The sequence below is a fragment of the Accipiter gentilis genome, chromosome 33 (genome assembly GCF_929443795.1).
Source record: "Accipiter gentilis chromosome 33, bAccGen1.1, whole genome shotgun sequence".
NCBI classification, from domain to species: domain Eukaryota; kingdom Metazoa; phylum Chordata; class Aves; order Accipitriformes; family Accipitridae; genus Astur; species Astur gentilis.
The window spans coordinates 16,946,660-17,202,350 of NC_064912.1; the positions used below are offsets into that span (position 1 = coordinate 16,946,660).

At 46.3% G+C, this 255,691-nt stretch overlaps 6 protein-coding genes and 1 long non-coding RNA gene across 19 annotated transcripts; 4 read left to right on the top strand and 3 right to left on the bottom strand.

The window, feature by feature from the left end:
* Positions 1–22,832: 22,832 nt before the first annotated feature.
* MAP2K3 (mitogen-activated protein kinase kinase 3) lies at positions 22,833–58,135 on the bottom strand. Of its 3 annotated transcripts, none has more exons than XM_049791307.1 (13): positions 58,048–58,135; positions 37,793–37,825; positions 37,302–37,371; positions 35,367–35,415; positions 32,369–32,482; positions 31,756–31,875; positions 31,184–31,300; positions 30,980–31,031; positions 30,022–30,149; positions 29,300–29,377; positions 27,019–27,158; positions 26,199–26,244; positions 22,833–25,716 (listed from the first exon to the last, which is right to left on the bottom strand). In XM_049791307.1, exons 1-13 carry the CDS (start codon positions 58,061–58,063, stop codon positions 25,633–25,635), a joined length of 1,047 nt encoding a protein of 348 aa, XP_049647264.1. In that variant the 5' UTR covers positions 58,064–58,135; the 3' UTR covers positions 22,833–25,632. The 3 variants fall into 3 exon arrangements, with proteins under 3 accessions (XP_049647264.1, XP_049647266.1, XP_049647265.1); XM_049791309.1 differs by lacking the exon at positions 58,048–58,135 and adding an exon at positions 56,647–56,674; XM_049791308.1 differs by lacking the exon at positions 58,048–58,135 and adding an exon at positions 42,987–43,316.
* A 4,208-nt stretch (positions 58,136–62,343) lies between these two features.
* Positions 62,344–74,917, top strand: NATD1 (N-acetyltransferase domain containing 1). The gene is made up of 3 exons (XM_049791459.1): positions 62,344–62,578; positions 70,512–70,630; positions 71,455–74,917. The coding sequence occupies exons 1-3, from the start codon at positions 62,482–62,484 to the stop codon at positions 71,569–71,571; spliced, it is 333 nt and encodes a 110-aa protein (XP_049647416.1). The 5' UTR covers positions 62,344–62,481; the 3' UTR covers positions 71,572–74,917.
* Positions 74,918–77,686: 2,769 nt separating this feature from the next.
* On the top strand, positions 77,687–86,569 carry TMEM11 (transmembrane protein 11). The gene is made up of 2 exons (XM_049835550.1): positions 77,687–77,805; positions 85,660–86,569. Exons 1-2 carry the CDS (start codon positions 77,741–77,743, stop codon positions 86,174–86,176), a joined length of 582 nt encoding a protein of 193 aa, XP_049691507.1. The 5' UTR covers positions 77,687–77,740; the 3' UTR covers positions 86,177–86,569.
* A 2,883-nt stretch (positions 86,570–89,452) lies between these two features.
* On the bottom strand, positions 89,453–101,987 carry DHRS7B (dehydrogenase/reductase 7B). 4 transcript variants are annotated; one of them, XM_049835548.1, is made up of 8 exons: positions 101,555–101,944; positions 95,993–96,126; positions 95,373–95,548; positions 94,886–95,001; positions 93,984–94,194; positions 93,196–93,288; positions 91,502–91,654; positions 89,453–91,141 (listed from the first exon to the last, which is right to left on the bottom strand). In XM_049835548.1, exons 3-8 carry the CDS (start codon positions 95,521–95,523, stop codon positions 90,936–90,938), a joined length of 930 nt encoding a protein of 309 aa, XP_049691505.1. In that variant the 5' UTR covers positions 95,524–95,548; positions 95,993–96,126; positions 101,555–101,944; the 3' UTR covers positions 89,453–90,935. The 4 variants fall into 4 exon arrangements, with proteins under 4 accessions (XP_049691505.1, XP_049691503.1, XP_049691504.1 ...); XM_049835546.1 differs by lacking the exon at positions 95,993–96,126 and having other exon boundaries at positions 101,901–101,987; XM_049835547.1 differs by lacking the exon at positions 95,993–96,126.
* Positions 101,988–102,378: 391 nt separating this feature from the next.
* LOC126053378 (uncharacterized) lies at positions 102,379–115,358 on the top strand. Of its 2 annotated transcripts, none has more exons than XR_007510356.1 (3): positions 102,379–109,272; positions 109,748–109,825; positions 113,501–115,358. It is a non-coding gene; the product is annotated as an uncharacterized LOC126053378 (long non-coding RNA). The 2 variants fall into 2 exon arrangements; XR_007510355.1 differs by lacking the exon at positions 113,501–115,358 and adding an exon at positions 111,193–113,479.
* Positions 115,359–121,126: 5,768 nt separating this feature from the next.
* Positions 121,127–233,177, top strand: USP22 (ubiquitin specific peptidase 22). 7 transcript variants are annotated; one of them, XM_049835379.1, is made up of 18 exons: positions 121,320–121,425; positions 123,480–123,712; positions 126,230–126,538; positions 133,693–134,155; positions 134,813–134,906; positions 162,073–162,205; positions 175,660–175,773; positions 176,312–176,356; positions 181,176–181,277; positions 205,356–205,525; positions 212,559–212,706; positions 220,008–220,113; positions 221,801–221,959; positions 224,173–224,299; positions 227,141–227,232; positions 228,550–228,612; positions 230,561–230,710; positions 232,566–233,177. In XM_049835379.1, exons 5-18 carry the CDS (start codon positions 134,901–134,903, stop codon positions 232,606–232,608), a joined length of 1,458 nt encoding a protein of 485 aa, XP_049691336.1. In that variant the 5' UTR covers positions 121,320–121,425; positions 123,480–123,712; positions 126,230–126,538; positions 133,693–134,155; positions 134,813–134,900; the 3' UTR covers positions 232,609–233,177. The 7 variants fall into 7 exon arrangements, with proteins under 7 accessions (XP_049691334.1, XP_049691335.1, XP_049691336.1 ...); XM_049835380.1 differs by having other exon boundaries at positions 134,816–134,906; XM_049835381.1 differs by lacking the exon at positions 123,480–123,712 and having other exon boundaries at positions 121,343–121,425.
* A 6,540-nt stretch (positions 233,178–239,717) lies between these two features.
* On the bottom strand, positions 239,718–243,750 carry TNFRSF13B (TNF receptor superfamily member 13B). Its single transcript, XM_049791337.1, has 4 exons — positions 243,612–243,750; positions 242,402–242,518; positions 241,527–241,778; positions 239,718–240,060 (listed from the first exon to the last, which is right to left on the bottom strand). Exons 1-4 carry the CDS (start codon positions 243,748–243,750, stop codon positions 239,786–239,788), a joined length of 783 nt encoding a protein of 260 aa, XP_049647294.1. The 3' UTR covers positions 239,718–239,785.
* Positions 243,751–255,691: the final 11,941 nt, after the last annotated feature.

Below are 255,691 nucleotides of genomic sequence, written 5' to 3' on the forward strand. Positions count from 1 at the left end.
GAGCGGAGCCCGGCGGAGGTTTGGGTTTGGTGGAACCCTGCCCATGGGGTAGCGGGGCCAGGAGTGGTTTGGGGCTGAGAATGGGGGCCAGGAGTGCCCAGGCAGCCCCTTTGACTTCCCTTTGCTTGCTGCATCTCCTCCAAAAAAGAAGTGCTGTTTGCATTAGGAAGTGCAGAGGAGCGGGGCCATCCGAGCCGAGGCTGTCACCGGAGTCGGGTTTTGGTGTGCCAGGACCGCGGCTTGGTGATTAATCCTCCCCCGTGACACCTCCTGGGCCCGGGCGCAAGTGACCATTACCTTGATTAAAAGAGATGGGTTAATGCAGCGCTCGGTCCCAGCAGCCTCCCAGGAAAGCAAGGTGGGATGTCCCCCGTCATCGAGTCCAGCTCCCCAAATTGCAGGTGACGGCGGGGAGCCCGGTGGGTCACCAGGACACCGCTCAGCACCGCGGGCCACCCGCTGCCTGACGCTCCCAGGGACCGTCCCTCCTTGCCAGGCAGCTAGAGGTTGTTTCCCTCATTAATCCAGCATTTACTCCTCTGAGGACGCTCCTGCCCTTTCAACGCGTCTCCTGTTTTGTCGCCTGCCTTTTCAGATGTGCCGCAGACACAAAAGACCCTGTTCTCCCTGCAATGCCACCAGCCGGGTGCCCAGCCTGGGTGTGCACCAGCACCCCTGGGTGCAACCCTGGAGCTGAGCTAATGATGCCACCGGTCACCCTCTTCTTCTACCCCTAGGTCGTTGTCCCACTTTCCACCCTCGTTTCACCACTTTTGTCTTTCAAAGAGATTTTTTTGAGAAGTTTCTTTTGTGGCAATATTATAAATGTGATAGTTGCGTTTTGAAGGCCACCTTCTCAGAGCTGCCCAGGCACAGGACCATCCTGCCGCAAGGACAGCCCCGTCTCCCAGGCTGGCTCCGTTTGGGCTGGTCCCTCTCCTTCCCATCTCTGGAATCTCCCACAGGGATGTTTCCCAGGTCCTTTTCCCCCCTTGTGTTGTTCTTGCACCTGCTTTAATTTGCTTAACATCAAACATTTTATTACCTCTCTGGAAAGTTACTGGGGAGATTTCCTATAATAGCAAATATTCCGAGCTGTGAGCTGCTCCTGGGGGTGCACCAAGCCCAGGGACGGTTGCAACCACCCTCACCCCGCACGGAGGAGCTGGGCAGAGGCCAGCCCCAGCCTTGCCGCCTTGCCCTGACTCAACCGAGCCCCTTAGTTGTGTTTCGAATGTGCTTTTTCATATCATCATCCCTTTTCATTCGGGCCTCTGACCAAGCCGTGAACTTGCGCCGCTTCACCGGTGGCTGCCAAAATCTGCTCGGCGTCCGCCGGCGGGGAGGGCGGTGAGATCGGCTGCGGCCGCTCGGCTGGCGGGCATCCACCCTCAACGCCTCCTCCGTTTTTTTGGCAAGGTGATGCTCATCCCCCGAGCGTGACGCGGGGCGGCAGGACCCGCCGGACGGCTGAGGACATCCAGCGTCGTGGATGGTTGCAGGGTGGAGAAGAGGGGCTCATGCCGGCTGGTGAGCCCGAGCTGGTGTCTTGGCCCCACGGGCTCCCCACGCTGCCCCAGTTCCCCGCGCCGGGTGTCAGGATGATAAAGCCGAGCTGAGCTCGCCGGAACAGGCACAGCACCCAGCAGCTCCCGTAATTAATGGCACCGCCAGCACTTCCCTGCCGGGCTATGAATAAAACATCCTTCCTGAGGACCCAAACTTTGAAAAATCTCTTTTTTTTTTCTGTTAATTATATTTGGCGGGACACTGTGCTTTTATTATTTTCTCCTCCTGCTTAATCAGGGGGGTGAAAGCTGGTTTGGGGACCCAATTTCCTTCGGACTGGCGCCCAATGTCTTAGAGGGATAGTATAACTGCCAGGGAGATTCCTCCCCATCCCCAAATCCCCTTCCCACGCCCTTGGAAAAGCACCCACCTCTGCAGCTTTGAACCTGCCGGATCTCTAGGTTTGCTACAGCCATTGGATTTTTTGGCATTTCTCGGTCCTTTAGCATCCAAGAGCCTCTTCTGGAAACCAGCCTCCCCAGACCCTTTCCATCTTGCAAACGTTTTTGCCGCATACCCAGGTTATGAACACAAAGTTATCAGTTTTCTTGACAAAGAAGGGACTGCACCTTGTCCCTGACCCCCTTAGTTCAGAGAAGAATGGAGAAGAAAGAGGATAATGTAAGTCAAAGGACCCTAAGCACTTCAGATTAACTCCTGGCATGACTTTCAGCACATCTCTGTGACTCGGTTTCCCCATTTCTCTATAAAATCCACTAAATGCAGTGGAGTTTTTTTCCATACCCTCCTGGTTTTGACTTTTGGCTAAAGCAGCAGATGCTCACAGGGGGCTGGGAACAGCTCAAGGGGAGAGCGGATGGATGAAGGCCGCTCACAGCTGCAGGTCTCGAACGAGACCCTGTACTTTCTCCTCTGCCCATCCACCTTGCCATGGCTTATATATATAAATTTCCTCGATCCTGACCAACAACCCACCATATTCGTCCATGCCATGCCTGCGGCACACAGGGCGTTGTGTTCCTGGGTGCTTTTTGCGAGGCTGAGCGCTGTGTTTATGCTACAAGCTGGTCCCACCCAGCGGCTTCTGCTGGGCCAGCAGCTCCCGTTGCCACTTGGCTTGGGGAATCAGAGCAGCGTTTGAGCAGAAGAGAGCTGTTGCCTGCGCGCATCCAAGTCTTTAAGCATCTCCCTCTGTGGAGAAAGGTGAAATTCCACCCCCGGCTTCGCTGGCTCCAATCCAGAAGCTGCATTAGCAGAGCTTTGCCAGGTCAGGATCAGACCCAAAGCCAGGTCCTGCTATTGCAGAAGCATCTCAGCTACCCAAAGCGCTGCCGCCTGGCCGTGCCGGCTGCCGGCCAGCAAGAGAGGATGCTGCCCTGCGCCGAGAGCGTGCCGGGACAGAGGTACCGGGAGAGGAGCTCAGGGCTGTGCCGTGCTGGGACACTGCAGCACGGTCCCCTCGCGGGTGGCAACAGCCAGGACTTGCATTTCCCCGGTGGTTTTGAGCTGCGGGTCGTGTCGGGCGGTGCTCGGACTGGGTAAGGCAGCACTGCTCGTGCCATCCCTGGCCAAGGGGGACTTTTAGGAGAGATACAAGCTCTGGGAGACACGGCAATTTCCTGCCTGAGCAACAAGCGCTTTACTTCTCGCCGGATCCTCTGCCAGCCAATTTTCTCTCTCTGGGCTCCTTCCAGCTCGGCGGTCCAGCCCCCAGCGCGGCGCAGGGCTGCAGCCAGCAATCAACAGATCCAGCCTGTTTGGGATGGTCGCTAGTGCCGGCTCAGCCCCATCCTGCAAGGTGCCTTCTCCTTTTCTTCCATGCCCCGAGGGGGTTGATGACGTTCTCTGCGTGTCCTCCCTTGCTTCTGTCTTCCTGAAGGTCCTGGAAATGTTCAGCTCTCGGCGAGATCTGTGCCGTAACTCTCAAAAGCTGCAGTGTAAGTGCTTGAAGTGCTCTCAAAGGGAAGAACTGGCACCTTTAGCACTAGGAAATATAGTTGCATCCACTTGCGCAAGCTAAGGATGCTTCACTTGCTTTTTAAGAGGGCGGCCTGCAGAGGGAAGGGATCTTCTAGTAGCTTTGTCACCGCAGTGAAAGTCTAGAGCTAATAAAGGAGATTGACTCTGCCAAGGTGGAGAGGAAGATGAATGAGTAATCTAAACAGGACCACTAAAAATCCCCTGGTGCTCTTCAATAAAGCAGAGATTAGCAGGAGGATTTGCAGCCACGCTACAGGCTGGGACTCAGATCTGCCGCTGAGGTTTTGCACAGGCTTGGGTGAACCGCTTCATTTCATCCCATCCTCCTGTTTCTCTGTCTGGGAAGCAGAGACAGCCTTGATTCCCTGGTAAAAGATTAATTTAGTGATGACTGTGAAGCCCTTTGAGATCTCCCGGAGCGGGGAGAAGCCATAGGGAGGCAGAGCACAGCACGCCGGGGTGGTGGGGAACAGCGGGTACGATCCGTGCTCCTTTCCGCAAGCAAACTCTTCCCTCAGATGCTTTCATCAGCCTCAGCTAATTGCTCATTTGATGTCACCAGGATCTTGGCGCTGCAGATCAGCCCCGGCTCCGTGCCGCACCGCGCAGGGAGGCAGCAGGGGCTGCAGCAGCTCCCGGCTCCCCCGGCCCCGTGCCCACCGCAGCCGGTTCACGAGGTTCCCGACCCACGGAGACGGCAGTCCCTGCCGAAAACAGCTTCATGCCACGTGCCGAAGCCAGCAGATTCCTTGTTGAGCAGGGGATTTTTATAAAGGCAGTGAGATCAAGACCTCAAAGTGAAGGCAAAGCGCACACAGGGCATATAGGAGCTGAGTCGTTGCAAAACTGGACTGTGTGATGGCCAGGATCTCACCTCCAGCGGTGTCGGGGTGAACCCTTCCCTGCCTGCATGTCCCAGGGCACCTTCCTTCATCTCCCCAGGGATGGGAATCAACCTTCCTCATCCTGGAGCCAGGGCAGGGACTGGCCTTTGCTGGGCACTGGTACCGTGAGGCAGCAAGCTTTCCCAAGCCCTCCTTAATACAAATAATAAAGAGGGATTTGAACAGGCCAACAAAGATGGAACCAAAGCAATCCCAGCGGGAGCATATTTTTATAAGCCGGGGCTATAAGAGAAAGGGCAGGAAACCTGACACATCGCAAATCACTCTCCTGTCACTTGCTGTAATCTAGAAATGCTCTATTAAAAATAAGAGCAGCCCCAGCTGCCGGCAGCAAAGCAGAATCGAGGCCAGGGAGGAGGGCAGCTCGGGTTCGGGTCTGGCTGCCAGGTAGATGGAAGTCTATGAGGCTGGTAAGTGCTACGCTGCTCTGCTACGATTTATAAATATATAGAGCTGCCGGGCTCAGTGACATCCATCACCCGCAGCCAGCAGATGTAGCTGGGGGGAGATGTCTCCCTCCCTCCCGACCAGCCGGGCTCGGCCCTGCTGCCCAGTTGGGAAAAGGCTCAGGATAGAGCCCTGTGTTTTCTGTTTGTCCCCCAAAATTCGCTTCCCCAGATGAGGAAGGGGCAGGGCTCCTGGGTCCTGCCTGCCTGTGGTGAGCAAAGGGCTCCTGTCCCCCGGGGAAGCTGGAGGGGGGCGAAGGGACCCCCCCAGTCCCCAGACCAGCCTCACAGGGCTCAGCACCGCCAGGCAGCCCGGCTCGCTGCTCCGGATGATGGCAAAGCATCGGGCATGCAAGGATGGCACACCTCCTCCTCCTCCTCCTCCTCTGAGTGTTTGCTCTTAATGAATTGGATCCGGTGCTAACAAGGTCGGGAAGTGACCTCTTCTTCTCTTGGCCATGGCCATGGCTGCTGTGAGCCCCTGCGGCCCACCGCTGAAGTCAGAGCAACAAAAAACATCAGCTAACAGTGATTCACCTGAAAAATGAGGTTCTGGGGGAAAAGGAGCTCTTTGCCAATTCAGCACAAAGTGAGGCAATAATTACGGGAGGGAGCAAAAAAAATTCAAGGGCGTTGAAGCACGTCGGGGTTTCCAAAAGGAGCGGTTTTTCTTGGGAAATGCAAATCCCCGTTTGCTTTGAGGTTTTCCAGGTGAGACCTTTGACAGTATTGTAACATTTTCCATTTTCAAACCTGGCTGTTCTGATCACGGAGGACACAGCGGCTCCAGAGGAGGCAAGAAGCACTCCAGAGAGGAGCAGGAGCCTCCTCCCTCCCTCCTTCCCTGGCTCCATCAGGGTTTCCACCACCACGAGACCTATTTTCTCACGTCTTTTCCATGGCAGAACCAAACTCCCTGGACCTCCCCAGCTCCAAGCACTGGTCAAGGGATCTGGGGATCCCAGGCACCTCCTGGCCACAGGAAAAGCCCAGGAGAGGGCTGGACAAGGTGCCCCCACCCCAGCACCCTGCTGCACCATCCTCTGCGGCTGGTGCACATCAGCTTGCTCAAATAAAGCCCCATCTGTGCAGATTATTTACAGGAGGATGTTTGCTCTGTTGCAAAAGCTGATTTGTTGATGAATATTTAAACAAGATGGAGAGGGGAGAACCGAGCAGGGTGTCCTAGAGATGGGACACGGCCCCGTGGGTCTTTCCCAGAATCAGATTCCCACAGCAGCATCCCTTGACCCCGGACACTGTGAGCACCTCATTGGAAGAGATGCAGAGGCTGGGATCCACAGAGAACCACCGACCCCGGGACAACCTGTCCTGCAGGTTACAGGAGACGCAAAATGACTTGTCTGTACACAGAGTAAAAAATCCCTGTCAGTGACCAGAAGTCCAGGGATTCCCATCAGAGAGAGCCCTCTGTGCTGTGAACAGCCCCAGGAACAGGCACAGCAAAGCCACTGGTGAGCCAGGGAAGGGCAGAAATAGTTCCCCCAAAAGCAAGGACCTGTTCTCGCCTTGTTGCCCAGCTAGGAAAGAAAAGCCCTGATTGGGGGCTGGAGCACATTGCTGCACCCCAAGGTAGACCAGAAAACCACCCCGAGTCACTTCAAGTACCGAGATAATCCCCAGGCCACCACATCCATTCTTCCCTTTGCCATTGGGGGCAGACAAGGAGTCCAGCCCTGGAGAAAAATGCCCAGATTTCCTCCCAAGCCTTCTGGGTCCCATGGGAGATGGCTGGTTTGTCCCCTGAGCCTCTAGGACACGTCTGACAGGCATGGACTGCTGGAGATCCCCCCTTTGAACCTCCAAATGCCCCTTCCTGGCAATCGAGGAGCCTCCTGGACCACGGTGGGAGGTGAAGCACGGCCAGAGCAGCCACACGCGCTCACCCATCCCATCCCAACTCACCCACACGGACTCACGCTCACCCAGCTCCTTCTTTCTCAACACCCTGAAGATGGCTTCTACCTCCAAAGCACCGATGGAGAAAGATCTCACCTCTTCCGAGCCAACCCTCACCACCCTCGTCTGCCGCCGGAGCCCGGAGCCGACGACTGCGTGTCCAATCCTCCCTTGGGTAAGGCCGAGGAACCGGGGAGCATCAGCAACTTGGAGAAGATGTTTCCTCGTGGATGGATCAAGAGCAGGGAAAGGGCTGGGGAAGTAGGAAAACCTGCATTTGAGCCAGCAACACTTGCTCAACTGCTGGTTAGTGGCTCCACAGGGAACACCTTCCCGTGTTCACCTGGAAAGACATGTTCCTAGTGAGGCAAGGCTGTCAGTGGGCAGGGAATGGACGGGAGGCTGCAGGAGGTACACCCCTTGGCAGATACAGCCACCTCTTCACCGCAGCCGGCGGAGGAGAAGAGGCTGCCAGAGAGTCCTTCTGCGCTCAAGATGCTTTTGCTCTCTGCTTTGCAGTGTTGGGGTCTGCTATGGCTGTTTCTAGCGGAAAAAAGGGCTTTCTCATCCAGAACTAATCCCACCTGGGCTTGCTCCTAGGTAGCTCCGGTATTTTCTGTTATAATACACCTTCACGCTCTGCAGTTTTATTTGAGACTGAAGCTGTGAGGTCGCATATGAGGCTTTTGGACAAACGCTGCTCCCTGCCCCTTCCTCAGCTGCCCCAGGGCCAAGTAGCGCATAACTAGAGCTCTGCAGGGACGCAGCACGATCTGAGTCTAAGCTACGGCTGGTTAAAACCAGCAACACCAGTGGAAAATTGGTAGACCATGAAGCTGTGGGCTTTCAGTTGCTCTAAAGTTTGTTTGACCCTTATGGCGTGGACAAATCCTGGGGGTAAGCATCAGGGGGGTGCAGTAAGTGGTGGGAAGGACCCCAGGCTTTATCACAAGCTTATCTGGACGTCTCAGCACTAATGAACCTCCCAATAGGGCTGGCTGAAAGCATCCCAAAGGGCTGGGGACAGCAGAAACCTGGAGCAAGAGGTTGGGACAACATTGTACCCAAGCAGATCTCGCCTACTTTGTGGACAACAACCCAAACCTGCCTGTCAGAGTCATGGCACAACTTCTGGCTGACAAGGAGTAGCCACCCAGGCCTGTCCCACCATGGAGCTCCTCCATGGCCACCCTCCTGCTGCCAGCTCTCACGGACAGGTAGGAGATGTGGCTGCCATGATTCGGGACACAACGCCCGTGGCCCCACGGCTCTCCCACTGACCTCCCTGGGGGCTCAGGGTGCAGCAGAAGGCTCCATTGTCTGGCAGGAGAAGGTTACTCAGATTAAAAACATGTGCTCATGTGTCAGAAAACCAAACGCTGCTTCCTCCTCCCACCACCCTCACCACAGAGCTGGGCGGTATCTCCAGTGCTCACCACAGCACTCCAGTCTTGCTGCCGGTGGCCTCACCAGTCAGGAGCACCTTTCCCATCACAACCGTCCGAGGTGGCTCCACCACGTCCCCTCAGAGCACGGGCTTAGGCTGGAGAAGAGGGGACCTGCACGGACATGACAGTAGCTCCACTGTCATCAGTGTCGTGACCCATCGCTGTCTTCCAAAGGCTGGTCTCACTCTTCCCAGGTGTCGGGCACTTTCCATGCTCGGATCCCTCTTCAGTTGCTGCTTCAAACAGCTTCTGGGTGGGTGAATAAGGCCCATATCAGCTGCCTTCCCACACCTCAATGAGACCACGTGCCTGTTCTGGCTGCTCCGGGCTCAGGAAGGCTGGAACATTAAGTGGGAAAACGCTGATTTTGCAAGGGGCTCTAACAGCACAGGAGAAGCAAAGCCCTACTTGGGAGAGCTGCAGATCAAACCAAGCATTTCTTGCCAGCCACGAGTGAAGGAAGGAGAGGAAGAGAACCAGGTGAAGCTAGGGACAAAGCACCATCTGCCGTGTGTCTTTGCAGGATGCTAGCCAGATTTCACAGCCCTGAAACGGAGACCTCTCGTTCACAAATACACAATGGTGTCTGGTGAACTCAAAGGGCTGTTGGGGTCAGGATGAAACACTCCTCCTTAGCCGTGAGTCAGCTTGTAGCGTTGCTGCGGACAGGAAGCCCGTGACTCATGGGCTGCAGCTGGGTTGGAGGTGACCACTAAAAACATCACTGTTATTTATAGCCCAGACATTGATATGGGCAGAAAGACCCCGGCAGCTGTCCCGGGACAGGGACCACAAGGTGCATTGCCATCATGTCACATCCTGGGCACCTGCTGCTTTCATCTTCTGCGTCCCCATCCTGGATTTCCAACCTGGAGCTGGGTTCTCGGTGTGCTGGATGTGCCCCCTTCATCCAGGTGACGCTCTCCAGCCAACAGCCAGTCTCAGTGCTAAAGCCAATGTTGCTGGTTGCCTAAATACAGCATTTCCCAAGGCTCTCGCCCCATGGGTATCACCCTCAGAAGGAAATGCATGAAAGAACAAACACGGATTTTGCAGAGGGATTTCTAACGTAATTTATCTGTAATTCAAGAGGCACTAAGGAGATACAGGAACTCTTGCATGAAGCCTTTTCTCCGCCTTGAAGGTTTGGCTTCTCCAGATTTGCCAGCCAGACCCCACCACGGTGGCTCAGGACTTTCCTCCCAACTCCAGAGCCAGCCCTCAGCTCAGACTCGTCCTCCATCCTCCCCTGCACCCTCATTTTGAGGCATTTGGGTTGTGCCTCACCGACGGTGAAGGAGCAGCTGTGAGCACAGCATGCAGAGCCACGAGGCCAGGAGCAAAGCTTGCCAAAAGATTTGAAGAAGGGCTGGTTGTGAGTAGCTGCCCTTTGCTAGCTGGTTTGCTTCATGCCTCCCTTCCGACTGCGTGGTGCGCTCAGCCAAATATCGTTAAAGGTTTATCCACACGCCAATCACCTCATTTGCCTTCAAAGCTGGAGCGAGATCTCTCTCCCTGGGAAGAGGCAGTAGCTCTTGCACCACCTTCAAAGGCAACAGAGGCTGCACAGACTCGCTCCGGACTTCCCTCGGCTGCGGGAATTGGTCAGGACACTTGGGAGAGACGTGGCTGATGCCTTCAAAGTGAAGTATGGGTTGATAAGTGGGAAGTGGAGAGAGACATTTTAGCTCCTGTTGGGTAATCATCACCTACGGAAGGCTGAGGATTAGCTGTTGGGAGGGAAATCATAACCTAACATAAAACCAATCTTTCCCCCGAATCCAGTCTCTTTAGTGTTCAGGAGTGTTTGGTCTGGTTCCAAGGCTCAGCTTCTGAAGGAGTTTGGAGAGGTCCCTCGACAGAGCTCCAGTACGGCTGCAAAGCAGAGACCGCATCCCTTTTGTTCAGAGTTGTACAAGAACGGGTGACGCTTCAGGGTGAGAGGCTGAAGGAAAACAAATGGCTTCGTTCGGGAGAACCAGTCATGGCGAGATGAGAAGTGACTTAATTACACTAAGTCCCTTTACAGCAAAACCGCCAGGTGCTAAAAGACTTTTTAATTTAGCAGAGAAAGGCAAATCAACACCAAGCATCTGGAAGCTGAACCCAGAGAAAATCCAATTAAAAATCAGGCAATGCTGCGAGTAGAACAAGCTATGAAGTGATGGATTATTCATTCCAGGATATCTTGAATTCAAGGGAGGGGGAATCTAATGGATCCTTCTAGCACTATATCTGTTGATGACGAACACTCCTACCCAACTTCTGGGAGCATGCTCACTCCACTGCAAAAGCAAGGCCAGGAGTTTGGCTAAATGCAAAGTTCTGGTGCTTGTGATGGAGGACGACCCACAAGTCCTACTAGGTAAGTCGCACTGGTTTATGCCTGGAGGCATTAATAACCCAGAACTAGCAGCCAACTCCATGGAAACCAACTGGTAGTCGGTGACAAGTTCTCCTGTTGCTATAGGAACAGGGCCCAAACAAATAAAAATTACCTATAATTTTTCCTCCCCAAAGTTCTCCCACATTACATTTCCATAGCAACTAATTAGCTCATTAGCGATCGGAACCAAATCAGTGGACTGGTGGAAGTGCCCAGCTGTCATGCCCGGCTCTGTCCCCCCTCGTGGTTAGCTGAGAAAAGCCATTAAGATAGTTTATGCTGGGTTTAAGGGGAAAGGCTTGAGCATAAGGAGTTGGGTATCTCACGGCTGGATTTCTTCATGCCTTCCCCATGATACCTCTGACACAAATATCACTTGGTCTCTTCTATTTCTAGCTGTCACCTTACACTTTAGTTTCTTGACCTCGTCTTTTCCTTTCCAGACTCCCCATGTCTTCTCCAGGCTCAGCATTGGTCTGCTCGACAGCTGCATGTCTTGGTAATGTTCTCTCATCCTTCCAGGCATGATATTCAGATCTCCTGGCTTGTTGCTATCTTCTGCACCGAGATAACACACTTCATCTGCAGGGTCCTTGCAGGAGTCTCTCTTTTCTCATTTACACTCCACAATTATATCCCTCCATCCTCCTCTGGCAGTTTACTGTCATGGGTCTCTTCCGTCTCCAAGCCCTGCTGGAGCATCGTTCAGCCACTTCCACCTACATCCCACCAGCCCGAGCCCTGGGAAAGCCACTGCTCGACTCCACTAGGCCAAACCAGTGCCAATCACACTGGTCGGCAGAGAGCCACCACTACCTTGTTTAAAGTAGCGATGGATGCCGTTGTCACCTTCACGGCCAAGGAAAGACTGTAGCTTTGCAGACGTAGGCCTAGAAGGATGCGTTGGATCACCCTCTCTTGATTTCGAGACATCTTGGATACAACACGATCCTCCCCTGAGGCCGACGGACACATTTGCACCTTGTGTACTGCCTGTTTGGCAGAGTTGAGGCTGAGCAGCTTGGAGCTGGGCTGGGTGCCATCAGTGCATGGGTGCTGTATGTCCCGCCTGAGCTCAGCAGTCACAGGACATGACTGATGACAGAGCAATCAGGTGTTAAAAATCAACCAGGGAAAAAAAAAAAAATGTTAAAAAAAAAATAAATAAAGTGGCAGAATTGCTGTTGACAAGTGTTGGTGTAATTAACACGAGCAAGTTCATCCAAGGAGATAAGATGCATTAAACCATAGTTGCATGCCCACAGAGAGGAGATGCTACCTTCAATTAGTGTCAGAAGCTTTGGGAAACAGAGATCGAGTCTGATTTCCTTCACTGTAGTAGAAATCTGCCGAAACCTCAAATCCACTGAAAATCCCCAGAAATCTGCTGACCCCCAGCCACAGGGGAACACAGCCCAGGTCTTCTTGGTTTTGTTTCCTATGATTTGAATATTTTGGCACCTTTCGAGCAGTAAGTTATGAAAATGAGGTATAATGGGGGAAAAAAACCAATCAGCAATGGAAGGCAGGCAACTGAGAGTCTTTGAAACTAGCAATCTTGAGTCTTAGTCTGGGGCCTTAAATCCCAAGTGAGAACAAAAAACTCCAAAGAAGTCAGAGGCTTTCAAGGGAGAACAGCTTTTCTCCCCTGAATTTGCCCAGCCTCCCTTTTTTCCCAGCCTTCCAGATGGACAGACCTACTCCTGGACACTGCAGATCCCTGCTGAGCTACAGGAGGGGAGTGAGTCCCTCAGGGACGGAGAACCCTGCAGAAATGCAAAGTTTCCTTCTCCCATTCCCTTTGGGTTTTCCATTCCAGCGTTCCTGGGAGTCTGGATTGTTCACGGAGATAATAGCAGAGTATTCCTCGCTCCAGAGAGCCGTGTCTCCAACCCTCCCTGGGAATCACGCAAAGCTGCCATGCCTTCACCTTTCCCTCCAGCACAACGATTAGCAAACTGCTCCTGAGAATAATATAAATAGGTGTCCTTTGGGACAAGCTGAATGCTCAGGACCTGAGGGCTTCAGTTAAAATCCTTTCCTGGGACTTCTGATAGAGTCAGCTGCACTGAACGTTTCTCCTGAGCCCCTCATATAAATTGTTGATGAGTCAGTGGAAAGAAGAGATCTGAGTGTTGGTTTCATCAAAGGCAAAAAAAATTACCCTAATTTTTACGGATTGGGTTTCACCAGGTGGGAGGAAATCTGTTGCAGAGACCACTGATACCGTCTGGAAACCTGCCCACCCTTTGCATCCTCAGCTCGCAACGCTTTCTGCTACCACCTCTGCTACCTAAATACAGGCTCCTAAATACAGGAAAACCTCTTCCAGCCCTTCCTCCTCACCAGGCTGAAGGGCTGCATCCCCCGCCCCGGCGCAGGTGACAGGAACGGCCCTTCTGTCCCCCCTCCACCGCTGCCCACCGGCCGGGGCAGAGGTGGCAGCAGGAGGGGGGGCGGGAGCCGGGAGGGACCGTGTCCCCGTCCCCCAACACTCATGTCCCCTGTTAGATGAGTGGTCAGCAGCTGGAGTCCTCAACCGGAGGAATATGATGCTCATGTCGATGGTTTCTTCTTCCTCACTTTCGGGTCCACTTGGGGTCATTTTTAGATGTTCGCTAACATTTTTACACCTGGCGTTTTCTCCACTGGTCTGCAGCTCCACGTTAAACCTGAATTTACTATATGCCGTGCCGTTTACATATGTTAGATACTATTTCTTTGTTCTCCTTGCTACCCCTAAAATCAGTTCTGCATGTCCTTCGCTGACCACTAATGAGCTGGTTTTAGCCATGGGGCCTCCACTGCTAATCCTGGGACCCCAAGTCTCACCATCCCATGTCTATGCTCCTCTATGCCACATCCCACATCTCCACTTCTCAAACCTCTACTTTCATACCAGGCCTATATTTCTCTATCCCACATCATTACATTAGAGAAAAAAAAATTCCTCAAAGAATAACTGCTTGCTACTGTTACCTGTATGAAACTAGGGCTGTACCATACAAACAGAAGTAAAATAAATTAGCCGTAGCTACCTGCTCATTTAGAAAAACTGCTGTTACATCTAAACCAAGTACAGGGCATATCACTATATCACAGGGCTACGGATATCAGGGGTTGCATTGCAGAGCCCCATCTTCTCACCTCCACATGCCCTGGGGTAAGCAGCACCGGCACCCTGGGGTGGGGGACAGATGCGTCCCTCCAATGGCTCATTGAAAAAGTCGAGGTCAGAGTGGAGGATTCTTGTTTTCTCCCCAGTCTGAAGGAAAAATGCCCGGCATCTCAGGCAAGAGACCACTGCCCCACTCGGGGTCTCTGATGCCTTCACTGCCGTGTTCAAGCCGCTGCCGAGGACCGGGGGATGGAGGACAGGCTGCCGGCTCGCTCTTCCCCGCCTGCTTCATTACCTCCAAGATTACACACGCAATAAACGCCCAATTAAACACTTGCTGACAGAAAAGCATCCAGAGCAGGAGGCAGGACGGCTCTATGAGGAATATTCCCCCACCCCAGGGGCTCCGCTTCCAGTCAAATTCATGTCAATCACACATGAATTCCCGTAATTAATCGCTGCCGTCCCCAGCTGCGCACATGCTAGTGCGAGCGATATCAGACGGAGCGGGCGCGCAGGGGAGGTGGAGAGCTGAGCCCACATTCACGCACAGACACCAGCCAGGTCAGGATGAGGCCAAGCCGGGTACCACGTGTGCTGGAGCAGCAGCACTGGGAGATGCTGGAGGTTTTTTTCCCCAACAACCCCCAGCTGCAGCGAGATGGAGCCACCTCGGAGCTTTGCCAAGCAAATTGGCTTTTTTTAACCAGAAACAAGACAACCTGTCGGGTTAAGTCCCCATTGAGACATGCGGTAAATTCACCTAGCCCCAAAACTTGATCTGACCCCAGGGTGGATGGAGCCAGGCTGCTGTGTAGCTTCTCTGGTGTCTCATAAGGACCAAGCAGCATCACCGCGGGCATACAAGCCCCCGTCTCGCCTCCCTCCTCCACCAGCCTCGTCTCCGCGTCACCCATGGGAATCTGATTATCAGCAAGATCTCTGCTGCCGTCAGATGTGATCAAAACCACAATTCAATTAAATTTGATTGGATTGAAAGCTGAGGGTTTCAAGGAGACAGGCATGTACGCCCAGAGCGGGGACACCGTTCCCCAGGAAAGCGGGCTGAGATCTGCAGGATGGTCACCCCAGGTGAAGGAAAAGCCGGGATGTGGCTCCGACCCCAGGATGAACTCCATCCCTTGGGGCCAGGAGCCTTTGCCCGTGCACGCATCCGCCTCCTGGAGGATCCCAGAGAGAGTAAGGTGAGCTCAGCCTCCCAGAGACGCTTTTAATTCTTTCTCATCTTTTGAAATCAAATAAAATTCCGAAGGAGAAACTTTGTCATCTAAGCAAAGGAGGGGGGAAAGAAAACCATGCCTGGAGATGAAAGGGAATTCTAGATGGGTATTTCATCTCTTGCTCTTGTAATGAAGGTGAAAACAAAAAAAAAAGAAAGAAACAAACAAAAAATCCCAGACACGGTTAATGAGCTTTGCATTTAAATGTGGCACCAATGTCACCGCGCAGACTGTTCCTTCAAGGTCCCGCGTACTTGCTCACACTGGGCGACGGGTGCGGGACAGCCCATTGGAGCAAATATTGGATCAGATTAAATTTCACGAGTGTTTACTAAATAAAACATGCATTTCAAGAAATCAAGAAAAAGTTTGTTAAATATTTTAGTACATCTGGTCTCCTCTTCCCCACCAATATACGGACTTACAAAATGCTTTGCATATTTATTTTAGCATGCACTAGATTTATTTAAAAATAGCATCACCAGCACTGGAAACAGCCCACTTGCTTTTCATCTAGATCTTTGCATTGAATCAATGAATCCAAAATTAAACAAGGTTGGGTGAACTAAATCTATACAAGGACCTATTTGCTGATCAATACAGAAATGGATGCCTGGGCTCTCTTTACTGTGTGAAATATGAAGACTTATGAGAGAGAAATTGCTTTTGTTATTGTATTTAAAAAAAAAATCAGATTTAATCTCCCCACATAAAAAAATTATTTATTGGAGAGATGCTTTCTCCTAAATAATTCATGCTGGTTGTATAGTACCCAGAAGAAAGAAGACTCCTGTCTTCCATTCCTAATGAGAGGGAAAAAGACCTCCAATATTTTTCTTGGATTCGGTTTTATCAGCACAAGGAGCTGAAACTGTCCTTGGCTTCAAGAGGGTGTCCTGCCCCACCACCACAGGGCAGCTGACTCCCCCAAAACACAAGGGAAAACCACAACACGCCGCGTATGGAGGGAGAAGAGCTTCAGACACGCCTGGAGGCCAAACTCAGATCACCAGTAGAAGACACTTGGTTTTGGCATTGAGGTTCAAGGGATGATGATGGTGACCGAGTAGCCAGAACCCATCTGACAGAGGCAAGAAGGGTCTCCTGAAGAAGCCACCTTAATATGGCCATCAAATAAATCCAGCCTCCACCCTGTCTGTGGCTGGATGTATTCCTCCAAAACAGGGTGGAGGTGAAGCCACCCCGGGCTGCACCGAGCACCGGCTCCCGCAGCAATGTGGAGCTGGAAGAAGACCAAAAGTCAACCCAGGCCACCCCATATGAAGTACATGGGAGACATGAGCCACAAGGTCAGTGGAAATCTCTCCTGGCCCAAAACAGGGACAGAATCAGGGCTGAAGAGCACGGATTTGGAAAAAAAAAAAAAAGATGATTGGCCTTTTGGCACATCTTGGGCACAAAATTTGGGGCTGGCTTTGGGAACTGCCTTGCACAGCCACATGCTTGGCCAGGTTCCTTTCTCTGAAGCACGCTGCAAGAATTGATCCATTGAGGGCTGTACCTGCTCCGCTCTGAATAAATCTGCATATCAGCTGCTTCCGTGAATGAAAAATGCATGTGCCTGTAAATTGGAGGTGAAATAATACATCTGTTGTCAGCACTCTTTTTTTTTCTCTTCCACGAGTTTCATTAAGGAGAGACATATCGTCTCTGATAAAGTTAACGCCACCAGTTCACTAATTGTTCCTGACACTTCCCTGTTGCTTTGATGATGGATTGCTGCAGAAACACCAACCCCAGGCAGGCAGGGAGGGATAAAGTCACCTCTTTGGACTATTTCTGGAAGGAAACACAACAAAGCTGCAGAGCCTATGCCAGGGAACAGCCCCGAGCCGTGGTGAGGCTGGGGACACGGGGGTGGCAGGGGTGTCCCAGGAGCCCTGCGAGGTGCCAGCGCTGGATTCGGATCCTGCAGTGCTGCAGCAGGTTCCCGACGTGCTTCCTCTGAATGAGCGAGTGCATGAATGAAAGGAGGAATGAGAAATAGCTGACCCCGGCTGGACATATCACGGGTCCCCCGGGACAAACGGAGCTCAAGGGACAATCCCAGCCCCAGCTTCCCCCATCACCTTCATCCACCTGCATCTTTCAGCCCTTCTCCAGGCCAGGAGCCGGGCAAACCCAAAATGACGGGTTTTGAGCCCAGTTTCCTCTCCACGGGGTGCTGCTGCTCCAGCCGTTTGCATCCACGCAGGGAAGGACACCACGGTGCGAAGGATGCAGAGGGACTGGGTGCTCGGGTCCTGCTCACACCTCAGATGATTTCGGCCCTCCCGTGGGCAAGGCGAGGGTGGTCGTAGCAGCCAGCTCCACTCAGCATCACCTCGGGATGCCTGGAGAAGCCAGGTGGGACAGTGACAATGCCAGTGCCCCCCACCTCTGCGTGAGCCCCTTCCCATCCCCACGCTCTCCCCAGTCCTGTCCCCGTGTGGCCAGCAATCGGGTTAGCAGCTTGCAACACGCCTGAGCACACAGCAAAGAGGCAACAGCTGCTTCCTGCTGGCCCAGATCGAGGATTTTAATTAAGGAGAAGATTTGGGGGAATAAAAGGGAAGATCCCTCCCAAAGCTGTAATTAAAGAAACTCAGGGTGAGGCGGGACGACGAGAAAGGACACGTCCTGCTGCCGATGGCCCCGTGATGCTGGCGCAGCCCCCTTCCCAAGGGGAGATATTCCCCCCCCCACGCAACTCACAGAGGGTGCTCCGCACCCACAAAAACAACCTTTCAATCTTTGCTGAGGTCCCCCAGACCTCCAGCAAGATTCAACGAACGTGGAACAAGCAGGCAGCCCAACCTACATCAAACCCAAATTCCTGTCGATTTGGCTCTGAGTTATAGCAAAGGTTTGCCGGGGTGGCGAGGCAGGAGGGTCCTCATGGTGCACGCGATCCTGGTCCCAGTTCACCCCCTCCGAGCCGAAAGGGGCCAAGTCAGAACCCGGGAGGTCACTGTGGCTTTTGGGAGATGGCTGCCACCGCTGCCAGGACCCGTGGAGCCGTTCTGGGCTGTTTGGAGATGTTCCTGAAAATCAGCATGGCTTGCAATTCGGTCTGCGCCGGTGCTCCGGGAAAAACACCGTTTCAATACGATGCTGCTGAGAGCAGCATCAGCAGCCAGGACGGATGACCAAGGGCACCGGACCTCCTGCCCCATTTCCAGCGGGATGGGAGTTCCTGGCCGGGGAGGGTCCGAGAGCTGCGCCAATTCCCGGTGTCTCTCCATCAGCTGCCGAGCCAGGCACAACCGTGCCGCCAGCCCGCTCAGAGTCGGTGCTGGAAACAGGCAATTTTCCCAAACATGTGGTGAGCACTTTGCTTAGCTCTTGGCGTGTCTCATCAGCTCTGGACGAGCAGCTCAAACCCATGGGCAACATCTGCTCCCCAAAACCCCCTTGTTCTGGAAGAAGAGGCTGCGTGGCTCCCTCCAACACTCAAAAATCCTCCAGACTTCAGCAAGAAGGCACAAAGCCAGTCCCGGACAGGGCAGCAGGGTCCGTCCTGGCCCCATCTGCTGCTTGGACCAGTCTCGAGCCCCAGAGCTGCACATGGGACAGACTTCAGAGATGGCTCAGGCAACCCCAAACCTGCTCAGGAGTCTCCCTGCGCCCATCACTACACGGCATCACAGGGACAGTCTGTCCTAGCCACCCAAGAGGGAAAAAAGCCCTGACGCTGCACATCCCTGCATGGCTATTTGGTGCAAACCAGCCCCTATCCAAGCCCCATGCCTGCTTCCTCACGGTACCTTTAAAAACCCCTAGTCCCTCTTAATCCGAGCTTCTGCTTTGCTTCTTTAATAGATGGGAAAGGGAAGAGGAATGCGGACAACCTGCCGGACCGGCCAGCAGCGAGCCAGGTACTTGCCACAAACCATCTCTCTGGCACCAGACGCCGAATGCCCGCAGAGGTGGGGGCTCAGCACAAGGCAGCGAGCAAGGAGGGGAGCCGTGGTGAGACTCTGATAGTGGGAAAGATCCCATAAAACATGTTTCCAAATGATCTTCATTAGTAGTGATGGCCACAGGAGCCGGGTGGGACCCCAGTCCTGGGACCCAGAAGTGCTGCGGGACCCAGGGTCGTATCCTCGGATGTGGGGGTAGACGTGGCTGTGCCCAGGGCTGTGGGTCCCCCGTCACGTTAGGGGCCAGGAAACGAGGTTTTGAGGAGAAAAGTGCAGCAATGGTCCCTTGGAAGGGAGAAGAGCCCCCACGTGAGACGTGGAGCAAAGCAACAGACCCTGGCATGTGATAGCCACAGTGTAAGTCCCCCCCAAAAAGCCCAACAGCCCTAAAAAAAAAAAATCAACAGGGTGGGAAGACAAGCTGGAGGCACCACTCCACGAGAAGCCCCGCTGCATCCTCCTGGCTTACCCCAAGCTCCCAAAATCGCACCCAACAACGTCGCCCATCGCTCCAGCCCAGCTTTGCCGGGTCGCACCCTGTCCCCGGAGCTGTGCAGCACCAGCCTGTATCGATCCGGGTGAGGCAGCGCCTGATTCGCATGGCAGCTGCTGTGTATTTACAGAGCAATTACGAGCCCTCCGAGGCGGGGAGGCAAAGAGCATCCCTGGGGCTCCTGTTCCCAGGGCTGGGGGCAGCTGCACACAAGCTGAATGCCTGCTGCCACCAGCAAGGGCTCACCAGGCAGAGTTTCCATTGCACAGTCACATCCTGGGGTACCCTCAAGCTCATTCAACAGCTTCTCGTTGCCGACACGGAACGGGACCTGTTGCAGACAATGATATTCTGCAGGGCCTTTGCAGAGGGTCGAGACGACCTAGGAAAAAATTAATTGCCTCGCTGAGCTGAAGCGGCAATGCTCAGAGAAGCCACGCACGCAACGCACGCTTCATGGTATTCGGGGCGGCTTCAGACGCAAGCTGGAGCTTTTGTCTGAAACCTTGGATTTACTTTATGAAATCTCAGCTTCCATGAGAAGAGAAGAGCATGTCACTCTAGAAGAGACATAAGAAGGTCTGAGCGGGGAATGACACCGAGGAAAACACAGCCGATATGAAGGTAACTGCTTTAGTTCGTTGAGGTTCCCGTCTCCTCCACTCCGAGCTGCTCCGAGATGTAAATCAAGTGCAAAAGCCACCCTGGCTCGCCAGGCTTCTCCGCAGCCCTCTGCCCACGTGCCTGCAGCACTTGCCGCCGCTCCCGGTGTCTGGAAATAAACAGCCTGTTCCAGCACCGCTTGGTATTTCGAGAAAGGTTAACGCAGCATGTGAGGGGCCAGAGCCGCCGCTCACAGGGGCTGGAAAGCCTCCAGGCAAACTTGCCAGAGGACCGGGGCTCCCTGCACAGGAGGTGACCTCCTCGGCCCCCCGCAAAGTGTTTGCTTCAAGCTTCGGCATTTTCAGGCTTTGCGCTGCTAAGGCTTCCTTCTCCCACCCCCACGTTTCCCCACCAGCATTCCCATCTCTGAAAAATCAACAGGAATTTCAAGCCAAGAGGGAAGCCGGGAGGTCCGCATTCACCAGGCAAGCTGGGAGATTTCCCCCTGCTTTGGGAGTCCTGCTTGAAGGCAATGGAAAATCCCCCCAGTTTTTCAGCACCCCATCAATGGGGAGTTGTTCTTGGCCCTGGTGCGAGTCCCAGGGGAACGCAGCAGCAAAAGCGGCTGTGCACGGACCGGTCCTATGGCTTGCTCCATAAATACGCACACGCTGGGGCTGCATTGGCAAACCTGGCTGCTAGGATGGACAGAAAAGGCTTGGAGATGCTACATCCAAACCAGCGGTGAAAACAGAGCAAAGCTTAGAAACTCGTATCCAGGGATGCCCAATAACCAGGGGGAAAAGGGAGGGCACCAAAACACCTGGATACTCACGATTAAAACAGAGCTTGAGCTCTCCTCACCCCAAAACAAGCTACCTACCCTTCTGCTTGGAGAGGAGACCTAGGAGACATCCACAGCAGCTCACCACGGGCAGCAAAGACGTTTTCCACCCAAGCGCACCTCACTTAACCCCTTCCCTCTCCGATGGGCTGCACCAGTCCCTCCGGGTGCTGGCTGAAATGATTTTAAAGCCTCTCGCCAGCTTGGCTGGGCCTGGAAAGGCTGATCCATATTCCTGAGGTCTCATTGGTATTCTGCAGCTTCAGCTCATTAGCACTTAGGTGCTACAAGAGCGGGAGCGTTGGAAGTTTCTGGGTGAGACAGCTATTAGGGGAGGATTGAACACATCTCGCACAAACCAATGGCCTGCATGAACTCTCTAATTTACGCTATCGATCTAGAAGGTGCCTACAGGCCACCTGAACCAAAAAAAAAAAAAACCCGCCCTAGATACAGTCTCAGCTGCCTTCAGAAAAAGAAGAAAAATTAAGCAAAATAAATAACCCGCAGCCCCAGAAAACTGGCTGCATCATCACACCCCCTGCTAATGCTATTAGCCAGCCCTCCTCCGCAAACGGCTCTTCAGGAACGGTGCGAGCTTCAGCTCAGCAGCTCCTGGAGAGACCCACCAGCCCACCAAAGGGCCAGTATGACCAGTACGAACACCCACGCTGTACTGGGAGAACGCGTTTTGGGGTCCGCTCTCTTAGACAGACCGTGCTCCCAACACATGCTGCTCAGCAAAAGGCAGGGAAAGCTGCTGGCACTTAAATTCAGGAGGGCTGAGCTGCCGCAGCCCTGCCGGTCCCCATGTCCTCTCCCTGTGTTGGATGCGCTGAGTTTTCCCTTCTCTGCAGCCAGAGCTGCGTCCTCCTCGCCCAGGTTTGGGCACTGCCTCTTTACACCTCGTGATAGACCCATGGGGATGTCACCGGGCAGAAAATAAAAAAAAAAAATATCTTTTTGCCCGTATTTGAGACAAATAAGGGGAAAAAACCACCATTTCTCCTAATAAGGGAACTCAAAGTGATGAATTTTCCGCTTCTCCTGAAGTTCTTTCCTCAGAGGCACTGATGCATTTTTAATGGGTCTCGATGTAGCTATTAAGCCAGTAATTGAAACAGAGAGCCCTCCAGCTCGGCCCCAGCCCCGCAGCGGGTCGAGCCCCCTCCGAGCGCGTTTCCCGGTGGGTTTTCCCGATGTCCCTGCGAGTGGGCCCGTGGGTTTTCCTGGGGTCCTTGCTTTCCCCCCCCACCAGCATCACTGACACCCCTGGGGTCCCATCTCCGGGCAGAGCATCCCCACCGAGTTCCCGGTCCTTGAGGGACCCATATCCCCACCCTGATTCTGCCTGGTGGGGGCTGATGGGGAAAATATTTAGGGAGGGGGCCATTCCCCCTTCTCCCTGTCCTATTGCGTGGGGAGGGCTGTCAAATAACCCACAGCCCCCCCGCTAAACCTGCACCTTTGCCTCCTGTGGGGATGATGCCCAGGTGATGGTGGGACAACCCCCCCCCCCCCAGCCCTGCACCCCTAAAGGAAGGCTGGATGGTGCTGGGGGGGTGATGGAGGGTGCTGGGGGGGGGGGGCTGAAGGGTGCTCGGGGGCCCCCTTGCGGCCACGGGCAGCCCCTGCCGCCCTCGGGGACCCCCCCCCCAAGGGTGGGCACCCCACTGTTCTCCTGTCCCAAGCAGCCCCCCCCCACCCCTGCAAGTAGCACCCACCCTCCTGCCTGGCCCGGGGGGGGGTGAAGCAGAGCTATGGGTGCCCCTAGGCAGCCCACCTGGGGGGGGGGGGGGCTGCTTTTGGGGTCCTGCCTGGTACAAACTCCCTCCCCTGGATTGGGACCAGTGTTACCCCCCAGTACAAGGAAAAAGCACGCTGGTGGCAGTGGCTGCTGCCCCCCCCCCCCCCCAAAAAAAAAATCCCTGGTGGGCTCAGGAGCCTGAACAGCCCAAAGCCGATACTCCAACAGCAACGAGAAGGGACAAGGAGCAGGTTTGAGGGTGAATTTTATTGAAAACAAATGCCTGGGGGTTTAACGGGTACAGACCGTTCTCAAAAATACAAGGTTAGAGGGGGGGGGCTTCAAAATCCTCGTCCACCTTAAAGCCAGGTTGCCCCCAGGGCTGCCGTTCGCCCCCGCCATGGCAGAGGGGACGCAGCAGGAGAGGCCGGGAAAGCATGGGATGGGAAAAGGGGGAACGGGTAAGACCCGCGTGGAATGAAGCGGAGCGTTGGGTTTGCCTCTTCAGCAAAGCCTTGCTTCATTCACAGGGTCCCAAGCTCCCCCACCAGAGGCATCGCCCCAGTGTTTGGAAGGGCAGATGCTCCCTTTGTCCAAAAATACAGGAATCGGGACTTTCTCCAGCAGAAGAAATGCAGCAAAAAACAAAACAAACACATGCAAAAAAAAAAATTAAAAAAAAAAAAATCACCATTCCCCAAAGCACCAAAAACGGGTGAGATAAAGGAAGGGGAAAGGAGTTGAAACAAGGAGAGAAGGGAAAAACCAAAAGCTCAACATAAAAACAAAAAACCAATCCGAAGTAACCAACTATGGGAAAAAAAATAAAATACAATTACACATCTCAGCTGCAAAGCCGTCAAACCAAGCGGGTATGGGTGCGGATGCTCCCAGAGAGCGTCGGGTGGTTTGCAAAGTGGGATCAAGGAGGGAGATGTGGAGAACATCAATCACTTTCTTATTTTACATAAAGAGGTGCGGAGAGGGGTCAGGGTCGAACCAAAGCTGACCAGGGTTTGTCCAGCTCAGCCTGGGCTGGTTCTCTCGGGGTTTGGTGACTCAGGGAAGGGGATCAGGGCAGTGATGGGGCAGGGGGAAAGTTCTGCTGCATGATGCCCCAGGACGGGGGCACGAAGGACTGAAAACCCTTTGCCCTGAAGCAGCTTCCCCCAGGAGCAGCTCTCGCAGGAATAGATGATGTCAAGCAGCTCCCTTCCCAGGCAGAGGGTCCCCAGCGCCGCTTCAAACCCCGGGCTGTAGGAGTGGGGAGCAATGAATTTCAGGGGACATCATTCTTCATGGGGTGGGGGACCCTGAACGCTGGAAATGCACCCTGAAATCCAGACCTCCAGGGCATGAATTTCAGGAAGAACGTTTTTTCAAAGATTCGGTTAAAAAACAGACGCACTTCTTTTTAAGAAAAAAAAAAAAAAAAAAAAGAAAAAAAAGTCTTCAGCCAGGGTGCCTTCTACTGACCCCTTCCCCACCGCCCCAAATTTAGCCAGAAAAATGCTAGCCATTTCACCAAATCTGCTGGCCACATAGACATTCACACATTCATCATTGATTTAAAAATATATAATATATATATATATTGCGCACACACATACACACACACAAATATATATTAGAAAAGAAAAAAAATCCCTCTGAAAAGTCAATCTATTAAAAAACACAACAAAATCCACAGCCGGTGCGTTTATCCCGTGATCATATACAGTAGAAGACAGAAACCCCTTTTGCTCCCGTAGCTCCTTGCAGAGTGCTCAGGCTGGGAGAGTGGGGAAACACATCAGGTTTTCACAGTGGATTTGTTAGCGGAGAAGGAACTGCTCCTCCCTCCTCCCACGCAGAAGGGCTTTAATTTATAGCAAGTTAGATTAAAACTAGGAAACATGTTACAAAGTCCATTATATATAGACATAAAATGTACAACTGTCGGCAGCCCCCGGGCGAAGTCGCTGGGGTTTCGATCTCGGCTGACACCTCGGCGGGCAGCTGGAGGCTTCGAAGGCTGTTTGGGACACGAAGGATGCGAGTACGGCCTCCGAAACGAGCGGCTGTCACAGTGCGAGGTCCTGCGTGAGCTCCAGGTTGGAAGGGAGACGGAGCAACGACTTCTCCAGGAGCCAGGGAAGGTGGAGGCAGGGGCTGCAAGAGGTGTTAGATGCCCGGAGGATGGATGCGTCCCTCCCAGCCCAGGGCTGGAGGGGAGAGATGCAGTGCCCAGGGACCTGCTTCGCTCTCCATCACCTTGTGCCCACGTAGGGAAGGGAGCACTGTGTGCTGGATGAAATCCTGTGTGGAGAGCAGGGGTTGCAGCTTGTGTCAAGGTGGGCTCATCGAAAAATGCCCCCCCTGGGTTTTTTTTTCCTCCCTGCAAGGGAGCAACGTATCGATCGAGGGAGGGGGTCGCCCAGTCTGGTGCTGCCTCGAAGGGTCGTTAAGATGTCGAGCCAGGCGTTAAAACAGCCTCTGGTGTGAACGACGGCGTGCCCAGGAAGCCCCACAGCCCCCTAAAAAGCCGCATGGGCTCCTGGGGGCATAGAGCCAGGCACAAAGGGAAGGCGAGCAAGACCAGACTCTGGGGAAGGGGCTTTGGGCAGGCAGGGGAGAAGAGTAGGGCAAACGCAGCAGCATTTTTTCCTCTCTGCCTTCCCCAGGCATCAGAGAAACACAAATCCCCTGCGCTGTGCACCAGGCTGCCGGGGAGGGGAGATGCCCGCCGGCACCCTCTGTCCTGGCCCCGCTCAGGTGCCGCAGGCACGGTCCTCTCCCCGGGAGGGATACGCTGGCATCAGCAGGGAACTCCCGAGCCTTCGGTCTCCGTGGCTTAGTTGGAAAGGTGTCGGCTTCAGAAGGCTCATCCTGGGGGGATTTCGTTTAGAGGGCAAAGAGAAAAAGAGATCGCGAGGCCAGATGGGGCCAGAGATGCCCACGGGTTGGGGGAAGTGCGATTTGTGCAAACCACCATTAACTCGAGTCCTCATTTGCTCTTCTGCAGGGAAGCCAGGATGGAGGGGACTGCACGAAGCCGTGAGGTTTAAGTTAGGAATCTTCCCCGAGGATCTCTGTCACGAAGGAGGCCATGTCAGTCTCTTTGGTGTCGTGCAAGGTAAAGAAAGGGTGTTCCTGCCAAGGAGACCAAAGACGACATCAGCTGACACCCAAGGACAGACAAGCCCAAGAGCAGTCCCTGGGGGATGTCGCGCAGCTGGCGAGGTGCTGGAAGAGAGGTGGACACCAACCTCCTCCCCAGGCTCCCACAGATGCCATCCCTTAGCTTAAATATTAACCAACAGTTTCAGGTTTGGCATTTCTAGGTTCAACCCCAGCAGGACAGCCCACCTTGGCAGCTGTACTACCATCATTTGAGGTCTAAACTCACTAAAAGCAGGTAGCGCAGAGGGAGAAAACACCTAGAAACCCTGACTTTAACACCCATGAAACCAACACACCCTTCCACCTTAGACACACTACACCCTTCCCGCTCCATGCCTGAAAAAAAATCACCCACACATCCTGTTGTCCCATTTTCCTAGGGAAATGGACCATTTGTTTGACTTTTGGAAACACATGGTGATAAAGACCAGCAGAAATGGCTTCACGCTTACCATAAGTTCTAAATAGTTCATTCGCTCAGCGGGGTTCTTCCTTAAGCTGGAAGACAAAAAAATGGGAGACAAAGGCTGTAGGATTTATTTTTTTTTTCCCCCTATATGTGGTCTGACACAAAGGATCCCCTCCCCTTCCCAGCCAACATGACATCGTTCTCGTGGGCAGCACCCATTCCTCTCCCTCCTCAGCTGAGCAGGTTTGAACCACCAGCAAAGCAGCCAGGCAGGTAACTGGGAAAGCACAACTTGTAGCGTTTTGCCACAAAAAGCACAAGCCAGGCAGCTCGCTGCTGTCTGCCCCATACAACCTTGCTTGTCTGCACAGACCAGAACAAATGGGGGGGGGAGAACAAATGGTTTCCCACCACCCGTGGGGCGAGCCTTGCCTTGGTGGGCTCACTTCTGCCTGGCAACTCCAAGCAGCACCCAGGGAGCAGAGGAACACCCCGAGGGGAGCAGCTACCCACAAAACCACAAATCGGCTTTCACCCAGCGGTACCCAGACGCTGCCAGGGGTTCGTTCTCGTTTCATTGCCTCTTTGCCAGAAACCACCAAAATTTCAGCAGCAGCGACAGCAGAAGGGGAAGAGAAACCTCTGTGCCTTCCAACCAGCCTGGGTGAGTCAAGCCGAGAGCAAAACCAGTTTAGGCAGCGCTTCCTGCCATGGCCAGGCACCAGCCTCGGTACGGCAAGATGGGGAGGAATGGGCTCCGAAATGATGACAAAGCCAGCCCGACGCTTTGCTCCAACACCCGCAGATCAGGGCTCCTCTTCAGCCGGGCTGGGAGAAGCCACCAGTCCGTGCCAGAGACTCACCACTGTGCCGTGAAGTCCACAAACTCCTTGGAGAAGCGATCAGCGGGCAGCTGGGGCGAGGGCTCCTCCACCACTTGCTTGAGCTGTTGGAACGGGGTCCCCCAGGACTCGTACGGGAAGCGAAGAATGGCCAGTTCGATCTGAGGATGGAGATAGGCTGACGTGAGACACTGGGACGAGCATGACTCCACAAAGCCTGCCTACCTCAGCCAGCTCAGATTCAAAATGAAAAACCTCTTTCTTTACAAACTATTTTCAATTTGGGTCATACCACTTTTTTTTTTCTTTTTTTTTTTTTAAAATACAAAGACCCAGAGGCCAAAAATACTTCCTTTTGAGGCTGGCTCAGCATATTAATGCATTTACAGGAAGCCGCCAAAGGTATGTAAAATGGGATTATTTAAAAAGATAATAATATAATAACAGCACACCGTTTCTGCACTGGCTTCTAAAGTGCTTTGCTCGCCATAAGGCAGCCTCTGGGCTTCAGGCTAGTACTATATGAGCCAGACACAAAAAAAAAATTCCACAAACCCAAGAAAAACCAAGCGCTAGAACATCACTTATGAAGATCTTTGCCAAAACCACCTCAATTACTGGGTCCTTCCTACACGTCACCTCTGCTCCATCACCCATTCAAGCAGGAAAAAGCCCATCACAGCTCTTGGGCAGTCTCCTCATGCCAAGGGTCGGCTCCTGTCTCAAAACAGGCAACAGAACCTCCAGACCTGCCTGGCAGGGTGGGACAGGATGGGAGGAATAAGAAACCTGAAAGGACATGGGGCAGAGCCAGATGCCCCTACGCACCTCTGGTTTGGGTCAGGGAAGCTCAGCTCCTGCTGCTGGAAAACTGAATGAAGCCACCAGCCCAGAAAGGCCTGGATTAGCCCTGCGACTCAATGGCCCTAAAACCAGCCGGTCTGAAATCAATCAATCCTCTTCAGAAATCATAAAAAAAAACAAAACAAAACAGGAAGCCAGCCCAGGAGGAAGACATTAGAGGGAATCAGACAGGTCGGGGCTCCGTTCAGCTGCAGGCTGGCAGGCTTTCAGCAAGGTCCCCTCTCCCATCCAGCTTTGGAAAGGTTGAGAGATTTCGTCATTCATGCAATCTCCCATCCCACAGCTTCCTGCATCTCGGGAGGAAAGCTGGAGCTGATTACATTTCCAGCCAGCCAGCCCAGCTTTGCTCTGCACTGGCATGGGGACACAAAGGAGAGGGGCTTGCGTTTGGTGCTGCAGACAAAACTAGCTGGGGAAGAGGGAATATTTCCCAAGAGATCTGCACAGCACACACAAATGCAGAGATGCAGCACTCAAAGGTCACGGCTAACAGGGTGCAGGAAAAATTCCTGAAAATAATCTACCCACAGAGAGGCAGTCTCCTGCAAAGCGAGAGACGTTCCCAGGCGGCATCCCCTTCGAGCCAACAGCTGGGATTTCCTTTGTCCTCTGGCGCCAGAAGATTTCAGCTGCTTTCTGCAAGATCCGTTTCTTGCAGGAGGTAGATAAACCATCCTGAGCAGCTGCGATTTTGGAACTGAAAGTATTTCCCCTTCCTGTTGGCTGCTCTGATTGCAGCAAGTCCTGCAAATCATGCACAGCACCCCTGGCTGCAGCAGGGCAGGCTAACTCACCCCGATACTCCTGCAAGGCTTTGCTAACCCGGGAGGGGGCTGCACGCAGGAAAGCTGAGACCCCGCCGCAGCAAACCCTGCTCCGCTAACTACCTCTCCAGCCAGCGCACGGGGAACCGCAGAGCAATTAGAAGTCAGACTCCTGAATGCCCAACTAAGCCCATTGTCATCCAGATAGTGCCCGCTGGGAGCCTGCCATCCACATCAACATAGTTCAGAGCTAAGTGGAGCTATTTGGAGTTGGCATTGTACACAACTAGCTCTGTGAAACCAAATGGAAAGGTACAAGGGAACCACGTGGGAATAACAGGCCTTTTTGTATCCCCCAGGATCCGGCAAGAAGGGAGAGGAGGAAAGAGAAAGGGCAGAAAATGGATTATCTCCTGGCAAGCTTGCCAGCCGACTTGGCAAGAGCCGCAGCAGTGGTGAGCACACACCGGCTCACAGCTACCTGCCCTGGGTGAGGTACCCCTGTGTGCACTGGGCAGCACCTCCACCCTGTGCCCAGGGCATGTAATCTCATGCCTTAAGCTATCACGCTCAGAATTTAGTTGCTGACGGCAGGGGTAGAGCCCAGCCAGAGCAGACCCCATCCCAACCCAACCCCTGGGCTGCAGGGTGCCAGTCCCAGCCCTTGGCATTACCATTGTGATCCCCAGACTCCAGACATCCGACTTCACGTTGTAGCCCTTCTGGTTCAGCTCAGGGTTTATTCTTTCTGGCTGTAACAGCAAAATGGAAGATATTACAACTCTATCTCATTTTCCCAGGGCAAACCCCACTGAGCAAATCTCTGGCTCCAAAACCCAGGTTGGGTGGATTCCCCTGGCTCATGTCCCCATGGAGGCAGGGTCTGAGGTTAAATCTAGCACTGATGAAAGCCAGATCTTGCTCCACACAACTCACAAACTCTCCCCTCCAGCTCCTGAGGGAGACTTGTACTATCCCTGCGGCATAATCCCTGTCCCGGGAGCATGGGCTACCTACACAGATGCCACAAATGGCAAAGGGAAATTCATACTGACTCGAGGATGAAATGAAATGATCCCGCCAAGAAAAGCCTCAGCATTTTCTAGCCAACAAGGAGCAGCCCTTCCAACCACCACAGCCAGCACCAGCCGGTCTTTTACCCTTCTGCAAATGGAAGGTGGCAGAGGAAGAGCCTGCTACGGTATTAACACACAGAGCAGGGCTTACAGGGAGGGTAATCCCATCCTTGGAGGACTCTGCTGAGTCAGGAAGCCCAGAGCACTCTGAAGTGGTTTCTGTCTCAGGACAGAGGTGAACCAAGATTGATTTCTAAGCGGCAGCCTCTTCGAGTCAAGGCTGAAGGCTGCCGGCTCCAGTGCCACATGAGCACACTTACAGCCATGTACGGTTTGCAGCCAGCATCCATGGTTTTTGCAACCGAGTCCACCAAGTAGCCGCTGATCCCAAAGTCGCACATTTTCACATGTCCCTCCTTGTTGATCAGCACGTTTGAAGGTTTCACGTCTAAGAGAGAGAACACAAGAGGGCAGATCGGCCTTTGCAGAGGTACTGCAGAGCCTGAGACAAGATGGACAACTCCCTGCTGACCTGGGAGGGGACCAGGCAGGCCCTAACACAAGGGAACGGAGACAAAACCCCACCAAGTCTTTTATTTCAATAGAAGTTGGTCACAGGTAAAACTGTAACCATGCCCTCCAGTCAGAACAGGCCTCCTCTCTAATGAGGCAGGTCCAAAGGTTGAAATAAAATGTTGAGGAGTTAATGCCCAGCTCCTTAGGAGAGGTTTAGGTGGCCAACACAGCCTTAAAAGCCCAGCTCTACCAAGTTCTCAGGACAGCTTGTCTCATGCCCATCATGATCTGTCCACAAGTACAGAAGGAACTACACCAGAATGAAGAGCAGGACCTGGGTGTTACGATTGCTGTCTCTGATTTTTATAAGCTCTCCTTCAGTCCCGCACCTTGCTAGAACCACCCAGCCTGGAAGACATGAGGATTTTGTCCCCGAGAGTTGCCTTTGAGGCACCTCTGTATTCAGAGATAGACAGAGATGTCCATAAAAATACAGGTAGTGAGGAATTCAGTTATTGTATTCAACCCTTCATCTGGAAAGGAGGAAGAGAACAACATCACGCAAGCAGACGCATGAGGGATACATCTCAGGAACAAGCCTTGGGCATCTAGATCTGTCCACCACGGTCCTAAGTACCATTAGACCCCACTGTAGGCATCCCAGAGGAACACACCACGCATCTCCTGAAAAGGGAGTCCTCGCGTAATTTATTTCAAGGCTACATCTCCAGCAACATCACACTAACCCCATCCAGCACCTACCTCTATGGATTACGGACAGTTTACTGTGCAGATGCTCCAGAGCTCGTACAATCTGGGGACAAACAGAGCGAAAAGAGTACCCGTTAGTCACACACAGCACCAGTCTTCCACAGCATCTGTTTCTACATGCTGCAGGCCTCAACAGAGACCTCCAACAGGCTCAGGGGATGAACAAAACCACTTAAGAACCCAAGAGGCACTCACAGACACGGCCATTTTCCCCAAAATGTCTTCAGGGATGGTTTTCTTCTTCTCCAGTACTTTCTTGTAGAATTTATCTAGGGAGGTGTCCATGAGCTCCATGCAGATCCACACGTCGCCCTGCAGACAGAGAGAAAGTAGTTGAGAGGGAATTCCCTGGAAATCCCGGGGAGCTGAAGGGAGCGGTGAGGATGGACGGACAACTGGACACCGTCCCTTCCACACAGGGCAAGCAAAGGTCCCTGCCACACAGCCGCTGTTGGCCACGGCCACCAGCCCAGAGGCTCCTCACTAGACAGCGATGGGCACAGATGTCCAGGTACCAGCAAAGCTACCTGCGATGGTCTCCCTTTGAGGGTCTACCCAAAATCAGTCTGGGCCATGGACACCATGCTCGAGCATCTGCCGTGGGAGTGCGGAATAGGACCCGGTCAACGCTGCCTGAAGGAGGCAAGCCTTTGACTTTAAGTCACGGCAGCATCTCAAACTTTGGTTTGGGACAGCGTAGTGCCTTCAGCGCAATCGCACAGGCCCCAGGTGCTGCAGAGCCCACCCGCCATCCACCAGCTCAGTACCTCACGGAAGAGGGCTCCGTAGAAGGTGACAGTGTAGAAGCAATCAACTGTCCTCATGGAGATGTCCAAGTCCATCAATAACCTCTTCTGCTCCTGAGTGTTCACAGTCGCTCGAATCCTCTGAGGCAAAAATGAAAGAAGAGGGGTTTGACATAGGTGGGATAACACCATTATCCCTCAATCTGACTCGGACGACCTGTGGTTCTGAGGCCAGGGCAAGCGTTTTATGCTTATTTTGCAGCCAGCAGCACCCAGGAGATGCCCAGATTCCCTTTTCCAGACAGCACCTTAATGAATGATAAACCTTGGCAAGCTCTGCAGTGCATGCAGGATCAGGCCAGCAGCCTGGACAAGCACTCTGACATCCAAACCTCGCACTGTATCTAACTGCAGGCACCAAGCCTGGATTTCAAAGCCTGCTGACCACCCCCACGGTGCCCAGCTGGTATCAGCGCAGACCCTTCAACAGCCAAACCACACCAGGAATACCAGAGACTGCCAAACCGAGCCTGTCCCCATTTTGCCGTGACTGGTGGAGCTCAGCAGAGTCTCTTCGCTCTCTTGGAGCTGCACATCTTGATCTCCAACCCCCTCAGCAAGCAGCCATCCTCACCTTCACGGCCATGATGGTGCCGCTCTGCGCGTGCCGGACTTTCTCCACCACGCCGTAGGCCCCACGGCCCAGCTCTGAAATTGCCACCAGGTCATCAGCTTCCACCTCGAAGTTCTTTGGGGAGAGACAGACAAAAAAAAAAAAAAAATAAAATCAGATACAAGCATGCTTATCAACAAGGGCGTCAGCAGAGGCCCAACATTTGCAGCTCACTCATGAAGAGCATTTTGATGGTACCTACAGGACTCCACCAGCTCCTATACGTACCAGGGGCACCATGCTTAGAGAAGATGGGTATATTTTTTGCTCTGTTGAACCAGAGCCCAAACCCTCTCACCCCGTACTCATCAGGGCTCATTTAATTCCCCCTCTGCAGCTTGAGAGCAGGACTTTCATCCTTTAAGCCAGGGCACGCTGCCACTGGAAAGGGCACCAAAGGTTGGTGCCTCTCTGCCTGCTCGGGATTACCCACACAAGGGTATTTCTGCGGTCGCTGAACTATTTGCAGGATGTTAACAGCTCCCGTGCCAACACGGGCAGCGGTCAGGAGCCTCTGCCACCGCTCCAAATCCCTGTACACAGCCGGGGATCCCCCACCTCGCCCCGCATCCCAAGAGATCTTTGGTGACAAACACACCTCCGTGTCTAATAACACCTTCACCCGTGCAAAGCCACTCTTAGATGGGATAGTGCACACAGCAACCCAGCAACTCAATTCCTAATTATTGGGAAGTTCGAATGGGTTTTACCCGCTTTTGATACTTTCTCCCACCATCAGAAAGCAGCCAGCAAGGTAAAATATGAGTTAGCACCAGCAAAGGAACTCAGGCAAGTGCAACTACATAAGTCTTGCTTCAACCTGGAAAAAAAAAAAACACCATCGCCAGCGCTCAGACAAGCGAGTGCCCCACGCAGCAGGCAGCCAGCGAGCTCCTGCGCAACCCACAGACAAATTTCCCTAAAGACGCGTTACCCTGTAATTGCCTCCTTTGCTGGGCAGGGCACAAACCGTTTGAGTGAGACGTGGGCTATTTTTGGACGCTGCGTTCATCGCTCCTAATAAGTCACAGGCCTTCTTTTAGCCAGGCTTTATCCAGCCTCCAGTTTTCCTCCGGTCTCAGGGAACAAAAATAATACCAGGATGCCAAATTGCCCCAGTAGCCACAAAGGCAGCGAGGGTGGGAAACAGGCACGGCACAGCGCCGGATACCGTGCCTGCGAGCTACGCCCAGAGCGGAGAGGAAACAGCTTTTGGCATTAAGGAGCCAAACTGGGAGATGTGGCTGCCGGGCTCCTGGCCAGCAAACTCCCCTCGGCACTGGCCACGGCACGGCCAGCAGCGACCAGCTCTGCCGGACCTTCCTGCCAGCCCCGGCTCCATTTATTCGAGCCAGATGTGCCTGGCAGACGGCCGAGGCCAGGGAGCAAGGGAGGTCTGTGCTTGAGCTCAGCGCTGAGCTATGTGCTGCCCAGCACAGGAAGGTGCCGGCCCTTTCCTGGGCAGGACAGTGGATGCAGAAATGAGGAGAGCAGGGCTAAGGGGGACATGTCGAACCCCCCCCCCACCCCACCGCCCCGGGAAGCTGGCAGAGCAGCAGTGCAGGCTCGCAGCTCCTGCAGGGGCCTCCAGGAAGGATCTGGTGGTGCTTTTCAGGACACGTGTTTTGCAGTTGTTCCAGGTTATTGTTTTGGGTTTTTTTTCCTGGCATTTACCCTAAGGCTTCCCCAGAAGCTGGCGGTTCCCAGCACACTCCAGGAACCAGCATCGCCCTGCCCAGCAAGAGGCGATGCACCGACGGAGCTGGTGCTCCCCTCCCCTGGTAATGGGACACACGGCATCGCCTGCACAGATCCAACGGATCCGAGGTCGTCATCCAGCCCCAAAGCCTAAAGCTGGCCTTCTGCCCATCTGCCCAAGCCCTCTTCCTCCACTATGTCACTCCAAAACACCTGGACCAGTCCCCTCCTGTAAGCACCGGAGGAGGCAGAGCAGGGAAGGAAGCAAATCTAGAGAGCTTTCCCCAAGCTACAGCACTCTCCCCTTGCACACACCATGCCCAGGCTGCTACTGAGAGCATCTCTCCCCGAGCTATTAATACACACGACACAACAGCCAGAAAATGGCACAGGCAGCAGGATTGTTCCCTGGACCCGGCCAAAGCTTCCCCTCCTCTCCCCTAACCCTAAAACCTTGCCCTGAGGCTGAGGGACCCAGATCCCATCAGCCAAGCCACCTCCCAGCCTGGAAGGTAAGTAGCTAGATATAGGGCTGATCCAATGCATGGTATTTTTAGCTCGCTTGCAAACAGCCTTCTGCAGCCCCAAGAGAGCCCGTAACAAGAGAATGAAATAAAAGAGAGACAGTGGCTATTTCTAGCAGTGTTTTTCATCAGGTCACTAGGAAAGTCTTTGGAGAGCCGGAGAGAAGCTTTGCGCCCAGCTCTTCCTGGGCCACGGGCAGAAACACAGCCCTGCGGGTACGCAGGACAAAAGGGACTTTGTTTGGGGCAGCCGGAGAGCGCGGCGAGACCACGCTGATTTAGGGCAGGTGGGCTGGGTCCATCCATTCAGACCCAGGTGGCTGGTGGGGCTATCAAGGGACTGCTGTGATCTCCCACTACGGACAAAACTGCACAGCTGGCCTTCGATGCCACCCATCTGCCTTGCAGGGACTGCCCGCAGGGAGGAGAGACCAGCCAGCGAGTGCTCAGGCTCAGAGACGAGGCGTCTCAACATGTTCAGCTCCCCAACAGTCACTGCTCTAAATACACACAGATGCCCCATTGCTCCACAGGGGAAAGGTCCTGCTGTGGGATGTCTCATCCCTGCAAAGATGCATCCCACGAGGGTGCACCAGGAGGGCACCATCCTTCTCACGGGGTGCTGTGAAATCTCAAGATGTGATCTCACAGGTTGTCAGGCACGATCCATGAAACTCTACGTGCATGGGGCAAACAAAATTGGAAGCAAGCAAAAAAGAAATCACATTGTCACGTACTTTATCTCCGATGGTAATGAACGCTCTGGAGTCCAAGTTCCTCGGGGGCCTGCAAGAAAAGAGAGTATATCGTGAGAAAGCCCAGCTTCATGAACCCTCTTGGCCAGAGCCAGGTTTCACGTTCCTTCGAGCACTTTCAGCCGCTGCTCTCCACCGTGCCTTGTTGTCGTGGGTTCAAACCAGCCCCCTCCAAACACTCACAAATGCTTTAATCATGCCAGTAACACCTCAACCCACACCCACGAGGCACTCACTGCACGCAGGCAGCGAGAACCCCAGAGAGTCAGCTAGGCGAGACGTGCATCAAACCAACAGGCTACGAAACCATCCCTGCTCAGGAGATGAGCCCGAGGAACCGAGACCGACGGGATGAGACGTTTCTGTGGCAGAGCAGCTCAGCTGTCATGTTTTGACAGGCAGGTGTTGTAACAGGACAGCCACGTAGCCCGAAACGCACGCCGAGGGAACAACAGGTAATTCCTCACCCGTGAGTCATTTGTGTACACTCGCGGGCCTGTTTCAGGCAGCGTGGCAGGCAGAGCAGGCAGCACTTCAGTGTCACGCTTTGCACAACACCATGCAGGCGAAAGTCTTTCTTTATGGCTTTTTTCCTCATCGCTGCCCACTTCCCATTATGGGCAGCATGGTACTTTTAGAGCCGACATGAGCTTTTTGTCCCTCGTGCTTTGCTTCTCTACTATCCCCAGCCCCTGGAACCTTCTAAGAGTGGAGATTGCCCAACTGGTTTAGCCTCTCAATTCCCGTCAGAGCAATAAGGCAACCTCTGGCTTCAAGGAAGTACTTGAAGCTCACAGCAAAAGCCTTGCACTGCGCAAATATTTGCGCTGCAGCTTGAAAAGGAGCTGTGGATAGCTTGCACCAGCCTCTGGGCATGCAAGCGCCCCACAAACTCCGGCACGATGCCTTCTTGAGGGGAAATTCAAACACCGATAGGAGCAGAGACAGATGCGCCCATGGGGGAAGGAGGTGGCTGTTGCGTGCAGGGCTCGGTGTGTGCATGCTAGGCTGCACAGCATTAACGGGGGAGTTCCCCTGGCTCCCCCTCCAGCAGATCTGCCCTATCTACCTGGGGTTTTGGTAGTGTTATTTCTTCTTCGGGGATTTCACTGCTTTCCTGGAGCTGGGAGGGTCTTTAGAAAGGGTTTCTGGAGCAAACAAGGCTCAGTGGTGGAGATGCAGCAGCCCGAGGTGTTTTGGAAGAGCGCCGTGGAAGAGGAATTTAAGCCGTCTGCTCTTTGTCAAACCAAGTGCCACTACCCTGGGCTCTCCTCCACAGCATAACAAGCATCAGCTGCACAAAAACAAATGGGGCAGAGAGAAATTCCGGTGCCCTGAGATATAGCTGGGCACCAGCCCCCGGCACCGAGCGGTGCGCGGCACAGCAACGCAAGACATCCACGTCCTCCTCGCACCGAGGCGGGGAGCTGCGAACAACTCAAACTAGCCCCGAGGCACAGGTCAGGGGGAAGATGCTCTGCGTGGCAGGACATCCCCCAACCCTCATCCCCCTGCTCCTGCCATGGTCCAGCTGCCACCAGCCCTTCTCTTCCCCTGCATTCAAAATCCTTCCCTCTTCTTCCCTCGGGCAGATTTGCTCTCTCCACCACACCTTTGCCCTTTGGCACTGGCACAGCCATGGCAGGAAGACTGAAGTCTCCCAGCAGTCTGCTAGCCTTTGCCTTTCAGTCATTTCAAGTCAAACAGGCACCTCCCAGAGAGACACACGCTGTGTATGTGTTTGCATGCACATGTGCATACGTGTGTAATTCCTTCTCATCACCCAGAAGCCAGAGCTTAAGAGAAAAAAATAACTATCCTGATTCTGTAAAGTCTACATGGGCCATTCCCCTTGACACGGCGTTGAATCCAGCTCCAGAGAATCACTGGCTGACTTTAAGCAACAGAGATACTTACGTTGTGTTGGCAACGGGCTGTTTGATGGGGACACATGTTATCCTCAGTTCCCGTTTCTTCTTGCTTTTCGCTGGAAGAGAAGATGCATACATGAGCAACTGGCATTTTTACTTTTCTTCCTTCAAGCATCTTCTTGCCTGCAGCAACCAGGTAGGGGAGGCAGGGCCTGGGTCCCCTAACACTGCAGCTACAGCAAGACGACAAGAAGGTCACAGAGCTCATGACCATTTGCCCAAAATTTCAGGCAATAGCCAGAAGCACAAGTGGGTCTCGATGTCCCTGTTGAGCACTTGCCTGCAGAAATACCCAGGATTGCACTGACAGAGAGTATTTTCCAAGTCTTGCAGCCAAGCGCTGCCTTGCAGTGCTCCTCAGACACCCCAAAAGTGCTCTTTACCCGTCATGGCCATTAACAGTCCCCTCTCTTTGGAGATTTTAATTGTTGATATTCAGGAGACGGCTTAAAGCCGCGATTTCTGCTGGGCGCTCACCTGGTTTGTGCGGCTCCAAGGATCCTTTGGAATCTGAAAGAGAGAAGGGAGACACCAGCTCAGCCTTCACGCTCCAGACCCACCAGGTACCAACCCCGCATCCCTCCTGATCCCACGAGGAGAGCAATATCCCAGCTACGCTGCAGGCAGACTGGGCTGCCGGAGCCCAGCCGAGGCTGGCCTGATCCCCATTTCTCCAGCCACAAGAGGTCCCCACGCCATTAGTGATGTCCAGGGTTCCCGAAAAACTCTCCCTGTCCTGCTCCTCCTTGCCCCCACAGCCCCTCAGCCCCCATCCAGGCTTTCTTGGGAAGAGCCAGAGCCATTCCGTAGCGTGGGTCAGATCTGGCACGGAGGGTGACGGCCACCAAACCTAAGGAAAACCCAAGGAGTCACTCCCAGCAGGAGAGGAGACACTCCACACCCAACGAAGGGAAACCAGGACAAAACCAGGAGCTGACTATAGCAAACTGGCCACAAACCCAGGCTTGCGGAGGCTGAGACCCCACCAGCCAAGGCACGATCCCATCAGGAGTGACTGGCGAGAGGATGCTCTCTTCCCGCTCCTCCCCAACTCCCAACGGCACCGAGATAACATAACCCGCAACCGCAGAGGGAAAAGGGGTTCAGACACGTCCAGGGCGGGCCAAACACTTGCAGATGAAACCACAGGGATAAGAGAGAACCAGCCTGGAGGTCCAGGGGACAGCAATGGGCGCAGGAGACCTGCGCAGGGCTGAGAATCAGCTCCCTGTTGTGCCGCGGACCCCCGGCTGCTCAGCAAAGCCCCAGCCGTTCCTCCATCGGCAAACAGCTCACCCACCTACCCCGACTCGCTGGGAAAATAAATAGATCACGGAGGGGCTGGGATGGGGGCTGAAGTGATACAGCTGAGAGAGTCGAAGTCCTGATCCCCCCCCCAAAAGAGACGAGGGGGCAGCTGCGCTTTGCAGTTAAAGGCGCTTCTGGCTGCACGGACCTGGAAGATGCATTAAAAAGCACAAAGAGCGAGGTGTGCTCCAGGCATGGGGCTGGGAGCGGATGGCTCAGCGTGGCCTTGGCCGGCCCTTCGAAACAGCTCCTACCTGCCTGGCTCCTGGGAACAGGCGTGCGGACAAAGTCCAGCACTCCAAAGGCCGCCGGGGAAGGGAGGGGAGAGGCGAGGAGCTGGGATTTCAGCGGGAGACACAGCACCGTTTGAGAGCTCCTGCTGCAGCAGCAGCGAGACAGAAGGACTATACATGTCCAGCACGTTCCCAGCACAGACAGCTCCCGTCCCCATCCCTGTGTCCCCCCCAGCTCCAGACATCTCAGCTCAGACGAGTGCCTGAAATCCACTTTTCCAGTCCCGTCCTCCCCCAAACACAAACCTTGCTGAGGCTGCAGGTGAAAGCTGGTCTGCAAGATATTGCAAAGGTCCCAACTGCTGGACCAGCAGCATCCCTCCCTGCTGAGGGAATCAGCACGGATCAGTCCATATCCCCATCTTATCTGCCACCTTTCCTGCATCAGAGCCGGCCCATAAGGGACCAGCACAGTTCCCGTGAGCTGCGGGAGCGATGTGAACTTCCAGCTCAATGAAACCAGCCAGCAAGCCGCTCTGCCCCAAACCAATCCTGCTTGGCTGGAAACCATCTCTGGAGACCTGACCATATCACAGCAATCACGGCTTCTACTTCATGAGCCTGCAAAGTTTCCTTCCCCATCGCCCATCTAGCAGGGCTGCGAGGGGGACTATCAACAGCCCAGCATGCCCACTGATGACACTTTGCAAAATACCCGGTTGAGCAACGAGGAAAGCAAATGCAAAACAGAGCCAAAGGAAAGATGCCATCCATGGGTTCAGAAATGCCTCCTCTTCCCACGCACAGCCTCTCGCTACTCAGCGTGGGGGGCCGACAACAGAACCTAAAAACTGGGGTCCCCAATGTCCTTCTGCACCCAGGCAGGTCGGGGAGCTCACACATCCCATCCCATCCCATCCCATCCCGGGGGTCAGATTTAGCTCGCTGCTGACCGGGAGCTTCGCACCAAGCATTTCTCCTCCATGACCTGCTCTGAAATGCAGACAGCGGTTTGCACGCAGCCCCCCCAAAGCAGCTACCAGCTAGACCTTTACACGAAGCCCTGAAATGCCCCCCATTCCGGCTGGTATTTTGTTTAATCTGTTTGCTCTCCTTCTCCCCAATTGCCATAGTAACCCCACACAGCCGGCACAAAGCGCCTTCTGTGCCGCCGGCTCCCCTGGCAGCGCCGGCCGCAGCGCGGTGACTCACGGGGCAGGAGCAGGGTCCACACGCTCCCGGAGCCAGGCGTCCCGCAGGCTGCGGCGTCAGCCCTTCCTTAGCCCTGGCTGCAAAAGCCAGGCCAGAAGGAGCTGGGAGCACCCAGTCTGGGGTCGGGCATCAATAGGGAGCGTTGTTCGGTGGAGCCCGAGTTCGCAGGCAGGAGGATTTGCAAGCGTGGGTTAGAGGGGCAGCAAGGGACACGGAGATTCCCCGTTACAAACCCCCTGCACAGTACAGGAGGGTCATTTATTGCCTCTGTGCATTGGCCATCCCCTATGAACTCTGCTATAACAGGGGCCCTGCACGTCACCCCACTTCCCTGTACCCCCAAACTGCTGCCCTTGACTTCCCAGCATCGTACCGCCTGGGTCAGCAACGATCCCCTTCCCACCCCGTCCTGCCTAGCCGCGAAGAGTATTTCCTAGCTCCAATCTGAAAAAGCACAATTTAAACCGGAGGTATTCTGCCACCACTCCCAGGCTCTGGCTGGGCCACCTACGCCAGCGGAAAACCCAGCTCAGCCCATGCTTGCAGGAATAAAATCACCCACGATGCTGCCCTGCAGCCAGGGGAGCTGAGGCAGAGATTGGATTCGCCTGTTACGGCTCTCCCAATATTTGCCAGGAGTTTTCCACCACCCTCTAGGCTGACCCGAATTCCTGCTTCTTGCTGCAAGCTTTTCCCACTGCTTGCAGCAGCAGCGTGGGTCTGGCTGGGCAGAGGTGGAGTGGGGCAGGCACCACTTCCCCTTGAGCACAGCCCGGAAAAAAAAAAAAAAAAAAGAGAAAAAAAAAAGAGAAAAAAAAAAAAAAAAAAAGAAGAGATGAGCAGTCCCACCCTGAAGCTCTTGCAGAGCCAGCTTGGGGCAGGCAGAGCCCCAGTGCAGGAGATGGGGGCACAGCCCAGCAATTGCCCCCCTCCCAGCACCCCGCGGCTGCTGGGCTGCCTGCTGCAAGCCCCAGAGCTGGATGTGTCACCTCCGGGAGGTGACCTTGTTCCTGAGGCTCTGCAGCCCCCCAGGAAAAACCCACGCACTTGTTTCAGGGTGAACGAGGGTGGAGGAAGGACTGGGGGTGGGGAGAAAAATAAAATGGGATGAACAAAAAGGCAGTGGGATGGGCATGACAAGACCTTGCAATTCAAGCCCTTCTGTCCCGAGTACATCCCAGGGCAGCATTTGCTTTTAGCCCCCGCAGGCAGCTGCTGTCAGCTCTTTCTCACCGGCGAGGCCTCAGCACCGTCCATCCCGCGTTTGGGACCCCAGCAGAGTTGGTGCAAGAGGAATTGCTATAACATGAAGAACGGTTTACATCACCTGAAAATCCTAGAAACACGCTAGTTTCCCAGGGCACTGGGCAGGAGGGGCGGCCGCAAGCATAGAGCAATGCAGCTCCTCGCTAGAGATCCCTCCACGTGGGCAAAAAAAGGCAGCAGCGGGACAAGGTGTCACGACGGTGACATGCCCCTGCAAGCCCCAGGGTTCTGGTACCAACCCTGGGCACGCAAAACAGCGGAAGGGGCTGCCGGCCATGGGGGCACACGGCACGGCGCCTTGCACCCGGGCAGGGGAAAATTAGCTGACAGAAGTTCCTGGTGCAGACACGATTGTAACCCACGTGATGCTGCAGGCACGTAACTGCATCCTTTATGCTAAGAAAGGAACCATTTCCTCCTAAAGAAAGAAAAAAAAAAAAACTAACAATTTTTTTCTCATGCTATAGCCTCCGCCAGCTAAGAACTGACACAGACATTTCCTGCAACTGCTTAATTCAACATCTGAATCTTCATCTTTGCCACCACCAACTTCAGTTCTATTAAGCTGCACCTCTCCCGGCGTAGGCGGAGAGAAACAAACAGGACAATCTAAAGAACTGTAAATAAAACTATTTGCCTGAGCCGACCTTTGAAATTAAACCTCTCCGCTGCCTCCCCAAGGCTCTGGTTCCAGCCCCAGGTGAAATCCTGGGGACGGCTGCAGCACGGGAGGCTGCTTCCAGAGTTGTGCCGCTTTGTTAGTGCTGGGGAAAACGATTCGGATGCATCCCAGTTCTCCTCGATCCGAGGAGGAGAGTCGAATGCCATGGATGGGGGCAGAAGGCTGGAGGGTGGATCCCAGCCCTGCTGCAAAGAAAGAGCTGGAACAAAAAAGCATCAAGGGAAAAAAAAAAAAAGAACGAAAGAAATTAGAGGCAGGGTGCAAAGCAGAGAGGGGAATTTGGTTGCTTTGGTCACAAGAGCCAGCTCCTCACAGGCGCACTTTGTGCTATTTTCCACCGTTGAGAGTGGAAAAAGCTATCTGTGGAAGTGGAAAAAGGGCCCTCAACCTGCCGAAAGCCGTCACTCATCGGCCCGCCGAGGTCCCACTGCAGAGAGGGGCTCCGGCGGGTCATCGCCGCCCCGCGCTCGCCACTTCTGCAAAAAAAGCAAGCGAGGAGGAGGAAAAAACCACGCTTCAGAAAAAGCCCCTTGCAGCCCCAAAACAACCTGTCAGCCTGCACTGAATCAGAGCTCCTGACTGCCGTGGGCACCCGCCTTTCCAATGCAACAGGCTTTTTAGCAGGGGACGACCACGCAGGAGCTGCTGGAAAACCCTGTGTCCCAGGAATGCAACCAAGACCGGAGCCAGGAGCTAGCTTTACCCTCTGAATATTTTCCTTTAGCCATGCTAGATTTTATTTTATTTTTTTTTACAATTAAGATGCCAGCGTTTCACCCCCTCAAAAAACATGCAAGTTTCCAGTGCTTTAAAAATAGATCCCCAGCTGCAAACACTGACCCCCCGCCCAAGCAAGAGGAAAGAAGTAAAACCGCGCGGATTGACCCAAAAAAGTTACACGGTCCCTTTTAGCACCAGAATCAACCCTTCACTCTCCCCGACCACGTGTTTTGGAAATTGCAACATCTACCTTGCTTCTTGTCCATGGTTTCCCAGAAATGAAGAACAGCGCCGGCACGCCTGGCAGAAGAGTGGGATGGGGGCGGACTGGAGGAGGGAGGGGGGGGAGAAAAAAAAAAAATAATAAAAAAACCCCACAGGATCCGGCCCACGGCACTTCTCGCAAGCACCGATGGTTATTTTCAGTGGGAATGCATGGCCCGAAGCGCTCGCCGGCTTCACGCGACTCTCCTCGCCTGCCGTCCCTGGCTCCCGGGGGTCCGCGAGGCCGGCGGCGGCGAAGGCGAGTTGGGGGAGACGGGGAAGGTAGAGCCGCGTTCCCTCATCGGCAGCTGCCGAGGTTGGCCGGTCTCAGCTCCGATTACCCTTGAAAGCTCAACAGTTGTAAAAACTGCAGCAGCGAAATAGCAGATGACGTCAACAGGAAACTGGGGGGGAGCCAGCTCCAGCTCCGGGAGCCATTGAAGCACTGGATTGCTACAGTGCATCCCAGTGGGACGCGTTTTCTTCCGACAAATTAAATCATTCAAACCCAGCTTGCAGGCAGAGAGGCAGAGCCCGCTCCTGCCTCCTCCATCCCCCTCCCCAAGCATCCCACCGGAGCGAGCCTTGCTCGAGGACGGTCCCGGCATCGGAGCGGAGGGAAGCCCACGCTCGCCGGTTTGGGCACCGAGGGGGTGCCGGGATAGAAAGAGGTCACATTTCTTTCTGCTGCAGGTGACACGCTAATTGCTTTGCCACTAACGACTATTACCACAACAAATAGTAGAAATATTGTTCCATGATAATACCGGTATGGAGCTTAGCGGCTATTGCAGGGTGACAACCGAGACAGCATCTCTGGTGGCAAAATATAAGTCGCTGCATGGATTTGGCTGGTAAATAGCAAGGGAGAGAGACGACAGCGTGGAAAAAAAAAAAATAATCCTTCGTTTCTCTGCAAACACGTGCAAGAAAAGCCATGGAAAAGTATCGCTGCTCTTCCCCTTTCCCTCAAAACCAGCCTGGCAGAAGCCAGCGCTGACATTCCTGATCAAAGCCAGACTCAGCCTTGACAGGCTGCAGTTTTGTTTTTGATTTCTCTGTCAGCCTGGAGGGGAGATACTGTACCAGCTTCTTTACCTTAAACTACAGAAAAAAACATGCCTCCGGTTTGCTCCTGAGCTATTCCCTAACTCGTAGGCTGTGCCAGGCCATACACATTTGCAGGCAGAAAAGTCAGAGGTCAAGGTAAATGCACATACCAACATAATGAGTGACTCTAATTTTAAATAGTGTTTATATAAGCCCCAGAAGGACTGCGGAAGATATTTTCTCAGGCACATTTCCACTCCCAGGGTATAGTTTCAAGCACAGATCATCAGCACATAAAGGATGCTGATGCAGGAGCTGCTATCACAGATGGCACAGAGAGCCACCAGCACCCACCCCTGGCACTCCTGGGGAGAATGATGCTGCGCTGTCCTTCTGTCATTAACTCTCTGGCTTGATGGCTAATTCCCTGACCCAGACATAAGATGCTCCAGGGACCTTTCCAGACACCCACAAAAATCACTGCTGCTTTGGAGCAGAAAGTCCCTAACCCAGCAGGTGGGATGGGAAACACGATTTCCTTTAAATTAGTCCTGGTGGGTTTTAGTGCCCAAGGACCAGGGGCGGTGTAAAGCAGAGCTTCCTGACATCTCAAAAGCATCTTAAAAAACCAAACAAACAAAAAAAAAACCCCACAAAACAAGAGGAAAAAAAAAAAAAAACCAAAACAAAACCAACCCAAGCATCCTTTCAAGTCTCACTCACCCTTGGCAGCCCTTTCAAAAGTTTGCTGACGCGGTAGGAATTGCCCAGCCTTGAAAGACGCACACCATTTGCCATTAATCATCTGGCCCTTTATATGCTACAGGTAATCCCAGAGGAACAAAAAAGGCATCGGGTGTTCCGCTGGTGTTAACGAAGCCTTCCCACACCTCGGCGCTGGAACGTCGCCCCGCAACAGCCGAGGGAAGCCGGGGAAGCAAATCCTGGCACGGGGAGAAGTCAAGGCACTCGCTGCAGGTCCAGGTATGCCGGGAAAGAGCCAGGGACAAGGATGGCTCCCATCACTCCCATCAGCCAGCTGGCTCGAATAAGTGGAAGAGCACACCCTTAAAAACAGCAATGAGCTCAAACAGTGCCCTGCCAACACCGTGCCCCTCTCCCCACCCTTCCCCTGCAGACAGGCAGCGTCTCCCAAGGCCAGTTTGGTTCAGGCTGGGTCACCATCGCAGCTGGGGACCGGGGAAGAGCCACTTTGCCACGAGCGGCAAAAGAGGAATGCCCCATTTAGGGTCGGCAAGGAGCGTTTGGGGTTGAGCAAAAAATTAATGGCTTCGCCTGCCCCGAAAGAAGAGTTGCTGCCTGGGCAGGGGGTGATTTTCACGGGATACCGCTTTCCCTCCGATCAGGGAAAAGCCCACGCACCAGCCGGCCGTGCTGTCCCAGCGCCACGCTGCCCGATGCCCGCTGCACCTCTCCATCCAACCGGGAATTGCAGCAGTTTCCCTGGTCAAGGCTCTTAATGCAGCCACTGCCCCAAGCCCGGGATGCACTCGCCTTTCCATGTACAAGGTGCATGTCCCATGGGAAAGCCCCATGTGCCTGAGCCATGCACGGGACCCGCAGCCTGGAAACTCTGCAGCAGCTCTATTTTTAAGCAAAGCCTTTGAACCGAATCCAATCGGAAAGGGAACAGGGTCATCTTTCTCATCCCCTCGGACGGTACTTGGGGACAATCAATCACCGCACAGGACTCATCTCCTCCGGCGGAGCGGGATGTCACACCGACGGTGCCACCGGGGCTGGGCGAAACCGATGCAAGGGAGAAGGGTACGAACCTCCCGGTACCCAGCGAGGGATTTGGGGGACAGGCACGTTAGCCAAAGCTACTGACAGCCAGAAGCCGACATTCGCGCTGACACCTCTGGGTCTTGCCACCACACCCGGCCTCCATGCACCGGCCAGATAACACCGCCACGAGCCGCGCCGGCTCTGCCGGCAGCTCCGGGAGGATGTCACCGCCCAGTTACATTCCAGTTGTATTTTTAGGTTACCTGCATAACCCCAAGGGCTGGAAAAAAAGTTTGATTTTGTGTTTTGTTCCCTCGTGGCAGCTTGCTATCCTGCAGCCCCGTGACGATAGAGCACACAGGCTCCCCTCCAAGAAACCACGTGTGAGCAGAGACCAGACTGACTTTACAAAGCTGGAAAAATACCAGCTAGCTGGCATTTGCACTATGTCATTATAGGACACACTACGTACGCACCAAGAGTTGTGCTGCTTTGCACCAGAGCTTGTGCAAAACCCCGGTGCGCAGGTGGTTACGGTCACAGGGGCATTTCTTTGGAGCAGGTACCAAGCCAGGATGCGGGCAGAGCATCCTCTGGGAGCAGTGTCAGAGGGCTGGAGACTGCCTCCTTTGCATCCATCGCTCCAATTGGATTTTCTCCCCCCAAAAAGCAGCAGTAGAGGTCACGCCTCCTCAAAGCTCAGCTGCAACGCAGTGCCAACGTGGACCCACTGAGGGTAGGCTGGGGGGCGGTGGGAAAATGCTTGGGATGGGTAATTAATTAACCCAACCCACAGCTCATCAGGAACTACAGAGCTGGGCGGCACACAGGTCTGGCCAGCCCACAGCGTGCGTGGCCAGCGTGAAACCCGCGGCCACGAGCCATCTCGTCAGCGCAGCCCGTGCTGGTCCCACTCGGCTGCAGACGCTGGCGTGCTGCCATGAGACAAAGGTCTGGAAGCAATCCCAGCCCCAACGCCTTAATTGTTAGGAGAAGGCAAAGGAGACGGTGCTCAGAGAAAAGCAAAGAGCCTGCTAAAACAAAACAAAACAAAAAAACCCCAAAAACAGAGAAAAAGGAAGAGGCAGAACACCCGTCACCTGTGCCTATCTCCCTGCCAGCAGGTACCCAGCTTTCCCTTGAGCAATGCTCCTTCCTTTGATTTCTCAGCCCATAGGCAAAGCCATGAAAAAAGAAAAGCTGTTTGGAATTGATGTGACCAGCTGGTGACAGTTTCCTGGTGGGAGAAAAAACTCAAACCGTTTTTGGAATAGATCAGCTTGACAGGAGGCACACGGTTAGTTAGTGGGAAAGGAAAAGAGTCATTTGACTTTTTAATTGTCAGCTGTAACTCAACTCCAGAGTCAATAGACACTCCTTTTTCCATCCAAATTGGTGCAATTCAAGTACTTCCAGGTGCTCCCAAAATTCTGTAAACTTGGCAAGACAGCAAAAGTATTCCCTCTCTGCTTCTAATGCAATTCTTTAAAAAAAATAATAATAATTAAAAAATACTAGCTTTCCACCATCCTCCCTCCAATTTCTTTTGGGCAGGGATAGAGTGATTTCATCTCTGCAAATGATGTAAGGCAGAGCAGGCACCCACTCTGAAAACAGAATTTATGGAGGGGAAAAAAACCAAGGAAGGCCTCAATGTCCGCAGTCGCCTGCTCCAGGAGAGAGGCAGAAACAAGAGACCGACCCAGGTGCTTTCCTGGCCCAGAGACTTCAGGCAGGACTTTCGAGACCAGCATCCGCGCCGGAGAACGGGGCAGGCGGCTGCTCCGATGGTAGACGGCGACGTTACCCTCTGGGACCTGGAACGCTTCCCTGATCCTGGAATGCCACCGAAGCTCGGGTGGACAAAGCCTGCGCATCTTCAGAAAAACCTCTGATCTCTGGTGGTGATCCAGCATCGCATCTCCAGGGAGGAGGAGCGGGGAAAACCTTTGATTATTTCTTTTGGAGCAGGGTGCCGATCCGGTGGCTTATGGAAAGCAGCAGGCGAGTGCTGCGGTACACTCCCCTATGTCTCCTGCTGTCCCACACCAATTCTTTGCTTTTTTGGGGGCATCTTCAGTGCCATCCCTCTTCCCTGCCTCTCTCACCCTCTCCCCTCCCTGCTCAGGGTTACCAGGTAGAAGACGCAAACGCAAAGGGCTCATCACGCCAGAGAGATGGTGCAAAGCAGACACAGCCAGTTGAAGTCCCTAGTTTCTCCACTCAGTTTTTCTGAGAGAAAAAAATCCATCCCATCATGAGGTGAGGGGGGAGCCGGGATGCCTCCCCTGGCTCAGATGTGGCAAAGGAAAACTATAAGCTGAGAGCAGCTACAAAATACGGAGACTGTCCAATTCCCCTCAGGCCACCACTCAGCCTTATCTCCACGTAAAGCCTGATACCACACTCAAACCTCAGCGCCCAGCCAAAAAGCATCAGTCTTAACCCGCTAACGATGCTCCCAAGTCAAGAGAGGTGGCAGGTGACCCGTTCGGTCCCCGTAACCTGCTTGCAACGGGGCTGGGAGTAAGGGCTGATGTAGCAAGGAGAGAGCTGGCTCCTGAAACCCCCAGGAGAGCTCAGCCACAGCGAGCCGGACCCGCAGCCTCTTCTCCTGGCATTAACCACACCATCCCTCCGACCCACACCGCAAACCTCTTGCTCTCCCATCGCTGCTCCTCTACCCCAGAGGACAGACTACATCCACATTCCCAGAACAAGTCCCACATCCAGCTGGTCCATGAGCTCAGCTCCTGCTGCTCACTGGTCTAGCAAGTTAAGTATCTATATACGTATCTAGATAGATAGATAAGCACCACATACTTGCTAAGCACCAAGTTTTGTAGAAATCACCTGCAAACATTTCTCCTTTGGTCTAGGAAGTTAAAGAGATATATATGTATCTATCTTATAAAAGATAGATAGATAAATAAATAGATAAGAGAAGCACCACATATTTTCTAAGCACCAAGTTTTGCAGAAATCACCTGCAAACATTTCTCCTTTGGTCTAGGAAGTTAAAGATATATACATATATCTTATAAAAGATACATCTATCTTATAAAAGATAGATCGATAAATAGATAGATAAGACAAGCACCACATACTTGCTAAGCACCAAGCTTTGCAGAAATCACCTGCAAACATTTCTCCTTTGTTCCTCCAAATTCCCTGCTGCAAAGCTTAAAAATCCCACCTCACCCCCAATTAAAGGCTGGACCACCAGCACGCTGAAAGCTGCTGCCAGCCCCGCTGCCCAGCATCACCCCGCACCATCCCCTCCTGCCTCCCTCCCTGCGGGCTCTTATCTGAGGCTGCAACAGCTCTGCTCGGGGAAAACACCTAATTTGTGGTGGATTTGCCCAGTACCCACAGGGCAGCTCTGATTTGTGCCTGGGAAAGGCAGGGGCTCCACAGGCGACGCGCCCACGGCTCGGCAGCGTTTCGCCGCCGTGGTCCCAACGCGGCTGCCGGCAAGAAGGGCACAGCCTCACTCCGCTGCTTCCCTTCGGGTGGGTTTTATTCCCCCCACGCTTTTTTTTTTTTTTTTTCACTCCTCGCCTACCTCTCTCGAATCCAGCTACCGCGCTGCAATTTTTTCCAGCGTTCAGAGGAAGTAAGCATCACAGGCTTTTCCTAGTAAAGGCGGATCAAAAAGCCATCACCCTGTCCCGGGAAGGCAGCGGTCTCCGCAGACGGGCCAGTCCCAACGCATCCGGCTCACGTCCCGGCTCACGAGCTCGCAGGCTGTGACTCAGTGCAGCTCAGCCTGCAGCTTCTCGTTGGGCACGCTTAGGCCTTGCAAGAACCATTTCCATTTAAATAAGAAATAATAAACTTCAAAAAAAAAAAAAAAATCCCCTTTACCCCCAAAGAGCGAGGCTCACACCAGCGTTTTGGGGAAAGGCACGGTGCGCTGCGGGGTGGCGTGCAAAACGGCAAGGAGAGGAGTTGGAAGGAGATGTGTGAAACGTCAAACCTGTTTGAGATAAAGGGAAACACACGCTGGCTCCCTTCCCTGCAACGGTTATGCACGGTTTCCCTTGCTGAGCTGTGACTGTAAAACCCCACGGGGAAATCCACAGTTACTGAACGAGAAATTCTCTGTGGATCCAAAATTAAGGGTAAACTCTTGCAGCAACCTGGAATGTACACAGAAAAAGAAACCGCACGTACAGGAGAGCCGCTGGAGGAAAAGCTGAGTCGTTTTCTAGCACCTTAGCAAAGCACACGCAAGGCTGATAAGAGTTTCAATTTAATATTCACCCAGAATTTTTGCCTGGCAATTTCTAGAGGCACCTCCTCCAGCCTCCGCTTTACTCACATCACCCAGACATCCTTCAGCAAACCAGGCAGGGGCAGGTGTAATTAATACCTGCAAAAAGCTTCTCTTGGGCAAGAGAGCAGCGTCTGCAGAGCACAAGAGGCAGCCCGGCCACGGCACAGCCCCACAGGTATCCTGGGCTCGGAGGACAACCCCAGCCCTGGCCGGTGCCAGCCATCCTCCGGCACCCGGCGCTCAGCACCGATGCTCCCAGCCAAGCAATCGCAGGGATCAACCCAAAACCTGGAGGAAACAGGGCTGCAGATGCTAACAAAGAGCGAACAGAGGGGGCTGTAGAAGCAGCAGATCTAAAACACCCACCGCATCCTCCTTTTTTTGGCAGCCTCAAGGCAGCGCGCAGCTGCTTCCAGCCTTAAGGAAAACGAGTGCTGCCGAAGAGAGACAGCTGGATCCCAGCACGGAGGCTGGTATAGATCCATGTGGGTCCCCCGGCAGCATCGCCACCCACCTCCCACCAGCCCCCCAGCGCCCGCATCCTCCTTTCTGCCCCATTACATCGGGTTTTTTCTGACCACCGAGCTCTTGCCCAAGGGGATGGCAGTTGGCAGGGAGCATCGCGGGCGAGCCGGGCGCGGATTCGGCACAGGGTGGATGATTTTAGTTGCGGGGAAACCAGGGAAACCTCGAAAGCCAGCTGAGCACAAGCGCACCCGCACAAAAATGTCTTGCGCTGCCCTGCCCTGTGCCAGCAGGGATTTTCTGGGTGCAGGCACGGGGTTTTACAAACAGGCACGTGGGCCTGCCACCTACCCCCAAGCACCTTCTAAAGGTGCTTGGAAGATGACAAAGAGCAGTCAAAGCAACGTATCAGCGCAAGATCGTTTCATCTTTGGCTGAGGTGCAACTTGGCAGCACGTCAGGAGAGAAACCAAGCGGTCCGCGGCGGCTGGGGATTTTTAACTATGCAGAGCAGCTTTCTTAAAAAGCCTCGACGGTGAGCACATCTGGCTCTCAGAAAAAGAGCCACGTCATTTTTAGTGACGAGCTGCAAAGACATCCTTGCGTCTTTCAGCACAACACACCCCCCCCGCAGCCGTGCCCGGCCGCGGGGTGCACGTTCAGGACTGACTCAGAGGGACCGTCCTCGGGGCTGCACGCTCTGCTGCTCCATCATCTTCCTCTCCAGCCTCAACTTTCCCACTCTGACACCAAGTCAACCAAGATCTCCATCCTACGGCAAAAAAAAATACCTCCACCACGCGGTGTATTCGCCCTTCGCTACCCTTTAATAGGAAAGTCTCCTGCAGGGAGAGATGCACGCAGCAGGAGAGGACATCTGCTCCAGCTGGGGCAAATGTCCTCCAGCAAGCCAGGTCAGGATGCTGCCATCTCCAAGGGCTGCTCTTAACACACGCCGGTAAAAACGGCCAGGGCAGGCTGCAGCCCTGCGGGGCCACAGCACCCGACCCACCGTAACAAACTCCTGCCGCACAGGCAGGCTGCTTCATCAGCCTTCCCTGCGAGGTTCAGGCTAGGAGGGAATTTATATACACAAACCACAAAGCAGTATCTAACTGGCCTGCAAGCCCAGACAAGCTGACACTCCCTAGATAACCTCGTCATCCTCCCTTAAACCACCACCACCCCCCCCAACCCGTCCACATAACCAGCCCTGCGTGTTTATGATCTGTCAGACACATGACTGTCACCTGCCAAGCCCTGCAGACCAGCTTCTTCCCCTCCTGTCCCTCTGTCCTGCACCACCGGTCATTGCATCGCCGGTCCCATCCGTCACCGGCACACGGTACGGAAGGACGGAGCTCTCGGCACCGCCAAAGAGATGCCGGCACGACCCATCCCGGCTGCGGGGTTTTACGTGTTCCTTATTGGAAATCTCCGAGACCTTTATGGGAACAAAATGCAATCATGAAAAGCTGCTTTTAAGTTTCTGAGAAGACACAACAGGCATTATCGAGGCAGGAGACGAGGCAGCCAGGTACAAACGCCCTGCGGCGAGGGGCACTCGGTACCCGACGGGCAGCTCCCGGGGAGGAGAGGGTCCAAGCACCACCATCGTCCTCAGGAAGGTTCATCGGATACAAGCAGTTAGGCTGATGCCAGTGCCAAACCACAGCTAAGGTTAGCAGGCTCTGATGGGAAATTACTTGTATCGAGCACTCTGGAGGTTTCTTCCTTTCCAAAACGAGATTTTTCTTTGGTGGTGGTATGGGGGGGGAGGAAGGGTGGATGCTCCACAAACAACTTCTGGTAAGTTTTGTCTCCTCCTCATCCTGCCTCCTCTTCCACTCAAGTTATGTTTTTAACGGAAATTTATCTTCTTTTTTTTTTTTTTTTTTTTAAATAAGCATTTCACTTGAAATGATGAAATTAAGGCTTAGAGCATGGGACACACCTAGCTCAGCAGTGACCCTCCCAGGGCGCAGTGCAGGCAGGACAACAGAGGCTGCGACAGTCCGGTGGGTGCCAGACCCCCCCAAAGCTCCTCGTGCACCCTGCCAGCTCCCAGAGGAGGGGGCAACAGCCAGACCATCACCTTCACGCGTCTCCTTCCCTCGCTTCCCGGCGAGCAAGGCTATAAAGCTGTTGCTCCCAGGGACCGGAGGGAGCCCAGGGCACCACACAGCTCCCCAAGGTCACCAACACTCACATTTCAGAGAAACCAAACTCCAGCATTGGATGTCTTTAAAAACAAGATTGGGTGTCTTTTTACACAATCTGGCTTAATTCACCCAAAAGCTGTTCGACCGGCTGCAGTAATTCTTGGAAGCGACGTCCTGACCTCCAGCCGAGCACGATGCTCGCCATCATCCCTTCTGTCCTTAAAGCCCATGATTCAAGCGTTTCCCCGTTTCCCCCTACATTAGATCCAGCAGCACACACAGGGGCAATCACGCCACACAGAAAAGCCCATCAGCCTCCAGGGCTTGAAAGGGACGTGCTCCTCCAAAGTGCCGTCCATCTTCTCCTGCAACAGGTCGACCGAGCAGACAGTGCCCAACAGAGCCCTCTGGTATTATGCCCGTGGATTAATTAAACCACGTGGACAACACAGCACAGGATTAGCTGGAGAGGATCCACCTCCCCTCCACCTTCATCCCACTGCAGGTCCAGAACCTCCCCCAGCATTAGGCAGCGATTCCCTCCCTCCCTCCCCAGCCATGAGACCCCCAGACCCTGCCCTTCCCCTCCGCCACACCGTAACCCACTGCATCCCGCACGGGCAGCGACTCTGCTCCAGCCTTTTGCTGGACACACAAGTGGCCGCAAGAGAAAGATGCAGGCAGGGAGCCCTGTCCCAGCTCCAGAAAAGGGAGGAGAGACTGGGACCCGCTACAAACTGAGGCCAGCTGGGACCACAAGACGCTACCGTGATATCCGACATAACTCCAGTCGTGCCCAGTAACTAACGTATTTCTTGGGGCGATGAACTTTTAGACTCACAATGCTGTCACAGAATCAGTGCAGCATCGACCCCACACAGATAAGGGGCTGTGTAGGGATGGGGTATCTCCCAGGGTGAAAAAAGAACAGAAACTTCCAGTTTCCACCAGAAAAAAATCCTCTCTGCCCTCTCCCTCACTCAAAATCTCTGGCTAACGCTTGACCCGCGCTACAGAGTTTTGTCACCAAAAGAGGCGGGGGGTAGATCTAGCTCCATACATACCCACAAGCAGTCCTGAGTCATGCCAGTAAAACCCCAAACTTTTTGTTGGTACAGTAAAATCACATCCCCAGCCAACACAAGTTCCTCTCGCAGCTCTCTCCCCAGCAAACAGCCCGCCTGGGCAGTGCCTTATTAACACCAGTTAAAAAACCATCTTCCGTCCAAAAACCCACAGAGCCCCACGTCCACAGCGGTGGCTTCTTGGGTCATCAAATCACCTGGACCAGAAACCCGCACCCGTTCCCAGGCACCCAAAGGGAAGCTCTATAAAACACATGAGAGTTTCGTCCAGCGACGACCACCTTTGCAAACACCAGGGGCAAAGCAAACTCCGGCTCAGCCCTGGACTGCAGCCCAAAGCTGGAAAATAAAAGCAGCAGCCTTCAGGGAGAAGCATTATCTGATGAAAAAAAGCAGGGGAGCATCCCTCCAGGGAGGGAAAGGGATTGCTGAAGCACAGCTAAATATTTATCACATCCAACATGACATTTTCCAGGCGCCCACCGTTACGCTAGCAGGGAGGAGGAGGAGGGCAGGAGCAAAGCCCTGTGCTCTCTCTATGATTGTCATAATTAATTGGATGCAAGCTCCGTGATGCTTCAACTAGAATTAAAATAAAAACCTGGTTCTGTGGGATCAGAGCTCCTATCTCTGCTACCCCCATGCCCACGCACAACCAGGGGACACCAGCCTGGTGGCTGCTCTGCCCGGACACGACGGGAGCCCGAAGGCAAAGCCCTGATTGTGCAGGTCACGGCCCCATGGGTATTTTCAGCAGAACTGCCTTTTTTTGGGGTGGCGGCAGGAAAAGTGTGAATGGCACGAGACAGTACAGGATTCACAGATGACTGAATTGCCTAACGGCGGTGTGCTCCCACGGAGGGCACGGGAGGGACGCGTCCCCACCGCTTATTTACCTACCCAAAATAGACGTACCACCAGAACAAGTACGAGTTCATCCCCAGGTTCTGGCATTTCTAACCACTGATTTTTCCAAGCCTCGATGTCAAAGGAGAGCTGCCTCCCCAGAAACACAGCCTGGCTTAGACGGATCCTGTCCCTTCTCCCCAACAGCACCCATCTTCCAGGAAGATCTCTCCCCTAAAGAGAAGGACTTGCTTTTGAATTTCTTGGGCATTGGTGCTGGGTGAGCCCCAGGAAAGGCCAAGTAGGTCTTCTCTCTCCAGACCCCATCCGTGCACCCTCTCTCCCCGCAGCTGCACAGCCGTTTTCTCCAGCAAACCCTTCCCAGATTTCGGGAAACACGTGCCACCCCGCCGGCACGTTCCTGTCTGTCCCTCCAGGAGGGGCTTCCCAGGTGTCGGGGGCCACCGGAGTCACGGCCAACAGCCACGGCGATGGGCACACGGGTCTTCACGTGGGCTGCACACGCAGGCAGAAAATATGCCTAGAGCTGCAAGGGAAAGGCAGCAGCTTGGATTTGTACCCATAGGGTCTAACACAGACCCTGCACCCTCCACCACGTTTCTGCATGCACCCAAAGGCTGCTGACTCCCTGAGGCTTCATCCCCTTTCTGCTTTAACCTCTCAGATACAACACCCCTCCCTTCACAGCATCCATTTCACCAAAAAAGGTGCAGGCTTTGTTGGAAAATCACACGCAGGACCAGCCGCGTGTCGCAACCTCTGACTAGAGGCTGCGTCCCTTGCAAAGTTCTGCGAGGAGGACGCAGGGGCAGCGCCGGAGTTTTGCACACAATTCCTTCCCTCAGTGCCACGCATTCAATGAAACGCAGCTCCAGGGAGCCTTGGTGACCTGAGACAATGGGGAAATTTTGCATATTTTAGTAAACATCACACTTGACAGTGCAAGAGAACACGGAAACCGAGGGCCCTTTTCCCACACACCTCATCCCGCGAAATAATTTGGATCAAGTAGATACCAGCAATGGAAGAGGAAGAAAGCCGAAATCCTTCCTGAGCTTCGCCTAATCCCCAGAAGGTGTTTATCTCACAAGCTATGTTTAGCGCAGAGCGAGGCAAAGCTCTCGCCCAGCACCATTCCTATCGCGCGTGTCACGGCCAGCCACGCGCATCCCCAAAAACTCCCGAGGCAGGAGACAACCCAGTGACTAAGCCAAAATGACGGCAGGCGAGTTTTGGTACGCACCTATCACGGAAATCGCCAACCTGAGAGCTTCAACGCAACGGCCTCCCTTTACGACCCTGACCGACTCAAGCCCACAAAGGGAAAGCAACAAGCAAAAGGAAACCCAAGACCGCTCGCTGAATCTCCCTAAGGAAAATTAGGGAAATTTAGCTTAAATTCAGGCTGCCTGAACAGAGAAGCAGAAGGAGCTGCCGCGAGTGCTGCCAGCAGCGTCTGCAAGCCCTCGGACCTGCGAGCATCCCTATGCGGCAGCGCGCCGCCGGCAAACCCGCTCGGAGGGCTAGCACTGCCGAGGCAGATGCAAAACCGAGGAGAGGCACGGTGGACGGCTAGCAGGACGAGAGGAGAGGGTTTTGAAGAGGCAGATGCGTTACACACGCTCAGGATCGATCCCCGTGCTGAATGCTGCCCCGACAGAGGCGAAGGAGCTCGGGTCCACGGGGACCCAGAGCTGCCGGTGCCAGCAGAGACCGGGCGCACTCAGCACACGTGCAACACCTCCGGCAAAGGATATTAGGAGTAATTGTATGAATGAACCGGTTCGCCACAACCAACAGCCCCATGCAACCAGAAACCTGCAGACACAGAAGGGTTCCAAGCTTCCTCCGAGGAAAGCACCACGTTCCCAGGTGCTCCCGCAGGCATCGCCTTTTGCCGTCAGCCAAACCGCTTCCCCCAAAATCCTCCCAGTACCAGCTCGGGCCTCGTCTCCCGCAGGACACGAGCTATCCCTCGGCTGGGCTCACCTCCTTCCTCCATCCACACGCTGCCCACGGCACCCGTGAGCCGAGAGAGGGGTCTGGGCTCGGGCGTCCCGGCGAGAGCCTTTTTAAGAAGCCGGGTCGATCCCTTTCAACGCGGGACGGACGGCGGCTGGAGGCATGTGCTCCTACCTGTGAGTCAGCAGCTCCGCTCAGCAGCACCGTAAATCGCTGCTGATTCACACCCTGCTTACACAGCAAACAGGAAACTCAGGTCCACATTCCCTCCGGTTAAGACACGGATCATTTAAAAGTAGGGGGGAAAAAAAAAAAAAAAGTCACGCCAAGGTGCATTCATCTGCTCACATGGTTCCTGACTTCAAGTTTCCAGTGCATCACTCCCAAACGAGGAAAACCCCTCCAATTTTATTCCGGTGATAAGACAGAGGCAGCAACCGTTCTCCGGGTGCTCCCTCCTCTGTCCGGTCTGCGCTCACGGTGCTGATGCAACCGGCTCCCCGGAGCAGCAAGACACCGGCGAAGCCATTTCCCCATTTTCCTGAATCCCGGCACGCTGGCGGTGTCATCCCGGGCCGATGCCTGCCAAGCCGGCGCTCACCTTGGGACAACGACCAGGCCACCTTAGTCACGGCGATGCTCTATAAATAACACCCGTGACACACGGTCACGTTCGCCAGCCACGTACGGCGGAGACAATGGGAAACTCCGCCACGGCGTTCCCGGCACATGCCGGCATCGGGTCACGGCCGTGCCCCGAAACGAACCGCCACGACCGGGATCCTCGTCCCCGTCCTTCCCGCCTCGTTAGGCCGAGACGAGGGCTCTGCTCATCCTCCGAGCCACGACGCTTGCCGAGCCGCCACGGGCCCTTTCCTTCAGCGGGAAAGACCGCAGCAGCAGCGGATAAAACTTGCATTTTTATATTATTATTTTTTTTAATTAATCGTTCTCCACATCCACAGGAGCTTCACCCCCTCCCTCCAAACCGCCCCTCCTCCTTCTCCCGGGGCTCAGCGGGGCTGCTTGCTTCCTTTCCCCTCCACGCAGCACACACGCCCCGGGGGCTCTGAAGCTCCGGGGGCGGCTGCAGCCCGGTCCCGGTCCCGGTTCCTGCCCCGGTCCCGGTCCGCGCTACCGAGCTGCAGACGGGTTCGCAGCACAACCCCCTCAACCGGGACCAGGTAGAGAGAAATACACTCGAAGCCCACGCAGAGGAAACCCCGACCGACTGCAACGGGCAGCCCACGCCCGGCGGGTTAGGCAACAGCCCGGTCCCCGCGGGTTACGCCAGACCCGACGAGGCGGCTCAACCCGGCCGCAGCACCGTTTCCTCCCCCCCACACACCACCACCACCACCACCACCCTCCTCCACCTCCACCACCTCCTCCCCGGAGCCCCACGGAGCATCTCCCCCGCGGCCCTACCTCTGGGCAGGGACATGGCTGGCGGCGGCCCCGCGGCGGCCGGGCAGAGCGCGGCGCCCGGCGGAGTCCGGCCCTGCGCGGCGGCCGGCCCGGGAAGAGCCGCGGGGCGGGGCGAAGGGGCGGTTAAGCTCCGCCCCCTCCCTGCCGCGGTAGGCTCGGTCAGCGGCGGGGAGGCGGGGTGTGTGGGGGGGGAGGCGTGGTTAGGGAGTCCGCGGGAAGAGCTTCGCGGTTCTCGGGGAAGGGTGAGGGGGGTGAAGTGAAGCGGGCGGGCGGGACTCACGGGTGTGGTGGTGCTGCCGTGGAACCGGGGAGTCCCCGCTGTCCCCGGCACCGGTGTGACCCCCGTAGGGCACAGTTTAGGGGCGGGGAGACCTGCCGGGGGGGGACCCAGTCCTACGCCGCGGCCCAGACGCCTGGCACGGGGTGGGAGGGGGAGTGGGAGCGAGGCTGGTGCTGCGCAGCTGAGACCGGCCAAGCTCATCGCATCTTCCGTGGGTCCCTGCTTCTGCACACCGTGGGTCCCACCGGTGGGTCTGGCTGAAAACTCGAGGGGGATTTATTCTTCTCCGAAGTCACTGAGGAATCAATCCCTCCTAGCCCAGCAATGCCTCCATGGCACGTCCCCGGAGCGAGGATGCTCCCCCAAACACCCGCGCTGGGCTGCAGAACGTAGCGGCTGACCAAGGCACGATCGATGCAGTTGAAAAAGCAAAAAGGAGATTACGAGTGCCATTTTCTGGCTGAAATCCCTACAGATCCATACCGATACAAAAAAAGCAGGGGTCGGAGGGGTGGCGACTGCGGACAGCCCTGGTGAAATCACAGCTGCTCTGTCACAGCCTGTTCTCAGCTTGGCGTTTTGCGGAGCGTTTTGGATCAGTTCGAGGGCTGGAAAACCTGCCTCAAAACCAGACGGCTCAAGGGAATGACTGCAGGAGGGAAGGAGCTGGGCAGACTGGGGTCTGTGTCCTTCTGCAGAGGACCGGTGCCCCAAACGGACCCGGAATCCAGCAGCGATGGCATAAGATCCGGCAGCTGCAAATTGAAGCTAGAAAAGTTCAAATGGGAAACAAATTACAGGTTTTTAATAGGGCGAGCAATTACCTTCCCGAGAGACGTAGTAGATTCACCACCTTTCAAGTCTTTCAACACAGGCGAGGAGTCTTTCTAAAAAAACTCCGCTCCAGTTGAACCGCAGGGTTATTAGCTCTGATGCAAGAGCTGCAGATGTCACTGCCTGGGCTGGGCAAGCAGGAGGTGGGAGCAGAGGGGACCCTTCTGGCATTTAGCCGTACGAATCTCTGAATCAACAACGGGGTTTGAACTCCAGCCCGGCTGATCCGAACGGGTTTGGGCTGGGCCGATGTTTGGGTGCGAGATTCGGGGAGCGCAGCCTGCAGAGCATCGTTAGCACCTTCGCAAACGTGCAGCTGGATGCGGACCTGCGAGGGACCGGCGGGACCAGCTTTGACGCCTGGCCTTGATGCTGGCAGCACCCCGGGGTGTCATTGCGAGCGCAGGGCACGACCCTGCTGTCCCCAAGCACGTCGCATGCTCCATCATTCCATCGCCTCCTCCATCCCCAGGCACGGCTGGAGATCGCCGCCGGCCCCGGCTGCAATTACAGGGGTGGATGAAACGGCCGCCCGGCTTTTATTCACCCATCTTAAATCGCCAGGCACTTCACAAGTAGGGCTTTGTCACCTGCTCTGAGGCCTTCCAGGGCAGGAACGCTACGGAAGCACGAGTGAAAATTGGGGAATGCTCGGCATCAAAATCCAACAGGGTGGGAAGGCGTGCGGCTGGGGAGGGAGCCCACGGACCCCCGTGGGATGCGAGGAAAGGGGCCAGAGGCAGCACACGGTCACCTCCTCGTCGGTGGCAAGGCATGGGGACTTCTTGGGAGCACCTCTCCTTTTCTGCAACCTCTCGGTGCCTGCCAGCATGGCTCCTTGCCTGCTGCCTGAGCTCCGTCTGCCTGAGCTGCTGTCGTCGGACCCGGCAGACTCTTTGCTGGAGAAGTGGATCTGGAAGATCAGAAGAAGCTGTAACTGCTGGCCCGAGGCAGAGGGAATCATCCCAGGCAAAGGCAGGGCAAAGCATCCCGCTGGAGCTCGAGTGCTCCCAGAAATTTTGGCAAGGGTGCTGGATTTTTGGCACCCCTGGAAGGCCTCTCCGTGTTTCCAGGGTGCTGTAGGTAAACCTGCGGGTTTGCAGGCTCTGGAGGAAAAGGCCGATGGAGGGAGAAGGAGGGAGGAAGGCTCGGGCGCATCCCAGGCCCAGACCTCACCAGACACGCTGGGACTTTTGCCGCTGGTGCTCGACGCTCGAATCTTCGGTGCTGGCCCCTCGCTGCCGGGCCTGGTTTGGAAACGCACCCACGGCAGGACGGGGCGTCCCCGGTGTCCCCGGCACAGAGATCAGGGGGATCGCCGAGAGAGCCGGCGAGGAGCCCCTCACCCTTGTGCAAAACCTGCTTCTCCCTTCCCTTCTCTCCTAAGGTTTCCCAGCGAAGCGACTGACTTTCTCCTGAGCATCCCTGCGCGCTGGAGGGCATCAGCGCTCCCTCGCAGCTCCAAGCAGGGTGCAGGATTCGGCCCCTCTCTCTGCCTGCCCCGGGCTCCCCCCTGCCCTCGGGCTCGTGCCGCTCATCTCCTTCCTGCAAAATCGCAGCCGTACTTGGCCTGGCTGTTTGCAGCGTGTTTTGCCTTCCCCTGCGTACCCCTGCTCCGGGTGTTTTGCCATTTTTATCTTCCCGCATTGCCATATGGTGTAGGAGCGCAGGCGGAGCGAAGGCTGCCGGGGAGGGGATGAGGAGAAGGACGATGTCTCAGCACCGACATTTTCTAGTCTTTCACGGAGGAGGAGGAGGGGAACGAAGCCCTCTCTCCTAGCAGACACCCATTTCTGCGTGCCGGCGGGTGCTGCGGGCGCCTGCGCTCGACGGGAGCGGGAGAACGTGACCCCGACGGGCACAACACCGGCACCCGGCACCGGCCGATGGAGCAGCACAAACCAAACAAATCGAGTGGCCTGATGAATTAATCAGCTGATGGACTCTTAACTCGGAGAGCAGGAGCCAAAGGGATGAGTAAACAAAGGCCAAGCTACACGGGATGGTATTTAGGTGCAGAGCAGCTGCCAGTGAACTATTACAAGTTCCAAATTAATTCTAGGTGTTGCTGCTTTTCCTGTTGCACAGGCAGCCACCAGCCTGCCCCGCTGCGCAGCCGGCATGCAGACGCCTCGGACGGGCTCAGCTCCTACCTCGGAGAGCTTTTAATTAAAATCTAGCGAGGTGTTGCTGCTACAGCTCCACGGGCACGGAGAGAAACGCCGCTATTTCCTCCCCCAGTTTCGCACGAGGCGGATACGCCGAGCTTATCGAGCAGACCCCGATGTACACGACGCGGTGCGTGGAAGCTCAAGCGCTTCTGGTTTTGAGGGTGCGCTTGGCGCGACTGTCCCACAAATAACGATTCTGGCACGTCCCCCTCCCCAGGCATCCGTGGTGTCCCGTGGCAGCTGATAAACGAGGTTTCCTTTGCTTTTGGGACCTCTGGGATGAGCATCTCGAAGCCGGCTGTTCGCACACCACTGTGGCCACCCTGACGAGCCTCCCGGGGTTTTCCGGGCTTTTCTGCGCTGCGGGGTGACGGGACGTGGCATCGCCCCACAGTGGGGCTCTGCCGGACCCCCCTGCCCTGTTCCCAGGGCCCGATCCTGGGGAAGGGGGGAGGACAGGCCAGAGTATCACCCCGGGGGCCGTGACCTGGGGCTTCCACCGCACCCCGCAGGTCACCAGCACAGCCCCAGTGCACCAGTCCCGCGTGCTGGTTCAGTACCAGTACACCAGAACAATACCAGCGCAGCACCAGCACGCTGGGGCAAAAAACCCAGTACAGTACCGCAGAGCAGACGGCACGGCGCGACAGTACCAGTGCCCCAGCACCGGACCCCAGCTCAGCACCAGTATGCCAGTACGGTGTACCCAGTGCAGGACCAGTACAGGACCAGTAACCCCAGTGCAAGACCAGTACAGGACCAGTACCCCAGTGCAAGACCAGTACGGAGCACTAGGACTGCACTGGTGGTGGGTGCTGCTGTGCCCCTGCCCGTGCCCACCCACGCGGGGGCGCCGGGTCCCACCGAGTCACCTCCGGTGGGGGGAGGGGGGGGGGGAATGGATGGAAGGTGACGCTGTCCCTTTAAGAGCCGGACGGCCGTACCAAAACAAAACGGCGGCGCGCCCATTGGCTGGGGCGCGGGCACGTGGCGCACAGCTGGTTTCCTGCGGCCGCGCGCCGGTGGCAGCCCCGCGGCGTCCGCCGCCACGGCCCGGTCCCGGGATTCCGGGATTCCGGGATCGGATCCGGAGCTGTCGGGGGGTTTCGTGTCGTTTACGGTTCGGACCCGGCCCGGTTCGGCTCTGCCATGGCGCATTCGGCTCCTCTCGGCCTCCTGGAACAGGGCTGCCCCATTCAGGTGGAGCACGATCGGAAGAGGCGGCAGTTCACCGTGCGGCTGAACGGTAAGGGGTTGAGGGGGGAGGGGGGCACGGGGCTCCCCGGTACCCTACCTGCCCTCCTTTGCCCCCGGTTCTACCTCCCTGGGGGGTCCCAGCCCCCTATTTCCCCCCATTTTCCCCCAGCGCAGCTGTGTAACAAAAAACCCTCAACCCTCCCTCAGTGCCCCTGTGCCCCCCCCCATACTCTTCTGAGCCCCCCTGGACCTTCCCCAGTGCCCCCGGTCCCTGCTGGTGCCCCCCATCCTTCCTGCCCCCCCCCCCCCAAATCTTGGCTCAGGAGATCTGGGGGTCTCTCGGCTGGTGCTGGTGTGTGGAGCCCCACGCTGGCGTGGGCAGGTTTGGGGGGACACACACACTACCTTGGACACCCCCCCCCCCGAGGAGAAGGTGGGTTTGGATGATGTGGAGGTGCTGTGCCAGGTTGGTGCTGGGGACGTGCCTCGGTGTGCGAGCTGCTGGGTGGGTCTTCTGGTGGGATTCCTGCAGGGAAGCCCCTCAGGGGGGAGGTGAGTGGCCCCCGGGGGCCCTGGCACCGTGGGTGCTTGGCATCTGGTTCGGTAGGACCCAAGGCACGGAGCCAAGCTGCCCTCGGCATCCGTGGGACCGGGGCTGTGGGGGTCTGGTGACGCGGTGACCCCCCCAACACCTCTGTCACATATTGGGTGGAGTGAACAAAAAGAGTAGGTGTCGCTAAAATTCCTCTATGACAGGCCGATTCTTTTCCAGCCGTCCTCTTAATGGTTAATCCCAAATATTCAACGATTCCCAATGTCTGTGTGTCATGCCAAGAACACTCTGGGGAAAACAGGCCGCCTCGCTGCCCTGCAGAAATTGCAGGGTAGCTGCCTTTTAAAAATTAAATAAATAAAACGAGTAGTTCAGAAATTATACAGACTGTAGGAGGCATTCTCAATAAGACAACAGGAATAGTCTGGATTTTATTTTAGACTCTTCTCTCCCCCCTTCTTGTTTTGTTTTTTTTTTTTATTTTTATTTCAACCACTAATTACAAAGTGCAGGCTAGAGGCTCGGCAGTGGTGGAACAAGGAAGGAGGAGACGTGCGTGCTGGGTGCGGAGAAAACAATTTCACTAACTGCTTATTTCAAACAGGGAGAGATCAAACAAGGTCCCAGGTGACGGGTCCCCACTGCCATCGCGAGAGTTGTAACACAGCGTTGTCGCTGTTGGCGAAGTTCGTACGTGCACGAAAGAGAGGAGAGCGAAGGACCAACAGTTATTAGGGAAACGTAATCTTTTTATTGTGGTTTGCTGAATAAAAACTCTCCTAGCCATGCCATGGGCCGAGTAGCATTTGGCGCCTGCGGGGGGATGAGTCGGGTCTGGAGAGGATGAACTTTGAGAGCGAGAGAATCAGCTGTGGGACCCATGGTGGGAGTCGTGTGTGAATCAGCACAAAACTTTCTGCTTCAGGAGGGGACCACTGCGGCTCAGGGAAGCCACGGCATTCCCCAGGGTTGTAGGTGGATCCCCATGATTGGGGCTGGTTTGTTTGGGTTTTTTTCTGGGAGTTAAGGGAGACTGAACGTTTTTTTTTTGCAAGTTCAGCGCTGGCCACGTAAGGAAGCCGAGCTGAGCAGCGTCCTGGCATGACGGTGTTCCTGCCGCTGGGCTGACTAACATCCACGCCAGGCAGGTGATCCACCTCTCCTTCTTGTTAGGCATTTGCTGATAAGAGCCAAGCCCTGGAAGGTGGTCAGAGGATAACCATCTCTGTGGGAGTGTGTGGTGTTGTGTTTATTTCCTGGGCTGCTCTCTTCATCCCTCCCGCTCCTGGCACAATGAGCATCAGTAGTGCTGAATGCTCGGCAGGTTTTCCCTGCTGCACGTGGGGAAATTACAAGAAATGGGCCAGGCACAGATTTTAGCTTCAATGTGACCCACGTGTCCGTCTGAGAGCACTTTTATTCTGTGTCACTGCACTGTGGCAGAGATGAAAAGCAAGTCTGTGGGGCAAATCCACAGCTCACCAGTGGTCTCCAGGGTCAGCTTGTCTCTGGTGTCTCAGTCCTAACTTCAGCTAGATGTTGAGTGTGCTTGATGCTCCAGGAAAACACGGGTGCATTGGGCTCGTGGACCAAGCAGCCAGGCTTTGCTCGTCTCCAGTAATACCTGGTCTCTGGGCTGATGGCTTGGTGGTTTACGGTAGTGTGATACTGAGTAGAAAACTTTGTGTGGTGGTACTGTTACGGAAATTCCTGTAGCGAGAGGCCCGACACACCATGAAAGCTGTGAACTAGTTGTGAAAGTGTTTGTTTTCTGCATCATCCTGTGTTTGCCTCTGCACCTCCCTGTAACCTCGTGTCGAGACTCCCTCCTCGTACACAAGAAGGATGAATTGTGTTTGGCATTTCCTGGGTTGCTCCATCTTTCCCTTGCTGAGCCCTCATTGCTGCACATGGCTCCTAAAACTCTAACAGAAACAGCTGCTTCACTTTAATACATTCCCTTTTTCCTTGCATCCCAAATTTAGAAGCATTGAGAAGCTGAAAGTAAAGCTGAGTATAACCAGACTTCACCGAGCTTTGTTATCCCTCTGAGAGGAGGGTAGAAAGAAGCCCAACTGGATTTATAATCGGTCAAGATGTGACTAACAGCATGAGCTAGCCAGAAACCTCCTGATGCAGCGACTGTGTTGGAAAACACCAATTTGTCAAAGCTAAAAACTTCCATAGGAATCATATAGGCCGGTTTTGTCAGGAATAGTTGGAGGGGTTTTTTTTGATCCGAGACAAAGTTTCTGGTCAAAGCAAGAAACCCAAAGAGACCTCCACCCCAAAGTAGTTGGCCAGTCAGTCCAGCTGCTGGCACAGCTGCTTGGGGCAGGGGAACAGCACTTTTAGCAGCAGCCTCTTTGACATCTTGATGCCAAGCAAACGCATCAGGCTCTCCCGCTGGGAGATGGGCTCACTGCCTGCGCCGAGCTGCTCCCCTTGGGGATGCGTGAACTTTTCGCACACCCGCACTCCCATTCATCCAACATGTGGGTGCAGCAAGCCACGCTTCCCAAACCTCCCGCTCCTCCCCAGCTGGGTTTGGGCAGGATCCAGTGGCTGGAAGCTGCTGCTTTGCCTGCTGCCGATCTCGGGAGCTCCTTGTCAGGAGTCCAAGCTTGGGCTTCTTAGGAAAACTGGAGCAGGTTGTGCCTTGGTGCTTTCCTTCCTGCTAGGGTTGATGCCCTCCAGGAGGGGAAAGCTGCCAAGTTTGCAGCAAGGATGAAGGGATCTGGTTGCCGGACACTGCATCAAGATGTCCCCGCTTGTCTCCTGTGCTGCAGTTGCCTCGAGAGAGCTCCTAAACAGGAAACTGCTTCAAACCAGAGTGCCCCCCCCGCCGCTGCTCCTGCAAGCGAGGCCCCTCCGTGATGGTTGCGCCATCTCTGCTCAGCTCCGTCTGTTGTACTCTGTTGTGTTTTCTCTCCGTAGTAACGTGCCAGTGGCTCCCTGGGGAGCAAGGTCAGCCTGAGGCGTGCAGGGAGCTCCAGCCTGGGATGCACGAGCTCCTTGGGATGTCTCGGCTTGCCCCACACAGCCTTCGGCAGCCACCTTTTGGCTCAGCAGCCAAAAGAGCCGAGCTGCCGCCTGCCTCAGCTTTCTGGGGTCTGGGAGCGGGAAATGGGGCTGGTGTCTGTTCTCTCCCCTCTTGCTTTCAGGGAATGGCTTTGCAGCAGTGCCCCAAGGAGACTGGAGCTCAGGGGCTGCCTCCAAAGGCTGGTGAGCGCAGAAATTGGCCCGCGGACAGCAGCCAGCCTTCGCTGGGCCCCTGCCTTGCTCAGAGCCTGGCCACACAATGATGTCTTGTGGGCTGGGGCTGGTGCAGAGGGACAGGGAGAAGGCCTTGGGCTGGAGGGACAGATCCTGCTGTGCTGCCAGTGCTGCAGCATCCCCTCGCTGGGCAGGTACTGTCCGTGCCCCAGAAGAGGGGGTCAGCAAAGGATGGGCTTAGAGCAGGGTGCCTGTGTCTTCCCAGATGTCAGCTGTGTCCCTTCCTCACCTTGGGGCTGGGCTCTCTGCTTGTTCGCCTGAGGCTCACAAGCCACCCAGCCTGGGGATTCACGTCTGGTGGTGTGGCTGAGCCTGCAGCGCAGGGGCCTCATCTGCTGCCCAAAGCCGTCTGCCCTGTTTGGGTGGAAGCTCTGTGCCACTGGTCCCGGTGGAAACCCTCCATGGAGAGCAAGTTGAGACCTGGTCCCTTGCCCACCTCCTGGAAAAGTTTCCCGTTCCCCGTGCACCCTGTGATTCGAGGGAGGGAGGGCTGGGGACCAGCTGTGCTGCCATCGCTGCCATTTTCATCGCACAGCCTCCTCTTGCTCCTCTTTCTTGCTGTGCTGATTTGCATTGACTCAGACTTCCTTGCTCGTTGCCCTTGAAGCCGAGGCGCTGTGCAGGGGAGCGTCTGCGAGTCAAACATCATGATCAGGCTCATGGGGCACCGCTGGGGCTGGCCGAGGTCTGCGCCCGTTTTGCCAAGCTCAGTTTGTGCAAGCTGATAAAATCCCTGCCCCGAAGTCTAAGGGGATGAGACAGACAGGCAGGAGGCTGGCTTGCAACGTCCCTCCTATGCCATGTTTTGGTGTGGTTTCTGCTTGCAGGGCCCGGGGCGGGGGGGGGGGGATTGCAACAACCTGGGGATGGGCTGCTCCTGGGAGGGGTCAAAACTGCTTCCAGATCCCCCAGCTTTGCAGTGTTCCCTTTGCTGGGAGCAGCCCCTGAGTCCAAGGTACCACGTAGCAGCAAGGCTGGCTTCTTCCAGCATCATATTGCAGCGAGGTGCCTCTGCTCCTCCGTCTCCTCCCTCTGGCCCCAGGGAGGCTTTTTTGGTGGGAAAACGAGGGTTATGCCTGGAGCTGCTTACGGGGAGCCCAGGAACAGTGCCCTGGTTTTGGGGTACAGCACCCTTCATCCTGCTTTTCCCAGAGGCTTTGGACCCTGGCGTGGAGAGGATGTGCAGAGCAGCTGGTTTTGAAGGAAACAGGCTTTCCGCTGGCCGGTCCTTCCCCTCCCTTTGCGAGCCGTTGGGCACCTTCAGCCTTGCTCAACAGAGGAACAGGGATCTCGGTCTCCAGGAGAGGCTGTTCCTACAGGACCTGTGCAGTGAGCTGGCATCACTGCAGAGGCAGGGCTGCCATGAGCGCACAGCCCGGTAGTAGACAGTGGAGAATCCAGTGGGATGCTGTCTCACAAGACTAAAATCCTTTCAGATCCTGGCTTGGTTCTCCTTTGTTGATCAGGGCTTTTTCCCACCTCCAGCCCCTGTGGTGGCGCAGTCCCCTGCGTCCAGCTGTGCCCAGCTTATGGGTTTGGCTTGGCACATTCTTGCCCAAAGGGACTGCAGGGGGTGTTTGTGGTGACCTTTAAGCATAACCACTCACCTCTGGCTGTCGCCTCCTTATCAGCTCCTCTTGCAGTCCAGGTGCTCAGTTTGTAGCTCTGCATCACCAGCCATACCACAGCAGGGAGCTGGAGACAAAGAGACCTGGAGACACTTGGTGTAGCCCAGCCCAGCCCCAGGGCTGCGCAGGAATGGGGACCAGGAATGTGGACGCAGCAGCAATCTCCTCCCAAGCCATCAGTGTCACCTGCAGGGCCCACACCAAGCGCTACAGCACAAGTGTCACTGATTTCACATGCTGGGTGGCTCAGGGTCCCATCACAGAGGTGAGCACGTACAGATGCGTTTATGTACTTGGCTGAATAAGGGTGTTTTTCTGAACTGGGACTGGTTTCCCACAGCATTGGCAGCACTAGCTTCCTCTGCAGAGCCAGTTGTAAAATCCTTTGGGCCCTGCGTGTGTTCATCCGTACGCTGGTGGCACCCTGCAGCTCCCGTCCCAGCTGGGGTTTTGTGGTGCTACCGTGATACAGCAAATATTAAGGGAAAGTCTGTCTGGGGCAGATCTGAGATTCTTCTAACACTGCATCATCTTCTACTTTAAAATGCATTGTTGTGGATGATACTTCTATATGGATCATATATGTGTATATATATAAATATAATGTATAAAAGTATATTTAAAAAAACCCTTTTGCTCTGTCATCACTTAGAGAAGGATTTAATTTTGGGCTTATCAAAGCTTAAGGCAGAGTCTATGGAAAGTTTTAGCCTGGGAGAAGAGCAGAGTGGAAGGGCTGCAGCATGTGAAAGCTGCTGTTATAAGAGTGTTTTACAGCTTTTGGTGCTGCCAGCTCTGCCGATAGCACCTCTAAGAGCTGCCGCTGAATGTGTCGCTTCTGATGCGAGAGGGCACCTGCCTTTGCCTGGGCAGGCTTTCTCTTGAGTAAGATGGGTCTGTGCTGCTGGGGAAAAGCTCAGCTTGCAGCTGCTCTCTTGGCTTTGTTCGGATGCCTGGATCCACATGGGGAAATGCTGCAGTTCTGCCTTTTTTTTTTCCCCGCAAAGATTTGCGGCTGTAAAATGGGGCTATAGGACCTCATCTGCACTGGTCTTGGTAATGGGGAAGAGGCGAGCACCCCTTCAGCCCCTTCCCCACCCCATTACCTCTGTCCATCCCAGCGGTTCACCCCAAACCCTCTGTCCCGAGACAGAGCGGGGCGTCTGGGATCTGTAAGGAGACTAAAAGAGCTTAGCTTTTTGGTGAACTAGAGGCTGAGAGGGGCAGGACTGATGCCTGTAAATACGCGGGAGAATGGCAGGGAGGGAAACTATTTATGTTCACCCAAGAACAATGTTGGCACAAGAACGAGCGGGTAGAAACCAGCAGGAATAAATTCAGACTGGAAATGTGGAGGTCTCCATCCAATGTAGGAGATTGAGTCTTTGCCTAAAAGGAGCAGGAACAAAAAGTTGAGCTGCTTCTCTTGAAACACAAAATTCAAATGGGCTCATTTCTAGTGCCTCTCAAATACAGGGATCAGGCGAACTGGGCTGGAGTTGTCAGCTGAAACGCAATAAAATAAAGTGTATTGAGCTCAGCTAAAGCACATAGTAAATGCAGGTGAACCTTGCAGTCTTTCACCCTCCAATAACCATGGGAGGGAAAGGACAGGTTTCCATTATTTTAATTGAGCTTGTCTCTTTGATTGGAAGCTTTCGTTTCTGAAACTCACTTTTAAATACAGCAACCCTATAGAAATGAAATGTTTCCTTTTGCACTGAAGACAGAAGCTCGGGTTCTGCAGATGAAGCCGGAGGGGTGTTATTAGCTCTCCTCTGATTTACGTGTGTGCTGAAACTTCTTTTTTCCTGTAACTGAACTGCTGTGAGAAAAGTCAGGGTGTCGCAACAGGAAGCCTGTGTGTGTGCATGTAAATGTGTGCGCACAAACCCCCTTGCACGCCTGTGTGTGCTTTTCCTGTGTGTTTGTGGGATTCATCTCTCCCAGCATCTTCCCCAAAATGTATCTGTCCAAATGCTGCAACACCAGACCAAGAAGTCTTGTCCTATTTTACCTGCCATGACATAAGATTCTGTGGTATAGAGAGAAAGGAATTGGCTGTTACCTGGGTCAGCTTTTTCCTGTTCTTCCCCCTCCTTTTTTTGCTCACTCCTCCATCAATACAACCCACCCCTTTCCACCAGCTGCTTTCCTACCCTAAATGTGTTGTATTGGCACGTCAGCCCTTGGTTCAGAGCTGGGTAGAAAAGGTTTGGGGGCTTGGAAAAGCCAAGCAGATCCACCTCTGCTCGCACCTCGGGAGGTGGCAGGACGACCAACAGGGACGTCCAAGTGTCACCAAAAGCAAAATCTCTGCTGAGACTTTCCACTGCATGAAACCACCCAGTGCCACAGCCGTTCTCATGGGTGCAAGGAGCTGTGTGAGGGCTGTTGTAGCAGTCCCAAAGCTGCCTGTCCGCTGCTGTGGGCTCCCCAGGGAGTGGCACCATCCAACGGTGGGCCAGGAGTCTGGGGCTCTCCGGGGGACATCCCAAGCCTCACCCCTCTCTTGCATCCCCCAGGTTGCCATGACAAGGCGGTGCTGCTCTACGAATACGTGGGGAAGCGGATTGTGGATTTGCAACATACAGAAGTACCAGACGCCTATCGAGGGCGAGGAATAGCCAAGCACCTCGCGAAGGTACGGCCCCAGCCACCCAGAAGGGCAGAGGCTGTTGCGACCTCAGCCATGGCTAGAAGCCCTGACTGAAGCCAGGCCCCACCACGTTGGAATTGCATGCATGCCCTGTGGGAACCGTCCGTGCTCCGATGGGATATAGGGGCAGCTGGCGGGGCAGATGGAAATCCGCGGTCAGATATTCCTATTTCTGGTGGCAAGAGGGGCTGGGTGAGTGCCAGCACGTCCAGCCGCTTGCCCAGGCTCAGCCCTTTCCTCCTTGCAGCAAACAGCCTTTGTGTTCACCTTGCAGGGGCTGATGCAGTGCCTCTCCTGGGGGCTAGACGCCCTCATCTCAAAGCTTCAAGGCCTTTTTGACCCCTTTTCCTGCATTGGGTCCTGCTTTTGAGGCCCACAGCTGTGCAGGGAGAGCTGAGGAGCCGTGAGCACGGGGCGGAGGGGGGGGCTGCGGGGCGATGCTTTGGGGTTACAGCTGCTCCCTAGCCCTGTAAGCCAGGGCAAGTGAGTGACAAAGGTAACCTTTACATGATGTGGGTGGATCCCCTGCAGTGCAGCATCCACCAGGCTGGATGTGTTGAGGGTTACCTGGGGAGTCCCTGCACACCTCTGGTGAAACTGGGGACCCTGTGGCAGCTGTGGCAGGATGGCTGTGCTCTCCCCCCAACCCTCTCCCTCCACCTGCCTCGCACAGGGGGTACGTAAGGGCAACCTGCTGCTTCCCCCAGCTGTGTAGGGTACCAGAAGTCCAGACCCCTGTGAGGCTTCAGAGGAGAGCATAGGCTGGGGGTGCTGGTTGTAACCCATCTGTCCTCTCCGGTTGGTTGCAGGCAGCCCTGGACTTCGTGGTGGAGGAGGACCTGAAAGCTCACTTGACGTGCTGGTACATTCAGAAATATGTCAAGGAGAACCCACTGCCGCAGTACCTGGAACACTTGCAGCCTTAAGGCAGGACTGCTCTGACACCAGCGCGCCTGTCCCTGACTGTTCAACGCGGCCTTCGCTTCTCTGCAGTCTCAGGAAACACCCCTCCCACACTCACAATTCCCATTTTTTTAAGCGCATCCATGTGGTGCATGAGTGTGGGCACAACCTTCTCCTCTCTGCCCACGTGTGAGCATGGCTACGGCCCTTGGGCCAGGCTGCCTCCAGGCACACGTGGTGCCCCCTGGTGCTCTTACCAAGCCAGGGGGTGGAAGAGGATGATTTTTCCACCAAAATCCATCACAAGACCAGGGGATGACTCAACCTGCACCTCATCCTCTCCCTTCCACTTGGCGACAGTTGTGAACTTGCTGAGGGATGTTGGTTAGGGGTGGTGGCAGGGTACCAGCCCCTCTTTCCTTCCAGCAGCTGGGGGAGATGCTGGGGATTAAGCCTTGTGGGACAGAAGGAGGTGCTGGAGGAGCCCTGGCCCCGTGGCAGGTTCATCCCCTGCAGCATCTGTTGGGCACTGAGCCTTGCCCAAGCCCACGTGGAGTACAGATAAGAATGTGTGGGCTATGGTGGTGCCTGGGGGGCTTTGCTGCACCTGCTGTGGAGACACAGGGATGGTGACACCTTCGAGCCTAGAGACAAGGAGCCATGTGAGGAGCAGGCTTCAGCCATGGGGGCTGCGGCAGAGCACATGCAGCGTGAGTGTGCAGAAGAAAGGCGGCTGAGTTGCAGATGCTGGTCACTGGAGATGCCAGCTCCTGCCCAGCCTTCTGTATCTAGCGCCAGCATGGCACCCCCACAGGGTCGCAGGCTGTCGTTCCTGTCTCTGCTCCCTGTTATTGGTGTTGACCGTGCTGGTGTGGACACAGCCTGCTCAGGAGAAGAGCACCAGCCCCCACAGCCAGCAATGGCCTAAGCAATGAGGGGACATCCCATGCCTTTGCAGGCACCAGGATGGTTTCCTGCAGCTGAAGAGTAAGGCTCCCCCCACCTCCCTCAACTCCAGCTCTGCACCCCTGCCCTAGATTGTAAGGCCTGAGCTGTCATTGCATCCTGAGAGCAACGGGGGTAAGGCCTCCGGGACCTGTTCCTGGCCTATCTCCAGGGCTTGATGCTAAGCTGCCTGCCTACACCTGGATGCTGATCACTTCTCCTTGCAGCGTTTGGAAAGAAACCCTGGCTCAGGGCATTACTTGTCTGCTCGCTGGCATCCTCGTAGCTCCAAGCCCGCAACATGGTGGGGTCCTCGATCAGCAGCAGGAACACCCTCGTGTCGTGCTGTTGCCTCCATGGATGATGACCCTGTAGCACAGCTCAACGTTGCCACAGTCGGATGTAGAGGTAACACCGTGACAGCAGGGCACTGCCTGGTTCCAGCTTGTTGCCTCTCCTCCCTTGCTCAGGCCTTCCAGGGCCTGAGCTAGACTCCAGAGCATCTCTCCCCTAAGTTCTTGGGATTTTGCGGTGTCCCAGGGCTGGGCTGTGGCGGGGAAGATGGTGCTGCCGGCATGCCACGCCAGCCCTGAGCAGCTGCTGGGGGCTGCAGCCAGGCAGAACAAGATAAAGAGCCTTTCACCTGGAGGCCAAATCCAGACCTAGCTTATCTCTCGGCAGGGACTAGTTTACAATCTGTGCCACGGACCGAATGAAGCCCCAGCCAAGAGGCAGCTCAGCCCTCTCCCAGAGCCCAGGGCAAAATCCATGGTAGCAAAGGCAAAAGCTGCTACAACCTTCTCTCATGGTTGGGTTGGTTGGAGATGGGGACCCTGTGCCTGATCTCAGCCAGGGAGGCCCTGAGCTGCTCCTCCTGGCCACCAGCTTGAGGCGAAGCCCTGCCGCCTGCCTGTGCTTTTGGGCTGCCCACTGCCAACATAATGCAGCCCTTTGCCCACAGGTTTGAGTAGAACCTCCCAAATTCCATCCCTGCCCATGTCCACCACCTGCCTGGGGAGGGACCTGAGCCTGACGACAGACGCATCCATCTCTGGCTTGTGCTGCTCAGGAAAGGCATCAGGCTCAGCCCTGCCACTGCCTCGTGTTTTCTGCCTTCTCGCTGCTTATTTCAGCCTGGCTGTGACCTTCAGGATGGCTTAGAGGGACTGGGAAAGGTTGCAGGTAATGAACTAAAGAAAAGGGCTCAAGAAGAAATCTGGGCTGCTAAATGTTCACTCCAACATGCAAAACACTTCAACATCTAGTTACAGGAGCAAGGCTGGCTCTGTTACAGCCAAGTGATGACAGAACCGTCCCTGCTCTTGATCCCAGCGTGAAGCTGAACCGTCTCCCCTCTTGCAAGCCAAGATGAGACACTGTCGTTATCTTTGTCACAGTGGGGCTGGGTGCTTGGAAGAGATGTGTGCCTGGTTGCCTCGTGGGAGCAATAGCATGAACCCAGCACCGCAAGCCCTGGTTTTGTGCTTATCTCCACTGTGTGACAGTTCCTAGAAGTACCCCGTCATGTCTGCTGCATGAGAGCGGCTTGCTGGAGGGTGTGCTGCGGTTGCTGCCCCGACAGTGTCCCAGTGTCCGAGCTTGACTCTGGAGCCTTTTATGCTGCTCTGGCAGGAACCTTGTCCTTCCCAGCGCTGGATCACAAGTGGCGATCGCTGCCTTAAATCAGGCACAGCACACTGTTTTGCTGCTGCTTCCCTTTGAGGTGCTACAATCCCTTCAGTGTCTGACCCAATGGAGACGTGTGTCCGTGTCAGTGCCAACCGTTACACTGCTGTACCCATTCTCTGCCCTGGCCTTCCCTTCCTCGTGGTCTTTAATGACGGCGAATAGCAATACCCACAGGTCACCAGCGATGCCGCAGTCCACAGTGCTCCTGTGATCTGGTGCTGCCGGGCCGGAGATGGCTCGGGGTCTTTTGGTGTTAGGCAGCCCTCCCTCCTGCCTCTCTACCAGCAGCCCTTTCCCAGCTGGTCTCTGCAGGAAGGAGCTTTGAGTCCTGTGCTGCCCCTTGGTGCTGATTAAGGCTGGAGGAGTTGGGGTCCTGGACTCTCTCTGGCAACAGGAGTGTGGAAGTGGTTTGGTTGAATATTGAGGTCCCCAAACCCATTTGAACTACAGACTTTGGTGGGCGGGGGAATGCAGATTGCTGTCAAAGCTGCTTCCACATTGCCCAACTTGAAACACCCCCTCCCTCATCCGCTTTCGAGCATTGTCTTCCTCTGTCCAAGGTTTCCATTCTGTTGAATTTGGTGGTTACGATGTGCCTTTCCTTCTCAGGACCTGTTACAAATGACGTTTCTGCTTTTGTTTATTAACATTTATCTTTATCCCTTCTTCTGTCATACTATAAAACATGAACATAATGCATGGAATACAATACAATAAAAAGTGTGGCTTAACTGACCTGCCAGTGGTTCACTGTGCTGCGCTTGGTGGGAGGCAGGAGGAGGTGCCCACAGAACCAGGGGACCTCTGGCATCCCCAGCTCTGTCACCGCTGGGTCACTTGGGCAGAGAGCCTGTTTCACAGGCCCTGTCAGATAACTCTGCTCTCCAGTCCATGTCCAGGGTATGAATTTTGCCTGCCTCGTTGCTGTGTATTCATTTTCTACATAAATGTAAACAGTCTTTTTCTCATCCCCCAAAAATACATCTTCTAACAAATCTAACCCCACATCTCTTTGGACCTACCATGCATCTGTCAGCATCTTGGAGAAGGTAAGAGAAAAGGCAGAAGTTGGCAGATCTGCATGTTGGTATACTCAGCAGCTAGTCTCCTACTGCCTAACCTTCCACTCCAAAAAATGGAGAAAATTCCATTTTCTCGCCCACATAGGGAAGAGGATCTGGCTGGCCACAGCTCCTTATGACCTGCAGGCAGCCAGTCTTGTCTTTTCATCACCTAACCTGGGTGCTACCTTCATCACCTTTCTTCCATCATGGAGCACCTTGGAGCCAGATCCCAGATGAGCCTGGCACACTCCCATTGCAAATGAACAGGGAGGCACGGACTGACGCTATTGAATTTTATTTTGGGTTATAGGGCTGTCTGACCTTGTGATGATTGTGTAGAGCTTGGGTTGAGTGGGATCACAACTGGTTCCTCTCATTTGCTGGCTGATCCACCCCTGCTCACGCTCATGAGTCCTGCCTTGAGATTTCAGGTCAAACAGTCTTCGGGAGTTATCCTGCAAATGTACCCTCTTGTGAAGACGCTTGACACTTGTGTTCGTTGGTTTAAGATGTTTGAAAACATTAAGGCATGAAAACATTTAAATAGCCAGCTGGTAGAGTCATTCCCTGCTGTGCTTGTCCGGAGCAAGGCAGGTGGGCAGGTGACTAAGAGGAACACAAGGTGCTTCCCTCCCAGGGCCAGTGGTCCTCAGCCTTGGGAGCAGAGCCCAAGCGCTCAGCACTTGGGCTCCCAGCACAGCATGTTTACGTTGCTTCCTAAAGCTGCGTGTAAGCTACAGAGGCTGAGGCCGGAGTTTCAATAGCTGAAAATGCCAGGGCTGGGGGACGGCGGGGTGGGGAGAAGGGGCACAGCTTATTTACAGTTATGATTTGATCTAACATGACAAGTGACAAGTGGCCCCTGGGCTGCAATTTGAGCAGGCAGGAGCGTGGGTTTTGCTGCTCCCAAGAGACAGCGCAGTAGGTTTGGGTTATAGCATGAAGCTGGGCTGTTGCTGGTAACACGCTCTGTTTACATTCCACATTCCAGACAGTCCGATGTTCCCGCCTGTCCCAGCAATGCTGCCGCTCGGCCGCAAGCTCTGCCAGGCTGGGCACTCTTCCCAAACGCCTCTTGTTCGTGCAAATGCACCATTTACCTCCACGGAAACAGCTGACCCCCAAATTACAGCTGAGAAAGCAGGGGTGCAGGAGGGCCCTGCAGTCTGGAAGAGCAGCCTCACCATGGCTGGGAAGGTGGAGGCAGCCATGGGTTTGTTCTCCTTGGCCACATTACATCATTTGGAAATAACCTTGTCCAGAAGAGGCTTTTTCTAGGAATGGGAGATGCAAAGACAGCGCCGCTCTCTTCTGATGTGCGCTGTCAGGCTGGGGCTGGTCGTGCTCTCCAACGGGTGCTGGGAGCCAAGGACAGCTGGCAGCACAGCATACCTCCAAGAGAGGGGAGGCTGCAGAGCTGTTGGATAAGGCAAAACCAATTCCTGAGAAAAAGGCTCCTCTCCTGGGAGGAGTCAGAACTGGGAGCTAGAGAGGGGCCTGGAGAGGCACAAAGATCCCAGAGATATACCACCCAAGCACCCTGGCACAGGTCCCCTTGGGTGACCCTGCTGTGCTGGGGGGTGGCCCCGAGGCTGAGGAGAGGCTGGGTCCTGGGTGGCGCCGAGGCTGAGGAGAGGCTGGGTCCTGGGGCACCCCCACAAAACCTTCAGCATCCACTGCTGCTGGAGCGGCAGGAGCAGGGAAAATCTGTGACAGTGGCAAACCTGCGTTTTGTTTTCTAGTGAAGTGTTCGGCTATAAACTGTTATTCCTCCACAGAGATGCAGCAGTGGTGGAGCCTCCCCATTCCCTGCTCTTCTTTCAGAATCGATCAAAGGGGCTAAATTTGCCCCAAGAAAGCCCCGTCCCTCATCCCCGGGGGGTGTGCTGCTCTGAGGAGGTCCTCCATTCCTCCTCCGCCTGCCAACAGAAATCGTCTATTTCTTTTCGGGCAGGAAAACAAGGCAACGCTCCGGCTCTGGAGGACAGCCGAACCACCAGCCAGAGCCGAGCCCCTCTCCGATCCACAGCCACTTCCACAGCCCGGCCCAGGACGCCTCCTCCGCGGCGGAGGCCGCATCCTCGGCCGCACCCTCCCCCCTCCCCGTCATGGCGGGACCGCGGGGCAGGCCGGGACTCGCCGCCGTGCTCCTCCCACGGTCCGTCCAGCTCCCTTGGGGACGCGGAGGCGGAAGGGGCCGGGGAGCAGGGGCCGAGACAAGGACGGCGGGGGCTGCTCTCTCAGCGCTGGTGAACGGGGGACCGCCATCGCCGCTCCCGCCCTGGTCCCCACACACGCCGAGGGGACTACGCGTCCCAGGAGCCCCCGCGGCCGGGCCGTGGCGCGGAGCACTGTGGGACTTGTAGTCCGCGCGTGCGCCGGCTCCCGCCCGCTGAGCCGTTCCGGCCGCCCTCGCGCACTACATTTCCCGTCGGGCGGCGCGGCGGGCTCGGGGTCCGGTGGCGGAGACATTTGCGAGCCGAGTGTCTCCAAGATGGCGGCGTGGGGAAGGAGGCGCGTTGGCCCCGGCGGCACCAACAGCGGTGGCGGCCGGGAGAGGTGAGCTGCCGCCGGGGTGGAGGGTGCGGGGCTGCTGGGGCGCCTCGGGCGGGCAGGGAACGGGAGGAGGTGGGCTGCGGTCGCTCGGGGCTCCCCGCGACCCCCGGGGCAAGGGCGGGGGGGAGGGGGGCTCGCCGCTGAGGGGAGCGTGGCCAGGCAGGGCGGGTGAGGGACGCGGCCCCGCTGAGGTAGAGCCGGGGCGGAGGGGCTGGCCGGGGCCGGCGGTGTCCCGCTGCAGGCGAGCGCGGGGATGGAGCCGGGACCGGGGCCGGGGAAGGTCAGCGGAGCCCGCAGGGTGGCGGCGGCCGCGGCCCTTCCCGGCGCGGGGATGCGACGCTCGGGGCCGGGGTGGAGGAGGGCCGGGCCTGGGGAGCCTCCTTCCACGGCTATTTTTAAAGACGGTAAGGGCAGCGACGAGTCCTCCAGGGTGACCTCCTTCTGCGGGAGGTCGCGGCGGTCCCGGCCGCTCGGGGGGTCAGTGCGGAGCCGCCGCGCTCCTCCGGTCCGCGGGGCCGGGGCGGGAGGCGGTTGCTGCCTCGGCGCTGGCGGAGGGCTCGGTAACGCTCTGTCTTTGCCTCTGTCAGGACGGAGGAGCAGCTAGGACGTGCCAGAACGACCCACAGAGTAGCTGTAGACGTTTGGGAATGGTAACTTTAAAACAGGAAAAAGAGATAGAGGAAAATCTTGTTGAGCTACTTTAAAATCTGTACGCACGGTTCTTTACCTACTTAAAATGTCTAGCTAGTTAAAGCCTGTATTTCCTTACGTTGGTATTTTCCGTTTTGCCCCAGGGCTGACTGATGTAACCAGCAGCTGCTGAAAGCTGCTGCTTTTTTATTGCAAGGAGTTTTCTTTTGTCCTGCTGCCTTACCTAGAGACTCTGATTACCTCTCTTAATTTTTGCTGTGGCTTTTGCTTCATTTTTTCCCTTGCTGTAATTCAACAGTATTCTTTTTGATGGTGTTGAGTGTGCGTAGCAACAGAGAGCCACAAGTAGCCCTTAAAATTCAGGCGCTAATGTGAATTGCAGGAATGCTGTCTCTGTTCAGGGAATTTAAAAGTAATTGAACTGGAAGAGCCAATGGAATTACTGCATCAGTGTAGTTTATATAAACAACTAAGAATACCACAGAGCTCAGTAGCATAGTGGTAAAGCTGTCTGCACCCAGTGCTGGCACCTGCCCCAGCCCTGAGCACATGAGGTGTGGGGTTTTCATGCGGTAGACCTGTCCTCCCAGCAGAAGTGAAGGAAAAAAGAAAAAAATGCAGAAAAGAGCAAAAATACTTACTCCTAAACATGAGTTGCTTCATGAACCTCCTGCACATATTATTTTTCCTTTGCCAATGAGAAGTATATAGCTAAGTATAAGAAAGCACAGAAGTGACATCGCAGAACAACAGATACACCATTGACCAACATTTCATAATCCCTATCGAAAGATGGTGGTTCTTTTAGGCGTCATCCTGTATGAACGTGACAGAAGATCATACTTCTAATAGGTGTCGGGTGATGTCAGCTAGGTACTACTTCTTCCTTGCTATTACAGAGCTGGAGATACGCATGGCTGGGCCTCTGCCTCTCTTGATCAGTGGCTAATCCTAAATCACACCTACCGATCTTGTTTGACTGCTGGCAATGCAAGTTGTGTAAAAGGCAGTGCTGACAGACCTGATGTCATCAAATGATGGCATATGCTTTTTATACGGTGGATACAGTTTTCTTACACTGGGCAGGATTCTTGTCCAAAGATGCATTCCTTTGAACTGAATATGGTAATCTAGCTTTCCTCATAAATAAGCTGCTTCAAGGAGTTTTTGTAGTTGTCAGCCAGCTAGTCTAAAAGGCATCTGTGTGTTGGGAGGTGGTGTGAGGAGACTCAGTAGTGAATAAAATACTGTCTGCTATTAGACTAGACCAGCTTTCATTTAAAAAAAAAAAAAAAAGTCCAGCAACTCTATCTGCGGAGACTGTATCCCTTCATAAATGACTTTATTGATATCAGGAAGTCTGTAATTGGTCAAAAAGTGCTTTCCTCAATAGGACTAAATGTAAGGACATTAATTGCAAAGGATGTTGGCTGTGAACTCTAGCTGGCGCTCTGGTGGTAAAGTAATAAGGTTAAACAAAATAACCCAAAACACTGAAGAAAACCAACTAAATATTTGTTTTTCTTCATTCTGGATAGACTCTTTAATGGAGACTGTCTAAAGGGAATTGTTAATCTGTAGACCAAAACAACTTTTTTATACAGAACAGACACTGAATTGTACTTAGTGTTTTTGTATAAAATTCAGCGTGATGACCGCCAGAACACAAGACAGAATGCCATTTGTTCACCCAGGAGATGTTCTAACAAACTCCAGAAAGAACAGCTTTAATGTCATCACCACTGCTTGTATTGGCTTCTCTGCGCCCTTAAAGAGGTCTCTGCTTTCGCTACCTGCACTGCTCAGATTTCTGGTACTCTGTTTGCTTACAGCAATGATTGACCTGTTTCCATTAGCCTGGCTAATCATTAGTTGACTTAAAATCGACACCTCTTTTTGCTCTGGTGGCTGGAGTTTTTTGTTATGGTCTGGTGATGTTTTCCTTAGTTTTGTCTTCCCTTGCCAAGGCTGCTTGAATATCTCACCTATGTTCTGTTCTTTTTCCTATTTGTATTTAAGGTACATCTTTTGAACGGAAGTCTTGCTTTATGGCTATGCTTTTCCCGTTCTTCCTCTGCTTTAATGCATGCGTCGACAGCCTGTTGAGAATGGCTTTCTTAAAGCTGTTGGCCTGACAGCCATGGCTAATGGTCTGAGACTGGTAGATTGTGCAGACGCTGAGCAGAGAAACAATTCTTCAGGTGTTTAAGCTCGGATGCGTTAGTACTTTCTGTATGCCATATCCTGGAGCAATCCTGAGTAGGAAAACATACTGTTGAATATGACTTTGAGGTGGAGTATTTCCACTGAGAGTTAAAGTCAGACCACAGCTCATTCCTTAATCTTGAAATTAAATTCAATTTCAAGAAGGATTTATGTGGGGGAAGGGAAGTTTAGTTTTTGAATTTGTCATGCCTTGACTTCACTGACTTACTCAAGCTTGGCTGAGATGCTGATCATGACCCCAGACGCTGCTTTGGCCATCGGTAATATCCTTTTTCTGCAGTTCACTTGCTCAGCCAGCATGAAGTCCCTCTGTTGCATTGTGAGTGTGTGCCACTTCTGACAGGCATTATTATCACACTGCTGCAAGCCTCACCTTTCTTATTTTTTAACTACTAATCAGACTGGTCTTCATTTACAGTTAATCTGAATGTATGTTTGGTGCTCTGAGCAACACTGTTGTCTAGGAACATTCTTCTTTTAAAAGAACTAACAAAACCTGACATTTTGAAAGAACTTTCTTTGCATAGAACTGTACCTGTGCTTTGTCCAGATTTAGATTGTCTCTAATTGTGATTCTGAACGTTTTGCAGAACTGAGATAGTTGGACGACTTGAAACCCTTGCCAGAAGTCCATCTGGCAGATCAAGGAACGCCTTTAGGCTGAGGGCAGACTCTTGTGAGGCTTGGGCATTCTCCCCTGCAAGTGGACAGTTGTAGAAGGATGTTGGGTTTCTTCCAGGATGTTGTCATCTGCCCTGTTTTCAGGACTCTGTTCATTTGTTTCTCTTTTTGCCACTTGGCACCTGGCAAAACTTAAGATCTTTTCACATTGAGTGGCATTGTGCCTCCTCCTTAGAAAGGGTGTTTATTTCTTCATCGATGAAGACTACCTAATTGAAACATTTAACGGACAGGCTGCTGTTTTCAAGGGGCAGCTAGGAGACTGCTTCAAGCTGGAGGCAGAGAAATGGAGCTGCTTTGAGGACTGTAGCTGGAAAACTGCTGGAGTTGCTATTGTTCAGCCAGCTGCAGCACCTCTCTCCTGGTGCTCTCTGATATTCCCATGTTAGGAAGATAATCCAAATGTAATTTGAAGCTTGCCCTATAGCTAAGACAGACACTTCTGCCCCTCCTGCTGGTGGTAGCTCTGTTAACAACTGATTCCTTATTTATAACTTTGGCAATACCTAAATTTTACACTAGTGATTTTACATTATTTTCATCTTGCTGTGCCGAGTAGTTGAGAGTACTGTCACGTTCCCCCATCTATGCATGCAGCTGGCACGAGGAATGAGACATTTTAAAATTGTCAACTATAGAATGTATGAAGCTGCAATAGAATAAACTATTTGGATATAAGGTCCAGAACTATTCTTACAGAACAGCTGTACAAGTTTTTAACTTAGCCCTCTTTTTGGGGGTGGGAAGACAGGTCCTGGAAAATAATTTGATTGAATAATATTAACAACTGCCTTTAGGTTCTGATTTGTCTAGTAAATAGCATGCTGGGCTTCTGAACATGTGGCAGCATTTTATGACTTCTCGAACTAGGTCCTCTCTGACACTGGTTATTTACTATTCTTTTAAGTAAAATGGAATTTATATAAAATCACCACACTTCATAACCGGTGGATGCCAGCTTGGAGTTAATTGCATAGCTCTGCGTTTTTGTTTGTCATTGCTGGGGGGTGGGGGACAAGCTCCAAAAGGCAAACTCCAGAGCCTCCAGTGTTTGAGCAAATCCAATTGCTTTGACTGGATTTGTTCATGTGCAGCTGCTGTGTTCAACTGAAAGGCTGTGTCAGGAGAGATTGCCTTTATGGATTGAGGTCCTCTATCCTACTCTGTGTGCCAACAAGGTCTAAAACCTTCTCAAGCCCACGTTATCTCATCTGTGTCTCTTTCTGGATTGTCTGAAAACAAACCAGTTTTCACCTTTCCATCCTCCAGGGGCAGCCAGTTCTTGTGTGAAAATAATATGTGATATTTCCTTCCTCTGTTAACAGAAATGGAGACTTTTCTGCTTGTGTTGCTGACTCTTCATGTGTCCTATTGTTTGAGCGGCTAATTTTTCATTCTTTGTCCTTTGTTTTTGGATTGCCCATTTTGCCTTTTGTAGCTTCAGCACTGATAGAGATTTATTCCCACATTAGAGGACTAATTTGGAGAAGCAGCATAGTTAAGGGCCAGGACTCCTATCAGGGATGAAGCCTTTGTGCAGTTTATTTCCCATTGATTTTTTTCAACAGAACAGATCTTCTTGTTTTGGCTTAGGAGGATTGTGCTTTTCTTGACTTTGTTATAAAGCCCCAGAGCTTGGCAAGCCAAAAGATTCCAGAAGAGATGGACAGTACTGCTTCTGGCCAAAGCCTGTTAGATTCCTGTTCTCCTTGACAGGTGGCTGTTGCTTGTGGTATGGCTCTGTTTGTGTACGTTAGGGTGAAAGGAAAAAAAGGGATATTCAGAGGGAAGAACAGGCAAGATCTGAGTGAGGAGAAATGAGGCTGATAAGTTAGTGCCACCTGTCCTGATGCTCAGCCTGGAGAAATCCCATGTAATGTTGTTACTTGACTCAATTCCTGGAGCTAGAAGCCTGGGTCCCCGTCGCTCTTGTACGGGCAGAGAAGAAATGGGCTTGCTTCACCATTGTTTTCCCAGTGATGGCAGGGAGGTCCTAGGGTGATTAGGCTATTGTGCTGTTCCTAACCCTCTGGGGTGTTCTCAGCTGAATTTGGATTCTGCTTCTCTGTTTTGCAGACCCACGCTGCATGTTCCTAGGGTGGTACAAAATGCTGAAAATGCTCCTTGGTAGGAAATACTAATTTTATCTGGAGGGTTGTGTTACTGGGTTAGCTTCCAGCTTGAAAATGCCTTTCAGCAATAGCTTTTCCCTGAAGTCATTATGCCTTAGCAAGTGATTTCACATACTCGCTGATGTTGTTTTACAGAGTTACCTTAAGTCTCAGCATGTCTTCTGTAATGAAACTGGAATTTTTGATTGGGAAGAAGCTGCACTTGGAACAGTTGTCATCAAGAAAAAACCTTGGCAGAAACCATTACCAGCTGTTTCCTTAATGTAACACCTGGTTAACTAGTTCTTTGTTAGAAACTCCTTAATGTTAGCTGATATACTAACTTAGTAGAAGTATATAAGTATATCTATATAACTTAGTCATATTAGAGATGTAGTACTCTGTAAAATTTTTATACAGGTGCTGTCCTTCAGAATTTTTCTTCAAATACTTGCCAATTCACTACAGAATGTCAGAGCCCATCACATCCTGTGCTGAAAGAGTTAATCATAATTTTCCAAAACAATGTGTAACAAGATGATGGCCTTAAAGAAGCCCCTGTCATACACAGTGTTCAAGTGGATTTATATTTTGCTTTCTACCTGTGAACAGGCCAAGGGGAAATGCACTGCAGAGAACTCAATAACTAGCTTATAGGTTGAGCTTTCCCTGTAGTTTATATAAATTCCAGCCAGACTTTTAATGAAACTGCTTATTACTCTGCTTTGTGAGAGGCTGGTGCATCTTGGGTCCTGCTGTTTGATATGTTTGCTGCTGTTCATAAAAGCAGCTACTTCTGGCAACAGCTTGTAATTTAACAATATTCTTGATTACAGATGGCCACTGCACGATACCCTTTGCAGCATGAATGGAGCTGCACATTAAGGGTAATGTCTGGTAATGCAGCAGCTTGCTAATGTGTATTTTTCTCCCTTATTTTCCAGTGCATGCACATATGTACTATTGTATTCATGGAGCAAAAAGTGCTAGTTTCATTCTCCATATCATCATTGTCTTGCCTCCCAATATTGGGAGGGTCTGAATGCTGTTGGGATGAGGTGGTTTTGTTTGCTGCGATTAGGTCAAATATGTGTGCGAATTGTTCTCCTTCTGCTAAAGGAATCTGCTAGATATTTTTATCCTTGAGAGGCCACGTGCTCAGTTTTGCTCTGGTTAAGTGCAAGTATGTCAGAAATAGTTATTTCTTCTGCTTAGAAGGGAGGATTTTGCCTTGTTCTAGTGGATAGGTTTTCACCCTTTCTCAGAGAAGGTAAACAGTCATAATCCTATTTCTTAGCAGACTGGTACATTAATGTAGCTGCAGCTAAGGTGATTTGTGTGAAGGGGGTGGAGAGAAAGTAGAAATTTATGTGACTTAGGTAGCTAAAAGCTGCTACTCAAATGAGGGATGTACAAGTCTTGTGAATCCCCTGTCAGTAGGGAGCCTGCTCCAAGGTAAAGGGAACAGCTTTTTCTTCACTGTTAAAGCCTGCCTGGGTTAAAAAAAAAAAGTTCCTTTCTTGTTTTGTTGCGACCTATTTCAGCAGAGTAAACTGTTCTGTAACAGAGTGCTCTGCTACCTTTTTCACCTTCACTTCCAGCAAAGTTTCTTGGCTGTCCTTGTTGGATTTACTGTGGAGGATGAAATAGAAAACTGCATCATTGGCAAGGAGGTAGTTACTGTGGGGAGAAAGCAAACATGTTCATCTGAAGATGCTTCCTCTCTTAAAACCTTCCAGTGCAACCTGCCCTCTTGATGGATGAGCTGCTAGTCTTATTTTTGTGAAAACTCGTTAAGTCTGCATGGTCCATTCATTGATGCGGTGTGGTTGCTGAGGTGCGACAATCTCAGTATCTCTAGAGAAACTGCTTGGGTATTGGTGTGAGGAACCATTTCAGGATTGTTGAGAAGATGCTGTTTTCTCAAAATGTTCTAGCTCCTCCAAGCTAGTGAAAGGCAAGGAAAAACATGTTGCCTCATTTTGGGATGATTTCATGTACAGTGGGCATAATTAGCTGATGTGAAATGAATCTTGATTTGAAAAAGCTACTTGTTGAACTGAGGCAGTGACTGACCTTGAGGGGCTGCCCTCATTTCGGGCATTTTTCTCTCCTGTTCTCACAGCTAGGTGGGTGAAAAGTCTGTCTTTAAGCTCTGTAGTTTTCATTCTGTTTTTCCTGTTAACAGGGTCACCTTGTCCTCCACGGATTGTTACATCGTGCATGAGATCTACAATGGCGAGAACGCTCAGGACCAGTTTGAGTATGAGCTGGAGCAGGCCCTGGAAGCGCAGTACAAATACATAGTGATAGAGCCCACTCGCATTGGGGATGAGACGGCCCGCTGGATCACTGTCGGGAACTGCCTGCACAAGACCGCCGTGTTAGCGGGCACCACCTGTCTCTTCACCCCTCTGGCACTTCCAGTAGATTATTCTCACTACATCTCCCTGCCTGCTGGTGTGCTGAGCGTGGCCTGCTGCACCCTTTATGGTATCTCTTGGCAATTTGATCCCTGTTGCAAGTACCAAGTAGAGTACGATGCCTATAAACTTTCCCGCCTGCCCCTGCATACGCTCACCTCCTCTACTCCGGTGGTGCTAGTGAGGAAGGACGACCTGCACAGAAAGAGACTGCATAACACGATAGCACTCGCTGCCCTGGTGTACTGTGTAAAGAAGATCTATGAACTCTATGCTGTATGACTTCAGCAGGGAAGAGAGAAACCCACAAAGACAAGTGTATTAAGACTCCCACAGTAACATTTTGTTTTTCCTCTTTGAGAAGCAATGGAGACTGGGAAGGATTTGGTTTAATAGAGCTGTTATTTTTAAAATAACACATCACTGGTGCACCAAGGTTTTTCAGTTCTTCGTTACACTTAAGATGTGGATGTGTGGTGACTTGAGAGCTGTATGTTAGGCCATGGGAGTCCAGTCCAGCAGCGGAATGCTGATGAAAGAAAGCTATAGGAAGAGGGGGTGTGAAAGCTTCTTTTTTTTTTTTTTTTTGAAACATTTAAGTATATTGTTTAATTGTATTACACAGAACCAGGCAGAAGTTATCATTGACCATTAAAGGATGAGAATTTCAAATGCTTTTGCTCTCTTGTTACTGTGATCATAGTTCCCTCTTATAGTGTGCTTCCAGGCGATGGAGGCTTTGCTATGAGAACTCCAGTGGTGATGATTATTTATGCATGCTCACACACAGACCTGATATTCCTCTTGTCCACTGCACATGGCAGCAGCATCCATGTTATTTCACAGCAGCCATCTGTTGAAGGAATAGCTAGAGTGTTGCTTTCCCTCCTGCTTGACTAGTATCTCTTGGAAGAGGGCTTGCTGTTACCCCAGTGTTTGTATCTTTTTGGTAATTGCTTAAACACTGATGGTTGGGCCTAAAGATGCCCAAATCCTCTGCTGCCCTGCCACCTCCAACCATTACTTCTCTGCAGAACAGAGGTAACACTGTAAGTTTCCAACTACACACATTCTGCTCAGTTCTTGTACAAGTTCTTCCTTATGTGGATGCATCTCCACTGCAATGCATTGTACCACGTGTAGCTGAGGACTGCCAAGGTGGGAATCCAGCTGTCTTACCTTTGTGCTTTGTTAGTGCTGCTGACGCTCCGATGGCTGTGCCCTGACTATGCAATCCCACTGCTCTTGCTTGGAACACACACTTCTGGAGCTGCCTGCTACTGCTGCAAGGCATCCACGTGATTGTATCTTGTAACTGCGTTACCTGAAATTTTAGAATTCAATCTTGTGCATTAATTCATCCTTTAGCTCAAAACTGTCAAAATCTTGTTCTTACAATGGGAAGTATTTTCTGTTTTGCAAGATCTGCCAGTTACTTTTAAAAGATAGGGGCTTGCTTTCTATAATCTCCTCCTACCAGATGGAAAATAGGTGTGGCTTGCATTTACAAGGCCAGCTTGGCACAGCTTCAAGTGTTATGATCTGAATAGGAGAGCAAAGCCCTGTAATAAAAACTGCCTGCACACAGGTGTACTGCTTGCTTCAGGGGTAGTTGCAGTCTGACCTCCACAGCCGAAGCACTGACCTTGGAAGGGAGTCTCATGAGGTCAGAAACCAAATTCAGTAGTTCTATCTTTATCTTTCCAAATTGCAACAGCAGGCACCAAGACCAACTCCTCACCTCCAGACTGCAGCAGGCTTTTTTGGCCACGATTCCAACTTGTGCTTTTCTGCTGATGCAGCTTTTCTGTTAGCAGGGCATGCATCCCAGTCATGTGTGTGCTGGGCAAACGGGGTTTGCTGCCGGGAGTTCTGAGCAAGTACTTTTACCACCTGCCCACGCAGCTGTACCTGAGCAGGCACGTGGGCTAGAGGAAACTCCCGTGGCATTGGGATGTTTCTAGGTGGCAAGAGCCCTTTGCCTCTTTGACTGGTACAGTGGCTGCATTGTCTCCCTCCAAGGTTAAAAGAAGCTGGGATCCAGAGTGTCTCTATTTATAGCAACAATGTGCAGTTGCCTTGGCAGAGAGGAGAAGAAATGCAACTACTTCATCTTCCTGCGGTTAGGCCAAGACTGCTGGGCAGGCTGCCTTTCGAGTCCTGACGTTTTGTTTCTAAAGTCCCGTCTACTGGATGAATTTTAAACTAGCGGCAGATCTGCCGTAGCCAATATGTACTTTAGTGCTGCAGAAGGCCCTGAAATATCCTTGTGCTAGCCACACAAAAGACATTCCTGTTCTTTTTTTAATCAATGCAAAATAATTGTCAGGGCTGCTAGTTCCTTTTCTTCACCAAACCTCTGTGGTCCTGGTACTTTTTTGTGTTTAGCTTTCCCTTGCCTGGAATGATCACTATGGCAGAAGGACTATAACCCTTGGTAGGCTCCCTGAACACATGGCTTGCATCAAAGGCTCTGGAGTTAAAAATGTACAAGTTTCCTCTGATCTCTTACTGTGGAAGGTGAAAAGTCATCTTAGCTGTCACAACAGGTAGGTCTGTTTTAAAAATGCACCCTTTGCTCCATTCTGAAGTGGAGAGGACATAGATGGGGATGTAGGGGGGCATGTTTTCCAAGAAGTATTAGTGATACTCTAGCTAAAACACTTAGGTGACATCCTGGCTATTAGTAAGTCAGTGCTGTAACTATGCAAGGTGACCTGGGAGAATAAGAGGGATGTCGAGGGTTGTGTGTTTCAGTGCATGGCATGAGATGGTTGCTGTATCTGCCTTCCCCCCATGCCAGTAGCTGTGGCTTACAGTGGCTGGGGACAAGGGTCCCATTCAAAAGCCCTGCACGCTTTGCTGCCCATCCTGACCATATGGAGGTCCTCTGAAATGGAGTGTGCTGCATCTCTCCTATCACAGAGAGGAAATTTACTTTAGAAGGGGAATGTGCACACTCTTGGTAACCTCTGACAGTAACCACAGTAACTCCCCACACGTAATTTTTTTCCTCAGGCCTGATGTATTACACCCCTCACCACAGTGGATGATAACAGAAATGCAAAGCGGACCCTCAGTCCTTCACAGCTAGCCATGATCTGAAACCCCAGAAGATGAAGCAGCTGGACAAGACTGGCAGGAGCACTGTATTTTGCTAAGAAATGGAGGACCTGAACATGCAAAACACGAAAGGAAAAGCACAATTAATGCTTACAGAAACTCCCCTTGTGGAGAGGGAGCAAAGGTAATGCCTTGGTTTCCTATCTTAGCAGGAAAAGAGATGCATACACTTGAAAGCTTCAACTTGTAATGTCAACCCTAGGCCTTTATGTAACAAATCTGCAACCTCAGCCACAGTGAAAATGGTAGAGGATGTCCTAACTGAGCAGCAGTACCATGATCATTAAGCACATCGCAGTCATCATCTGGGATGGATTCTCACAGATAATTGGTACTGGTCAAGAAAAGGCTTTTTGAAGGACAAGGTCCTGCTGAGCCTGCACACCTGTATCAGAGTTTTAGTGTGACTAATCTGTGTGAATTCACACTATGTCTAGTGTAAGCTAGCAGATGATGTAAAGAGGGCTGCGATGAAGTGTGTTGTTCTGCAACTACTACTGGTACAACAGCACCTTGCAGGAATGTAAGAAAAGAAAACAAACAAATCAAAAGCCTCCTGCCTTCCCTTCCTCTAATGTTACCTGCCTAGAGGAGCTGAAGTAGAACAAAAGATTAATTTCATATCAATGTCATTTATTTGTCATCAGATGTGCACTCACAGGCAGGACATACAAGGCAGTACACGTGGAAAATGCTGGTAAGCACATGGAGGCAGCAACAGGGTTCTGGACCTTGGTTCCTACTAGTAGGCTTTATTTCAATTAGAAGTTGAAAGAGATTATTTCTGTCCTTACTGAACTATCTCTGTGCAGCCACTCCTTTTTCCTTATTGTGCTGGTATCCATCACATGAGGAGAAGGGCTGAAGAATGGAATATGGCACTCCCTCAGGTTGTCAGACTCCCTGAAGCCTGCAACAGGTGAACAGGTGGGTATTGTTCCCCCACTGGATGCGATCTTCATTAGCATCTGTGATTGCTTTAAAACAGATGAGAACGAAGGGTCTGTCTCCTATACTGTCCACCTTGCACACAGGTTCTCCTCTGCTTGCCAGGAGACAGTGTGCCTGGCATCCACAGAATCGCACCTACTCTGTGCTCTAGGCCTACAGGTGGGCCAGGTGTGCGCTGCCAGCTGAACAGTATTTACACACAACAACATACCTTGCTGTGCTGTCTTCTATCTGTCCAATGCTTCCCCTGCATTAACTTGTGCTGGGGTTAATACTGTAGTCGCAGGTAGTGCACAGTTAAATGTCCCTGTACATCAGTAAGGCATGATTCAGATAAAATAATTGCCAAATAAAACTTAAATTTTACATCAGTCGCTTCTTTCAAAGTGGCACTGGACTTGACTTTAGCTTAACATATCAGATGATTTGGTGTGTTAACAAGCAGAGGCTCTGTGAAGTTTCCCACTTTAAGCAATGTGTTCTACATCAGATTGGAAGGAATGGGAAGGAGACACTGATCATGGGAGCTCCCAGCTGAGGACTGTATTTCATGGGGGCCATGAGGTGGGGAAAGCTAAGATCTACTTGTGTGAAGGCAAAACAGGTGGGTTTTATTTGTAGCAGGCTAGTAGAGCTGAGCATGCCTGGAGTGAGGTGAGATAAGATGCTGTCTTCAGCAAGCACAGGGGCCTCCCTTGCTGCAAAGTGTGTTCCCTTGAGTTACCCTCCCTTGCAGCCTCAGCTCTCCCCCTTTGTCCAAGCACCCTTCTTCACGTGAGGTTTAGGTGCTGTCTTCCAGCAAGTGGGCCTGCTCTGATGTGGGGGAAACCACTTCCCACCCTCCATGTAATGGTGAATTGCAGCATTTTGAGAAAGGTTTTTCCCGCAGGAGCACCTCCACTGATGTCCCAGCCAAACTGCAGGGGGTTAGCCTCTCCCTACAGTTACTGCTTGAGTGAGCCGAGCTCTAAGAGTCCTTTTCTTTTCTCTCCTTTTTTGCTCTAGTTGCCATTAAGGTGAAGAAGAGCCTGGGGAAGAGGTTTCGCAGGTAGACAGCCAGGGAGGGTGTTAGGCCAGCTACAAGTACTTCCTTCTTCTTCTGTCCCACTGCATTGAGAACCACCTGAGCAACCTCTGCAGCTGTCTGTCCTTCGGCGGTGTTCTTGTCCATAACTGCCAAGGGAAACCCAAGTAAGCACCAATGCCAGCAGGTAAGCCCACACTTCAGTAGCTTTCCTAGGAATGCTCTGTTCTAACTGTACATGGCTGCTTGTATGGTTTTGGTTTTTACAACAGTTGTGTATGATGGGAGCACAGGCAGGTATAATTCATGGTTGGGCTAGAAGTCAGTAGTAGCTGTCTAGAAAGGCTAAATTTTGGGGGCTACTCTTCCTACCATGCATCCAAAGCTGTCTTTTGATACTTCAGGGCTAACCTGTGTCCCCACCAGAGGCCATATGTTGCAAGCACACTTCGGAGTAACTCAGTGAGGTGGAGATGCTTTAGATAGAGGGCACAAAAATCATATCTCACCTCCATAGCGAGATCCATCTGCTGTTACAGCATTGAGAGAGAGGTTTGTTTGAATGTATCCAGGGCTTATAACCGTCACATCAATGTCATACTGCTCTACCTCTGCTCGTAGACAATCAAAGAAGGCCTGGGTAGCATGCTTAGAGGCAGCATCTGAAAAACAGGAAAAGGACTATGCACTAAGGAGAAGGAGCAGGGCTGAAGGAAGATTCACTCCCCTGAATGGGTTTTTCACTGCAAAGCAGTCGCTTCTCAGCAAGAACCCAGCAGCTGTTCTCTAACTTGTAGGTTTTTTTGGTTTTGCTGAGGTTTTGGGGGTTTTGTTTTGGTTTGGGTTTTTTTTGTTGTCGTTTTGGGTTTTTTTTTGTGAATGGCAGCAACAGGTAGTGGGAGTGAGAGGCAATTTAGGAAGGCAAAATGTAAAGACTCAAGTTGGAAACTGGCTAGGATCCTGAGCTTCATATCACAGCCATGCCAAAGCACTACGGAGTGAACCCAAGCTGCCTCCCACTCACGATAAAGGAGACATGAAGCCTGGCTTGGGAAGCATTTGATAAGATAGGCTGGGGGAACGCGATGCCAGTACAGGAGGGCAGACCTGACACTCGCTGCTGAACACCCTCCTGGCCTGCATGCGCTGTGTTTGTAACAGACTTGCAGAGCAGGTTCAGAGCTTGGCTGCACACAAGTCAAAACCTGATCACACAAGCAGACAGGAGTAGAGAAGTGTAGCCTAAGGCAGGATTTCCCCCTGTTAAATGGCTGAGCAACTCCTTCTGCTCACTCCCTTTCCACGTATACTTGGTCACTACCACCGTGACTGCCATTGCCTCAACATGGCTGCAGGACTGACGCTAGCAGCACAGAGCTTAGCACAGGCTATGCACCCTGTCTGAGGACCTAGGTAAGAGCTGAGCTCCATGCTGCCAGGCCCAGGTGGCTCCAGTCACTGTGCAAGCACTCTGGAAGCAATTCAGAACACAATTCTTGGTCCAATTGTACCCACATCATCTGCAAGACCAGATGGCCCAGACGTTGCAGGCTCTCCTTGACTCAGCATCATGCCCTACCACTCTTACGCCACCACTGCTGTATTTTTCCATTTTTTATATACATTTTCAGTGACTTACAGATGCTTGTGTGCCAAACACTCTCCTTTTAGTTCCTCCATCTTTTATAAGGCTTTTTCCAGTAATCTCACCAATATTATTTATTGTCATAACTGATTTAGCATGAAGAGTTTGCTGGATCAAGGTAACTGTTTAGGCTTTTATTTGGGAACTGGTAGTACTGACATTTCTTAACGTATTAAAACAAAAAGTTCCTACTTTCTTAGAGGAGATTAACCTGGCAAACAGCAAGGATAAAATACAATAAAATTATGGAATTAACCAGAAAGTTTACAGGGACTCTCAAGTGTTAAGATAGGAATATCATGCTGTTTTCAAGACACTGAAAACATACTCTCCTTCCCCATCCCTTAAGAACTTTAGGACAGCACTAAGATTTTGTATTTGAGAGTGCCTTCTTCAACAGCTGTCAGTGATTTGTGACCACACCAAGAATGATGCGCAGCTCTGCCTTCCCTGCATGCAGCCAGCTCTACAGAGAGCTAAATGTGGAAGCAGTAGCCAAGTATTCATTCAGTCTGATGCCCCAAATATGTCTTCCCCATCTTCTGTGGAGGTACTTACATGCGGATCTGAAAGGAATGCTTATTTTGCCTTGAACACTGCTGATGGCCACAATGTGGCCTTGTCTTCTCTTGATCATGGAGGGGAGAAGTGCTAGCAAAAGACAGAAAAGACCCATTCAGAATAACAGTCCTGCTGTTGCTGCTGTCAAGAATCAGTGCTTTCAGAACATTCAAAGATGCCTAAGTGAATTACAAGATCCTTGTTCAGTGTAGGTGTTGGGCAAGGGATAGTGCCTAGGATGCCTCTAACTGAAGCTGCAGTCTGGCTGGGATGTTCACCTATGAGGAGATTCCTTGTGCCAGCAAGGCTGCATAAAGGCTGTTACAGTTGCTGTGATCTCCCACAGGCATGGCCAGCAGGACTTGCTTTTTTCTGCCATCAGTACATCTTTCCATTTCCTGCAGCTGATACCCTCCAGGCTGAACTTTCTGTGTAATCAAAGAAGCTTCCTAGGAAAGCTACAGCTTCACCTAGAACCCATACTGTGTTCCTAGTGTTTTATCAGTGCAGACAGGCTAACTATATCTCTCTTCATAAGTTCCTGCCAGACTAGGGTCAGGAGGTGTTTTAAACAAGATGGTATCTCTAATCAGGTACTTCCCAGGCAGTCACGCCCAAGCATCTCCTCTAGGCCTGCCCATAAAACAAAACTTTCCTCCCCTCTTATACTGTACTGTACCAAATACAATTACAACCAGAAGTTAAGCTGTGCTTAGTTAGTTGTGTTGGCCTGCAGAAGGTATCAGCCAAATCCACTGTCCCCCTGTAATCCAGAGAATGGGTACCTTTGGTGAGGGCTATAGGACCAAAATAATTTGTTTCCATCACTTTCTTGTCCACCTCCAGTCCTGTGTCCACAATTGTGCCTCGGAAACTGATGCCTGCGTTGTTGATCAGTATGTCCACATGACCCAAGTACTTCAGGATCTCTTCAGCAGCATTTAGGACAGTTTTGGTGTCCGAGAGGTCAAATACCACAGTGTGAGGTTTGTGTGTCTGTGAATAAGCAAAAGTTAGCAAAAGACCAATTCAGGCTGTGCCGAACATGCTGTATGTTCACACTCGTGATGCGATTTCCCAGCTCTGGAAGCACAGAAGCTGGGCCATCCAAACCTTGTGCAATTACAGTGGAGCAGTTCCATTTGGTAGGAATACATGACAGAAGCAGGTTGTGCTCTCATCTTTCTCTGGTTCTGTAGCCTGTTCCTTATACCAGAGCCTAGGAAAGGGGCAAGTGAGGTCTTCCTCAACTACTAATGTTTCCTATTGTTTTATTAAAGAAAATGCATCTGAAAGTAAAAAACTTAACCCCTGTGTCTTCTGCAGAAGCCAGCAACACCTTTCTTAGCCCAGAACTAGACATAAAAAATAAAAGCAAACAGAAGGAAAGTCACTTTTCCAGATTCAGTATATGACATACAGATGCAAGGGGTCTGGGCACTTATGTGCTTTGACTTCTACTACAAGGCAAGGAGTCTTTCAGATGGCTTATTTTTGTAGGGTTTTTACAAGATATGACATGTTAGCTCAATGTACTCCTATAGCAATATCTATCCCTAACCACAGAGTTGCATTTTTCCTATTGCTCAACAGAATAACCCACAAGCAATTCTGTAACTTCTGTAATAACATGAACAGAAATCCCAGCCACATGAGACAGGCAAGCCTTTCCTTCTCCCACACTTACGTTCTTTCGGTGATTGGTCATGGTAGAAAGCTGCTGCACCAGGTCTTTGAGTTTCTCGCTGTCTCTGCCACAGAGCACCAGCTTGGAGCCAGCTGCATGGAAGGCTTTTGCACATTCTTTGGAGGAAGCAAGGGAGAGAGAAAAGTAGACATTTGAATGAAAGAAATTAGAGATACAATTGGACTTCCTGGCTTTTTCAGGATTTAGAGAAAAGAACTCTGACAGCACAAGAACATTATAACTTGTTCCTTGCTTTGATGAGCTCCAGTTTATAAAGGATGATTAAAATTTTCCTTAACAAATTTTAAGACTTTCTTGCATCAAAATTTGCACTGGCTATAGTTATAACTGATATAGCTGTGCAAGCCACGTCTCTCAAAATTCAGAGCAATAGGAATTTTCTGCTCGTTACTGCTTTATTCCAGTAGGTGCCCCTGCCACAACCCTCTGCTTGTCCTGCCTTTGGTGCCCTTCTTTCAGTACCTACCTTTTCCCAGGCCAGAGGTAGCCCCTGTGATCACGACCACTGCTTCCTGGAGGTAAGCTCGCATCCGCATCCACTGCAGTAGCCGAAAAACGGCGAAGATCCCCAAGCTGCCAAAAAGCAGCGGGATGATGACTGTGCTTGTAAGATCCATGAGTTTTCCTTTCTGAACAGTCTTCCTAGAGCCACAAGATGAAAGGAAGCAGACCATTTCACCATCAAGAAAACTAGCAGAGGCTTGAAAACTAGGGAAGTCCTTTTTCTTAACCTTGCCTTAAACCACCAATAAACCGAGTCCCATACAGAGGTATCTTCAACAGATTTCCTCATCCCTTCATTTAGACTTTAAAAGTTGACATCAGTACCCAATTTTAAGCATTTAAATGCTAAGCTGAACATCCCAGCAGGACACTTGGCATTGGATCTTGTCAGCTGTTATGTAACAAACTTGGGTTCAGAGATGCTGTTCCCACATTTTGCTCTGCATTCACCCTCTTGTACAAAGTGTATTTAGACTGAAAGCTCCCCAGGGCTGCGATATGTCTCTGCATACTTCTGATTGTAATAAAACCTCTTAGATTTCTCTAGAACAGCCAGTACCACAGTATCTACATGCCAGAGACCAGTTACTGTGTAATATCCCAGATGGATATAAGCCAGTCTGCCTTCTGGACACTCAGAGTAAGTTTTCTCTCTGAGCACGCTATTTGCTTAATGAAATGAAATCAGTGCTTCCATCTCCAGTGTCTTTCACCACCTGTTAGGAGAGACAAGGTACCTGATTTAAATGAACCACATGTCCAATCTAGTAGGCTAAAGCCTACATTTATGCTCTTTTATGCCGACATTAATTGTGCAGTTTAACAGCATGAACCTGTGTTCTAATATACTGAAATTAAATCTGTGAATGAAACCCAAGCTAAAAGTATCTACAAGACCTATCTCATCCTGGAACTGGATTCTGATACTAATGCATAGCCCTAATGTCCTTGCTATGCTATTGCCTTCAAGGGAGTAGTTTATGTTACAGCTTACTACATGGCCAAAGAGTAAGTGATACTTCTGCTGTAAAAAAGGTCACTAGTTTTCCCACTGTATATACCCCCAAGCTTTTATGCTTGATGTTCCAGTAGTTACAAACTTTTCCTGGAATCTTCCCTGTTGTACAGATGGTTTGAACTCTTGCAGTTTGAACTGCAAGATAGGTCATTACCAGGAAGATATTGAAAAGGTCTGGGCACTCAACTCATACACTACTTCAAACAAAAGGACAGCATGAGAAGCAGAAAACAAGAGCTAGCTAATAATGCTAAGCCAGAATTCAGTGTCATTAAGTAGGAGCTGGGGGGATGACAGAGGCTCTACATGCCATGCAACAGAGCTAATGTGGAAAATGTCAGGCTCTTCCAGATTTCCATTGGGGGCTTGGACAGAATTCCTCAAGTAGTTGGTCGGTGAACAGACTAGGTTGCTGAAACAGTAATGAACTGTATAAAATAAGTATTTCTGGAGGCATAGCTAGAACACAATAAAATAACACATAAAGATAGCTGAGCTAGCTCTAAATAAGCTTGACAAGGTCTAAAAATAAATCCATCGAGTTAGTACAGAACACTTTCTCAAGGTACTATGGAGCTTCCCATTCCTGAGCTAACTCATGTATCTACAAAGTACTTCATTGTGTAATACACTGTGTGTAACACAGCTAGACATTGAGGCCCCAAGCGCCCCGGGCGTAGGGAGTATGCCCAAAGTGGGAAATCAGAAACCCAAAAGGAAGATTAAACTAATTCCATTGCAAAGCAGTGCATGAGCACAGCACCCAGCTGCTCAGACCAGCATCTTACTCCTCCACCTCTTTGTGCTGAGTGCACACAGTGTATTTTGTACTGATTTACAGCAGAAGACTAGTAGAGCTGATTTAACATAAGAGTGCATATCAGCCCTAAAACAATTCCTGGGAAAGAGCTGTTTAGACACAAGGCCACTGGCCTTCCTTAAGCTGGGTAAGAAGAAGGTTCTCCTTACTGGTTCATGTTCAGCTAGTCATTTAAAGCAGCTGCCCTCTTTATGTTGTCTTTTTTTATTTTGCTCTCAAAGGTCTCTTGAGATTCAGAAGATGAGATGTGGGCAGGGACAACAGGTGCTGTGCTGACATTGAGCAGTGTGGCTTACAGGGCATTTTGGAATCAAAAATCTTCGGCTCCCATTTAGGACCTTTCGTTATTTCCAAAGTGGGAGCTGACAGGTGGAGTGGCACTTCCTTTATGAGCCCAGGTTGAAGCTGAGGCATTTTAAAAATCTGCCCCTGACCAGCTTTGCTTCTGATTTCAGTAAAATGCAGATCACAGTGAAAAGTAGGTAAAAAGGTAAAACTGGGAAGACAGGGCTTTTCTGACACCTTTTCTAACCAAACCACACTCGGAGATGGGAGGGAGTCCCATGTCTGATTACAGCATGGTTCTTTCAGTTTCTTTGGCAAAATTAAAGGTTGACTTTGCAAGGACTGAACTCTCTGCCACAGGGGCTGGTGGAAAAGAGCCCCCAAGCCTAGCAACTAAAGGCTAACCATGTTTTGGTCAGGTAGCATCCACTGCTCATCAGTATGAACCAGTTATGCCTGGTTAACTTATTCCTTAATCACATCAATTATTATTCATTTACTTTCTAAACAAAAAAGGTCTGCCTTTAAATCCTTCTTCATTTGAAAAATCTTTCCAAGTCTTTTATTGTTTTTCTTTCTCTCTCTTTCTTTCCCCCCTTCCCCCCCTCCTTCTCCATATTATATACAGGAACTAGGAAAATTACCCAATCTCTGCCTGAGGGCTGCAGCAAGCCATGAACCCAGTCAGCAGCAGCAACACACTTTTGCACCTTCCATGCTAGAGTTTGAATCAACCGGTAACCCCCTCTGATATATGGGGAGGGGAAATATGGGATGGGGAAGAGAAAGACTGGATGAAGGAGGGGAGTGAGAGAGAGAAGGACTAGCCAATCAGATATGTAGATCCTTTTTTTATTAGGGGACACAGTTGCAGTACTGTCTTCCAAGGAAGGTACTCAAATGGCCCCTTAAAAAGAGCCCCAGAACAAAGAAAATCTCAGTTCAGTCAGACTTGAGAAAGAGGACACCCTAACTGAACTAAATTATTTTGGAAAGAAGAATTTCTGTAGCACTTTGGACCTACAGCAACAAGTTTTGCTTTCATTTCATAGACTAGCTTCTGTCACAAACCCATGAGTCCCTATTTTAGCTCGTCATATTGAATATGCTGAAAAAAATAATTGATAAGTAATTAGTGGAACAAGAGAACATGAAAATCAGCTCAAGTCATAGAACCACATTGCAGTATGTTCAACTATATACATCTTTCGGAGCCTAGTGCCAGTCTACTGACACAACAGGGTGGCAGTTACATTCTGTTCAGTTTTCAGGGTTATTTGGTGGAAAGACCAAAGGAAAGAACTGCTACAACCTGAAGGAGAAGTTATATTCTGTTCAGTATTAGGGTTATTTGCTGCAAAAGCCAGCGGAAAAAACTGCTGCAATCTGAAGGAGAATGAGATAGATAGATCATAGATAAAAAAGACTTGATTCACATCAACAAAAATGCTAAGTTGCAAGACACAGGCTGGTAGAAGAAGATCAAAAGCATAAAACCCAACTTAAGATAGATAACACTTTGAAGTAGCTAAAGACATCCCAGGGCAGATAACGCCATGTCACATTAAAAAACATGGGGGAGGGTGGGCAACACATAGATTTCCACACCTAATTCGAGATGAACTGGATATCCTCAGACCTCCTGCCCAAAGTTCCGAGACCCCACTATCACCTTTGTTCAAAAATTTGGCTATTCATGCTGAAAAAACCTGTTATTAGTTCTTGACAGATAATGTTTATGACACCAGGTTATCAGCAGGAGAGAAGCCACTGCTCATAATTGGTTCAAATAAAGTCCTGTAATTCTCAGTTCTCCATCCCAAAAGGCAGGATTGGAACATGCAGGTCATTAGAGAGCAGAAATAAGAACACTGATAATGTAAGCAAATACAGGTGACTGGAAACTTTTTGAAAGGCTTACCATATAATAAAATATATCACAGATATCCAGTTAAAAAAAAAAACAACTTTCCCCTTAAAACAAAAACTGGAGGTCATCCCATAAAAGCCAGGATAATGATTTCTGAAGGAACACGGATCTTAGTTAATAAGATCAAGAGCGCACTAAATCCAGCAAAGATGAGATCAAATCCTAAAAGAAACTAATAAGTTTCCTTAAACAACACCTATTCTCCTTTAGCTTCAGCCACCTAGAATCACATTGTCCATTTCATGACAAATGGCAGCAACTGGGAGGCTATTCTCAGAAATCAAAAGGTGTCATTTAAAAGGTGGGGGGATAAAAGGGAGGAAAAATTTTTTTTTCTAGAGAAGCCCTTGTCCAGAAGCACAGCAGCTCTAAGCTTGATTAGCTACCGACTTTAGTCTGAAGAAATCACAATATCCTACCTTTGAAAAGAACTCACTTGCCAGTGACTCTGTGAGGTGGTGTCTCCCTCTGGTCTTTTAACAGGACAGACCTGACTTAAATTTGGAAATGGCAGCAGTCCAAGAAAATGCGCTCTGTCCAATGCTAGCACAGCCAAGAACTGCCTCTAAAAACAAACCTCAGGAATACGGTCTGTGACCTTTCGGGGGGGGGTGGTGGTGGGGGGTGGTGTAATTTAACCCCCCGATTGAAAAGACAGAAGATAATTCAATATGATACAAAATTTACAATAACCCTCTGATTATTTCTAGTACTAAACAAAAATTTCTAGTATTGACTCCAGAGCATCCATAAAGACCAATACTAGGCTTTCCACACTGCAGATGGAAAAAAAGGCAACTTGTGAATCAGTTGCAATTCTCTATTACTGTAATTAGTTTTGGGGCGTACGCTGATGTTGTAGTAAATGGGTATTACGCTAATTAAAAGAAAACAGACTTTTAATTCTTCCCTTAGGATTCTTGAGAACTTTGAACACAACTGAACAGACAGATGAGTTTCTCATCACACTCTGCATCAAAACCCGGTATTTACTGGGGTAATGGGCATTCCCTCCAGCAGGCCAAATTCCCTTATAAGCTTCCCTTATAAGCCGTGTTTTACAGGGAGAAAAGTGAGCATTAGTTGCATTTTATATCAGCTAAACAGTTTTACTGACCCAGCTGCTTTGGAAAGAAACTGAAATCAAACTTATAAACATCTAAGCCAGAAAAAAAAAAAAAGGTCATATAACATTGTTTGCTAATGTGATTTAATATAAGCCAATGGAAAATTTGCTGACAATTTCTCTGATGCACAAGATCCCCATAAATGGTAAGTTAAACTTCAAAAAACTCATTCAAAACCCAGTAAGAAAAAACCAGTGATTACACCAATTCAAACAATTGAATTACGGAAATGCCAGTGGGCACTTACATGCTTACATAATCAGCTTTCATTCCAAACTTTATAAGCAGAAAATAACATAAAAAACACACTGAGGTCCTCAGAAACCAGTAAAACTCCTAAGAAGGAACGCAGGAACTGGACAGAGCTCCTCACTACTACACAACCATTTCAAACAGAAAATGGAGAAGGGGTTCAGGAGAAGGAATACAATAACGCATCTGGAATTCTCAAGAGAAATTATGGCAGCTGGTGTGATCAAGAGTGCCATGGAATGGCAGCTGGTAGGTCTCGTTGTAAGTACCTGGCAACAACGAACGAGCGTTCAAGTTTGCTGAGGGGTGGGTAAGTACCAGTTGTATTTTGATTTAACTTTTTCTAGTGTAATTTGAACAAGCTCCCATCTACTTGAAGCAACGCCTAGTAAAACCACCTGTTGCATTTCAGTAGCCATTCAACAAAATCCTGCTTATGCTTTTACATAGTTGTTACGCCAAACAACCACCTTGCCCCGTGGTAAAGGAAGAGGGAAAAAACCGTTTGCAGCCCCCCAAAAAGGGGCTCGACTTGAGAAATCATCTTCTCATAAACCTTCCTGACATATTTATTCAGTTACAAGCTTCATTTCCAACCCTCCCCGTCGAAAATCCTCTATTGGTGACTGGGACACAAACGAAGGGAAATCAAAGTGGCGTGATTAGAATACTACATCTCCTGTGCCAGAGAAAGCGTTTTGCGGACACTTACCAAATCAAGAATCACCTAAAACCCAGTGAGAAAATGAAGAGTTGGCTTAACGTCTCTCCCCGCCCTGATTTATAAGTAAATAGGTATTTAATAGCCGGACGAGTGATGAACTAGGTACTTGAGAGCCCCGGGTTCCCCTGCCCACAGACCAGGGCCCCGTTCACCCAGCCAGACTTCCACATCTCCCGGCGGACCACAGGGGCAGCCCCGCCGGGGGCGGACGGAGGTGGGCAGGCCCCGGGAGCACCGCAGGGTCCCAGAAAAGGGGCTGCCTCCCCGCCGGAAAGGGACCGCGGCGGCCGGGGCTGAAGGGAGGGAGAGGCCGGTGGGAGACACCGGGCCCTACCTGGCCGCCGCCATCACCATGGCCACCGCCGGAAGTTGAGGGGAGAGCGTGCGCATGCGCTTGAGGCGTCGCCGGGGGGAAAGGCGGGCTTTCCGCCGGGACCTCCAATGACAGACAGCTTCCTCTGACAGGAGAACCGGAAGTCGCTGCCGGAAAGCCGTTGACTCTCGCCGGTCCGTCCGCCGGTGCCGCCCGGGCGGAGAGCGGAGCCCCCGCCCCGGGGTTCCGCCTCCCCCCCCCCCCCCACAATCCCCAATGGCGGGTGCCGGGAGGTCCTGCCTCCCCCACACACACCTCCCTCACCACCCCGCAGCGCTGAGCCGAGGCTTTTCCACCGGGAACCTGGGACTCCAGCCCTTCGTTATGGGTATTGCTTATCCCCCGTCTCCTTCCAGGGTCGCCTCCGGCCGAGCTGCTGGGTGGGGTTTGCTGAAGGGGGCAGGGAGCCGGGAAGGGGTGGAGAGGGGAGAAGGGGGTAGGGGGGTGCAGCTTGGCTTCACCAGACACCTGCAGTTGAGGCTACTTTTTACCCTCAGGTTCAAGACACGGAGATTTGGCTGTTCCTACGCGGCTGAGCTGGGCGGGCTGTGTCTGTGGGTTGTTTTGGGGGAGCCTTCTGTGATTACCAATTTGACCCCCAAGCAGGGTCTCTGACGAGCTTGGAAGACTTCCCATTTGCAGTGGTCCTGATTTTATGTGCACATTGCTGGTGACACTGACCTAAGTTCTGTTCTTTTCTTCAGTGTCCCCACGTGAAAGTTGAAGATGGGCAAACTGCATGTGACAGGACTGTCTGCAATGTGTGACGATGAGGAACAGTGGGTGAATTCCTGTAGAAGGAGAAAAAGAGGCATTTTTGCAGAATCCCTTTCAAAGCCGTGATCAGGGGAAATCTGATTTCTCCGTTTTTAAACGAGCTCTGTACAGTGATGCTCACAGACCGCAGCAGTGGTAGGGAAGCATTTCAGCTTGTCGGTGATGAAATGGGGCCTGAATGCGCTACAGGTCCTGGGGCTTTAAATCTCCTAGTTGAGGTAATGGCACTGATAAGGGGCAATAGAGCATTACCAGGCTGTAGCACAACTCTGACCAGGCCTTTGGAAACCGGAGGCCCCAGGTGATCCCAAAAGCCCAAAGTCCTAATGGACTCAGTGGTGTAAGGAGCTTTTTTTGCCCTGAGGATGGAAAGGGTGCACGGCTTCATCCCAGCACAGGGAGGTTTTCCACCTATTTGTTACGGTGTGTGTGAGCAGAAGATAGATTTACAGAGGCAGTCGGAAGTTCTTTAGTGTTATCCAGAGACAAAGGCAGTTAATCCGAGATGCCTTTCCCCATGAACAGCAGCAAAATAAAGGATAGCTTTATGACAGCTATATGAAAGACAGTTTTATCCTAAGTTTTTATAACAACAGTGTTCTGCTCCTCTCTTCTGTTAAGGAAAATATACTGAAGCTGGGAAATAATTTCAGTAAGTCTGCCATTAGTAAAGGATTGGTATTTCAGGAAAAAGGAGAAAAGAATTCAAGATCTTCCTACAAAATCACATTCTGAAAGCTCTGATTGTAATGCACTTTTCTGGCTTCAGGACCAATGCAAAATGAAAGGAAAGAATAATTTTATTTACACAAAAGATATTGAAAAACAAAAAACCAAAGAAGGTAATTTATGGCATGGCAACCTTACTGGAAGCCATTCTCAGTTCAGTCTTCTGAAAATCAGAGCTAGAAAAAGCCGTTTCAGACCATCTTCCCCACCAAAGTGGGGCAGGATGAGCTGTAGCCTAATGCATTCTCCTTCTTCAACAGCAGTTGCCTGAGAGCTCCATCTGAGCTCCATCCAATCTCCTGTGGTCATTTACCTACTATCTGCTACCCTTTTTATTTTAACAGGGAATAGTCTGTCACCAGACTGGCACGTGCTGGTGAAGTTGATTGAAACCAAGTGCCCTGCAGTGACTGTATGACTAGCGAGTCATATAGCAAAGGGTTAGGCTGGAGTTGCAAGTGGAGAAGGAAATTCATTGAACTAAGGCTTGACTTTGTTGCTTTGATTGGGATTCTAATTTCTTAGGTTAACCTAGTGTAATTAGCAACAAATTCACCTTTGATTTAAACCTGCTGATTCACACATTGCAGATTGGATGGTAGTTAGGTGACTGAAGTAGGTGGACATGCCTTTGTTTTCAGAAACATTAGAGGGGAATCTCTCCTGAATCTAGGACTTTTGTTTTGGAGACCATATAGGCCCAACTGGTAAATGTTGATATAGTCTTCCAAAACTACGCCTGTTGTTTTTATTAGCAGTCAATGTCTCCCCTTTTCTTTCTCACTGTCAGGCCAGAACTGCAAGGGGCTGGAATCCTTTTAGCATTTTAACGCTTCCTTGACAAACATCCTGCTGTTCTATCACTGCCCTCCTGAAGTGTAAGAGCTCGTTTTTGAGGGGAGAAAAACATCTCCAAACTCAAGGAACTATTTGCACTTGTGTTGGGTGACATCTGCTTTACTGCAAGCATCACTGAATGCAGATCTACAGCCTTTTAACCCTATTCTCTAGGGCAACAATTTTGTGCTCTAGTTCTTCCAGGCTCTCATTTGTCACCTTTTTTCAAGGAGTATAAGATGTAGCTTCTCTGTTAAGAAAAGCTTTGGTTGCTTACCCTACACGCAAAGATATGTGCAGAAATCCCCACAGGGTAACAAAAACCTTCCCCAGGGAAAACATCCTTGAACTAGTTTAACTGAAAGCTCCCAATTTCACAGTGCCTTTGGCTGGAAAATTTAAATGTTCAAAGGGCTGTGGCATGATTAAAGATTTTCTTGTCTCAGCCTCTGATGCAAGAGTGCAGACTCTCCTCCTCCCCTCACTGCTTGCATAGATTGGGTTTATAGGAGTGATTGAAAACAGACTAGGGCGTTAGAGGAAGAAACGGAGACCTACGGTGGAAAACAGAGAAAGAAGGGCTTCTTGGGGCTTTTCCATTCTTTGCCCCTGCAGCTCTGTGCAGATCAGTCATCTGTGTCCCTTCCAGGCAGTGGACCTGAGAAGATGGTCTTGATTTTTGCACCAGTTATAGTTCTGGTTTGGAACTGGGCTCTGACTCGAGGACATCAAGCTCCTTTTGGACAACTCTTGCTGGCCACCTGGTCACTAATTCTGTCAGCTCTCCTCTCTGGGAGAATTTTGCTCTAGGTTCAGTTCACTGCACTCACAGGTTTTTGCACCACCTGAGTCTGTTTTTTTAAGTTAGTTTCTATGAGGTTTCATTCCAGTTGTTTATAATTACTGTCTTCTCCAGACCCTGCACTGCAGCATTTCCAAGCTCAGTATGAAAACAGTGTAGACTCGGTGAGACAGCATTTCTGATGTATCATCATGCTGCAAATCCCTGATCTCTGCAGCTAACCCAAAAGCTGGGGAAGAGGGAGCAACATCCTCTCTTCCTGCAGCTAAAGATCCTCAAACAAACACCACAACCATTTTAACCGAGTTGAACGCCTCCAGGGGAGATAGTGATGTTTTGCCACACACAGAAATAGGGACATGGCAAAGCTGAGGTACCATTTCCATTGCTTTAATTGCTGAGTGGACAGCTCAGGCCGGGTGTATAGAAATATCTCCTACCTGCAGCTTCACTGACCTCAGGATATCCAACCCCGTCTTTCCCTGCTGCCTTCCCTCATTGTTTTAGAACGGTAAAAGCAGGTGAGGTCTGAGGGCTGGCCCCCCAAGAGCTGTAAGGCAGTAGGCACATATGCAGAGAAGTGTCTAGCTTATCCCTCTTCTGCTTTTTGGTGGGTTAGGAAAGAGTTAAATGACAACAGAGGGAGAGGCTGTGCTATTGTTCAGGCATCCCTGGGTCCAGGGTGGCTGATCTCTATTCCCGGATCTGCCTCTGGCTTCCTGCATGACCTTGGACCGGTCACTTACCTTTTCTTTTCCTTAGCTCCCAGATTATGACATGGAAATCATTCTTTTCCTGTGGTGCCTCATTCCCTGCGGGTTTCAGGGTGGCTGAGATTCTCTGGTGGGCGATGATGGGAGGAAGAGAACACGTTTCCACTGGAGAAATATTTACACAGAGGGTGGCAATTTTTGGACGTGTTCTTGTTCACTCAGATACAGCGCGGGCTGTCCATATGGTGATATTTGGTTTTTTTAGTAGGCAAACCTGTGCTGAAAGTCAAATTCCATTTGTCGTTGATGCAGCTGCCCGAGAGCAATGCCAGCTGCAGTGATCCTTTTCTTCACTAGATGGTGCTTTTGATCAAAGATTTGAACAACGGCAGTTGCTTTCTGCACAGAATTTCCTAATTTTTCTTCCCCAGTCTCCATTCCTTCCCCTCTTCTTTCTGTGCTTCAGCACTACGGGGGACACTCAGTAATGCTGGATATTGAGCAAGGCTAATCTGGTGGTAATACAGGCTCCAAGCCGCCCGCACCCACCAGCCAGCTTGTCTTCTGGGCTTTGGTTTTTGAAGCGTGTATCAGTGCTGCTGGGCTGTGGCAGAGAATTGAATTCTTTCCGTGTTTTCTATTCCCATAAGGAAAAGGCTTCAAAGAGCAGGTCCCCTCCCCCTCTCTGCTGGTGAAGGGCATTTAGGGAAGCTGGGAAAAAAAATCCAGCTCTGACAGATGCATTTATTTAACAAACCACTGCCTTTCCCTACCTTAGCAGAAGATTGGTTGGTTGTTTTTTTTTAAAAAGGGAATTGCTGCTTTTATATCCGTCTTTGTATTCAGGAGATGGTTACCTAGCCAAGGTCATTGCTGCTGCATGCCAGTATCAAGCAGAGAGCCAGCCTCCTCTTCCTTGAAGGAGCACTGATCTCGGTAAGGCTTCCCCAGGTAAAGAACGGGAACAGGCTTGAATCTACCAATGCAAGGTCCCAAGCCGCTGCTGGGTAGAAAAAGCCACAAGAACAGCCTTCCTTTTTATAAAGGCAGCAGAGGAGATGAATGAAATTAATAATCAAACATTTCCTGTGCAGACACGCACGGGGATCGGGTTATGAGCTCGTACAGTATGAGGCACAGCAGGGTGTGCGGTGCTGCGCTGTCATCATCCATGACAGCGTGAGCAGGGCGAATGGGGCTGCCTGCCCCCAGCACCCCAACCTGGCACACACACAGACGATAACCGTCCCGTGCTGGGCCCCTTCCGAGTCTGACCCGAGGCTCTCGCCCCTCTGGCACTCGTCGGCAGCGATGGTATTTGTGCGCTCGCAGGGCTACCTGCAGCCCGCTGTGCCTTCGTGCCAGGCTGCCTCGCACGCTGCAAACGTGCATCCGGACACTCCCATCGGGGAGGCTGCGAGGTTACATCACGTACAGCTCCCTCCCCATGGAATTTTACAAACGTTAATGAATGGGGCTGGATTGCTGCTATGCCGCCAATCAGCCATGCACAGATTTATAGTCTGAGGCCAAGAGAGATTATGCTTCTGCCTCTGGCACTGCACCAGTGGCAGCAATTTCATGTGTGTGCTGACAAGCCCGCAAGGCCGGTGCCCGCAGCAGCCCTGTCCTCACGTGCTGGATGTTACGCTTATGGCAGTGACGTCCCCACAGCAGGGACACGAGCAATGCTAAACTGCAGTGTGACACAAAACTCCTCTCGGGACTGGGAGCTGACAGTGATTTCTTTGTCATTCCCCTGTTGTCATCTTCCCACTGCACATATATTTGTTCATCATCAGTAAGATATTGCTGATGACTAAACCCTGGGTCTGCATCACAGAGAAGCTGTTTGAAGGAGCAGCCCAGAACTGCAGGGTTCAAACTCGTAGAAGATTGAGAAGTGGGGACAGTGCATTTCCTCACATCTATTAGATCTGGAGAGCAAGCCACTCTCCCAGTCCCTCCTGGCTGAGAGAGAATTGCATCACTGGTGCGTGTAGATATTTTTTTTTTTCCTGAAATGTGTTTGTTTTATTGTTTTCCTCCGATGGAATTTGCCAGCATGTCCCAAATTATGTGGTTCTGAAATTTAAAAGCAACATACCTGTGTGGGGGAGAGAATGAGTGGTTTTCACTTTGCAATCTGGCTCTCCCCTCCCTCCTCCCTTTTCCCCACATCCCCATGTGTTGTGGAGCCAGCTGCTCCCGGAATAGTTTGGGAATGAAATGTCACCGTTTGAAACTGGTGAGTCACACTTTTTGAAAGGGGGGGGGACGGGACGGGGAGGGGAGAATATGAAATCTTGCGGTGTGGCAGAGCGTCTCCTGGTGAGTACAGAGAGATTTTTAAAACCACAGACTCCCTGTTGATGGAATTGAGGGGCTTTGAATAAAGGCTGCTGGGTGTGTCCATGTCGCTTTTTGCAGGAGGATCCCAAAACCCTCTGCAAACTTTAATTGTCTTCCTGAACATGCCCACTGCAGCTGGATCCTAGTGCCTCCTTCAGCAGGACTAGGTTGTATCTGTCTGACAACACACCTACAGTGACTCTCTTAATTAAGTCTCCCCGCACTGCTGTGAGGTATGTAATTACAGTGAGACCTGACTTAAGCAACCACTTGAGGGACTAACAAAAAAAAATTCTTTACCAGAGCAGGGAGGAACAGAATTCTACTGAATACATTTTTTGGGAAGTTTGTTAAACAAAGGAGGTTAATTATTCTGGTTTCTTCTCAGTGTATCCCAGTATTAGGATGATGCTTTTAATATACTGTGTGTTAACATAATCAGGGTTTTTTTTCTTTTTAAAAGGATACTTGAAATCGTTTGTCTTTTAACAGAGATTCCTATAAAAAAAGTGTCAATTAGTGCAAATGGTGGTAATGGTCTTGCGAAATGAACTATTGTTTATCAGAAGCTGAGTAGTTGTCCCTCCCTGCCCAACCCCTGTCCAGTGGTAAAAATATTTAGTCAAAGGGCAACATTCTGGATTCCTGCTCCAGGGTATTATAACCACCCATTTTCATGACTCTACATAGCAGCTCTGCCTAGTAGGTACTAGGAATCAAGTATCTTGAACTAAAGTACCACGGTAGTTGCGCTAGTAATGGTGTCTCCCAGAGAGCTCTGGCAGTTCCAGGCAGACTGATTTTCGATGTCGCTGCCCCAGCCTGCTGTCAGAGGTCTCTGTCCAGTACTCGAGGTGGCAGGCCGGACCGTGCGTCACCATTCTCAGCCCAGTGTATTAATATAAACTGCCAACTATTTCAGGTTGCATTACTACTCCATGCGCTGAACTGTGGTGGCCATGGAGAAGATATGCCACCCATTTTGCAGCCTCTGCTTCAACAGTAATGATCTCCAGCTGAAGGACAGGAAGAAGCTGGAAATAGTAATATCATAAATAGTCCCACTATGGGCTGGCAGCTCTCCCCTCGAGTCCCACCTTCAGTGGCATTCCAAATGCATGCTGTGAGTAAAACTCCCAAATTGCAAGCCAAGCTATGCAGCTAACTTGGTGGGGATTTTGCAAGCACAAGCCCTGGGGGGGGGGGGTGTTGATGCCATCTCTGTCTATTATATTTGGAAGACTGAGCTAGTAGCAAGATTTTACGAAGTGTGCTTTTATATCTCAAATTTTAGACAGTGTTTACTAGAAACCCACATATTCTGTCGTCACAGGATTTGACAAAAATAATCTCTGGCTGCAGAAATTTGCTGCAGAGTCTAAGATTTTGTTTAAGACAAAATAAAATAAACCCTGTACTTCACGGCCTCAGAGACAACCTTGAGAAGTCAAATCTAGGTGCCATTCCACATGCCTTTTTCTCAGCAGCAAAGCCTGCCTATCTGCCCCACTCTTTACTCTCTTCTTCCCCCCCCCCCCCCCCCCTTTTTTTTTTTTTCTTTAACTCAGACTGTTTCAGTGATTTGGCTTACACTGCAGGTCTGCAAAGAGTTGAACCAGCAACACTGCAATAGCTGTAAGTTGCAGCAGCGATGCAGGAGTGAGCCAAGGAACCAGGTAAGAAAAGGGTACCCCCACAGGTCCCTGCTATGCCATCAAGTTGGAACTTTCAGATATTCCGAACCAGTAACTCTAAGAGAAGTGAATGCGAGTGGACTGTCAGTTCTGAAGCGTAATGACAGTGTTTTTGCTCTTGATACTGTTGCCTTAGCCTCTGTTTCTTCTAGGACAGGTGTCTGCCTGGCGTGTTTACCTCCCCAGATCCCTAATGGGGATTCCCTTTAGCTTGCAGTTTCCTGCAGATAACTCCCAAGATAATGCTGGGCATGATCAGTACAAATACTCCCTATTGACAAGTAGCTTATTTCTTAGAATGAGGTTAGTGTCATTTCAAATTGAGTAACAAAAGATGAATTTACTGAGTATACTACTCATTGAAGTACTGAATTCAGTAAGCATTTGAAATTTCAGAGATAGGTGATGATTTCTTTAAAACTTAATGGATTTTTGCCCAAATCAAAGGATTTTGCCTCATCAGCTACAGTGGGATTTCCCAGGGTGCCTGAGACCACACATCCGCAGCCTCTTAGACCTTGGCAAAATTGATACATAATGTGTGGAAGTCTTCCTAACATGAACAAGCATTTCAGTTCATTCTGAAAGGCCAAGGTTACTACTGATTTGTTTGGGGGGGAAGAAAGGACAACCAAAATGACGTTGGACATTCATTAGCGAAGCATTGTCAGAACACAATAGAAGAACAGACAAAAGCCAGTCCAGATTCTGTGGTATTTCCTAAAGGGCTCCCTCTGGCACATGGCTGTTCCCTGCCAATCCTTTTGTATTGTTTTTGATAATGAATAGAAGCTGAACAGATGATTGTTGCATTGTCCACTAAGTGATTCATTTACATTAAATAGTGCTCCAAAAGTAGGCTTTGAGTGGACTTTTTTAGTCACTTCAGTTATTTATTTGTACAGTTTAATTACTGTCTTTTAACTCTCCACTGTACATAATTATTTCTTGATTGCTTCAGCTAAATTACAGGGGGTGTAACTCCTCTGAAGTCAGTGGTCCAACAAGCCCTGACATAAGAAACAGCATCTCTGCATTTTCAAAGGTGCTTAATTTTGAATGGCCATCTCTAGAAAACTGCTCCTGATTTGGGAAGGTACTGAGGCTCTTAACCATCTGCAGGTCCCTAGTGTCCTTGGTCCCCATCTCTGAAAACTGGGCTATGAAGCACAAAATTTGCTGCATAAACCATCACAGTTCCATTGATTTCCTCATTAATCTCTCAACTCCTGCTGCATGTCTGCACCAAGGTTTCTTTATTAACTCAGGGCTTCCATTACAATTTCTGGCTTTTCTTACAGAGGTCAAAAGTTTCGTTTTGTTTTGTTTTGTTTCATTTTGTTTTGCAGGGTGTGACAGATGTTACGTGCTTGAGGGCATATTGACAGTACTGCAGTTAGAAGAATTTCAGTGTAAGAAGCTATTTAGACCCAAATCCACATCCAGAACTGCAGGTCCACTAATCTGGATGTACTAATGGGTGGGAGAGAATGACACATACTGAAGGGCTTTTTGATGGTTGAAGAATCTAAGGAAATCCACACTCTAGGCCTTTCCATCTCCTTTTCCATCTTTCCAGCTTGTCTGAGAAGTTGCATGACTTTGCATTTGTTGAATAGCTGTAGTTACATCTCAAAAGCCCTGGTTTCCTAGTTATTTTCTGTTCACCATTCGATGTACCACAAAGAGAGGTTCAGTGTGGGCTTTTGCTTCTACCTATGTGAAAAAATTGAGTCCAGGGGAAGGCAGCAAAATAGTGATGCAGAGAAGAGAAGGGAACAGTCCTAATAGTGTTGAGTTGTTCACGTAATATGGCCAAGGTTTAAATCTGGCAGGGCAGAGCAAACCAGCCTTTGCATTTGTTTCTGATGTTTTCTCAGTCCCTTCTCCATCCACTTAGGAAAACTGAAATCACCAGTCCTGTGCGTAGATATAAATGAAGTTTGTTTTGAAGAGTTTATATGCCTGTACCTGCCAATAAAAGTCAGGAAAAAGACTGATTCTTTGCAAGCAGTCTCCTATCAACTCATAAGCCAAATGAATAGGGAGGACAAGTACGCTCCAGTACCACTGTAGCCTTTCAGCTGTGAAAGACATTGCACTACAGCTCTTTGCCATTCTCTACTGCTCTAGCTACGGAACCTGCGCAGACAGCTGCTGCATGGCTACCTAAGGTTTAGCCTTCTGTGTGTGTTACCTTTCTGTTATCCTATTTCAGAAACTGCCTTTGCCCGGTCTGTGACTAAAGCAAACTATCCATCCCTGATGATCTCCCTCAGCTTTAGCCCTCTTTTGGGTTATACGGCATCTTCACAAACCCAGATAAAACTCAGCAGACACACAAATAAAACCAGCCCTCCCTCTGCATAAAACCACGAAGTATTGCTAGGGTTTTCCCCACTGCCTTCTACTTTAACCCTCCAGCATTGCTCTCCTTGTATTCTTGTTCTCCCAGGAGTCCACATTGCTCTGTGTTTAGTGGCAGGCGATGAAATCAAACCGTGCATTAGCAGCTCCATAATAGCTTTCTTAGTGGAACCCAGCTTCCTTCATTAATCCAGAAAATGAGAGTTGTTTTCGTACATTTGAGAAGCTAATTATTTAAGTGCTGGGAATTAAGGCTCATCAGATACTGGAGACTGATTTTGGTTTTGCTTCCCAGGGGATGGAACAAAATGGAGTAAGCTGGTTTTGCACAGGTGTGCAGTATGGTAACTCACCAGTGCTTGGAGCAGGGAGCAACAGTGTGCAGATCCTTGTCTACCTTAAGCATAAAAGCCCCTCTCTTTGTACATCCCTTTTCTTCCAGATGTCATCTGATGATTCTTCCCATTCCAATAGATTTATTAAGTCATCACTGATCAAATAAATCTATAGCTTTATTTTCTTCTGCCATGGAAAGATGTACCCCACTTGTGGTTGACCTAGCCTGAATATTTTGCAATAAAACAATAATGCCTTGTCTCAGCTGGTTTTTTAGAGAGGGAAACCAGCTCACATCAGTTGTCCTTCTATAATCAGCTATCCTTCAGCCTTACCTTTGATCACCATAGTCAGAGAGGTGTTTAGATAGAACAGCGGCTACCTAACCTAACAAAGGACCTTCCAGTGGCTTAGGAAACAGAAGATGAATTGGGTGAAAACCCCCCTTGTTGGTGGGAAACCACAGATGAGGACGGATCTGTTGTTCTAAACAAAGTTTTTACAACAGAATAACTTTCAACAGTAGATGCGTGCTTTTGACATTCTTCCCAGAAAATGACAGAGAATCTGTTGACGCTATTGCCAATAACTATATGCTGAAGAATGGGGATTTGGTTCCGATGGTGTCACTGGACAGATCCAGTCTTCATTACAAGCAGCTTGCCAAGAACAAATTTTTCATTTTTATTGTGATAGCCAATGCCCTGTGTTGTCTTCAGAGACTAAGGGAGTGAACTTTTCTGTGTGTTCAGTTGAAGCCAGATGTTAAAGTATTGTCTGGATGTAATTGACTTGACAAATACCAGGAGTGACATTTTAGCTCCACTTGAATCAGTGGCAAAACTGCTGTTGAGTTCAGCTGGGGCCAAGATTTCAGCCTATGACAGTGCTGATGGGAAATCTAACAAATAAATAATCTTCAGAAAAATAAGTGCAGTCATTCTGTTTTTCTAGGACTCTTTTCAACCTATGGGACATGAATCCTTGGAATTCTGTGCACTACTTTGAAGAAGTCTGCAAAAGATCACAAAGACAAGGAAGCTTATTGTCAGTAGATTTAAATGAGCTATACAGGGCTCCACAATTCCAAGGGAAAACTTCAGGAGTTGATTACAAAGTTCTAAGTCAGCTCGATCCATTGAAATCCACCTATCTTTGCACTCCTTGGACTAACAAGCATCCTTCTGGCAGAAAGGTTCTGTGCAGCTGAACTAACCCTTTGTCATTGAGTATTGCGGATTCAAGAAGCTGCTCTGTCCTGTATGCTACGACTGAGCCATGTGGAAACCTCTGATCGGGCACCTATCAGGTGCTCTTACCAATGGATTGGGCTGAAAACAAAAACTTTTAGAGAAGCCGGTGTAGCTGGCATTATACAACCAATTCAGTTTTGTAGCAAGGTCAATACTTTGTCCCCAAGATAAATGAGCAGGTACACAGTGTTCTCCCTACAGACTGTGAGGTGTCTGAAGTATTTCAGATGAACTTTATTGGGAACTAAAGGCAATCAGCTTCAGGCAGAATCGTGCAACAGATTCTACCCATATCTCCAGAGCTTTAAGCCCAGCAGTCAGACATACAACCTGATGTGCTTTAAAGGCTTTGGATTAAGTAATGGTAGTACTACTGGGATGAAAGTTCATAATGCTTAGATGAAAAAAGGCTTGCGCTAGGAAATAAAAATCACTGAAGATTTAAAAATAGAGTAATTTTAAATTTTTTAAAGTGTTCTGTTTAGGATTTCAGAAATTTTTCTGTGTGGGTTTTGGAAAGCAGAGTTGTTTTGTAAGTTCTTTCCTGTTAGATTGTGGGAGAATTTGTCTTTTTTAGGGTGCCTGAAAAGCAGGAGAGGTACTGAGGAATCTTCATGTGGCTCCTGAATAGCCCCCTTCAAATCCACTTTTGGAGCCAGGGTCTTCAGCTTCTTGTACGATCAAACTAAAGACAGCTTCACTTGTAATCCAAGTTTATGTGAGGAATCCTAGCTAAATCCTTGATGTTGCTTATACATCTGATCGAAGGGCAAGGTTCATGTTTACCTGAGAACTCTATTGGACATTTTAACACGTATTATGTGGAAAAGCATGCCGAAGTGATAAAGTAACAATTGATTCATGGCTATCTAGCAGAGTCTAGAAGTGCCACCTTGGGATGACATGGATCGAAGATACAGTTACTTTGCCTTTCCATGTGAAGAATGCTGCTTCTTCCCAGCTGAGCTATTGTGTAACGTAGATGACTCTCTGGAGGAAGAGTTTGCTGCATATTTGCACTATGTTTTAGCTACTATCAACATTTATATTCCATTGGCATTTGAGGGTAAGCACTAATTAGCATAATCATCAATGCTTTAAAATTAAAAATTCCTCCAAGAGACACAGGAGGGATTGAAACAGTTTCCTTCCCCCAGAGGCAAATCCTTTCCCAAGCTATCTGCTGCACCAAAAGGTTTTATTCTAGAAACATTCCCAAGCTATGCCCAAGAGTAAATTAAACTACAGCAAACTTGTAAACTCTTGAGTGTGTGTGTGTGTGTGTGTGTGTGTAGCAAGCGGGCCCTGATTTGACAATTACTACATGACAAAATGTTGTCACTATTTTCCACTCCTATTTTGTTTTGACTGCTGCTCTGTGCTGCTGTGTCACCTTTACTGTGTGGGCTGGAACAATCAAGAAGTGTTTGTGGATTCTGAGGTTTTTACACTACACAGGAAAGATTCCGGTGTCTTCACAAGCTAGAAAGCAAGGGGTTTAATGACATTACCGTCTTCTAGAGCTTGTCTCAAGTTCCCCAAGTCAGGAGCTGGCCTAAAAAAATTCTCAGGAGCCATTGTTTTCTACACTATTTTAGAGTGGATTTTTACTCTGGTTCCAAAATGATTCATTGACAACAAAAACCTCAGACTGGATTTCCAGCTTAAAGAGACTCCTCTTTATGGAGAATAAGGTCCCAGCAAAACCTTGGGGGAACTTCAATTTTGAAAGGTAACGTCCATACCTTGGAAATGTCCCCTAAGAGTCGATCTTTAAATTTCTACATTCCTGTCTTTGGGAGGTGACAATGGGCCTCGGCTCCCATTAATAGCAGGTGTGGTCAAAGATGGGTGTCCTAGGTGTGGGTTTGTTGTGTCTCAAAGAATCCTCACATCCTCGGCAGGTCTTCAAGTGGTGGGCCATGGAACCTCAGGGAGCAGGAATAGTTAAATGTTGTAATTGTTCTTGAACTGGCCAGAGAGAAAAATTAGTGGTTTTCCAAAGGAAATATTTCTTTCAGAGGGAAATGCTAACAAATGCAGGTGTTTCTTAAAAGAAAACAATTGTGTTTACAAACTCACAATTCTTGTTATTTCTGCATAAGACAAACACCACCAAACCCTACACTGAGTAAAGATGGGAACTCTGCAAGAAAGAGTGGCACAGAAATCTCCATGAAAATTTCAGAATCTGCAGGACATTGAACATATGTATTGTTTTCTTGGTATCCTATTTTTTTCAGAGAGATGGACTTAAACTTAATTGGCAGAAATTCTATCTTTTATCTTTATCTCCTGTTTTGATGTGGTAGCCATGGAGAAAAGGCCAAGATTAGTAACAGTAGGTTGTTGCAGAATAAGAATAACTCTCTACTTGGATTTAGACTGTAGTAATACCCGGGGTTTTGTTTAACTGGAAGTACTCAGATGGCATAGAATAAATACTAGGTGCTGTTAGGACATTAATCACCCATCCCATTCACTTCTATCCACCTCGAACTAAACGCTGGTAATCTTCTGTCTTTTCAGAGGGATGTTGAGGGGCTTCCACAGGGTAGGGGTAGTAGGCTCTCTGTGCCTACAACTTTTGGAAACAATGGTTAGTTCTCTTGAAGGTCAATGTGTTTATGCTTTTGCCCTGCTACAGACATCAGGGCACCCGGACCCTTGGAATTTGGTTCCGTTTGGTTAATAATGAATGAAATGGGCCATATTCTGAAGCTGAGATGCCTCGGGCTCCACAAGAAAGACAAATTAAAAAATACTACTTTAATGGCAGTGTCTAGCAATGAGTTTCGAGATTCCCTCTGGAAGCCCACAGTGAGAAACTTCAGAGAAAGGAAGGGGGTGGTGAATCTTTTCTCTGAGAACCTAGGAAGAGACAGAATGCCTTTGCCAGTGGCATGGGCTAAGAAAGCAGGACAATGGTAGGAACAAAAACACCACACCTTGCTCTTGTTTGCTACTGGCAAAGCAGGCTATGGGTGGGATTAGTAAATGTTTGACCATAAAGTTTTAGTTTCCCTAATTCAGCTGATATCCATGCTGTCTGGTATGTTACTTGATTTGCCTCTCCTCAGCACGTAGCTTCAAGCACATTTTGCAACTTTTCTTTAGAAAACTATTTTGCATTTTATAGCAACATACAAACCAGAGCTCTTGCAGCATATTTAGGAATTTACACTGCTTTTGCTGGGATGACATTCTAGGATGACAGAGACACATAGTGACACATAGAGATAATACCACATATTGTTAAGTTCTCCCAGTCAATGTGCTTCTACAACGTAAATCTTGTTTCCAAATGATCACAGCTAATGTCCTGTTTTGATTCATGGTGGTGGAAACTAGGTGCGGATGACTGGCTAATTTTAAGGCTACAGAGAAAAGGCAGATTGTCAGAGACCAGGATCTGCTTGAAGACTGGCTTCTGAATTAAAACTAATTGGTAGCTTCCTTTGATGGCCCTTTTGCATCTGGATGAGAAAGATCCAAGAGAACTCATTTTTCTTACTTATTTCCCTCCTTCATTTTAGCAGGTGATGTCAGGATGCCATCATGACTTCTGTAGGGTTTTTTTTGAGAAGATAAAATAGTTGTTTGATTAGTAAATGTAAAAGACCTGTATTTTCTGCTGGTTTTTCATTGCTGAAGATCTGGTAGATCTTAAGATCAAGGTTATTAAAAACAGCTTATGACATTTCTTAGGTCAGACACTCTTTTGAATATGTCTACTGTAGGTTTGGTGTTAAAATCAGAGTGATATTAAAAAGCATGTCTGATCATGGCATGTAAGAATTTTCTTGGGTATTGTCTTGTGAAGAGATGACAAGCGTGCAGCATTTAGAGTACAATTCTTTTACAACTGAAGTCAATAAGGAATATTAACACTTAGTGGAAGTAGAAAAGGATCATCACTGAACCCATGATGCTGTTTCTTAACACCGGGAGTACCTTCTCACATCTGAAAAGGTTTCTCTTTAGCTCAGTTATTACCATTTATTACAATACCTCATAACACCACCCCCCAGTCCTCCCTGGACAAATGCAAAACCAAAAAAAAAGTCCCTGCTCCAAACAGCTTAGGAGCTAGAACAAATTAAGAGGGAGATTTTGAGAGCAGCAGAGTTCAGGGAAACAATCTACTAATCATCAGGTAGACATTGGTATTGATACGTAAGTAGTTTAGTGAGACTCGGCTTCTTTGTGCACATTGCAAGCAAAGCGTTCTAATGAGGGGTTCAAAGGAAGGAAAGAGGAAGCCACGCAGGTATCATCAGGGAGCTTGTCACAAGCATGGGAGAAAATATAGCTTAATTGGTTCATACTCTTTCTTATGTTTATAAAAGAGCCATTTAGACTGCAGGGAACGCCTGTCTTAGCAAGACCTCCAGCCGTTCCTTGATGTGGGAAATGCTCAACACTGGGGTCATTAAACTGTACTCATTAGCATCAGGAAGGTGTCACATGTGTGCTGGGATCTTCTCACACAGAAAGGACGCGGGCTTCGAAGTCCTGTTACGGCTCATAGTCTCTCTGATGCATTAGGGTGAGTAGGTGGTGTCAGAGCTGCTCAAGTGACTGTGGTTGGAAGGGTTAAGCTGCAGAGTCATGGGTAAAGATGTCTCTGAGGGTGTCCGCTTAACACGTGAGAAGTATGTGCAGCACCAGTTCTTGTTACCTTTTCAAGACGAGGTGTAGGTTGCATGCTCGCTATGATGATTTAATAGGTCTAATGATTATGTAGGGTCAAAGAGAGGGTGCAGCTTCACTCCAGCTTTTGCACATAATCTTCTGAAACATTCAGTGCAACTAGCAACCTCTACCAGCTTGTGTACACAGCGGGATAACTGGGCCCTTTCCTGTCTCTTGGCATCTTTTTTTTTCTCCTGTGGGGCAATTCTGGTTTTATTGCTGGAGCCATAATCCCCAAACTGCATGGAGGAGGGATTTCAGAGAGAGGCTAACAAGCAGTACAAGCCAGGCAGACTGAACAGTCCGTGTTACTGTTACAGGAGGTCTCCCATATGGCACACAGCTACGCTGGCAGGACAGCATGGCCTGCTGCTGCTTCACAATCTGAGGGTATAAACTCAGGTCTTTTGCTAGCCATATATTCCCTAGTTGCTTTGCCACCAAACTGAATAATGAAAAAATGTCTCTTTACTACTCAGATACCCTGCTTTCTTTCAAAATGGCAGCACCTCTAAGGAAAATGGAAAGCGATTCTGTCCTCAGGTGACAGTTGCAATTGTTTCCTATTTCTGCAACTTGCAGCAGTAGGCCAGGGAACTGGAAAGGGCCTCATAAAAGTCTGCCAGGTAAAGACTTCAAGATTATAGCTCCTGAGAAAGAATGTAAATAGCATGTATTGAAAAATGGATTGATAAAATAATGCAGTGGTACTTCACCACTACCTTTCTTGCTGCACAGTCCTTCCAGGGCTTGTGTAAGAACCTGGTCTCTGCAAAGCCTGCTGCCTCTCTTTTCACAGATCATGGCAGAATTCCCATCCTTTTCCTCTTGCCTCACTCCACCATTGTGTAACCCTATAGCGTGTGTGGCATACAAGCTAAGTGCTACGAACAGATTCAGAATTTTTTCACTGTCTTCTCATTTCCTTGTATAGTCATTTATAGGAAAAAGCTGAAATACCACTTCTGGTTATACAGTACTTTTGTTTCTTCCCTGGAAGCACCAGGAGAGGATGGCAGTACAGAGGGACCATATATGGTCCTCAGGGCACATCGGAGCACGGCACATCTCTTCTCCCCAGACCCCAACGACCTCGGCGGGGCCTGTTACACCCAGACCTGACACACCCCCCCCCCCCCCCCCCCCCTTCCCCGCCGCGAGGCCGCCCTCCGCTTTTTGAACCTGCGAACGATCAGGAGGCGGGAAAGGGCTGCCCCTCCTCCTGATTTTGTCCCGCAATACCGGCTGACCTAACCGGAGGAGCTCGCTGTGGCGTTACCGGAGCCCCCGCCCCCCCTGAGAGGGGGGGGGCGGGAGCCCTGAGCGGTGCGGAGGCCGTTAACAGCCGTCAGCGCGGCCGCCCGCCGCGGAAGGCCGAGGCTGCCAGGCAGGGCCTCTGCCAAGCACACGGGGGCACAGGCGGGGAGGCAGCCCTGCCCCGGGGAGCGGGCGCCCTGCCCCGGGGAGCGGGAGCGGCCCGGCCGCCGCCGCCCCTCTCCCCTCAGGAAACCACTGAGGGAGCAGCGACGCAGCCGGCACCAGCGGATGTGACAGCAGCGCTGCCCCCACAGCGCAGGCTGCTGCTGGGAGGGGACCGCCCCCTCAGCCGGCCATCGCCAATCCCTTCGCCTTGGAGCGTGAGTGACGAGCGTTTCAGCCAGTCCCGCCGCAAGACTCGCCAAGCAGGCCCCGCCCCCTCTCTCCGTTGGCCGGATGTCCTATCAATCGGCCGAGCCCTTCCCGCCCCTTTCCGGCAGGGGGAAATGCTAGGTAGGAAGGGTGGAGGGGGGAGAAGAAAGGGAAAGAAACCAATGAGACGCTAGGGAAGGACACCTCAGCGGCGGAGTGACAGGCGGGGGGACCAATTGCCGCGCTCCTTTCCCCCTTCGGCTCCCTCCCCCCAGGGTGGCGGGGCAGAGGGGGCGCACCTACCGCCCCTTCCCCGTTGGTCTGTCCCACTCCGGGCCTGGCGGGCTAGGTTGAGTTAGCGGCTCGGACCATTGCTCACGGCGGGCGGAGGGGGGGGGGGTTGCGGGCGAGGAGGAGGAGGAGGAGGAGGAGGAGGAGGAGGAGGAGGAGGAAGGAGACGACGAAGGAGGCGGGGGGGGGGGCGGTTTAAAGAGACAAGAGCCGAGCGGGCGGCCGGCTGGGGGAGCAGGAGCGGCGGCGGGCGGAGACTCGCCCCCTTCCCCACACACGCTCGCTCACACCGCGGCCAGGGTCGCCGCCGCCGCCCCCCCCACCCCCCTTACCCCCCCCCTTCCCCTCCGCCCGCCGCTTTCCACAGCGGCCTCTATGAGGTAGAAGGGAGCGGCGGCCACTCCGGGGGCGGCAGCGGCCGCTCCAGCCGCCTCCCTCCTCCTCCTCCTCCTCCTCGCCTCAGAGAACCCCATCTTTGTGTGTGAGGGAGAGGGCGGGCGAGAGGGAGTGCGCGCTGCCCGCCCGTCGCCGCCGCGCTTTTGTTCGGAGCCGGGGAAAGGGGTGGTGGGGGGGGGGCCGTGGCGGCGCGGAGCCCCGGCTCTATGTGCCAGCCGCTCCCCGCGCCCCCACAGCAGCCGGCGGGGGCGGCGGAGGCCGCGCGGCAGGGCGGCGGCGTGAGGGGCCGGAGCCCCTGAGGGCGGGCGGGCGGCTGGGGCGGGGGGGGGGGGGGGGGGGGGGAGGAGGCGGTGAGCGGCCGCCCCGGCCCGTGGCCGCGTCTCCCGTGTCTCCGTGTCGGTGCGGTTTGCTGCGGAGGGGGGGAAGGGGCCGGCTCGCTGCCCGCCGGCCCGGCCCGTTTGCGGGCGGATTGATGTGGGGGGGTCTGACATGAGTCCGCCGGCGGCCGGGTGCTGCCATGTGACCGGCTTCAAGGTGGAGAACTGGAAGCAGAACCTACGGGCGATTTACCAGTGCTTCGTGTGGAGCGGCTCGGCCGAGACCAGGAAGCGCAAGGTACCGGGGGCGGCTCGCATCCACCCCCCTTCCCTTCCTTTCCCTTCCCTTCCCCACACACGCGATCCCGTCCCCTTCCCCTCCCTCCCTCCGCCGACCCGCCCGCCCTCCCTCCGCCGCTCACACGCACTCCGCCGCCTCGGCCTGCCCGCGGGCGCGGGGAGGGGTCCCTCGTCCGCCCTCCTTCCCTCCCTCCTTCCTTCCTTCCTTCCCCACGGGGCAGGTGGGCCCGGGCCTCCCCCGTCCCCGCCCCGCCGGCAGGGAAGGGGCCCGGGCTCCGGCACTCTGGCGGCGGAGAGAGCGGGGGGGGGGGGGGGGGGGGGGGGGGGAGGAGGAAGCGGTCGGTGTCTCCGGCCTCGGGGGGGGGGGGCTGGGTGTTAGAGCAAGGCCGGTCACCGGGATGGAAGAGACAAGCCAAACCCGGTGGGGCCTCCCTCCCTGCCACCTGCCCCGGTGGTGGAGACGGTTTATCCGCAGCGGGGTTGTTCCCGCAGCGCCGCCGCCTACCTCCCGGAGGTGCGGGAGGCAGCGAGGGTTTCCCGGAATACGGCGGCGAGGGTGGGGGGGAGGGGAGGCCCGGGGCAACGGGCACGTCCGGCCTGCGGCGGAGCTTTGTGCCGGCGGGGGGGTGGTGGTGGTGTTGTGGCCGGGCCACCCGGAGCACGGCGGCGTGTGCGTGGGGCAGGCGGGGAGGCACAATGGCTGGGAGCGAGTCTGCGGGTGCCGGAGGGGCGGGGAAATTGGTTGATTTTTTTTTTTTTTTTCTCCCCCCCTTAAAAAAAGAAAGGTGCTCGTTGTGATAATCCACTTGGGAAAGGGGATTCCTGCTGGGGGGGGTGGGGGGGGAGAAAGGGGTCTGGTTGAGTCTGGAGGACAGGGAAGGGGAGAGGGGGGTTTGCTCTCGGAATGTGTTGGGGCTCGGGGCATGCACTGCGCAGGGAAACAGCAGGGAAAAAAATCTGTGTTAACGAGGCAAAATGCGAGAGGAAGAGCACTTTTCCCCATGTATCTTCTAAAATTACATCCCTATCCACATGCATGTTTCTGGAGGACTTCTCTCTTGACTATGCAACTAATTACTGTTTTTCCCTAGAATCAACTAGTTTTTGCTTCAAAGTGACTTGGCAGATTTCTATCAGTCATCATATTCGTGACTGAGGAGGGGAGCGCAACAGATACACGTAGCAAAACTTGGGTTTTGGGACAGCACATACTGTTTGTGTTGAAGTAACCCATTGAAAACTTTCTGATCTCAGTTGCTTTGCATTAAGCAGCTCAGTTTATTATTCATAATAGAACTAGAGTATGAAAGATGTACTTCAGGGGTGAGGTGGCTAACTGTGTTTCTGTGTTCCATTTATGTTCTCGGGACAATGCAGTTTTCCAGTTTTTTACTTAAAGAGGAAAAAATGGAATCTGAGATGAAGTATGTTTTAAATGTATTTAGTTAATTGATGGCCCTGCAAAATGTAGTCAAACTTGTTTTCAGAATTTGTTATCACCTACAAGTCAATATTATGAAGTATATTAGTCAAAATCTGGTTTCATTTAGCCTTTAGTGTGTCAAAATACAAATTGGCATGTAATATGTGGTACTTAGAGCTTAAATGGAGGAAAAAATGTACATGTGCTGTGGAAGAAAAAAATGACAAGTGAGGTAAGAAGATGTCTCAGACAAATATAAATCAAGTGTTATGTGGAAGAGTGAAAATAAAATTTAATTAGCAAAATTACCACTTTAGGGTTTTGGTTTTTTTTTTTTTTTAAAACGTGGAGCATCCTTTGTAACCTGCATACCATTTGTATGCTGCAACAGTTCAGTTTTTTCCTTCTGAAATCTAATGGTAGTGATGTGTTCATTGTTGCTTAAAAAAACAGCTGGAAATAAATAATATTCCGTTGTAATCAATCTGTTCTCACTTCTTTGTACAGCCAGGTTCTTAAAGCAGAACAGGATTGTTACAAAATTACCTATCATCCCATGGAAAACATCAGTTTTCCAAATACGTGCTAAAAATGCCTTTTATTTTTTTTCTCCCCCTTTTTTTAAGCAGGTTACCAGTCTGAAAATAGTTGGATTCCTGAATTCAGCCAACCTGAAGTATGTGGGAGTATGTGATCACATACAGGGAAACATTTTGGCTAGCTGAATTTGGGGTTCAATTCCCAGTCTATATTCATAAAGATTGAAGAAAGTATATAAACAACAGTTACGGTACTTACCTCTCCTGCATATGAACATGAGACCTTCTTCCATGGAATTTTTCTTTACTGAAATTCTCTGTCCGTATGTATACCTTACAGTTTTACATGTAAAATTTGATAAATGCTATTTTCTGTTCGGAGGCATGTTTATATTCTAGTAACTAGAAAACAATCCTTTGTCCTTCAATATTTTATCTATACATACATCATGTATGTGTATATATATATTTTAGGAGCATAGCTCTGGCTGCTGAAGAGTACCTATTTATTGGTGAGGATTCTTGTTCTTACTCTTAATCAAAATGATGAGGTCAAATTAAAGGTTTGGTAAAAGGTGGCTTTCTTCTCTGTTGCAAAACCAAGGACAATCACATCATTTATTGCAGCAAGCGTTTGACATATGTAGTTGATCGTTAGTGGGAAGCATTGGTCAGTTTAACTGTTAGTCAGATGAACCTAGCTGTAAAAAATGTCTTGGCTGTCTGGTGATAGCCTGATGTAAATTGTTAGGTTTCTAGAATGGTAACGTACTATCCCTTCTAAGGCTGTCTTAAAAATCTAGATAGCAATGGAAACTGCAGGGGGCAGAAAGTGTCCATTCCTCCTGCTTTACTTACACTGCCTGCTGCATTATGCTTTGGAAGACCATTTTAATGCCGCTTGCTGTTTGCTATTCGTTTTTAATACGTACCTTTTCTGCGAATAAGCTTTTATGAGCTTCAGCTCTCGGTTCAGTATGCTTTGCAGCTAGCATTTTGAATAGAATAGCTGTAAAGGACAGTTAGTAGTTGGAAAGCTATCTCCTGAGCACGTATTTGAATTCTCAGTCAGAAGCGAGAGGTAATTACGTATATACCTTTGTAGGTACTGGAATTCTGGTGAAGGTTTTAGGCGTATGTTTGCTTCTGAAGCCTCGTCTGCGCCAGGATTTGAGCTGTCGTCATGGTGCATCATTTTATCTACGCGAAGGAGCAAGGCTGTAGCTTGCCTCACCTCTCTGCATCTTGGCTTAAGTAGTAAAGTGCAGCCATCGTAGTACACGGTGTTCTAGGCAAAGGCTTTGCCATGGTGTAAATGTGTTGCTGATGGGAAAGCCTAAGCGAAGACAAAAACTTGTCTGTCACACTGTTTGAAGAGTGGAACAGGAAAAGGGACAGTAGAAGAAATCTGATTAATGACTCTTGAATTTGTAATAATTGTGATTAAAAGTTGGAACTAGATTTCAGGGCTTAAGTTGTATGTGAAGTGGCACAAAATCAGGGTTGACTGTCTTGGCTTCAGGACTTTGACCTGTAACTCTTGATTTTTAATTTGTGATCATTAGAATCTGTTTAATAAGTTGATGGCAAAGCTCATGTTTCTGTAGGTCGTGGACTTTACCTTGAATATTTTGATGTGGAAATTACCTCACACTTAATTAAGTAATACTGTATAAGAGGTCCTTAAATTTGACACCACTACCCCCCATTCAGGAATTACAGGACAGACAGAGGATGCTAAAAAGACTTAGGCCAGCCCTTCCTGTCAGCTTTTTCCATTTTTCTGTAGGGTCACACTTCAAACGCTTTGCTTATTCTTTTGGAATTACAGATGAGAAAAATCTCTCTTGCAGTGCTGAATATAGTTTTTGGTTCCCATCAGTGAGCAATTAGACATGTGGGTGCATCTTTGTGTCTAGGAGGAGTTAGTAAGTAATGGTTTAAATGCTTGAAGGGCAGTGGAATTTAGAATTAAATTCTGTCTTACTGGACTATACACCTTGGAGGAAAACTGTCTTTCTCGTTCTGAATGGTTCTTATAATCACTGCTCTGAAAAGGTTCTTGATGATAAAAGTAAACTGCTCATCATGACCACAGTCATGATACACACAAGGTCCTATCTGGAATTTCAGAATGTTTGTTCTGTGCTTCTGCCAATAGATCAAAGAATAATTGCCTGTCAGGGGTTGTACACTCTCATTGACAGCGGGTGCATTCTAGCATATTTCTTCCTGTTTGAGAGCTGCTGTTGTTTTTTCCATTATTCTCTCTTTATGTGGACCCTCCAGACTGATGCTTTCAGATATGAAGTAACATTTTCTTACATAGGTGATGACCTTTCTTCAGGTATCCTTCTCCCCATGTACTTGCGACTTCAGTCCTTTGTTCCTTATAATATTTGACAGATAACTGATTCATAGATACATAAAACTGAAATGACTCTGGTTCATTTTCTAACTTTGAAAGTAGGAAAAGCTTAATAGCATCTTAGCAAATAAATGCCATGTCATGTTTTCAGTAGCAAGTGTTGTGGTTCACAGTCTAAATCATCGTGTTTAGTTCTTGCTAAAATGACCTTGCAGTCACAGGGTAAGCTAATGGTGGAACTTTTCATCTGATGCCTGTTGAGGCACGCTTGCTCACTTGGCTTTCTTTCTCCCTTTGCAGCCTTGCCCCATATACCTGTCCAGGAACAGGGAAGTGTTGCTTAGGCGATTTGCTTTGTACCATAACAGATGGGCAAGGAACCTTACCAGGCTGTGCTGCCTTCTCAGGCTAGGTGTTTTGATTGCTTAAATTAATAAGGAAATCTTAGCTTGTTTTTCTTTAACGTTTTTAGCATATGCACCAAACTTCTGGATTACAAATCCTGTGGAGAATTTGAGAGAGGAGTCCAGGATTCAAGAAGCATGTCTCTTTTTCAGCTGCATACTCTGCTTTGGCTGCCTATGTGAACTGTCTGATTCACTCAGGAAGGATGTTCTTCTTTGCCATGTGTTGTGGGGACTACCTTCTCCCTGAAAGACTATAAGAAGTGTCAAAATCGACTGCAAGCTTCATTGTTCAGGAGGTCTCCGGTTTCATACCTGAACAATCTTCCTTAGTTCTTAACCTCTAAGGAGTAAAAAGGTCCTTAGACCTGCTGAAGGTAATGTTCTCTTTCCTCTTGGTGTGAAGACACAATCTTTGGTGTGAGAGATATCCAGACATGAGATTTTTAGCTCCGTACACGGCAGAGCCTTGCATATGTGGGACGAGCCAGATTGAGGATGCTCCACTGAGCTTATGTCTTTGGCACCGAAGAAGAATATAACACAAGACCTTCTTCTTCCTAGTGGTGTTAATCCCTGTTTTGTATCCTCTACCATGTTTTTTTTAAAGAAATGGTTGGTTTCTGGGCCAAAGGTTAGGAATTAGTCTTGTGCCATGAGGTGCAAGGTGGTGAATAGCAATTCCTGAGTTGCGAGATCTGAACCATCAGGACTTAACTGAGCACTTGCTCATATCTCTCTCTCTCAGGTCAACACTTGCAGTCTGATTTAAAGGTTACACAGATCTCTGTCATCGAAGCTGACTCATGAATAATAGTTGTATTGGAACTATTTCGTTCTCTTTTTTAACACAGATGGAGAGACAAACGAGCACAATAAATGCAGTTTTTCCCATACTTTTGTTTGTTCCCTGTTGCAGAGAAAGAAGATGGATCTGCACAAGCTGACAAAGGAAAAAAAATAGGGATATGCTGGACAAGAAGGCTTCTTTTTGTTTTGTTTTTTTTTTTCTTTTTTCTGTAGTCTTAGGAGCAGTTAAGGCTTGCTTAACAGCCAGGTTGTTGGTCAGGAGGAGTTGTAGCATCTCTGTTACTTTTGTCTGCAGTCAACCATCTTATTTGCTTGATGCTGAAAATGTTGAAAGCTTTAAAACTAGAATGACAGCTAGTAGTGTGAAGGTGAGCAGAGTGGAATGGCTTTGTTTGATTTGCTGGACTATCTGTTGAGCTTTATTTTAAGCCATCAAAGCTTTAAACCCCAAACAAAGGTTAGCTGATATCCTCATTTTTGTTTCAGGCCTTAATCTGTAGCGTTAACATGAAACCAGAGCTGCAAATGAGTTTCAGATCTTCTGCTCTCCTTCTTTCATTTGAGGATTTTTCTGTCTTAGTAACTGCAGTAACAAATCGACGGGCAAATGCTACTGACTGATTGATAGTGGAAGCTGCCTGCTTGTGAATTGCTGACTCCCCTTCTCCTGACTTACTACTACTCGAGTCTGAGCAAAAAAAAAATAGTATGTTTTCCTTTGGGTTGTACTCTGGGGATCCTGCCTTGTAAGAAGTGCTGTTGCAACTGTTTGATTCCCAACGGTGGCTGATTTATTTTAAACCAGAGAAAGATTAACTTGGTTTTAAAAGCTCATGTTTCCCACATTAAACCTAGCACCCATACTTTTTCCTGTTTATGTGTGACTAACTTGGAACTATGGTTTCTTGATGTCTTTTTCCTGGTAGATGGAGGACTCTTTATCAGCCACACCTTTCCATTTCATTTGACTGATAGCTACTTGAAAGCGTTGGGTTTGAGGTTTTTAATACTTGTATTCCCATAGTTCTCCAACTATTTATAATGTGTCTGTAGCATGTGGCAGCGTTTAAGGTGAGGAGATACATATGTACTCTTGCTTATATATCAATTATAGTGGCATCTCAAGAAAGGCAAACTGAAGGTGACTTGTATGCATTTTGCTGGACTAACTAGAACTATATTTTTTAAAAGTAATTTTTTTGGTTTTTTTAACCATGCAAAGAGCCATCACTGTTAGAGCCTTTCTAGACATGGTCAGAAAGAGCTGCCTAGAGCAGCTATCTCCAGTCTCGTTAACCTATGGGCGATGGAGCTAACTGGGTGAAATGCTGTGATGACATTACAGTTTATTATGTTATCCTGGACTGTGTTGTCAGCAAGCACTGCTGGAGCATTGGTAGAGCCATATGTTATCCAAGAGGCCTGAATTGGGAACCTTTTCTCAGCAGAAGCAGTTCTAGAAGCTGATAGATCTGTTCTGACTGGATGAAAGCTCTGTCTTGTTACTTGTATTCTTCTACTTATTGATTTGGCTGTCCTGTATGTAAACTCTGCTTAATGCAAGTTGAGAACCTTGCTGCACTAGCTAGTAATATTATCAGTGTTGTAAAGAGTTACTCATTGCAAAATTAACCTGCATTCTATTCGGTTCAAAACACCTTTTTTCCGAGCAGCAGTACCACAGTAATGGAACTTGCATAGCAACTCCAGAATGCTCTGTGGTTTACTTTAGTGCTAGAACAGCTTCCACCAAGTTGATCTCTCTAAGAAAAAGAATAATTTTATCTATTTCAAGATCTATTTGACGATCAGTGAAGTGAACTGCTACCAGACACCAGTTGACTCAAAGTAACCTGAGATTCACTTTATCAGCTGGTAACTGATGAGAGGCAAGTACTCTTATCTTGTCAGGTTCTTTTGTGTGTGAAATGCAGCAAATACTTAAGCTTTTTCAGTTCTCTACTTAGGTAGAATGTTATGCAAGAAGGTGTTTTGTTTTTGTTTTTGTTTTTTTTTTTAAACCTCTCAGTTATATGTAATACTAATAAATATTCTTATTTTTCTCTGTCTGGTTCTCTTGCTTTTCTGAGTTGGTAAAGATAACTTTTTTTCCCCCCTTCTCCTTCTTTCTTTCCTGTGTTTAATGGAGCTTGAAATTAACATGGCTCTACTTGTCTACCTTTTGCATAGTATCACTGGTGATGTCAGCATATCCCTGGGAAGTATTTCTGTGAAGGTCTACAGTGTACTAAATTTGTCATTGAATAAAAAAATTGGGTATTAGACAAGGTGAAACTTAAAAAAAAACAAAAACAAAAAACAAGTGGACATGGTAACAGAAGTTGTTTTCAACACACTTAAAAAAACCAAAAAACTAGTGTCTTTTTAGCATAAATATTGCAGCTAGTGCAAGTTCTCATGTCCTGTAACGAATTCTGACATTAAACATGTCAAATATATTAAATATCCTCATATTAAAAGTAGTAGTGAGAAGCAGCTTGCTAAACATTGTGCTGCCTTCATAGTAAGTCTGAAAAGAGAACCTAGGTTTAACTATGCTTACATAGTCTTGTTCTTATACCATGCTGGTTTTGCAATGTGACAGTTGGTTTGCACACAAAGCTGAGCTCTTCTGTGCATACATGTAAGATGTAAAAATATAATTATTCATAAAGTCAGTGAGTTGTATTTATGTAGAATTAAATTGCAGAGATGATTAATCTACACTTCAGTTAAGAGATTATTAGAATATCTCTTCTTTTTCATTAGCATCTTAATCTGGAGTTCTGTGTTGCAACTCTTGCACTAGTATATTAAACGAAGTTTTCATCCATATATATGTGTGTGTGTGTTAATCCACAACTTAAAAAGTTGTATGTATAAATCCAAAGAGTAAAAGTTACAAAATTAGTAACAACTTTATTTTTGCCTAAATGCATGAAAGACCCCGCAGTATTTGAATATAGTGAAGTGATGGGGATGATGAAGTATCAAATACTCATGTGGCACTGAGTTCCATTTGTGGTGATTGCTTCGCTTGTCACTCAGAAGTTCATGCATCTCCAAGTAGCCTTTTTTTAAATAGGGTTTGGCTTTGGATTCATCTTACTGAATTGACTGCCAGGGCTTTTATATGTATGTTTTGCTTTTGTTTTGCGTACAGACTTGAATTCTATTACTTCAGTGTGTGTTAGCACAAGGAGAGAAAACAGCAGCTTATAACCTTTAGTTTTTTCTCCCCCCCCACCCCGATTTCTGTTATCTTTTGGTTTTTGTTTTTTTATTATTTTTTTTAAAAAGAGGAATCTTGCCCTTGTTGTGTCTTTGAACCACCTAATGTTATTCCATAAAGTTTGTCTAACTGGTATTTGTGCTTCTGTCCTGTGCATTCAGACTTGTTATTGCATGCAAGTCGGATTTTAAGGGACCTTCTTTAGAATATACTTGGTAAATAAAGGTAAGATTTATTGCACAGCAGATGTATGACGACTTTGTAAGTGAAGACAGCTGAGATAGCTGACTGATTTCAGTACCTCATTTGTGTTAGGTGAGGTTTTGTGACCCTGTGCCCTGCAGTGACAAATGCAAAATTTGTCTTAAGGTTTTATGTTTTTCTTTGCTGTGCTTCATTATCTTCATATTACTGCCCAGTTTTGTTCTTAAACTGGATCGCTGTTCTGCTTGGCAGCTAGTGACCAGGGTGAAATTCTCATATAATCTTGTTTTCTGTATATTGCTGACTTCTGTCATGGTCTCTTAGCAAGCACCCCCCCCCCCCCCCCCCCCCCCGAGCTTATTATTGGATATGTTTATCTGAATGATTAACACTCAATTTTTTGCTAATTCATGACTACATTTTGTGGTTTAGGTTGTCAGGTGATCTTAACAGTGATATGGAGAACAGAATAAGGAAAGCAGTGAAAATAGTTTTAAGAGTTATTGCAGTTATGCACATAAAGAGGAGCAAGGCTCTCTTCTGTCATTCTGAGGCTGTTCCCAAATGAAATTGATCTTACACTTTGTCCAGCATAATATTATATTTCTACCCTTAGTGATGTGTTTCCTTGTCACATAGTAGTTCTGCTTCTTATAATTTTTCTTGATGTGCAAGTTCCAGAGTTGCCCCAATAAATCCAATTTCTTTTCTGCATCCCCTTGTAATTTTTTTTGCATTGATTCAGTTAGCAGAATTGATTCGAACTTGCACATGCAGAAGAGTTGCTCTCAACCACTTCTTGGCTAATTGAAGGCGCCTAAATCACAAAGTGCAATGGAGTGGTACAAAAGTTCATAATTATACAGAGTATATCACTGTATATCTGTGAAATAGTGCCAAGTGTGAAAATGAAAAATACACAGGGAGCATAAAAGAAATTGCTTTATGACACCAAGTAAATCTTTTGTTCATCCATGCGGTTAAGTATTTAACGAAAAGGAAACTTGAGGGGAGAGATCCTGGTATGTCTGAGGTCAGAGGGACATCTCATAATTGGAATGCAAGTTTTCAGGCCCTTACTGAAAGATTTTGGGCAGTAGGAGGTGGGGTTTTTTTGTCTGTCCCAGGCTGCATACTGCAGAAGTCTGACTGTAGAAAAATGGAACTCTAGTTTAACGGTAACCTGAAGAATTACTTTATTATAGCAATTCTTTATAAAGTAAGCAACTTATTCTCCAAGCACGTTGTACCTGTAGGTTGAAACTGTTCTGCAGACAAGTTGTTTTAAGCAGTGGTAAAAAGAACACAAGAAAACGACATTAAGGAGGGGGTGAGTTCCCAAATTTACAAATTTTGAAAGCTTGAATTAAAACTTAAAAACTAGTGGGTACTAGGGAGACACAAGTATGTGATGCAATTGGCAGATGGTTTGGATGAGAAAAATGCCATTCAGATACAGTATAGGCAATATTTGATTTACCAGAGAAGAGCAAGAGATGTGAAATTTGGACATTGCTGTGCATTATCACCAAAGTCTAGCGAGTGGGGAACATGAAATCCAGGTCTTCAGCTGTAGGTGTATGTGTGTCTTTCCTTAACAGGGTAAGGCATTACCAGCTTTTGGCTGCCTGTTCTTGCTGTCGTACCATTCGCTGTATTGCATTGGTGCGATTGTGCTGTGAACCAGAAGGAACAGATAAAGATGAAAAACATTTTTTTCTCCTCTTAATAATATTTCAGCTGAATTGGCTCTGTGTTATGTGTCAGCGTAGGGTTGAACAAACAGCTGTAGCATTGGTAGCTTGAGGGGAGGAGTGCCTGGGTGATGGGGGAGGACCCGAGTGGTGACGCTTGGAGGCTGCATATGGCAGTTTGAGTAACAACTGCTGCCAGTGTGCAACTGCTGCCTTCCTCTGGACTTTGCCACTGACAGATTGACTGTGTTTGAATGTTCTCTGCGTACTAATGGTTTCTTCAGTAAAGTGTGGCTAATACTAACTTCATTTGAAAGGTTCTGTGAAGTAACCTCTGTTACTGGTACAGTTGTGTGATTGTACCTGGTATTGTAAGTATTGCAGGCTGTCATGATGTAGTAGTGTGTGCTGAGCCTGATATGTGAAGCTTGTCTTTTGTTCGCCGTCACTAGAACTTATTCCTGTATGTAAATAATTTGCTTCTACTCCAGTTTCCTTGTGAAAAATAAATGAACCAGGGAGTATAGAATGCCTGTAATCTGTGATCAGCTATTACAGAAAATCTGCTTTTCATATGACATTTAATTTAATGAAATGAATAGTATTTTTCTAAGTAATCAAGTTATGAGCCACTTGTTTCCCTCTTTAAACAGGCCTGTCTCTAAGTTAAGATTTCTGTCTTTTATAATCAAACTCTGTTAAGATGTTTTAACTTTTTTTTTTTTTGTTGTTGGTTTAAAGCATCTGGTCACGGGGCATGTGCCTAGATCATGCTCATGCTGCATATAGTTGAGGATGATGGGATAATGGGATTGTAAATTAGCTCTTTATGGTACTGGTTTTCCTCTGGCCTACTTCCTTGTGTAGTCTAGAGCAGCCCGAAGGCTGTTCTGAGCTGTGCCAGCTGGCTGTGGCCCTGTAGGACTGGTGTGCCAGATGGAGACAGCAGGAGAAAGCAGCACTCTAGTAAAACCCTAACGTGCTTCCTAGGGTCGAGGAGAGGTGCTAGTTCTGCAATCCCATCAGGGCATCCTTGGGCAAGTGGTTGAGGTGGTATGCAGTAACTCTTGTAGTGGTGCAGCCATGGAAAGGACTGGATTAGGGGGTCTGTGGGTGTTTAGTTTGGTTTTTTTTTTTTTTTTTTGAGGAGATGAATAATACAGGATTCAGCTCTATTTTGAGTGTGTTAGCATCTCGTTTTTCTTAGCTTTATGCTTCTGTACTATATCTGTGAAATGTTGCACTCCGTAGCTTGCACAGATAACGTTTTTTTCCGATTTGATTATCTTAATAGTGAGCAAGTGTGGTGTTTCTTGATGTGTTGTCCTGTTTTGGTTTTTTTTCCTGACTACTGAAAAATGCTGTTATCTATGAGATACCCAGACAAGAAAAAGCTCATGTTTTTTCTTTTTTTATTAAACTGAAACAAAACCCCAAACTCTTTGTTTTACTGCCAAAGAATGACAACTTTAAACATGCTGAAAATGAAAGACGGAAGTTTTAATCCCTTCATTTGGTGAGCTGCTTTATAATTTTTACTGAACGAAATATATTTGTTAGAGTACCACTGAAATCTGTTGTTTGTGTTCAGGTAGGCCTGCTGGTCCACCTCAACCCTGTGGCTGCCTTTGTATTCAAGAACAAGCTTAGTCAGAGTAGTCTTCCAGCAGCAGCAGAATAGCCTCACCTGTGGAAGATGTACCCCACAAAAACCATGAGTCTGAAAATTTCTACCTTGTGAAGATGAGGACAGTAAATGGGTGAAACTCCTTGAGGAATCTCATTACCTGATGGCTGCTCAAACAGTAGACGTTTTCTGGAGGAGCTGAGATACACCAGCTTAACCAGTGTTTCATCATTCTCTTGCCGCAGACGACTTTGTTCTCATTGCGCCATTAATGCAGCTAACACTTCTAATCCAGCAGCCCAGAATAGCTGTCAAGCCTGGATTTTACTCTGGTGGCATTTGCTGCACAGACAGTTGATACAACCCAACATGCTGAACTGTAGCTGGAAGAAAAACCCCAAACCAAACAACAAAACAACTGATGCACGTAAGCCTATTTTGGTCAGATATTTCAAGTGTCTGATTTAAATAAGCTAATACACTCAACATTATAGTATGTGAACAGGCCCTTCTCACAAGAACGATTTACTTTCTTTGAGAGAAAAAAAAACCCTGTCAACCTGCAGAACTGTATGGATGCTGTGGGAATAGGCAAGGAAGGGTGTGCCCTGTAGCTTCCTTGCTCCAATTATTATCTGTGCTGGAGGAGTGAACTGGAAGGAGAATGGACCACAGAAAGCAGTGGCTATCATATTCCAACCCAAATAGTATCTATGTCTGCTCTTGAAGACAGAGTGCTGGTATTTTTGTCATCCCGTAGGACATTACATAGAGTTGGGAGTCATCATTTTGTCTTTGTTAGCAAAGATGAGTGATTTCAATCTTATCATGAAAGATATGTTAGCTTGAAGTAACAAAGTACTGGGAAGAAAAGTATGGTAAGAAATAATTTACAAGCTGCTCTGGGGGAATTAGAAATAGAACTTTGTACTTCAGCACCGTTGTAATTTCGCGGGAGTTGGGGGGTAATGTGTTTTTGTTAGGATTGATTTGGTTTGTTGTTTGTTCTCCTGAGTGATCAACCATAGATGGTAGCAATAAGTGTGATCTCTATGAATAGTATTAATTAATTCGTGTTTCACAGCAGTCCAGTGGAGCTTAAATGGTAGCACTCTGCCCCAGAAGACTGGAGTCCAGTCTGTGGATGCTTCACACTAAACTGTGCCCCTTGGATGAAGGTTGGTCTTCCCAGCCAATACAGCGTTCATTTCATCATTACAAACCAGTATTAAAAAGCTTTAGATGCACTTACCTGATTTCTTTATAAAGTAGATTTTTCCAAACTGAATTTAGTTACAGGGTCTGCTTCAACTCAGTGTTTACTCCTCTTTGCTTAGACAATGTTCTTGGTACCTTTTTACTTAACAGAGAATCTCAGGGAATTGGAGCTAATTTCCTAGCAAGCTAGTAGATGAATTGTAATCACTTCCTTACAAAAGTCTCAACACATACTGTTCTTTTAATTCTCTCTCATGCTGTCATATTTGAGAGTTTGGAGGTATGTTATATCTACTTACAGGTATATGTTTGAAATAAAGCTTTTCAAGGAAATGATAAAATTTTCCTTTTGTCATGCAGAAAGATGTGTTCTATGTAAAACCATGCTGATTGTGATGCCCACTAGACTGTTCCTGTCACTTTTAACATACTTTTATAGCCAGCTACTACTAATAGTTTGTGAATTAATTTTTTTTTTAATGATGCAATTGTTTTGTCCTGGTCTTCCTCAGTGCTGAATCCCTTAACCACCTACTCATGCTTCCAAATCACACTGCCTAACTTCTTAAAGTATTTCCTTCAAGTTAAGATCTTGGAAGTAGAACACATAATCTGTGAAATCAATTCTATAAGCATTAATATTATACATTTCTTCTGGTTCATGAAGCAAAGTAAAGTTGCATTGGAGGCGAAGCTGATGATTGGTGGAATCTCCTAACTGCGTTTCTAGAAAAATTCCTAGCAAACCAGATCAAAGAGCAGAAGTCATACTTTACAGTCCTATCAATTCTGCAAAGCAAAAGTTCTAAGTATGGTGAGTGTTCAAGCAGGAAGGTGATTCATGACTTTCTCCACTTCCCTCTGCAGTTTTTTTTTTTAAAAAAAAAGCCCAAAAACTTGTGGTAAGGAGCTTTGTTTCCAGTTTTCTTCTCTTTGTGGTCAGTTAGCTGGGAAAGTGGAATGGGTGACCATGAATCTGCCAAACAGAATTCCTTAGTATAGTTGGTTTTGAGAAATGTCATCTCTGACCTTCCAGTGAGGCCAAAGCTGGTTTTGAGTCTGCATTTAACTCGCAGGTAATGGCATGTACTGTTGTAGAACACACAGAGTTTGTCAAATCTTTTAACTTGGTATGAGTAACATCCTACGTTGGACTCGGTGATGGCTTTTTTCTGCAATTCGCACCTGGCTTTCAGAGTGGCTTATTTCATGTCAGGTTGGTTTGACTGGATACTTTAATGTTTTTGTGTTAAGCAAGAGAAATCTGGTAGGCTGTTTTCTAGTTTTTGTTCGGTGACTGTTCTTTGGAGCGCATCCTCTATCATAGGCAGTACCTTGTTTTCAATGGCTGCTTTTTTTTCTTTTCTTTTTTTTTCTTCCATACCTTGAGCTTCCCTTGGTGTTCCTCCTTCTTTGGCTGTACACTGCCTTTTTCCCCTAGAAATTATCTGTTTGTTTACAGTTTAGGCAAACGCCTGCATTTCTGTGCTCTTAATTTCTTTACGTGAGCCCACCCTTTCGAGTCTGATCATGGAGCACTACTCCTGACACAGTATCTGAACAGACTGCTCTTCATGCCAAGGTTGTAAGTGTTAATCTTGCTGCAGACCGGGGTGATAATTCATTGCTGTCACAGCAACACATGCTTAAAGTTGCTTCTTGCCAGATTTGTTGGCTATATGCTACACAAGAGAAAATTATTTCAAGAGTCTTATTGCATAGCCAGATGCTGTAGAACTAGTGCAGTCAACCTCCCCTCCCCCTTTTTTATGACTGTTCTGACTTCAGGGAGGAAAAAGTATTATATAGTGAAACACATTCCTGTGGAGCCCTAGTAAAGAGGTAGATGAACTTCTGATTGTGGCTAATTTTTCTGGTTTTGCTTGTAGGGAAGTTCTCTTTTGTGTTCAGGTTAAAAAGGAAGGCAGGCTTTTAAGGTAGGGTGAGGGAATTTCAGAAGGAATTAACCAGTGTCCCCCTTGCTGTTTTAGTTGTGTTCTCTTGCAGTAGTTGGGTGCTGTGGATGTTTTATGTTTTCTTAAGAACATGTGCTAATGACTAGATTGGCTTGATTGTGAAGAACTGTAACTTCTTCTGCCATCTGTGTACTTAGGATCTTTCAAAACAAACTTTGTGAACTCTTGTTTGATAATGGCCAGCATAGCTAGGCGCTGGCCTGTAAGACGCTGTTTGGTTTAGTTACGACTACTTTAGCTAGGTTAGGTGGTTATAATTTTATCTTGCTTGAAATTTTTACTCATTGCTGCTGAAAATGCCCAGGGAGACATCATCCCCTGTTCCTGGAATTTATGGCTGTAACTTACAAACTCCTTGTTATTTGGGCTCACTGGAGGGCGATACTGTAAGCCAGATCACAGAGTGCAGGTCACAACTGTTACTTGATTACATCTGTCCCTTGTAAGGCTTCTGCAAGCACATCAGTAGCTGTTCTGTTTCTGAGATGTTGCAGAGCTCCGAAGAGGAAAATTGGTGGCTTTTTGGTACAGGATCTGAGGTTCCCCAGAAGAACTTAACATTTGCCCTCATATACATGCTGTAGAAAAATGCAAGTTATTTGATGGATAGCTTCTGAAAAAACTACATTTTGTGCACAGTGGTGTTTGATTACCAGGGAAGTGAGATTTATTGACTGTTTAGTCAGACATAAACTTGCTAATATGCTTTTCCCAGTGTATTTCCAGCATAAATCTCATAACGTCCAATGGCTAGGCGTTGTGTCACCAATAACTTTATCCTCTCATATATTAAGAGAAGTTGCTGTAGAAGTTACATTATTATGAATGGGTTCTCATAGGCCAAGATCCAGGCAGAAATGTGGTGTTGGAGAGTTTGCTCTAGTATCACCCAAATTGTATTTCATGCAGTCTTCCCTACTTTTCATTCTTTGTGCCTCAATTATTTGCATTACCAGATTATAGGAAACACTGTCTTGAAAATCAGAACTATGAAGAACAATGTTTAGACCTGAGTAAACCACCTCTTTACTTGGCAGGGATAGCTTTTAAGCAACTGGAGATACTCTCAAGAAGGCCTGAGGCGGTACTCTCAAATTATTTTTTTAATCCCGCTGTAAAGCTTAAAGACCATGTATTTGTCCACAAAACACTGCACATGCTTATAACCATAGAAACAAAGCAAGAGATCAGAACTAGAAATCTGCATGGGATCTCATGTAACACTTTTGCTCTACTCTGTGTGAGATTACTGGTGATTTGCAATTGTAATACTTTCCTCAAGAATTCCCTGGTTTTGCTTCAAGCTCTTAACTGGTTTTTCAAGTGAAATATGCCAAGGCAGTTCTGGTTTTTGCTCAGGTAAAAAGACTTAGTGATTCACTTTCTCCCTCCCTCCCATGTTTTCCCTTGTCAGCCCCATCACAATGCTGTAGTTTGTGCATATGTATTAGCGTTTCATTTTTCCATATACAGGGGCTTTAAGAGCCTAGACAACTTTATCCTGCTGCTGGGGTAGCCCGCACAGCTCTTCAGAGCTGACTAGAGAAAGGTTGAGTTCTCGGTTTTATTTCTGGCCTCCACTGGCGTGTATGAGTAAACGATAGATTGAGGCTGAATCTGTCTTGCTGTGTGCGTTATAGATGTTGAATTTATTACTGGTACCGTTTCTGTGAGTGTAAAAACAAATTGCAAGATGAGTTCTCAGTTCTTAGTAAAATGCAGATTGCACTGTGGTTATTTTTAATAGCAAATAATTGTATTTTTTTTTTTATTACCAATGCCAAGCACGTGCAAACTTCTGCTATTAACTTTGATAAGGGGTCTGGAGCTTTAACGAGCTGTTAGTATACCAGCTAATGCCCTAACCAGCAGAAAGTGTTATTAAGTCTATCTTAGTTTTGGAAACAGGGGTGAGCTAGATCAACGGAAGAGCATACTAAAAAGTACACCTCATCTGCCAAAGAATATTTGTTAGTATGCTGGGAGCAATAAATAATTAAGAGTTTCTGAAAACTGCTAATGTTCCTCTAGTATGGGGAAGAACAAGGAAAGCCAATAAGAAGTATCCTAGTTGTCTCTTTCCCAGTGAGACTGCAGTTTGAGATCTTCAAGTCCAAAGCTGCCGTTCCCTCCTCCCAAATTCAATTGTTCAGTTGGGAGACAAGAAGCATTAAGCTTATCTATTTGCTTGAACTGATTGATTTCAGACCTCAGTCATTTGCAGCTTTGGGGCAGAGCTTGCAGAGTCCTACCTTTTGATGATGTTTCCCTGTTGGAATGCAATGTGGTAACTTTTGAGATTGCATCAGATGGATTCCCTGCTTAAGGGGAAGCTGTGGATACAGTAGACCATTCATGTTGATTTGGGGAGAGAACTGAAACCGAGAAGGGAAGGCAGGACACACAGAACCCATGCCATATGTCCTTTGGCTTGTTCAGGCTTCTCTGCAATTCAAGTTTTCTGCTTACATCCACTTGATATCAATTATTACCTTCTAGCCCAACAAAAAAACTTTCTGGTTTCTGTGTGGAAAGTTAGTAAACTGAAAATAATGAGAGATGGAAGCCCATACAACATCTAATGCAAAGTGAGGGAAGGCAGAAGAGTTAGAAGCAAAACCTCTTGTTTTGGGTGGGGAGATGATGGAGAAAGAGTGTGTCATAATAGAGACAGTTCAGGAAACCTCTGGTGTAAGCAGTGAGGATACACCAGGGAAGTAACTCAAGTAACTGGCTACTCAAACAGCTTAGACAAGCCAGAGTACTGTTCCAGTGTAACTATCCCTTTGTATCTCAGAGGTGAAATACAATTTTGGCTTGATTCTGTCAGAGTGGGTTTTGGTGATATAGCTGATTCTGTCCATCCCAGCAATGTGTTCTCTCGTACATGATTGCTAACATGAGGCCTTGGTGCAGACACTGTTGGCCAAGTTTCATTTCCCCAAAGGACATTATAATGTCAGCGGAAATAGTTATATTGACTTAGCCTCCCTGTTTGCATGAACACAGCTTTTTAATATGGATGGACCTTGTTGCTTTTTTGTATTTCTTTTAAATGCTTAAATTCTGTGGAAAGTGTGTGTAGTTGCATGTTAAACATAACTGATAACTTTCTCTGTTGGTGCATGCATGTAGTGAAGTTCAAATTTTAAACCACTTAACAAAAGAAAATTTTTCTATCAGTCTGAAAACCAAGAACCTGTCACTTTTGTGCTGTAGTAGCATGTGAGATTTCTTGATTCTACCACCATTCCTTCTTTCTAGAGAGAATCTTGAAGTAACATTACATGGGCTGATGGTAAGCCAGTTGGAAGTGTTACTTTTTTTTTAAATTGGAAAACTAAATGAGTATACTCTTAAGTCCCTCAAAAGCACTGCTCATGGTATCTAATGTCTGTTAATCATTTCTTAGGAGAAATTATGGAAATAGCACTCAATGCACTAATTTTCTACAGCTTTTCTAATTACTTTGTTGATTTTTGAAGCGTAGAATTGTGCCAAGGTACACTGGGGTATATTTGAACAAAATACATAACAATAAAACTGTAATTGTAATTCATGTATGATCAAAAACCAAAGCATTAATTTTATTAGTTTTGCTAGCAGTCTCTGTGTTTGAAGTGTGTGGTTGGTTCTTTAAGCCTGTGCTTCGTTACACTTTTTGCACCATTCTGTCTTGTCTATCAGGCAGTGTCTGACGTTGAATTGGTGTTTTTATATGTAGATGTGTGTGTATCTGTAGGTGATTAATAAAAAAAAAAGTCTAAAAATATATGTAATGGGTGGTTTAGTAGTTACTTTTGGTAAGGCTTTCCCCTTCTCCACAGTATTATCTTAACCATAAAAGAAGAAAAATGTCATTTAGGTTGTTCCAGTCAGTCTGCGTTCAGTTATTAAGTACTGCTACACTGAACAGTCACTGTTCCGTTGTACTAGTGTTAATCATACAGTGACTTCATCCATATTGTTTTACTAAAAATGCAAATAATATATTTCTCATTTCAATCTAAGTGTCTCATGGTAGACTCCTATTTAACTTAATATCATATCATTAGAGACCAGAAATGTGTTTTGGTATTTAGAAGCCTGTAAGACCACTTATTTCTTTTTTGTGATGTTGCTGTTGGGTAGAGCTCAGGGTTTTTTTTGGCCAATATAAATCTGTTTCCAAAGCTTAATTTAAAGTTTCAGTTTGAATTTTGAGGTTTTAATACTTAATTTCATTGCACAGAATATCATTGCCATGGATTTTTTTTACTTTAATTAGGGTTTTTCGTGTGTGTATATATATTAACCCACATATATAGTCAATGGTAATTGGCTTAACCTTGGAAGGAAAAGTGGAGAATGGTAATATGAGATGCTTCGAGGTGTGTGGTATCCAGTATAGTACAGAATTTGTTCTTCTCTGCTTTTTTAAGGATCAGGTTCACTAATTTAACGATCAATTAAAGAGGATTCAAGGTCTGCTGTTTTTTGTCAGAGCAGAACAGCTAGACCACATGCATAACTTTTTTTGCCTTTATCTTTTTTTTTTTTTTGGTAATTTCTTTGGATGTGCATGGCTATCAGTGTTCCTGTCTCCTCTTGTTTGATTAAAAGAGGAATTTAGCAGTTCTTTTAATTATGTACAGTATTAGTGGTTCCTCTGAATTTCCCCCTTCCCTGTTCTCTAAGAGAATAATTGGCAGCAAAATTGCTGCAGAAAACCTTGGGAATAAAGAACTGCTATCCCTTGAAATAGCTGCTGTTTCTGACTTTTTTTTTTCCTCAGTAGAAGCAGAATCTAGCTGCCCAAGGAGAGGGAGTATCTTCTTTTGCTGGAAAGATGGAAAGATGAAACTGCCACAAAGAACAGGTGAATGGAGATGATAGCATTCTTGTAAATGCATACACCATTCCTCAGCTCCCTCCCCAGGAGTCTTGTTGAAGAATGATGGAAATAGTGGCCACTGGTGAAAGATTGTCACTACTGTAGAGCGCTGCTCTTCAGTCTTTCAAAAATGTGTTGGGAAAAAAAACAACACAAAGGAGGTGGGCAATCTTTCCACGCCTGTTCTTGTAATGTTTCAGTCAGCTTTAAGTTTATAAAAATCTTCGTTATTATGTTGACTGTTAGAGGTGAAGTCTGACCAATATGTAAAATATGAAAGGACCCACTTTTTTAGTTAATTTGGGACTAAAATAATGGAGGGTTTGTTGTAAATTCTTCAAACCCCTGTTTTGTACCATATGGCTGCGAGGATGGACTGTATTTTGAATATTTATCAGACATAGCAAATCTGTATTTTAAGGTGTTGCAGCTGACCATCTTGTAATGCTTGTAAATCCTGAGTGGTAATAATCCTTTCTCTGAAGAACTGCAGAATGATTTCTTATCTCTAAATGGACTTCTGGTTATTTCAACCCATTATCTGCTTGCCCAGCAGTCTTAGGTAACTGGAATTCATCCGTATAGGACTGCTTTCTCTTCCTCCTCCTCTTTACCTAGCACTCCCCATCAGGCCCCTTGCAAAGAAACAGGGTTTCACTTACCTCTTTTGTTTATATACTACTGACCTGCGAGTTTGAACAACTGATGTTCAAAGAGCTGTGCCCCAGGGAGAAGTGTTGAGCTAGTCCAGGAATAATTTTTGTATGAACTGTAAAAGCCCTTCTGTTTCAGATGACCACCTTACATTCTAAACCAAAGAACAGAGCAACTTGTTTGCACAGTGGATTGTGAAGCTTTGCAGCTACTGCTTTTTTTTCCAGTGATGCTTTCTGGGTTTTTTTGAGAATTTAAAAGATCTGGTGATCTGGCTTTGTTTCTGGTTTTCAATTCAATGTTTTGTTAAAATCTCATACTGCAGGCAGTTTTACGTTGATACACAGAATAGTTACACTGATGTTGGTGTAACTAACTCCACACGTGCATGACCCCCATATTTTAGGATTGTCATCAAGATGTCAGTATTTTCTACCGTAGACAGAGCAGTAATCTTTTTCTATGTACGTGAATGCTGGAACCTTCTTTTCCCATCTGTTTTGGAGCATTGTGTCAAATCTGAAGCTGTACTTGGAAGGCTGCTTGGATATTGCTTTCCTGTCCTGTTTTCAGACTCTAGCAGGTATTTGCTTCACAGCTCTGAGTAAGCTCTGCTGTCCTCGAGCAAGTGTCCTGAGAAACAGCGGGTTCTGCTTTATCCTTAGACTACGGGAGTTTAGCTGGCAAAGACTTTTCTTGTCTGAATCGTGGCAGCCATGTTAGTGAGGTTCCATTAAACAGAATTACAAGGTCCCTGACTATGGCCCAGTCTGGCTTTGTAGATGCCAGAGATGCAGTCTCTGTTTGGGTGATCAAGAAAGATGATTTGATTTTTGTCACAACTGGTGTCTGCAAGTAGCTCAATCATGTTTGCTATGGGAGTTAAAACCACCAATGCATGTTCCAATTTTGAATTATGTCTTTTTAGTTGGGAGTCCTCAAATCTATGATTTTTGCTTTCCAAATAGATTATTTAAATCACACAATTATGACATTTACACAGCTGAAGTTGTCTCTTCTGTGTTCTGCTTTACCTGAAAATGCGTGTGCACCCAAGTACTGTTAAACTTTTCTGGTAAGATAAACTGTAAATTATATCTGAGTAATTTTTTTCTGGAAGCAGTCTGCAGCTTTGCTGTACAGATGCTCTCTTGGTAAATGAAACATTACTTACCTTAATTATTAGTGTTAATGAACATGCTGTGGGCCCAGTATTTGCTAATGTCAGGTAGAATCTAAGTTCTGTCTTTTTATGCTTGACAAATGTGACAGTAACTGTAGTTCTGACTGTCTTGTCTGAATGAATCAATGGCATGTGCATGAGTAGTTGCTGGCAATCACCTGTAATGCATAAGCAGACTATCTTCTTCCCTTTTTTCAAGCATCTTCTGCAGGCACTGTTATTACTAAAATGCTACTAATTTGTTAGGTGCATGTGCTCCAGAACACTCTCTGTAACTGATGAATGTCTTGCAGTTTCTCCTTGTGCCTTTATCTCCTTTTAATGGTCTCTCTGCTCTTACAGAAACCAATATGCTTCTGTCCAAGTGTGTGATGCTAACTGCTGAACGTCTATGGCATTAATATAAGCAGACGTAAATAGAGCAAGGCCTCTACAAAAACCATGTCTTTTCCTATCATACAAACTACCTGTGTTCAGATATTTTAATTGAAAATTTTCAGTGGCTTCCTGGAACTAAATTTGTACTCAATATTAAGAGTACATAAAAGTCCATCCTGAAACCATCTTTACAGGAAATTGAGATTCAAATTCCCTTTTCTGTCTTCGGAGTAGAATGGTTACACTTTTTAAACACACGTATATGTATATGTTTGTGTGTATATGTGTGTATATATACACATATCTAAGTTGTATATTCATTTGACAAGGAAGATTCGTATGTATGGGATAGTTTTCAAAATGCAGTTTCCCAAAAGCCAGTGAAGGGAAAAGGGAGACATGAATGAAGTGGGCTGAAACAGTTTTGATCTTATTTGCAATACCCTGTTTCACAAGTTATAGATAGGAAAATAATGGGTTTTTTTCTTGAAACAAAAACTGAGCTGGTTTACAGAATTTGAAGGGATATGTACAAATAGCTATTCCTGCTTACTTGTTACCATGGATGTTATTTGGGGGGTTACTGTCTTTGTTTTCATTAAATAGTTTAAAGTTTAGAGGACAAACTGTATGTCTTAAGTAAAACAGAAGATGAATCTTTACATGAATGGTGAAATGAACTTTAGCTGCACTAAATGCTTGCGTATTTCAATGTTGTAGTTGGACACTGCACAGAACAGCATTTATATATACTTCATGTGTCTTGTACCAAGTGCTAAAGGAAGTTGCCTGCAATAGTGATACCTAAGAAGTTGTCATATTCACTAGACTTCTGTTCTCCCCCTCTCTTCATAGCATTCCTGACCCATCGACTACATGAATTTTTTTCTCCTGTCTCTTTTTAGTGTCATCATTTGACTTTTCTCTAGCAAAACTATAGTGATGAGTTTGCTGTGCAAAAACACTTGTCCAAAGGGTCGTGTTAGAGTATGAATATATTTGACAAATCTTTTCTTCATTTTTCTTAGGAGATAAGTTACCTGGGATTGGTGAACTGGGGAGTCCTAATGCAGATCTTGGGCTAAACGCATGTAGGTAGTAGTGATCCTCCATTTTCCTCATCAGTTACCACTGCTACCACTTGATTATGGGAAACAGGATGTCAGGAAATCCTGCCCTGATTAAGTCTATTGGCACTTTAATTCCAAGAATTATTTCATTACTGAGAAAGAAATGCCCAGGCACGGATTCACAGGACTGATGAAAACCACTTGAACTTGCCTGCAAACTTTCTGAAAAATTTCGCCTTTATTAGAGAACCTTTTCTCTGCTTTCTTAATTTCTGTGCAATTAATCAAAGAATAATTGGAGTAATTTATTTACTTTGACAGGCAAATTGTCTTCTACATCAAAGTACTGTTCTTCTAGCTCTCTGGCAGTGGACAAAATTAAATCTTTAATAGAAATCTTAATGTCTTCACCAAAAAAGAAGTGGAAAATGTTATGTATTATGTAGCATGTTACTTTTTCTTGCTTACAGGGCACAGACATAACGGCTAGTAGAGCATCTGAAAGGTGAGAGTATTGTGTTTTGAATACTTCCACTGATCTGACATGTATAATGGCAGTAGTTAAAACTGCTGAAGGTGAATCCATTTGCATTTCTTTTTAAAACCAGGTCTCTGTCTTTTGCTGATATTTATAAGCTTTTTATATAGCTTTAAGATGTTCTTTGGCACCTTTAAACATTTTTCTTTGCTGTCTCATAACTTCAGTTCCAGTATTTTAATTTAAAGAGCGTTCTGTTGTGAGAATGTGAAGCAATGTGCGTATTATGCGTTCTGAAGTATTGTCAAAAAGATGCATTGTGGAATGAAAAAATGGCATTGTGTCGAAAGCATTCTGTCTTGACAGTTCCTGTTCTGCAGAACTCTGAGTAGTTTCAAGAACTGGAATAGTTTTAGGATTTTTTTTTTTTAAAGTTGTTAGCCTCAGCTTTTCAGTGACTTAAGTAAAAAGGTGTGTTGCTTTCAAAAGGTGGCTAACAATTGTTTGGAGCTGGCTGCCAGAAATGGTTCTCAGAACTCCCCAATTGCTTTGTCAGATAAGTCTTTACCCCATAAAAGTGTTGTGGTGTTGTTACAGTTTTTGTTTGTTTTGGTGTGTGTGGTGGTTGGGGGTTTTTTGGTGTTTTTTTTCTGTTCTGGTGTTTGTTTTTTGGTTTTTTTTTTTGGGGGGGGGGTGTTCGGTTTTTTTTTTCACTCTGTTCTGAAGGTACTTAAAAGGAGGCTTAGCATTTGCAGTATTTGGTAGCATGAGGGTGGCTTGCTTTTTATCTCACCAAGACTGGATAACACTTTGTCTGAAATGTCTTCTTCCTTTCCATCTTTCATATTTTAATAGGGGTATTAGAATTTTATGAAACCTAATTAATTCAGAAAGAGAGTGGTATTTACACAGATTGTATAATGCTTATGGCTCTGGGTATGCTTTTGTGCTTGATATCAAGGAAGGAGGGGATGGTTTAGGTCCTGAAAGTAATGTTATCTGCACTTAATTGTATTTTCACCCTTTCTTCTGCAGCCCTTCCAACATCTTCCTTTGGAACAGTAGAGGGTAGGTGAAGCTTTTCTAGAGACAGGCTTCTCTTTAAAACATGGCTAGCAAAATGGCAAAAGTGGAGGTGCCTTGTTTTTGTTTTATTCTGCCCTTTAAAGATCAAGGAAAATAGGAAGAAAGATCTGTTGTTGATGTTATGAAATAGGCCTTTGCTGTAATTAACAGCCTGGGAATTTTTCTGCTTGCTTTTCTTATCCCTGTGTTGCGAAAGTTTGCTGTCCTGCTGGGATTTCTTTTGGGAATGCAGAGGTGTGTTCTAGCTAAAAAGCATGTGCTTTGCCTAATAAGCTTTCCTAGCCATTGAGCCCAGCTGGCTGCTGCAGTCTGTATTTGTTTTGTCTTAACTAATTTTTATATCCATGCTTTAAATTAAACTAACACTTTTTGCATTAAATGACAAACCAAGCACAATGTCCATAAATGAAACCAAACACTATAATCTACTAATTTTTGTTTTCAATGTGCAGCATTACATAATCAAGCAGCCTACTAAGAAGGAAGATGTGGAAGTAACACTGGTGGCATGTAAATGGTGCTGAACTCAAGTGATCAGCCTTTGTTGAAGGGAATATTTATATTGAGTTAATGGTTTAGCACTTCCTTTCTGAAATACAGAAGACAAGCGAAGAGAGCAGGGTCTGGCTGGTCAGCACAAAATATTCTTGTTAAATCTTCATATCTTTTGCTGTAGGAGACTATATATGCTGTCAACAGGTAGCATTTAGCTGGAGTCCACTGATGGGTTAATTTTCAGGGTTGCTGCAGTCTTGCAGCTACCTTTGAAGTTGACAGAAGTTCCAAATTGTCAAACTCCCTGAAATTTAGCCACTTGTCTTTCTGGTTTGGTCCAAATTATGAATGAACAGAATAAATGTTAGAAGATTAAGCATGGAATAGAAATTCTATTTCAAAATAGTCATGAATCACTATTTATGAGTCTACAACAGTGATACTGGAATGGCTGCTGCAAGATTGTTCTTCATGTATTTGTGGAAATTAAAAATGTTTTTGTTCTTATGCCCCCTTCTCTTCTCGTCTCCAGTTTTTGTAGTTGAGTGATGCGAGACGTTTTCTTGTTAGAAAAGCATTTGCCAATGGGAAAAGGAATGAGTCTTTGTTCTGTGATGCTCACAGATTTTGGGACTGTTGGGTTGTATGTCCTTCACTCTAGACAAAGCCTTACTGTGGCTGATACCTGTAAAGATGCATTACTGTAAGTTGGGCTTCAGTCTCAGGAGCTGCAGAGCTTTAGCTATGAGGGTAGGGCTACATCATCTTCAGTGCTGTTTCGGGTAGTGCTTCTTCTCTACTTCTGCCTCTCCAGCCTTGTGGATGACAGCAACAGTTTGGGTTCTGGCACAGTTCCCCTCAGCCCCTTTCACTGTCAGTTTGGGCTGGGCACCCTTCTTCCTTTTTTTCTCCTCCAGACTGTCTGTGCCTGGCCGTGGTTTACAGCTGCAGTCGCCACACTCAGTGCAATCGTAAGCATGGATAAGAGATGTGGGCTTGCCTCTTCTCTGGCTTTATTGCTGAATATGAAAATTTTTCATATAGTACCAGTCAAATATACAAAGCTCTGGCCACTTCCCACTCTGCTGTTAGGTACCAGAGGAGTTTGGGTTTTTTTTTTTTTTTTTTTTTTTTTTTTTTTTTTTTTTTTTTTTTTTTTTTAATAAGATGCAGCAGCTGCTTGGAAGTTAAATAAACCCCCCCCAACAACAACAATAATAAAAACACCCACTCCCCCACCCCCTTTAACCCCATTTGGATATTTATTGTCGCAGTAGTAAGGACAGACTCTTTTCCTTCTAGTGAATTCATGTAGTTTAAAGCTGCTGTGAGTAGAAGCTTCTCCCTTTGCTGCTAGGGTGAGTGGCATCTGACCTGCACGTAAATGCTCTCCTGTTCTCATATTCATTGTAGGCAAGCAGTCTGAGCTGGGTCAAGATGAAGATTTGAATCTATTTGATGGTTCTCCATGTTGCTCTTCAAAGAATTGCATTGCAGTGAGGCTCTAGACCTTTTTTTTCCCTTTACACAAATGTCAGTGGACAGATTTAGGGCCTCGATGTCAACTCCATTCACTTACAGGTTTGCCTCATGTTTATTAAACTGTGACTGATCAGAATCAAAGTAAATTTCCTGAAGCCAAAACTACTGATAAAGACACCTCAAAAAGATATAAATAATTGCATTTGTAATTACACTGTTAAAGAAAGGCAGACTTTTCCATGTGACTGAAAAAAACCCCACCCCACTTTTTTCCTAACAGTGCTCTTTTTAGTACTGTATTAAAAATATTAAGATGAATTTTTTTACACTTGATTTAAAAATCTCGATTCAGAAATTTATTTAGGTCTTCTGAACAAAGCAATGACACTAATACATGAAATGTAATCTGTTAATGGCTTACAGGCATCTGTGAGAAGGGAATATATGGATTTTTACTTAATGCTATTGTTTGGTACATTAAAAAAAAAAAACAACAAAATATTGTTGACTCATTGGATATTGCTGGGAGAAAAAAAAAAAAAAGTATGAGAAGGAGATCTCATTTAGCTGTAGCCAAAATGAAAAGAGGAAAGAAATGAGAACTTCTCCTGCAACGTTGTCATCCTACACTTCTCACTGGAAGGCTTCAGCATTATAACTGAAACTTGGTTAAAAAAAAAAAATAATTTAAAAGTCATGTCTTTAATAGTCCTGACATCAGTGATGGAAATTTGGAAAGTGCTTCACAGCCACTATGACCTTTACAGTATTTTAAACCTGTCCAAGGATTGCTATTCTAGCTTTTCAGTAGCACTCTGAAACCATCAAGAAATGGTGTCCTTGCTTTTTTTGAATATGCTGCCAGAGTGTATTTGAAGTTCTATAGTATGGGAGGAATAGAGATTTTAAACACAAAATACAAAGATTATATATTATGCTGGACATACAGTTTAAACACAACTCTAGGTAAGGTTACAGGTACTTCAAATGTAACAAACTTAAAATGCTCTTTTTGGTCTTAATGGAAGGTTGGCTTTGTGATAATGAGCAAAGTGCTTGGTAGTATCTTGGAGGTGGCGGGAGGGAAGGGAGCAGACAGCTGAAACCTTGTAGTTCCATGTTTCTACAAAAAAGGCAAGTATTTGTTATGTGTCATGGTTTAACCCCAGCCAGCAACTAAGCACCACGCAGCCGCTCACTCGCTCCCCCCCATCCAGTGGGATGGGGGAGGAAATCGGGAAAGTGCCAAATTGAGAATGGATTGTGATGTATTTTTATTTTGTGTTGGGTTTTGGGGTGTTCTTTGTTTCTTTGGGGGGAGGGGACAGGCAGGTTGGAGGGTTTTTTGGTTGCTTCTTGATTGCATTTAGGGGATTCCAAATTTCTCTACTTAGAAACCATGACTTCCCCAAGCCCTCCTGAACATCAGGAGCTAGAATTTCATGTGTCCGGATCTTGAGAGGCAGTAACAATTTTAACTGCACCCCTTATCCCATTTCATTCCTTTGAGAGGCAGGTGAAATGAACTTATTTTGCAAAACAAGTTAATGTTCCAAATGCAGCATGAAGTATTAAAACATAATAATTGGCTGTATGTCCTATGTAAAAAGGCAGAAGCTCCTTGCTAAGAAACTATCACCCACCTTCCTACACACACTGTGATTAATGATTACTCTGTGAGACTGCAGCAATTTGCGAACTCTTTAAATGGAAATGGATACAGAAATAAATTTATCATGAGAATGCTTATTTCCCAGGTTTTTTTTCTGAAGATGCTTTCATTCATCTTACCAGTTTTAGTGTGAGAAATCCAAACTCCTTTTCTCTTCCACAAGGTATTTTGTGTTCATATTGCTTTAATAACAGTTTTTCTGAGCTGACTTGCATGTCTGTAGAGTTCAGAATATCCATCTGTCTAAATCGTAAAATCTTCTAAAGGGTGAACTGCAGTTCTGACCACCTCTGTCTTATCTTCATATCTTTAGGGTTTTGAATTTGCGTGAATGTTTTCTGGTGAATGAAAGACCTTATTTTGCTCTAGTGAAATGAATTATTAATTTGTTTTGTACTGAGCTATGAGAAAATAGTAAGCTTCAGCTTACTAGCTGTCAAAGCATGTTCTGTGCAAGCATACTGAGAATTTGCTTTCATTCTCTGGATGTTCCTAGGCAGTATGTGCTAGTTGGCTTAGACTATTCCTGTACATGTATAGCTAGGTGAACATAAATATGTCCTCAGATGCTGATGTCTTAATATCGTAAGTGGAACTAGACAAGCAGAATTTCTAGTTTGTCCATTATAGTTCCATTTTATGCTTCATGCTAGTGAAAGCACTGTTGTTTGAGGCCCTGTGAATGTTCTGTCTGACTTTCTCTGAAAGGCTTGCTGTGTAATTTTAGAGGATGCACTGTTTTGTGATGAAGGCTAGTGTGCATGGGTTAATGGTCTTTTCTGTGTCAGCACGTTTTTCTGGCATATTTTTAAGGGGGAATGATCTTGCTTCTTGGGAATGGTTTGTGATGCTTTGGGCAAATCGGTCTTTGGAAGGAGAATCAGCAAATGTTCTGTATAGCTCTTGTAAAACCAAAAGGGAAGTTTATTTCGTTCTTTTGTAATGGTTTTTCTTGTAGGCACTGTGAGGGGGACTAGAACTTGTCTTCAGCTCCTATTAGACAAAGAAGAAGTTTTATTCTTATGGCAAGAAGAGAGTTTGGCTTGTATGCCTTATTTGTTTGTTACACGTATCATCATTGAAACCCACAATTGTCAGAAAAGTTGTAAGTAACAGGGTTAATTTCTGTCCTACCAGTTGGCTTGCTTTGCTACAGTAAATATAAAAATGTCGTGTATAATAACTCTTAAAGTCTTGACAGAATGGTGCATAACTCATAGGAAGCTTTTCAAAGCAGAAATGTTTTCTGCCAGACTAATGCTTTTTGGTTAGGCTCAACAATGGATCTACCCTATTTAGTGCAGCATTGTTTGTTTTTAAAATAAAACAAATAGTCGCTAATAGATGCACTCTGTCACTCTCTTGCTGCTCATTTTCAACTAGTCTCCTTTTCTGCCGAGAGTATTTGTCTCATAAATAAGTCATGCCACAGAGAATCTGTGCTGTAGCATCATCCCATCCATCTTTCCTACTAGCAGAATTGCTTTGACTTTGATGTGGACTAATTAAGTTCACATATTTTTATGGACATCTTAGAGTAGTTAAAGAAAAGATAGCTGAAATATCTGTGCTTTTCTTAATGAGGCTTAGAACTTGTTAGGGCTTTGATCCTATGTATCCTGAAGTTTCTTTTTTTCTTTTCTTTCTGAAAGGATGCTATCTAGAGTATTTCCATCAAAGTAGTACGGCAAACTTCCCAAGAGCATACCTGTTTTCATATGAAGAATCCGATTTCTTAGTTTTATGCAAGGCAAAATACAATCTCTGCAGCATGGGCAGGGTTTAATAAGACTCTGCACAGCATCAGGCAGGTTTGTGTGTTTAGCTTGCTCCTTGAATTGCTTCCCAAGTCACGTGCTCACAGATTAGATCAATACATTACCTAATAGGACGTTTAAAAACATTTCCACGATTTGCTGACATGGGGGAATGGTGAGGTAAAGTAATAGATTTTGTACTAGATCTTAGAATACACTACTGCGGTATTGGCAAGCCCCTTGTTCTCATGTGAAATTCGCTACTGCAGTGGTGCATTGCAGGAAATAGATAAAAATCAACACACAGAACATATCCATGCATCATATACATTCGGGGAAAGAGACATGCATTTGAACCTTAAGCAGCTTATATGTTTTCAGAAGGCAAATATGCTTTCCACTTCTAAAAGAATCCTCCTACAGAAGGACATGCAATTTAATTTGAAAAAGATCCATTATTTAAATGGTTTAAAAACATAATAGGCTTTTAAATGCATCTTTATGGAGTACTTGAGAAATCATTTAGATTTGTAAATGCTAGTGGTGGGGGTGAGCACCTACCAAAGGAGAAGCAAATAAGCAATTTCAGCATAGTCATTTGAATTTCAGAGAATTGCTTTGTTCTTGTTGAAATACAGCTTTTTACTACTGTGACTATATATGGGGAAACCGAAATTACATCTTTAGAGCATCCTCCTATTTTTCTCCTCTAGCTTGTGCTGTCTGTCTCTTAAATTGTGCAACTGTTTGGTTTTATTTTTTTCCCTCCCAAGTTTCATATCAGCCTTGTACCTGCTGTGGAATTCTATGTGAAACAAAAGTTGGAAAAAGTTGGGGTTGTTTTAAAAACAAAACAAAACCAGCAAACATAAAAAAACAAACTGATTTAAGGTCTACCTCTTGGCATGATATATCATCCAGAGTAAGGAGAGCAGGAAAAAAATCTGTATGTAGAGGGCAAATGATAACTAGTCAGATCTCTGTTTCACCCCCAAATACAATTCTTAATTTCATCAAAGTTCTCTAGTTTTAGATTGACTTGCACTGCTCTCTTGAGAAGAGCCCTTGAACCAAACCTGTGTTTTTGGAGCTTGGATAGACTTTGGCTGCAACATTATTCTCATTTAAGAACATGTCTTCATTGCAGAGTTGATTCAGAAAAATGTGTTGTCTATCTTCTGAGTATTGTCCATACATATAATCCCTTAATTTTAGTGTGTTGGAGCTTTAACTGTAATTCCCTTCAGGGTACATACACTCCAAGCTTAAGATAGCACAGATTGTCGATAGAAGTAACTCCCCAGCTGCATAGTCTAATTGTTTTAGACCAGGAAGGCATGATTACTGCACAAACAGCTGCAGTTGCTCTGAATGTGTGTCACTGCCCCTCATTTGGAGATGGTTCCACCTACAATTGAGCCAAATTGGAACAAATATTGGAACAAATAATGTGAGTGCTCCTCATCAGCACGAAGTCACCTGTCTTAGTTTAGAAAAATACATGTTAGGTGCAAATTGAATGAGATGAAGCAGAACAGTTTAAACCAGTCCCTTCCAGTAGTAAGGGGGCAAATAAGATGAGTTTACTGGTGTTTTCCATCCTGCCATTTAGTGCAAGGCCTCACTGGAGCTTTGATCTTACTGGATGGAAGACCACATTAGTGGTGACACTAATAGTGACAAGCAAGTCACTATTCTTGTTCTGAATCTTTGGGGAAAAAATGACTTGCTTAAAGTAGCTCACTTAGGAATGGGAAAGGTTGCTTTAGGATAGGGTGATCCCAGTGTATAATGGCATATAATGTTAGCAACTAGTAGGTCAGGTTTATTAGATGAGAACTAAAGTATCTGTCCTCAAGAGGCCTGGTTCTTTCTGGAAGAAAGGGTCTAGGAAGGCTTTTCTGACTCCTGTAGATCAGTCTTTGTATGTATTAATCCAGTTATTTGTGAATAAGGAATTGGGGAAAAGGAGGTTGTCTTTTCTGAAATAACTTTCAGTGATATTTTTTTTTTTCTTTTCCTTTTCTGCTCTCTCTGCCTTTACTGGTCTCAGAGCAGCTGTAGTATGTTTGGCACACAGGAAAATGGTCTTTAAAACTGTTCTCTAAATGCACTCAAGAATTCAGAAAAGCATGTGGAGTCATAAAAACCCTACTATATGATCTGACACTTAGTATGTATAGAAACATTTTTAAAGCTTTCTGTGTGGAACTTGTTTGTTGTCTTTTTTTTTTTTTTTTTAGTGGACTCAAGGCTATTTCAAACTTGCTTCTTTCAGTTCAGATCAGCGAGTCTCCTTATTTTATACTGCACCTTTTTCCAACTTCTGCTTAGTGAAAAGTTACCAGTATTTTCCTTAACAGTGACAGGGAATGAACCCCTCCCTGCCAATTTAGGGCTGGAAGAGTAGTGCTGTGCAAATGAGTTATTAACGTAACTCTCACAGTGGTCTAGAACTGCTCAGTAATGTCCATTTCCCATTTTGTGGTGTGGCTTGGAGAAGGAAACTGAATGCTCTGGCTATTGATTCAGAAGTCAGTAGGCGCTGGGATATTACCTGCTTTGTGAAAGTTTCTGGGATAACTTAATCCAGATTTTTCATCCTTCAGCAGAATGAATAGTGTTATTTTGGAAGACGTTTGTGGTCCTTTCAGGCTTATTCTGAATGTTGTTGCTTCCAGCTGATGTGTCTAAAGATGCTTTTATAGATGGCCTCTTTTCTTGCATGTTTAAAACAGCCCCTCTATATTGCTTATGCCCTGTGAACTTGAAGGGTTTGCCTGCATGTTCCTCCCGTGTCTTGTCTTTGGTTCAGTGTTCTTTTTTTGTTACCAACAACTCACTTTTGTACAGACCATTTTGCTGGTGTTCAGCTAACTCTTGAGAGCATGGCACACCTCTCTTGTCATCTTCCCACCCTTGGGGCAGAGGATAAAAACAATTGTTTACTATGTCCAAAGGCACAAGGCAAAATACTGTCAGGCTTCCACAGTCATTTTTGTGGTCAATTTTACACGGGAAGTGGTAACAACCTAGTTGGTATCTTTTTTTTTTCCTCTTTATCTTTTTTTTCTTTCTTCTTTTTTTTTTTTAAACTTAATTTTACTCATTCTACCATTATTGTTTCTCTGGATGGGGATCCTGGTCCAATCAAAATATTTGGCCAACTGTGCTTTGGTTCCTGGTGGGTTAGCCACACTGCTGTTGCGGCAAGCCATCACTCCTGCAGAAGGTAGCTCAGGCTGCTTTATTAATTAGGATAAACTCCCATACTCCCCAGCCTCCAGAGAATTTGTCAGCTTGGCATCAGAGCATCACAGAACATTTAGCTGAGGCTTGTCATTGCCAGATGAGGAAATTGAGATCATTTGTCAAAACCAAAAACTACAACTGAAAAAGGAATAGGATTAGTGTGCTTTTAAAACTTTGAGACCAAAAAGTACTAATTAAGCAGATAAATTGATATATTCTCATATTTGCCTCAAAAACTGCAAGTCTCATTCCCCTTGTGTGGGTACTAGTGTGTCTTCTGTGAAGATAGGATGGGGGTAAGGGGGATCAAACCTGAAAAAATAAAGGCGGGGGGAAATGGCCTTCAGAATTTGAATTGCAGAAAATATTTAATCATTCTTTCTCTGGCAGTAGGTACTGTGCAACTAATATTTTTTCAAAATCAGGGTTAAATTAAGACAAAATGATTCTGAGGTTCAAACAGGTGAGTTTAATGTATATGTTACTTTGCCTTATCAAAAGACAGGTAGTTTGTGCCCTTGCTGGGATGCAGCATCTTGAATAAGGTGTAATGGCAAAGATTTATCATTCTGGAAGAAAAAAAAAAGTTTTCTTAAGTTGCTTTCTAGCATCTTTTGTACCATGTTCAGTACTTTCATTTTTTTTCTCTTTCACGGTTTTTTTCACTTATAGGCAGAAGTAGGATTAATTGGGATTAGCCGTGGGTAATCTAACCTACAGAAGGACAGCAAGCTGCTCAGATGGTCATAATGGTATATTTTTATTCACACTCAGTTTGAGAACTGTGACGTTGTTAAATAACTTAGGCTATTTCATCTTTAATTATAAATTGTGATATTGTTGTCTTCAAACTTGTGCTCAGATGGTCAGAGCCAAACATGCTGTTCACAGACTAGGCAAATTGTGTAGACATCTTCTCTCTGCCGCACTCGATGGCAATAAGGGAGCCAGCAAATACACGGGTGCAGAGCAAGTGCCTTAGATTTAATGTTTGCTGTTGAACAGAGCTGAAATACTTAACTGTCTTTTTCTGCTGCTCTCTAAACAAACACTTAGAATAACCCAGTTTAAGAAGTTACCTGTACTTGGCTTTTTTTAAAAGGTGACTTTCTGAACATTTGCCAGACCACGGAATTCTGTAACTAGCGCACAGTTTTGCTAGTACTAATAAAACCTTTACTGATACCCCTGAACTTGGTGGCGCTGGAAACAAAATTTACAGTATTGATGTCATATTTTCTTTAAAAAAATAGACATTTCTAATCGGACAATATCATAATTAAGACTTGGTTGCAGGAAGTGAGTGAACAATACTTCAGTTGATTTTTTTTTTTTTTTTTTAAAGCTGATGTGTCAGAAATGTGCCCTGACTCAGAGTAACTCTGAATCATCCTATCAGCATGTGGAGGAGTGATTTAGATGCCATACCACAGAGGACTATAGAATCAATTCCTTCTTTTTGTTTCTTGAAACGTACGAACATGACTTTGAAGTCTTAAGTATTTAAGTTTATGAAATATCCTAGCCACTATACTAATGGGTCTGTGACACACCTGCCTTAGGAAAGCAGTTCAGTGAATCTTGAAGTAAATGTAGACTATGAAGTGATAGAAATGTCGTAAGGCAGATTTGACCTAGATTTGTTACTCTTGAGGTGCAAAGAGTTCTTGAGAGTAGTAAATCTTGTCAGCTGTTATTTAATATTGGCTTTCTCCTCTCACAAGGCAGAAGCACTGCTGCTGTTGGAATAGCCATAGGGTCTCCATCTTCAGCAAAAAAAGAAGCAGTAGTCAGTTCTATGACCTTTTGTGATTATCTGTCGTTTTTCTTTCATAAAACAGGCTGAGGGAAGTATGCTGTTCATCACTCAACATGTGCTGCTGTGTCTACATTACATTTGGACAAGAATTGGTTGCAACACAGATGGATAAGAATAAAGATAAAAGTCTGTGCCTAGGCTATGGTCTAGACATGGCAAGGTGAATAGGAGAGGCAAAAATTGACAGAGAGGAGTTGTTTTTCTAAAGAATTAGGCTTGGTTTTGGCCTGGAAAGTGAAATGTACCCTTCCAGAGACTTTCAATAACGATGATAATGTATTAGAAAATTAAATACTTCGTCTTCTTGTTTCTGATGTGTATAAATGTTATGTCTGTTTTACACAAAAACTTACTATAAAAGGTGGGGAAATTAGAAATAGATCTGTGTTGGGAAACTTCTACTTTCCTAATGCTAAGAATTTGTACATGATCAAACACTTGCAGGGATCCATAGACAGTGTATTTGCATTAACAGTACCTTAAGAGAATCTGCTTTGAGTTGCTTGTGAACATGTACAGTGTGGCAACACTTTCCTTATGATCTTTTAACCTCCCAAGCCTCCCACTGTCTTGTTAGTGTTACCTAGTTCATCTTTTCCTGTGAACCTTTGTGGTGAATATGGTTTGCAGACTGTGAAAGGTAGGAGGTCTTTGCCTTACAAGCTTGTAACTGACAACAGCTCTATTCTGAAAGAGCTTTGATATATTTAGTGTGAGCATAAGAGGCAAGGATCCTTAGGTACCCAAGTGGAAAACTTCTTTAAAAAGTTGTTTTCCCCTCATATATAATGAAGTGAAAAATGAGCTTCTAAAGCTACTTCTGAAATAGCTGGAAATATGGAAGGATGGTTTGTGGTAGCTAAGGTCTATTGCATGCCTCTTGCTTTTTCTGCACAGTTTGCTTTGCAGGGATGGTGTATTGCCACTTGAAACTGCCATTCATTGATTTGAGGAGCCAATATTATATCCAGTTGAAACAGGTTTGTAGGTTTTTGGAACAACTGATGCTATGTGCCCAGCATGACCTTCTTGCTTTAGGTGGAGCCTGAGCTGACCCAGGAAAGGAGAGCAGGAAGAGAAACTGTCAGACTGAACTGCTAGGGCAAAACAACACCTTTATTTTCTCCACTGCTGTTTTGATGGTAGGATGGTAGACTAATAATAAGCTATTCGGAAATTTGGCAAGACTTGGAGTGTCAGCAGTCTAGTTTTTGACCTACTGATGCCTGGTGCTTTCTTTTTAACTCATTTCATATCGTAACTATTAACAATATTGAGAGCAGGTGGTCTTTTAGAGATGGACTCTATTGACATGTTAGAGGTGATTACAACCAGTTCCCTTTTGTGTGTTGTGCACTATTTTTTACATCCTCATTTGTTAGACTCTTTAAACCTCCTTTAAAGAAGGTACAGAACCATTGCTGAGCATCTGGGTGTGTGAGTTACCACTGTCTTTGTAGAAATAAAGGAGATCAGTAGAGGAAAAAACACTGAAGAGGGAATTGGGGTATCTAATGTTGCTCACTCCTGCAGCTTTGTCAGAAGTGGTGTCAGTTACTGGTGTATGTGTGCGTACATCATTTGTATTGTTCAGAACCATTCCCTCCAGTTTCCTGTCATTTAAAAAACTGATGATAATCTTCCAGAAAGAAAATGCTCAGGGCCTCTCCTGGTTTCTGTGTGCAGTTTGTTAGAATATCAAAGCGAAATTAAAGGGGATAGACAGAGGTTCAGTATGGACTGAAGGAAGACTGTCTGGGGACATAAGATGAGAGTCTGTGTGGGGAGAGAGAATAAGGTTAAAGATGGAGAGTGGAGTACTTTGAGGGTGAAGACAATAAAGGAAAGAAGCAAGTAGGGAGCAGAACAAAACGATGGGGGGAGCAGAATAATAATGGAAGAGGGTATGGAGGAAGGGGAAGACTCTACATGTATGTCTTAGGATAAGGAAGGGGTGCTCTTGCATCTAGGAGGCTGTACTGGAGAAAAGGAGAAGTGACAGGTTGATTCTGCAGCTGAAATGCTGGATGACTTCCCTAAAGCATCTAGACCATAAGCAAGACCTAACTTGCTTTTAAAAAAAGTTGTGTTTTAAAGCAAGCTTGTGACTTTATGGATCTGACTGATTTTGATTACTCATTTGCAGTATTCTATTTCATCTTAGACTGTAGCCTCAAGAGATGTGAGCAGCGGTGGGAGTATTATGAAACAAAGTAATTTGATTATTTGGGGTGGGGTGGGAGGGTGGCAGCTTTGTTTTAACTTAGCAAATTGTTTAAAAGCACAGACAGATGAAAAGGAGACAGCTAATCTAGTTACGAATAGCCACTATGGTTTTTGATATTGATTTCTTTCCTCACTCTGTTGTCTTTTAACCTTGTTTTCTTACAATTTTAGAAAAACCATCTTGACCTATACTGAACAAGTAGAGGATATGGATAAAATAGCTTCCTTTAAATAAGTGATTTAACTTCCTCTTTTAACTTACCACTACTTTTTTTTTTTTACATTCTTTGTTTTCTCTTTATTTTCATGGAAATAAAAATGCTTAAGGTATGAATTTTCTGCCTTTTAGCCTAAAATGATTGGTTTTTACATGCTTGTTCTGTCATCTGTTTACAATACATTTAATGCTAATAGATTTATTTTTAGCTGGCTAAGTAAAATAGCTAGTTGCTAGAGTTGTTGTCATAGCAGCAATCTTAACAGATAGGCTGATCCTATTTAGCTTTTGCAGCCAAAGAGCGACCGTTAGGCAACAGTTTGACAGTTCTGCAGTATTTTTCTAAAGATGGAAATTGTGCTGGTGGTGGTGAATTTTTTTGGTCCTACTTTTTAAAATATTTCTTTCTGTAGGTGTGTGGCGTTTGATTCAACCAATCTATTTTCATCTGACAGAACTTAGGAGAACTTTGAATACACAACATGTGAGATTCAGGATTTAAGTCTTAATTTGTAGAAACTTGAAAATAAATTACATGGTGCAGCATATTGCAAGCTTCTTTGTAGGTTATTTTTTTAACAGCCGTAAGTATTCTGAAAGAAAAATGCCAGTCTAGAGCACAGGATCTTGCATCATTTATTCAGCACTAATTTCAAGTTGTGGCACACTGGGCAAATATTACTGAAGAACTTCAGGAGTTATTTTTGGTGAAATGCACTGCCTGGGTTAGATGATAGCTTAGTATTTTAGTAATTCCAATTCTTCTTTTTTTAATATGAAGAAAAAAAGTCACTTCTATATTGTAAAGCAAAAAAAATAGTGTTTTTAGATTAGCCTGTAAAATAAGGTGTACCTCTAAGTGATCTCTCTAGGTCCAAGCTGTTATGGAAGCTCAATTACTCTTAAACATATGTCTGAATGCAGTTGCTGTTGTCTGAGATGAAAAGTGAATTTACTGTGAGGAATTTCTCCTGTCTGTATCTTCCAATCAGATGGTATTGGACCTGAATTGTTTTCTGTGTTGTTGAGCAAAAGACTTATCCGTCAAAGTCTCTTAAATCTCTTACTAGACAGAGTAATTTTTCAAAAGATTTGTTGAAGTACCTGAGTTTAATGCTAAGAGAAAGTTTTGGGTGGTGTTAGCTTGAGAGTGCTTCAGATACAATTTAGAGTCAAAAAGTCTACTTAGCCTTCTAATTGCGACCCCCCCCCCCTTTTTTTTTTTCCTTCAGGCTTGCTTGTTAAAATGTGTTGTTATCATAGGAGTGCAAACCATCATGTCAGGCTTACATGCTTATTAATTTCCAATCAATCATGGTAACTTTCATGACATACCTCCCCATTCTGGGTTGCTCAGGGAACAGTCACCACATCACTTTCCAAACTTGATTCAAAGCCAGTCTGAGAGTGGCAAAAGTGACTTCTGTAACTCTTTGGTATGGATTTGATGTTGCACCACTATTTTGTGGGCTGGTATAGAGAAATCTAATGAATGAATCTGGCAGAATCTCACAGCAGAGAAATGAAATGCCATATACCCACAAACATTTTAATGTTCAAGTCATATTACAGCTTTTGAGTGGATCGAGGAGCTTAGTGCTGTGAAAAAGCAAAGTTTTTGCTGTGGTTCCACTTCCCAAAACTCTTGCCTCTTCACCCTTTTTATCTCCCTGCCGGGCATCTGCTTTCCCTGAGCTCTGATACTCATCTGAGTCTATTCCATCTCTCCCCAAACTTACTAACCTGACAAAAGATTAGTTTTAGTCTAGCTTCAACTTCCAGGTTAGCAAGCTGAACTGGCTCAGCGAAGGGGCTGTTGAGCAGCACAGCCCGTTGCTTCAAGGCAGGGACTGTGGGTGGGAGGTGATTCTGAATGACTGGGCAACAACAGATGCGTCAAGACCTCGCTTCCCTGGTGATCAGCATCTCTGCTGCGGTAACGTTAAGCTTGTGCTACACTAGCCGTAATGCCCAAAGATTTTGCACCAGTAATGAATGTTTGTGTGGCTCATAGCTGGATGGAGGAACTGATACAGGCTAATCCTGGGGCGAGCGGCAGGTTCTTTTCATGGACATCTTTCTCCTGGCTCGCACATGGCTGTGCAGGTCATTCTGCTGGTACGTGGTTGGTATGGGAACAGAAATGCTCAGGTGGGAATGGTAGGATTGTTTGTGTATTTTAGCAGCAGTGCCTGCTTCCCCCTGCTTGAAGTGTTCATTAAGCTACAGGCTGGGAGTTGTAAATGCGTTGATTATTGTCTGCTCTTAGATGAGACCTGCTCCCTATCAAGATTTGGTAACGTATTGGACAAATGGAAGAGTTTTCTCTGTTAACATGTCTAATTGGTGGTTTTGTCACATGGGAGCAGAACTGTTTCCCCTGCTGGTCAGCAGCCTTCAAAAGGCACCGAGTAAAAGGGAAAGCTAGCAGTTAGATCTACGTCTGTTTAGCTGGGCTTGGAGATATGTTTCTGTCACTCATATTCTGTGTCTGTTGCTCTATTCCAGGCAAAGTCGTGCATTTGTCATATGTGTGGTGCCCACCTGAACAGACTCCACTCTTGCCTCTACTGTGTCTTCTTTGGCTGTTTTACAAAGAAACATATTCACGAGCACGCAAAGACAAAGCGACACAATTTAGGTAAGCTGTCATCCTGATATACTCACTGGTGCTTTTTAACTCGCTGTATTATCCCTGCCAGTTCCAGGCCAGTAAGGTGATATATTCTTATAGCTACCTCATTAGGCAGGGAGATCAATTTTATTTGTGCTTTGGATTAGTTTAGTGGCACTATTTTAAGCTTGGTGCTTAAGCTTCCACTGCATCACAGATAAGTTTTTGTTCACACCTTAAAATTTGAATTATTACTGTTTAGTATCTTAGTGGTTATGAATTAATGTCATATATAAGGAAAAATAATTAAAATGTGTGTAGACAGATTTTTTTTTTTTTTGCTAAGTGTGAAAAATGGTGGGTTTAGTGCCTTGAACTAGAGCATTTATTTCAATGAACTTTTTTTCAGGAGGTCATGTTCACTTTTTTTGTCCTTGTTAAGGAAAAAACCATCATTCCTATTGCAAAGACAACTAATCAAATAACAATCAGAATTATTTAAACTTCTGGGGTTAAAAGTTTAAAAGTTAAAGGTTTGGGGTTTGGCTGGTTGGTTGTTTTTTGTTTGTTTTTTTGGTTTTTTTTTTCCTGGCTTGGCTTCTTGTTTCCAGTGGGGTCAATAACCTAAGTAATAAGAAAACTGTTTAATTGATATGGAGTACCTTTCCCTCAACTGCCTCAAAAATGTTGGTAAAATGCCAACAAGTCCTTCTATACTGTCAGCTTTGGTGCTACATAATGTTCAAAACAAAGAACATTCAGTTTTGTTTTAAATTACTTATTGCTTGTAGTTCAGAACATTTTGGAGTTATAATGCAAAATCCTGATAATTTTATATTAAAATTCTGGTTGTGTCAAAATGGATGTATACAATTTTGCTTGGTGTACAACCACAATTTTTCTTTAAATGAAAATACCTTCTTGGTGTGGAGTCATATAAGAAACAAGAAAAAAGGCATTATTTCATGGAATAAATTTTCTCTTGACCAGCGTGGCCACCATTCTCATTTAATTTATCCTAAGTGCTTATGGAACAAACTGTCTTTATTTTTCATGAAGACAAAGATATTCCAGAAGGCCAACAGAGCTGTGTACTCCTGTGCTTAAGAAACTGGCATGTAAGTTTACTATTTATGGAAAAAATTATTTAAAACAGCAAATTGTTATAGTTTCTTCCTCCCTATGTGTCAAGAAAGAAAAAATTCAGGCTCCATAGTGGTATAGCTTAAGTCTGTAAATGCCTTGAAAAATAGAATACTGGAAAATAGTACTGAATATCCATAATGTTTATGGAGTTGCTAGCCTTTGAAAGTGACATGATCATAATTCTTGATGTCAAGGTAGGCAGCAATATTCAGTATAAACTGAAGCACAGGTGGCTGTACTTTAAATGATAAGTTCAGGAGAAAAAATGAAATGTACTAGTATAAGAAGACATCTGAAATTGGTAAGTGCTGATAAGGCCACATCTGGAAGCCTGTGTCCAGTTCTGGGCTACCCTGGAGCTACTGGAGAGAGTCTAGCAAAGTGCCACAAAGATGGTGGAGGCACTGGAACACCCCTTATGAGGAAGGGCTGAGAGCGCTGTGACTGTTTAGCTTACAGGAGAGATGGCTCAGGGGGATCTCTCTCATCAGTGTGTACAAATATCTGAAAGAAGGGTTAAAAAAGGTGGAGCCAGGCTTTTTTCAGTGGTGTCTAGTGACTGTAGAAGAGGCAGTGAGCACAAAATGAAACACAGGAGGTTCTGTCTAATCATCAGGGAACACATTTTTACTGTGAGAGTGACCGAGGACTGGAACAGGTTGCCCCGAGAGGTTGTGGAGTGTCTGTCCTTGGATATATTCAAACGCTGTCTGGGCATGTTCCTGGGCATCCTGATCTAGATGGCCCTGCTTGAGCAGGAGGGTTGGACAAGGTGACCTCCGGGGGTCCCTGCCAGCCTCAACTGTTCTTTGAAAATGGAAAAAACCAAACCAACCCTATACGACAATTTTTTTATTGCTTTTTGCAGGGTGTAATCTCAAAGAGCTTTTGAAGTCAATTCATAAGGTGAAATTACTTGGGAATCTTTACCAATGCAGAAGTACAGATTACTCTAGGTAAACTCTTTGTAACGATTTCTGGTAAAGTGTATATATGTATTAAAAAACGCCTTCTGTGCCAATATAAGTTTATGGTCAGGTTTCTGGTTAAAAAAATTACAGTGTTAAATTGAGACCATAGACAGTATTTGCCTGTTTATCTGTGGATACTGTGGAAACACTGTAATATTTTTACCTTCAAACTTACCATATTTATGGAGAACCTTTTAAAAGAGCTTTATAATTGCACATGTTGTGAGCTGCTGTTACCTACGTATTTGGGAAGCCTAAATTCAAGTTAATTTTTGTGCAAGGTAGAATTTGTTGTTGTCTGCTGCAGTGAAATATCTTCTGTTTCCTTAAAGGAAAAACAAAACTGGACAGAGGAGGGAGGTTCTTCAAAGATGCACTCTTGCTTAAAGACTGTTGCAGTTATTGTCGTGGTACTAGACAATTAAGAACGTGTCAGATAAGGTACTTCCCAAAAGGAATAGCCTTTAGATAAAAAGGGCAAGACTGAATTATACAAGCTGAAGTACAGAATACAGTATTGTATCATCCCCAGAAGGATTCTTTTGCAGCTAAATATAATGTACTCAGAGCACAAATACACGTAATGTGAAGATTGTACGACTGACGGTTTGATTTCTAGTTTTGAAGATTCCTTTTTTTTTCTGTGTATGTTTTGGTGTTTAATTTTCAGCTGCATGTGAAATGAGCTGTAAAAATATTTTCATAGTTTTGCTAGTGCTTTTGGTTGCTTTTACTGCTGCAGTTTTCGTTGGGGAAATAACATCTGATAGGCAAAAACAAGTTAAGTGCTTTGAAATTTCAAAACGAACAGGAATTATTTTAAAACACTTGGTGACTTTTTGCTGAGCCAACATCAGTCTCCATGGAGACTAGCAGGAACTGCACACTTAATCACAGTTCTAAGAAATAGCATAGATTTCAGCTGTAACAGCTGTCTGAGCACTGGAAGTGATGTTTTTGCAGCTAACTGCTGTATGTTTCAGGAGGCTTCAGGATCATAGTCCAGAGTGTTCTTAAAATACATCCCTTGTTATCTCTACTTCCCTGGGCAATATAAATTAAAACGCTCACACTCTGACCTTGTAGTGATACCTGTACTCTTGCATTTGCTTCCCTATTCAGTGTATATTAATAATACTGTACTTATTTTAATATATGCCTTGAGTTGTGGATGTGGGTGACGGGTAGGTGAAGTAAGATCCAGCTATATGAGCTTCTTTTTTTTAATGTCTGCGTTGCACAGTCTGTTACAGTTGATCACCATGATAGGCTGATATTTCCACTGGGTTGCGAATTGTTAATGCAATGTAAAATTTTTATACAGGTGTGAAAGCCTTTAGAAAGAGGTAGATAAGACTGACCTTTCCAGAACTTTGAAGACTTGGGACTCTTCAAACTAGCCTTTTCATGTTCTGCTTCAGTGCCGTTTTCTTACTGTGTAGGCATCCCTCACACCCCTCCAAATACATGAAAATGGTACCAGTTATAAACACCCATGGGTATGTCCTAGGACTGCTCAGAGATGGTCTGTGTCAAAATACGTAGTATGCAAAGGAGTTGTCAGGAGCAGATAAGGCAGGGCTGTCTGTCCATATCTTCCTTGGGAATTGTAAGGTACTTAATCAAAGTCACTGTAATAGACATCTGATTATAGATGCTACTGATCTGAAATCCAGCAGCCTAAGCAAAGTGATATCTTAGTCTGTGGACATTGTTACTTCAGGAGATAGTTTCTGCTGTTGCACTTTTAGTAATAAAGAATGCTTAATTTTTTCCTTTTTTTTTCTTCTTCTCCCAATTTCATAAAACATATTTTGGTTCTTTGAAGTGGTTGTACTGGCTGAAGCTGTGTCATAAATATCCAGCCTTCTACCTGGCAGTGGTCAACAGAGGTAGCTTAGAGAATAAGCAGCAGTATATTAAGCATTTTTTTCACTTTTTCTACTACTTAGCTCTTCAAAAACTTTCTGAACAGGAGACTGCTTCTAGGTGCTTTTGTTCCAGCAGCTGCCAGTAGCCTGTCCAGTGTTAAAGCCTGGTTACTTTTTGGCACCCACAACATCCAAAGGCAGTGAGTTCCACGGTTTTTCTGAGCCATGTGGAAAAACACATGTGTTTTTTCTGGTTTGCTTTACAATGGATCTTGTAACTTTGCTCTGTATTTCTTTTGTGAGGAATTGAGAAATGGGGAGTAAAAAGTCCTTATTGATATCTTCTGGGATTTTTGATCTTTTTGATGGTGTCAGATGTTTCCTTTTCCCAACCTGTAGGATCCCGAACTATTTTCAGCTTTCCGTACTGAAACTGTTGTATGATTCTCAAAATTCTCATCATACTTTTTTTTTTTGGTTCTAATGTATCCATCTGTGGTGACAACTCTTTGAATTAATGCAGTTTACTATACTGTTGACTTGTATTCTTAGTTAATACTTCCATGACTTCTATTTTGTGTTTCTTAATATGCTTCTCAACACTGAGCTGATGTTACTTGGGAGTTCTACTCAGCGACTCCAAAACTTCTTCCCTGAGTGGCAATTATTATTTGTCTGCTACCTTATTGGTAGTGATTAGAGTTTCACTCTTTGTGGTATCGCCTATTTGCTCAGTATCTTGAACTCTTTCTGGGGCTTTTTGCAAGCGTCAGATTTGATTATTCTAAATGAATGTGTGCCATCAGCATACTTCACCATCTTCCTATATAATCCTTCCAAATCATGTTCCAGCACCTGGGGAATCTGCTGGTGGTTTCTGTCCTTGTAAAAACTGATGGTCCCTTCCTTAACTTTTCTACAGTTGCTCAATGAACGAAAGTACACAGTGACTTAGTCCCAGACTAGCAGGAACAGGAAGGTGACCATGAACAGTAGCTCTAAAAGAGAAGAGAGGTTGGTGCTGTAGAGAGAGTTCATCTTGAAACCGTAGCAGTGATTCTTTTATCAGTTTCCCAGTTGGGACTAAAAAATCCTAGGCACAAACCAAATGAAGTTTTAAAATTCTGAGTGAATGTTTTCTGCTTCTGTTATGTAATGATTAAAACTTTTTTGGTGGGATATCTTATGAGAAGACAAAATAGTTGATTTTGAGTGGAGTATTTGTGTAACCTTGCTTGGGAGATTTCCCCCACATGCTACAGATATATATATATATATATATACACACACACATATATATATACTTAGCTGCAAGAAAAAAATCACTGGTATGAGGAAAGTCTGTTACAGATAACAATTCTGAGTTAGATTAGTTCAATTATGGTATCAAAGCTCTGTGTAGATGTATTTAAACTTGGTAAGGAGCCAACTCATTCATTTCCATGCTATGCTCCTATCTGTTAGAGGTGCACTCTTAACACATGAATAGTATCTCTGAAACAGCTCATAATGCAGTTTTTGGTTGAAGTTTTGATCTGCTGTAAGGCTCTGTTCTGGAGTTAAAAGAATAGAGGTAGGTGAAATAGCAGGCTTGACGTTCAGTGGTTAAGGGACTAAACAAGAAAGAGCTGGAAGGCTGAAGTACCATTCAATTTCTACGGAGGCTGGCAAACAGTTCATTTCAGAATTAGTCCTGTAGAGTACCTTCATTATTTATTAGATCACAAACTGTTGAGGAACTGTTTTTTTCTACATATATGCTGATGTAAGATTCAGTCCAATAAATACATTTGTGGTGAGAGGAACTGGATGGGTGAGCATAATCACGCTCATAGAGTAAGTTGAGGATTTTTTGGTAGATTTCAAAAAGCTTCTACTTCCCCTAGGTAATAAATAACTAATTTTTTTCACCTGATTCAGGGGAAACGTGACAAAAAGCTGGTTTCTATACTTGACGTTGGTCAAAGGAAAAAATCTGGTTACTGCTGTTAACGCATACCTGTCTGTTGAAATTTAATAGGTCGAAAAAGAACAGATGTAAAGGAATGATAGTAGAAGTTGTTTAATTTTCTTTTGAGTTGGAAGGTATTGACCATAGTGTTAATTCTGCACGATGGCAGTAGAGTTGAGTTCTTTTGTAAACAGCTGAAACCAGGACAACAGCTGAGATTTTCATTATACTCTGTGTCGAAGGGGCAATTAAAGCAGTTCCCAGCACAGTGTATGGCAGTGCTAGAGTAGCAGTTTGGTTTTTCCTTTTGCATCTAGACTCAGAAAGGGGTAGAAGAGGTCATCTGGGGATTTTACCAGCCTCTTGATTTGACTTGTGATGTTTTGCTTGGTGATGGTGTGGAGAAAAGTCTGTTAAGGAGATGAAGGCAAATGGAAAACAGCATGCAGTGTTTTATAGTTCTGTCAGAGATGCATTGTGTCGGACTAATATGTCTTTTTGATAATATAACTGATTTTCTTAGGAAATACGCTGGACCTAATTTGTGTAGATCAAGTGAACAATGTGACATTTTTAACCCCATGGAAATTGTTACTTGAGGTAGAAGTGACAGGGATTAATATAAGAATTGTAGTGTATATGAGGCAGGATAAAGAGAGACTGATGATGAATAAACTGAAAGCAGAGTGTGTAGGACACACGGACTTTACTAACAGAACCAGTCCTGGTTTACTGCTGTTTTCTAGTAATTGAAGAGAAGGAATTACATTTGTGTATGAAATTCATGAGGGTCACAAAATTCAGAGGCATTGCTTACACTGAGGAGGGCTAGGTAGTCCTGTGATAAGAATTAAATAACCTCATTGACTACAGTAATAGAAGTGAGATGAAATTTGATAGTAGAATGTACAAACTCTTTCTACTTCAATATAATAATATCCTTGTGATATCAACCAGCAGATCGTTGATTGGAAACAGAGGAGGAGGAAAGCATTTTGGATATACAGGTCAGCCATAGGGTATGGCTTTGAACCTCCAGTGTTGCTCATAGCCATTTAAAAATATGCTATTCTAGGACATATTGCACAAAGTCTTGCAGGCAAATTTTCATTTGCTTATGTGATGTGCATTCCAGCATGGCATTCCTATAGTTTAGCTCAAACTTTGAGCCAGACTGAACTCATAAGAAGGCAGCAGGCATTTGTTCATTGCAGTTTTCTTCTGCTAGGAGCTGCTCTGGTGAGTGCAGGTAGTTAGGAGCTTCTGTAAGCCATCTCTCAAAAGCTCCTCTTACTATCAGAAATGACTCCTGAAGAGTTCTCTGTACACCTGGAATATCCTTAACCCTCAGAAAGCCCACCTCTTGATTATTTACCTGCATATTGCCAGCTCTGCATGCATCTGCTTGCCTCAAACCCAACTACTAACTTCTGTGTTGTTCTGGGTCTTACTACTGCTTTTATTGAAAACAGTGTTTTGAGGTAAGTATCCATTGATCACATGAGAATATGCAGATGAGTGTAAGCAGTTTGCATCGTATCATATGGAGCAGCACCAAGACTTGGTGGCTGTGATTTGGGGGTTCTGCCCCCAAATTTCTGAAAAAAACCCCAGCAAGATTAAGTAGGGAGTGTTTAACAATTTCTCTCTTTGAAACCTGAATAATATTTTGTGGGATCAAGAAAAGGTGCTGTAGGCAGGAAGATTTCATTCTTTTCAGGATTGCTGCAAACAGGGAAATTGTTGACGGTTGTAGGGTCAGAGAAGGGCAGGGAGAAGACTGACAAAAGGCAAAATCTATTTCATAATAGAAATTGCAAGGCAACTTAAGTATAGGCATGCTACAGACTCCTCTGTAGTATACTAGGTGCGTGCACACATATTTAAGTAGTGTGTGTGTGTGATATGTGTATTTCTGCATGAGGTCAAGGAGCTGGAGTTAATATTCTGCTCATAATAAATTAACATAAAATGTTTGCCAGACCATGGTTCCTCTAAATTAACAGTTAAATTAACATTTTTGGTATGTAGATTCCATAGGGATACTAGGATATTTTTCCTTCATCTTGCCTGCCCTGGCTTGAATTTGCATGCTGATGTAGGATGATACTCTAAACCATCACAGAGGCAAATGTACAGCACAGAGGCTGGCTATTTGGCTTTCTAGTTTTATTTAAGTGGTTTGCAGGGTAGTACTGGGTACTTGCCATGTTTGGATTGCAGGCAAAACAGTCTCTTTAAACATTCAAATTCTAGATCTGTATGGGGCTAATAGGCATCTTGGAGACTTTAGAGCACAACCCACAGAACACTTCTTACCTGTTGGCTGCTGGTTTAAAAAAAGAAAAAAAAGTAGTACTTGAATAGAATGGCTTTATCTCAAATATTAGGAGAAGAGAATACCCTTTCTGTTAAATATTGAATGTGAGAGGGAAGGATAATGCTTAACTGTGGCCATTATTTTTAATGTATGTTAAAAGATTGGGTGTATCATGCTGCATTTTTGGCAACAAAAGGAAGTTTGGGGCAGGTTTGGTTTTGGTCTTCTCCCCGCCCCCTCCCCTGCCCCCAAAAGTAAGTACCTGCAATTCTCAATGGTTGCAGTGGAAGCTAAGTTTAGCAGGACTAGCTTGCTTTTTTGTTTTGTTTTGTTTGTTTGTTTTGTTTTTTTTGTTTGTGTTTTCAGGTGGGGTTTTTTTGTTGTTTGGTTGTTTTTTTGGTTTTGGTTTTTTTTGTTTGGTTGTTTTGTTAATATATATCTGTGACTAGGAGAGTTGATAAGGCTGTGATCACCTTGATAGAGACTGAGACAATAAGGGAGAAGAATGAATAGCCTTTGATATGTCTGCTCACTAGTTCCTGGCAAAAACTCAAATATGTAAGTTGATGCATCAGATGAGTCTACTAGTGTGTTTTGGCCTTTTGGTTTTGTTTTGTGTGGTTTTTATGTTCTGTTTTTTGGGGGGCTGGGGGTGGTGGTGTTTGGGGTTTATTTTTGTTTCTTACTGAGATTAGTAAGATTTTCTTACTCATATCAGGAGACCATAATATCTTCTCAGTTTAGGAATTCTGACCTGTGATGTGGGTTCCAGGTGCCAGGAAAACAGGAGGAAGGCAATCAGATACTTGTTTTGTGCTAATATATTAGATGCAAGAAAAAGTGGAGAGCTGGCTGAAGTTTAGCAAATCACTTCTTGTGGACTTGAGACTATTGTCTGAAGCTGGTTTAATGATTAACACTTAAGGTGAGAAATTAGGGCATATGAATTATCTTAGGATGTTGACTTAGAATACTGTCTAAAAGAATTACTGATTTAGTCTTCATTGTTACAAAAGTTGAACAAAAATGTAGGTGACTTGCATAGAATATGTGTGTGTTGATTTCAGGTTGATAACATGCCAAGACTGAGTCACAGAAATTGACAGTGGAATTAATTTCAATACAGGTAAAAATTGACTGCAGTTCTGAGTTGCTGTATGTTTTGTTCTACTTGAATGCAGCCAGTGCTCCAAGGAAGACGATACCAAAACATGATTCACAGATATGTCATATCTGATGGAAGTCTGTTGTATATTATGCTGAAGTATCCCATTTTCAACTGAGCAACACTAGTTCTATTCACCTGGGTCTTTCAAAAACTGAACATACAAGTTTCTTAACTGGATGAGACATGCATGCGCGCACATGCGTCCTCTGGATGTGGCACATTTCCCTGCTTTTTTACATGTTGTTATGTTCCCATCATCGCTGGTCTCTTAACATTTTCGCAGGGATGTCAGTGGATATATTTGGCAAAGTAAAGCACTCGGGCTTAAACAAAACACTTTACTTGGCTCCCAGATGGAAAGTTTGAAGACCTTTTGCTGCCTAAATTTAAACTTTCACCCCTGAGCTGTTGTCTTTCAAAATTTATTGTCACTTGCACCAGTAGATAAAGACGTTCATTCCTGTGTGATCTTCTGTGATGCCTCATTTTTTCTCCAGACTGATAGCTTTATTTTTAAATGAAAAATGAGGTATGTTTTGATTTTTTTCTCTCTTGTGTCACAGCTGCTTAGAATTTTGTATATGAAAGAGGTATGAGGAGATCTGACTTTTAAGTAAGATTAGCCTGTTGTCAGCATAGCAGGTATAAAAGCAAAGAAAAATGTTACATTCCAAGAGGCCTTTTCATTCTTAAATTACTTTGCCTGTGATCCACCATCAGGTACTTTGAATTCCTGAAACAGGAAATTAGATTAATCAAATTTAATAGAATGACATTACAATTCTTATAAATTTCTTCTGGTTCTTCCCTATGAAAGCAAAAAGTATATTTCTACTGAATGTATATTTTATTTTTCCAGTGTAATCAATTCTGTATGTGTATTAAGATAAAACTAATTTAAAGTATTCTGATTTCATCACCCTGCCACCTCCTGAGAGCTGTAGAAGTAGTGTTAGGAAAAGCAGATACTGGAAGGTAGGAGCAGCAGCCATTCTGAGGAGCCTCCTGAAAGAGATGTTCGTTGTGAGGAATGCAGGGCATCAAGGCAGAGTTGGCAGTGGATTAATCTGAAACATCTAGGCATTCTTTCTAGGTTAGTTCCCAAACTTTTTATGAATTTTAGGCCCGTTTCTGTTAGTTTTGTGATGTTAAATACTAATGCAAATGATGAAATTTGTTACATGTGTACTCTCATACTTTACTGTCATAGTGTTTTTTTTCTGAATTTTCTGGTCAGGTGTTTCAGTTTGGGTAGAGCTTCACAGCAATTCAGTTAAAAAGTAGTTTTAGCCTGTTGTGAACAAGGAGATGAAACATGTGTTGCCCCACCCACCAAATCCTTTGAGGGAGAAAGTGTTTTTTAGGAACTTTGTCCATTTGGTGTAGTGTAACTTCCGTTAGTGCTAACAAATTGCTTGCTTTGGAAGAATTTCTGTCAGTAAGACAGTCTCTTCAATGGTTCCTCCGTTGGGGACCCTTTGCCCACCACCTGCCAGGCCCTGCAGACCAGCTCTGTGGGCATGGTGGCCCACCAGAGTGACCTGGTGGTGGATATTTTGTACTTTGCCCTAGAGAAAACATTCTTTTTTCACCCCAAGATGGCCAAAATAATAAAGTATATTCCAAGGGAAAAATCTGAATTACACTAATTTGAAACAATTAACTTATGAACTTTACTAGTAGACTCTTTTCCTAGGATATTGAAACTGAGCAGCTGTGTTTTGGCTTTCATGAGAAACTCCTGCCCTTCCTTTGTGCTGTAACCAGGCCTGTATGGCTGCCTTGTCACTGGTGCTTGAGGTAATTTATCCAAAACCTATTGCAGTCTTTTTAATGACATTGAAGGTGTTGGCATATATACAAGTGTATTGTTCACATAAGTATGCTGGAGAGAGGACATTTTCTCAAGAGTCCTTAATCAGGCGCTGGACAATTACGGCTTTTACTCCGCCAGTGTTTCCGTTAAACTTTTTGATTCTTTACACCAGAAGTTCTTTCTGCTCTGAGCAAGTGGTTTGTATAAGGTGGTCTCTTGTTGGTTTTGATCTTGACATCTGTACTTCATCACTCATGGGTGTAAATCCAGAAAGCTGAGAAAAGTAAGGAATCCTCTGAGCACAGCATAGGCCTACCCATTCTGATGGTAGATTGGAAGTATTAGTGCTCACAGAGTCCTATTTATTTAATATTCTGCCAGCCCTGTTCTATTATTTGGCAGGGAGGGGGGCTGCTTGTGTGATCTTTTTAAAAAATATATGGAGAACAATATTTGACTTTGTCTTTTGAGACCAGTACCTTTAGATTTTCAACAATTCTTTGTTGAAAACTGAGCGTAGCTGGTAGTACAATAGGTAATGGAGTAAATAGCATATAACTCTAATACTCTGTAGCTTGTGATTTCCCCCCACACCACAATTGTGTAATGTTTTGTTACTGATCTTCACCACAGCTAGAATTCTTATCCCCTTTTGTGATACTCTGCTAAAGGAGTTTATTAAGTACTCTGGGCACCAGGGTGAAAATTCTGGTGTTTGGACGGTACGCAAGGTGATGCAAGTCATCCTTATTGTCATCCACAAACTGATTGTGGTCCAAATAAGCAAAACAAAAGCATGAAGCACAGAAGCAAGATGACAGCCAAGAGACATTATGGAAACTTGTTTAAAGTAATTGTTCCCTTTATTATGTAAAAGGAAAAATAACAAACAATTTGACACAATCATTGACAAAGTGATTTTTGAAAGAGGAGGAGGGGAAAAAAGGGTGCAGAGGACTAAAGGAAAGGGGTAGCAGGTTGTGAGAGGAGTAGAAGCTGTGAAGGGTGGATGAGGTGTGATTAGAAAGAAACCTTACCAAGCTTACCAACCTTACCTAGAAACTTTACCACAAGCACTGGCCCACTAACAGGGGAGGATGAAGACTTTACTTTGTTTGCTTGATGAGACTGACAGCAGAATTCCTGCTGTGTGGCATGCGGTTTGGCTTATTTATGACTTCAGAGTAATTCATTGCTGTTTCTTGCAGGCCACCTAATGTGGTAATGATTTCCTTTGTTTAAAACAAGTTTCCACTGTAGTGAGATTATTTTAATAGTGCTATTTATCTGGGAAAAAAATGGAATTTGGAAATAAAATAAATCGAGGATATACTCTTGAGGGAGAATGGCGATGTGTTTCTCAGCTGTCTGCTGGATGCAGATTGTAGTTTAGTAGCTGGCTAAGAATTTGTTAGTGCCCACTGCATTTTATATATTTTTTTATTTATTTTTAACTTTGACTGTGGCTTTTTTCCATATCTTTGTAGTGAAAATGAGCAATTTGCTATGATTAGTTTGCATTTCCTTCTTCCTTGGTATATGTTGAGCAAAATGTCATTTCCCAGTTAGTTTTATTTCATTTCTTGCCTTTCTTTTGTTTACAATTGTGTAAGAAAAATATTTTTAACATTGGTCAGTGTTCATATGTCCATTCTGAAAGGGTGTGCGAAACGAGAAATTGAGACACATGTAACCCATGGAATAAAATACTCCAGAAAACCATTCCCCTGGACAAGTATCTTTGAGTTTTCAGTGCTGTCTTCTGTTTGAGCTTTCATTTGGATTTTAAGTAGGTGCTTTGTAATTGTTTCAATGGCTTTGAATAGAAATTATTGAAGTCTTAGAAAAAGACAATTCAAACTTATATATCAAATCTTACGGTACTAGTTCTGCATGTATTGTAGTCAGTTGCTGTAATTATGCCTTTTGGTTACTTATGTCTTCGAAAAATATATTGTGAATTACAAACAACTTTAAGGCAGCTAATGCTTTGTTGTCTTGCACAGTTTTCTTGCTGTGCCAGAAGCAATTGAAGAACTCATACTGTCACTGGAAAATGTCTCTTTTTCCTTTTTTTTTTTTTTTTTTTCCCCCTCCAGATTATAAGGTACAGATTTTACTTTTTCTGGACTGCTGAGAAGAAAGAGTGCCTGACTTGGAAGCCTGCTTTAAAATGTCTTCTAGTTTATGAACTCACGTCTTTTTTTCCTCCTCCCCAACTTCCCTTCTGTTTTGCAGCCATAGACCTTTTGTATGGGGGTATATACTGCTTTATGTGTCAAGATTACATATACGACAAAGACATGGAACAAATTGCCAAAGAAGAACAACGAAAAGCTTGGAAATTACAAGGTTTGGTTTTCCTGCCTGAATTTCTTGTTTCTATTTTTAATCATACCTGTCCCTCCCATTTGTCAATGGCAAAAACCAGTAAGGGGAAGAAAAAGCTCTTTAGAGATAGTAGTGCAGGCCATGGGAGAAAAGAGATGTCTAGCTGTTACCTTCCAGGAGTTAGACTGTTAGTTTAACATGTGCGCCGCACCTAATTGTAGCAAAAATATTTTATTTTTAATTACAAAAAAAAAAAAATATCTAACATTAACCCTGCAAAACTTGCATAATATCAGTCAGATCTGTATGAGGTAGAAAATTTAACGGTCTGCTCCTTTAGGCTTATTTACGTGATATAGGTAATAAATCTGTTCCCCTCACATGAAATGCCACCCTTGTGTGTGATTATTTTTTTTTTTTTAATAGAACGTGCCAGCTTACTTACACACCTGTGCTTTCATGGTACACGCACAGTATCTATGTAGAAATATTTACACACAAATATATGTACACACATTTGTTTTATTGAGTTTGCTTTCCCTAATTTTTTCTTTTTTAGCCTTCACCCCAACAGTGGTTTCTCACTACCAGTGTACAATGACAGGTAAGAGGCGTGGGCTGGCGACGCACTTCACTAACAAGCGTCCCTTTGCTGATTATCCTGCCATTTTAGACATGAATCACAGTTAAGAATGCCAGTTTTATCGTGCAAATTGTTTTCCTCTTGTTTGGATATGTTCCAATGATTGAATAATTATAGCAGACTTGATTTCATATGCCCTTTCCTTGATAGAATTACTCTAAAACAAACCTTTTCTCCTTTTATTGGGAAAGGAAAGGGAAGTAGCATTTATCTTAAACTGAGTAGTTTTTAAGCATCATTTATAAATGCTTGTCATCTTCCATTTCCAGTGGCCTCTAGGGGGTATGTTTTCTTAAAGTGGGAAAGTCTGTATTTGAAGACAGATGACTTCTGTCTGGTAATGTCTCTTACTGAATCCATGGCATCCTGTTTCAATGTGACAGCCTTAGTCAGGGCTGATATGACTTCAAACCATTCTTAACCTCATTTCCAATTTTAAAAATAGCAGCTAACATCGTATTAACTAGAGCTTTTCTGATGGCATATCAAAAGTATAGCTGCTTTTACTTAGTTCCTACTACAGATCCCATTCTACTTTCTGCTTATTCCCCATTTTGAAGGAGTTGATTCAGAGGAAAGGAGGATAGTGAGATTGTCAGTGAGTTCTAGAACAAGAAAATATAGCTTAAAAAGCTTTAGCACAAAGCACTGGTTTTCAAAGCAAGACACAACAGAAACATGTTTTTAAACCTTTCATTTAGTCTATGCACCTCTTCTGAAAACTCCTTCAAATGCTTCTGAACTGTGTTGTTGGGGCACCAAATTAATCAACTACAGCAACATAACACTTCTTTGTGATGCTACGGAAGAGAAAGACCCCCCAGTTCCTTACCCTTGAATATGTACATTTGAAGAGCAATTTCTTAATTATGTTGTCCTTAGCAAATGATATATTTGTGTCTTCTGGACTGAGATGCAGCCAGTTTGTCCTCCAGTGGACATCAGGCTGCTATAGCTTATATTCTAGGGTAATTACAGCTACAAGATTGTTCATCTTGTCATCTGGACCGCAGAGTTCTGCGGTGAAGGGAGGAATCACCAAGAGGAACTGCCAGGCAGGAAACATTCTCTGTACTGTTTAATTGACTAATGACTAGCATATTAAATATATATATATATATGAATGTATATTTATATGAATATGCACATTGTATCTTCTGTCCCTGGAGAACAAATCTGTAATGACCAATGAAGATATAAAATGAAGGAATAGACAACAATACACTTTAAATTACTGGAGTACACAGTATAGACATTTTTTCTTTGAAGTCATGGCATAGGGTCTTTTGTTTTATGGCTTTTTATCATGAAACCATGTGTATTTCCCCACAAATTTATCTAAGGTATGAGAAAGGGAGATACATGAGAGAAGTAAGGGAGAACTATGTCCTTTTCCCCTTCTTTCTCCATTGCTTCAGTCCATCCCCTCCTTCCTATAGTGACTCACGTTATCTGAAAGACTTTTAAAGTAGAAAGGGGGAGGAAACCCTTCTTCTTCTAAACTGAATGTCAAGATTAGTACAAACCCCAAACTCAGTGTCTTGGGTTTATGTTTCTACCACAGTTAGTTTACCTCATATAGTGTTGCCAGCTTAAAGAAGTTAAGTGAATCCAGTCTGCAAAAAGTGAGGTTGGCTTAAAAATTGAAGAGTGAATTTGTATATTTTCAAATTTCTATCCACAGTGCTTGAAGGCTGTTAGTATATACTTTAATAGATACTCACATAACAACATGATGCCTGGAGAAAAAACTTTAAGAAAAACCCCAAATATCATGAGATTCATTTCATACTCCTGTAATATTAACACTTAGTGTGATGAGTTCCCATGTCCAGCTGTAGTTCAGGGTTATATGATATAACTCTGAACAAGTTGCAACTCTACCATTTTTTTTCTCTGCTATTCGATATTCTTTAATAATGAGGGAGGTGAGAATATGTGGAGCCCTTCATTCTAATTAATATTTGGATTTGGGGGAGGGGAAAAGGGGGGATTTCCTGAGCATAGCAAACTAAACGATCTATATTAATGATTACTTGCAAAATTCTGACTTTTATAAATTAGATCCTTCATTGCCTTTTCCTTCACTCATCCATAGGTCCCTGATAAAGTCTCTGAAAAATTAAAATTTGTGTATTTGACCTAATAAAATTAATGCTTGGATGGAGATTTCACATGGTGACTTGACTCTCTGGCTATTTTATAGCATCACTTTTAAAATGATGAATTTTCACTCCTATAACGCTACTTTCCTTTAATTGTAAACGGTAACCTGTGCATGTTTTGCAGATCTTTAAGGTAGTTTATACTGGAGTTATTGGCATGTTTGTGGGTGTTATTAAACCTTTTATTAAACCTTTTTCCTTCTTTGTGTGTGATTTTTTTTTTTTAATTTTTAAACGCCAAACCACTCCTAATAAATGGTTCAGTCTTTTTTTCCAAATTTTCAAGAGTAATAAAACCTCAATATTCTTGTTAAATTACGTAGCTGGAACAGAACACTTTTTAATTTCTGTCTCTGACTTAAATTGTGCTCTTTCTAATGAAAGGCTTCTGTAAGAAAGTTTTCTGTCTGTTTTGCTCTGTGTTTGTTGTGGCATTAACTGTACATGGTTTTCTGTTTGGTTTCATTTCTTTTTAATTGAAGCGTATTTGATTCACCCAGAGTCCTGCAAAGTAATCCAGTCTGTCATGTTTAACTTTACTTGAAGAGCTGTTCTTGTGAAATGCTTTGGTCTCCATCCTCTATAAGCATTTAAGCTCTATAATTATATATAGATATATATAAATATATATGAATAGTCCTGCTGACATATATGGAACTATTGCATGCCTAAAGTTGAGCGCACATGTGTTTCCAGGTGTGAATTTTGTTATATTTTATTTAAACCAGGAGTTAAACGTATCCAAGTTTTTTGGTTTTTTTATTATGAGACTTCATCCCGTTGTCAGATGATACTAACTGTGTTTGGCCATGTTTAAACTACAGTGAACCCAAATGCAAGAGTTTAAGTTTACAGCTGGCCAGTGCAATAGCTGGTACTAGCACAGTGTTGAAAATTATTTTGAGTTTTTTTACAAACCAATTTATATAAATTCCTAAGGGAGTATTACAAATACAAAAAGGGTTGCTGAAGACATGTAATATAAAACTTTTTCCAAGCCAATGTTCTGTCATATGTGAACTGTCCATATGTGCGTCTCTAAAGTTGCTTCGTTCATTTGCCTATGTGTACTGTATAGTGTATTCAAAGCATTGCAGCTGTTTTATCTCATCAATCTGTTACACAGTAATTAGTTTCCTTTTCTGTTTTCCTGGGTGTGTAGCTTGATGCTGAACCTTGGATAAAGGAAAGGGACTATATGATTCTGGTATTCTTTCTTATGCTTCTTGCATAATCTATTGTTGAATCAAATAAAGTGAGAGATGGGTGCATCTATGTAAATAAGATTTTTCTAGTCCTGTAGAATCTGAAAATGAGACCTTTTATTACTAGAACCTGGAGGGTCAGTAGTAACTATGAATTGAACATTTTTGGGTGGGTAGCTTCTGACAAGCATAGCTATTTCTGAAAATGAAGATCAAAAAGCTATTAAAATTTAATGTATATTATGCAGAATGTGTAAGCCTCTAGCTATATTTTCTACTCTTCTTCTTTTCATATGTATGATTTATAATTTATTTTCTGTAGCACAGCACTGTTTCTGCTCATGCATTCTGTGAAAAATAACTCTTAATTGACTTTAATCCTCAGTTTTAGAATAGATTGCTTGTCATCTTATTATTCTTTATTTTTTAATGCCAAGATGCTTTCGTGACTCACTATAATTGACCTTGCGTAGTAATTTCTCTGTGCTACATAGAATGCTGCAGCAATACTTAGCTGGTCAGCACATGAGTCGTCACTGTTGTGTTTTTCTTGTATCGAATTTACACTGAACACAACTCTGTGCTTACTTCAGGTCTATTCTCTGTACGACTTACCTGACTCATTTCTACTGTGCTTTCCTTTGAACAAAAGAAATGTATTGGAAATACAGTGTTGATGTTTAAAGAGAAGGATGACAAATATTAGCTGCAGCTCATGAGAAAGGGTAGTTAAGTATTTGGAGAGTTTTGGTTGGTTGGTGGGAAGAGGGTTATGTTTAAACCTACTACTAATTGTGGTTTTAGGTAATGTAGATATGTCAGTAAAGTGAATCTCAAGTATTAGAACTTGCTAATATCTAGTCCTACATCAGTGGTTATAAGGAGGGGTCATACTCTGTAATGGTATATCATAAAACATGTAGTAACTGTTCAATATATTGAATTACTAAATTCTGCTGTTCATCTGTAAAGATTAAACCTGTATCTGTCCATTAAGTTGGGTCAGTTTTGATTTATTTTGATTATCCTATATCCTAAAATGATATGGTGGTTTTGTCATTTGACCTCCTCTGAGCACAAAGAAATGCACTTTTGAGTAATAGTGGATTTATTCTTGTGCTGGAATTTCTCTTTAACTGAAAGGAGGACTATAATTCAATAATGGCAAATTTTTGGGGGCTAGGTATTTTTTATAAGTAAAGAAGTGTTTTTCTTTTAGTTCTTATAGTTTTGAAGATTGGTTGATATCTTTCTGAACAGTATTGGGGGGGGTAAAAAGAAATCAGTCTCTTGTAGTTGTACATAGATTCAACCTAACTTAATGGGCAGTATGTTGAAACTTTTTACTTGAACAGAGTTTTTAATCCTTTTACTAAACAACTTCCTGAAACTTTCTTTTCATCTGCTTAGGCATTGGAGAGAAGTATTCAACATGGGAGCCAACCAAACGAGAGTTAGAATTGCTACGACACAACCCCAAGCGGAGAAAAATAACCACAAACTGCACCATAGGTAAGTTCTAGAAATCCTTTTGAAAGGCGATTCTCAGCCACTTGTATGTTCAAAACTCTGTGTTGTTTTTCCATAAATATTTTTACTGTGAGGTAATTGTAGTGGATTTCCGTAACTGTTAGGATAACAAAATACATTTATTTTACACTACCTTTTTCTCACTGCAGAAGGATATCTGCTCTGTCACTTCAGGTACTGATGATGATTCATCTGTGTAACAGCTACAAAACAGAACTTTTTTTTGACAATGTTCAGTTAAAGACTTTAGCAGAAATCAGTGATACTATCTCGTCAGTCTTCATCAGAGATCCTGTGCAGGTGTATGAAGGGAAATCCTGTAGTTGAGATGTATCCTCAACTATAGCAATCTGTTGGTAAACCTGTTTTTAGCAGATAGAATAAGCACAGTGATGTCTTTCTGCTTCATGTTCTAAACTCTAAGTGGGGTGTCTTCAATTTCATATTGACTCTGAAATGATGTAATTTGTTCTCCAGTGTGTGTCAAATAGCAGTTTTGAAATGCATATCAAATGCTTAGAGTTCAGTAGTCTTGAGCAAAGAACTATCTGAAACACGGGGATATCTACTTATGGCTGAGCAGTATTTGGGTAAGGGTGATGAAATGAACAGCATTTTCCAATTTTTTTCTGCTGTCTTTAGGTTGGGGGAGTAGAGGCTTAAAACCAGCTTCCTGACAAGCTCTAATGAAGATTATTGGGCATTTTCCTATACTGTTAAATGCACAGTAACATTTTAATGGTGAAGGTACAAGGTTGGAGATGTAGCTATAGACATTGCAAGCAGGAAACTGTTTAAAAAGGTTTTTCTCCTATTTTTAAGCTACTTACTGTTTTATGGGAACGCATCACACTTTCAGCACAGTTGCTTTTGTCAAAATACGCTGAACGTAATTGCTAAAACTTTGTAATATCATGTTTCTAATATAGTAAGTCATATTAAATCCAAAATATGTGCATATTGATTTGGAAAAATGGACTGAGAAGCACAGAGTAAGTTGAAAATGCATATAGAATGGTAATTCTAAAGAAGGGACCTATGCATTTGCAATAGTGGAACAGGAAAGACAGTTGGAAAAACATCTGGACTTTGGAAACTTCAAGCAGCCTAGGAAAAAATAACGAGGCAAAGATTGCTTGCATCATGTTCACACTGGGATTTTGTGTTTTATGAAACTCTAGTACATTTTGTAAAGATGGTTACAAATTACTTAAGATAATAGAACTGCACAAGGGAAAAAAAGTTTGGTAGAATTTTGAAGGTGAGTGTGACCTTTCTGAAGAATTGAAGCACATTTCTGTGTTTCTCTTTCCAATTCGAAGGAATGCTATGCCTACTCTTAAAGGTTTTTAAATTTTTCAGTCTGTTTAAAAAGGACATGTCTGGTTGCATGAAATCTCATACAACGCTGCATGGGCGGGGGTGCTCTCATGAAACACAGGGGATAAGGGAAATGACTGATCTCTTTACTTCTGCAGGCATGCTTTTAATAATTTCTCCTACTGAGCCCTGGAGCTGACTATGTGCTGAGATTTAGAAAGAGAAAAAAATCAAAGCACCCAGGAGACATAATGCAGTTTTGGGCTACAGTTAAAAGGAAAAAACTAGCTTTCTTTCACAAAAATACATTGGGGGTTTAGCTGAAGGAAGAAAAGACCTGCCATTGTCCTTGAGTCTTTTCTCTCCATCTAACCTGCTGCTAAATATATATCTGCTTCAGAGTCTTTTTTCCCTTCACTTTCCTCACGTTGACTTGTCTGTTTGCAGTTTCAGATCAGTGAAGAGCCTATATGCAGACTGAAATGCTGCAATTATCTGGACATTCCCATTTCTCTCTCTTTCTAATAATTAAGTCTTTTTTATCAATCCCATAGCAGATATTAGTGAATCCAGTTTTACCTTGAGGTAGGTAAATGGCTCAGAGAACAGGCGTAATGTCCAGTTTTATTGGTTCTGAAAATGAAGATGATGTTGATAACCATCTGTAATAAGTATTGCATATCTGTTGATCAGCTCTGTTTACAAAAGAGTCTGTTAAAGCATAACCAGCTGCCTTTTATGTATAAAATGCTCTCTGCAAAGCTGTTTTAAGAGCAAGGCCAGGGGTGTTTGCTGCTTTCTGTCTTACCTCCAGAGATATACTGATGTCAGTTGGAAGACGGCATGTTTAACTGCTCTGCGGTGACCTTCTGAAATGGTTAGTGTGCTGATGCCTGTTTCAGCATTTGTGTAAGACAAATGTATCAGTATTATAACTAAAGTAGGTGGGACAGTACTCTGAAATGTGGACAGGCATGGCCTTGAAAGGATATACTTTTATGTGAAGGGCTTGCATATGATTTTGAGCCCTAATAGTAAAATACATTAAACTTGATGTTATTCATATCTAGAACACACTTAGGTGGTAAAGTATGTTTTGTTGTAGTTTCCTGTTATGTCTGTATTATTTGCATGACACTCATTTAGGTGAATGTTTTATTCTGTGGCAGAACCTTCTTTGTACATAAAGGGATATTTTTATTCCACTTGTGTAGCAATCTCATGATGCTTCTCAAACAGCTGGATGTGTCTGCTACTTTTTGAGCTGTTTGAACTTTTGTACAGCTGCAGGATCCTTGTGTCTTTCACTGGCACCATAAATTAAATCTGAAGAATACTCAGTCATGAAATGAATATGTCATGGAGGATTAAACTGGTAGTTCATTAGAGGGGACACTGTGCAAAACTCCTAGCTTTTGATTTAGTGAAATGAAATTGTGTTTCCACTTACAGGACAATTTGAAACCCATTGAAGAAGGAACTTCTTGTTTACATCCTTAAAAAAACAAACCCAAAACTCAACAAAAAACCAGCTTAACAAAACCCCATAAATTTTGCTTGGGTCTCTTAAAACGGATTGTGTTTCCATCTCAGAGATATTTTTCCAGCTAGTAAGAAGATAGAGTAGGTAACTTTGCTTGAATCACTATTTTGCCATTGAGCAAATTGCTCTTCATATGAAAACTCACACTGGGCATGGCTACAGGCTATAGAAACTGTGCCGATTCCTGCTTTTTGGGATATAAACAAAAGGCTGTTCCTAATGTGGGCACATAAGCATCTTCAAAGTGACGTGGAACACTGTTAAAAAGTGGAAACATTGAGCTATCTATGTGTAAGAAGGCATGATGAAAAAATCTCGCATAGTGTGCTGATTCCTGCTTTTTGGGATATAAACAAAAGGCTGTTCCTAATGTGGGCACATAAGCATCTTCAAAGTGACGTGGAACACTGTTAACAAGTGGAAACATTGAGCTATCTATGTGTAAGAAGGCATGATGAAAAAATCTCACATAGTGTGGATTTTATGTGGGGCATCTCATATTCTGATGTCCTAGCAGACTTGAAATGTTTCTGTATTTCAAGACATTCAAGAAGAGTGTAGTCTACTCAGACCATAAACATGCTCTTCGTTGCAGTATCAGCTCAAGACGTTCTCAGACCGTGTTGTGCCCCAGATGCTATAGCATGCTGCCTTTTTCATTGTGCTGGCACAGTTGTTTTCAGGTGAACTAGATCAGGCTTACTGGGGGGAATGTAGAGGGTGAGTGGAAAGTAGAAATTTCCTAAGTTATTGTATGTTGTTCTCAGCAGCAGTACGGAATCATGGCTTAGACAATTCTTAGAGTATTTTTATTCTTAGTCATGCTCTTGATTTTGGGCTGAAGCTGATGTTTCAAACATCCTGTAAACACCAAAACTTTTATACGGAAAATTAGGTAAGACTTAACAACAACTAAGTTAGATTCTAGCAGCATAAAAGGAAAACCTAATTTTTTCAGTCTCTTCTTGTCTGTGAAGAGGCTGCCCTCAGCAAGTGAGGTTACTGACCAAGCTCCAAGTTCACAATCAAATTTTTTATTACTGGGTTGGACTACAAGTGAAAGTGATACAGTATCTTTTGGGAACTATTTTCCAAAGCTCATCTTGCTCTGCTAACATTAGTACCCCCAGCAGATAAGTTCTCCTGAGTACATGAAGTATTAGCATGGGATCAGCTGGTCTCCAATTAGCATATGAAGTGACTTTGTGGCTAAAGATTGGTATATTAACAATAGGAAGAATTAGACTCCCAAGGCACATGGGTAATTAGCAGGAGCCACCTGGGATTCCCATTTGCAGTGTTGCAAAGAGGCAGAGGGGATAGCCTTTGTAGGAGACTGAGCAAATCCTTTTCAGAAAGAATGATGAGGTGTGGGGGAGGTGGCAAAAACAATAGCTACGTGGGAGTAGCAGGTGGTTTTTGCAGCTGTGCAATGCTAAGCAGTGTGATGTGACAAAGAGCAGCATGAGTGGAATAAATATTGCAGCAGAGCTCCCATGTAAAGGTGGCAAGGGAAGAGGAACAGTGGCCTGGAAAATATTTCTGGTTCTCTAGACAAGCAACCAGGAGCATTTCCACTTCTGTAGAAGTAGCGGTAACTTGAAGGTGTTGAAGACTATGTTAGTACTTGGAAGCTTTTTTGTGGGATCCTTCTGTTCCTGTTTTACCTTGTCATGAGCTCTGACTATTGGACTGAGTTGTGTAATGTTTTTCCTAGGTCTAAAATTGATAAACCTGATAGTAAAACTAAAAAAAAACCCCTTTCCTCTCAAAACTGCCAGGGAATTTAAAGAAAAAAGAGGGGCATGAATCTTTTAAGAATTCTAAAACATAAGCTGTGACTTGCTTGCTAAGGTTTGTAGAGATTTGCTTTCAGAAAGTCTTGCTAGACTTTTGAAGTTTACCTCTTTAGCAATATAAAATATAAAGCTTTCTTCTGCAAAAGACATTTCAAAAAGAAATTCCACACTTGATATTTCAGTAGCCTTTTTGTGTATTGATCGTCATCTGAGAGGATGTCACTTAGTTTCTCAAAGCTAGTGCCAGAAAGAATTTGCATCACTGGTGTAATGTCACTTTGTATGGTTTATCTTCACAGCAGTCATTGATTGAGTTCTCTATGATTTAATTGCTGCTGGGTAAGCTTAGGGACAACCACATTATCACTGAAGTCCCTGTAGTGTTTATCTGCTTGGAGTGAGCAAACTTCTGTTATAGAAACTTTTGTTATAGAAAAGTAAGTCATCTTACCTTTATATTTGAAGAGTTTACTAATTAACAGTACTTCTTCAGAATGCTTATTTGATCCCAGGCTAGCTTCACTGATGAATGAGGGTTTTTTCCTGCTCTTACTATCTCAATATTTGATTGAATTTTAGGCCCTCTTTCAGAAAGGACATAAGCTCGTGTCTTTCAGTAAATGAGTTGTCCTGTTTGTTTTCATTTCATGTTATCATTTTGCAGGGACATATCCTTTAATGAACATTAAGACAACCAAATTCTAAAAAGCATTTCTGATGAAAGCAGTAAGACTTTATTCTCCCCTCCCTCCATGTTGATGCTGCACTTTAAGCAAAAGAACTAGCAGTATACTTCTAATACCTGCTAAGGGTGAAGACATATGCTACAACTGAGGAAGACAGCTTTCTTCTGTCAGGGGACAATTCTTTTTTTTTCTCTTCACCCTTGTGTGCGCTTCCCCTTAATTCCAGCCACATGGTCCCACCCTCTCCTGGGCATTCACTCTCATGCTGTCAAGCTGGTTGCAGAGTCTGTTCAGTTCATTAACCTGGCAGAAAACATTGTGCTTTTTGTTGGTGGTAGTTTTGCAAGAGCAATGTTCTCCTGTGTTACTGCACTGAACAGCTTGACAAAGGTTCTGACGTGCGCAAAGCTGGCACGAGGAGAGCACAGCGCAGGAATGGGATGTGTGGCAGGGAGCAAGGAGGAACCTCCTTTTGGTGACAGCAAGCCACACTGCATCCGAGCTGTAGTTTCGTTTGTCTACAGCAAATCCAGCAAAGATTAACCGCTCTTGGATTGTCAGCTTAGCAAGGCTTGACATTAGAGTAAGCCAGGAAGTCAATTTTAAACGGAAACCAAATTTTTCAGGCTTTTTAGGATCCCGTGTGAAGACGACAAAGTGTTTGAGAAGCTGGCATCAGGATAATATGGCTTATATTTTTGCATATTTAGCTTAATGTTTCTTTATGTAAATATTATATAATTACGTGAATTCCTTCTTCTAAGATTGTAAAATCAGTCGGTTATCTTTGCATATATCAACTTCTTTTTTTTTAAATCAATCAGTAGTAAGGCTGAGATTGAAATTACCTTTTTGGCTTATGCCATTTACTGTTCCTGCTGTAGTGTATATGGATAACCTCAAAGTTTATGGCTCTTCCTTTTCAGCCTTTATACACAGTCCCTTTCCCCAGGAGAAAAAAAAAAAAAAAAGCTCTTTGGAAGTAACTGTAAAATGTAAAAAAACCCTAATGCCTATCTTTTGCTTGATGATTGAAGAATAGTTGAAACTTGCAGGGCATGTTTTTCAGCTTGTAAAGATTAATGAAAGAAGGATACAGCATCTCTTTACAAAGAACTTTTTTCCCCAAGGGTTTATTCCTGCTTTCAAGTTAAAATGCTGTAACAAGTTGAAGTATAAACCAGTTAACATCTTTTCTCCAGGGAGTATCAGGCAATAGTAGTGGGATAGCTTGGAAAATAAAATTATGTATTCAAGGAAATCATGACTAGTTTTGGCCCTTGGTAGGCTTCCCAGTATTTATTTTTTGGTTGATCCTCTTGCAGGAGTGTATGGATTGTTGAAGAAATCACCAGACCTAACTTCTATAGATCAGGAGTATTCTTGGCAGCTCTTAGAAATACGATACTTTTGAGATTGGTTTTTTGCAGTATCTGTGTACAGAATAAATCCCATGCCTTTGCTTTGTTTCCAGTAAAAATTAACAAAATGTCAAAAACAATTTTGAGGAGAAGTTACATTGAAGCTTGAGCTTGGTGGTAGGCTGGCATTGGAAACAGCTTTTGCAGTGATGCGCTAAATGTGTTCTGGAGGAAATTTTTAGGTTCAGGGGTCTGCTTGAAGGTTTTAATTTGCATTGCTTTATGTGGGAGCAGTTTGGTTTAGAACAGAATAGCAAGCTGAGCAGAACCTATGGGTATATTTGCTGTCTGAGGAGTAGTAAGGTTTTTATATAGGTTTTAGAATTCTTTAAAATGTATGTAAAAAATTGTGAATGGTTTGACTTTTTTCCTTCCCTGTAAAGCTTGTTTTGCATGTTTTATTAGTGGGGAAATAAGAGCAGAGAGAGACACCAGTGTACGGGCATGTACGTAGCTGCAATAATATATAATACTGCAAATGAAGAAATGTTGACATAAGCATCAAAGTTTGTAAAGCTGGAATTCTAATCTCCAGGGATATTTACCTCAAATGCAACCCCTGCAGACTGTACAAAGTTAGAACTACTTGTATGTGAAATAAGCAGATTGCAATTGGGTTTGAATTTTTCTGTTCTCTGTTTTGGAAAATTGCCATTTGTATTACTTGTGTAGAAAATACTTTGATTTTGTAACTCTACGTGGCTCTTGGGGATTTGAGACAAAGGAAGATACACTGTGTGTGCTCACAATGTGAAATTCCTTAGAAGACAGGGTCCTTAATCCAGGTCTTGGATCATGTTCCAGACTTCTAACTCAAACCTGATTCTCTTCCTCTGGACTTTTTAAAGTGAATCTGTGGTTGTTACTGGTGCATACACATCACTTTTAGTTTACAGACAGTGTTTCAATTTGACTTTTCTAAAATTGTGTTCTGCACTTCTTCAGGTGAAACTTCATCATTTGGGTCCAGCCTAGGTAGCAGCACAAAAAAGCCTTGCCCCCCCACCCCCACCAATGCTAGTTCAACTTTCAAGTGTAAAATGTTTGCTGACTTTTTTGGTCTTACTTATCTCTCTCTGATGGTCGTTAATTTTTTTCCTGTGCTGTGCTTGCTTCACAAAGTCATTATATAACTTCAATGTGCAGTCAAAACACTAGGCTTCTAATATGAAAAATGCAGTAAATGTTAGTCACTTGTCATCATCTGCTTGAATAGGTTTTTATGGGAATGGGAGGTTTCTTATCAAGAAAAACTCAACAGCGGTATATAGCCAGAATTTGATTCTGGCCCTCTAAGCAAGATACCTTTATTTAAATAAAGTATTTTTTGTTTGTTTGTTTGAAATTAAAGAAAATTTATCAGGGCATTTCTTTAAAGTAGTTTTTAACTTGGCTTGGAAAAAAAAAAATCAAAGCAGTGGATGTTTACAGAAAAACAGATGTGTTACAAGTTATTAGCTTTCTGTGTCTGTCAGAACAGCTGACCTTGCCCTTCTTCACAGCGAACCCTGAGGTCAGCAGGTATGCCTCCTGTTTTCTTGACCACACTATGCCAAGCTACCAACTGTTGCTGTTTTTGTCAATATCATGCAGTGGTCCTCTAAAAAGCAAAGCCTTTCTTGAAATGGAGGGTATACTTTTGCTGTACAGTGATGTAGTCAATGCAAAGATACTTTTGCAATCTCTAAATCAAAAGCCAGATAAGGAAGTTCAGAGCTAGCCCATGTGGCTACACTGATTACAGTCTTTAACATCTGCCTGTTGTCTTGTTGTGGGCAGAGATGCACCCTTAGCATGAGAACGTTCTTTTTTTACTATTTAAAAAAAACCAACCCAAACCAAAGAAACAAACTTTGATATATCACTGTATTTTAACCTGATTAACTCTGTGTCATTACCGAGTGCATGGCATTTTCAACAAGGCCAATAATTTCCATCTCAGTTTTGTTCTTTTGTGGATCACTTTTGGATTATATTTACTATGACCTTCCATTCTGCTCTTTCATATCTGCTTCTAGAATTGGGCTTTGTGTGGACAGAAGGTAGATACAGTATATACTGAAACTAGGAATATGCATAAACAGCATGTGACATGGTTTGTGTGTTGTGGATTGTTGGAATAGGTCTGTGCCAATTCATCAACAATAATTTGTGCTTATTAATATATTTGGATGCATTTAATTTCATTGGCAGTTAGCCTACTCCTTAAGTTATTAATTTGTGAAATCTGTTTTGAGGAAGGGTAAAAACTTGTAGGCAGCATATGGTGTGATATTGGGGGGAAAGGACGGCTGCGGGTGTGAATTTTATTTTGTCAGTTTAGTGGGAGTACCTCTTGTTCTTTAAAGATGCCATCTGCACAGGATTCTCACTGTAAGTCTTATGCTTCTCTGCAGATCATGCAAGATCTCACTGAGCTTTTAAGTTTGTCTGCTTTGGGGGAGGGCAAAGAGAATGTTTTATTCTGTGCCACCTTTTGGAGTATTTTATTTTGTATAAAGTCTTTTTTTTTTTTTTTTTTTTTTTGCCATCAAGTTGCCATATAAAAATACCTTGAAGGGTCCACAACTTAACTAGCTTTTAAAGGCTAGTTGTCATAATGCTCCGTATCGATCATTCAGTCGTTTTGGCAAACACAGTTCCTGTTCTTTGCGTACTGCTGTTCTTTTTTGACGTTGGGTGTCTTCTATCTGTTCTCCCTGACCTTTCTGCAATTATCAGATTAATCATTATTTTCATGCTCTGGTTCATAGGACTTTAATGTCTTGAACTTTGCTTTGTAGGCTGTGTGAGACAGGGCAGCTCTTATTTCAGTTACGTGGTTGCTTTGGGAGCTTCTCCATACCTTTATTTAACTTCTTTTAAGTTCATTCAGCTCTGTATATCTGAGCATACAACAAGCACCACAGTTGTAAGGGATCCGGCTTCATTGTTAGACAAAGGCATTTTGTGCAACGCATATACCTATATGTAGCATTTCATGTCATGTTTTCTGCTGTGCAGAAATAGGTGCCTTTTTGTTTCTCTGGCTCTTGATGCGACGTGTGCTTGGAGTGCATCGTGTTTTGTCTTCCTACTCCAGCTGATTGATCTTCATGTGTTACAGGGATCAGATAATCAAATCTATTACTAAGTATCAAAGCATTATATGATTATTTCCAGTGCCGTATATAAAAGACATGCTCTTCTATTGCGTGTTGTGAAAATTTGAGATCCAGATCATATGTAGGCATTCCCCACTGTGTTCACTCACTGCTAAGAGATCCTGACAGAGACTGGATCAGGTTGAAGCACAACAGACAAAATTTTTTCAGTGGGTCTTGATATGCCAAGATAGGAATTTAGAGAAGTTTGGTACAAGTTCTGCTGCAGAAATTAACGTCTCTTTCAGTCTTACTCATTTCAGCTGAGACAATCAAATAGAGAGAAATTACTGCAATGGATGATTATAGGCTGTATAGCTTTCTGGTTTTGAGAACGTGATGCATTAGTTTCTTCTTGAGACACCTCAGAGAGAAAAACAATTTTGGATGCAGGTGGTCAGTAAAAATGCTGAAGATAAGAAATTACAGATATAAAACCTGACATTTTCCATACTCTTGAAGAAAAAAAAAAAAAAAGCCTTTATTTACAGAGAGCTCATGAGTCCTTTTCCTGCTAGGTGACTTAGCAAAAAGTTCAAAACTAATCTTGCACATTGCAGAGATCCTGGGCTTTAGCTCGTGTTTCTCCTCCTGCCCCACATTTATTTTAAACCTAAGCTTGGCTATGGGAGATGGTAAATTCATATAGAAGCCTATTACATTTATAAATATTTTTAAATCAGTTTTTAGGCGTGGATTTAACTGTCGCCTTAGTTTATGAAAAGGCCTTTCCCTGGTGCTTTTGTTTGTTTGTTTGTTTAATTCAGGTTATTCTTTACACTTATACAAGGCAGGCATTGCTTTAAAAGGAAGAACAATTCAACTTCACATCCTGGCCAGGAGAAATTGCTCCTGGAATTTTTTTTTTTTTTTAATTCTACCTAGATGAAAGCCCAACCCTTGTGGACTTGTCACATGAAACTTTGTGTGGTTGTGTCAGGGTTGTTGTCGTACTCTGCAGCTACAAAACAGCAAAATACATACTCTAATGTGAAGCATTTTAACTTGTATTCTGATCTGTTCCTTTTTACTATAATTGTCATCAATTTGGGGGCACACTGGCTAGATTTGGCCCATAGAAGGCTTCTATGTAGCTGTTATCTTTTCCTCCTTGTTGGGAAGCATATGGGAAATAAAATAGCTCATGCCGTACCCACTCAGGTGCACAGAATTTTCTAGCAGAGAAAACCAGTGATACCACAGTATCTTGGACAAGTTGTCTCCTCCCTCATTTTAGGAGCTTTTGTAAAGCTATTGCTATTTCAAGTATTAAAAAAATTATTCTAATTCAGAAGCTCTAATACTGCTAGTAGAGGAGCTTATCTGTAGATTTCATAGTGTATATGTATCTTCCATATTAATGTTGTTACAGTTCTTAGCCTCTGCATTAATTTATTTACAGAGATGACACTGGAGCACTTCAGAATGCAAGCACATCAGGGGATATAGTAGGATTTCATCACTGAAGAGTTTTAAGAACAATTCAGGGAAACATTTGTCAGGAATAATATAGGTAGCATTAATTCTATTTTGAGGTAGAGGGATAGACCAGGCAACATCTCAAGATTTTCTACAGCTATGTTTCCTTCCTGTGATTTTAGTGGAAGATTCAATGCATTTTTCAGTGGTTTGGTCAAAAACACTCACTTTATTTTGCTTTGGAATCATGTTTCTTAATTTAAATTCACAGGGAAGAAATACTTGCAGTCCCTTGTCTTGCTTAAAACAGCTTCTCTATTTACACAGATAATATGAAAAATTAACCTTAAGAGGTTTGTTTTTGTGTATTGCCAGATATTTTAGGAATGCTGACTCATTTTACCAGGCCGAGGGTGTGCACACATGAGCCAATCGCCATCAAATCAGAAGGATGAGAACTTTAAAGGACATCAAGTACTACCTAGTCTGTGTGCTTGGTCTTAACCCAAGCATACGGTTACTGCAAAGTGTATGACAGGCTGTAACCTCACAGCCAGGCTTACCATGCCCACACCATTAAAAGAGATCACTTGCCTCGTTTGAAGCGTTTTCAGCCTGGAAAAAACAGAAATAAAAAAAAAGTATCAGTACTCTTCTGGAGAATCGGGGGCACACAGTGCTTGTATACCACTGAACTCGGGAAGTAACTACAGGTAAATGATATCATAGGGAATGTGCCCTAAGCCAAAGAATGGGAGCTTCTCTGGGCTGTGAAATGGTTCATTTTGGCATCATTAGGTTGTGAATTGGTTCAAAGATGTACATATTTTAAGTATAGTATAGAGAGTACTTTCTGTGTCTGGCATACTGTGTACGCTTAGGAATCGCTGTCTGGCTTGGGAGTTTTGTTTCATCTGTGCAACAGTAATATGAAATGCTACACTTTTGTGTTTGATCATACTCTTGGTAGCTTGTTTGATCTGTTTGCTCCAAGGATGTCAATATGTGTCCGAGTAGCATGTGCAGAAAGGTCGATCTGTTGCTCTGGGGATGAATCTCCAGTAAAGCATTTTTTTTGGTAGTCATTGCTTAGAGATACACATTTTTCTCCCAAATCTGGCAAAGTTAAGGGTAACCTTTCTTGAATCTCATCTCCGTTTGCTGCTGATTAATTTCTGTATCATTACTAGAAATTCTTTATTTAAATAAGCTGTGAATATGCATCTCCTATGCTGAGGTTTTAGTCCAGTGTTGCTTAAATGTTTTGCAATTGCTTTTAATCGAGGGTACAGCATGATACAGGGACACTGCCCAGCTCCTCTAGAATTGATTTATAGCACTGCTGATAGCTGCACACTTAAATTTTTCTTGACACACCCTAGCACGTATGACAAAGGAAATGAACTGAAATACCAGATCCAGGCAATCTCTTTGCATTATCCTTTGACTCTTTTTTGCATTAGGAAAGTGAATGAATGATGTATTGAGCCACAAATGCAAAAGCGCATACACAGAATACCTATGTAGTCTAAAAATGGCAATGAGGATAGTTAGCAGCCCTGATTCTAGCAGCAGCTGTTACCTGTTCTCCATCCCTTCTTGAGTGGCAGTGGGGGAGTTAATTTTGGTTTCCAGAGCTGTGTGGTAGAAATAGGGATACAGACATTAGGGCTATAGCTGTTTTGCTACCCAGCCTGTGGCTTTTAGACAACTGTCTGCGCTGGAAGTTTTTTACAGTAGAGGGGACACAAGGGCTGGCTGTCCCTGAGACTGACAGTCCCTGCATCCCTCCTTCATTCTGGCACCAGCCTTTTGTCCTGACCCGTGGTCAGCTGTGAGAACCTGCTCAAACATGTCAAAGACTCATCACTGTTGCAAGTGATGAGTTCATCCCCTCAAGGTGAGGCTACTTTTTTTGTCAGACGGGCAAGGTGAACCATTTCACCGTGGAGTCAAGCAGATGCCAGCTCAGTGCAAAGGGAACATCCCTTTTGGCATCAGTGAGCTGTTAGAAGGGCTTAGCTGCTGTGTGAAAATGCCCTCACCTTCCCCTTCCCTGTCAAAGCTGGTTCCTGTGTTTTGTATCACACTGTAATATTAATCTGGATGTGTGAACAGTCATGGGATGAAAAAGGGGAAGGGGTGTTACACACCTCTTCTGAGTCAGGGTCAATGAACTGGGCCATTCCTGATGGCTGACAGAGCTGCTTTTGGAACCACTCCAACAGCTGGGAGTCCCAGGCTCCCTTGTTGCAATGTTTTCTAACTGTGAGACAATTATTTTTAATATCTAATTAAATTTCACTTCTTGTGAGCTCAGTCTTTTTTTATTATAGCTTTGGTAGGCCACAAGAGTTAATTACAGTCCTCTTTGCAGTGGCCTGTAACATACTTGAAAATTGTCAGCCTGGCTGTTCCTCCATCAGCACTATCTTTTTTAATTAATTAACTCAACCAGTGGGTTCTTCAGTTGTTTCTCCAGTCTCAAATACTAATTTCATGGAAATTTTCACTCATGTTCTTGACTTCTCCCCAGTTTGCATAGATCTCTTTTAAAATGGGTGCTCAAATCCAGACATCATCCAGCTGAGGTTTTCCTGTCACCAAGGCAGAATAATTATCTCCCAGGCCTTCTCATATTCCTGTTAAGTTTCAAAGTGCTGTTTGTCTCAGAACTACAGCAGAGTATTAAGTCATTTAGGGTGAGTTGCTATAGCCATTGCTCCTTATTTTGTGTTTGTCCACTTAATTTTTCTTGTTTCCTACTTCACAATTGCTTTTATTGACTTTAATTGATTTCAGATAGTTTCTCCCATTTAACAAGTTGCTCTTGAATTATTGTTCTGTCTTCTAATTATGCCTGCACTATCTTGATGTAGTTTGTCCCTTACGTAAGTATATATTATGTGATGTCACTGAAACTATTGAATAAAAATAGTGAATGCAGTCGATTCCCCGTTAACTAAGAGGGGTGGTGACAAACTAAATGCTGGAAAAGCATTATTGGTGTCTTGATCCACACTAAGTCAATGCAAATTCAGCTTAGGCTCAGAGCAGCATGAATGTGTGCAGTGTCAGTGTGGGTCTGTAAACAGTATGAACATGTTCATATGGCGCTGTGCCCAAGGTAATGAGCCTTCCAAGAAGTACTGGGGAATGCAGTGCAGAGGCACTAAACCTAGTTGCATAAAGAACATAACCACATTTACTTGGTCTGGACTACTTAATCTTGCCTCTACAGAGCCAGTGCTGTTGTTTTTACTTTGTGGTGTGGATGAACTAGATCATCCTCATAGACATGCTAGAAAATACATTCATCTCTTCTGCTGAACAGATGCTACAAATATCACCGTGCATATATCCTGACAATTTCATGTGGGTAGGTTGTTACTTACTGGTAACTTTTCATGGTTTTTTGGATATTTTTTAAGGGAGAAAAAGAGTAAAACCAATGACTTTTGAATGGCAATCCCAACACAACATAAAAACCGATAAATCTGGAAAGTCTCCTGTGAATGTTGAGGTCACTCTAGAGCTGCCCAGTTGCCCACAAATATGCTGGAAATTACCAAAGGACGGACTTTAAGTTGTCATGTGAACCTGAATGAAGTACTTGAGCATGCATTTAAGTGTTGCATTTAAGTCCTAACACTTAATGTGAAGTTTTTCTTCCAGACAGCAAAACTGGGAAATGGGAACTGACATGTTCTGTTTTTTTTGGACCACTTGATAATCTGAAAGGTGGGGAATTGACTCTCTTTTTCTAAAAGCAAACCCACCCTTGGCCAGTAATGAGTACCTTAAGGAAAATAAGTAAATGGCAGAGCATCTAGTTAAGGTCACAACTTGCATTCAGTGCATGGGATATATTTCCTGGTCTTCTTGAGTTGTCAGTTACTCAGCTATAGAGCAAATTGTGTCTGGTTAATTTCCTTAAATGGACCAACCGTCTGACCAACCCATCTTTGCCTCCGGGTGAAGTTGTGTTAATAGGTAAACAGATCAGTAATGAGGATGAATTCCATTTACTTTGTACAGCAGTGACATATCGAAACTGAGAACTTTCTAAATTCGTCCATCTAAATAGTAGTGTTTGTCTTCTGGTGCTGGTGATACATACAAGGAGGAATACTGACTATATTCTGTTTCTTTCAACAGTTAATGATTTCGCTATACATGTGTCATTCATGGCATATACGCCTTTCTTCCAGTGTACCATCTTTTGTAGCTGGACTCCATGATTTTGAACTGGAAATAAACTCAAGGACGGTTTCCTTTTGTACACATTAGCAAACATTTTTCTATTGAGCAATCTGTTATTTCAATGGTAATGGAAAAAATGCAGTGATCCGGAATCCTTTAGCCAGAAATTGGAAGGTTAAAGATGGGTTTTCATTTAGAATGCAAATATTCCTTTTTCCTAAGATACTTTTTTTTTTTCCTTCCAGAAAGCCTTTTCTGATGTATTGCCTTTCTGTCTGGGTAGGGGTGGGTAAACTTGTAGTTCATGGTGCAATGCATAATGCAGTGTGTCTAAAATACTCCTGTAACTTATTCTCTCTCTATTAACAGGAGTTGTTCTTCATAGTTGTATACTGACTGGTTCCGTTTTCAGTGTCTTCCATATTTTAAATTAGTTTTCTTACCCACCTTGCTTCTTATGTTAGAGTTTGGGGGGGGGGGTGGCGGGGGGGAAACCATGCCAACACTAGGTCAGTATGTGTAAGGAAAAAACCTCCACCTTGTTGTTCTTGTGTGTTTAGATAGGGTAAGCAGTGGCAAAGAAGACAGATAAATTTACTTTCTGTTCTAATCCCAGTACTCTACAGAATGGACTTAATGTACGGTTCCCCCAAATTACGTGTGCACAGGTCAGATATTTAAACTAAGAATGTGTCCTCCAACTGCACTGGAGTGCATGTGTGCATCTATTAGGGCTTGTGGATGGAAGGGGCTGGCTTTTTATTTGACTCCTGTCAGTGCCAAATGAAAATATTTGTTTATAATTAAAACAGGAAGAAGAAATCCAAACTTGTATAACAATATTATCTAAATACCATGTATGCTATCATCCTTCCAAAACTGCAGGATTCAATGTGACCTATGAATCCTGATGCACACACATATATACATGATATTTAATAGTTATTTTTAGATAATGGAATAATATAATATTTATATTAATAAATAGACTATAACATATATAGAAAATTTGAAAACATGTATCACAAATCTCTAAGTTAAGAAATACTGCTTTAGAACTCTCTTCTGAGTTGTGATTTAAAAGTCTTCGCATAAAAGTCAGGTAGAGCAGAAGACTGAGCGAAGTTCTCCAGGTTGTGCCTCTTGGTGGTTGAATAGCTTGAGGGGGCTGGGAGAGTGGGTGGGTGGTGGTAGCGGTCTAGCTCAAGAAAGGTGGTTTGTTTCAGGAGGGATTTACAGTGATTCAAAATGAGCAATGACTAACCTGGCAACCTTGAATAACTGGAGCAAAGGAGCCAAGCCAGAAAAATAAACACAGGGGTGCTTCAGCACATTTTTACCTGGTTCAGCAGTAACCCAAAGAGGAAAGATTATTGCCCTGAGTGTTCATCTTAATTTCTTTGATCTGTCATGTAATCCCTTGCTAACTGTTTCTGTCAAAAATACTTTGTTCAAAAAAGATTTACCGATTAACCAATCTGAAACAATGAATCTGTTCGGAGAGCACTTATTCAAGCAGTTGCCACAACCTATCTGCCGGGGATCCTTAAGTACCCAGGAAAAGGGTGGTAATAAGCAGTCTAGTTTGTAACCTCCTTATGCTGATCAGCTGCAGGACAGAGCGGGATGTGTTTGGTGAGGAAGAGCCCATGGTGACTTGGGAAGGTGGTTCCAGTGGGAAGTCGAGGTGATAAACCTGTTAGATGAGAGAGGGTTAGGGCAAGGAGGAGATGCAATGGCAAGAAGCCTGGAACTGCAGCCTTAATGTCCCTGGTCTTGCTGCTCAGCACTGCTCAAAGGGGGTGGCCTCATCATCTTTGTGGTGTTCTTTAATGTTTTGGGGTTTGCTCTTGTTACAGGAGCTCCTAGAACATTTTTGTGGTTTGTTCATTATTTTTATGTATCTGGATCTTGCCACATCTTTTTCATTCGACTGAATTGGTATAGTCTAGTCTTCCAAAGCCACATATTCATTTTCCTCTCCTAGTACCTTTTCTGTTTAGTGAGAGTTTTTTTCTGTAGCTTGGTGATTACATAAAACTGAGAAAGGCTCTGTGTAGAGGCACAGTGTTTTCAAGCTTAACCCCTTGTGAGCAAGACAACAGACATTTACAACTCAGCAGTTTATAACAGCATCTTCAGTGGTTCATATTATTATTTTAGCATTATGTGTTTTCTTTATCAAATTCCTTCTGCGTTTGAATCTCTTAAATTTTTACCCTTTTTGGAAATCCTTTTGGATTGAGAGTACAGTTTTGCCATTGTGCAGGCTTTTTTTTGAACACAGGATATGTTAACCAACACTGCAGTAGCTTACTCTTATTGTAAGTATTTGGCAGGCCCACTATTAACTGACTTTTTTTTTTTTTTTTTCCTGGGGGTGGTGGTGTCAAGAGTGTATCATATCTGACAAAGATGACTATTGATTTACTGAAGGAACTCTGTTCAGGGTTTAATGTCAGTGTCTGTTGAAGTGTCCTCTCGCCAGCAGTAAGACTGCAAATCCACCTATGACTGCCGAAGAGGCTCACCACAAAGCTGAAAGTTCTCCCACGTTGCTGTTGCTGACTCTATGTTCTTAGACCTGGGGTCATGAGAGACCACCTTCATTTCATTTGAACAGCAAATTGTGTGCAAGTATATAACTTGCCACGAAATCATTTCTGTGTGGCTCTAGCCTTTAACTTGCTTCTAGGCAGAGCGTATTCATTGCAGGGTTGTTTTTACTAGATTTTGATCGTACTCTGAATTTTATAGAAGTTTCAAAGTTTGTACTTGCAGAACTTTTTTGCTTAAATTCTTTTCTTAAACTCACTACATCTTCCTGAAGGGGTACTACTGATGTGGCTTAAAAACCAACAGAATATTATGTGGTCATTTTTATTAACTCCTGAAAATTAACTCTTGGAATATATGTGAAAGGAGTGGGGAAATCCCCAAACATTTAATACACTTCTATATATGTTCGTCTAACAGGCACTGGAACAAAAGCCCATAGCAAAGGCCTCCTGGTTGCTGCAGGCTTCCTCCTGGCAAAGCATTACAGTGTAGTTGCTGACAGGTGTTTCAGTTCAGCCGTGTCCCAGGTCACATAAATGTTCTCCATCCTTCCGTGTTCTTCATCAAAGCTGTCTGGGGTCTGTGTTATTTTTAAATATTTTTTAATATTATTTTTGCAGTGTTTAAAAACCAGCCAATCAAAACTGCCAGTTTCTGTCCTGATGCCTTTCTGCAATATAAAGAAGGCATAATACCTAAATACGGTAGCTTATTACTGAAGGAATAAATCAATACTTGTGCTTTGTATCTTAGAAGTGGTGGAAAAAGTAGAAGACGTGGTTGGCAGAACTCAGGTGAATTTCAAGATAATGTGAGAATTTTATGTCAAAATTTTCCTATTAAAATATGAACTTTACGTGGTCAAACTGTTTGCTTGTGCCCTTTAGGAATAAACAAAGGAAAAGAAATTCATTCTTCACAAATTCTAAATCAAAGCTATAAAACTGTTTTAATTTAAAGAATACAACTTAGACCTTTTTGGAAACTCAGCTTTTGCTCAAACACCTTTTCTTTTTTTCTTTTCTTCCCCACACCCCGTCCCCGTCCCCCGTCCCCGCAATTATTTTTTTCTTTTGTGGTAGATTGCATGCTCTGTGTTTGGTGGAGGTGGAGACATTGAATCGCTAAGTTAGTTTTTAGGATCATGTGGTAGAAATGTTTTCATTTAACCTGGCTGTGGCAAAATTTTATGTAGCTTTTTCTTAACTGTTATCAAAATAATTTAATACCCGAGTGTGTCATCTATAAGTTTGTTCATAAAAAAGTTAAGAAAAAACCCTTTTCTAATACATTCAACTCGGTATTCCTGCTTCTGCAGTTACCTGTGGGTTTCATGCAGCCACTGAGAAAGGATGCTGCAGCTGAAGCGGCGTGGAATAAATTCACCAAAACCACATGGTTATTGTTGTTGATAACTCACGTGATCGCTAGTGTCACCAAATGTTGTGCATTTTCCTGTGTAGACTTGTAATTTAACCTATCTGCATACTGCTGCTTTCTGAAATAAGGGGTTTTTAAATTATTGTTGTTATTTCAAAAGGGATTATCTTTTGAGAATAATTGCTGTCACTAACACCATTAGCAGAACTATGCTTCTGGCATGCAAGTGGAACAGTAGTGTGTTGGTCTGGCTGGGGCGAGTGTTTGTAACAGATACGTTGTGGTAATGTGTGGTGTGGTCTGCACCTGAAACTTGAGAGTTGAGAGAGAATTTGGTTTTAGTTTTAGGTGTGAAGAAGTAGGGCAGTTCTCCCTTGAAATGCATTTTCAAAAAGATGCTCTTAAATTGATGTTGTAATTCCTATTGTATGAACATAGGATGAAACCCCAAAATTGTTCTAGAAATCTCCATTGCTATGCTGCACTGTTTGTTTCCAAGGGTTATGCTGAACTCTCTTTAAATACTTCAGTGAACACTTCCTCAGCTTGCGCTGACTTCTGATACTGTCTGATGGAGCTTCAGAGGAACATCAACACCAGATGAGGAACTGGGAGCGCTGGGGCTAGGGGACAAAAAATTGTCTAAGTTGTTGCCAACCTGTGCTTAATCTAAAAAGGATCTCAAGCTGGCTATGCTGTAGTGCATCTGCATTATTTCCTCATTGTCTCACAAAGTTGCATTATATAGTGACCTATGTTCTTGCTTCCAGAACCTTCATTCAAATAGATCACAAGGTTTCTGTGTGGTAATATTTGTTCAGACTGGTTTGTCTGCTGTCTTTCCTATCCCAGCACAAAGCCTAGGTTTAGAGACAAACAGAACCTCTTCCAGAAGAGCAAGATAGGCACCTGGTTGGTTTTTCTGTATTTTGTATTCATGTGTGGTCCTCTCATTTCCCCGCTTCCCCACCTTTAATAGCTGTACAGTTGCATTTCACAGAGAAGTGGAATTTCCTTATCTTGTTTTGGTTTTTTCATCTCGCCTGTGTGGGTGGACTTGCAGAACCAGTGTTCTAGATCTCCCTGCATCACAACAAGCATTGTTGCCCAGTATTGCAGATCTATTACTGTGAGCATTTGAAAAACCAAAACCCGTTACTGGAAGAAGATTGAAGAACTGAAGCTGACAAAGGTAAGCCAGCTACTTAGAACCTAGTTTTGAGACCAAATGTAAAAAGAATTTCCCAGATGGGTTTACCTGTGTTCAAGGCATTGCAGAAGTAGATTTCTTGCTGCTTTGCTTACGCCCTGCCAGTCCAGCATGTAACAATGAGAATGGTGGTCGTATACCAAGCATGATGATTAAAGGGTATTTTCTTTTTTATGATTATACTGTACCTGAGAATTTTGTCTTGACAACAATATTAATTTATTCCAATATTTACATTTACATCAGCAAGGTTCAGAAGTAAACAAGTATTTTTCTCCTAAATACACTTACCACAAGAGCACACATCTGTGTATAGAATATATTAAGAATCTTGGTGGTTGCTCTTACTCATTTCAGAAACCATTCATAAGAAACAGAAATAAAGATAACACTATGAAGCACAGCAGAAGTCTGCAAAGTACCACAGCTTTATTACTAGAGGTTAGATCCTGTTGGCAATCGTTAGACAGTTAGCCCACTCCTCTGTACAAATACTGTGCACTTGAATAGATGCTAGTGGAGACAACTGTTGATGCTAGCAAAAGGGGACTGCTGTATTTGAGGTTTTGGCACATTATTTTTCTGTTAATTTATGACCCACATGTTGCAATGCTGACTATTCCAGTTAAACATTGCCAGGCATTGTTAATGGGGAGGGAATAGGTGTGGCAGACACAAGCCTTTTACATTCTTAATATTTTATTGACCAGAATGCTGTATAGGCTTTAGTTTTTAGCTGTTTTCCTTTCCAACAAAACTATTCCCCACCCCCCTAAAAGTTAAGCACAAGAGGATGTGTTGTTCTGAGTTCTGTTAGCTCTTTAGTTTATGTACATCAAATTTTGATGTTTTCCAAGATGCTGCAATTAGTTACACAGTACCTTAGCTGGAGTTCAGTGCATCATACCCATTTCATTTCAAATGTCAGTTTAAGAGACAGTATAGCAGCTGCAGTCATTGCTCCCTGAAGGATAAGAATGATGTATGCTCCTTTATGTTTTTCCCTTTTCAGCCAAGTAAGTTCTCATGTTTTGCTACATTCACCATTTTCTGATTTTTATTAGGGTTTGGAGTATTCACGTTTCAGCTTTGTCTGTTTTGCAGGTTACTTTGTCTTGGGTCATTCAAGTGAAGTCATAGTGTACGAAGCACTCCATTTAGACCCATGAAAAACTGACACCAAAAGACCAAGCAAGTAGAGTAAACCAAGAGAGCCTTCCAAGTTTGATGCCTGTAACTAGTCTTCTGGTGGCAACTTTGAGGAAGATTTGATTCTTGTGGTCACAGGGAAAGAAGGTCCAGCCACAGGCATGTAATAAATGATGCTTAATAAATGATTCCAAAAAGCTGCCTTTATGTGTTTGCTTTTACTTGTGATTGCTCAATTAGATATCGAAAAGTGATAGGATGAGTCTCTAGATGTACTACCGGTTTTCCGCTAGTCTTCTGCGCTGTGCAGGCTGACTGAATTCTGGTGCTAACCAGAGGGACGGAGTTTTCCGGGGAGGAATAGGGAGAGACTCTTCTGCTTCTCAAAATACCCTGGTGCATCTCAGGCATGTCCAGGGAGCCTTACAGGCTTCTGTTTGCACAGTCTGTGATTTAAATAAAACCAGTAAGTTTAAAATGGAAAACACAGGGGAGAGGTAGGCAAGAGGTACCGACCAAACATTTCTCGACTTGCACAGCATGAACACCTTTTTGTTGTGACATTGTTTGCAGAGACATGTAGTCTGGGGATTGAAATAGGATTGTGTACAACGTTGAAGCATCACACCATATTTCAAGCTGCTACAACAAATTAACTATTTAACACTTTGCTAGTGTTGTGCGTACACTTGTTGCCTCCCAGCATGAAAATAAAGCAAATAATTGCAGCAAGCTTTCTGCCCAGTAGAAGTTACTATAATACAATGAGAAACTTTGTCCCGCACTTTGAGTAAACAGAAGCAACAGGAAGCTGTTGGAAGGAGGGCAGTGTTGAATTAGATACAGGAAAAAAAAAATTTAAAAGGGCTCTGTGTCCATCGTCGACAGCTCGCTATGCAGTTCAAGTTGATGTAGTGCTGTTTCTCTCTGGTAACATAGCAACTGGACCACACCTCCTCCTGCTGAAAGATGCTAAAGAGCCCTTTGAGCACTATCTGGTGTACTGCAAGGGAACTGCACCATTTTTAATTACCATGGCATTGCCAGCTGATCCTTTTTTTTTTTTCTTCCCATGGAATGGCAAGGAAATTCTTCGTTCTGTCAAGTAATCCTGTTTTTTCCATTCATCATTTGTGTAGTAATCCCATTATATTGCAGAAGAGGACTATGTTAATTTTAAATTAATACCAGAATTGTATTCATCAGTGCATTTTATCTTGTTTTAAAGTAAGTTTTTTATTAAAAATAAGCATTCTTGTCCACCTGATGCTCTTCTCATTTAGCACTCCTGTATGGTGGTATTATGTTAACATTTTGGAAGAATACTCAAGGATTTGAGCATGTTTTTCTTCTCGCTTAGACTTTGCAAATGACTGAAAAGCTTTCCCCACTCCTAACCTCTCTTCTGTTGTGCAACAAAAGAGCTTTCCTTTAAGCATCTTGGTTTCCAAGCACAAGAAATCGTCTCTGGGCATTACTGAACGTTTGACTTAAGGTGTGATGAATCCTCTTATGCCAAGTTCAATTTTTTTTTTATGTATACTGTAGATTAATGTTTAACTTAGCTAAAACAACTGTGCAACTAGTATTGTTCAGAGTTTCTCTTTTAAGGTGGTTTTGTTTGGATCTTGGGTTTTATGCAAAAAAAGGATATGCTAAGTCTGCATTGGATGACAGCCTGACTTTGTTTTATCAAGGCTGTTTCCTTTGCTGCCTGTCTTAGAAAGATGATTGTTGCATTATAACAGTACAAAATCCTTATTCTGGCTTGATGACCTGCATGAGGGAAAGCCTTTTAAACTATCTGAAAACTTACTTATTGATTTATTTAGATGTGTTGGTTTCTTACTGTAGTGACATACCAGTTGTTGTCATTGCACTTTGGTATCAGCTTGGGGAGGGGGCATGTTTTGGTGACATATGGCAAAGCAGCCATTGCAAAATAATGCTATTGGTATTGCTGTACTTTGAGGTTTCCTTTTTTTAATTTTTTTTCCCCTGAGAATTTAAAATACAAATCCTAGCGTAGTTCAGCAAGCTTGTGGCAGCTTGTGACTTAAGTACATCGAAACCAATAGCCTACCTAAAAGAATATAAAACTGTGTACTTGGAGCTGTGCATATACAGTAAATCTGTGGCAATATTGTGAAAACTATATAAAAATGCAAATATACCATTTTGTTAACTTGATAATGCTTATGCATCCCCTCCCCCTTCTGTCTTTATAGGTCTACGAGGGCTAATCAATCTTGGGAACACATGTTTTATGAACTGTATTGTCCAGGCACTTACCCACACTCCACTGCTGCGAGATTTCTTCCTCTCCGACAGGCACAAATGTGAAATGCAAAGCCCCAGCTCATGTCTGGTCTGTGAAATGTCTACGCTTTTTCAGGAGGTGAGTGCTGTTTGCCACAATAGCATCGCCTTTCCACAGATGCTGGCTGTTCCTTACCCCAAAAGGGATTGTGTTCTATTTGCAAATATAAAGGGAATGTAAATTATGTTTCCCCTGAAGGTGTGGCAAAACAGAGCAGTAAGGATTGGGTGAGACCCTACTGTCAAAAATACCCAGCTACTGAAAAGGGCCTTTTAAGTCCTAGTCATAAGTCACCCTTGTTTAGGCAAAGCTGGTATTGGAAATAATTACAGTGCTGCCTGCTCTTCTGAGACTGATCTGCAAATCTTTAGTCTTAAAGCTGAATGTGTACTTTAATTAAAGGTGCAAGTTGTAACTGGAAAATATGTCACAGGCTCTTTGGGTGATAATGGGAGTGAGAGTAAAGTAATAGTATATAGCCTGTGGTTTAAGGCACTGGATTATGTAGGTCTGTATAAATATTTTAAAGATCTTGATTCAATGCTTTCTAACAGGTAGAAACATCTTTACTATCATCTCTTATGTGGAAACCCATTAATGGCCCAGAGGATGTAGAAAAGTGAATGTGTTGGTACGGTTTGTACCTTCCATGTATGAGCTACTGTTCTTTCCATTTCTCACTCAGGTGACTGGCTTTGTAATGTGTCTTTCTCTGTAGGTCTAGTCTGTGCTGTATGAGACGGGCACAGTCTTTTCCTTATTAAATAGTCAAAGAGCGTTATTAAGTACCTTAGTTGTGCATCAGCAATGTAAGGACTATGGCTAGAATTGGGCTTCTAGTTTTAAGATGAGTCTTTAAAAACAAACAAATCCAGCTCTTGTGTCTTTCCCTGTGATAGATCTGCTTTCTTGATAAGTAAAAAAAACCCAACACAACAACAACAAAAAACCAAACAACAAACCAAAACCCAAACAAAACCCCCCCCAAAAGCTATAGTACATGCTGTCACAGAGCATTTAAGATAGCTGGAGATGTTTGTACACAGAGCATGTCTTTTGTGTAGATGCTGTTATGGAAGTTCATTCAAACTGAGACCAACCTAAAATAGCTTTACCTTTATCTTGTGATTTTCAATTTGATTTTACTTCTGTGCCTTTTTCACCAGAGATGAGTCTTTTTGGTCATTGCAGGTAAATTAAACATATATGGAAGGTAAAGTCCCCCATTCCAGTACAAAGTTGTTTTCTGCTCATACTTGACACTCATATGAATTTGCAACCTTTCATGCTGCTGATCAGTCCTTAGTTGTATGTTATACTTCTTATTTTTTTATTTATTTTTCAATTATTTCTATGTCTGTCAGGAAAGGAGGTAAAAACAAAAGGCAGGCATACCAATAGGTAGCAGCTGCAGGATTATTGAAACCAGATGTGCAGTTAAATGGGGAAATACCACTCTGCCTAGATAAAAAAAAATCAGCCATGGTATAGAAATGCCAGCTTCTGTACACTGTTAATATAGAAACCTATTTGCTTATTTAAAAAAAAAGTACTATTATAATCTTGATATCCTTTCATCAATTTGTGGTATAAAGTCTTACTCTGATGAGTATCACCACATTCTGTTTACACACATGCATTTTTTTAAAAAAATCCCTTGGGAAAGGGGAAATGAGTATTACATTACAGATTGAGGGGCTGGAGGAAAGATCAAGACTGTCTAGGTAATGCTTTTTATTTCTATTTTTGTATGTGGAGCCCTGTTGATAGCCTAGGATGCCTTTTGCTAGACTATATGCAAGCATGTAACAAAGAACAGGCTGTTATCCAAAATGGGGCTTAAATGCAGCATTCACATTAGTTTCAATTGTAATCAAGTTTAATTTCACACATAACTTTGGGAATCTCGGCCTTCATTTTCTCCAATCAAAATTCAAAAATGAGGGTATGTGAATGAGGGAAGAGCCATATCTGTGATATCAGACTGCAAAGGTAGCAGTACAGTAGTCTCCGTCCTTATTTCACATTGAAATACTGCAGCTATGTGCTGTGGGAGGACAACAAAAAGTGACTCAACCACCTTGGAAGTAAAACTAGCACTTAGTCCTCCACAAGCAAAACTGTAGTGTCTGTAACCGACTCAATATATTTTAACTTGCAAGCAGTAAATCCCATGTTATATTTATAGCTTTGTCAGCACTCATTGTAAAATTCTGTTTCCCAGTGAGTTTTAATTTCTGTATGTTCAGAATTTAAACAAAAATTTTGCATTTTTGGAGCAGACTGGTTATCTTTCATGTCCCAACTATATGCAGTGGTTATGATGAAGATTCCTACAGTGTCTTTGCAGAGATGAGGTCTAGATGAAGGAAAGCTAACCAGTGGAGACTTCAGTGTTATGGTTAAGAATTCCTTTGTAATTGAATTACTGGGGAAACTGGTTCAGGTTCTGTCTTGTTTTTACGTAGCTTTCTCACCGGGATTAACTGATGTAGTTATCCCAAGGCATTTTACCTAGTGACAAACGATCAGGGCAAGGGTTAACTTCATCTCACCGCCACCCTTCTTTTCTGAAGGTGTGATCTTAGGCAAATGGAATGCCAGGGGATCTGGTGAATGCATGCCAGTAAGAACTCTCCAGGAGAAAAAGAGACTGTTTTGAACATTAAATTAAACTTACTATACATAAATAAGCAAGTTTTGCTATTTTGCTGCTTAAACAGAAAACACTTGTCCCTTTTTTGTTTAAGACCATTTAGTTATATAGGTTGTGTGGTTTCTTTGTGATAAATAGGAAGTTACAAAGTTCTTCCACCTTGAAGTAGGTTGGTGGTGAGTAATGAGTATCAGATTGTTCTCAGAATTGAGATTTTTTTTCCTGGTAGCTTTTCTTGCAAATATGCCAAGCATTGATCTCTGTTTGTTTTAAGAATATCTGACTGCATCCATTAACATTCTCATTTGTGCTACTTGAAACCTATTTCTCAATAGAATGATGACATGAATTACACTGCATAAGAAAAGGAATGAAAAGGATATGGGAATAACAGATAGTGGTGAAACTGGATGGAGGGAAGATAGAACACACAGAATCCGTTCATTGAGCCTTTTGGCTGAAAGGGTTTGTGCGCTACTTTTTACCTACTGGTATTTGTGTTTTAGTTTTGCTTCACCAATGAAAATTAATTTCAGGATGGTCTGCACCCTAAGGTTTATCTAAATACTTTACAGAATGACCATTCAGGATGGTAGGATTAGCGGATCTGTATCTCGGTGCACTCTGTGACTGGAATAGCAAGAATACCTGGGAATATAGCAGAATGCAGTGCATCCACTCAGAGATGTAAAGAACAAAGCCTTCTTTATTCCCATCATTACTCATCCTCATGAGCCTATCAAAGTGTACAGCACAACTACGTGGAGAGTTGAAAAGTGAGGACAAAAAGGAAAAACAACGAGATGATTTATGGCTTTGATATCTTAAGATGGTACACTGTTGAAATGGCTTATGTATAAAGTAAGTTACAACAAAGGTACAAGGGCGAAAAAGTAGTTAAGGCTCTTTACATAGACAGAGGCCTTGCATTTTGTCATGGAAAATACAGAGTTTGTGCTGAGTTTACTAAATCTTTTCTCTGAAATAAGTATAGAACATACAGAGTGCGTGCAAGCACAATGGTTTTTCTGATTCCTTGAACCATTGCTCGTTGTTGGGAAACCTCCAGTAGGTGTTCTTTTATTCTGAAAGGCGCATGTATTACCCACTCCCTTTATCCATGTAAATTTTCAGAACGTTTAAAGTCTTAATTGAGAACCAATTTCTACGAGGAGGTTTTAGCTTCTCAAATTGGACTGGAGCCTGGTACAGGATTTATGCCTATAAATTCTTGATTACAAAGCTCGGAGACTGGTTTGTTGATACGTATGCAGGGTAGATCAAATGCATCTGTTTGTTCACATAATTGGGAAACTTCCATGCATGTGTTTTTGGCAGGAGGAGAAGGAAGTACAGATGTGTGTGGTGGTGTTTTGGGGTTGTGTGTGTCTTGGTGTGCTGTTGGCTTTTTTGTTTGTTTGTTTTAAACTGACTGGTATCTGTATATTTTTGGTAACAATAATGCAAAATACAAAGACTAGAATCCTCTAAATCCCCTATAGATTCTTCCTTTTAGAATCCAAGAGCAAGTGTGTTAAATGCAAAAAAAGAAAGTTACTGTTACTTGGGTTGAGTGCAAGAATGGCGGCTTTGAATCCTGGTTGGGGAAGGTGTCTTCCTCACCCCACCCCGAACAGCAATTAAACAGTGTATTACCAGGCATTTTCAAATTACTTGAACTAGTTCTTTCCAATATAAACAACTGATACTGCTGCATTGAAAACAAATTTAAACAAAAAAAATTTTAAATTATGTTTGGAAGAATTGTGCTGTTGAAATGCTTTAGAGGTGACTTGCAAATACATCATTATTTATATTTGCTCATGTTAATGAAAATATTTGTATAATAGTGATTAAATAAGACTTTACATGGACTTCTTTCCTTTTTGTGGATTGGAACAGCTCTGATAGGTTGCTCTTCACAGCAACAAGGAAATGACAGAGATGGGATGGATGTTTTGTACATTCCAGTTTAAAATACACTATTTGAATGTGCTCGGATTCTCTTGTTTCATTTTTTATTTACTAGAATAGTGAAGCTTTCACCCACTTCCATGTATATTCAACAGCATTCTTACTAGGTGTGTTTCTAGTTTCTGTGTGACAATAGCTAATAATTTGATAAAGCTTCTTGTTAGGTTCTTCTAATGAAGCACAAGAGAATGCAAGATCTGCTGGCAGGTCTAGTGTCTGCAGTGGAGTAATTATGGAGAGTGCTGTTGGTTAAAATGACCGGAGAGCTCTGGGACTAATTGTAAAGAGTGACAGAACAGAGAAGTTTTATTGCTACAGTTCCCTGAATTATGTCGAGCAGCAGCTGCGTCAGCAGCTTTCAATTACCATACTACTGCTCCAGTCCCTTGGTGTCATTCTTGTTGGCATCAGAGTTAACTATTGATCTTTTTATTTATAGAAGCATTTTGTGTTGTTTGGCTGCAGAGATATATCTTCTTGTTTCGAAAAAGCAGAGCTTGCAATAAAGAAATTTCTTTGCAAGGAAATACACTAAAACCATTTAGAAAACATACAAAAATGAGGACTAGATGAGAAGATTGTACTACCTTTTGCCTACCTGTCCCTTAAAAATACAGTGTGTTTCATCTAGGCAGGTTTGTAGCACAATGCCCTCATATAAAATGCTCAGGGACTGGGGAGGGAGAAACTTAGGTCTGGGAAAGGAAGCCTGCTTTTCCAGTGAGACTGAGAAATTATATACTGCTGGGGTTTTAAATCTTATTTTTGTTCTGTGCATTTGCTGCTTACTGTCTTCTGTTTGGGAAGAGTAACTGAAAATAAACCGCCATTGATTTGATAGGATCTTGGCAAAACATAATTGTGGTGTTGCAGGCACCCTTCACTGGCAAATACCTTTTCTAAAGGTTGGGGAAGGCAGAATGACTTACAAATTTTCACTTATTAAAATAAAATGTTACTCTTAAATACAACCTGAAGGCCAACTGAATAAATTTTTCTGGGCCTTTTCTGGCTGCCTGCAGGGATACCACAAGCATCTCTGCTTTGCTTTTGGAAGTGGTGTAGTGGTGCAGGGGTTCTTGAGCAGATTCTTGAGCAAGAAGTCGGCTTGCTCAAGAAGGGACTGTTAGCTTTAGTCTCAGACTCTGGGTTCCAGAATTGGCAGCAGCAGAAGTGAGGACCCAGGAAGAGGAAAGTAGAAGAGTTGTAGCAGTAGCACTTGGATGGAAATGGAGAGGGTAGAGGAAGGAGCTGAACCTTGACCCAGGGAAACAGAGAACCTTAGTATGGGGGGGGTTGGCATGTTTTGTTTTTCAGTGGGACTTTATTCATTTTTAAAAAAACAAAAAAAAAACAAAAAAAAAAACCAAAAACCCCAAACACGAATTTCCGTAGCCAGTTATCTGTCCTCCTCTTCTGTGCTGATGTACCTTCCCAGCTGTGTGTCACCCCTCAGCAGTGGTGTTTCACCTCACGGTTTTGCTGACTGAATAATTTGTCTGTGCACACTCTAATATGCTTTTGGCAAAATCACCTGGGGCAATTTCAGTCACTACTGTAACAAGCTCATCAGATTTTGACTGAAGGAGATGCAGGAGCTGGTCCAGGACCAGGTCTCTGGGCAGTGACACCCTGCAGGAGTGGTAATGGGCAGCTGACTTTGGGGATGGATGAATGAATTGGTACCTTCAGCTCTGCAAAAAGCTGTACTTGACAAAGTTGTTTCTAAGGCTTTGTGCTGTTATAGCTGTAGAGTGAAAGGCCAAGACTGGCATGCGGCTGCTATCCTGCTTGTAAAGGTTTCCATGAGATGGGACTGTGCACAGCCATTGGATGCAGTGAGCATGTCTTGAGTCAGGGGCTGGCTGACAGCTGGCATCTAATATTCTCATCTTCAGTGTTTGTCCTGATTTTGGGGGGCATGTAATTTTGGAATGAAATTGCTGATCTCTTGCAAATGTAGGGTTTTTTCTTTTTTTTTCTTTTTTTTTTTTTTCTTTTTTTTCTTTTCTTTTTTTTTCTTTTCTTTTTTTTCTTTTTTTTTCTTTTCTTTTTTTTTCTCTTTTTTTTTTCTTTTTTTCTTTTTTTTCCCTTTTTTCTTTTTCTTTTTTTTTTTTCTCGCCCCCCTCCCCCCCCCCCCCCCCCCCGCTATTTTACTAAAAGCCAATGGTATCAGTAAGGAATTTTTGAGTGTTGTTTGTGTTCACCTTCCCTGCCGTGCCTGCTTGCTTTTTGCTTTTTTTTTTTTTGCCAATCCATCAGAAAATGATGGAATTTCAAGGGAGAAAACTGAGGTGCTGAGTTCTGAGATCACTTCTTCAGTAGTCTGATAAAAAGCTCTCTCTGTATTTTATTAAGGCTATCAGAATTAAATGGTTTAAATTTATTTGACTAATTGCACTCATTTAAGTTTTTAATAATTAAATGTACTGAGGCTGTGTAACTTGTTAACAGTTATGTCCTTTTCTTTGCTTTGAGCAGTTTTACTCTGGGCACCGATCTCCTCACATTCCATATAGGTTATTGCACCTGGTATGGACTCATGCACGGCATTTAGCAGGGTACGAGCAACAAGATGCACACGAGTTCCTCATTGCTGCATTAGATGTGCTACACAGACACTGCAAAGGTAAGGCTTGTACTGAGTCTTCAATCAACAAGGAATATTGGATCAAAAGGAGGTAGAACAATATCTTCTTAAATCAAGTGTGCTGTCTTACAGTACAGCAGTCTTAGAAAATTCCTTTTAAAATGCTTGGTAGACTTAAAGGAAAAGATTTATAAATAAATAAACCACTCCCACTGTCAAAAATTACCTAGAGTTAGAAGCAGACAAGGCTGTACATTGGTTTGAATCACCATCATGTTCTTCTCTTATTGGTTGTGAGTCACTGTCTTTTCTTTTAAATTGCCATTTTAACTCTATTTATACTTGAGGTAGTTAGAACTCTTACTCAGTGTGTCATGGAACTGATGAAAATAACATAGGGGAGGCTGTGGCTGTTCTGCTTAAATATTATCCTGCTGTATTTATGATGCCAAATTGCTTACAGAAATGTGAATAAGAAGAAAGAGAGCTTTTGATATCTTGTTTTATTAGTCTATATAAAAATACATAATTGTACAATACAGTAAAATACTCAGTGACATGCTTTTTAGGGATGAAGTGTCTAAGTTTTGAATTGATTTGTTAATGTCATATAAAATTACATATTTCATGTTAGTTAGCTGTACTATATCTGAACTGAAAATTTCCTATCTGCCAATGTTTGATCTTGCTTGATTCACTTGCTTAAGCACAGAAATTTTTGTTATTCTTGTAAGGGAAAAATAGTAGGGTTGATACTAGCAAAACAAACACAAAAATCCTTAGTCACTAAAAATAAGCTTTAAAGCACTCAACTTTCCTCTAATGCCCTTAGAAAAAGCGCTTAGAGGTTAGGTTTTTGGCTTCTCAGAGGACTATCAAAGGGAAGGAAGGCTGCTACTGCTTCTATGAAACATTTTGAAGTCTTGCTTTTATCTTTGAGATACTCTTACCTGGTAGCAGATGTGCTTGTTCAGATTCATAATAGGTGTCCTCCAAAAAACTCTTCTCCAAAAAAGAGTACTTGTAAGGACAGGAATACCTAGAACAGTTCTTTTGTAATTTATTAATATCTGTCATTTGACAATCACTAACTGAAATTCAGTAGGCCTAATGGAACTGTTGTTGAAGTACTGTAAGGAACAGAGTCTACCCAAATACTGACCTATCACTTCTTAACACTGAATAAACTCAGGTGCAAACAAATACTTCTTGGTACCTGTAAAGTTTCTGAACCATTGATCTAACAAATCTTGAAGCTTTTTCATCATCTTTGATATAAAATAATCTTTGTATTTCTTCTATACTTCCTGATTAGTACATGAAGAAATAGTATTTTCTTCTCAGAATGGTAAAGAAAAAACTTGCAACAATAAAGGTCCCTGTGCTCTTTTCAAACTGATAAAGAATCTGAAAAGACTTTTTTTTTTTAAGCATGGTTTGGCTTTAAATGAAGAATCTCTGAGGTATATTCTGGAATTACCAACAAAATAAGGCTTTCTCAACAGTTTCTTTACCCCGGGTTCTGTTTGGCCCCTCCATCCTGAACAAAAACAAAACTGATCTGTCCTAAAACTTTGAAAATGTATATGTTGGACATTCCTTGTTGGAAAGAGTGTGTGCAGGTGTATGAAAACTTGTTGGATATCACAGATGTGTTGAAAACACTGACATCTGAATTGGTATCAAGTTTCATAATGGTTTCATCCAGCTTGAATTGAATTAGGGAGTTTTGCACCTTTAGTATAGAGGGGTTTTTGGGTTGTGGGAAAGGTACCATTTACATTCAATACAAGGACCGAAATCCAGTTATTTAACGGATATCCTTAAGTTTGAGCCTACTTGCATGGATGTAAGCAAGCTGTTACAGTGCTACTAGTGGGAAGGCATTAGCACTAGATCCTTGTCATCTGTGCACCCAGGTTTTTAAATTTCTGGCTCTGAAGAAATGGAGAGACTTTTATTAAACTACGGTAAATAATCTGTACCACATCAAGGTAATTTAAAAGAAGTGGTTGAGCAGTTGTGTGGGAACCAAACAAGTTAATCTAAACCAGAATTTCAAGTATGGTCATGATAAACCACTTTTGGAATGAACTAGTCTGCTATGTAATGAGAAAGTTTTCCCACTTATATACTCATGTACGCACACAGACACACACACATGTGAAGTATGTAAAAATATTATTGCTAATAATGAGAATATGTCCTAAAGCTACAATAAGCAAATAATGCCTCCCCTGCCAATATTAAATATTTATTTTACTGAATCAAAAAAGCTTTCAAAGCTTCCCGTCAACAGTAATCAAGTTCTACAATTAACACACAGTGAGTGAAGTAAAATAAAGTCATGGGGAAAATTTTGTCCAAAGGCCCTAGCTGTTGGACATTATTCATGATGACCAAGGCTTCAGGCACCAAAGTAAATGAAAGTGTTACTTATATGAAGAACTGTATAAACATCCAGTGATACTTGTTTGGCTGACATTGGTCGTTTATCCCTTTTCCATTCCGTTTACTCAACTTGCTAGGAATTGTCCTAATGCAAGTCAGAGAAAGCTGCAAGTGCTTGTTATTGATATCTGTCATTGCCTAAATTAGGAAGAGTATATGATTTTGATGTGCATTTAAAGATAAGTTTTGTAATACTGCATCCTACAAAGCATAAAATTAACTGCCCTGAGATTATTATATGGGCTGGCTAGCCCAAGTAGTTGTTTGTTTTTGTTCTGTTTGGTTGGGGTTTTTTAATGCTGGTTGAATGTATACTTTGTGTTCGTGGTATCTGTAAAGTTTTGGAAGCCCAGGATACCTGTATGATCACCCATGTAAGTCATGTCTCAGGGGTGATAGCTCTCCGTGTGCTAGCACTGTTGTGTTGAGCTGTGGCATTTGTGCAGGGCATATTCCGAACACTTCACAGGGCTCCTCTGTGCTGCTGGAGTAATATCAAATGTTTCTAAATAAAAGGGATCGAGTCTGTCATGTCTATGCATCGCTATTTTTCATTCCAACAGCTGGAGAAAGATGGTCTATCTGGCAAGTAGTATTTTGGTGAAGAAAAAAAAAGCTAAGCTATTAATTATGCCTCTTTCTCTACCATTCACCCAAAGTTTGCACAAGGTCTGTCCTTTAATGCATACTCCAACTAAAAAAGTGAGAGCTTTCTTGAATCTGAATTCTTTTTCCACCATTGCTACTATAAATGACACTTAAAGTTGCACCTGCAGTTTGTGCTGTTCCGGTCTCTCTTGCTGGTTTCGTAGTGCTTAGTTCTACAGTGTCATTGTACATCGGTATTTGTAATCCTTCTCACCACAAAAGCTTCCCACATGAGATTCAGAACTTCCTCTACATCGGAGAGTAGCTTCTTCACCAGAGTAATGCTGTCAACAGCTTTGCTGGGTAGGTAACGGCCGCGTTCTTTGTACTGAGGCCTACCCATTCACCTGAACTTTGGCATGTATTGCCTTTTGACCTTTAAAATGCACAACAACTTTGGTTCTCAGTCTTTTAAGATATTTGGATTCTAGAAGCTGCTTAAAATGATCAGACGCTGATCTGTTGCTTCTTGTATGTTTTCTGAAAAGAACAGGTACAAAGTATACCCCGGTCTTCACGTGGGATCCTTCAGGAGTTCCAGGGGTCTTTATTTGTTAGAGGAATGTAAATAATGGGTATTTCTGCCCAGTCTGTAAAGCATTAGGTCAGCTTTTAGTCAACATGACAGATACATCTTAATTATCAGTGCTCTGGAAGAAATTCAGGGTTCCAGTTCTGCAAACTCCTATGACAATGAGGTTCCAATCATCCAAACATTTTGTAGTTTACTAACTTTGTCTTGGACATATTCAAACTTGGAGAAACTTAGACCAGAATTGTTATTGTTTTGTATAGAGCAAGATGGCAATTCAAAAGTTAATGTTCAGCCCAGTGAAATCACTGGCTCTGGGGTTTCTTTTATTTATTGCAAGAGCAGCAACAATCAAGCAGCAGAGATGGGCATTTGTACACAAAGGTTCAAAAAGCAAGATAAAAAAAAATTAAGTAATCCTATATTTTTATCCCAAACTTCATTCAGCCAATGTTATTCAGTTGTCTAACAAAAAAAGAGTGCTACTTTAAAGCTGATTATTCCACATTTATCTGGTTTCCATGAAACAGTTTGCATTCATCTTTAACAAGGACTGCTACAAAGCAAATTTGAAGCCTGGTGCTAAGTATCATGACAGAAAAAGAATGCTGTGCTGAGATTTGGGAGTAAAACACTACCCTGCTCTGTGAATTCTGCATGATATTCTTAGGAACTGATAAAGCATATGCTTGCGAAACATGTCATCTGCTATGATCCATATGAATGTATGTGTACACTGCTTTGTCATAAAGAATAACAAGCACATGTTCAGAACACTGGGGGCCAAAGTAGAGCAGAAAAGTTAACATTAATGTCTTGTTTTGATAAATGCCCCTTTTAAAATCTGGCAATTTTTTAATTACTTTTTCTCATTGAAAATACAGACTGGAAGTTGGGGGCAAAACTTCTTTTTGTTTCAAAACCAAAACCAGTGTTAAAAAGTAACCTCTAGCTATTCTTAAAGTTGTTATGTATGATTTGCCTCTAGTAGTATATTAGATGCCTATATATTTGAACACAAGTTAACATGCTTAGTTATTGCACAGATGCAGTACTAACTTCTGTTTGTTTTTTTTTTAAAAGAATTGCATTTAATTTTAATCCAAACTTTTAAACTCAATTTTCTGCCGTTCTCGTAGTTACATTAGTGTATACATTGATGTATTTTGAAGTTTGGTTTTAGTCTTGTGCTGACCAATCTCTTACAAGAAGCTGCTGATTTCCCTAGTAGGAGTTATGACCAGCTTTAAAAACAAAAATGTATGAAACTGAAACCTACTTTGTAAGACAGAAATGTTGAAGGCAACTTTAACTTGAGCACAACAATCTAGCAGCTTCTACTTCTCAGCTGCATAATATACCTCCTCTCAGCATCTGTTACATATTGACAAGTGTGAGTAGGTGGTAATCTTACTTTTTTTTTTCCTCCTCTCCAACCAAATGTCATGGGAAATAATGTTGAGTGGGTAATGCCCTTCTGTTTTGCTGGGAACAAGCTTGCAGGATATTCTTTTGAGACCCTCTCGTCATTGATCCTAATTGACTTGTATAATTGAAAAGGGAGTATTTGTTCTCTCCCGTAGGCGGAAATGGCTGTCTATTAAAGTTGTCCAACAGGGGTGTTACCTGTGGTCCAGTGAAAATCTCTAGGCACTGTTTCTCTGCTGCTGCCCCCTCAAAACAAAACAGAGGGAGGTAATGTTTCAAATGGTGAGATTACAAGTATGTAGCAGTTGCGTGTTGTTTCTTTAAAAAGGAAAAGGGGAGTTTTAAAAACAAGGATAAAAACCATCAAATTCTTTTTTTGAAAATCCACGTGTAGTCTTTAAAACTTGTAAGTGATCTTTTTCTAAAGGTGAAGAATGTCTCATACAGTTTCTATACTATATGCTCTATTCATTAGCTTAATATAATTGAGACCTTATAAAGATCTTAAGTTCAGTAAGATTTAGCTGAAATTCCTATCAAGAAATGTCTGAGACCGTGTCTGATAACCCCCAACCTGAACGTTTGAAATCTAATTTTAGATCATTTTGTTCAAGAGCCATTTTAAGGAAACAATATGCTTTTATTGACAATTCAAACAAAAGTTTCTAAAGCAGGCAGATGAGTGAGAGCTTTTCTGAGGCATTTAGGATCTAATTAACTGAAGTGGCCCATTGCAGCTTAGTAGGTATCGCCAATGTCTACTTTTCCACACCTAGTATCAGGTGGAGCCTTTGTGAGCTTATATAATATTTTTCAACAAACTTCTAAAGCTTCCTTGGGGGGAAAAAAATAAAATCTTATTCTTTCCTGCTGCAAGATGACTCCAGCTAGAGCACCTTAGACACAAGAAAAGTGGTGGGGTTTTGCCCTATGCTTTTTGTTTCTTCAGGTGGTTTTTTTACATGCTTGACTAGAAATTATTTGTTTTTGAGTAACAGCTGTGATTTTGAGGAGTCATCATCTTAGTATTTCAGTTTCAGAAATTAAATACCTCCTAGTAAGTTAAAGATGCTAGGAAACCTGGCAAAACTTAATTCTGTCTTAGCAATTTCTGTTGTAGGAGATTGGAAGGCATCTTAAGATGTACTTTACAAAATAATTAGCTGGTGCCGTGAAATAGTTTGTGTGTGCATCTCTGTCTACGAAGCAAAACCAATTGCATATATCCTGCCCAAGGAAAATAAGCCATACAGTCTTGGAAATCAAAGAAAAAGTGTATCACTCCTAGTTCACCTCTGAGGGATGGAACGAGCATGCTTCAAAGCTGAGAACTGTGCCAAGAAATTTTTGGTTATTTAATGCTCTGGTTAGTCTAAGAAAGCTGAATTGGCCTAATCTCAGCACTCAGATCATAAAAATGAACTGCTGTGCTCCTGAGACCTGCAATGACAGTTTATAATGCCTAAAAACTAAAAGATGGGTATGCGTTCATTTTGCCCCTTGGGAACTTAGAGGATTGCCATGTCTCTGAAGAAGCTAGAGGAAGACACAGCACTTATCTTCCCACTTCAGATAAGGACATCTTTCATTTTCTCACTGGTGAAAACTTGAATGGAAAGTCCATGTTTATGTTGAACGGACAGGATGCAGACAGCAGGCTGCAGGTTAATGGGTCTTAACAAACCTCCTCCTCTCACTCTACTCGCAGAAGATGAATGGGATAGAATTAAAAAGTAGCATTTGCTGACATTTCTCCTCTCTGTTCCTTTAGGAAAGTAACGCACTATTGAGTACTCTGCCTAAGCAGAAACTAGTGCTTCTGTGGTAAAGAGCTGGCCGTTTGTTCAGATACAAATGTTGCACGGTGGCACTCTAAGTGAAATTAAAATGTTCATTTTCATGAAACATCTTGGCAACTCCTTTGTGTTAGGAACTAATCTTTATACCAGACAGTGCAACACAAATCTCTGTAAAGGGAGATAGGGCTATACCCTGAAAAAGGGTTTGGCTAACAGCTGATACTGCTTAAAGCTTCACCTCTACAGGAGCTAACTGCATTTAGTCACCTTCTTTTAGTCATCTTTTATATTTTTCCAGGAATTCTCTTCTTGTTTCCTTGGTTTTTTTCTTCAGTGTACAACTTTTTCAGGGTTCTGTATCGCCTATGTGAATTTGTAGTATAAGTTTGCATTACAGAGAGTTACTGGAGACACAGTCCAAGACAAACCACTGTTCCCTTGGAGGATTTTTGACTTCTGAGTCTGTGTTTGCATTCCTCCAGGTGATGATAATGGGAAGAAGGCCAACAACCCCAACCACTGTAACTGCATCATAGACCAAATCTTCACAGGCGGACTGCAGTCTGATGTTACCTGTCAAGTCTGCCAGTAAGTAATTTTTTTCTGATTCTGCACTCTGATTTGAATCTGTACACCATCTAGTGCAACAGTGTACTGAATCTTCTCTTTCTTGAATACCAGTAAAATTCCAGCAAGACAAGAACTGTAATACAGCATCAGCTAAATGCAATCAATTACCAGCTGTCGTATATTAAGATATACCAAAAAAGCTACCTGGAAAGTACCGCAGGCTTATGGACGTAAACTTTTTACTAGTGTATAAAAGGTTGTTCTTTTCCAAGTTAATGAGGAAAAGACGTCCAGGATCTCTTTGGTTTTGAAAGTATGTAATTGCCACTACGTTTGAAGAAAATCCTGATACACGACCATATTTTCCTGCAGTTAGGAGCATTGTGTATTATCAGGAGATGTTTCAAAGAGGCTGATACCTAATGTAATCTCAGGTCCCAGCAAGTGAATGTTTTACAAGAGTAAGGAAAAATGGGTTTGTTTTTCTACTCTGTGTACTGGAGCAAGTTGACTTCTCTTTCAAGATGTTTGGTGTTGCCATAGTGCAGAAGTCAGAGTTCTTGTTTTTTGTTCTGTCTTGCATTCTTTAAAATTATGCACACTGTCCTGCAGATAGACTGTTGTGCTGTGCTTGTTTGAATCTGCTTTTATTCTCAGTTTCCTGGAGAGTTTGCAGAAGATTTACTGTAAGGAAAACGTAGGAAACTTTGTTCTTTGCCTGGTAGAGCCACAGAATCCTTATATGATAATGAAAAGCTTGATGTGTTATGACACAATATTAGCATTGATGAAACTTTAACAAAAGAAGTTTCCTTTTGAAAACTGACAACTTTTGCACAAATGAAGCTGGAAAAAAGGCAGAATATTGTAGGCTTAATGAGATTGCAGAGTGAAAGACACTAGTTTTAGAGGAAGAGAGAACTCAAAAAATAAGCGCAACATGTACAAACAGAAAAAGCTTCCAAACTAGGAGCTTAGACCCCTGAAGTTGTGGAGTTCTCTTAAAAATGTAAATGCTGGAAGAAAAGATTTGAGTCAATACAAGTTAAAATGTTGAGAAGCTTTTTCCATAGTCTAGCTGTTGGCTTGTCTTCAGCTTTCTTGTAGAGAGATCTGATCGAGAGCATACCCTACTTCTTGATTGCAGTTATTCTTTGGCCTCTCAAATTCCAAATGCTGTAGGAGATGCTAATATAAACTGCAAAGCTTAATTCAATGCACTACTGTATAGCAAAAGTATTTGGCGCTCTCTCTATCAAAGTAGCCTTAAGCACCATCTTCCATGTCTTGACCAGAGAACCGTGCTTCTAAATTACTTGGATTGCATGTAGCTATCATCATAGATATTAGCTGGTTTATACTGGTCAGTAGTATGACCAGTACCTCTATCTCTGAGTAACCCTGCTTGTTCAGTGTGAGTCACAGGGCTCCAGTGAGTGGGAGAATGTATTAAATGTGTATATTTTGCATTTAGTACATCACATACATTTCTTAAAACATATGGCTTTTAAATAATCAGGAAAACAATCGGTTGTGGGAAAACACTCCGGAGCAAATGTATTTTCTGTCATCTTTGAGTGCCCTCTAGGGGTGATGTAGATCCCATAGTTCTTAAAAGTAAGTATCTGGTGTGCACCCTAAAGTGAGAGAGACTGTTAATTTTACTTCCTTTAAACATGTATTAAACTCCTTTCTTTTTTCATAGTGGCGTTTCCACAACGATAGACCCATTTTGGGACATCAGTTTGGATTTGCCAGGGTCCTCCACCCCGTTCTGGCCACTGAGTCCGGGGAGTGATGGCAGTGTCGTAAATGGGGAAAGCCATGTATCAGGCACCACCACTCTCACAGACTGCTTGCGAAGGTATGAAATGAGACAAATACAATTTTGGTGGGATAAAAAGAATTTGGCTTCCTTCTGCTCTCCAGGTGGCACTGAACAATGGGAGTAAGTGATGCTTTGTCATGGCATTATCCCCAAACAGCATTTTTATACATATTTTAGGTTTTTGCATAAGAGAAAGTGAGAAGGCAAAGAAGGCTCAGAGCAACAGTAGGCCTAACAATAAGCAATCAAAACCAGTTGCTACGCGATGCAAAAAGAAAACAAATTTTACATTGGCTGCTGCCAGTGGTTTTAAATGCTCAAAACCACTAGTGTCTGTCTCCATGTTCTTGGCTGTGTCAGCTAAACAAGCACATAAAAAGAGTTCACAATGCATTTAATATTTGTCTAAATTATAACACCAAATATGAATCTGATCTTGCTCTAAGCAGAGCTGAGGGTCAGCTAATGCTGGCTTAGTTGCCGGAATGGCATTAAGAATGAAAGGAATTGGGCTTTCAAAAAGAAAAGATAATTCTGAGCAGAAAACTTATGCATCTTGGAAACAGGTAACTGGAGGGAATGTTATGGCTTCATACACAGTTAACTTGGATATTTTAGCAGATGTGAAAGTCATTCTCTTGTGGCAAATACAGATATTTGTCGAAGATACTGTCTGAGGAAGAGGTCATCTGTAGCCTGGGCAAAACTAATCCTCCTGAAATAAAAATTCATAACCTCTGACATCTGATTTCTAACCTTCTTGATACTTTTAAGATCAGTAATTTTAAGAAAACAAGGGAATTGGTACAAATGAGAAATGATGCAGGATTGCATCAGGAGGCAAAACCAGTTGAATTTTGGTGATTTTCTTCAACATGGGGATTAGTAGAATCAGAGAGAGATGATAAGGAAGGAAAAACATCCAGGCTCAAAGATACTCTCGAAGAGTATGGATTTTGGAAAGAAGTTAAACTCTAATGGATAAAGAGGATAGATCTCGGTTTTTACCCAAAAGTTAGCAAGCAGGTTGAGTAGTAGATTCAAACAAGGAAGGTGTGTAACTTCACGTCAACCAGTGTGGCCATGCAACTTGAAGTTGGCATGAAGAAGGAAGGATCGAGAAGGAATATGACAAAAACCAGAAAGATGTAGGTACTCCTAACAACAATAGCAACGAATTCGTAAGCCTTTTTACAAACTTGAGAGAAAAAAAATAAATAATTAAGAACCAAAACCAGAGAATGGTGGTACATAGGCTAGATAAAGGAAATCTTGTTAATCAAGTAAGAGGGGAGACCAAGAGGCTGCAATGATGATTTAATGCTGGAAACTGCATTGGCCATAAACAGAATGAGGCAAGGTAGGGTTAGTGACAAGCTGATAACATGTTGCCCTCACATACTTCATATGTGCATTAATCTAAAATGTTCAATTATATTTCAAAATATTTAATCTCAAAAATCCTGGTTGTAAAGAAGCCTCTGGGGAGATGATTTATTTGCCCCGTGGAAGTCTAAACTTGGAGGAAGAGACTTAGCAGTCCATCCTCCTAGCCTTTTCTGTGCTGACAGTTTCTGAAAAAGTGAGAGATATTTTGCTTTAGTGTGTTGTGAGAACATAGAGGTAGTATATTTTCTCTAAGCAGTTCCCTTTTCTGTAATGGTCTCTTCCTATAGCTCCCTTGAGCAGTTCTGTCTGAAAATTTTGAAAGATATTTTTCTAGTTGTCAACACTTGGGTTTTCTTGGAAGATATCTGTATTTTGAAAAGAACTTTGTGTTTACAGCGCTTTCCATCTCAGAGCTTTGATCCTAGCCCTGGAGGGCTACAAGCTAGCAGAGTGTCCTGCAGATAGCATGCAGCTGAGCACAGAAGTCATGTCATCTTGCTTCGGAACTTCCATATCAATGTTTTTGGTTTTGAAAGCAAAAGATCTTTGCTTTCTGTGTGAAAATTAGCTGTCCTCTTGTAGGACATGAACTAACATTCAGCTCCTTTCTCAGACACTGATGCATTTCAGTGCAATGTTACCAAGTAGGGCAATGAAAAATGTCAGATTTGGCTATCTGAACCACAGCACTTTACATTATTATGGGTGTTGGGTTTTTTCAAAATGACACGTAAAAGCCATGAACTCTGTCACTTGTGGTGCCAGTGACCCACAAGTAAATGTAAAAGAAGTGTTTTCAGCATGTGCAGAAAATCATCTGATGGGTTTGTGCATCTCTTTGCTTTTTAATATTTTTTCAGGTTTACACGGCCAGAACATCTAGGAAGCAGTGCCAAAATCAAATGTAGTGGTTGCCATAGCTACCAGGAATCTACCAAACAACTCACTATGAAGAAGTTACCCATTGTGGCCTGTTTTCATCTCAAAGTAAGTTCACAAGGGGCAGACAGAGCAGAGGACATATATTCCCCTCGGAGAGGATGAGCTAAATTCCTGGACATATCTTCTGGCTTTCACTGACTAATCTTTTATGATACAAATTAATATAAAGAATAGCTTGCATGCCCAGCTAGATTTTCCATTATGATAGTATTACATTATCTATAATGTAGCTTTGCAGTGTGTCTGTGGGAACCTAACTAATCAGAATCTAGAAACAAAATGGAAGGCTAGTGCAATGCCTGAACCAGCGTAGAAACCAATCTCCAATAACACTTACTCATCCTGCATGGTAAAATTTTTACCCTACACATCTACTGGAAGAATGCCACAGAGGAACTCTGTGTTGAAGGACAAGCATGAAAAAGTTATCGGTTGCAATGGAGAAGGCTTCTTGTATCTTCCCAACTGTGATGTAGTTTTCAACATCTCCAATCCTGATTGTCAGATGCAATGATAGCAGATAATGTCATAGCTGGTGCCCTCAGATAGTTTAGTCCTATAGAATGTATGTCTTAAATATGAAGAGTATGACTGTGGTGCAAACTAGGCAGGTATTGCAGAAGATGAAGGTCATTCTGTGTCAAAAGGCAAAGGGTCCTTGAAAAGTGATGCCACAGGCCTTTGTAGAAGCATCCACCATAGTAATTTAACTGCATCTCTGATCTGCTTGAGCTTTTCAGATGCAGACCTCTAAGGTCTTGAGCGTCTGCTAGGACAGAATGACAAGTCCTCTGCCTGCTAGGCAGCAACTCATGATCACTGGCCTCAGCTCTTACTGTGACCAGTGTTTCAAGAAACTGCTTGTCTGATGATGATACTAATGTCACATAAGCTACATGAAGAAAAACAGCATTTTACCTACAACCATGGTGACTGGAAACATTTTAAAATGGCAGCCTATATGCTGTGTGCAATTGAAGGCTTGTATTGCTTTTCTTTCCAGTTGGTGAATTGAAAGAACAGCCACTCCAGCATTTTGCTCCAGAGACCTCGTTCAGTTGTTCAATTCTTACACGGTTTCTAGGCTTTGAACTTTGGTAAAACACCTGAGTAACTTTAATAGTGTTGGAGTTAGACCTTTATCTTGTAGCTGTCATGGCAAAGTGCGTGCTGAACTTCGCTGTAGCATGCAGGCAGCTGTAGCATGCAGGCAGTTTTTCTGGTTTATTTTCCAGTAGCCCTATAAGCTAGGTCAGTATGTTCATACTAGAAAACCTAATAATCTGTGTAACTATAGTGTCATGGTCTCACTGAGCAAGCCACGGACTGTATTCAAGAAGTGATTGTAGTTTGGAACTGTTAAATTATATAGCAATTCCGTATCTGGCATAGCAGTGATTTAGAATTTATTTTCAAAATCTGGCTTGTACAGAAGCTTGCTAATGAAATGCAGAGGTCTTGACATGAAAACAGAATGCCACAGGAAGGGCTTTATTTGTGAGAAAAGATTGATTCTGCTTTCTACTAAAAAAGGTGTTAGAGGTGGAAAGCATTCCCTTTTCTGTAATTTACAGGCCTTTTCAGACTGTTTGGGACAATCATGCCTTCAGATGTTCACCCCCATATACCAGCAGTTCTTCAGTTGCATCTTGAATATTAACCAAGATGATATGCAATGTTATATGCCAAAGATGTTATTAGCCTGACTGGACTAGATAGCCGTACAGTTCTTTTGTTCTTTGGCTGTGGTCTTCCTGAAGAGGATTCTTGCATGACTGACTTGAGGTTTCAGGAGTGCTTGGCTGGCTGCTTGGCTTTTGGGGGAGTTTCTGGGGTGTTGGGCTCTTGTTTTTATTTTATTTTTTATTTTATTATTGCAGAGTAGTTGGCAAGATACACCTAGGTGATTCTGCTCTTTGGGCAAGGCAATGTGAATGTGCTCAACCCCTTTCCTACACTCAGTTCAGTATTTGTGTTATCCAGAATGATTGAAGATTTTTTTTTTTAAATAAATTACTCTTCTTAAGTGATTGTGTTGTCCTGTCCATGCAAAATGCAAATTTCATTTCATGTGTTAAAGCAAAAAAGAAACACAAAAGGTAAGAATTACAGAAGTCTTGGCTTTTCTTGTCTGGATCTGTTGCTAGGGAATTGTTATGGCACCACAATTGGAAAATAATTAACTTGAAGTGTAAATAGAGCAGAATTTCTGAGAAATGGGGAGAGAAGCTGCCTTTAAATAGAAACTCATTCATCTCTTTCTGGTATTTGTTCCTGTTTCCACTTAATGTTCAATGGAGAAGATGAGGAGAGGATGGTGGGTATTGCAGGCTCCTTTTGGTGGAGGGACAAGGCTTTTTTATTATCATATTTCATTTTTGCTTTAATTTGAATTGGTATTCCTGTGTAGGCTTGAGTCCTGTCACTTGAGATGATTGGATGGGTGGATTAAGTGTGTGAATCTGATGGCAAGCTCTCATTGTCACCAGTTTTGTGTGCTAGTGTAGGCAGCAGCCATATATTTGAATAGTTTGGAGTACAAATGAACGCTGGTTTGGGTAAAGGCTGTGTGTGCTCTCTGTTTAATACATTTTTTGTGACTGTCACTTGGGAATAAGTTTGTGTGTATAGATATTAAGGTAAACAATCTAATTAATACCATATTTTTCCCCCACAAGTTGTGGTTTATTTCCCTCGTAGAACTGTGTTAGCATTTACACGGGTGTTCCCAGCCCAGATAGTTGGTAGAAGAAAATCAGGGGATGACCCTGGATGCTGACTGCTAATATGCTTGCAAGTTATTGTTCCTAAGCTTAGGACATTTATAAAAGACAAAAAACTTAGCCTTTCTCTAAAGAAAAAAAAATTCTTCCACTTTGTCTCCAGCGGTTTGAACACTCAGCCAAACTGAGGCGAAAGATCACTACGTATGTCTCATTTCCACTGGAGCTGGACATGACACCATTCATGGCTTCCAGGTGTGTACCAAGTTCAAAACCCCCCAAAGACCTGGACAGAACTGTTTTACCAGTTCATACATGTGCATCATGAAACATGGAACATCCTTGAATCAAAGTTATAGAACAGTATGTATAATGATACTTCTGCTGTAAGCTTCTCCTTGAAATGTGCATAATTTCTAAACTAATTTTTAGATAAACTATTGAGTTTTGTGTGCCAGAAAAGGCTTTATATTTAAACTTTTGGATTTTATTAATGTGTGTTATGTTTCTGGTTGCATGTTAAATTTATAGACTCAGATCCATCTTGCCTTCAGATCTCTGCTTTGGTCCCATCACCTGAGTGCCCACCCACAGTCATCTTGTGTAATTAGGCAGACTAGACATAACCTAATGCCTAACCTAGTATTTCTGAAGTTATAAAAATCCTTCCTCTTTATTCCTGCACCTATGCAGATCTACGTTTTTTTGTTTTGTACCTTCACATTTTGTTAGAGAACGCTGCAAGAAGAAACGTAGTCCAAATTAAAATAGATATTTCTAATTGGTATTTAAACAGAAACAGTAAGACTTCTTCCACCTCCCAGGTTTGTGAACGACATGACATTTATATAAATAAACCTTTATGAAAGGTATATTCGTAAAGAAGCCCTCCCCTGGAGAAAAGTAGATGCTTCTGCCAGGAGAGAAAGGAGAGAGCCCTGAAGCTATCTAAAATGGTGTTATATTAAGAATATATGGTTTATTCCAGTATATTTTGGAAATTTTGAGACTTCCTTGTTCCTCTGTGGTGAATTCTCCCTGGATAGAACAGGCTCTGCTGATGAAAGGTATCAAGCATAATGGAATATAGATGGGATAATCAGCAGGCATAACTCAGTAATCTGAATTTCATCGCCTATGAAATCAACAACATAATCCTATTGCTGCTGTCAATACAGAAAATGAATTTACAAGTTAGAGCCAGGATGATTGACCCATCAGAGGATAAAGGATTGATGTAATTAGATATTTTTCCAGGTTTAAAATACAAATCTTTTCTTAACCTGTTTTTAAGCTTTTTGAATAGGACATTTGACGTAAACAGATCTGTACTTGCAGCACTGAAGCCTTGACCAGGAGGAGAAATGGTGTTTCTTATGTAGCATTGCTGTGAGAACAAATAAAGCATCTTCAGCATCCTAATCAGCAGCCCTTCTCTGCTGCTAAGCAGCATTGTGCTTTTGAAAAAGGACCTGGATTCGGCAAACAGGCTGTGTCATGTAAAACCTATTTCCTCAGTTTGGGAAGCCACTGCTTTAAGTGACTGGATTTTTGTGTGTGTGTGTGTTGCAGTAAAGAGAGCAGAATGAACGGGCAATACCAGCAGCCGACGGATAGTCTAAACAATGATAATAAGTAAGTGGTACATTCCATGACTCCTATTGTGAAAGGTAGTTGGCTCCTAGAAGGAGATATACAGTCTGCTGTATATCCTGCAGTGTGAAGTGCATTACCATATTTGACAGCACAGTAAGTCTGAACTGTTGCAAAACAAAGCTTCATTCACCACAATTGCCTACCCTTTCGTGGGTTTGTGGCAGCTGACTTTCAGATCTGAAGGTGATAACCCCAGCAACTGGTCTGTGAGCAAAATTAAAAGCTATGGTTACAGTATTAAAAGGGATGGGTGTTTCCTTTAAATAATCCTATTTCTATTGCAATAGCAATGGGAGTTCCAGAGGACTGAAAGAAAGTTTATAGAACACTGATACTCAAGGTCCCAAGCAGATGACCCCAGTAATTCTGAGGTCTCTTGGTCAGGTATTGATTCCAGTCAGAATAAATGATGGGCTGGTATGGGACTTGCTCAACAATGTAAAGGGAGTGTAATTGAAACCAATACCCATAGCTTTATGGGAATATAGATGGTCACACAAACCTTACCTTTTCTTTAAAGAGGTTACAAGTTTGGTTGCTACAGTCACGTGCTGATGTTGTGTATTTAAATTCTTCAAGGCACTTCGTTTGGCACTAAAAGTTTAATTAAGAAACTGGAAGCACACCATAGATAGATTTAAAAACCAGCTAGCCATGTCTTAGTGCAGTTGTCATATAAGCAGATACCAGGCAGGTGTTAACGCGTGGTCCTATAGCAATGGATTCATTAGATGTATGGTGTTTAATAGTATTAGCAAAGATCTGAAAGAAGACACAACTGATCACTGTTGAGGTTTGCACATGTCTTAAGTTGCAGAAGTTGTTAACAATGAAGAGGGTGAGGTAATGAGAGCAGAGGCATCTGGGCTGCTTAGTAAGCTGGATGCCAGTAAATGGCTGGGGCAATCTTGGTATCCTCCATGTAGGACTAAAGAGTGGTGTCCATCCTAGTTGGATTAAAGGACTCCACTAGGAAGAGAGTGACTATAATCGGTGGCTCTGTGGACATTCAACTGAATAGGTGCCTTGTTGCAGCACCACTGTGTCAGAAGAGCTCTGTGAATTTTGAACGCAAGTAGGACAATATCAAGTGAGATTAGAGAGATTATTTTACCGTTGTGCAGCTGTGTTTGTATCCCCGTTTGAGGATAGTATTTCAAGAAAGAGTTAAAGAAACTGGAGAACATTTGAAAAAGAGCTGCAAGTATATTGAAGACTGGAAACAAAATCTTACCTTAGAACAAAAGGGCCAAGGACTTCAGTTTTCTCCTTTTTAAGAAAAGGGGAAAAAAAAAGGTTAAGATCAACTTGATTAGTCCATCAGTATCTTTCTTTGGAACAGAGATGTGTCTGCTAGTTTTCAGGCTAGCAGGCAAATGCACAGCAGCATCTGAAAGCTGGAAGTTGAGGCTGAATGTATTCAGTATGTCAGTATTTCAAAATAGGTACAGACTTTACAGATTAAGGACAACTAATCAGTACAGCAATTTATCACTGGAAATATTGAAGATGAGCTATAATTAAGATTAGTGCCTTCCCTAGCCCCATACCTCAAATACATTTTTCTGATTCACTAGAGTAACTAATTCAGGGAAATAGAAGGTCAGACTAGATAATCAGTTGTCCTCTTCAGGAACGCATCAATATTGTATCTATTTTATAAGAAAAATCTTGGTAGCCAGTATTGGTAAAGCTGATGGCTGTCATCAGACTGGAGTGCTGCAGTAATAGCAAGACAGAAAAACAAAAATGTGGTTCTTTTCCCTAGGCAAGGGATGCCCTCTTCCCAGTTAATGTTAAAAACTGGTGTTTTATTGATGGATCAGATACTTTACTATTGCTATACATGTTTATGTATAGCCTGTCTAAAATGTCAGTTGGTTTTCCCCCTTTGATCCACATATTCATTAACTCTGTTCTGTACCAGGTATTCCTTGTTTGCAGTAGTTAATCACCAGGGAACCTTGGAGAGTGGGCACTATACCAGCTTCATCCGGCAGCACAAGGACCAGTGGTTCAAGTGTGATGATGCCATTATCACCAAGGCTAGCATTAAGGATGTGCTAGACAGTGAAGGGTAAGTTATGAAACGGAGAGGGGAAAGGAAGGGAAACTTCAACCTTTGTTGGGTTTTCCTTACTTTCAGTTAAAAGACCCTTTCATCACAGAGAAGACTTAATTTCTCTCTTTGAATATCTAATGTCTCTGTGTATTTACCAGTGCTTCAGAATGTTGCTTTATAATCCTGGGTTTGTTGAAGGAGGAAGAGGGGAAGGGTGAGGGACATCAGCTGACTGCAGTGTCTGTAACTGGTGCTCATGTCCAAACTCTTGCTTGCTAATGGAAGGGACTCTGAAAACCGAAGCGGTATGATTGTCCAGCGTAGGAGCAGTATTTACCTCCATGGCACAATCCATTCTTTGTCTGCAGAACCTTTGGATTACTATGAGTGTAAAAGATTTGAAGAAAAGCCATTAAGAAAATACTGTGAACCAGAGTGGCAAGGCTATATGGGAGGCAGGTATTGAACATGAGCTGTTTCGTAGCTCGTGACTTTAAATTGATTTCAGATTGACATTATGATTTCAGATACTTGCATTAGATAAGTATTGAGAGTGCAGAGCAGTAGATTGCAAGGGAGGCATCTTGGTGTTCCCCATTTGAGCGGAGCATTGGGGACTGGTATATGTTTCAACAACAAAATCTGAAGTCCTCGTTTTGCTTTTTCAACTATGGACTTGGTACTGGAAAGATAAGCCTTTATTGTTCTTGTTTTAATTATTCCTGACATTTCCATGGATTGCTGCAGGCACAGATGTTCAGTTTGTAATTTTTTAACAGATTTTACAATTTTTTCATTTTTTGAACTTCAACCAGGAAGTGAAAAAAATTATCTATAATGTCTGAATTTTAGTGTTAAATGACTTGACAAGGTAACTTCTGCTTTGAGGTCTGCAGAAAAACGAGTTTGTTTTTCTTCAATAACAAGTGGCTAGCTCTGGCCCTCAGATGGGGTATGTCTGTGGAAGAAACTGCCATAGGCAAGGAGGAGAGGATGTGCGACGCAACTGCTGCCCATCCATCTCATTAAAGGCTGGTTTGAGCTCTGATCCATTTTCCCTGGTTCAGATAAAGGCTGACACTAAGTAGATCTGCATTGTATAAGGGAAGCTCCATAGGGTGTGAGATGGAACAATAATAATTGGAAAGTCTCAAAAGTGCTTTGAAGCATTTTGAGTCATGCAGTGACCCTGTCAGTGCGTGTCATGTAAAGAGTATGTAGAGATAAGTCCACTTCCCGCTGACATGTAACTGCCTGAGGGCTGGTCTCTGTTAAGTAGCAGTACACATAAAGTAATTAAGGACAGGAAGAATTTCATCCTATTAGAACACCAGATTTGAGTACAGATTGAGACATTAGATATTTCAGTTGGATTTGATTGGGACGCATGAGTTTTCACCCACATGCCTGGTTCTTCATTTTGCTTCTATAATAGTAAATGGCAGACGGTTTGTAATAATCCGAAGTGTCTGATGCTTTGGTAATGTGACTCTAAAGCAACAGTTGCATCTTAAAGCACCTCTGTTGTATTTTGTGTCATGGTAGTGTTAAATGGATGCTGCCAGTCTGGGCACCAACATGGTCCAATCTTCCAGAGCTTTCAGGTTCTAAGTAGCTTGTACAACAAGAAGGTTTGACTGTTTGTTGTATAACTGTGCAGTTCCCTGAGTTGCTGGTAAAATCATGTCAGCTGGCTTCCCTCCTTCTCACCCATGGTTACTGTAAGGAACTGGCACATCCATGGAATTGCTTCAAATTGAAAAGAAAAACAAAATTAATAGTCCTCACTTTTTGTGATCGCATCAATGGAAATACTCATCTGCTCCAACATATAGCAGAAAGCTGAAACTGTACCTCTGCTTTCTTGCAGATATTTGCTGTTCTATCACAAACAGTTCCTGGAGTATGAATAGCCTTATCCAGCAGCTTGTCAGATATAAACAAGGAAGAAAATAAGCAAGCCTTCTGAATCGACACACAAACCTACCTGAAATGAAAAGACCCATTAAAAAACAACTAGCACTGAGCTGTAACAGGACCTACTTGACACTGACTCAAAGCCTGGCGGAGTAAGAAATGAACAATGTCCAACGTGTACGCAGTCCCGCAAGGACAGAAAGGGGGAAAAAAGAGGCTACAGTCAGTCACTTAACAGAGGAAATATAAAATGAAAGGAATGCTCTGGGTGGGGGAAACGGGAGCAGAGGAGTCCGGGCACTGGTACATCTCCTATGTTCCTCCAAAATGTGTGTGGGAAGGCAAGGGGTTATACCCTCATCTCCATAAAGCATCTTCTCCATTTGGTGCTTCAGCTCCAACGACCAATCATATAACAGTTAAAATAAAAATCCAAGCCCATTTTTTATGCATATGGGTCTGAAAGCAGTAGAGTGGAGGAGGAGGGGATGACACAACTAAAGGACTTTGCAAGTATCTTTTTATTTGTGAATTTTAGTTATTAAATAAATACAGTATGAAACTATTAGGCTCTTTTTTTTCAACAACCATAAAAGAAATCCTGGATTGTGGAACTGAAGCTACAGTACTAAGACAGGTTTTCAAGCATGCCTGCTTGCACAGGTAATGTTTAATGCCATCGGACTGCTCATCAAAAGCATCAGCACAGATTCTTTTCTGTTTGAGCCCTTTTTTTGTTTTGTTTTCTATAAATAGCTATTTTCTTAATTTTTTTCCTTTTATTCCCTTTTTTCACGAGAATGAAATTCATAAATGCAACCATCAGTAAAAATGAATGAATTGGCGTGTTTATACTGTAAGAGTGGTCTTGGTTCTTTTTTTAAAATCTTGTGAATAAGTTTGAATTTCTCAAAATTGCTTGTTTTGTTGTTGCTGGTTTTGGTTTGTTTTTTCCCCTGCTGCCTTCCGAAGGCAAATATGTGACACTTGAAAGAACCTCAGTATTGAAAAATGTACCATCTGTTAGAAACGGTTGCTGCTGGGGGCAGCATTGAGCGATAGATCTGCTGCTATTGAGCACTTCTGCAGTGCACTCGGTTTTTAAGTAAACAACACATTTTCCTGGTATGTGCTAGGCTGGTATTGGTTCCTTGTATCCTCCCACATGTATTAACTCCTCACATACTCTTCTCCTTGCAGAATCACAGCCTCTGTATCGGTGTCCTTAGCTTGCAGCAGTCGGTGCACCAACTTACTCTGGCTTTGTCACAAATGCAGTTTTGCTCCTTTTCTCCCCCTCCACCGCTGTCTTTTAAAAGCAGCTCGTTGGCTTGTCGAGATACCAGCAGTAGCCGCTCGTGTGCTGTATGTTGCTCTCAGGAGGCTGGGCTGTGGATTGAATTGCAGCCCGTGAGAGAAACCATTCAGAACACGGAGCTGAAAAGAGCAAAAATAGCTTTGTTCTCCCTTCCTTGTGGAACCCGTAGAGAGCTATGCGTAAGAGTTAGGTGCTGTATAAATTGGTTTAAGAGCCACACCAAAAAGGCCATTAAGCTCTGCATATGTATCCAGACAGCCATTCTTTGACTGTACCAGTGTGGTTAAAAACATGGATGGGTCTAACCTTTTAGATTCTGTGCTCTAGAAATGAGTTACAGGTGTCTGATCTGCCTGAGACAGAGGTGGAAAGTGGTCTGATAAACAGAAGAAATAGGAGGAAAATAAGGAAGCGAGTTTGTTTGTTTTTTAAATGAGCATCTTGCAAGAGCAGCTGAACAAAAGGACAGTGGAATTGCATTTGATTTTTACACAGACTGGAAAAGTACAAGGTAGTTTTTTTGTATATCAAGAGATCTCTGTGACAGCTTGCAACAGGGAAGGAAGAAGGGACAACTAATTGAAGCACCTTGAATACCAGATCAGACGTAGAAAATGTCCCGTACAGTGTGGGAGTTATTTCCACAGAAGTGATAGCGTACTCTGGCTTTGTAACCTGTTGTTCCCTACCATCGTGGTTGAAATAATTTTCAGTTGTAATTGGGTGCTGTAAGATTTAACCTGAGCGTTCTTGTCGCAAATGAAAAATGGCTGGAGAAATGCAGATGAATGGCGCACCCGCAGGAAAGGGGGCCCCTCCCTCCCCGAATTGGGCACGGTATCGTGCAGATGCTTGACGACGCTTTCTGCTATCCTTTAATAATGCAGCAAGCTTGCAGAGGAAGACAAGAATCAGCCTTTCATTATTCCCAGGGCTGCTGCAGTCGGCGTCCCCACCTTGTCCTGTTGCTGGAGGAGGAGTGCCACCGCGCGGCAGATGGGTTTCGGGGAGCGAGGATGCCTTTGCTTTGTGGCGCCGAGGTCTGAGCCTTTGGCTGCTGCTTTTTTTGACGCTGGAGCCTGAACAAATGAATTCTGTTTTCCACTAGCACGCGCTTGGCCACCGGAGCTAATGCAGTCTGCTTTGTTAATCCTTTAGAAACAAATTGTTTAGGGAGGAGGCCAGCCATATAAATCAGCCTTAATTTCCCCCCCCCCACACATACCCGTCTGAGGCTGGTGAAGAGGGCTGTGCTCTGTGCAACCGCACCGGCGCAGATGGTTTTCAGTGGGAGATTTCAGTGCTCTGTTGCTGGTTTCAAAAGCAGAATTCCTGGTGTATTAAAAGCTCTTATTCTTTTCTTCCCCCCACTGTGCCACCCCCTGTGTCTCTCCCTGAATCATACCAGGCATGTTTCTATTTCCAGCAACAGTAAATCAGCACAGGTTGCTAGAGGAGGAGAGAGCGTTTTCCCTCTTCCTACAAAAATGGAAGAACAGCTGCTGTCGTACAAGCAGCGCTACCCCTCGTGATGCTTCTTCTCAAACACAGCCTTCTCTTACCCTTCATCTCTTCAGAAGCAGCCACGCAGCTCGTACGCTGGGTTTATTACCTGCAGAGCCAGGAGGTTTCTCTGTGCGGAACTCTCTTAACATCACCTTTAAGAAAACACCGACCACAAAATGCCTTGCTGTGCAGCAAGACGCTAACGAATGGCTGATGAAGTTATGCCTCCCTAATGTGCTGGCAGACAGCAGCGGAAGGCTGCCTCCTCCATGAGTGATGACTGTGCTGCTTCAGCTGCTGGCTCTCTTCATTTTGGGGAGTACTTTGGGGTTGACTTGTTTATTTTGAGGTACGGTTTTATATCGGCACAGCTTGGTCTGTTGTGAGGAAGCATCTGCAGAAATGATTGAAAACAAAGACACGTGTGGTGATGCAGGCTCACGTTGGGGTGTGTATTCTGTTGTCTACCAGCAATGAACATGGCTGTAGATGGGGCACAAAAATAGCCAGAAAGTGGCTTTTAGGTACAATATGTTCTTGTCCCTTAGCCACTCAACTAGAGATGAAGCTTTACTTGATGCTGGTGCCTAATGAAAACCTGAGCAAAAGCAGAAATGTGAGAATTGATTAAACCCCCGGGTGGATGCTCTTGCTCAAAACCGGTGCTCTTCATTCCATGTAGTTTAACTCGTCCGGCTGTAACGGCTTGTGTCCCATACTTACAATGTCTCTCTGATATTCTAAGTGATGTCTCCACGTGTGCTCCATCAGAGCTGTTGGCCAGTGGCTGCAAAGGTGATACCCAATCTATTGATTCCTCTTGGTTCTCCAGCATCTAAGGGTTGAAGCTGCGACCCTGTATGTTACTGCTGATTTGTTCAAGTTGCTCCATGTTACCTTTTCTTTTATATGGTGATAACAGTAGTTACATTCCCGGAGGGAGGGGAGGGCACGCCTGAGAGGGTGAGGAATGCTCTCCTCTTTCATATCAGGGCTGGAGGGAAGGACTTGGCTTCTTATGGGCATTTTCCCCGATTTCTGGGACACAAGGCCACGTGGTGACAGGGACAGCCCCAGCCCAACATGGGCTTTGCCTGGATGTGAGAAGGCAAGTGGCTGCCTGGGCCAGCTGGAGCAGGAGCTGCAGCTTGCCAGCACTGCGCAGGGTGAGCTCTGGTGCTAGCTGGCAGAAATGCTTCCCTAAAAGCTTTCTCTGAATAATTGATGCCTCTTGATCCTTGAGAGATGCCTTAATTGCAGAACCAGTGCCACGTGTTCAGATATTTCTGTCCTATTTTTAAATAAGGTTCTGAATCTCCTCGCCCATGCAGGGTGGCCGGGGGTTCCCATGGGTGATGGTCGCCTGTCCCTGAAGGTGACACCCGGAACGGTCGCCTGTCCCCAGCGCTGCCCGCAGGATCTCCGTGCTGGGAAGGGGACAGCGTGACGAGGTGCTGCATCTGCTTTAGGAGGGTTTTCCTTCTGGAGCCCCCATCCTTGCTAGGAAGCACTTGGGCAGAGTGGGGGGGAGCGTGGGGCTGGGGGCTTCCCCAGCCCTGGTGCCCTGGGTGGGCAGAACGATGATGATGATGACGATGGGACATGGTGGTGCTGCCCCAGGGTAAGTGCGAAACCCCTTCGCCCTGCGGAGGCTGAGAGGGGGAGGCTGTGGGGAGGGGAAATCAAGGAAAGAGTCAGTGTTTTTGGTGCTGGGGAGGCTGAGCGTGAGCGGGAGGTCAAGCTGGCGGGGGAGGCCGGACAGGAGTGGGAGCCCCAGCAAGGCGCGGAGGACGTAATGGTGTAGGAGGCCACAGAGGGAGCGGGACACTGAGTGGGAGTGGAGGGTGAGGGGAGGCCGTGAGACTCTGCGAGGACGAGCACGAAGTGGAGGCTGATGGAGAACGGGGACAGGGCAAAGCGCTGAGGGAGGCTGAAGAGGAGAGTGAGGATGAGCAGGAGCGGAGGGTGAGCAAGAATGGAAGTGGAGACTGGGGGAGACTGAAAGGGCAGGGCCAGAGGAGATGCTGAAAGGCGTTGGGAGGGCGAGAAAGAGTAAGGCCGAGCTGGAATGGAAACCGAGAGACTGGGGGAAGGTGATGTAGAGATCAGTCTAGGCAGAGATGCAGGCTGAAGAGAAATTGAGGCAAAGCAGGGGTGGGAGACCAAGGAAAGGTTGAGGCTGAGCAAGGGTGGAGGCCAAAAGTGGGCAGGAGGCTGAGAAAGAGTTGAGGGTGGGCGTGTGTGTGGGCCGACGTGGCTTCTGGGACCGAAAGACTTTTGGAGGTTTAGAGGGATCGGGATGGTAACGATGCCGCGGTATTTGGGGCCGTGGTGTCGGAGACTATGGGAGCTGAGGCCGTGAGGCAGGAGGCCACGGGAACTGACACCGTGAGACCAGAGGCCATGGGAGCAGATTCCATGGGGGAGGGAACGACAGGAGCTAAGGCCATGGAAGATGATGTTACGGAGTTGGAGGCCCCGGTGGGGGTTGGATGGAGTGGGAGGCCAAGAGGGTCTTCAGGCTGATGGGGTGGGAGGTAGAGGAGGTTTGGGGGGTGGGAGGTGACCGGAGTGTGAGAGGCTCAGCGGGTGGAGGTCCAGGGGGGGCATCGGCCATCAGAAGCTGCCGCTGTCGTCGTACCCCGCCAGCGCCTTGCCAATGGCCGGGGTCTGCGTTTCGTTCTCCGCGCGCGTGGGTAGGCCCTTGCTCTCCCCATCGCACTGCGGGGTGGTGGCCTTCAGGGCCCACCCGTCGTGTTTAGGAGACCCACGTAAGTAAAACGAGATCTCGGTTTTGAAAAGGCTTATTTTCTCCCCTTGGATGCAAATGCAGCACAATACAGAGCTCGTCCCTTGTGCTATTGCGGGATAAGGACTTTGATAACAGAGGGAAGAGATGAAAGGCAATATGCAAGGATAACGACACAGAGAGTTGCCAGGTCGGTTCCTGGAGCAATTCAAGACAGCCAAACTTTGTCCCACGTACCAGCTGTTGGACCAACGCATGGGCTTTTAGTCCTCACCTTAAACCACCTCTTGTACTCTCTTGTCCTAAAGGGTTTCATGTGGTCCTCGCACCTTTCTGCTTTGTGACCAGACATCACTCGTGGCACTGGCTTTGTCATGGTCACCCCCCCCAGCAGTGTCGTCTTTAGTGATAAGAAAACATTGACATTAAAGGAAATATATAATATGAAGGGGACAGAGTCTGTTAGAACTACCTACTCATGCTTTCTCCAGCTGTCTACTTTCCCGGTGCTAACTTGTACATACATTGACTCATATTTATTCTTTCGAATTTGAAGCTCTAGTGTGAGAAAGTGGAGGGGATGAGCTCCTACCAGGTGTGATTTCTCAGCAAGCAAAAAATTCCTACACTCTCCTTTAGTGAAAATGAGAACTTCAAATTACATGTTGAAACCCCTATTTTTCCATAGTAGCTTTCAAAGCCAGGTCAGCTAAAAATCTTCCCTCAAAGCAGCTGTATCTCTAGCTGGTTTATCACTTTTACCAGCTATTTTGAGCAACCCAGACCAGACGTAGATAAATCCATTCTCTTAGAAAGTTCTCAACCTTGGATAAGCTTTCCACATTTAAACCCAATTCCATTGGGGATTATGGTGCCTGTCCCAGCTCCTCCCGTTCACTGTCATGTCCCATCACAAGGCAAAGCCTCCCCATCACCCATGACCTGTTCTCCCCTCCCAAGCAGAGCTTTCCACATTCTGTCTTACCAAATACTCTGTCCTGCAAAGAAAATTCTGTTAAAATCGGAAAACACGCCACTCTTGAGAGCATGGCAGTGGCATTCAGTGGTCATTATAACTTCCACGAGTAATTTCTTGGGTCTGAGTCCATGTTTGAGATGCTTACAGCTCTGCTTGTAAATCTCTTGTGTTACACGGTAGAGTTTTCAAGCAGGGAAAGGTGTGCTCTCCGTGGGGGCTGATGGACACCGCAGTCTGATCCTGGCTCTGCATCAACACCCTTTGCGGAGACAAAGCGATGCTGATGGTGGAACCAAGATGAAAAGCCCCAATGAAACATCACTCCCAATGAACGGGATGCAGGGAGGAGTCTGCAGAGGTCAGGTCAGAGGATGAAGACGCGGCTAAAAGGCAAGTGACTTCTGTCACTGGGAGCGCACAAGAATAATGAGAATTTCATTTCCCGAGTGGAAGAAAACAGCACTGTCTGTAGCCTCCAGCCCTTGGGCAAAGACTGTGCCAGGTCTGCTGGTCCTGGTAGAAGCTGTTACAGTCACTGGAAACGGAAGGTGAAGCAGCTGTGTTTTGGGGGCAGAGGGAGCATCCCTCCTTTCTGATCCCGTGCAGGAATATTCACTACGGTCATGCCATGGGCGTCTTCTCTTGTGAAGGAGAACATATGATTTTGAAGTGGCCATCGCCAGGGCTGGGAATGGCCCCAGCGCTTCCCATGCTGCATATCCCGATGTGAGAGGGAGCAGCTCTTTCCCCTATGTGACAGGAGGTGCTGTGGCACGATTTGGTCTCTTGTACAGCGGAGCCGTGTCCAGGGAAGCAGAAGCCGCAGGTTTCTACCGGCTCTGGGACCCTGCTGCCAGTGGATCCATCACCAACCCTGCCCGCTTCCACCAGACGATCTGCAAATAAACTATGTCTATTAGCTTAAGGATTTTTCGGAGCACCTTTTACCCAAGAAATGCTTTGCAGTGCCGCACTAGAGCCTATAAAGAGCTGGTCCTGGAACTGGCGAGGACATCCACCTCCCATCCCTTTGATAAAGCCCACGGCTCTGTGTGTTGTATGTAATGCATCGCCTACGTGCTCACACCTAGTCCTGCCACCCTGGGAGGTGAGATCTGAGGAGGAAATGGGAAAGCCCCTTGAACAGGAAAGCTGGAGGTTTAAGCGCTAAAGCAACTGTAATACTTATAACGTTACATGTAAATTGTCTTTTCGTTAAATGCCGCTTTTGCAGCACGTGCAAATGCAGCGGTGCAGCGCTGTGCGCGGTGCCAGAGCTCTGGCAAGTGCAGCGTGGCAGGCTGCCTGCCCGCGGCCGGTTCAAGGGACCCACGACGCTCTGCGGGCTGGATGCTAGCTGTCAAAGGGCTCCGCTCCATCATCTGACATCTCATGAGCAAGGTTAGACTTGGGGTATTGCAAAGCACACAGTAAATCACTTTGAACCTGGCGGCTTCCCTGAAAAGCGAACATTCAGTGCCGCTGCGTCCTTCAGCCAAAACAGATAGGAATGGCTTGAATTACAGTTTTGCTGGAGAGGGACTCTGAGCCACCAACCAGCTCGTGGGCTTTTCCTCTGTGATTTTTGACATCCAGCGTGACTGGCTTTGAAGTGTACGTATGTAAACATGTATGTGTGTACATCGACAGGTAGACAGACCTTTTTATTTTTCAAGGCAAGGGAGGAAAGGAGAAGGGAGAATAAAAACACATTTTCTATGTTGACTTACTGCGTGTTATCCTTTCCCTATCTTTTCTCCCTAAAGCAAAGACTTGTGCAACCCCTCTGGCTCTAGAGCTAAAACTTTGGCATTTGATGCTGCAAGATAATTCAGCAGACAGGCTGCATCATTAGCCTGTTTGAAGGAGCAAGTAGCCTGCGTTACCCCGGTCCTTGCCAGGCAGCAGTTTGCCCCAAAGCAGCCCCAGCACAGCCCCGAGTGAAGGAAACCGGAGCTGCAATTGCCACGAAAACCCTGGGTCTTCCTTGGGCAGGTGCTTCATTTCGGAAGAGGGTTGGCTTTTTGCAGCTCCTCCTCCCCACAGCTCGGCTGCCCCTCAGCCTCTGGATGGAGACCGGAGTTACTGGTTGACGGTGCAGCTCCAGCCCCTGCTGTGCCTGTGACTTTGCAAGAGAGCGGCTGGGAAGAGGGTTACGGTGGAGAACAGGGGCACAGGGCTCCAGTCCTGCTCCGCTTCCAAGCTCAGACCGAACCGCGTTGCACGTCGCTGGCTTTACTTTTCCTCCCTACCCCTGTTACAAACCGTCTCTGCTTTCTCTCCCTCCCAGCGGTACGCGGGAGCCCGTCCACCACAAGCCTCCCCATCCCCTCCCAGTCCCCCCAGTGCAGCCAGTACTCACCTTTGGCGGAGTCCTCCCTGCGGTGGCAGGTCCCAGCGCTGGCTTGGCAGGAGACCACCTCTCCCTTCCTCCGCAGGTGGGTCCAGCCCAGGAGAAGGGAGCAGATGAGGGCGCAGAGGCAGAGCCCCAGCAGCAGGTACACCACCAGCCACGGCTCCTGCTCCACGCACACCTTCTGCTCCAGCACGGCCGTGGGCGGCGAAGCCGTGACCAGGGCGGCTGGCGGAGGGGGGGTGGCCGCCAGGGCACTCGCTGCGGGCCAGGCAGAGACGAGATGTGCTTAGAAACCCTTCGGGTACACGCTTCACGCAGTTGACTTTCTGATAGGGAAAGCGCTAATAGCACTCGCGCGTTCTTTCTTGGAAAGAATTTGAAAGCAGCTACGCACCGCCTCTGTTTGCTTGCATTTCTCTTCCGTGGCGAGGTAGAGGAGATCCCTTCCCACCCCCTATTCCCACTCTTCCCCCTTCTCCCGTGATCGCGTCTCAACCCCAACGTGGGAATTGCAGATCTCAGGGGAAATAACCCGTCCCCTCCCGCTCCCCCTCCCCAAGGGCTGGAGGCAGCTCAGCAAGGCGAGAAATTCAACTGCTGATGCTGCTCCTGGCTGGTAGAGCCAAAGGACAGGTCTGTAAAACACCCCGCATGATGGAGTTGTGTGACAAAGAAAACAGAAGAGGCAGATGTTCTGCTTTTCTTTTCCCCGGTCCCAGTCCCATGGCAGCGCACAACCACGCAACCCCCCCAGGACGAAGGGAAGGGGGTTTGCTGCCCCTTTCCTAACTTCGGTCCCATAACCTGGCTCCTCTTCCAGCTCAGCCCTGGGGGGTCCCGCCCCACATCCCCGCTCTGCCTGCCCTTGCGCGCAGCCTTACTTTCGCAGGTCGGGGCGCATTGCCTCGGATGCTGCCCGCAGATGGTGGTGCAGTTGATGCATTTCTTCAGGAGCTCGTCATAGTAGAAGCCGGCTCTCCTGTTACAGTCCCTGGATGCTGCGGGAGGGGACAGAGACGAACACGGTGTCCTGAGCGTGTCCTCCTCCCCTGCCATTTGAACACGAGGGTCCCAAACCGCTGCCTTCCCACCACTCCCAGCGCCTGGGTTCATGCGAGGATGAGCCCGTGGCCGCTCTGAACGAGCTCCCGGCTCTGACGGGCGCAGGGCGAGACCTGCGCGCTGCCGTAAGCGTTGACAACATCTCAAGGGCTGGCAGGGTGACAGATCCACAAGATTTGTGGTGGTATTTGGCCGTATGATGAAAACTGGGGGAAGGCATTGGCTGGCAGCTGCGCGGGGAGGGGAGGGTACGCAGCCAGACGTGCAGCTGCACCCACCTGCGGCACGGAGCTTCTCGTTGCTTCTCTTGGAGCTGCTGCTGCTGCTGCTGCCCTGGGGCTTGCATGGGTTTTTGGGACATACCAAAACCTGCCTGAGCACTGGCTCGGGACCCTAGGGATGGCATCTCTTAGCCTCAACGGGGAGACGTGACTTGTCGCTGCATGCAGCGTGCAGGGCTGGGTCCCCTGCGCCCTAGGACAGGGTGCAGCAGTCCTGGACCGCGGCTCGCTGGGGAGGGAAGGGGCCACGCGTAGGGCTGCGTACAGGGTTTGGGTGCAAAGTGCATCGGTCTCCTTTCCTTCTCCCCACCTTTCGTCGCTACACCTCGGTGCCTGCCCCAGCACGAGGCTCGCAGTACAGCCTCGCACACCTATAGCTCGGGTTTGTCGTTATCCACGTCGACTGAACCCGATGCGTCTCAGCGCCCTGCCTTTGGAGGGTGGGGTGTCACCCATGGGGGATACGAGCCTTGATGCAGCTCTGGGAGGTCTCCCCGTGACCCCAGAAAGCAGCAGGACAGAGACGTGGGCAACTTGATCTCGGTCCGTGCTGAGCTGTTGCCAGACCCAGCCCAGCGCTGGGAAGCCATCACGTTCCCCAGCATTTTTGGCTCAAAGCTTTGTTAAGCTGAGCTGGCTCGGAGCCTGCCCCGTGCTTCATCGCGGGGCCTGATCCCCCCTCCCAACTTTGCCCCGTCGCTGCCTGCTTGGATGCAAGGACAGCTCCGCAGGGCTGCCCGGCACTCACCGCACAGGGCAGCGCATCTCCTCACTGTGGGCCGGCCGCAGACGAGGCTGCAGGGGATGCACTGGCAGACGAGGGTGTCCCAGTACTGCTGATCGGTGCAGTTGTTCATGGCATCCCACTCGACGTCCGTCCCATCCATGGCTGCGGAATGAGAGGCAAGTCGGTATGGGGTGGCCACCACGGGACGCCACCGGTCCCTTTGCTGGGGCTGGGACGCCTCGCAGGGGGATGCCCGGCTGTGCCCCAACTCTCTCTGGTCCTAGGCTCGGGCAAGAACGTACAGCAAAATCTGCTTCAGGCTTAGCGAGCTCTTCAAATTATAATCCTACGTGAGCACGTCCTGCGCCGGTTCCTGGGGACGTGGCTTATAGGTGGCCCTGTGCTGTGCCCCAAGGGTCTGGGGATGCACACGTCTGCCTGCGGGAGTAAGAGCAGTGGGAACCGCTCTTATCTTTTATATGCTTTTCTGAAAATAACAGAAATACCACCAGAATGACCACTGGCAACATCTTCTGAAATGATTTTTAATTCTGGAAATTTCTGAATTCCTCTGTGGCGTCAGGGCAGTTTGTGCCATCTTGTGTGTAATTTCTGACATCTCCCTTTGGTGTTCTGGCATCATAACGAAACCTGGTTTTGATGTGTAAAACTCCCCTAAGCAGCAGAAGGAGGGACAGCATAGAATCATAGAATGGTTTGGGTTGGAAGGGACCTTAAAGATCATTTAGTTCCAACCCCCCTGCCATGAGCAGGGACACCTTCCACTAGACCAGGTTTCTCAAAGCCCCATCCAACCTGGCCTTGAACACTGCCAGGGATGGGGCAGCCACAACCTCTCTGGGCAACCCATGACAGTGCCTCACCACCCTCACAGTGAAGAACTTCTTCTTTACATCTAACCTAAATCCACCCTCTTTCAGTTTAAAGCCATTACCCCTTGTCCTATCACTCCATGCCCTCGTAAAAAGTCCCTCTCCAGCTTTCTTGTAGGCCCCCTTTAGGTACTGGAAGGCTCCTCTAAGGTCTCCCCACAGCCTTCTCTTCTCCAGGCTGAACAACCCCAACTCTCTCAGCCTGGCTTCATAGGAGAGGTGCTCCAGCCCTCTGATCACCTTCGTGACCCTCCTCTGGACTCAATCCAACAGGTCCATGTCCTTCTTATGTTGGGGGCGGGGGGGCCCAGAGCTGAACGCAGTATCATCTCACTGGGAGACCTTTAAGCACTGGTTTAACCAGTGCCAGCTGGGACACCTGGAGGTGGACGAGCTCTTGTCCCCACCAGGAGCCATTCGTCCCATCCTCCTCTGCCGCGGTGCACCGTGTCCGCGGGGGCTGGGTGTGATGCCAAAGGCAGAGGAGCGAGGCATCAGCAGCACAAAAATCTAGCCAACAACTTACAATTTTAAGAATTAGCTTGCTAACGAGCATTTACTTATTAGCAGCTGCAATATTTGTGCGGGTCCCCATCTTCGGGTGCAGCAGCCTCACCTGTGCCACCTCAGGATTTGGCCTTGGAGGCAACCCAAGTGCCAGCATCGGTCCCTGCTGATCTCCCCACTCTTTTTCCGTGCCACGCTGCGCCATGCCGCACGTGGGGTCTGCGGTGAGCGCGACCGAGCAACTGCAGGAAGCACTAACGCAGCACGAGGGCGGCCGCGGTGGCAACGTGCCGTTTGCTGACCGAGAGGGCTCGCGGGTGACCGCATCCCTCTGCGGAGCCGCACCGGGCAGCCGCAGCTGTTTCCTACGTGGATGGGACGATGCCGGTGCTGACGGGGCCCGAAAGGTTTAAAATTTCCCGGTGCTGCAGCGTGGCGCTGGCTTTGGTGCGGTGCAGCCTTTGCAAAGCCAAATTTTGACTTTTATATAGAAAAGTCCCTGTGCTCTGGCTGGGATCCCTTCTTCTCTCTAGTACTTGGGAGTGTGCAGCAATCGGGCACTTTGAGCGTCCGTCTGTCCTGCTGTTGCCTGCACAGCACCTTCCCCGCAGAGGGGCTGAGGACGGGCTTCGTCCACTGCCTGCTGTGAACTGGCTCCTACCCAGGGACCACACTTCGTGTCCCATTCTCAGGGCATCGGGGATAAACCCACTCTGCGCAGGAACGCTGGCCTTATAGTTGCAGGTGTTCAATTAACATCGCTGTAAAATTCAATAATTACTTTCTACCAAGGTGACTGAAGACATTCCCCAGGGCAGAGCGAGGCTCGGGTCGGCACTCTCCTCGGATGCCCTTTGAAGATATTTTGTACCCAAAAAGAAGACCCCGACAGACAGCGGTGAGCCCTGGGGATGGCGGTGAGCCTGGCCATCCGTGAGCTACCGTGGGGTTTCACGTGGGGATAACTGCAGGGGAAAAGGAGATTTGGGGCTGCAGCCTGGGCAGCTCCTTCCCCGCTGTTGCGAGGGCAGGTCCAAGCCGGGTTTTTGGCCCCATCTGGGAAAAATCCTGCCCAACAGCTGAGCTCCCTGGCCCGAGGACCCTCAAGGTATGCGTGGTGGTCCCGGCATGGCGCAGCCGGGCTTTGCAGCCACACGTTTTTCTGCAGAGCTGGGTGCGTCTCCCCCTCTGCCTCTGCACCCACCAAGGACCAGCACCCCAAACTCCCCTATGGGACCCCTCGTCCAAAGCATTAAGCGACCGTCTTCAGCAGGGTCGAAGCCCTTTGCCGTGGCTCTGCTACTCCGGCAAGAGCCTGGGGAGACCCTCTGCTCTCTGCGAGCGCTCTGGAAACGTCGCCGTGGCCCCCAGCCTTGGCACGGACAAGCCCCTCACCCCCACCTCCCCACGCAGCCCCTCCACGGGGTAACTCACTCACATTTGACTCTCCCGTGACGTCTAGTCCCCCTCGGCTCCTGCCATCGCACTGCGAGCTCCAGCCGCGAGCCCGCGCATCGCTCGGGAGGTTTATTATTAGAGATAGATTTGATTAATGCCTGGGCCATGCGTTTCCTGGGGTTTCCCCTTATCCCTTTGATGCAAATCGGCCGCACGCGCAGCGCGTTGCAATGGCTCGCCGGGCGTCCCTGGGCTGCCGGGGGGCACGGGGGCCAAGGGGGGAGGCACCCTGCGAGGAGACGTGCCACCGGGCACGGGGACGGGTGTCCTGGGCCAGGTGGCCACGTTGCGGAGGGGCTTGCAGGGCTGGGGGGCTCTGCAGCACCTGCCCTTGCGTTGCTTGGCTGCAGTGGGATGTTTTCTTCTGCAGAGAAGGATGTTTTGCTCCGGAGAGGAAAGAGGTACCCTGGATCAGGAGAGCCGGCGGGCGACCCTGTGGGTTATTGCTTTCCCAGGCTTTGCCAAGAAGGAGCAGCTACGTCGGAGCAAGAGGCCGTGCAGCCACGGGGGATGGTTGTGCACGGGGCTGCAGGTGGAAAGGAGCAAGTCCCCTTGCCGGGGGTCTGTGTCCCGGCCGGCAGACCCCCGCCGGTAACATCCCGCACGGCACCGAGAGCCGGCCGCCCTCGCCTGCCGGAGCAGCTGCAGCTTTCCTTGCCTCCGGCCAGGACTCAGCACCGCTCTGTGCACCCATCCTTTCCCTGTCCGCAGGATGGTCAACCCACACCGCTCACCTATCTCCTGCTGGTGGCACGTAGAGCATCTTGTGGGCCCCAGTAACATGCTTCAAACACCGTTTTTCTCTAGCGCATCCGTGCCTCGGAGGCGGGAGGGTTGCAAGAGGGCTGCGCTCTCCTGTGCTGCCCTGTCCTGCGTGGGCAACGGAGGTCCTGGCTGGGCTCCGGGCCCTCGCTGCTGGCAATGGAGGCGCACGACGCATTAATAACACGGCTCGGTTTTCACAGAGGGAAAGAGCTACCTCTGTACTGCTGCCAGCCTCCAGAAGTATGTAGTGTATATTTATTTTTAGATCTCACCTCACCCTGCAAGTAGAATGGGCTTGATCAGCAAACCCACGAAGGAGCAGCCAGGCGGCATCCCCAGGGCTGCCTCAGAGGTGGGATTCAGACCGCGCCGTGCTGCCGAGAGCGTCTGCCCTGGCTCAGCCGGCATGGGAGGGAGCGGACTCCGACAGCCGCCACGGCTGCCCCGCTGCCTCCGACCAGCAAAATTCCCTGGGTACGTCTGGCCGGCGACACGATGGTCCATAGGGAATGGCTAGCAAAGCAAAGCCAGACTGTGCGGTTACTGGTTTTGCCCTTTTCCCTGGCAGCGCGTTCCTTTCTGGAGGTTTCTCCCCCTTTTTTGCAGAGGTGCTGGGCAGGGCTTTGCCGTGGCCGTGCCACTGGGAAGGGGCGAGGGGTGCTGGGAGCACGGCAGGACAGTGACTCAGCTCGGTCCGGCACCACCTTTCTGCAGAAGCAGCTGAAGGGGAAGGAAGAAGCAATACCTGTTACTTTCTATAAACATCAGCAGGGCAGCGTCAAGGTTTTTTCCGTTCGGTTCAAAAACTCCTACTTTATGCTTACCATGGTGATCTGCAACTGAGAGAGAGACCAAAAGGCAGCCCGCGGGGTGCAACACGCTGTGTCGGTCGCAGGGACGTTAGAGGCTGAACCTGCTCACAGGGAGCAAAGTCCCCAAGCAGAGAAACCCAGCACCTCATGGCTGCTCGGCCCCACAGCGGCTGGATGTGGCCCATCGTGTCCCAGCTCCCCGGGGAGGGAGGGAACCAGTATCGGCGCTGTCCGACGGACCACGGGGCTCAGAGCGAGGACCGGGAGGGGAGGCACACCATGGCCACAGGGACACCGCGGCACCGATGCTGTGCCACGTGTCGTGGCTCTGCATGTGCATCGGTTGCAGAGGACGGGATCATTGCTGGGCCTGAGTCTCCCACTGGGAAGACCTGTGGAGGGTCCTGGGAGGGAGCAGGAGGGCAGAGGCATGGCTGGAATGGGGGGGGGCATTGCATGATGCAAGGGCTTGGGGGGAAAAATGCACCTTTGAGTGCACGTAGTTGGTGGCCATCCACACGAGACTCGTCCCGCTAGCACCGTACCCCAGGCAGACGGCAGAGCCCGCGGCCCGTTCGCCTGCAGAGCTGAAGCCGATGGCAAAGAAAATCACGATTTTGGCATTGCCTGCCCTGCTTGAGCGTGGCAGAGCGTGGCCCTGGAGCGATGGCCCCAGCCCTGCCCTCCGGCTCTTGGGGTTTTGCAGGGGAAACCTGCCTCTGTAAATAGCAGCAGGAGACTTGCAGTTTCCACCCTGGTGTGTCCTCAAGAGGGAAGTGAGAAGCACTTGGGGGCGGTTTGTCCCTCCTCGCTGAGCAGAGATCAGGCAGTGTGATTTCGGCTTTAAAATTCTCGGTGTATGTTGCGACATACGCTGCGGTGTACGCGTCAACTTGGCCGTGCGCCCCAGCAGCCTGACCCTCTGTGCCCCGAGCAGCATCACCCCCTCCCGCAGCCTCCGAGGACGGTGTGTGGCTCTTAAGCACCTCCAAACATGATTCCGTCTCGCAGCCAAGGCCTGGCTTGCCTGGAGTCATCCCTGGGCTCTGGGACACAGGCAGGGATCGGGCAGCAGCTGCCAGCACCCTGTTCTGGGTTCCTGGGTTAAACCCTTCCCTTGCCACGTGCCGCTGGGGGGAGAGCATCGATCGGCAGTTCCCCGTGCATCCCTCTGCATGGTTTTGCATCCCACAGCATCGTTTTGCATCCTTCAGCACCCATCTGCGTATGGCTCCCGAGGTGCCACCGTCTATTTGGGGCGATAGAGCCCAGTTTTGTCCCAACAATAAAATCTTTTTTTTTCATTCTGGGCTCTTGCCCCAGCAGCGTTGCTGCAAGGAGAGCTGCAGGTAACAGGCAGACGGGGTGGATGATGTTTGGCTCCAACATTTTTTTGTGGGATGCCTCGCCTTCCCTTTGAGCAGCTTTGCCGGGATATTTCCCTCCCAGCCTCTCCTCAGTCCGTCTGCCTTTTGCAGTCCCTGTGCTTGGGCAGGGCTGCGCCTCGGCCAAGGCATTTGCTCGCACACGTGCTCCCTCTGGGACCTGAAAAAAGGGGCCGTGGCAGGGGGAAGGGGAAGAGGAATCATTTTGGGTCGAAACCAGCAACTGCGAGGCCAGGCTTGGCACAGATGTCGCCGAGCACGGCTGCTGAGGACTCATTTCTTTCACCCTAATTCCCTGCGGACACCTGCTCTCGATTGCGCCGGCATCAGGATGCTCCCGACCCCCGTGCGCTGCCCGGCCGTCCTCCGTGTCCTGCCACCGCCGCCGATTCCTCGTGGCAAAGCACAGACCGGCTACGTGACCAAAGCCACGGGGGTTGCCGGTGCCTGATAACCACCACCGCCGTCTGGTTTTTCGGTGCGGGCAGGAGCGCGGCCGAGTCCGTGGTGGCACGTCTGCACGGGACCCGGACCCACGTGCGGTTGCAGAGCCACGGCCACGCCGTGGCCGTCTGGTTCGTGAAGAAAGGCCACGGCGTACTTGCGGCCACGTCTTGAGCTGCCTTGGCTGCCTGCAACGCTGCAGCCCAGCCGGGAGCCGAAGGCAGCGATGGCCCAACCTTGGGGAGCCGGAGAGCCCTGGGGTGCAGCTCCAGCTCCCCAATCCTGCAAGCCCAGGGGTGCCCATCCTGCACATGGGTGTGATGCTGGACCCCGACCGTGCTCCTGGCTGTTTGGGTCTCTCCCCAGGAGATGGCACCCTTGGCTAGCCCAGGCTGGCTCCCCGCTGGGTGCTGGGTGCTCTGGTTGCCTTTGCAGCCTGGACGTTCTCCAACTGGCCATTCCATCCTCCTGCCTTCGCCCAGTCAGCCCAGGGCCCTTGTGCCAAGAAGGATGCTGTCCCACAACAGCCAGGCTGGCTCCTGCCCTTTCCCCGGGGCCAGCCGGGCCCCAGTACCACCATTCACCCCAGCCCCTCTTGCAAACTGGGGTTCAGATGTCCCCATACACCCCACACCGTTCCATTTTTCCCTTTGCACCGCCGTCTCATCCTGCCACCACCCCACGGGTGTGCAGCGGGGCGTCATCCCAAGGATGCTCAGCACCCACCGGTGTCCGGGCGCTGTGGCTGTGCCGGGGGGGGGCTGCGGGTGAGCCCCGGGGCTAGCCAGGCTCCAGAGGTGCCCATGTGCATCGTCGGGGGGTGATGCTGCAAGAGCCGCTTTGCCAAAACCTGGCGCTTTACTGAAAAGCAGGCTGTGTTCAGGGCCGGCTCCCCAAACCTGGTAGCCAAGGATGGCTGGATGGGAAAAGATCCGGCTCGGCTGAGGACTGGCACGGAAGCGAGGATAAAAATCCTATAAATGCCGAGCAAAGGGGTAGGGAAAGGAGGCTTCAGCGCTGGGGCTGTGTGCTGAGGTGTAAAGTGTGGGTGGCAGACAAGGGAGATGAGTCAAAGAACAATCTTTAGCCGGAGCGGCTAATCGGATAACGCGGCTTTTTAAACCTGGCAGGAATAACTCCCCATTCCCATCTCCGACATCGCTGGATTTTCTCAGGACCAGAGGTGTTGCTGGCAGGACCCTCGTAGGAAGGGGGGGGCTTGCAGGCTGCCGAGGAGCTCTGCTGTTAGTTTTTAACACTAAAAACCCTGGGGAAATTCCAGAGGGTTGGAGGGTGGCCAGTGGGACTCTAATATTTAAAAGGGATAAAAGGGCTGACCCTGGGAATTACAGACCAGGTAGGCTGATCGCAGTCCCTGGGCAAATTATGGGCCGGGTAATTGGGGATACTGTCAGCCAAAAATTAGAAGCTAAAAATATAATTAAGGTCGTTAGCTTGGTTTCATGGATGGCAGCTCCTGTCAAGTGAGTTGGCTTTGGTTTTTGGCATGACTCTGGGCTGGCTGATAAAGCTAATTGTGTTGCTGCATTATAATGGGTTTCTCCAAAGTATTTAATTTACGGCCATGTGACATTTTCATTTGTAAAACTTGCATTATATGGAGTCAGCAGAGCAGACATCCGACGGCTGCGGCTGGCAGCTCAGGGGCGGTGGCCGAGGGAGGTAGCGATGGAGGAAGCTGGAGGGACACGATTTTCCATGGGACAATATTTTTCGCAGGGATGCTGAGGCTGGCGGTGAGAGGGGAATCGGCAGGACAGGCAGCCATTCCCCTCGCAGGGGGATCCGCTCTCTCCAGCCCAACAGGCAGAGCCCGGCCAAAAGGCTGGGGGACACACGTGGGAACAAAAAAGCCGGATTTTCCCTGCTAAAGCACAGTGAGGTCCAATGGCAGGAAGCAGCCATGGGACCCGGTCACCGATAACCCGACCGGGAGTGTAATTAACCATTGGCCCAATTTTAGGAGAAGGGTATGAACTCGCAGGCATTTGGCATCTCTGGACAAGAGGAAATCTCTGCTTGGTGGGACATGATTTAATGCGGTTTCTGGGAAAAGCTCAAGCCTCTGAGTGCGTGCGCGTGTGCATCCAGCAAAGCAGGGGGCTGCGCTGGACCATCCTCGTGGTCTTTTCCAGCCCCGTGGAAGCTGCGTCCTTCTCTCTGGGCTGCATCAGCTGCAGTCAAGCACTGTGGATTTCCTCCAGTGGGCAATTTGGGTCCTTTTATTTTTCCCAATGGGAAAATAGGGCACAGGTAGGACAGGGCGCAGAGGCAGTACCTGGGGCAGCCCGGGAGACTTTCCCTCCATCTGTGAGGGTGTTTTTCACCCCCATACAGATTTCTAACCTGTGGGTTTCACCCTTATTAGACGCAGGGTGGCTTGAGGGGCATCCAAGCATCCCCTGGCCAGATATTCCCCAGGCGGGGCTGGGCTGGGGGCTCTGGAACCCCCCCAAGCCAGGCTGGCTGGCTCGAGGGCCGCATCCAGCCCCCCACGGCTGGGACTCCACTCGGTGCAGGGCAGGAGGAGGGGAGCCCTCGCAGGCGCCGCTCAGTCCCAGCCTGGATCCAGTGGAGATCCCAGGGCTTGCCAGCTTTTAAACCATGAATCCTGCCCTCTCCCCTGGGCATCCATCCGTCTGGCTCCACCGTAATGATGGCGAGGTGGCGGCGCAGAGAGATTAAATGACTTGCCCAAGGTCCCGCAGGGAGCGATGGCCACCCAGGAGGAGCACCCAGCCGTCCTCCTGTCCCGGCAGCACCCGGCCCTGTGGGAAAACGTGCCGCATCGCAGCTTTGCCTGCAAAAACAAGGCACGGCCACGTGTACCACGTCCCCATCCCGGTGACATCCTCACGGATGGAGGCGGTGGATGGCCTCGGCGGGACCTCCAACCACACCACGACAGGGAGCGGGGTGCCGTTCTCCGCTCGCCGGTGGGGTTTGGTGCCGCCGCCGAATCCTTTCCCGGAGCAGGAGGGTTTTGCCGATGCCCTTGCCAGGCTGGGGCCGGCGCGGGCAGAGCCGGTGACTAACACCTCCTGGTTTGCAGCTTGTTTACCTGGCGCTGGGGCTTCGGTTTGGATCGCTGACTCACCGCAGCGCCTTCCCCCTCTGCCACTGCAGCTCCCTTACGAATACTTTCCATTTTCCCATTACTTTAATTGCCCTTGTTTGAGAAAACTGCCTCGGACTGGCTCTGTGCTGAAGAGACCTGTTACGCACGGCTGCCCCAACCGGGCGTCCCCGCGGCGGGGGCGATGGGGGGACGGCGGGGTGGGACACCCGCCTCCGTGGCACACACGGGGGACCTTTGTGCCGTGGCCGTGCCGGGACCCGGGACACGCAGGAAGAGTCATCGGCAGCGAGTTTTCGACGGCCCCGTCGGCTGCACACGTCGAACGCGGCGCACGGGCGGCCGGCGGCGTGCGGATGCCGGCTCCGGCACAGCTGAATGTGACCTGACAGGTTTGCGGAGAGGCCCGTCCCGTTCGGCTGGATTTTTGGAGAGGTTGGAGCCAACCCCGGCACCAGCCGCTTCCAGCGAGGTGCTGCCGGCTCCGGCGGGGCCGTGCATGGCGCCAGGTCGTGGCCCCGAGCCACGGTGCAGCTCAGCCGCGTCTCGGGGCAGGCACAGCCGGCGGCGTGGGAGACGCCAGCCCTGGCCCATGCTCCGTGCTCTGTGCCAAACGCTGTGCCCTTTTTTTGGGGGACGGTGCCCCAAGGCGCTGGGGAAAAAGCAGCCCCTTGGCTCCTAGAGGGACCCCCCCTCCCCATCCTGTGGGGTCCCTGCCCCGTCTTTGTGCACATCAATGGGGGGGACAGGCACTGGTCACCCCCGTCCCCCTCTTTCCCAGCTTCTCACCCAAAACCCTTCTGGAGGTGCAGTGTCCCGCACATCCCGGTCTCGCTCCGGGAGCACGGGAAGGTGCTGCGCGTGGGGCAGGGGACCTCGCATCGGTTGTGGGTGCTGTGCCTTTGTCAGCTCGCGGGGAGCCCCGAGGAGGTGGCAAAGAGCTGGGGAGCACGAGGACAGCATGTAGAGGTGTCCGGGGAGCTGCGGAGGAGCTTTTAGGTGGAAAAAAAAATGCTGGGCATCTCTGGGACCCGTGGGATGCAGGGCACACCAGGTCCTCAGCAAGGGATGTGGTGGGGAATAATCCAACAACATCAGGGATGGAGTGAGGAAGGAAAGGGAGATCAGGGCAGGATAAGAGCCGGTTGGGAAAACTGCCCTTCTCCAAAGAGCAGGCATTCTGCAGTCACGTGCCAGGTGAACCCTGGACCCACGGCGAGGGCGTCAGGGTCTGTAAATCCCGGAGGGGAAAACCCTCCCTCCCTGGGGAAGGGCCATGCTGCTTGTACAACATTAGGATCAAGGGAAAGGCGAGAAAATCCACGCAAACAAGTGATGTGTGGGGAGCTGGTGGCCACCCCTCAGCCTGCGTGTTCCTCCCGGGAGCATCGCACGGGCTCGGGACCGCCGGTGTGGGACCGGGGTAGGATGCAGCGGTGCCGTGGGTGCAGGAGCGGGGTCAGCCCCACAGCTCCGCTGTCCCGTCCTAATCCGTGGCACACCGTGCGTGCTGCGAGTGGCGATGGCAGGAGGGAGAGAGATGATTAAAGCAGCCTTTGATGAAGCAAAAATTAATAAACAAGCAGGCAATTGTGCTGGTCTTTATTTACTTGAGGATGACAGCGTGGAGCCGGCGCGGCGAGGCCGCCGAGGCCGGGTCCCACATCAAACGGCGGGGCAGCGCCGGGTGCGAGGGGACCACGCCGCCGCCTCTTCTCCGACGGGTTTTTCCTGGTCCCAACAAACCCGGAAAGGTCCGTGTGGCTCTTCCTTAGAGCAGGGCCCCGTCCCATGCCGGTGGGGGATATTGGGGTGAACAGGAGACGCCGCGTGCCACTGCGGCATCCGAGCGTGGCGGGACGTGCCGGGCTGGGGTACATTTTGGAGGTGCCGCTTGGCACGCTCGCCCCGTTCCCTTGCTCCGGGGTCAGCGTTCCCACCTCTCTCCTGCTCCAGTGATGCTCCGCAGGCGCTGAGATCCCTGCTCCGGCCCTTGTCCGGTTGATGCGCGGAATTAGGGCTGGGAGAATAAAACCAGAGCCGGTACGTGCCCACCGGTCGGTCCCTCGGCCACCCCCAGGAGCAGAGCTGGGAGGCCAAACCCACACCTTCACGCCGGGTCCTTATCACCCGGTCGGGCGTATTTACCTGCCGGTGCTGCTGGTTTCCACCGGATAAAAATGTACTGGACAAACAGGAGTTCCCTGCCGGCCCTGGGGTGGTGGCACAGCGGGGGACATGGCCGAGGTGGGACGTGCAATCCCTGTCCCTGCTTCGTCCCCGGTGCCACCTGTCATCACAGAGCTGCAGGAGGGGCTGCATTGCCCCCCCCTCCCCAAATTTGAGTGTCCAAGAAGGTGATGAACCCCCCCCCCCCCCCGCAATGTGCCCACCTGTGCCAGGACTGGGAACTGTGCCCAAATTTGGGGACAGGGTCAGGGTTAATGGGGGCAGAGCCCCATGGGAAGGGGGTGGGTGGGTGGGCTGCACCCCGGGGCACCCCTCTGCTGGGGGGGGATGGCTGTGGGGGTGCAAACCCCACATGTGTCCCCACTGCTGGGTGGCCGGGGGGGGGGGCCTGGGCTGCTCAGGGGTCTGTACAGTGGGGTGTCACTGCACTATAGGGAGGAGCTGGGCATTGGGGGGGGCTGTGGGTGGTGCTGGGGGTCTGTGCACTGGGGTGGGTGGGGGGGTTCATGCATGGCGGGGGGACGGTGCACGGCACAGGGGTCCCCCCCGC

What these genes read in the sequence shown, in the direction of transcription:
- TNFRSF13B (XM_049791337.1), bottom strand. Translation starts at nt 243,750, where the DNA reads ATGGATGGGACGGACGTCGAGTGGGATGCCATGAACAACTGCACCGAT. An exon ending in GAGATGCGCTGCCCTGTGCG is followed by an intron (nt 242,519 to 243,611) that starts GTGAGTGCCGGG and finishes CCCCTCCCGCAG; the next exon opens with CATCCAGGGACTGTAACAGG. An exon ending in CAGGGAGGACTCCGCCAAAG is followed by an intron (nt 240,061 to 241,526) that starts GTGAGTACTGGC and finishes GTTTATTTGCAG; the next exon opens with ATCGTCTGGTGGAAGCGGGC.
- TMEM11 (XM_049835550.1), top strand. Translation starts at nt 77,741, where the DNA reads ATGGCGGCGTGGGGAAGGAGGCGCGTTGGCCCCGGCGGCACCAACAGC. An exon ending in AGCGGTGGCGGCCGGGAGAG is followed by an intron (nt 77,806 to 85,659) that starts GTGAGCTGCCGC and finishes TCCTGTTAACAG; the next exon opens with GGTCACCTTGTCCTCCACGG.
- MAP2K3 (XM_049791307.1), bottom strand. An exon ending in CTTGGAGCCGCACAAACCAG is followed by an intron (nt 37,372 to 37,792) that starts GTGAGCGCCCAG and finishes CTTCTCTTCCAG; the next exon opens with CGAAAAGCAAGAAGAAACGG. An exon ending in ACTGTCCGTAATCCATAGAG is followed by an intron (nt 30,150 to 30,979) that starts GTAGGTGCTGGA and finishes TCTCTCTCTTAG; the next exon opens with ACGTGAAACCTTCAAACGTG.
- DHRS7B (XM_049835546.1), bottom strand. Translation starts at nt 101,956, where the DNA reads ATGCGCACGCTCTCCCCTCAACTTCCGGCGGTGGCCATGGTGATGGCG. An exon ending in ATGGTGATGGCGGCGGCCAG is followed by an intron (nt 95,549 to 101,900) that starts GTAGGGCCCGGT and finishes TTGTGGCTCTAG; the next exon opens with GAAGACTGTTCAGAAAGGAA. An exon ending in TCCTATAGCCCTCACCAAAG is followed by an intron (nt 93,289 to 93,983) that starts GTACCCATTCTC and finishes GTCTTTTGCTAG; the next exon opens with CACTTCTCCCCTCCATGATC.
- USP22 (XM_049835377.1), top strand. Translation starts at nt 121,300, where the DNA reads ATGAGTCCGCCGGCGGCCGGGTGCTGCCATGTGACCGGCTTCAAGGTG. An exon ending in CTACCAGTGTACAATGACAG is followed by an intron (nt 176,357 to 181,175) that starts GTAAGAGGCGTG and finishes TCATCTGCTTAG; the next exon opens with GCATTGGAGAGAAGTATTCA. An exon ending in TGGCCTGTTTTCATCTCAAA is followed by an intron (nt 224,300 to 227,140) that starts GTAAGTTCACAA and finishes CTTTGTCTCCAG; the next exon opens with CGGTTTGAACACTCAGCCAA.
- NATD1 (XM_049791459.1), top strand. Translation starts at nt 62,482, where the DNA reads ATGGCGCATTCGGCTCCTCTCGGCCTCCTGGAACAGGGCTGCCCCATT. An exon ending in GTTCACCGTGCGGCTGAACG is followed by an intron (nt 62,579 to 70,511) that starts GTAAGGGGTTGA and finishes TGCATCCCCCAG; the next exon opens with GTTGCCATGACAAGGCGGTG. An exon ending in TAGCCAAGCACCTCGCGAAG is followed by an intron (nt 70,631 to 71,454) that starts GTACGGCCCCAG and finishes GGTTGGTTGCAG; the next exon opens with GCAGCCCTGGACTTCGTGGT.